A 288,358-nucleotide genomic window follows, 5' to 3' on the forward strand; every position below is an offset into this window, starting at 1 on the left:
GCAGGATCTGATCCATCGCCCTTTGCCAGATAGCCGGAGCCGAGGCTACTCCAAACACCAGCCGGTTGTATTGATAGAGACCTTTATGGGTGTTGATCGTAAGGTAATGTTTCGAAGCTTCTTCTACCTCCATTTGCAAGTACGCCTGGGCTAGATCAATTTTGGTGAAGCGTTTACCACCAGATAGCGAGGCGAAAATATCCTCAATTTGCGGAAGCGGATATTGCACCGTGTGAAGGACTGGGTTCACTGTCACCTTAAAATCCCCACAGATGCGGACCTTCTTTGGTTCCCCAGGCGTATTACTCAACGACCTCTTCATTACAGGAACGATGGGTGTAGCCCACTCGCTCCAGTCCACTTTGGACAGTACTCCTGAACGTTCCAACCCTTCCAGCTCTGCTTCAACCGCTGGTCTGATCGCATAAGGCACTGGTCTGGCCTTCAGAAACTTTGGGCTTGCATTTTCCTCTATTTTAATTGTTGCTGTTATTCCTTTTAGTGTTCCTAGTCCCTCCTGGAACACTTCTTTTGCGTCAGTTAGCATTTTTGACAGTCGTCCAGGTGTGACGTCATCATCCTTTTTGGCCTCAACCTTCAGTGCCTGTATGGAATGCCAATCTAATTGTATCTTTCGGATCCATTCACGTCCTAGCAGTGGTGGTCCTCCATTTGGCAATACATATATGTAGTTTCAGACAACCCAGCTCCTTGCTTCCGGAGTCTGTGTCACTTTTCTGTTCATCTGAACCACTGTCCATCACCTGGTGTACCTTTTTGTACTTCTCCTGTGGAGATTTCTTACTGTTGGTTTTCTTCCCAGACCTGCAGACTCTTGCTATGTGTCCTGCTTTCCCACACTGTCTGCACACTTGGTCCTTGAACCAACAATCTTTCTGGTCATGTGTTGTTCTGCCGCAGCGATAGCACTTCCCTGTTCCATAGGTCATTTCGTTGGTGCCATATTCTTGCGGTCTCCGTTGTATCTCTGCGGCGCCTCTTGCGGCTGCTTCATGTGATACTGCCATACTGAAAGCTTTGTCCAGCGTAAGGTCCTTTTCTGATAGAAGCCGTTTCTGGGTTCCTTCACTTTGTAGCCCACACACAAACTTGTCCCTTAACGTGTCTGCTAGTCCCGCTCCAAACTGGCAGTATTTTGATAGCTTGCGCAGTTCCGTTAGGTACTCAGCATTGCTTTCGTCTTTGTGTTGGTTCCTTTTATGGAACTTAAATCGTTCTGTTATCAGCAGCGGTGTGGGGTTTAAGTGGTCCTGTAGGATTTCTACTATGCTTTCAAAATTCTTGTTTACCGGCTTCTCTGGGGTTATTAGATTTTGCAGTAACCCATAAGTTTTTGCACCCATGGAATTTAACAGAACCAGTGCTTTATTAGCATCTGGCACTTCATTCACCCTGCAGTACACCTCAATACGTTCCACATATGTCGCCCAATCTTCGACTTCATTGTCGAACGTAGAGATACTGCCACTCTTCGGCATCCTTGGTTGTGCGTTAACTATCACCAATGGCGCCTCCCGCGCTTCCCCTTCTTCTCCGCTGGCACAAAATGGCGTCTCCTGCACTTTCCTTCCTTCCCGCGCTCGCCCGTCTTCTCCGCTGCGGCTTCGCAAAATGGCGTCTCCCGCGCTCTTCCTTCTTCTCTGCGGCTCAATGGCACCTCCCGCGCTCTCCCTGCTTCTCCGCGGCTCAATGGCGTCTCCTGCGCTCTCCCTGCTTCTCCACGGCTCAATGGCGTCTCCCCTTGCTTCGCCCCGCGGACCCTGATCAGCCCGTGATTCCTGGCTGTGCTCTGTGCGTTCTTCTCTTGATATTTGTCGATGCCGCTCAGTCTAGAACCCAGCTGTTTCTTACCCTCTCTCTCTCCGGTTTGCAGTATTTTTCCTCGACGCCGCTCGGTGATCAACCCCCATTGCGCCCTGCTCTCTTCACCCTCTTTCTTACCCCGTCGACGCTGCTCGGCTCTCTCTCTGCCGTCGGTCGGCTCCAGCTGCCGCTGCTCGGGAAGGGTCTGCTCTGGACCTGTCGTCGGTCTCTTACTGCTCGTTGTGGCTGGGGAACCAAGCCCGGCTCTCCACAGCCTCCCCAGCGAAGTTGGATCTCTGCCTGACTGCTGGGTGGTTGCTCGCGGTCGACGCCCATGTTGCTGGACTCGACTTTTTTTTTTTTTATGTTGCAGGTAGATTCGAACTGACACTCGTCGCCACTGTTAGATCCGTGGTTCAGTGGATAAATAATCACACGGATGCTGTACATTAACAAATAACAGGTCTTTACTGGAGGAGGGTAATCTCTAGACTGGGGTACAGAGGCATGCGCACAGCTTATATACCGGTGTGGTCACTGCCGGTACTACAGTATACAGGAGCTGTAAAAAGTAGTTCTGACTTAAAGGCACATACACTACAATCCCCAACATATTTAAGAAGGCATTCTTATTCATTTTCAATGGGGAAGAATTTCAAGCATCTGCCATGAATGCTGTGACTAGTTTTTACAGTTCTACAGCGGTCTAACCAGCTCTCCTTAAAGGGACTGCTGGGAGCTATGGAAATGTACTTTTTTTAACCTACCTTTTCTGTGGAGCCAGGAGGAGCAGGGGTGCTCCATAGCAGTACCTCAGGCCGCTGCCAGCCTGCAATCGTCGTCCTCTCCCATTTGCCCTTTCCAGAACTTACCTAAGGGCCACTGCTGACGAGGCAATCGCAACATATTTTGGGCCAAAAATTCGGGTCGGGGGCTTCCCGCGGGTGCAAGCCCCCGATCTGCACTCACCCTGCGCGCTGACATCTGAAGCCCGGGCCTGCTTGTATTTCCTGTCACAGGCCCGGTTCAGATGTCAGCGCGCAGTGCTTACCTGATCCAGTGGCGTAGTTAGTGCGATGTGCCGGCTGGGATCAGGTGAGCACTGTACAACCAATCAGGGGAGGGGAAGGTTCATTCATGAGTTTGAGAGTAAGAACTGTCAAACTCATGAAAACTACGGGGGCCCAAAACACTATTTAAACTTTAAATAAAAATTTAAAAAACATCCCAATCATTAAATTAAGTATAAATAAGTTTAAAAAAATAATTTAAACAATAATTTTTTTTGTTGAAAAAAATACATTTTTAATAAAAAGGGTCTAAAACTAAACTTACCTTATTGTCGATTCTTTAAAATAATAAACCTGTGGGGAAAAAAATTCTAAATTACACTAAAACACCACTTACCTGTAAAAATAAATACTTACGTGTGCTTTTTACAAGCGTAAAGACCGGAGGCCTTTAGACATGCGCAAATCCCCCAAAACAGAGGAAATCCAAGACGCACGCGCTGCCCCCTACAGCGCACGCGCTAGCCTCTTCAACTCTTGGGTTAGAGGAGAGGAAATGCCGGTTTTCAGCGCATGCGCTGTGCATGCTGAAAACCGGCATTTCCTCCGGCCAGACGCGTGAGTACCCCTTCCGTACTCACGCGTTTGGGGAGGAATTTCTGCCCCTTTGATTGAATTGCACGGGTGAGGTAACTTACCACCATTATTACAATGATGCCCGGGACCCAATTTCTGTCAAGCCTTGGACTTCCTTGTTCAGGCACGCGGTGGTCGTGAACACAGTCAATTTTGCTCCCGGAAACAGGCCAAAACAAATTTTTATCCCAATTAGTGTTGAATTAGAAGCAGTTTTGTGGTGATGGAGCCCAAATTCCATAATTCCTGGTTGACCCTGCTACTGCCCTTCCTCCTCCAAAGCCTCTATGATGAGATATCTTTGTAATGCAAAATTGCTCAAGAAGTAGCGCACAACCACAATCCTTTGAGACCTTAGACAAACTCCATAGCAGGGCTCCCCAGAATAATCCAGGCACCTGAAGTGTACATAGAACATACCAATACTGTACTCAATTGTGACTTTAGTGACTGCATTATACCTTACTCAACCTGTGTCCTGGGATGTTGCACTGGCATTATCAACCATAGCTGCAAAGGATAGACTTGATCACCCAGGAGTCACCCTGAGATGTTGCTTTCAGGGTGGAAGAGTCTTGGCTTCCCAGACTACCTTAAACTGAACGTATCATGGCAACTCCCAGGGAAGCAAGCAATCACTTGCATTATATGGTACTGTTGGTTACAAATGAGCTGCACATCAAGAGAGTGGAATCCTTTCCTGTTTGTGTAAGTGATGGTATTGATCAAGAGAACTTTTATTACCATGTAAGTGCAATCTATGAATCCCTGGAACTTCCGGACTCCTATCATTGGGTAAAACTGCTGCTGGATGTCCTTGGGGATGTGGATGAAATTGCTTTCTGCAGCAAACAATACATTTGTGAGTTGTTTAATCCATCTGTGCACAACTTGTATTAGTGATGTCACCAGTGTCAGCCTGATATAACCCTATAGCATAAAGGTTCAGAGGAGGTGTGACCTTAACAACCACTGGTACCGCAGCACCTATGGTGGAGATGAGCTGTAGGTTGGGATGTAGCATGTGACAGCTTCCTTCATCAAACACAGCCTCTGCAGACACTTCTCCTGGGACACATGGAGGTACGAGTACCTCTCCCTGTATATTCTGGTGTGAGGGTACCAGCAGGCGGTGCCTGTATCTCTGGTGCAGCTTGACCAGTCTGGTATTTCTCCATTGCTTCTTCTCTTCCAAAAAGCAAAGATACAAAGAAGCTTACAATGGAAGCCAATTGTGGCCGGTCTGAAATGTGTGTGTGTGTGTGTGTGTGTGTGTGTAGAGGAGGTGGGGGGGTGGGGTGGGGAGGTGTTTTAAATCATAGCCCTGCTATAAACGGCACAAAGTAGATGGGATGATAGTTAGAAGCAGCAAAAAGCACAAAGAGGCATAATTGAAAGAATTCTAAAAATCCTCCCAATCCTTGTCGGTCTCTAAATTCATTTCCAACATTTTTTCCAGCACCTATACACCTTAGGCATAAGTTTTCTAAGGACCAGAACATAACTGGATGTAACTGAGTTTAAAATAATGCAAAATGGGATGCCACCACATCATTGCCATCTCACCTGCTTTTGACCATCTGTATATCGATGGGTGCCTTCTCTGGCTGATGGAAATAGTACTGGAAACTGGGCCAAGCAAAAAAAATGGCAGAGTTCTGGTGGAATGCAACTGCCATCCATTTCCCATTACCAGTTGCCTAATTTATGACACTAAAACAGGCAGCTGCAAGTGGAAAATCCAGGTTCGACAATTTATAACACACTGAAGACTTGAGTGGCTTGAAAACTCAATAAAGTTGCATACATTTAACCAAAATCTACCATAAATGGAAGGGACTCATGTGTACCAGATGTATACAGTTGCAGGCATAGAGAAAAAACAGAGCCCTCTCACAAATAACCTTAATGAACAATGGGCTAAAAGTTCGATTACACCAAAAAAAGGTGTGGGGATCGCGATGTGCGATCAATCCGCGCCTGTTCTTTCTGATGCAATCTGGTCATTTACATGATTGCAGCATGCAGCCCAGTGCTGATTGTGCTGCTGAGTGGCTGCACGCTCAGCAGGGGGCCCAAGTTCGTGCGAGGCTCACCCCAATTAAAACTAGCCTGCACTTATTAAAGCCAGCCTGCACCTCTTAAAGAGGAGGTACAGTTTGACAAGAGCAGGTGCTGGAAGCCATTCCAGAAGTGAGTTTGACCTGGTAAAGAAACAGAATTGGCACAACATGCCAGAGAGCGGGCTCCAAGGTTTTCCGATGCAGCACTGGAGGCCACTATTAGTGCAGGAGGTGGATAGGAGGAGAGAGGTCCTGCGTCCACAGGGGGCCAGGAGGGCCTCCAGACAGACACTGCAAAGGCAGTGGAAGCAGATAGCCATGGAGGTAAATGACAGTAGTATTGCCCAGAGGACCTGGATGGAGTGCCGAAAAAAGTTGAATGACCTCGCACAAGTGGTCAAAGCCAATGAATGCATCTTCAAATGCCAAATGTCACCAACTGCACCACTAGCCTCACACACTGCTCATTGTACCACACCCCCATCACTCACCTACCAACAATCTCTGTCAAACAGGACTCATACCTCACATTCATAGCTTCACCACACCCTCACACACTTACCACTGCTGCAAGCCTCACACCCATATCTCACACCTTGCACACACTACCAGATATTCAAACATGACAGCCACATCAACCAAACACATTGCACCATACTCCCTGCACACTTCCTTCTCTCTTGTAGGAGAAGGTGGCACACAACCGCAGGCAACAGCAGCTAACCAGAGGTAGACAGGCGCACCTGCATATCCTAACCCCGATGGAGCATTATTGGAGCAGCCGTGACTAAGGCTGTGGCCAGTGGTGCTGTTGAAACCATTGAAGATGATGGTATCCTCTACAAACTCACCAAGAGCTAGTAGAAATCAATCAGCAACTAACCTGAAAGCAGGTGTTGATCCCTTTAAATAGCACTAGTAGGAGTTCTTCCTGCTGCTGAACGCTGGTTCAGCTGTGAGAGGTTAAGAGAGGGCGTTAGCTTCAGAATTGAGGTAGAAAAATTGCAGCGCTGGTGTCAAATCAGCGTTGCGCACTGATTGACATCATGATCTTTGTATTTTGCATACTTCCGGCCCATGCTCCCTGTACCAAAGCAAAGGACCTCAACAAAATGGTGTCTGGCGCAGTCCGCACCAGATGTGTGCACGCGTGGCGCAGATGCCATTTTTGACTCAAAACGGCACCCATAACGTCCAAAAATTGGGTGCTCCAGAGCCAAATTTCTCGGCCTACTTCAGTAACAACAATCTGTAGCTTATGCTCACCTTAATGTAGCTTTGTTTTGATTTTAGCTGAAGTTAACTCTTTAATAAAGAACATAAGAAAGGTTGAAACAAGAATAAACTATTTGACCCATTTTTGCTACTCTTTCCACAAACGATGTTTGTAAATATGAGAATATGAAAGTAAACTAGCAAGAGACATAAAAACAGACTGTAACAGCTTCTATAGGTATGTAAATGGGGAAAGATTAGCGAAAGTAAATGTGGGTCCCTTACATGCTGAGACAGGAGAAATTATAATGGGGAATAAGGAAATGACAGAGAAATTAAACAAATACTGTGGCCTAGAAATTGGGTATAGCCCCGCTTGGGGCGTTAGAATTGGCACAGTGCAAAGTTTATAGCCAGATGCAACTTATCGCCACCTGGCGCGATATTGGGTTGCATCGCTCCTAAAGGTGATTGAGGCGCGAATTCAGGCGTTACACGGGACTCCTAAGGCGCTAAACTTCCGGTGCAACCCAATATCGAAGCAGACGGGCGCAGCGCAGGTGCTCTCAATTACCGATGACCACGAGACTTCCAGGCGCCGGCCAGCTCTTAAAGGGTCAGTCAGCTTCAGCATCCACACTCTGCGCCTTGCAGGCCTCAGAATTGGCGCAGGCCCTTCTCTGGCGCTAAAAACTTGGACCAGATGGAGAAGGTGAGAGAGAGAGCAGAGCGCTTCACCAATGAGGCTCTGGAGCAATTGGTGGCCGCAGTGGAGCGCCGGCGAGATGTTCTCTACCCAGACAATGGCAGGAGGCCGAATCATAAGGACTACCGACGAGCTTAGAGGGATGTATGCCAGAGGGTCAACTCCAGCAGCATGGTGACCAGGAGCCCTGTCCAATGCAGAAAAAAATTCAATGACCTCACTCGGGTCGTGAGGGTGGGTGTTGTTTCTGCAAACTTCTGCATCCCTTCATTTGCACCTGACTTTATGGCTACAGGGTGGCCTGTGCCCCATTGGCCATCTGCCAGCAAGCACCCATGGCCCTTTCTGGACACGCACATGCAGATTTGACTCAAGGCGTCATGTAAGGGCTCTTGCACCATGGGGGGCATGAGATGATCACTTAGGGCATCATGTAAGACTCTTGCACCATGGGGGGCATGAGATGATCACTCAGGGCATCAGGTAACATAACTTCCCCGCCTTTCCCCTGCAGTCCAAGCTGGCGAGGATTGGCAAAGACCAGCTTCGCACCAGTGGAGGACCTCCACAAGTGGTCACTCTCACGGATCTCGAGGAGAGAATCCACCAGATTCTTGGAGGATGTCTGAGTGGTCCTGTAACCAGTGCAGCTGCCAACCCCATTGTCGACAGCGATGGTAAGGTTCTCACCTTTTACAACTGTCTCCTTCCACTTGTTTCCCCCGCCAGCATGCTTTCTCACTGTGGACCCATGTCATAGCCTTGCCGCAATCTGATATCCCTTGCTGCCAAGCTGTCCTTTTGCTAAAGCCAGTCTTCCACCTCCCTGCTTTCAGATGCTGCATCAACATCTCGGGAGCCGGGCCCTCAAGCTGCCAGTGCCAGTGCCTCCGAAGGCTCAATGAGAAAATTACTGTCCGACAGATGGTCAGCAACTCTCTCCAGCAACGATCAGAATGGCCAGGCCAAATGGCTGCAGCTTTTATACTAGTGCTGTCCCCTTTAAATAGCGCCCCCCGAGTCCGAGAAGGGCCTGGGAACGCTCCATCCAACTGTCACTAATAGCGCCAGGCGGAAAGGTTGCGGGCGCCACTGAATATCTGGTCCGGGGCGCCAAAAAGGCGTTGCACACTGAAATGACGTCATGATCTGCCGCACAAAGAGTTAGCGCCGGCGCTAAAAGGATACTCAATATGGGAGGTGGCGCTATATTCACTGCGCCCGCCCGAAAATTGGGTAACGCCCCAATTCTCGGGCTCTTTAGGCGCTAATCACTGGCGCTACCAACCGAATTTCTAGGCCTGTGTGTCTGTCTTCACGGAAGAAGACGCAAAAACTTCTCGGAAATAGTGGCGAACCAAGGGGCTAGTGAGAATGAGGAACTGAGAGAATTTAGTATCAGTGTAAAAATAGTACAGGTAGACTATCCTTTATCCGAACTTCCGAAAACCGAAAACCTCTAAAAACCGAACGTTTTTTCATTCAGCGTAAGTCGTGCGCACGACATGACCAGAGTGGCGCACAACTTACGCTGAGCAGGGCAGAGGGTCACAGAGTTCCCTCCTGGGTAGGAGATTGCAAGCCGAGCCGGGCAGTGTGAAGGAGGTACCGGGAGAGTGAACCCAACAAAACAGCGGCCCGTCCGATAGCTGCAGCGGCCCGTCCGATATTCTTTTCAACCCCCCCTGACCCGACCCGAACCGCGGCCGGTCCGATATTCTTTTCTCCCCCCCCCCACCCGACCCGACCTGACCCCCGACCCCCGACCTGATTTGCGGGCCAGCTTAGTAGGAGTCAGCCGATATCCGGCTTTCCAGAGAAGCAGGAAGGGGAATGAGACACGGAACAGTCGCAAGAGGTAGCCTGAACTTTTAAAATTTATATTAAATACAAATTTCCCAGTCTTATAATAATACCTTCTGAAATCCGAAAAATTCTGAAAACCGAAACTCAGCTGGTCCCAAGGCTTTCGGATAAGGGATAGTGTACCTGTACTGGAGAAATTAATGGGACTGAAAGCCAATAAATCCCCTGGACCCAATGGCCTACATCCTAGGGTTTTGGAAGAGGTGGCTATAGAGATAGTGGATGCAGTGGTTGTCATTTTCCAAAATTCCATAGATTCTAGAACAGTTCCCACGGATTGGATGGTAGCAAATGTAACCCCACTATTTAAGAAAGGTGGGAGAGAAAAAATCGGGCACTACAGACCAGGTACATCATTAGTAGGGAAAATGCTGGAATCTATTATTAAGGACGTGGTAACAGGGCACTTAGAAAATAATAATAGGATTGGGCAGAGTCAACATGGATTTATGTGAAGGGAAATCGTGTTTGACGCATCTGTTAGAGTTTTTTGAGGTTGTAACTAGCAGAATAGATAAGGGGGAACCAGTGGATGTGGTGTATTTGGATTTTCAGAAGGCATTCGATAAGGTGCCACATAAGAGGTTATTAAACAAAATTAGGGCTCATGGGATTGGGGGTAATATACTAGCATGGATTGAGGATTGGTTAACGGACAGAAAACAGAGAGTAGGAATAAATGGGTCATTTTTGGGTTGGCAGGCTGTAACTAGTGGGGTACCCCAAGGATCAGTGCTTGGGCCTCAGCTATTCACAATCTACATCAATGATTTGGATGAGGGGACCAAATGTAATACAGGTAGACTACCTTTTATCCGAACTTCCGAAAACCGAAACCCTCTAAAAACCGAAGGTTTTTTCGTTCAGCGTAAGTCGTGCGCACGACATGACCAGAGTGGTGCACGACTTCCGCTGAGCAGAGGGTCAGCGTAAGTCGTGCGCACGACCCCGACCCCCGCCGACGACCCCCCGCGGTCCCCCCCGCGGACCCCCGCCGACCCCCCCGCCAACCCCGACCCCCGCCGACCCCCCCGCGGACCCCCGCCGACCCCCCTGCCGACCCACCCGCCGACCCCCCCGCGGACCCCCGCCGACCCCCCCCGCCGACCCCGACCCCCGCCGACCCCCCCGCGGACCCCCCCGCCGACCCCCCCGCCGAACCCCCCGCGGACCCCCGCCGACCCACCCCCGACAAATTTACCAGTCTTATAAAATACCTTCCGAAATCCGAAATTTTCCGAAAACCAAAACACGGCTGGCCCCGAGGTTTTCGGATAAAGGATAGTCTACCTGTATATCCAAGTTTGCTGATGATACAAAGCTGGGTGGGAATGTAAGGTGTGAGGAGGATGTAAAGAGGCTTCAAGGTGATATAGACAAGCTAAGTGAGTGGGCAGGAACATGGCAAATGGAATATAATGTGGAGAAATGTGAAGTTAACCACTTTGGTAGGAAAAATAGAAAAGCAGAGTATTTTTCAAATGGTGAGAGATTGGGAAATGTTGGTGTTCAGAGGAACCTGAGTGTCCTTGTACATGAATCACTGAAAGTTAACATGCAGGTACAGTTTGGAAAGCAAATGGTATGTTGGCCTTTATTACAAGAGGATTTGAGTATAAGAGTAAAGACATCTTACTGCAATTATATAGGGCCCTGGTGAGACCACACCTGAAGTATTGTGTACAGTTTTGGTCTCCTTACCTAAGGAAGGATATACTTGCCATAGAGGGAGTGCAACTAAGGTTCACCAGACTGATTCCTGGGATGGGGGGATTGTCCTATGAGGACAGATTGAGTAGACTCGGCCTATATTCTCCAGAGTTTAGAAGAATGAGAGGTGATCTCATTGAAACATACAAAATTCTTACAGGGCTTGACAGGGTAGATGCAGGGAGGATGTTTCCCCTGGCTGGGGAGTCTAGAACCAGTGGTCACAGTCCCAGAATAAGCGGTCGGCCATTTAGGACTGAGATGAGGAGAAATGTCTTCACTCAGAGGGTGGTGAATCTTTGGAATTCTCTACCCCAGAGGGCTGTGGAGACTCAGTCGTTGAGTATATTCAAGACAGAGATCGATAGATTTTTGAATATTAAGGGAATCAAGGGATATGGGGATAGTGCAGGAAAGTGGAGTTGAGGTAGAAGATCAGCCATGATCATATTGAATGGTGGAGCAGGCTCAAGGGACCAAATGGCCTACTCCTGCTCCTATATCTTATGTTCTTATGATGTTCAATCGATCTTATCATGGATTGTTTTTGTTAAGTCTGTGAGTTGTTCAAGTAATTAATACTCAGACTTAATCAGTAACAATAAAACAGGTCTTTACTGGTTGGAGGTAGGGACTACACTGAATACAAGATTACTGCACAGTGCTTATATACCGGTGTGTTCACCCCCGGTATTACGTCTACAGCAGCCTGAGAAAGTAGTACATCTCTTAAGGTGGAACAGGCTTAAGCTCTCTTAAGGTGGAACAGGTTACATACACAACACTCCTCCCTTCTTAGCTTTATAGTCACCCCCCCATTTAACATAACGTAATAACATATATACATATATAACTTCATGTTTAACGTAACATATCACAGATTCAGTCTCTGCGGAAAACAGTTCACAGATTCAATCTCTGTGGTGTAGTCGGTTCACGTTACTCATTCAATAGTCCTTTCATGGATTTAACAGCTTGAACTTCCGAACTGATTTGGCTCCATTCGGAGGGACCACGTGTGTGATCTGGTAGAGGTGATAATGGTTCAGATGGGTCATCTTCTGTTTTTACTTTTCCTTTTCTGCTTCTTGGAGACTCTCTGGGCTCCATTGTCAGCTGCCACAGCTGCCAGCTGCATGCGCAGTTCCTCCTTCTCTTCCTCCTTTTTTCGTAGTAGAGCCACCTTCTCCCGATGCTCCGTAGACTTTCGGTGCTCCTCCATGATTTCTGTATGGTGGGAGTCGAAGTTACAAGTTGGGCAGGACAGGACATAGTAATATTCGGAGTCGTCCGACAGGTCAGCGAGAGGGTCGTCTATTTCCTCCATACCCAGCTGGACGTTAGCCAGCTCTTGTTCCAAATCCAGACATCTTTCCTGAAGAGACTTCTTCATGTGTACCTCTGCATCCAGCTTTTTCTGGGCTTTCAGCAAGTCGTTTACTAGTGACCTCATTTGTGATTTTAATACTTCAACTTCCTTTGGAGATTGATTGATCGGACTATGCAATCCCTCTACCGGAGCAGCTGTTTCAGCGGTCTGTTGTTCTACATTGACATGGGTCAGCGTACTTTTGGCATCCAATGGCTGCTCTGTTGCAGTCGTTTCAGTCTGTGTCGTCACATCAGCCATCTCAATGACTTTTGAGAGCTCCGAACCCTTTTCCTTTGAAGATCGCAGCTCGTGTTCAAGTTTTTCCCATTTCAGAGTCTTGTCCCTCAGCATATGAAGGAGTTGGCTGACCGTTAACTCTTCTGACACCAGATTATGGCACGCACCTTCAGAACCTGAATCAGCTTTGATTCGTTCGGCCTCCTCGCACAGATGGTTGGTGTGCTCCTGCTCCATTTTCTCCATCAGTTGCTTCTGTTGCCTTTCCAGATTCTCCCACTCTGTAACAAAGAACTTTTTTATTTCATTCATCTCTTGCTCAAAGCGGCGAATCATTTGTTCTAATTGCTGTTGTAGTTTGAAATGGAGTTGAGTTCGAGCCCAGTGTCCCTCAAGAATGTGCATATCAGTAGACTTGACAGACTCAGAATTCTCTGTTAAACTATGTTGTTGTTGCTCAGTGGAATTCTGTGCTGAAACTTTGTCTTTTGCACATGGGTTGGTCTTACCATCATCAGTTCTAGAGTCTGGGCTGATTATCTGCACCGAGTTCTCACTCTTTATGGCTTTTAGCGAATGCCAGTCCATATTTATGTTTCTAAACCACTCCCGGCCTAGTAGTGGTGGACCTCCCTCCGGTAGCACATATAAGTCCATTATTTGACTTCCTTCGCCCTTGTTGGCCACTGCAACCTTTATTGTCCCGATGGGGTACACTCTCTGCCCCGTGTAGGTTGTCAATATAATCTCCGTATCCTGTAGGGGAATATGTTGGAATAACCTTCTGTAATCTTTCTTATTCATGACCGACAATGCCGATCCAGTGTCCAATTCCATTTTTACTTGGACTCCTTCTATCTGAAGAGTAACCCAAATTGTCTGGAGGTCTGCACCCTTACCAACGTTGAGTACCCTTAAGCTAGCCAGTTCAATACTGCTTAAGCCAGCCAGTTCATTACTGCTAGCATCTGAATCGGACTCCTGTTCGGCCACCTTGTGTACTTTTGCGTATTTTCCTTGCGGTGACTTCTTGTTGCTGGTCTTCTTCCCTGACCTGCATACTCTAGCTATATGTCCAAGCCTACCACAAGTTCTACATTCTTGGTTTTTAAACCAACACTGGTTCTGATCATGCGTTGTCTTTCCACAACGATAACATTTGCCAGAACTCACACCCAATTTGTGTGCACTGAGCTCCGGTGACCGTAGCTGCATTACTGCCGTGCCTCTCGCTGCGGCTTTGTGTGCTGCTGCCATAGTGACTGCCTTCTCAAGCGTCAGCTCATTCTCCTCGAGCAGTCGCTTTTGTGTATCCTGTTTAAATAAACCACACACAAATTTGTCTCATAGTGCATCTGTCAGTCCCGTTCCAAACTGGCAATATTTCGCTAATTTACGCAATTCCAGCAAATATTCAGCATTGCTTTCATGCTGTAGCTGCCTTCTGTCGTAAAATTTAAATCGTTCCGCTAGCATCAGCGGCGTGGGGTTTAGATGATCTTTCAGGACAGTAACAATCTCATTGAACGTCTTATCCGCCGGTTCATCTGGTGATAACAGGTGTTTCAATTGCCCGTATGTCTTCGCACCCATTAAATTTAATAATGTTAGTGCTTTATCAGCCTCACGAATTTTATTGGCCTTACAATAATTTTTAACTCGTTCAACATATATGGCCCAATCTTCGATGTCACTATTAAAGTTGCTAATATTCCCGTGTTTAGGCATTGTAGTACTTTATCAGATTTGCAATTTCTCAGATTTTTTTTTTTTTTTACTGCTATCCAAGATGGCGGCTTCCCGCTCTTGCCGTCGTCCTCCGCCCACAAAATGGCAGTTTTCCCGCGCTTGGCGGTCTTCACCCGTCCCCCGACGCCGTCTCCCTTCAGCCCCGAGTGCGGCCCTTATCTTCACCGCGATCGATGGCCCGCGCTTTTCACCGCGGCTCTCGCGCCTTCAGTGTCTGCCGACGCTGCGCCTTTCAGCCCGAGTGCGGCCCTTATCAGGGATTTTGATCGATGGCCCTTATACCTCCGACTTCCCCCAGCCCTGTCTTTGCAGCCAACGCTGCTTGGCTTACCCACCACCGAGGTTGAAAAAGAAGCTGCAGGATGTCTTCTGTCCTCCAGTTTTCAGTCGCTGATGGAGGCTTCAGGGTCCTAATGCCTGTCGCTTCCAGTGGGGTGGTGAGATTTGAAACCTCTCTTCAACGTCCTGTCTGTGGACAAAGCCGCCGTGGAATAACTGCCGCAGGGTAAGAACCTGACTCGTCGCCAGTGTTAAGTCTGTGAGTTCAAGTAATTAATACTCAGACTTAATCAGTAACAATAAAACAGGTCTTTACTGGTTGGAGGTAGGGACTACACTGAATACAAGATTACTGCACAGTGCTTATATACCGGTGTGTTCACCCCCGGTATTACGTCTACAGCAGCCTGAGAAAGTAGTACATCTCTTAAGGTGGAACAGGCTTAAGCTCTCTTAAGGTGGAACAGGTTACATACACAACAGTTTTAGGCCCACTTAATCTCCTGAGGGAAAGATTTGACTAAATACTGATACTTAAGGATCAGCAAGAAACCTCTGTAATATCTTTACACTGCCACCCTGCTCAAAACCTGGCTGACTGCTCTCTCCCTCTCTTTACTATCAGAGGAAAGGACATATGGGGGTAGAAATGTTTGCATGCCCATTTCTGGGTGCGCAGGGAAGGGGTGCAGAGAATGATTTATGCGCCTGAATGGTGAGGTCCGAGGCCCCCCTGATATTGGGCCTCAGGTCTCAGTTCCATCAAGCCAGCGAGACTTTAAATGCCCGCTATTGAACGGTGAACAAAGATCGGGCCACTGCTAGCATCGCAGCGGCCCTTAGGTAAGTGAGGACTGGGTCAGTGGATTGGAGGCCGGGAGTGGGGGCGGTTAGCAACGGAGATCGGGCGTTGGCGGAAGGAGTAGAGCGGTGATGGACAGATTCTTTAAATGTACGGTCGGGAGGGGCACAAATGCTCCTCCCAGCTCCACATTCAGGTAAAAGTATTTCAAAAATTTACCTTGTTGATAACATGTGGTGCCAGAGTCTATTGTTTCTGAGTGCCAAACAAATCTTGCAGCGGAGGCCTCAAACAAGCGTTAGGCCCCTTTTTTGCATATGCGAAGGGCCTAACGCCTGTTTCAGGCATGGGAACTGCTCATTAATTTGTTGTCCTTTTCCCAATATGGCGGGCGGCGCACTTCTGGCTGGAATTGTGTGCGTTTTCCCTGCCCACCATACTGGGTATTGTGCAGCTGGATTTCTAGGCCATGATGTATACCTGATGCTAAGCTAAGGAATTGAAATGAGAGCTTAATTGAACTCTGATGAAAAATTAACTTTGAGTTAATTGCAAAATAGTATTTTATTGATTTGGGAATAACTGGGCTGGCTTAATACCCATTTACTGCCAAAAGTGTCATCCTTCACAACCATCAATCTGAATATAGGGCTGTACCTTAAATTCATGTTGAACTTCATCTTATCTCACATATTAAGTATTGACATAAATACCAGCAAGCCTTTAATCATTATTTTTCAGTAAATCTCTGAATTTGCAAACTGATGCTGCCTTTGCTGCTTTTGGGCAGCAACACTTCAGCACATTCATCTGCTGGTTATTCAGTGGATCTAATTTCAATCTAAATTGAAGGCATCAGGAAGTTTAGTGTCCAAGGCCTAGAAATTTAGCGCCGGCTGTTACCGCCCAATTCAGGAAAAAATGGCGGCCGCTGCACTTCCGCCTGCTGCTGGTGGGTCCCATAGCAGCCACCATTTTTGGCTGGGCGGCAGTGCTGCTGATGTCCGCACTCGCTATAATTATGGAGATTATGCAGATCATGACATCAGTGATTGTGCAACCCTCACTTGACACCCGATCTGTGATTTTTGAGTTCACAGGTCCACTTAATATTTTAATTGTGACCAGCTGAGCAAGCGTTGACAAGCAGAAAGGAGCCTCCAGCAGCGTTATTTAAAGGCATCATCAGCAACAACTTGCAGCTGACATGTTTCTTCAGTTTGACTAGCTCTGTGAAACTTGATGCAACTCTAGCAGCTTTCTAAACTTCTTTCAAGTTCCTAATGTAACAGGGAGTGTTGGTGCAAGTGGAGAACATCACCATTCTAATTTAAAGGCTTCTGCTCACAACACTGGCTCACAGTCATGAGGGCTTTACTGCCAGTCCCCCTCATGCTCGAGTATCTTCAGGAGAGGGAGTGGAGGCAGCGAAGAAGAGGAGAAGATGCACGCAGAGGGAGGAGGAGGAGGGCCAGGAGGGTTCTCACAGGAAGCCTTTCCCACCTAGGGTCTTCAGAGAGCACTTCTCTTATATCTACTTAAGCGAGGTGTAGTGTACAGTATTAGGAGGCTCCGCTTCAGCAAGGAGATGGTCACAGAACTCTGCCACCTTCTGCAACCAGAACTGCAGCCTCAGAGCAGGGGGACCACGGCTCTCCCAGTGGCCCTCAAGGTTACCGTGGCCCTCAATTTCTTCACCAGCGGATCCTTCCTGTCTGCAGCAGGAGACATAGCTAACATCTCCCAGCTCGCTGTCTATCGCTGCATTCAGGAGGTCACAGAGACTCTCTACACCAGGAGAAGGGACTACATTTTCCTCTCTCTGAGCAGAGAGAAGCAGGACAAGCGCGCATGTGGCTTTGCCAGGATAGTGGGCTTCTCCATCGTGCAGGGTGCAATTGACAGTACCCAGGTGGCTTTGCAGGCACCGCATAACAATCCTGAGATGTTCCGTAACCACAAAGGCTACCACTCACTTAATGTGCAGCTGTTGTGCAACCATGTCCAGGGCTTCCTGATGGTCAATGTCCACTATCCTGGCAGCAGTCATGATGCCTTCTTCCTGCGTCAGTCCGGTGTGCCAGCAATCTTCCAACCACCACGTCAAACCCGAGGGTGGCTGCTCAGAGACAAGGGCTATCCGCTCTGCACCTGGCTCATGAATCCCTTTCACAACACCAACACTCATGTCCAGCACTCATACAAGAGAGCCATGCTGCCACCAGGAACATCATTGAGCAGACCATCGGGGTGCTGAAGCAACTGTTCCGCTACCTTGACTGCTCGGGAGGAGCCCTCCAGTACTCGGCAGAGTGGGTGTCCTATTTCGTAGTGGCCTGCTACATGCTTCACAACTTGGCCATTATGAAGGTGCAGCCCTTGCCAGCAGGGATTGTGGGACCACCTCAGGAAGAGGATGAGGGCGAGGAGGAGGAGGAATAGGAAGATAAAGAGGAAGAGCCAGAGGAGGAGGATGAGGAGGAAGAGGAGGAGGACGAGGAGGAAGGGAGGAGGCAGGCAGCAAATTCCCCTTCGGCACCGGCTGCCCGTGAATGCCTCATCAGACTCCGGTTCCAGTGAATGAAACCCCAGATCCCCGTTGCTCATCACATCCTCAACAACCACATCCCCATCAGACCATCCCTCTGTCACGGAATAACACAGTAGCCTCCTGGGCACAAGGCAGAAATGAGAGCCACCACAAAATAAACATTCCAAACAAAATTAATACATTTATCAATAAACAATTCACACATACTATATCAACCTAACCTTGTGCAATCCCTTAGTGCCTGTCGTTCAGGTGCCCTTTCCTGATCTAGTGCTCCTATGCAGTGCTCCCCCAGTGGTTGCAGTATGGCTAGTGGAAGGGTGCTGAGTTTCTACGGGGGAGACTTCAGATGACCTTGCAGGATGACCTCAACTAGCTCTGGACCTAGAAGGCTTGGCTGTATACTGCACCACCTCAGCATGGGTGGCAGCAGTCTGGGCTGGCTGGCTGACAGGCAGTGGCAAGGGCAATGGCGAAGTGGCAGTGGTGGGAGTAGGAATGCTGTCATCCTGAGAGAGGACAGCAGGGTCCTGCTCTACGGATCCACTGCCGCTCCACCGAGGCGACGTCTCAGCTTTCCTAGCAATCTGTTGGAGAACAGATTGCTGGTCTGCTGCGACGCCGTGCAAGCCTCGTTCGACACTGGTAAACCCAGCTACAAAGCAGCAGACTGAGCTTATGTGGCAGCAAGCTGAGACTGTAGGACAGCGGTCTACACTTCCACTGCAGCACTGAGACATTGGGTCGCTTCTGCCTGTGCTGTAATGGAGGCCGCGACATCACCCATCACACCCAGCATCATGGCTGGGTCAACAAGGTCACTCCTGGAGTTGTCCATCATTTCCATCCTGGAAATCATGGGTTCCAAGCTCTGTGCAAAGCCTCGTCCAATGTTGGAGGCAAACTCCTCCATGCTCCTTGACATTGACAAGAGGCTCTCTGGCAGGCTTGCCATTGCACCTAGCGATTCTGTGTGCATGGCCATCACTCTTCTTCTGAAGGCCGTCCTATCGAGGTCCTCATCTGAGTCCTCTACAGCAGAACTCGCGCGCGACCTCACCTTTCGGGGAGCTGCCCCTGCGCTACCCTTTCTCCCTGGCTTTACTGCAGCTCACTCATGCCCAGTGCCTCAGCCTGTGCAGATTCCGCATCTACACTGCCCTTTAAAGTACGTGCAGTGCCAGTTTCTGAGCTTGTGTCTGCGAGTGACAGATGCAGTGACGTTGTGTCTTCTTCTTCTCCCCCCTCGCTCTCCCCCATCACCTCAAGGACAGGCTCTGCTGCTGCTTGTTCTTGGTTAACTGAAAGCAGAACGTCACAAGAGTCAGGTTATGATGAGAGGACTGGTGGGGGGGGTGGCAGGGTGGGGTGGTGGTGAAAGCAAGATATCCATGCATACAGCATCAACAGCTTGTAAGTGAGAAAAGATTTTGGGATGAGGGGGAAGTGGGTTGTGAGAAGAAGGATTAGGAATGGGCATACCGTTGTTGTTCCCAAGGGCTTCAACTTTGCCCTTTCCTACGGCCTCAGTGACTTCCCCTCCAATTCTGTCAAGCACTCTTTCCTCCAGTGGCCCAAGGCTTGTCCCCCACCTGTCTGCCGCTGCTCCCAGCATTGTGCGTGACCTTGGCCTGCAAGAGAAAGGGAAGTCTGTCAATGAGTGTGGTGCAATATGTTTGAGTGTTGTGCCTGCCATAGTTGAATAGCTGTCAGATGTGGGTGTAAATGTTGCAGCAGTGGTAAGGTTGTGAGAGTGAAGTGAAGCTATGATTGTGAGGTCTGAGTGGTGAAAGGTAGAGATTGTTGGTAGGTGAATGATGGGGTGTGGTGCATTGAGCAGTGTGTGAGGCTTGTCGAGCAGATGGTGGAATATGGCATTTGCTGAAGCCTTCAGTCACCTTGACCTGGCATGTGAGGTCATTAAACTTCTTGCAGCATTAGATGGAGTACCTGGGACCACGCTGTTGACCGTCACATAATCACATATCTCCTGCCACAGCCTTCGGCATTTATGGGCCAATGGCTTCTTGCCAGCTTGCGGGAAGAGGACAGCCCACCTCCTCTCCACAGCCACTAACAGTAACTCCAGAGTTGTGTTTGAGAAGCGTCTTGCTCTCTCCCTCTGCTGCCATTCAGACATTTCTTCCTAGTTGGTTGTGCTTCCAAGTGGTGCTCCAAATGGAATGACAATGAGGTGCTGTTGCATTAATGCACCTCCTCTTTAAGTACTGGATAAAGCCTAGGCCAAACATGACTTGGAATTAGACTACACCTGTTATTGGCCTACCTGTTGAGCAGTAAGCCAATTGTTAAATCCGTGTATCTTGATGTTGTGCGTCCTTCAATAACTAGACAGAGACGGCAGGGGAACAATCAACAGGTGTTTACTGGATGAGGGTTACTCTAAAACTAACAGTACAGATCCCTACTCAGGGTTTATATACAGGTGTGGTCACTGCCGGTACTACAGTATACAGGAGCTGTAAAAAGTAGTTCTCCCCTTAAAGGTACATACACTACACCAATGAGCAGCTGTTTTAACGCTGAGATCAGTACTATAATCATGTAAGTGAGCACAGAGTATGAATTTTGCGGCTACCTAAACCACTTTGACCCGGTGCAGCTAAATAGCGCTGGGCCATGACACCCCCTGTTTTCTAGCTGAGTTCAATTTCTAGGCCAATGTTGCTATTGTAGCTCAGGTTACTCTTTTCTCACTCATTGGGCAGTTAGTAATTGTAGCATTTGGGAGTTGTGGTTAACTTATCTTGAGGTGCTTACAGTTTTACTACATTACTATATTTTTCATTGCTAAGTGCTAGAAGATTTAATCCATACTCTCGGGGTTCTAAATTCGACAGCCCTCGTAAACAGGTGCAGGTATCACAATGTGTGATTAGCCCGCACCCATTGAGTCTGATGCAGGCAGCATGCAAACTTCATGCTGCCTGCTAATGTAAATGGTTTTAGCATGCAGCCCAGTACTAAATGCGCTGTTGAGTGGCTGCATGCCTGAGCAGGGGGACAATTTTATGACAAGCTAGCACCAGTTAAAGTTGGCCTGCATTAATTAAAGTTAGCCTGCGCCTATTAAAGGGGAATTGCAGTCTGGCTGGAGCAGGTGCTGGAAGTGGCTGGGGAAGAGAGTCTGACATGGAAGAACACTGACTAATGGTGAAACAGGGGAGAGAGCGTGCTCTACCATTCTCACACGCTGCACTGGAGGCCTAGGTGGAGGAGGTGGACAGGAGGAGAGCGGTCCTCTATCCACAGTGGGCCAGGGGACCCTCCAGACAAACTCTGAGAAGGCAGTGGGAGCAGGTAGCTGTGGAGGTCAATGCCAGAAGTCAAGCCCCGAGGACCTGGATGGAGTGCAGCAAAAATTTCAATGACCTCACACAAGCGGCCATGGCCAGTGAATTCATCTTCAAATGCCATATCCCACCAACTGCACCACTAGCCTCAGCCACTGCTCAATTCACCACACCCCCATGACTCACCTATCAACAATCTCTAGCAAACAGGACTCATACTTAACATTCATAGCTTCACCTCACCCTCACACACTTAGTACTGATGTAAGCCTCACACCAACATCCCACAGCTTGCACGCACTGTCAGCTATTCAACCATGACAGGCACATCATCCAAGCAGATTGCACCACACTCATTGACACACGTCCCTCTCTCTTGTAGGACAAGTTGGCGCATAACCGATGCTACCTGGCCAGGCAGTGGTGGAGATCTGGCCTATATGTGACTCCAGACCCACAGCAATGTGGTTGACTCTTAACTGCCCTTTGAAATGGCCTAGCAAGCCACTCAGTTGTAACAAACTACTACAGAAAACAACAATAAGAAAAAAAACGGATGGACAACCGGGCATCACCTTCGGCACCGACTTCAGACAGAACAACGGCACACCCAGCCCAGTTGACACTGCAAAGTCTTCACTAACATCTGGGGACGTGTCAAAATTGGGAGAGCTGTCACACAGACTAGTCAAGCAACAGCCTGACATAGTCATGCTCACAGAATCATACCTTTCATCCAATGTCCCAGACTCCTCCATCACCATCCCTGGGTATACCCTGTCCCACCACCAGGGTATACAGTCGGGAAGGAGTGGCCCTGGGAGTCCTCAACATTGACTCCAGACCCCACGAAGCCTCATGCCTTCAGGTCAAGCATGGGCAAGCAAAGCTGCTGATTACCACCTACCGCCCTCCCTCAGCTGATGAATCAGTACTCCTCCATGTTGAACACCACTTGGAAGAAGCAGTGAGGGTAGCAAGGGCACAGAATATACTCTGGGTGGGGGACTTCAATGTCCATCACCAAGAGTGGCTCGATAGCACCACTACTGAGCAAGCTGTCCGAGTCCTAATGGACATAGCTGCCAGACTAGGACTGCGGCAGGTGGTGAGAGAACCAACATGAGGGAAAAACCGACGTGACCTCGTCTTCACCAATCTACCTGTCGCAGATGCATCTGTCCATGACAGCATTAGTAGCAGTGACCACCGCACAGTCATTGTGGAGACGAAGACTCATCTTCACACTGACGACACTTTTGATCGTGTTGGGTGGCACTACCACCGTCCTAAATGGGATAGATTCAGAACAGATCTAGCAGCTCAAAACTAGGCATCTATGAGGCGCTGTGGACCATCAGCAGCAGAATTGTATTCCACCACAAACCGTAACCTTATCGCTCGGCATATCCCTCACTCTACCATTACCATCAAGCCAGAGAACCAACCGTGGCTCAATGAGGAGTGTAGAAGAGCATGCTAGGAGCAGCACCAGGCGTACCTAAATATGAGGCTAAGCGATCCCAAAATCAACGGATCAGATCAAAGCTCTGTAGTCCTGCCACATCCAATCGTGAATGGTGGTGGACAATTAAACAACTAACGGGAGGAGGAGGCTCCATGAATATCCTCATTCTCAATAATGGCAGAGCCCAGCAAGTGAGTGCAAAAGACAAGGCTGAAGCTTTTGCAACCATCTTCAGCCAGAAGTGCCGAGTGGATGATCCATATCAGCCTCCTCCTGACCCCCCCACCATCGCAGAAGCCAGTCTTCAGCCAATTCGATTCACTCCATGTGATATCAAGAAACTGCTGAGCACACTGGATACATCAAAGGCTATGGGCCCCGACTATATCTCGGCTATCGTGCTGAAGACTTGTGCTCCAGAACTAGCCGCCCCTCTAGCCAAGCTGTTCCAGTACAGCTACAACACTGGCATCTACCCGACAATGTGGAAAACTGCCCAGGCACGTCCTGTCCACAAAAAACAGGACAAATCCAATCCGACCAATTACCACTCCATCTGTCTACTCTCAATCATCAGCAAAGTGATGGAAGATGTCATCGACAGTGCTATCAAGTGGCCCTTACTCACCAATAACCTGTTCACCGATGCTCAGTTTGGGTTCTGCCAAGCCCACTTGGCTGCAGACCTCATTGCAGCCTTGGTCCAAACATGGACAAAAGAGCTGAATTCCAGAGGTGAGGTGAGAGTGACTGCCCTTGACATCAAAGCAGCATTTCACCGAGTGTGGCATCAAGGAGCCCTAGTAAAATTGAAGTCAATGGGAATCATGGGGAAAACGCTCCACTGGCTGGAGTCATATGTAGCACAAAGGAAGATGGTTGTGGTTGTTGGAGGTCAATTATCTCAGCCCCAGGACATCATTGTAGGAGTTCGTCAGGGCAGTGTCCTATGCCCAACCGTCTTCCCTCCATCATAAGGTCAGAAGTGGGGATGTTCGCTGATGAGTGCACAGTGTTCAGTGCCATTCGCAGTTCCCCAGATAATGAAGCAGTCCGTGCTGCATACAGCAAGACCTGGACCACATTCAGGCTTGGGATGATAAGTGGCAAGTAATATTCACGCCACACAAGTGCCAGGTAATGACTATCTCCAACAAAAGAGAGTCTAACCTTTGACATTCAACGGCATTACCATCGCCGAATCTCCCACCAACAACATCCTGGGGGTCACCATTGACCAGAAACTTAACTGGACCAGCCACATAAATACTGTGGCTACAAGAGGTCAGAGGCTAGGTATTCTGCGGTGAGTGTCTCACCTCCTGACTCCCCAAAGCCTTTCCACTATCTACAAGGCACAAGTCAGGAATGTGATGGAATACTGTCCACTTGCCTGGATGAGTGCAGCTCCAACAACACTCAAGAAGCTCGACACCTTCCAGGACAAAGCAGGCTGCTTGATCGGCACGCCATCCAGCACCTTAAACATTCACTCCCTCCACCACCGACATACCGTGGCAGGGCTATATACCATCTACAAGATGCACTGCAGCAACTTACCAAGGCTTCTTTGGCAGCACCTCCCAAACCCGCAACATTATTAAGATTTTAAACCACTATTAAATAACTATAATGTATGACAATGTGTGTTAAAAGCCTAAAGCCTGTATAAAATGGCAAACAGTTGAGAAGCAAAGCATGATGGTAAATTATGCCAGCTTGATGTCATTCTGTAAAATGGTCTGTTAAGTAAACAAGGATATAGTGGGGAACAAGACATTCAGCCACATTGCAAAAGAAGATAGGGGACTGGACACAGTCACCACTCCCTGTCTTCTCAAAAATACATAACCGGCTAAACAATGAGCTGATTAAAAAGCAAAAAGACATCTGTGAGGACTTAGTGTGAAGGTTGTTCTCAGATAAGGATAACTTGCTTACTAACTGCCATGTAGGCAAAAGGGAGAAAAAGGGCATAAAAATGCAGATATTGAACACCGAAAGCAGCGTGAAGCCAGAGGAAGAAGAAACTTAAGTCAACAGAACACAGCAAGAGAATAAAGAGACCATGCCACAGTCACTCGGAAGGAACGCCAGGGTTCGATGAACAGATTGCGACTATTACTTCTTTGTACTGGATGTTTAATACTTAATAAACCTGTTTTATTTATAAACAATGGGGGGGAAATTCAGTTGCTTTGCACCTCCCGCTAGCACCCTAAGATGGCGTTAATGAGGCGCAAAGCAACTAGCGCCCGGGTGCGGCGAAGTTTGCGCCGCTCGCAAAATTGACCAGACATTTTGCGGCGGTGCTAAACACTACCGCCATGATCTCCTGCGCCTGCAGATCATGACGTCAGTCGAGCGTGCACAGTCCCGGTAGCAACCCGGACTGGATATTGAGTGGTGCCCCTGCCTTACCGCCTGCCGCTAGCAACGACAGGTTGAGGGGAGTGTTTTGCAGTTGGGAAGGGACTGGGGGAGCGCTATTTAAAGTCGACCGCTTCCTGCCTTTTTTTGTCGGCGACATTTTTGCACCATGCATTCTGAGTGAGAGAGAAAGAGAGACTTCTGGAGAGATTCAACGCTGTGTGAAGGAGTTTTGGGTACTGAGCAGCACTTTGCAGGTTCATTTTCATTTGACCTTCCTTGCATCAATATAGAAGAGACTGTGGGGGCTGCACTCTGAGCTCTTTCCCTGAGCCTCTCCATTGTTCTTTCCAGCAGATTTGATGTACAGGTCTCTTCAGGCCAAGATTCAAGGCTGCAATGAACAGGGTGTGGATGGAGAGCAAGATCGACCTCCCATCTAAGAATTGGCCAGCACCATTGAGTCTGTGTTCCATCGCTGACTGACATCACATGAGCTTCGCCAGCACTCTGAGGTAGCGCCTCACTCCTCGGTGTTAGAGCCTTAAGAGCGATGTGTAGCCCCTGATTTAGCGCTCCAATCACCTCCAGGGGCGATAGAAGCCAAGTTTACAGTCGGAGGCAATAATTAGCGCCAGGCGCTAAACTTTGCGCCCAGCCGATAATTATGCCCCAAACGAGGCAATACTGAATTTCTCCCCCAATATACCTTACCCAGAGTGATTTGTGCAGTCACGGACAAATTATTCTAAAAAGCTTTCAAAAGCCACAATGGGATCTGCAAGTGGTGTGACACCAGGCATGAGTGGCCTGCAGCCAGGGCAGGGGACAAGGGTAGCACAGGTGACAGCTCCTTGGAGGGCGAGATCGCACACAAGTTCTGCTGCAGAGGACTTTGATGAGCAGTTCTATGGGGCAGGCTACAGAAGAAGGCTGATGGGTATGCAGAATGAAATGCTTGGTGCAGTGGCAGGCCTGCCAGAAAGCTTGTATGCAACGTCAAGAGCATGGAGGAGTCCGGCACCAAATTGGCACAGGGATTTGCACAGAGCTTGGAGCACATCCTTTCCAGCATGGAAGTGATGGACAACTCCATTAACACACTTGTTGACCCAACCATGATTCAGTGCCTGATGACCGATGTCTCAGCTTCCATTGCAGCACAAGCAGAAGCCACCCAACGTGTGGGTGCTGCCACGTAAGCTCAGACTGCTGCCATCGTGGCTGCGTTTACCAGTGTTCAAAGTGGCTTGCAGGGTGTCACAGCAGTGCAGCAATCTGTCCTCCAACAGATTAGTAGGATTGCTGAGGCACCGCCCTGGGGGAGTGGCAGTGGTTCCATGGAGTATAAACCTGCTGTCCTTTCTCAGGATGATAGCATTCGTCCTCCCACCCCTGCCAATACACCAGTGCCCTTGCTGTTGTCTGTCAGCCAGCCAGCCCAGACTGCTGCCGCCTATGCTGAGATGGTGTGGTCGAAAACAGAGCCTCCTAGTTCCAGAGCTGCTCGAAGTCGGCATCCAAGGCTGTCTGCAGTCTTCTCCATTGCAAGTCAGCAGCCTTCCACCAGCAATGCGGCAGCCACTGGGGTAGCACTGCAAAGGAGCACGAGGACAGGCAAAGGCACTCTGAAGACCAGCACAAATGGAATGCACAAGGGTGATTAGTTGATGTTTGTATGCAATATGGCATGATCTAATACATAAATTTGGTTCAAAGTTTTTATTTTGTGTTGGTTTTTATCTTTGCTTTGTTGCCAAGCGGATTCTGTGATGGTCAGGTACAGAGGGAAGGTAAGATGTGGGACTGTTGGTGAATGGTGATTGAGGTTGTGTTTACTGGTATCGCAGTCAGATGAGTCGGTCAGATAGACCAGCCAGAAAGGGGCTGTCTGGGTTGCCACCTCCTCCTCTTTCTCCTCCTCCTCCTGCTTCTCAGCTGGTCGCTGTATGGCTGGTGGCAAGGGCTGTTCCCTTATGGTGGTGAGGTTGTGCAGCATGCAGCAGACCACCACAGAACTCGACACCCGCTCTGCTGAGTACTTACTGCAAGGCTCCTCCAGAGCGATCCAGGTAGTGGAAGAATTGCTTCAGCATGCCAATTTTCTACTCGATGATATTCCGTGTGGCAGCATGTCTTTCATATGATTGCTGCCCACATGTGCATGGGCTGCGCACTGGAGTCATGAGCCATGTTGTTAATGGATAGCCCTGTCTCGCAGTAGCCACCCTCTGGTTTGTCGTGGTAGCTCAAAAGCAGCTGGGACAGTGGACTGCCACAGAATAAAGACAATATGACTGCTGCCAAGATATCAGGCATTCACCTGCAGGATTTGATGAGTATGGTCGCACACCAGCTGGATATTGAGGGAGTGGAATCCCTTTCAGTTGTGGTACATCTCAGAGTTTACATGCGGCACCCGCAAAGTGATGTGCGTGCTGTCAATGGTACTCTGCACCATGGGGAAGCCTGCAATCCTCGTGAAGCCATGTATTTGCACTGTCTGCTGTTCTCCAGCCAGAGAGAAGGAAATGTATTTAGCTCTCTTCAAATTCAGAGCCTCAGTTACCATCCTTATGCAACAGTGGATGGCATATTGGGAGATGCTGCAAATATCTCCTGCTCCAGCCTGGAAGGAGCCCACACATAAAAGTTCATAGCCACCGTGACCTTCACAGCCACTGGCAATGCGGTCGGTCCATGCTGTCCTCTGAGGCTGCAGTTGTGGCTGCAGAAAATGGCAGATTTCAGTGAGGACGTCCTTGGTGAAGTGCAGTCATCTGACATACTGTTCCTCACTGAGGTTCAGGTAGGAGTATTCCTCCCTGAACACCCTGGGTGGATATGGCCTCCTGCTGAGAGCCCTTATCCCCCTCCTCCTCCTCCCTCTGCCAGCAGCTTGTCCTGTTCTGTGTCACCTCTGCTCATTCTCCCTGTCATGCTGTAGGCCAAGTGGAGTGTCTACTAGTATACCCATGTCTGGGAGCATGTGATCTGTGCAGAATCCTTGAAGTCAGGACAAAGTCAGAAATAGTAGATGCATTGCTGGTCATCTTCCAAAATTCTTTTGACTCTGGAACAGTTCCCTTGGATTGGAGGTTAGCTAATGTAACCCCACTATTTAAAAAAGGTGGTAGAGAGAAAACGGGGAATTATAGACTGGTAAACCTGACATCGGTAGTGGGGAAAATGCTAGAGTCCATTGTAAAAGATGTAATAGCAGAGCACTTGGAAAACAGTGACAGGATCGGATAAAGTCAACATGGATTTACAAAAGGTAAATCATGCTTGACTAATCTACTGGAATTTTTTGAGGATGTAACTGTTAGAATAGATAAGGGAGAACCAGTGGATGTGGTGTATTTGGACTTTCAGAAGGCTTTCGATAAGGTCCCGCATAAGAGATTAGCGTGCAAAGTTAAAGCACATGGGACTGGGGGTAAGGTACTGACTTGGATAGAGAACTGGTTGGCAGACAGGAAGCAAAGAGTTGGAATAAACGGGTCTTTTTCTGAGTGGCAGGCAGTGACTAGTGGGGTACCGCAGGGATCGGTGCTAGGACCCCAGCTATTCACCATGGCCCAGAACTTGGTGTCGGGGGCTTGCCGCGCGTGCAAGCCCTCGATGTGCGCTCACCCTGTGCGCCGACATCTGAAACCTGGCCCGCAGTGGATTTCCTTTCAGTGGCCAGGTTCTGATGTCGGCGCGCTGTGCTAACCTGACCCAGCGGCGTAGTTAGTGCGATGTGCCGGCTGGGATCAGGTGAGCACTGTTCAGCCAATCAGGGGAGGGGAAACTTCATTCATAAGTTTGAGAGTAAGAACTGTCAAACTCATGAGAAGTACTGCACCCCAAAACACTACTTAAACTTTAAATAAAATTTTAAAAAACATCCCAATCATTGAATTAAGTATAAATAAGTTTAAAAAAATAATTTAAACAATAATTTTTTTTTGAAAAAAATAAATTTTTAATAAAAAGGGTCTAAAACTAAACTTACCTTATTGTAGATTCTTTAAAATAATAAACCTGTGGAAATAAAATTTCTAAATTGCACTAAAACACCACTTACCTGTAAAAATAAATACTTACATGTGCTTTTTACAAGCGTAAAGACCGGAGGCCTTTAGACATGCGCAAATCCCCCAAAACAGAGGAAATCCAAGACGCACGCGCTGCCCCCTACAGCGCACGCGCTAGCCTCTTCACCTTTTGGGTTAGAGGAGAGGAAATGCCGGTTTTCAGCGCATGCGCTGTGCATGCTGAAAACCGGCATTTCCTCCGGCCAGACGCGTGAGTACCCCTTCCGTACTCACGCGTTTGGAGAGGAATTACTGCCCCAATATATATTAATGATCTAGACGAGGGAACTAGATGTAATATCTCCAAGTTTGCAGATGACACAAAACTGGGTGGGCGTGTGTGCTGTGAGGAGGATGCAGAGAAACTCTAGTATGATTTGGACAGGTTGGATGATTAGGCAGATGCATGGCTGATGCAGTATAATGTGGATAAATGTGAGGTTATCCACATTGGTGGCAAAAACAGGAAGACAGATTATTATCTGAATGGCAATAGATTGGGAGAAGGGGAAGTGCAACGAGACCTGGGTGTCCTTGTGCACCAGTCGCTAAAGGTAAGCATGCAGGTGCAGCAGGCGGTTAAGAAGGCAAATGGTATGTTGGCCTTAATAGCCAGAGGATTCAAGTACAGGAGCAAGGATGTCTTGCTGCAGTTGTATAGGGCCTTGTTGAGACCACCAAGTATTGTGTGCAGTTTTAGTCTGAGGAAGGATGTTCTTGCCATGGCAGGAGTGCAGCCAAGATTCACCAGACCGATACCTGGGATGGCAGGAATGACGTAGGAAGAGAGATTGTGTCGATTAGGCTTATATTCGCTAGAGTTTAGAAGAATGAGAGGGGATCTCATTGAAACCTATAAAATTCTAACAGGACTAGACAGACTAGATGCAGGAAGGATGTTCCCGATGGCGGGGTAGTCCAGAACCAGGGGTCACAGTCTAAGGATTAGGGGTAAGCCATTTAGGTCAGAGATGAGGAGGAATTTCTTCAACCAGAGAGTGGTGAACCTGTGGAATTCTCTACCACAGAAGGCAGTTGAGGCCAATTCATTGAATATATTCAAGAAGGAGTTAAATATATTTCTTAACGCTAAAGGGATCAAGGGATATGGGGAGAAAGCAGGGACAGGGTACTGAATTTGGATGATCAGCCATGATCTCATTAAATGGCGGAGCAGGCTCGAGGGGCCGAATGGCCTTCTCCTGCTCCTATCTTCTATGTTTCTATGTAAATTCATTCAGCACCTGCCAAACCACTCCCTGTAGACTTTAGCAACTTGAAATAACTGTATAAACCACCAAAAACTTCTAAAATCTCAGCAACAGCTAGTAGAAATCAAACAGCAACTAACCTGCAAGTAGGTGATGATCCCTTGAAATAGTGCTGGTGAGGGTCCTTCCTGTTGCTGAACGCGTGTTCAGCTGTGTAACCTTAAGAGAGGGTGTTAGCTGGAGCGTTGAGCTCCAAAATAGCAACATTGGCTTCAAATCGGCGTTGCTCGCTGATTGACATCACGGTCTGCCTACTCTGCATACTTACATCGACAGGCTGACAGTGGTGATGTCAGCACCTCTTAAAGGGACACACACATCCTTCAGATAAGTTTGAATTTAAGCTTTTGGACTTTTTAAAAATTTTATTGAATTAGTAGCTTGCTGCAATATATTTTGAAAGTTTTTCAAGTGTGTAGGGAGTACTGCTGGATGCTTGCAATGCCTCGTATGGTAAAGGAAGGCCTCTGAGAAGACAGAAAATGCTGGAAATACTCAGCAGGTCAGACAACATTCGTGGAGAGAGAAACAGAGTTAACATCTCAGGTCGAGATGCTGCCTGACCGGCTGAGTATTTCCAGAATTTTATGCTGTAATTTCAGATTTACAGCATCTACTCACAGAGGGAAGAGGAAGACACAGAAGAGTAAGAAGCCGAAGAGGAGGAAGCAAAAGGAAGGATGCAACCCAGACAGCCCCTTTGTGGCCGAGGTATGCGGGATGGAATCATCCACCTGCAGTCCCAGTGACCACAACCCCAATTACCCTTTCAACATTTGTCCCACACCTTACCTTCCCTCTGTTTCTGAAAAGCTATCACAAAGCAAACCTTCCAATCCAACTTTATACATCTATCCATCCAATATGACATCAAGAAATCAACTCATCGCCCTAATGCATTCTCTTAATGACTGTGTTGCGTGTGCCTTTGCCTATCCTACTGATGTCAGCTTGTGCTACCCCAGTAGCTGCAGCATGGCTGGTGGAAGGCTGCTGACTTTCAGTGGGGTACACTGCAAATGGCCTTGCTAGTTGAACTTGAGGAGCTGGTGGCTGGGAGTGTCAAATCAATCTTCTTCTTCACTCTCCTCTCCCTCTTCTTGGTCACACACTGGTTGGGCAGGCTGCATTCCTTTGGTGTGTGAAAAGAGAAAGGCACAAGGGTGGAGTTGTGGTGAGGGAAGGGTGGGAAAGCCAGAAGGAGGGTAACTCATGAGGATACCTGCATCTTTTATCTTTTCAGCCCCGCCGCTGGCCAAGGGCTCAGCCATGCCCCTGCCAAGAATGGCCAGCACCGTCTCCTCCAAGGGGGTGAGGTGAGGCTAGGAATGGGAGATGTGCCTCATAATTGGTGCAGATTGTTGCAAGGTAGGTGAGTGATTGGGGGTGGGGGTCGTGCATTGAGAAGTGTGTGAGGCTAGTGGTGCAGTTGGTAGGAGACGGCTTTTGAAGATGCATTCACTGACCTTGGCCACTGGTCTCAGGTCATGAATTCTCTTTGGGCACCGGAGCCAGGTCTTGGGGGTGAAACTGCTGGCAGTGATGGCCTCGGTGATGTGGTCCCACATCATTCTTTCTGGAGGGCCTCCTGGCCCCTGTGAGTAGAGGCCCTGTCTTGCAGTGTTGACCCCCTGCACAAAGCTGGAGTGCTGCGTGCGAGACCCTGGGTGTCCCTTCCCTGGCCTATTGAGCCATTTGTGTTAGTGCTGAGGCATTTTTTCTGATTTTTTGAGGTTAGGAAGGGAATTCAGCTTTAAGAGCTGAATATTCACATTTGGAACTTTTTAATGTTGAATATTTTTTAAAAGGCAGATAGGGCTGAAAACTGCAATGTTTCACTTCATTTTAATTTGTATTGTTTCAGTGTGCAAGGCCCCTTTAATTCTCAGACCTCTTCATTGTCCACAATTCCTTGCGAGTTCCACAGCGTCACTTGCAGAGGGTGTGGGAAGCTGCAACACTGCACCTGCACACAAACTTCACCTCGGATGTCTCCAGCAATGCCACCAGGACAGCATTGCATGGCAAGTAAGCGCTGCGCCAACAATCTCCATCCCCCAAACAATTTTTGCCCCGTTAGCTTTGCGGCCATTTTCAGCGGCCATTAACTCCACTTTCCTGGCTAAAACTAATTTCTCCCCCATTGTCTCAGGATAAGGGGTCGGCCATTTAAGACTGAGAGGAGGAGAAATTTCTTCACTCAGAGGGTTATGAATCTTTGGAATTATCTACCCCAAAGGGCTGTGGATACTGAGTCATTGAGTATATTCAAGGCTGAGATAGATAGATTTTTCGACTCTAGGGGAATCAAGGAATATGGGGACCAAGAGAGAAAGTGGAGTTGAGGTTGAAGATCAGCCATGATCTTATTGAATGGTGGAGCAGACTCGAGGGGCCGTATGGCCTACTCCTGCTCCTAATTCTTATGTTCTTATACCCAGAGAGTTTCCTACTGATGGTACAGAATAAGGTAATAGCAGATCAAAGGGTTGATATCCATATTAGTCAATCTAGTGCAGCAACAATTTTGGGGTAGGTGTACTGTGCTACTGCAATGTGCACAGGTGAAAAGAACTGTTAATGCATTGGCTAAATGTGACATTTAGCTGAAGGTCTTAGCTATCGAAGGCTGACACTTAACTTTGTTGCCTACAAATGTATTTCAGTAAGGATATTATTTGGCTCAATATCATGGTCTTGCTCTGCTTTTGGCCGCAGGTGGACCATATTCTCCTCCTCTTCAGCTTGGTCTATTTTCAGGCCTCTCTTTATTGTGCAGCAATCAGCAGATTATGCTAATTTTGGAGATCCTGATGGGCTGTATTCTAAGATGCCCCTTGATCTGTCTAGGCATCCAAAGTGCTACTTCAAGATACCTAAAGTGTGTTTGATAATAATCCTAGTGACTCCATGGGGTTCATCATCTCTTCATCAACCTGCTGTTTATAGATATCTGGTGTTATAAGCCAGAACTGAAGAGGGTAGCCTCGGCTTCCTAGGAATCATTCTTATAGACTGCCTTCCCTTTAAATAGTTCAGGCATGCAAGATCATCTTAAAATGAAGGCATCATAACTGCTGCCTGGGAAGGATCCTGTGTAGCTGAATATTAACCATCTAGACATTGATGGAGTAGAACCCCTTGAAGTTCAAGAAGGCCATGGGATTGTGTATAGGGGTCAAACAGACAAATGGGTACTGTCAGCAATGCCCTGGATTTTGTGGAATGCAGCAATACAGAGAAATTGCAATGCCCTCTTATTCTGCTGCCAGTTTTTCAGGATGAAAGTGATAAAGGCATTAGCTTGGCCAACAATGCATCAGTGATCTGCTTAATGAATCTATGCGCTGCAGATTGACTGATGTTGCTGATGTCTTCTGCACCAAAGTTCAGATCTGTGGTGATCTTAATTGCCACTGATAGTGTTGTCTCTGTTGAGAAGGTTGTTTGCAGGTTAGCTCCTAGCAGATGGTAGAACTCTGTCATTACCTCCCTAGTGAACTGAAGCCTCCAAAAGCACTTTTCCTAAGGCATTCGCAGATAGTTTCAATTAGGTCTGTAGACATGGCTCTGGGAGATAAGAGCAGTCCACTTCTGGTTCAATTACACTTTTTCGCATTCTCCCTTGCATTCTCTTCTTCCTCCCCAAAAGAGCACAAAAAGAGAGGAACATCCAAAAAATTCCCTTTAAGCAGTCACTTGCTATCTACACCGAAATGGCCAAGCCCTCATTGGCCATTTTGAGAAAATCAGGGAATCATGCTTGCATTTAGTAAACTCACATTAATGTACATTTAAATATTAAAGCTTTCACCATGTAGAATGCAACATTTGCCCTGTTGAGTGGTAATATCATGAGTGGTCCTTGTCCTAATCATTTCTAGAAATCAGGAATGTTCCCTTCAATTTTTCTTCTCCTCATCCCTCTACTCCTGAAGGCAGAAATTCATTTTGCTATAGTTCTAGGAATGACAACCCTCTTGTACCTACCCAAATGTCCATTCTTTAATTACGATCAAAAACATTGAGTGATATGGAACAATTCAACTGTGGGCCTACCACATCTGAGCTTGACCTTGTTCTCACCTAGCAGCTGCCTCAATCAATTCAATTCAATTCAATTCAAATCGCTTTATTGGCATGATAAGGTACATCTTATGTTGCCAAAGCATCAAAATACATTTATGGTTGAACACATAAACGCAGTTCTATTCATACAGTGTATAAACAGGTATATCCCTGAGTGTATAAATATACATTCGCATTATTTATATATACTCTTTTCTTAGTTTACTGGTTGTCCCTCTGTTCATGGCAAGCTGTAACATAGTGTGCCGCCAGCGCTACACAGCTTCTCTCCTCCCCCAGTAGGTATGGGAGTTTTTGGTTGTCATTCAGATTTCTGAATTCAGGGCATATTTGTGAGAATTTTTGGTAGAAATTCTCCCTGATGCCCTGATATTTTCCATAGGCTGTGAAGAAGTGCATCTCTGTCTCCACTACTCCCTGACTGCAGTGAGAGCATATCCTGTCCTCTCTTGGCAACCTGGTCTGCCTGTGTCTGCCTTTTTTGATCGCTAGGCTATGTTCGCTAAGTCTGTACCTTGTCAAGGTTTTTCTCAGTTTGTTATCCTTTACCATGGTCAGGTAATCAGCTATGTTGTATTGTCTGTTTAGGGCCAAGTAGCAATTGAGTTTGCTTTGGGTTTTTGTTGTTTCTGCCCAATATGTCAGATATTTTTCCTTTTGCTTAGCAACGATTGTGTTGGGTTGAATTCTTTGTGTTACGTTGTCACTGTCCTGGGGCTGGTTATTGTTAGTAGTGTTAGTAGTTACTTCACTGAGTCCCAGGACTAGTTGACTGAGGGTATTCTTCTTTATGGTCAGCTCTTGGCATTTCAGGGCGTCGTAGTGATAGCATTGGGGGTTGCTCATTTGTAGGTGATTCCAAAATTTGGTGGCTCTTTTTTGGATAGTGATTATTAATGGATATTGGCCTAGTTCCGCCCTGCATGCATTGTTTACTGTTTTCCTTTGAGTCCGGAGGATACTTTTACAGAATTCTGCATGTAGGATCTCAATTGGGTGTTTGTCCCATTTTGCAAATTCTTGTTGTGTTAGCGGTCCCCATACCTCACTGCCATAGAGTGCAATTGGTTCAATTACTGATTTGAAAATTTTTAGCCAAATGCTAATTGGGATTTCTATTTGGATTGATTTTTTAACGGCATAGAAAGCCCTTCTTGCTTTCTCTTTCAGTTCATTCACAGCCAGTTTGAAGTTTCCCGTAGAACTGATTTTTAAGCCCAAGTATGTGTAGTTAGTGGTTTGTTCAATTTTGGTTGTTCCTAGTGTGAAATTTATTTTGGGTCCCTGATGTTTGGATCTTTGCTGGAACACAAGGACTTTGGTTTTTTGGGGATTTATTGTCAGGGCCCAAGTCTGGCAGTATGACTCCAGCAGGTCCAGGTTCTGCTGTAGACCCTCCTTAGTTGGTGACAGCAGAACCAGGTCATCTGCATAGAGGAGGAATTTAACCTTGGATTTATATAGGGTGAGGCCGGGTGCTGTAGATTGTTCAAGTAGTTTTGCCAATTCATTTATGTAAATATTAAAGAGTGTCGGTGAGATTGGCGAGCCCTGCGTCACCCCCCGCCCCTGTGGGAAGTATTTTGTTTGTTTGTCTCCAATTTTAACTGCACATTTGTTGTTTGTATACATTGATTTAATTACATCATATGTTTTTCCCCCTACCCCGCTTTCGATAAGTTTCAGGAATAAACCGTCATGCCAGATGGAGTCGAAAGCCTTCTGGAAATCTATAAAGCATGCGTAGATTTTGCTTTTGTTATGGTGAACGTGTTTGTCAATTAGGGTCTGTAGGGTGAAGATATGATCTGATGTTCTATAGTTTGGCAGGAATCCAATTTGGCTTTTACTCAAGACATTGTGCTCCTCAAGGAAGTTTATAAGTCTTTTGTTTATGACGTTACAGAATACCTTCCCCAGGCTACTGTTTACACAGATGCCTCGATAGTTATTTGGGTCGACTTTGTCCCCACTTTTGTATATGGGCGTTATGAGTCCTTTGTTCCAGATATCAGGGAAGTAACCGACACTCAGAACCAAGTTGAAGAGTTTTAGGATAGCCAGTTTCATTTTGTCGTCTGTGTGTTTAATCATTTCGTTTAGTATGCCGTCTGTCCCGCAAGCTTTTCCTGGTCGCAGGTCCTTGAGTTTTTCAAAAAGTTCTTTTTCTGTTATTATGGAGTCTAGCGGGTTTTGGTTATCTTTTATGGCCATTTCTAGCTTTTCCAGTTTTTTGCATATTTGGTGTTGCTCTGGCCTTAGTGTGTTTTTCTGGTATAATTTTTCAAAGTGGTTTACCCATGTGTCCCCATTTTGAATGGCCAATTCGTCGTGTTGTTTTTTGTGTAGTGTATTCAAGTTGTCCCAGAAACAATTGGAATCAATGGATTCCTCCATGGAGCTGAGTGTATTCTTAATATATTGCTCTTTTTTGGTTCTGAGTGTGTTTCTGTATTGTGTTAGTGTCTGACAATAAGTAAGGCGTAATTCCTCGTTTTCTGGATGTCTGTGTTTTTGGTTTGATATTTTTCTAAGTTTTTTCCTCATGTTATGGCAATCTGGGTCAAACCATTTTTCATAGTTTTTTGTTTTGGGTTTGTTCTTGCGAGCTTTCAAGTTTGCACTTGTTGCCAAATTATCAAAAATATTGTTTAGGTTATTTACTGCCCGGTTTACGCCTTCTTTATTGTGAGTGTATATGTTATCCAGAAAGGTGTCCAAGAGAGCTTGAGTTGATGCATTGCTAATTGTTTTCTGGTATTTTTCCGTGTCGTTTTTGGCCCATCTGTACGATTTTTTGGTGTTGTACAGTTTACTGGGTTGTGTTTCTATGTTGTTTGTTTCTGTCTTTTTGAGATACATAGTAATTTGACTGTGATCTGACAGTGTTGTTTGTGGTTTGACTGTGAATGCTCTGAAAGAGGATGGGTCCAAATCTGTAATCATATAGTCTACTGTGCTGCAGCCAAGAGGTGAGCAATAGGTCGATCTTCCTAGGAGGTCTCCTATGAACCTACCATTGACAATGTACAGACCCAGGCTTCGACAGAGCTGTAGTAGCTGTTTTCCGTTGGTATTTGTCTGCTTGTCGCAGTTATGCCTGTATGGAAGGGAAGGGATATCAAAGTGGTTATTCCCGAATATGTAATTGTTTCCCTGATTATTGGTGAAGTCTGGTTCTTCGCCCGTTCTTGAATTGAGGTCCCCACAGATCAACACATTCCCCTGGGCCTGGTATTGGATAATTTCCCCCTCTATGTTGGAGAAGGTGTCCTCTTTAAAGTACGGGGAATCCATTGGGGGGATATAAAGTGCGCAAATGTAAACATCTTGGGTGTTAGAGATAATCTCCCTCTCAATTTTGAGCCACATGTGGTTTTCGCCCTTTTTTATAAATTTGATGTAATTCTTAAGTTCTGTTTTAAACCAGATCAGTATGCCTCCGGAGTCTCTGCCTTGGGTTACACTTGGTAATTTATTGGAGGGGACCACCAGCTCAGTGTACCCTTGGGGACAGCCAGTGTGTCCTTTTCCTTTATACCAAGTTTCCTGTAAGATGATAATATCTAGATCTTTAGTTTCATCTATGAACTCTGGGGTCCTACTCTTCACGTCTAGCACCGAAGAGCGTAGACCTTGGATATTCCAGGTCGAAATATATAAAGATTTCATGTTAAGTTTGATCTTTTACTATGATAGGTTAAAGAGTGGTACGTGTTTGTCGTGTCTAAGTGTGGGAAAAAAAGATCATCTCAGTTGTCTATAAAAGTTAATACTATTTGGTTACAGTTCTTTCTATTAATTAGTCCTTGATCCATAAGGCGGAAGTAGATGCTGCTGCACATCTGCTTATTGTCTCTTAATGGATTGTCTCTGTCTGAGGTATTGCGTACGTCCTGTGCATCTCTCCCTCTGTCTGGCTGGGAGCGGTCCTGTTCTCCTGTGGGACAGGAGTGGTGTAGGTCTGATATTGTTGTTGTGCATGGGGATCCTCTCTGGTCTCGGTTGGTGTGGTGGTGGTCTTTGTAGTGGTCCTGATATGTACCCCGCTGATCTCTGGTGGTCGGGGGGGGGGTCCTCTTGGAGTCTGGGTATGGACCCGGTTAAAAGCGACGTCCTTCAGGGCTTTAGCAAAGATCGATATTCTTTTCCTTTGGATGTGGACGTGGTCGTAAAGACATTCCTCATCGAGGGTGGGGTGTTGGGCCAGGTGCACGTTGTGTTTTGATTCGCAGTCTCTTGCTATGCTGGCATTTATCTCATGAATTGTGTTGTTGTTGAAGTCTGTTCTCGGCAATATTGTGGAAACAGTGATTCTAGTGTTTGGAAATGTACTGCTTGCCTTCCTAATCACTGCTCTGAGCGATGTTGCTACCTCTTTCTGTTGGGCCTTTAGGTCATTTGTGCCCGTGTGTATTATAATGTGTTGGGGGGAGCCTAATCGGGTTTTGGTCAGCCATCCCATGGCTCTGTCTGTTGTTGGGCACCAGATCTTTTCTACTTTACTTCTAGGGAAGAGCTTTTTCTCCCATAGAAATTTCCCATTTGAGTCTATGAGTATTACGATGTCAGCCTTGTTTGTGTTTACTGTCTGGTGGCTTTCGCCTGGACTCATAGTGTATGTGTTGGGCTGGGGTGTCTGGTGTGTGCGTTCCTCTTGTGAGCGGCTCGCTTGTGGTTCCACGGTGGTGGGGGAAGATTGAGATTCAGTATGCTGGTCGGTCTGTGTGGCACCCCTTGTATTGTGTGTCTGCTGCTGTTGTTCCGTGTGGGAGTGCAGCCGTTCCGTCGGGCTCTGTCTTGTCTTATCTCTAGCCTCTGGTTGCTGGCCTAATGGTGTTATCTCTCCTCTATGGCTCTTTTCGTTTTCCTGCAGCTCTTTCACCCGATTCCCAAGTAGATTCACCTGGTTCTCAAGTAGATTCAGCTCTCTCTTGTGTCTCTCTCTCTCTTGCTTTTGTTCGTGATTCATTTTAAGGAACTCCTCTCTAAGTTTAACCATCTCTATCTCTAATTGATTAAATTTATCTTTTAGTTGTATCTGGCTGTGTGATCCAGGGGTATGTGTCTGGTCGACCCTGGAAGGCTCACTCACTTCCTGGCTATGCTGCTCTTCTCTTGGTGAGCTGGAATTGGTAGGGGGACTATGTGTGGCTTCCTCCCTGGTAGTTATGCTGGGGTTTGTCAGTTGTATCATGTGGCTGTGGGTCCCCGGGGTTAGTGTCTGGTTTGAACTGTGTGACTCGTTCACCTCCTGACCAGGCTGATTTCCTCCTGGTAAGTTGTCAATGTTGGGGGGAGTGCAGGTCGCTTTTCCCCTGTTAGCCACTCTGGGGCTGTTCCTTCCCCTCTCAGTTATTCCTTTCAGTGTCTTGAAGGCCGTTGCAAAGTTGTCGAGGTTGCCTTGCACTAATATTGTTCCGGTATTGTACACGTTGACAGTCGTGGTTGCCCTGTCTCCCGGTGTGTTAATTTTCAATTTGGACCCATTAGCGTTTTTTTCGAGCTTAACACTGGTATAGTGTGATTTTATTGATGTGATCCAAGCCGCTGGCTGATCTGAGTAGATCTGCACTTACTGCAGGCATCACTGTTGCGTGCTGTATCCAATTTTCCCCTCCCTAGCCTAGGGACATTCATGCTAATTGTGCACTTCCACCATCACCATGGCTGAGATGTACTGACAGTACAGATTAGGATCAATAAAGGTCTGCTTGCCCACATTGGCCAGATTATAGCCTTCCTAGATTGTATGGCTCAGCATCACACCATAAAGTGCAATTACCCACTGAACTATCAGGTGCTGTAGCAGCTTTTTTTAAATAGAATCTGTAGAGAATGAAATGATTTTTCCTTAAATTTCTTTCTTTAAATTTCTTAATGAGCCACAGGACCATTCTGGTAATCTGGCCTTTCTGTGCCCTCGCTGGCACTTTTGAACCTTAACTGCTGTCTATTGGCCCAGAATTTGCTGCAGCCGAGTTCCCCATTTGCATCTCGCAGTGTATGCCGTTAGGTAGACTTCTTCCCTCACCCTTCAGCTTGAAAAAATTTTGCGCCGCAAATTGCTGGAAGTGCAAGGTTAAGGAGGCATCTGGGACCTTGGCGAATGATGGGACCAACAGTCTATGGGGGCAAAATTCAGTTGTTAGCGCTACCCGTTCGCGCCTTAAGAGGGCGCTAAGTGGGGTGCAAACCAACTAGCGCCCGGGCGCGGCGATACCTGCGCCTCTCGCGAAATTGAGCGGACATTTTGCGGCAGCGCTAAACAATACCACCCGATCTCCTGCGCACGCAGATCTTGATGTCATTCGAGAGTGCGACGCCCTTGGGGTGCCCCGGACCGGAAATTCAGTGGCGCTCCCCTCCTTTCCGCCTGGCGCTACCAATGACAGGTTGACTGGAACGCTTCCCAGTCGCTGTGGGGCTGGGGGGGCGCTATTTAAAGGGGGCCTCTTCCTGGCTTTTGTGTGGTAGCCATTTTTGCACCACTCATTCTGAGAGAGAGAGAGAGATTTGCAGAGAGACAAAGAGAGAAAGAGAGACTTCTGCATTGAGTCAACGCTGTCTGAGGTAGTTTTGGCTTCTGACCATAACTTTGCAGGTACTTTGCTTTTTGACCGTCATAACTTTGATTGCCCAGATGCTACGGGGGCTGCAATGGATGGGAACGTCATCCTTCTCCATCACATTCAGAGGGCACAGATGTAGTGTCCGTGTGTTGATAAAGACACTGAAGACAGGAGTTGGTTCATAGGTGTTTACTAAGCAAAGTCTGGGGGGGGGGGTTCTAACGGATATACACAATATACAGGCTTATATAGCCCGAGTGGCCATTACCGGCATTACAGCACACCTGGGGCTCTTAAAGGCACATGCACTACAATTCCTCCCCTTTTAGTTAACCAGTACATCATATTTTAAGTAATTATTAATTACATGTTATAAGAAAAATAATATACACATTGCTGTAGTTAATTAATTATAAGTCAGTCTCTCAGGAGGCTTCCTGACTCGGTCTGGATAACGCCTCGGGGGTGTAGTAGTTTCTGGTGGTGTAGTAGGTTCTTTTGGCAAGGCTGATTCGGCTTGAATGCCAGTGTCAGGTTCATCGGGTTCCAGTATCACCGGATCGGAGGTAGATATGGGTATCTCTACTTCATCGTTAGACGTATAGAGTTGTGGTGTAGGTTGTCCCTTTTCGGATGACTTTATGATTTGGTCAGCATGGCGCCTTATTATGCTTTCTCCGATGTCCACGGTATACATCAGTGGTCCTAGTCGTGTGCAGATAGTTCCAGGCTGCCATTTCTCGGTACGGTAGTCCCGGGCCAAAACTTGTTGACCTATCTGGAAGATTCTAGTTGGCCTTTCATTCATGCCTTGAAACTGCCAGTTCTCCACGTCCCTTCTGATGTTGGGCTTGACCAAATCCAGCCGGCATCTTAGGTTTCTATTGAAGAACATCATGGCGGGAGTTTGGTTGGTAACCATATGTGTTGCATTCCTGTATACGAATAAGAAGTTATCCACCTTGTGCTGAAGTTTTATGTCTTCATTACCCATGGCCTTTATGGCCTTCTTGAAGGTCTGGACAAACCTTTCAGCCAATCCATTGGTGGCGGGATGGTATGGGGCAGACGTGTAGTGCTTAACCCCATTGTTTTTTAAGAACTTTCTGAATTCTTCGGACACAAATTGCGGTCCATTATCAGAACATATCTGTTCCGGCAGCCCATTCCTGGCAAATATGGTCCTTAATACTGTGATGGTTTTTTCCATGGTGGTGGAGGACATCTTTATTACCTTTGGCCACTTGGAGTGTGCATCAACCGCGATTAAGAACATTGAGTCCATAAATGGACCAGCAAAGTCGATGTGCACCCTTTGCCAGGGAGATGAGGGCCACTCCCATGGCTGTAGAGGGGCTTGTGGTGGAGCGTTTTGGACCTTCTGGCATCCTAGGCAGCTCTTGGTCATTTCTTCGATGTCTCCATCGATACCTGGCCACCATACAAACGCCCTAGCTAGGTTCTTCATTTTCACTCCACCCAGATGCCCCTCGTGAAGCTCCTTTAGCACTTTATCCTGGAGTTTGGGTGGAATCACCACTCTGGATCCACACATCAAGGTTCCTTGGCACACTGACAGCTGTTCTCTTCTTTGTGAGAATGCTGGCAACAGTGGTTCGCCATGTGCTGGCCATCCCTTCACTGTTAAATTGTAGACCCGTGAGAGAGTCGGGTCATTTCTCGTCTCCCTTTCAATGGCAGAATTTGTTACTGGTAGACATTCCACTATGGTAGAGTGGGACATCTCTACTGGGTCTGCTGTAGGTGCCTCTTCTACCGTTGGCAACGGTAGGCGCGATAAACCGTCAGCATTCCCATGCTGTTTTGATCCTTTGTATTCTATGTTGTATTGGTGTGCCCCTAGAAAAAGGGACCACCTCTAGCCTTTGTGCTGTCATAATGGGAACACCCTTTTTAGAGTTGAATATGGAGATGTGGGGTTGATGGTCAGTCAACAAGGTAAATTTTTGTCCGTGTAGGTAATGGTTGAATTTCTTCACTCCCCATACCAGGCTGAGTGCTTCCCTGTCGATTTGGGCATAGTTACACTCAGCTGAGTTTAATGAGCGCGACGCAAAAGCTATCGGCCGTTCTGAGCCATCAGGGAATTTATGGGATAATACTGCTCCTATGCCGTAAGGGGATGCATCACACGCCAGTCTGATTGGCAGTGATGGGTTGTAATGAGCCAAAACTTCTTCGGATGTGATTAAGTCTTTGCATTTATGGAAGGCACGTTTACAGTCTTCGTTCCATTTCCAAATCACTCCTGTTTGTAGAAGTTCATTAAGAGGGTGTAGAAGAGTTGATAAATTCGGTAAAAATTTATGATAGTAATTTATTAATCCCAGGAACGACCTTAATTGTGAAACATTTTCAGGTGCTGGGGCTTTTATGACCGCTTCAATTTTTTCAGGTGACTTATGCAACCCTTCATTATTAATTATGTGGCCACAATATGATATCTGATTTTGGAAAAATTCACACTTGGGGCGATTTGCTCGTAGGCCCCGTTCTTTCAGCCTAGTGAGCACCTGCTCCAAATTGGCAAGGTGCTCGTTGTTGTTTTCTCCTGTTACAAGGATGTCATCTAGGTAGCATTGAGTCCCCGGAATCCCTTGCAGGACTTGCTCCATAGCTCTTTGCCAGATAGCTGGAGCTGATGCTACTCCAAAAACCAGTCGATTGCACTGGTACAGGCCTTTGTGTGTGTTTATCGTGAGATACTTTTTAGAGGCCTCCTCAACCTCCATCTGTAGATATGCCTGTGCCAAGTCAATTTTGGTGAAACGTTTCCCTCCGGATAGTGAGGCGAAAATATCTTCTATCCTCGGAAGAGGATACTGTACTGTGTGAAGGACCGGGTTTACAGTCACCTTGAAGTCTCCACAGATGCGAATTTTTCTCTGTTCTTCAGATTTATCATTATTCAATGCTTTTTTCATGACTGGAATGATGGGTGTTGCCCACTCGCTCCAATCTATTTTGGATAATACGCCTGCCTTTTCCAAATTCTCCAGCTCTGCTTCGACTGCTGGACGAATTGCGTATGGCACCGGTCCTGCCTTAAAAAATTTGGGAATTGCTGCATCTTCCACTTTTATTGAGGCGGTGATGCCTTTCAAGGTTCCTAGTTTCGCTTGAAACACTTCTTTGGCGTTGGCCAAGATGTCTTTTAATCGTTCAGGTATGATGTCATCATTGTTTATTTTCTTACTGGTCACCGTCAGTGTCTGAATGGAGTGCCAGTCTAAACGTATCTTTCTGATCCATTCACGTCCCAACAACGGTGGACCACCATCTTGTAGAATGTATAAATACAACTTTTGTATTTCTTTGCCGTTGTATCCAACAGGCACCCTTATTTTTCCTTTGGGGTATACTTTCTGCCCCGTATATGTTTTAAGATAATGGATGTGTCTTTTAGAGGTATATGCGAAAATAGCCTCTCGTAATCCCGTCGATTTATTACGGTTAGAGCTGATCCTGTATCTAGCTCCATTTTAACAGGGGACCTTGCTATCGTGAGGGTAACCCAAATGGTTTGGTAATCATCTTTGGCAAGTACATTATGTAATTTGAGATAGCTTAATCTCTTGTTTTTGGAGTCGCTATCGCTCTTCTGGTCTTCGGAGCTACTGTCCATCATCATTTGTACCTTCCTGTACTTTCCTTTATTGATTTTTTTTTTCCTGTCTGTGGATTTATTTTGTCCAGATTGGCATACCCGTGCAATGTGTCCAATCTTTCCGCATTGCCTGCATGCTTTGTCCTTGAACCAGCAGTCCTTCTGGTCATGGGTGGATCTGCCGCAGCGATAACATCTTTCGAAACCCTGTGTCATTTCATGGGTGCCGAAGTCCTGTGTCTTTTGTTGTATCTCTGCAGCTCCTCTTGCTGCTGCTTTGTATGATACAGCCATACTGAAAGCTTTGTCCAATGTTAAATCTTTTTCAGAAAGCAGCCTTTTTTTGTGTTCCTTCACTTAAGAGACCGCAAACGTATTTGTCTCGAAGATAATCTGCTAGTCCTGCCCTGAATTGGCAGTACTTTGATAGCTTTCTTAATTTGGTTAGGTAATCAGCGTTACTTTCATTCTTGTGTTGATTTCTCTTGAAGAATTTGAATCGTTCCGCTATCAGCAGCGGTGTTGGGTTTAAGTGCTCCTGCAGGTTATCAACAATTTCTTTAAAATTCTTGTCCTTTGGTTTGGCTGGAGTGATTAAATTTTTTAACAGCCCGTATGCCTTTGCGCCCATTAGGTTCAGCAGTACTGAAGCTTTTTTTTCATCTTCTATTCCATTTGCAGTGCAATATACCTCTACTCTTTCCACATATGTGGTCCAATCCTCTATTTCGCTATCAAAAGCATCAATATTGCCAGACTTAGGCATTTCAGAAAAGATATGGCGCTTCCCGCGCTTTTCTTTCTTTTCAGCAGCAAAGATATGGCGCTTCCTGCTCTTTCCCGCCGCCGCTGCCGATGACAACGCTGTTTCCCGCCGTTTCCGTTCTTTGTTTTTATTTTTTATTTTATTTGTTTACAGTTGGAGACTCGTTCCCGCCGGACTTTCTCTGCAGGTCTGAACGCTGACCTGCTTGCCGCACTGGCCGTCTCCCGAGTGCTCCCTCCCAGTCTGTTATTGCTTGTCTCCGATTTCGCTGCCTGTCTGAGCTGTAGAGCCAGCCGCTGGAGCCCCAGCCTGACGCCCAGGAAGGATTAGCGCAGTACCTGCCACCAGCTTGGCCAGCTGGTGAAACCACAGCTTCTCTCACTTTCTTGAGTCTTCTGGACGCCCGAGGAATCGATGTCCTGGAGGTGCTGCCGAATTGCAGGTAAGTCCGTTTGCACTTCGTCGCCACTGTAGTGTCCGTGTGTTGATAAAGACACTGAAGACAGGAGTTGGTTCATAGGTGTTTACTAAGCAAAGTCTGGGGGGGGTTCTAACGGATATACACAATATACAGGCTTATATAGCCCGAGTGGCCATTACCGGCATTACAGCACACCTGGGGCTCTTAAAGGCAGATACACTACAACAGAGATGCAGAGAGAGAGTGGCAATCATGGCCTGACGGAGGAGGGCCAACAGGCGTCGGCACAGGAGACCTTACCCTCCCAGGGTTTTTCGCCAACAGTTCTCCTACATTAATATGTCTGAGGAGCAGTGTTTGCGAAGGCTGCGATTCAGCAAGGAGGTGGTCACTGAGCTCTGCCACCTGCTTCAGCCAGATCTACAGCCTCAACTGAGGAGCAGGACGTCTCTGTCGGTGGCAGTGAAGATAACAGTGGCTCTCAACTTTTATGCCACCGGCTCCTTTCAATCCGCTACTGGGGACATCGCCAGTATCTCCCAGTTAGCAGTGCATTGCTGCATCCGTCAGGTCACAAATGCCCTCTTTAAAAGGAGACGAGAGTACATCTCTTTCCCCATGACCCCGGACAAGCAGCAAGAACGCGCAATGGGCCTTGCTAGGATAGCGGGCTTCCCCATGGTGCAGGGCACCATTGACTGCACCCATGGGGCTTTGCGGGCAAGAGAGGATTTCCGCAACTGAAAGGGCTTCCATTCCTTAAACGTCCAGTTGGCCTGTGACCACAGACAGCTGATACTCGCTGTCAATGCCCACTTTCCAGGCAGCAGCCACGATGCCTTCATCCTGTGCCAGACTTCTGTGGCAGACCTTTACGAGGCACCGCTTCACCCAGGAAGTTGGCTTCTCGGGGACAAGGGATATCCTCTGTGCACCTGGCTGATGACCCCGCTCCGTTCGCCCAGCACCCCTGCTGAGCTACGATACAACAAGAGCCATCAAGCCCCCAGGAACATCGTTGAGCACACAATCGGCGTGCTCAAGCAACGGTTCTGCTGTCTGGACCATTCTGGAGGAGCCCTGCTGTACTCGCCTGAGCGAGTCTCCCACTTCGTTGTTGTGTGCTGCATGCTGCATAACCTGGCAATCCTCAGAACCCAGCCAATGCCACCAGACATTGGAGCACCAGCAGAGGAGGAGGAGGAGGAAGAGGAGGAGAAGGATCATCATCAGCAGCACCAAGGCGGGAGGGAGGCACAAAGTGAAAGGGCCGTCCATCAAAGGCTTATAGCAAGTTGCTTCTAGGCCCCCTCTGAGGGAATGGCTTCTGCCATTCAAACATCCTGAATGAAACCATCCCGCAACCCCTAAGCCGGTCAAGTCAACAATGAGTGCAAAGATCAAATATGCACATTTTGAATACAGACACTTCTTTATTCCCCAAACTGTGTCTCATTTCCGCATGACAAAGTAATAGAAAGAAACACAAAAATAAGCAGTCATTCACATAACTGGCTCTCACAACCTGGAGACAATGTCCAATACAGTAACAAAAATTTGACCACGACCCTCGGCCTTCAATAAAACAATGAAATATATTTTGCCACACCTCCTACTTTTTGCCCTTCGAGTGTGATCTGCTTCCCTTGCGAAATTGCCCGCTTCCCACCCTGCAGCTCCCCCGTAATGGGACCCCAGTGGCTGCAGCAAGGCTGGGGGAAGGCTACTGAGTGTCAGCAACTGAGACTGCAGATGCCCTTGAGGGACAGCCTGGACCAGCTCTGGGCCTGGAGGGCCCAGCTGCTGACTGCACCAACTCTGCATGGGCGTCAGCAGTCTGTCCTACAGGTGTGGCAACTGCAGTGGAGAAATGACAGTGTTGGCAGCAGGAATGCTGTCATCTTGAGAGAGGACAGCAACTTCCTGCTCGACCGACACAGTGGCACTCCCACGGGGCAGCACTTCAGCATGCGGAGCAATCTGCTGGAGCACAGATTGCTGGCCTGCTGCGGCGCGGTGAGAGCCCCGGGGAAATCTGCCCGATCCAGCGGCGAGAGTGGCAGCAGTTAGTGCTCGCGTGGCCTCAATCTGCCTCTGCATGAGACCAGCCACTGACTGCATTGCAGCACTTAGCATTTGTGTGGTAGCCGCCTGTGCTACAGCGAAGTGCTCCACACTCCTTGCCAGTGATTCAATGGATTCGGGCATCCTTGCCACTGCAGCCATGAGCTCAGTGTGCCTTTGCTCCGCCTGGGCGCTCATTTCAGCGAGGACCCGTTTCTTGTCTGCGTTCAGTGCAGCAGGACTCGAGGCCATACTCTCCGTCTGGGGAGAAGGCCCCCGAGCTTCCCTAACCCCCTCATGTTGCTGCAGCCCGCTGGGTCCTGGAGCTTCACCCTCATCAGACCATTCCCCCCTGCTCCCCTCCAGGGAAGGCGTGTCCCCAGTATGGGCATGGGCTGCCTTGGCAGAGGGTTGCGCTGATGGTCCGGCTTCCTCTTCCTCCTTGCCTTCAGCTTCACTCCCACTGGCAGCTTGAGGGCCCGTCTCCTCACCTGGTAAATCACCATCTGAAAGCAGGGAGGTACGAGAGTGGCTTTAGCATGAGGACAGGGTGGCAGCAAGGGAGGCATGAGTGCAGTGATGTACTGATTTGGATTGAAAGTGTCAAAGGCTGCTGTTGTGAAGAACAATTGGAAGGAGAGAGGACAAAAAGGTGATGAACTTACCATTGCTATCCAGAATGGGGTCGGCGTCTCCAGTGGCGACGGGACCAAGCATCCGGCTTGCCACAATCCTGTGGATGCGCTGCTCAAGATCGCTGAGGGGTGAAGGTGAGGCCGCCCTCCACCAGTCCATTGCTGCTGCCTCCTATTATTAGCCAGCTTGGCCGGCAAGAAAAAGGACGGCGTCTGAGTAAATATGCAGCCATAATCTTGCCTGAAATGCCTCCCATGGTCGATTAGGCCTTACTGTATGCAGCCATGATCTTGCCTGAAATGCCTCCCATGGTTGAATAGCCCTTACTGTATGCAGCCATGATCTTGCCTGAAATGCCTCCCATGGCTGATTAGCCCTTACTGTATGCAAAGTGTGGAATGTGACTGTGTGTTTCATGAAAGGGCCATAGGTGTTGGATGAGTGCTGGGCATTGGGGCTTTCAAGACATGCTGGCCATAAAGTGAGGTGGAAATGGAGGGATGAAGAGGTTTTGAAAAAAGGCACTCACCCTGACGACCCGAGTGAGGTCGTTGAACTTTTTCCTGCATTGCACAGGGGTCCTAGGCACCATGCTGCTTGAGGTCACTCTGTGAGCCACCTCCCTCCACGTTTTTCTGTATTCGCTTGGCAAATGCCTCCTGCCACTCTCTGGGTACAGTGGAGATCTTCTGCGCTCCACCAAGACAACCAGAGCCTCCAAGGCCCGCTCACTGAAGTGCTGTGCTCGCTCCCTGGCCCTCTCCATAGTCCTTGGCTGGAAGATTTCGCCACAGGTCTGTCCAGGCCGAGATTCAAGGCTCCAATGAGCAGGGTGCGGCTGCAAAGCAAGGTCGACCCTCCCCTTTAAGAACTGACCGGCGCCAGTGTGTCTGTGTGCAATCGCTAACTGACAGCAGCTGCGCTGTGCCCGCCCTCTGAGGTAGCGCCTTGCTCCTCCGGCTTAGCGCCTTAAGAGAGTTGTGTAGCGCCTGATTTAGCGCTCCAATCACCTCCAGGGGCGATAGAGGCGAATTTTGCAGTCGGCGGCGATAATTTGCGCCGGGTGCTAAAATTTTCTCCCGGACGATATTCGCGCCTCAAAATGGGCGATACCGAATTTCTCCCCCTATATGCTTACACAATGAGATTTAATGATAGAGAAAGAACCAAAGGAATGACGGAGAACAAAATAGGATGAATTAGAGTCAGAATTAGATACAGAAAGATAAATAAAGAGAAGGAAAGAAAGATTGGATTAATAGAGAGAGAGAAAAAAGAGACAGAAAGGAAAAGTAAGAAAAAAACATTTTAAACTTAAATTTAAAAACAATTTACTACCTGCAGGAATGAAACTCCACAGTTATAATTGTTCCCTTTCTTGGCCTCCGAGGTTGAGTGGCATTGCAGGAACCTAAATTTTGTCATTCAAAGGGTCCTGATGTCATTAAGTACCAGCCCTAACTTTCTGTGGCAAGTTTAATTTGTTTTAATAGAGCAAATGCCACAACTTCATGATACTCTCAGGGAGGTTGATGGTAAGCTCCCGTTTACGCAAGGCTAACGGCGGAGTGGTGTAAATCATCCAGCAATTTGTGGTAATTTGCAACTGATGGCATATCTCTTCCTTGCTGCAAATTGCTGGGTTATTTACACATCAATTACAGTGTGTGCCTTTAACTTCCTGAATATTGACCCAGCAAATTCTGAGCCCCACATTTTAGTTGTGGAATCACTTTGGGAGCTCCAGTTTTGAGCCACTCTGCGATCATAGGCTCCAAACTCTGTTTATGCACCGACGTAAGTGCTGTGACACTAAAACCAATAGATAAATGCACTCTTTCTCTGAAATCCACTTGTCTTAGCCTGCATGTTCTTTAAGTTTTTTCAGAAAAATACATCTGAAGAGCAAAACAGCGCTGAAATTCTGATTTTTTTCCCCATTCACGCTGTGTTTACCCAGCCTCGTTGAGGTGTCATGCTGCCAGAACAATTATTGTGAAAAGGTTCCAATGCAGCCTCATTTTGCAAACATTACAATAATTTGACACAGCACTTTCGTTGTTCCCTTAAATTGATTTTATTTTATTCAATCAAACTTCCAAATGTGAAAAATAACATTTTCAATCAAAATTTATACTTAATCATAATGGTATTCGCTAAAGTATATTTGGCAGAAACCTAATAAATAAACTACCATTTGAAAGCGTCTAGTATTAGCAGCTAGGATTTTCCGTATTGGTAGTTTCTATAAATTAATCAGTCAATGAATTGGCTACTGATGTAATTGATTTGAAACCAGGTATTAGAATAATGATTGTCTCCTTTTTGTTATAATATTACTGCTTACAGTTAGCACCAGCAAAAAGAGAATAATTGATGTAACTCTGTTAAGAAAACCACACATGTAGATTCTGTAAATCAATAATTCTGAATGAACAAAGGTTACAAAGAGGAAAGCTCTTCACAATGGACAAATATGAGATGTTGTTAAGAGCGACTATAAATTCCATTCTATAAACAGCAAAGATAGGATCGGGCCAGGCTAATATGGGGACACAGTGCAGTAAACGTAGGCTCACCCTCTTTAATCCTTCCAAATCCTTTGGTATACTTAGCCTCATCACAGTCTATGGCAACTATTTGACAATGATAAAGGCCATCTATAATACTAAACTGATTCACTCAAGTTAATTTTAATTCAGCAATTTAGGTCTTTATTAAACTGAATTTGGGGAAGTGTTTGCTACCTTATGTAGGATCTGAATTGGTTTGACTTTGCAAACAGGCTGAATTCAACTTTTCCAAAATCTCCCATAGACATTGACAGTGGTAGTTGTTCAAACTGCATAAGCATACTTTTATTATTGGTCATAAATTAAAAGTTAGGTTTGTCTTTAATGTTTATTATGTATTTTCTTTTGTTTTATATATGTTTCCTCAATGATGCAAATTTACATTTCCTGGTTTAGAATATTCAAGAGAAAGACCAGAATGTCACATAAAGCCTCCTGTCGAAGTTGTTTAGGTTTCAATGAGGTTGTAGGAACTATTCTATTTACTGAAATACACTTGGGCTGGATTTTCATTGAGGAGGCGCGACTACAACTTTTAGGGTTGTAGTCCCGCCTCCATCGAGTTGTGGCCAACCCACGCGATTTTCACTTGATTGACCTTGTTGAGCCCACCCAGCGGGCTCAGCAGGCCAATTAAGGGCCACCCGGCAACAGGTGACATCACAGATTGACATTTCATCTGTCAAGAGCTTTTGACAGATGAAATATCAGCGTTCGACAGCTGTTTGAAGCTGTCAAACACTGACAATCTGTACTCCAAGTTAATTCCTTCCTCTCAGGCTGATTTAGAGATATCTCCAGAACAGAAAGCTGAATGCAACAATTTTTGACAGATCGCGGCCATTCTGCTTTCTGTGCCGGTGAGATGAGGGACTCCCAACACCTGAAGGAAGGAAGGCTGTAAAGGTAAGTACATGTAAGTAAAACTTCTTTAAACACTTTACACACACCAAACACACTTACCTCAGCACTCATGCACCCATCACTCACCTGAACAAAGGACATCTCGACCCCTCCAAGCCTTTCATCCCGACGGCCCGCCTTGCTAACTTGGCGTGGTTTGGAGCCATCGGGAATCCCACACTTCACCAATAAAAATAGGGATTAGGCTAAAAACTACCCATTAACTACCTGTTAACAGGCAGTTAATTGGCACTAATCCCTTTCCCGCCTCGAGGAGGCGGGTCCCAGCGCGGGTCGGGTACCCGCCTCCTTTGAAACTGGCATGGAGACGGGTTGGGGCGGAATGGGTTCATGTCCCCCAATTTCAAGATTTTAACCCCCCACACTCCTCCAATCCCACCTCCACGGCTCAATGAAAATCCTGCCCAAGATGTTTTGTGTGAATTGTGGGAACCCAATAGCCAGATTCAGGGTGACGAGTTTATAGAGGTGTTTTCCATTATAAATGTGGACATGGAAATTTATAATGGAAACAATTGACACAAAAAGTATGGCAAGATAGATGGATAATGTAAACTGGATTTTACTGACTGTGAATTAGAAGAGGCATGTCCACATTCAGTATAGCTATAAACTGTAAATGCTGGAAATCTGAAATAAAAGCCGAAAATTGTATAATTGCACAGCAGAGACATTAGCATTTCATTAGAGCAAAGGCAGGCAAAAGTTTCTGGGCCAAGGTTTGTTACCCAAAATGCTAACCTGTTGTTTCTCTTTTCAGATACTGATGCAGCGGCTGTATATTGCCAGCATTTTCTATTGCCCAAATTCACACAAAGAAAAGAAACAGTTTGCTAGAGCACAAATCCATAGCCACAGCTACAGAACCAGCCAATGCAATCCACTGCAGTGAATGACAAATTGTTTCTCCCTCCCACCCCAAATAGACTGGAAGGGGAGACATAGGCCGCGATTTTATCGGCACTCAGAGGACGGGTTTGGAGGCGGGTCAGAGGTTAAAATCTTTTTGATTGATGGCGGGTTGCGATCCCGCCATCAACCCGCCTCCAAACAATTTTCCCAAGTGCTGGCTGTGGGAGTCCCGATCAGTCCCACCACCGAGCGGCGGGAGAGGCCCTTAAGGCAGTTAACAGCTTGTTAACTGCCTGGATAAGTCTATTTTACCAGCAGTTTTTGATTTTATAACATTTTCAGCGTGTTCCACGCCGTTCGCAAACCACGCCAGCTGATTGTACCGGGTTCAGCAAATGCCTGACTTCTTGACAGCTGCAGCTCCAGCATAAAAGCAGAGCTCTAATATGGCTCACTTACAGATGACAGAACTTCATTTTTTCAGGTGTTGGAACACTTTTTTTGCAGGTCCACTGAGCTTGTAAGTGGTGAAGCTGAGATCCACCCCCACTGTGACCTCCTGGGAAAACCCTCTCCCCACATTGACTGAGCACGTATAACTTCTATTCCTCAACTGACATATCTACCAGCAGCATGGGAACCATTTATACCGTGTCAACTTGGTCCTCAGATTTGGAGGAAGAGCAGCCACAGCAGCAGAAGAATGAGGCACAACAGCAGCAGCAATAACAGGAGCGCCAACCTCCTCCTCACCCACCTGATGCTGCACAGGGCAGAGGGCATCAGCATAGGGCTGCACCTCACCGCAGGAGATACCCCCAACACAGGGTTTACAGGCTGAGGATGAGCTTCCTCAACATGAGTGAGCAGCAGTGCCAAAGGAGGCTGAGTCTTTCGCGAGAGGTAGTCACTGACATCTGCACAATGCTGCACCAACACCTGGAGCCCAGAGGAGTGGGTGGACACCCCTTACCAGTGGCTGTTAAAGCCTCCACCGCCCTCAATTTTTTTGCTTTAGGGTCCTTCCAGGGCTCATCAGTGGCATCTCCCAGTCGATCACGCACACTTGCATCACACAGGTTACCGATGGCCTCTTTGCAAAGGTGCATAATTACATCCACTGCACGGATGAAGCAAGTGTAACCGCACATACGGTTGGTTTTGCAAAGCTGGCAGGCTTGCCAAGGGTGCAGGGTGTCATAGACTGCACACATGTGGTCATTAGGGCACCCCATCACAACCCAGCTGTATTTGTCAACCGCAAGGGCTTCCACTCCCTTAACGTCCAGCTGGTATGTAACCACAGGAAGGACATTTTGCATGTTTGCGCAAAGTACCCTGGCAGTTGCGGCTGTCTACTGTGCTTCTGCTCTTCAATCCGCCAACCCAACTTTCCGGATGGCTACTTGGAGACAAGGGCTATCCCCTGAAGATGTGTCTAATGACGCTCTTGAGGAATCCATCAAACGAAGCAGAGGAGCGCTACAATGCCAGCCACATTTCCACCAGAGCCATCATCGAGCAAACCATCGGCTTGCTCGAAATGTGATTCAGATGCCTTGACAGATCAGGTGGAGCCCTACAGTACTCACTAGCCAGGGTCTCCAGAATCATCGTGGTCTGCTGTGCACTGCACAACATCGCACAGCATCATGGCTTGCAGCTGCTTGAGGAACAAGTGGCTCAGCGCATAGCCTCCTCAGATGAGGAGGAGGATGAGGAGGAGGAGAAAAACCTTGCAGAGGCAGATGAGCCAGCTCCAGCAGCATGTGAGCATATTGCTGCCTGTGATGCAAGGGATGCACTAATCTTTGCCAGATTACCTTAGGTAGATGAATCAAACACATGTGGCTGGCACCTTCTTATCACACCATACACAATGTACAAGAACCTGTGGGTTCCTACCACTCCCACATCCATCATTACAAATGCAAGTCGCCCTGAGCCCTCAATGTGCAACTTCCATTTCCCAGAACACACAGGCCAGACCTTCAACTGTTTGCCATGACTTTTGTTTTATACATGCACAAAAGGATGACAATGACAAAAATTAAACAGAACAAAAGACAACAGAACACCCAAGTGACTACCCTTGTGACTAATTGTGCGTTATCTTCCTCTTATGCGAGCTGCTATGTGGTGCTTCCCCTGTGGCTTCAGCAGATGTAGAGGCACCGTGCTCACTTTCATGCTGCTCCTGCTTCGACACCTTTGGCGGGCATCCTCTGGGTTTGCGAGCCTGTGAGGGCTCGCCAAAAGCCTGCTCCTCCTGCGGCTGTGCAGGGGCTGAGACGCCCATCTCAGTTGGGTGAGGACTCTAATGGGGCTCTGACCGAGGGCTCCACAGTGGCATGGGAGTGTGAGCGCTTGGAGAGGAGCCCACACTTCCTTGTTGCCTGCCACCAACATCCCTCTCATGGGTCAGCCCCACTTCAGTGCCAGCAAATGGCTGGACAGCACCTTGCTGCACATCAGGGGGGCCATGAGGACCCGTATCTGCACTGGCAGTCCTCCTCAAAAGGACTTCCATGAAGCTCTGGTTTCTCTGCTCAATAGCTGTCCATCGCTCCTCCAGAGATGTCAATCTATTCTGAACATTCACCATGTTTTCCTGACTCTGGTGACTTATTTCCTCCATGACCATAGCCATCCTTTCCTCTATTGTAGCCATCCTTTCAACGGAGGTAGTCATCCCTTCCACAGAGGTAGCCATCGTTTCCACAGAGGTTGCCATCCTTTCCACGGAGGTTGCCATCCTTTCTGTGGTGGTTCATGTGCCATTGCCTCCACAAAGGCACTGTTAGACATGGACTCCTCCATCCTCTTCACACTTGCGGTAACCCTGGATGCAAAACCTGCCAGAGACTCCTGCACTTGTTCCTGGAGTTCCAGCACCACTCCCTTTCTGGATGGCCCCAGAGGCACAGGGTCCACATGCAGATGAGCAGAGCTGGGAGTGACCTGCGGCCTCCAACGAGGACTCGCCACTGCTGTCCCTGTCTCCACCATCTGCTGATGCTCACTTGTGAGCTGTGATACACCAGGTGACAACACGATATCTCGCAAATGACCCACCAAGGTGTACGTATCTGCGCTGGTGTTGGGTGCGCTTAATTCTGCTTATGCTGCACCCTCAGAGGTTGCAGCTTCCTCTGCGGAGTGTTCAGGCTCTTCCTCCTGGACAGTAGGGAGGGGGGCTCTCGATGGTCCTGCGGGGGAGTAAAGGCATGAGTTAGACATGTGATATTAATGTTGCATGCACATCGAATTGTGCAGATGATCATAAGTCAATCTGTATGAGCATCAGATGCCATATCAGTCAATCATGCAATGTAAATGAGAGAGATGCAAATCTATTCTCTCACCAGCGCCCACTTCCAGATCCTCATCACCTCTGATTATTTCGAGAGCCGCCTTCTCAGCGTTGGGCATGTGGGCAATGGAGGGTGGCCCTCCTCCTGTCCTAGCCTTCTCCCAATTATTGTGAGCTCTCTTTTCCTGCAACAAGTGGAGCTAGAATGAGGATGATGGAGTGAGTGTAGAGAAGCCATAGCATAGATGCTTAGAGAGAGACAAAGATAGAGAGAGGGGCCAATACCAAGGGCCCTCCCTGTGCATTGTTAGTTGTTGTCATTGCATTCCAGTGATAGCGATTGTGAGGGCAGCATAGTCGAATAGTGAGTGAGCCTGTACATAGAGAGAGAGGGGTGGTAAAGGGTGCAAGGGATGTAAGGGCAGAGTGCTGGTGATGAGAGGAGATGAGGACCAGATTGAGTATAAGTGTGATGTTATACTCACTTTTCCTGAGTGAACCAGGTCATTAAACCTTTTCCTGCACTGGACCCAGGAGCGAGCACACAAAGATCTGGAGCTGACCTCCTCAGCAATTTGTAACCAGGCTGCTTTGCTTTGCTGAGGAGGCTTCCTCCGTCCAGAGGATGGGAATATTACCTCCTTGCGCCCTCTCACTGAATCCACAAGAGCTTGGAGGGAGTCATCATCAAAGCGGGGAGAGGCCTTGGCTCTTGCAGTAGTCATGGGAGCAGTTGGCAGCACGAAAACCAAACAAAAAGGATAAGACTGAAAGAAGGCTGCATGGGCCCCTTAAATGAAGCTGGCTGCCAGACGTCAGCAGAGGCGAGCAGCAGATCCGAAACCAGTAATTGGGCTGGGTAGTGCACACGCAGGGATTCAATAGGGCAATTAAGGTAGAATTCCAATTTCTGACCGGCTGAAAGCGACGGCGGGACCGGAACCCGCCGACCACCTGACCCGCACCCAACCCGCCACCAATGATAAAATTGCGGCTACAGTAAGGGCTGGATTTTATCATGGGGCGGGCTGGGGTCGTGTCATCCGCTTTTCGTGTTATCCACCTGATTTCAAATCGATGTGGGAGATTGATGCGATTTTCACATAATTGGGCAATTGAGTTAAAGCGTGTGGGAACCCATGGTCCAATTAGTTTTTTCAGTCTGAAACTCGCCTCCGATGACGTCATCATTGCTGCTGCATTTAAGGTCTGCAAGAAGCCTTGTTTCTTCTGCAGACTGCCAACCTTTTGGCCTTTGCAGTGAGAGGGACCTGGAGGCAGAATGAGCAGCAGGAGACCTAAGTCTGCTCCCAGATTTGGTGAAGGGAGTGACATGAATCAGTCATTCATGAAAGAAAGACTTATGAAATAATACTGAGTGGCCTACGGGTGGCGCTGTCCAGGGAGAGTATAAATACTCGGGCACGGGCCCAGCTTGCGCAGGACATTCTTAACAGGAACTAGTGAAGGACACAACTAGACCTCCATGTGGTAAAACAGTTGATTAAAGCTTTGTTTAACACTTAGACCAAGTGCCTGGTAGTTTTCTTACATCAGGGAGCAAGAGCTAGTAAGGAGGTGCTCTTCCCTTCTTCAGGGAGGAAGAAGCCTCCCCAGCAGATGAAGGCTGTGTGGATCCAGGTGGCCCAGGAGGTCAACTCGTTGTCGATGAGCCACAGAACCTGGCTTCAGTGCAGGAAGAGGTTTCATGACCTTCTGTACACTGGAAAAGTGAGTATGACTTTGCCATCACCCTCAATCTGATCCCCATTGTCTCTCCTCACCAGCACTCAGCTTTAGCAACCTCTTCCTCCACATCCCACTTGACACTGACATCCCTGCACCCTTACCCATTCCCTCTCCCTATGGGCACATTCACCTAACTATTTGACTATGCAGCCCTCACACTCCCTATCACTGTGATGCTATGAAAACAACTTACAAAACACAGGGAGGGCCCTTGGTCTTGCCAACTCACTCCATCTTTGTCTCCTTCTAAGAATCTATGTTATGGATTCTCTACACTCACTCCTTCATTCTCACTCAAACTCTACTTGTCTCCCTCATTGCAGGAAAATAAAGCTCACAATAAGAGGGAAAGAGCGAGGACAGGAGGAGGGCCACCCTCAGTAGCCCACCTCACCCCTTGGGAGGAGGTGGTCCTGGAGACCGTGGGACTCGAGGACGATGCGCAAGTGGGGGATGGACAGACGGGTGCATCAAAGAAAGCTGGTGACAGAATAGTTTTTCATCTCTCTCATTGACATTGCATGAGTCACTGATAATGATTCTGAAGCTCTAACAGATGGACTTATGATCATCTGCAATATGCAATGTGCATTTAACCTTGGCCTCATATCTTTGACTCTTTACTCCCCCACAGGACCATCGCAAGCACCCGTCCCCAGTATCCAGGAGGAACAGCCTGAGCCTCCAGACTCCTCAGAGGAAACTGCAACATCTGAGGATGCAGCATCAGCATAATTCAGCCAACCCAGCACCAGCGCAGACACTCACACCTCGGTGGGACCATCGCGAGATAGAGTAGTGTTGTCACCTCGTGTATCACAGCTCACAAGTGAGCATCAGCAGATTGTGGAGGCAGGGACAGCAGTTGGGAGTCCTAGTCGGAGGGCGCAGGACTCTGCCAGCTCGGCTCAGCTGCATGTCGACCCTCTGCCTCTGGATCCATCCAGAAGAACAGTGGTGCTGGAACTCTAGGAACAGGTGCAGGAGTCTCTGGCAGGTTTTGTCTCCAGGGTCGCTGCGAGTATGGAGCAAATGGAGGAGTCCATCGCGAACATGAGCAGAGCCTTTGTGGAGTCATTGGCACATGAACACAGCACCATGGAAAGGATGGCAACCTCCATGGAAAGGATGGCTACAGTAGACGAGAGGATGGCTACGCCCATGGAGGAGCTAAGTCGCCAGAGTGTAGAAAATATGGTGAGTGTTCAGAATAGACTGACATCTCTGGAGGAGCGATCGTCAGCTATTGAACAGAGAAACCAGACCTTCATGGAAGTCCTTCTGAGTAGGACTGCCAGTGCAGATACGGGTCCCCATGGCCTCCCTGATGTGCAGCAAGGCGCTCTAAAGCCACTTGCAAGCACTGAGGTAGACCTGACCCATGAGAGGGATGTTGGTGGCAGAGAACAAGGAAGTGGGGGCTCCTCTCCAAGCGCTCACACTTCCGTGCCACTGCCAAGTCCTCGGTCAGAGCCCCACCAGAGTCCCCACCCAACTGAGATCGGCATATCAACCCCTGCACAGCCGCAGGAGCAGCAGACTGTTGCCGAGCCCTCACAGGTTTGCAACCCCAGAGGATGCCCGCCAAAGGTGTCGAGACAGGAGCAGCAAGAAAGTGAGCAATGGGCCTCCACATCTGCTGAAGCCACAGGGGAAGCACCACGTAGGAGCACGCGTAAGAGAAAGATACTGCACAAATAGTCACAAGGGTAGTCACTTGGGTGAAATTTTGTGTTTATTTTTTAAATGCCATCAGTTGGTTATTGTAAATAAAAATTCTGATGGCAACTGTTGCATTTGTGGCGTGTGTCATTTTGCAAATGGGACTTCCACATTGAGGGCTTAGGATTACTTGCAATTGTCAGTATGGTGGTCAGAATGCTAGGAATCCACTGGTTCTTGGCCATTGTCGATGCTCTGGTAAGAAGCTGCGAGGCAAAAGTGCTTGATTGGCTAGGCTAAGCAAATCTGGCCAAGATGAGTGCATTCCTTGCATCCCGGGCAGCAATGTTCTCGCATACTGCTGCCGCTGGTTGATGGGCCTCTGCAAGATGTTCATTTTTGCTCTTCTGCTCCCCCTCCTCCTCATCTGAGGATATGTGAGGAGCCACTTGGTCCTCAGGAATCTGCAAGCCATGACGCTGTGCCATGTTGTGAAGTGCACAGCAAACCACGACGATTCTGGAGACCCTGGCTGCTGAGTACTGCAGGGCTCCACCTGATCTATCCAGGCATCTGAAGCGCATCTTCAGCAAGCCGATGGTTTGCTCGATTATGGATCTGGTGGAAATGTGGCTGTAGTTGTAGCTCTCCTCAGCTTCATTGGATGGGCTCCTCAACGACGACATTAGCCACGTCTTCAGTGGATAGCCCTTGTCTCCAAGTATCCATCCGTTAAGTTGGTCTGGCGGACTGAAGAGCATAGGCACACTAGACTGGTGCAGTATGAAGGAGTCATGGCAACTGCCAGGGTACTTGGCACAAATATGCAAAATTTCCTTCTTGTGGTCACACACCAGCTGCACGTTGAAGGAGTGGAAGCCTTTTCGGTTGACAAGAGTACCTGGATTGTGATGGGGGTGCCTTAAGGGCCACGTGTGCAGTCAACGATGCGCTGCAACCTTGGAAAGCCCGCCAGATTAGCTAATCCAACCGCACGCGCCGTGACACTTGCTTGATCCTTGGAGAAATGGATATGGTTGTGCGCGATGGCAAAGAGGGCATCGGTTACCTGCGTGATGCAAGTGTGTGCGGCTGCCTGGGAGATACCGCTGATGTCTGCTGCTGATCCCTGGAATGAGCCTGAAGCAAAAAAGTTGAGTGCGGTGGTGACTTTGACGGCCACTGGTAAGGGTTGTCCACCTGCTCCTCTGGGCTCCAGGTCTTGTTGCAGCATTGCGCAGGTGTCACCCATTGCCTCTCGTGAAAGTCGGAGCCGCCTTTGGCACTGCTGCTTACTCATGTTGAGGTAGCTGATCCTCTGTCTGTAGACCCTGTTTTGGGGGTACCTCCTGCACCGATGGGCTTCCATGGGCTGGCGCCTTCTGGCCTGTGCAGCTTCAGATGGGTGAGCAGCAGCTTGGCGCTTCTGTTGCTGCTGCAGCTGTTGGTGGTGCTGTTGTTCATGGTTCTGCTGCTGCCGTGGCTGGTCTTCATCCTCATCTGATGTCCAGAAGGGAAGGAAATAAATGGTTCCCATGCTTCTGGTAGATGCCTCAGTTGAGGAAGCGCTCAGTCAAGGTGGCGAGAGGGGTTTCCCAGGAGGTCACACTAGAGATGGGTGTCAGGCTCCAAACTTCCACAGCTATCGTTATGCCTGCTAAAAGTTCCTCCAGACCTGAGACAACAAAGTCCTGCCACCTGCAAATGATGACTGATCAAATCTCCTACTTACTGGTGGAGCTGCAGCTGATAGTCAGCAATCCAATTGTGCTACCGCCAGGTTTCACCGTCGTGTTTCAGAGGGGACGTGAAACACGTGGGAAACGTGTTAAAATCGGAAAGGCCTCTCAAAATGGGATTATAGAGGCAATTTAGTGGCTGTTAAGGGCCTTAAGGGCCTATCCCGCCTCTTGGAGGCGGGACGGAGACGGGATCAGAAACCACGCATTAGGGAAAATTGCTTGGAGGCGTGATGGAGGCGGGGTCGGGCTGCCCGCCACTTTTTGCAATTTTATCACCCCACACACCTCCATTCCCACCTCCTCGGGCCTAGCAAAATCCAGCCCTAAGTGTACATGAATATTCGCTGCAAAATAGGGCACAGGAATTTGACACAATACTAGTTTCTAAAGTATATTTAGAATGTAGCTGAAACTGGAGTTCATTACTGAGCAGTGCTCAGGGGAACACTAACCTTTACAGGCAGCAATTTGGTCCTATGCAATACTGCCAAAGATGAGATTACAGCACTTGTTTATTGCAATATGGATAGTACAGGAAAAAAGATGCTGATTGTTATCAAGAGTATCCATTCAACTTTTGCCAGTTGCATGGTATGTAAGTCAAACTGCCTGAATGATAGACATTATTTTTAGTGAATGATTACAGCAGTGGAATTCCCAGCTTCCCTCCAGTAGACAAAAAAAGTCCTCCGTAATGGATAATTGTTCAGATCACCACGCTATGTGGGCACACGTTGGATTAAATTGGGATTTTCTCCCCTAAACACAACATTGCTAATTCAACTTTCATATCAAGGGCAGGGAGGGGGGAATCGAGAAATCAGGCTGGATCTTATTTGCTTTTCTTTGGGGCAATGTTCACACTGTTGTTGTTAACTGTTGCATCAAATTAATTCAAAACAAAGTCAGCCAAATGAGGAAAATGCTGCTGTTCAGCTTCAAAATAGGATCATAGAATCATACAGCACAGAAGGAGGCCATTTGGCCAACACGCCTCTCTGGTAGAGCTATCTAATTGGTCCTATTTGTTAAGTCTGTGTGTTATAGTGAGAATTACTACACAGACCACAAGAGTAAATTCAACAGGTCTTTACTGGTTGGAGGTCGGACTATACTGAATACAATATTATTACACTGTGCTTATATACCGGTGTGGTCACCACCGGTATTACGTATACAGCAGCCAAAGAAAGTAGTACCTTTCTTAAGGTGGACCAGGCTTAAGTTCTCTTAAGGTGGAACAGGTTACATACACCACAATCCTCCCTTTTTAGCTTAACAGTCATATCCCCAAATAAACATAACATATATACATATATAACTTCAGGTATAACAGTTCAAAGGTTCAGTCTCTCAGGAGGCTTTCTGATTCGGCTTGGATAACGCCTTTCAGTGGTCTCTGATTCTTGTTGTTGAGGTGCCTCCTCTAGTTGGTTGCCAATGTATTGGGTGTCATCATCATCAAGTACATTCTCGGCCGAGGTAGATGCTTCAGGTTCATGAACGTCTTCCACAGCTGTCTCTGTCACAACCATGGGTTCGACCCTTGCTCTCGACTCTACCAGTTGATCTGCATGACGCCTTATCACATTATGGCCAATATCTACAGTGTACATCAGAGGTCCTTGTCTGGCCCGGATTGTTCCGGACTGCCATTTTTCGTTTCCATAGCCCCTTGCCATCACTGGTTGTCCTACGTCGAAAGTTCGAGTGGTCTTGCTGTTAATATGCCAAAACTGTTTGTTTTCCACTTCCCTCCGCACATTTGGTTTTAACAAGTCCAACTTGGACCGCAACCTCCTGTTATAAAACATCATAGCAGGACTTTGGTTAGTCACGGCATGATCGGCGTTTCTATATGACATCAGGAACTTATCGACCTTGTGTTGCAGCGGAATCTGATCATCATTCATGGCCTTAATAGCCTTTTTGAATGTCTGGACAAATCTTTCAGCCAACCCGTTTGTCGCCGGATGATATGGGGCAGAGGTATAATGTTTAACTCCATTCTTCTTTAAGAATTGTTGGAATTCTTCCAATACAAACTGTGGTCCGTTGTCCGAACAGATCTGTTCTGGCAATCCGTTCCTTGCGAATATTGTTCTTAACACCGCAATTGTCTTTTCTGAAGTAGTGGTATTCATCTTGATGACTTCTGGCCATTTGGAATGCGCGTCCACCGCGATTAGGAACATGGAGTCCATGAATGGACCAGCAAAGTCAATGTGTACGCGTTGCCATGGGGCTGAAGGCCATTCCCATGGGTGTAACGGTGCTATCGGAGGTGCATTTTGCACTTTTTGACACCCAGCGCAGCTTTTCGTTAACTCCTCAATCTGTTGGTCAATACCCGGCCACCATACGTAAGCCCTAGCAAGACTTTTCATTTTAACTCCCCCCAGATGACCTTCATGTAGTTCTTTTAAAACTCTTTCCCTTAACTTGGGAGGAATAATCACTCTTGTCCTGTACATCAAAGTACCATGGCAGACGGACAGCTGGTCTCGCCTTGCCGAGAATGCCGGTAACAGAGGATCACCCCGTGTTGGCCATCCTTTCACTGTCACCTCGTAGACTCTGGACAGTGTCGGGTCGTTCCTGGTTTCTCTTTCAATACTTGCATTGGTGACAGGTAAACACTCGATAATGGTCGAATGAAATAACTCAACAGGATCAACTTTTGTCGTGTCTTCATCTTCAGGTAGTGGCAGGCGCGACAGGCCATCAGCATTGCCATGCTGTTTCGTACCTTTGAATTCTATCTGATATTGATGTGCCCCTAAGAAAAGAGACCATCTCTGGAGACGCTGTGCTGTCATCACCGAAACACCCTTCTTAGGGTTAAAAATGGACACCAACGGTTGATGGTCCGTCAGAAGTGTGAATTTTTGGCCTTGTAGGTAATGATTAAACTTCTTCACTCCCCATACAAGGCTAAGGGCCACCCTATCGATCTGCGCATAGTTGCGCTCAGCGGAGGTCAATGATCTGGATGCAAACGCGACTGGCCTTTCCGTGCCATTTGGCAATTTATGTGAGAGTACTGCCCCAATACCATATGGAGAAGCATCACAAGCCAACCGAATAGGCAGTGTCGGGTTGAAGTGAGCCAACACTTCCTCTGAGGTGATCAATTCTTTGCTTTTGCGAAATGCCTTCTTACAGTTTTCGCCCCAGTCCCATGGTACCCCTTTCTGTAAAAGAGCGTTCAACGGATGCAGTACCGTGGATAGATTTGGCAGAAATTTATGGTAATAGTTAATTAATCCTAGAAACGACCTCAACTGAGAGACATTCTCTGGAGCGGGAGCCTTTACAACTGCCTTTATCTTGTCAGGAGACTTATGAAGCCCCTCCCGGTCAATGACATGACCACAGTACGAGATCCGCTTCTGGAAGAACTCACATTTCTGCTGATTTACTCTAAGTCCATACTCTTTCAGTCTGTTGAGCACCAGTTCCAAGTTAGCGAGATGTTGTTCATCACTATCACCAGTGATCAGAATGTCGTCCAGGTAACATTGTGTGCCTGGAATTCCCTGTAATACCTGCTCCATGGCCCTCTGCCAAATTGCTGGAGCCGATGCCACTCCAAAAACCAGCCTATTGTACCGGTACAACCCTCGATGCGTGTTGATCGTGAGGTATTGGCGTGACTCTTCTTCAACCTCCATCTGCAAGTACGCCTGTGCCAGGTCTATCTTGGTGAAGTGTTTCCCGCCATACAGTGAAGCGAAAATATCCTCAATCCGTGGAAGCGGATACTGCACCGTGTGAAGCACCGGATTAACGGTGATTTTGAAATCTCCACAGATGCGAACCTTCCCTGGATCTCCTGGCTTATTGTTCGCAGGACGTTTCATAACGGGAACAATGGGCGTAGCCCACTCACTCCAATCTACTTTAGACAGTACACCTGAACGTTCTAGTGCTTCCAGCTCTGCTTCAACCGCAGGTCGTATTGCATAGGGTACCGGTCTGGCTTTAAAAAATTTTGGTTGTGCATGTTCATCAATCTTGATGTTTGCCGTAATTCCTCTCAGTGTTCCCAGTCCCGGCTGGAACACCTCTTTAGCCTCATCCAATATTCTGGACAATCGTTTAGGTTTGACAGCTGTTTTCCCGGAATCTACCGTTAGTGCTTTCAAGGAGTGCCAGTCCATATTCATTTTCCTAATCCACTCCCATCCTAGTAGTGGTGGACCTCCTTCAGGTAGCACATATAAGTCCATTACTTGGCTCCCTTCGCCCTTGTGGACCACTTCTACCTCTATTTTTCCGATGGGGTACACTCTTTGCCCCGTGTACGTTTTCAATATAATCTCCATATCCTGTAAGGGAATATGTTGGAATAACCTTCTGTAATCTTTCTTATTCATGACCGTCAATGCCGATCCAGTGTCCAATTCCATTTTTACTTGGACTCCTGCTATCTTAAGAGTGACCCAAATTGCCTGGAGGTCTGTATCCTTACCAACGTTGTGTATTCTTAAGCTATCCAGTTCATTACTGCTAGCGTCTGAATCTGACTTCTGTTCGGTCAAACTGTTCTTTGTCACCTTGTGTACCTTTGCATATTTTCCTTGCGGTGACTTTTTGTTGCTGGTCTTCTTTCCTGACTGGCATACTTTAGCTATGTGGCCAAGCCTGCCACACGTTCTGCATTCTTGGTTTTTAAACCAACACTGGTTCTGATCATGCGTTGTCTTTCCACAACGATAACATTTGACAGAACTCAAACCCAATTTGTTTGTACCGAGTTCCGGTGGCCGTAGCTGCATTACTGCCGTGCCTCTCGCTGCGGCCTCGTGTGCTGCTGCCATAGTGACCGCCTTCTCGAGAGACAGCTCATTCTCCTCGAGCAGTCGCCTTTGTGTATCCTGTTTAAATAAACCACACACAAATCTATCTCGAAGTGCTTCTGTCAGTCCCGTTCCAAACTGACAATATTTTGCTAGCTTACGTAATTCCATCAAATATTCAGCATTGCTTTCATTTTGCAGCTGTCTTCTATCGTAAAATTTAAATCGTTCCGCTAGCATCAGCGGCGTGGGGTTAAGATGATTTTTTAGGACAGTAACAATCTGTTCGAACGTCTTATCCGCCGGTTCATCTGGTGATAACAGGTGTTTCAATTGCCCGTATGTCTTCGCACCCATTAAGTTTAGTAATGTTAGTGCTTTATCTGCATCAGGAATTTTATTTGCCTTACAATAGTTTTGTATGCGTTCTACATACATAGCCCAGTCTTCTATATCACTGTCGAAGGCATTAATGTTCCCATGTTTAGGCATCGTAGCAATTTATCGTATTTTTAATGTTATCCAAGATGGCGGCTTCCCGCTCTTGTCGTCGTCCTCCGCCCACAAAATGGCGGTTTTCCCGCGCTTGGCGGTCTTCACCCGTCCCCCGATGCTGTCTCCGCTTCACCACGGCTCTCGCGCCTTCAGTTTCCCCAGACGCTGCGCCTTTAGCCCGAATGCGGCCCTTATCTCCGGTCGCGATCGATGTCCCGCGCTGCGCCTCTCGCTCGAAAGCGGCCCGGCCCTTATCTCTGGTCGCGATCGACCTCACCGCCCTTATTCCTCCGTCTTCCCAGCCCCGTCTGTACAGCCAACGCGGTTGACTTTCTGTCGCGTCGCTGCCCGGCTTACCCACCACGAGGTAGTAGAAGAAGCTGACAGTCGCTGATGGAGGCTTCGAGGTCAGGATGTCTTCTGCACTCCGGTTGCTCGATGCCTGCCGCTCGACGTGTCTTCCCGTAGGTGATGAGGGTGGAAACCTCTCTTCGACGTCCTGTCTGTGGACGAAGTCGCCGTGGAAATTACTGCAGCAGGGTAAGAATCGAACTTGTCGCCACTGTTAAGTCTGTGTGTTATAGTGAGAATTACTACACAGACCACAAGAGTAAATTCAACAGGTCTTTACTGGTTGGAGGTCGGACTATACTGAATACAATATTATTACACTGTGCTTATATACCGGTGTGGTCACCACCGGTATTACGTATACAGCAGCCAAAGAAAGTAGTACCTTTCTTAAGGTGGACCAGGCTTAAGTTCTCTTAAGGTGGAACAGGTTACATACACCACACTACTCCCCTACTCTTTCCCCATGGTCCTGCATTTTTTTAAATATTCAACTCCGTTTGAAAGTTACTTTTGAATTTGTTTCCACCACCCTTTCAGGTAGTGCATTCCAGATCATAATAACTCACTGTGTAAAAAAATACCCATCACTTCCCCTCTGGCTCTTTTGCCAATTACCTTAAATCTGTGTCCTCTGGATATCGATCCTCCTGAAAAATACTGTACTTTTCCAAGTGATATGTTAAATAAAGTACGTTGTCTGATACAGATGCAGCTGCAGTTCTAATTGGTCATATTTCTGTGAATGACATTTCCGAATGACCAATTCAGTATCAATAGGGTGAAGGTGGGAAGTACACTACGGAACCACACAGCTTTACTGGTAATCTGGCCTTGCAGTCAGTTGAATGATTGGTGGAAGCAATTGATAGACATTTCAAAATGCAGTATCTTCCAGCTTTAGAATCCATTTAAATGATCTGAATATGGATTAATATTCAAATCTTATTTTAGTAGTTTTCTGAGCAGAACAATCTGAAATTGATGGACCTGAAATTGCAGTCGGAGGCTTCCTGCGGGTGAATGCCTCCGAATCGCAAGTAAAATCCGTGCTTACCTGATTGCTCCGGACCTACAAAGACTCGTGCTCCTGGGCATGCAGGTGTATGCCTGCGTAAGGGCCCCCGTATCCCAGGGGCGCATGCGGTTCGCAAACGTCCCTGGGTTCACATGGGCCGGCCCAACCAATCAAAAAGGGGGATTCCATTATGCTTATGCAATCATTTACGTACGGAATCCCATAAGCATAATAGGAATCACATAAAAAGTATATTTTCACACAACCTAAATAAAAATAAATCATCACATGTTTAAAATTAATTAAAATACAATTTAATTAAACATTTAAAACAATAATTTAATTTTTTGAAAAATAAATTTAAATATTTTTAAAGGGGCCAAAAATAACCTAAACTAATTTTAAAGGTTTTTGAATGTTAAAATTATTTTTAAAATTTTATTTTAGCATTTATTTAAACCCTTACGCTTTTACCAGGCATAAGAGTTTTGTGGGCATGCACTAGGCCAATAGCCCAACTCTGTGCCAGCGAATGTCCATTTCCTTTGGATTCATACAATTTGTCAAGCTGAAACTTGACTGATCGCAAGTTCCGGGTTTTCACGCATGCGCATCGCATGCAGAAACCCGGAACTTGCGGGGCACTTACGACCCCGGAAGCTGTGTGTACACGGTCATAGGCCCCAGAAAATCCGGGCCGATATGTTTGATATGGAATGAAGTTCTCCACCAAAGGCTGCAGCGGTTAGGCATGCTGTGATCGATAACAGTCTATACAAAGATCAGGGAGCTCATGAGCCCACCACACTGTATGATTTGGAATAAGAACTAGCGGCACTATTCCAGAAGATCACAGTACAAAAGAAGATGAGGAATTATTTGTTGAAAGGCTGACTACAAAATGTCTGTACAAATAAAAGTCCATTGGGTTCAATGAAGTCTTCTTCTGAAAAACTTCTCAAACAAGTTTTGTACTTTGTATTTCCACACAGTCACAAAACAAGATGATGATTTTTACCTTTGTTTTATTTAACAATTAACAGATTTCCCCTCGCACAGTGAGTAAAAGAATATATTGTTTAATAATGAGAGCACCATTATACAATTTATTATATAAAAAAAGGAGGAAAATAGCATTCATCTCACATATGTTATTGGCCCAAATTTGAGAAGAGAAAACCTCCAAATGCACAGAAACTAACATGAAACAAATTAATAATTTAAGCAACAGAAATAATTGTCAAATAATGCAAATGTTGAATTAAAAATGAGTGGAAATGTAAGGCTCATTGTGCATGCACGGTGGGACTTGATTTAAGACAAACAACAAAGCCTAGCTCGGCAATCAAATGTCAAGGAAACACCAATACTGGAGTCCAGGCCTCTTGGGGGAAGAGGGGGGCAGGGGGAGCTGTCTGGAGGAGAAAATTTTTGCAGAAATTCGCAATACCACAGATATATCTGTATGGGTAAGTTAATAATTTTGGTGTGAATTATTTATTTTTTATGTTAATTCTATTATAAATGTCATTTTTACAGATATAAATTGGCTTAGTTGAAACAAGTTTGAAAAAATCATTAAGTAATTTGATTAGACAGTTCCTGATGTTGCTGGTAGCTTATTAGTAGTTGTTTTCCAGCTATTTCTCAACTAGAAGGGATAACAGACAGTGCTGCATGATTACTTAGATTTATCTTTTGCCCTATGAATACTTTTGAGATGTGAAGCACTATGAACACTTAGGCCTAGAAATTAGATAAGGCCCATAAATGGCCGGTGCCACCGTGGGCTGAGGTTTATGTGCCTCTTGGTGCTGACTGCCGATTAACATTATTGAGCCATTCAGCCCAGTGCTGAGCGCGCTGAATGGCTGAACGCCCAGCAAGGACTCTGGGGTAGGTCAAGACTCGGGACCAGCATGGGGGGGATGTCGGGACTTGACGCCAGTATCAGCGGGAGGTCGAGACTCGGGACCAGCATGGGGAGGATGTCGGGACTCAGGGCCAGTATCAGGGGGAGGTTGAGACTCGGGGCCAGCATGGGGCGGGGGGGGGAGGTCGGGACTCAGGGCCAGTATCGGAGGGAGGTCGGGACTCGGGGCCAGTATCGGGGGGAGGTCAGGACTCGGGGCCAGTCTCGAGGGGAGGTCGGGACTCGGGGCCAGAATTGGGGGGAGGTCGGGACTCGGGGCCAGTATCGGGGGGAGGTCGGGACATGGGGCCAGTATCGGGGGGAGGTCAGGACTCGGGGCCAGCATGGGGGGGGAAGTCAAGACTCGGGGCCAGTCTCGAGGGGAGGTCGGGACTCGGGGCCAGTATCGGGGGGAGGTCGAGACTCGTGGCCAGTATCGGGGGGAGGTGGAGACTCAGGGCCTGTCTCAGGAGGAGGTTGGGACTCGGGGCCAGTATCGGGGGGAGGTCGGGACTCGTGGCCATTATCAGGGGAGGTCGGGACTCGGGGCCTGTCTTGGGGAGAGGACGGGACTTGGGACCAGCATGGGGGGGGGGAAGTCAAGACTCGGGGCCAGTATCGGGGGGAGGTCGGGACTCGGGGCCAGTATCGGGGGGAGGTCGGGACTCGGGGCCAGTATCGGGGGGAGGTCGGGACTCGGGGCCAGTATCAGGGGAGGTCGGGACTCAGGGCCTATCTTGGGGAGAGGACGGGACTCGGGACCAGCATGCGGGGGGGGGGAAGTCAAGACTCGGGGCCAGTCTCGGGGGGAGGTCGGGACTCGGGGCCAGTATCGGGGGAAGGTCGAGACACGGGGCCAATATCGGGGGGAGGTCAGGACTCGGGGCCAGTATCAGGGGGAGGTCGGGACTCAGGGCCAGTATCGGGGGGAGGTTGGGACTCGGGGCCAGTATCGGGGGGAGGTCGGGACTTGGGGACTGTCTCGGGAGGAGGTCGGGACTCGGGGCCAGTATCGGGGGGAGGTCGGGATTCGGGGCCAGTATCGGGGGAGGTCGGGACTTGGGGCCTGTCTCGGGAGGAGGTTGGGACTCGGGGCCAGTATCTGGGGGAGATCAGGACTCGGGGCCAGTATCGGGGGAGGTCGGGACTCGGGGCCTGTCTCAGGGGGAGGTCGGGACTCGGGACCAGTATGGGGGGGTAAGTCAAGACTCGGGGCCAGTCTCGGGGGGAGGTCGGGACTCAGGGCCAGTATCGGGGGGAGGTCGGGACTCAGGGCCAGTATGGGGCAGGGGGGGGAGGTCGAGACTCGGGGCCAGTGTCAGGGGGAGGTCGGGACTCGGGGCCAGTATCGGGGGAGGTCGGGACTCGGGGCCTGTCTCGGGAGGAGGTCGGGACTCGGGGCCAGTATCGGGGGGAGACTGGGACTCGGGGCCAGTATCGGGGGAGGTCGGGACTCGGGGCCTGTCTCAGGGGGAGGTCGGGACTCGGAACCAGTATGGGGGGGGAAGTCAAGACTCGGGGCCAGTCTCGGGGGGAGGTCGGGACTCAGGGCCAGTATCAGGGGGAGGTCAGGACTCGGGGCCAGCATGGGGCGGGGGGGGAGGTCGAGGCTCGGGGCCAGTATCGGGGGGAGGTCAAAACTCGGGGCCTGTCTTGGGAGGAGGTCGGGACTCGGGGCCAGTATCGGGGGGAGGTCGGGACTCGGGGCCAGTATCGGGGGGAGGTCGGGACTCGGGGCCAGTATTGGGGGGAGGTCGGGACTTGGGGCCTGTCTCGGGGGGAGGTCGGGACTCGGGGCCAGTATCGTCAGGAGGTCGGGACTCGGGGCCTGTCTCGGGAGGAGGTCGGGACTTGGGGCCTGTCTCGGGGGGAGGTCGAGACTCGGGGCCAGAATTGGGGGGAGGTCGGGACTCGGGGCCAGTATCGGGGGGAGGTCAGGACATGGGGCCAGTATCGGGGGGAGGTCAGGACTCGGGGCCAGCATGGGGGGGGGGGAAGTCAAGACTCGGGGCCAGTCTCGAGGGGAGGTCGGGACTCGGGGCCAGTATTGGGGGGAGGTCGAGACTCGTGGCCAGTGTCGGGGGGTGGTGGAGACTCAGGGCCTGTCTCAGGAGGAGGTCGGGACTCAGGGCCAGTATCGGGGGGTCGTCGGGACTCGGGGCCATTATCAGGGGAGGTCGGGACTCGGGGCCTGTCTTGGGGAGAGGACAGGACTTGGGACCAGCATGGGGGGGGGAAGTCAAGACTCGGGGCCAGTCTCGGGGGGAGGTCAGGACTAGGGGCCAGTCTCGGTGGGAGGTCGGGACTCGGGGCCAGTATCGGGGGGAGGTCGGGACATGGGGCCAGTATCGGGGGGAGGTCGGGACTCGGGGCCAGTATCGGGGGGAGGTCGGGACTCGGGGCCAGTATCGGGGGGAGGTCGGGACTCGGGGCCAGTATCAGGGGAGGTCGGGACTCAGGGCCTCTCTTGGGGAGAGGACGGGACTCGGGACCAGCATGCGGGGGGGGGAAGTCAAGACTCGGGGCCAGTCTCGGGGGGAGGTCGGGACTCGGGGCCAGTATCGGGGGGAGGTCGGGACTTGGGGCCAGTATCGGGGGAGGTCGGGACTCGGGGCCTGTCTCGGGAGGAGGTCGGGACTCGGGGCCAGTATCGGGGGGAGATCGGGACTCGGGGCCAGTATCGGGGGAGGTCGGGACTCGGGGCCTGTCTCAGGGGGAGGTCGGGACTCGGGACCAGTATGCGGGGGGGAAGTCAAGACTCGGGGCCAGTCTCGGGGGGAGGTCGGGACTCAGGGCCAGTATCGGGGGGAGGTCGGGACTCGGGGCCAGTATGGGGCAGGAGGAGGAGGTCGAGACTCGGGGCCAGTGTCAGGGGGAGGTCGGGACTCGGGGCCAGCATGGGGCGGGGGGGGGAGGTCGAGACTCGGGGCCAGTATCGGGGGGAGGTCAAAACTCGGGGCCTGTCTTGGGAGGAGTTCGGGACTCGGGGCCAGTATCGGGGGGAGGTCGGGACTCGGGGCCAGTATTGGGGGGAGGTCGGGACTTGGGGCCTGTCTCGGGGGGAGGTCGGGACTCAGGGTCAGTATCGGGGGGAGGTCGGGACTTGGGGCCAGTATTGGTGGGAGGTCGGGACTCGGGGCCTTTCTCGGGAGGAGGTCGGGACACGGGGCCAGTATCGGCGGGAGGTTGGGACGCGGGGCCAGTATCGGGGGGAGGTCGGGACTCGGGGCTTATCTCGGGAGGAGGTCGGGACTCAGAGCCAGTATTGGGGGGAGGTCGTGACTCGGGGCCAGTATCGGGGGGAGGTCGGGACTCGGGGCCTGTCTCGGGAGGAGGTCGGGACTCGGGGCCAGCATCGGGGGAGGTCGGGAATCGGGGCCAGTATCGGGGGGAGGTCGGGACTCGGGGCCTGTCTCGGGAGGAGGTTGGGACTCGGGGCCAGTATCGGGGGGAGGTCGTGACTCAGGGCCTGTCTCAGGAGGTGGTCCGTACTCGGGGCCTGTCTCGGGGGGAGGCTGGGACGCAGGGCCAGGAGAGGGCCTGGATGTCAGAGTCGGGAGAGAGGTCGGAGATGATAAAAGGTAAGTACTTATGTTTAACGTTTGTTTTCCCGGGAGAAAACAGCACTGGCTGCCTCAGACGCAAGCTGAATTTGCAAGAGGGAGCAGAAGCAGGCGTTAGGCCCCTTATTTGAATATGTTAATGGCCTAATGCCTGCTTCAGACGAAGTTAAACAAGGCCTCTTTATTTACCCTCACTTATATGACGTCTGGCACGGCCCACGCTGGAAGTAGGCAGAAGCGAGGCGGATGCCATTTTTTCCACAAAACCGGCCTTAACAGCTGGCGCTAAGGTGCCGAACTTCAGGCCCATGTATATGGAAGAGAAATACATATAGAGATAGTGAGGGCGACAGTCAACTGCTGGCCACCCATTTCTTACCTGCAAAACTAGCTGCGGAAGTTCAAAATCGGGTGCACCTCAGCCACCCCGTTGATACTCAAGGCCCTCCTGATGCAGTTTTCAGGTGAGCCTGTAAATGGGCGAGCAGTACGTCTACATCTTTCAGGCATAAGGCTGGTTAAATACACAAATCAGGGTCTGATGCCGGTTGTTGGGCCCTGCTTATAATTTTCAGGTACTTCCCCTTGATCTCAAAAAGTCCATAAAGGGCAGTGGTGGAGAAAGTTTTAAACCTTTTTAATATTACCAAAAGGCAGAATCTCCCACCTGCTCTCCTAACATTAAAATAAAATGCTGCGAAGCATAGCTCTGCACATATGCACGCAGCTCTCTCCTGGTGGGTAGAGCGAGATTAGTAGCCTGAAATATAACCCTGGGTTTGGCAGCTGCACTTCTCACTCTACAGCATGTGGCCTCAGATTGACAGAGGACTGGGAGAGACAGTTAGGGCAGGATTTTCATTGGGCCGTGGAGGCGGGATTGGAGGCGTGTGGGGGTTAAAATCTCGAAATCGGGGAGGCACGAACCCAGCCCGCCCCAACCCGCCTCTATGCCAGTTTCAAAGGAGGCGGATACCCGACTTGTGCTGGGACCCACCTTCCCGAGGCGGGAAGGGGATTAATGTAAATTAACTGCCTGTTAACAGATAGTTAACAGGCAGTTTTTAGCCTAATCCCTATTTTTATTGCTGAAGTGTGGGATTCCCGATGGCTCCAAACCACGCCAAGTTAGCGAGGCGGGCCGTCGGGCTGAAGGGCTTGGAGGGTTCGAGATGTCCAGTGTTCAGGTGAGTGATGGGTGCATGAGTGCAGAGGTAAGTGTGTTTGGTGTGTGTAAAGTGTTTAAAGAAGTTTTACTTACATTTACTTACCTTTACAGCCTTCTTTCCTGCAGGTCTCGGGAGTCCCTCATCTCACCGGCACAGAAAGCAGAATGGCCGCGAGCTGTCAAAAGTTGCGGAATTCAGCTTTCTGTTCTGGAGAGATCTCTAAATCAGCCTGAGAGGAAGGAATTAACTTGGAGTACAGATTGTCAGTGTTTGACAGCTTCAAACAGCTGTCAAACGCTGATATTTCATCTGTCAAAAGCTTTTGACAGATGAAACGTCAATCTGTGACGTCACCTGTTGCCGGGTGGCCCTTAATTGGCCTGCTGAGCCCGCTGGGTGGGCTCAACAAGGTCAATCAAGTGAAAATCACGTGGGTTGGCCGCAACTCGATGGAGGCGGGACTACAACCTCGAAAGTTGTAGTCCCGCCTCCTACATGCCTCCTCAATCAAAATCCAGCCCTTAGAGTTAGAAATAATACAGAATGAGGTGGCATCATAGAAAATAAAAAAAGGTTGAAGTTAGGTTTGGAGTGCATGTGTGTAAATGCACAAAGTGTGGTTAAAATTGTTGGTTGAGCTGCAGGCACAAATAGCCATGTGGGAATATGATCTAGTGGTGATAACTGAGACCTTGCTCAAAAAAGGGGAGGATTGGCTGCTTAATATTCCTGGATAAAAGGTATTCAGCAAAGATAGGGAAGGGAAAAAAGGAGGTGGGGTAGCAGTTTTGATTCAGGAAAATATTACATTGCCAGAAAGAGAGAATGTCCTTGAGGGGTCAAAGACCAAATCTATTTGGTTGGAGTTAAGAAACATTAAAGGAGCTGTTGCGCTACTTGGTGTATTTTATAGGCCACCAAATAGTGGGAAGGAGACAGAGGAGCAGATTTACAAAGAAATTACTGAGAGGTGCAAGAACTATAGAGTAGTGATAAAGGGAGAGTTTACCCCAATATTGAATGGGACAGTGATTGTGTTAAGAGCAGAGAAGAGGAGGAATTTCTGAAACGTGTTCAGGAGAATTTTTTTCATTATTAGGTTTCCTGCCCAACAAGGAAGGAGGCATTGTTGGATCTAGTCCTGGAGAATGAAGTGGAGAATGTCACAGTTAGAGAGCATTTCGGGAATAGTGATCATAGTATCGTATGGTTTAGATTAGTTATGGAGAAAGACAAGGAGCAATCTAGAATAAAAATACTTAACTGGAAGAGGGCTAATTTCAGAGAATTGAGGAGTGATCTAGCCCGGGGAAATTGGAGTCAATGGCTGGCAGGCAGAAATGTAATGGAGCAATGGGCAGCCTTTAAAGAGGAGATGGTTCGGGTGCAGTCTAGGTACATTCCTACAAGGGAGAAAGGGAGGGCAACCAAAGCCAGAGCTCCCTGGATGATGAAGCAATTAGAAAGTAGGATGAAGCAGAAAAAGTGGGCTTATGACAGATGGCAGCTTGATAATACAAGGGAGAATCAGGCTGAATATAAAAAGTACAGAGGAGAAGTGAAAAAGGAATTAAGGGGGCAAAGTGACAGCACGGGAACAGATTGGCGGCTAACATAAAAGGGAATCCAAAGATCTTCTATAGGCATATTAACAGTAAGAGTTGTCAGAGGAGTGGTGGGGCCAATTAGGGACCAAAATGGAGAACTATTGGTGGAGGCAGAGGGCATGGCTGAGGTAATAAATTAGTGCTTTCCATCGGTGTCTACCAAGAGGACTTTGCCAAAGCATTGGTAAACGAGGAGGTTGCTGGGATACTGGATGAGATAAAAAGAGATAAAGAGGAGGTACTAGAAAGGCTGGCGGTAATTAAAGTGGATAAGTCACCCGGTCCGGATGGGATGCAGCCTAGGTTGCTGAGGGTAGAAATTGCGGAGGTGCTGGCCACGATCTTCCAATCCTCCTTAGATACAGGGTGGTGCCAAAGGACTGGAGGATTGCAGATGTTACACCCTTGTTAAAAAAAAGGGGAGAAGGATAAACCTGGAAATTACAGGCCAGTCCGTTTAATGTCGGTGGTGAGGAAGCTTTTAGAAACAATAATCCGGGAAGAAATTAACAGCCACTTGGACAAGCATGGACTAATAAATGAGAGCCAGTACTGACTTGTTAAGGGCAAATCGTGTTTTACTAACTTGATTAAGTTTTTTGATGAGGTAACAGAGAAGGTGAATCAGGGCAGTATAGTTGATGTTGTGTATTTGGACTTTAAAAAGGCATTTAATAAAGTACCACATATTAGGCTTGTCAGCAAAATTGAAGCCCATGCAATAAAAGAGGCAGTAGCAGCCTGGATACAAAATTGGCTAAGGGATAGATGACAGAGTGTTGTGGTGAATGGCTATTTTTCAGACTGGAGGGAGGTATACAGTGGCGTTCCCCAAGGTTCAGTATTAGGAGCACTGCTGTTATTGATATACATTAATGACTTGGACTTGGGGGTATGGGGCACAATTTTGAAATTTGCAGATGACACGAAACTTGGAAGTGCAGTAAACAGTGAAGAAGATAATAATAGACTTCAAGAAGACATAGACAGGCTGGTGGAATGGGCGGACACATGGCAGATGAAATTCAATGCAGAGAAGTGTGAGGTGATACATTTTGGTAGGAAGAATGAGGAGAGACCATACATACTAAATGGTGCAATTTTAAAGGGGGTGCAAGATCAGAAAGACCTAGGGGTGCTTGTTCACAAATCTTTGAATATGGCAGGACAGGTTAACAAAGCAGTTAATAAAGCATATGGGATCCTGGGCTTTATAAATAGAGGCAATGGGCAGAATTTTCATTGGGCCGTGGAGGCGGGGTTGGAGGCATGTGGGGGGTTAAAATCTCTAAATCGGGGGGCATGAACCCATCCCGCCCCTAACCTGCCTCCATGCCAGTTTCAAAGGAGGCAGATACCCGACCTGTGCTGGGACCCGCCTCCCCGAGGTGGGAAGGGGATTAGTGCCAATTAACTGCCTGTTAACCGGTAGTTAACAGGCAGTTTTTAGCCTAATCCCTATTTTTATTGCTGAAGTGTGGGATTCCCGGCGGCTCCAAACCACGCCAAGTTAGCGAGGCGGACCGTCGGGCTGAAGGGCTTGGAGGGTTCGAGATGACCGGTGTTCAGGTGAGTGATGGGTGCATGAGTGCAGAGATAAGTGTGTTTGGTGTGTGTAAAGTGTTTAAAGAAGTTTTACTTACATGTACTTACCTTTACAGCCTTCCTTCCTTCAGGTCTCGGGAGTCCCTCATCTCATTGGCACAGAAAGCAGAAGCTGTCAAAAATTGCAGCATTCAGCTTTCTGTTCCAGAGAGATCTCTAAATCAGCCTGAGAGGAAGGAATTAATTAAGGAGGTGGGTAGGAGGCGGGATTACAACTTTTGGGGTTGTAGTCCCGCCTCCATCGAGTTCTAGCCAATCCACGCAATTTTGACTTGATTGACCTTGTTGAGCCCGCCCAGCAGGCTCAGCAGGCCAATTAAGGGCCACCCGGCAACAGGTGACATCACAGATTGATATTTCATCTGTCAAGACCTTTTGACAGATGAAATATCAGCGTTTGACAGCTGTTTGAAGCTGTCAAACACTGACAATCTGTACTCCAGGTTAATTCCTTCCTCTCAGGATGATTTAGAGATCTCCATGGAACAGAAAGCTGAATGCTGGAACTTTTGACAGCTCGCGGCCATTCTGCTTTCTGTGCCGGTGAGATGAGGGACTCCCGAGACCTGAAGGAACGAAGGCTGTAAAGGTAAGTACATGTAAGTAAAACTTCTTTAAACACTTTACACACACCAAACACACTTACCTCTGCACTCATGCACCCATCACCCACCTGAACACCGGTCATCTCGAACCCTCCAAGCCCTTCAGCCCGACGGTCCGCCTCGCTAACTTGGCGTGGTTTGGAGCCGTCGGGAATCCCACACTTCAGCAATAAAAATAGGGATTAGGCTAAAAACTGCCTGTTAACTATGTGTTAACAGGCAGTTAATTGGCACTAATCCCCTTCCCGCTTCGGGGAGGCGGGTCCCAGCACAGGTCGGGTATCTGCTTCTTTTGAAACTGGCATGGAGGCAGGATGGGTTCGTGCCCCCAAATTTTGGGATTTAACCCCCCACATGCCTCCAATTCCGACTCCACGGCCCGATGAAAATCCTGCCCTTCAAGTCTAAAATTGTAGAACCATTTCATATTTATTCACAAAAGATCATTGGCCTTTCAGGTAGACAGTGTGTGTGTCAAAAACAAAAACACAGCTCATACTTAACATTTTGAAATGTTTAAATCCTGTGATGCATTTAATCAGAGATAGTTGTAAACCAAAATGACAAGTCATGTTATCCATATCTACCAAAGAATTTGAGGTTTTTACCATATTGTTTGGAGAAACAGCAGTTTTATGCTTTGCAAGATGGCAGTGGATAGTGATAAAGGCTATGTTTATGTACAATACTCCTTGGTTTATTGATGCAGGTTCTTACAGCTGACTGGGTATAATTTGTTTGAAGTGTTCCCCTCAGCATAATTCCTAATTATTATTACATGATTTTTTTCAGACATGTGATAGGATAGGAAAAGCCACTTCTCAAGGGGGTAACATGCATTTAAAACAAGAATATATACCATTGGTAATACATCCATTCTATGAATGCCAATGAGGACTTGTTTAATATTCAACGGTTGACAAAGCATGATAATAATTATTACATGCTTGAGAACTTCTGTGTGTAATCTCACCAGTCTTACATTATATGGTTGACTCTGCAATTGGCAGTGCACCATGGGAAATCTTGGACATGCAGTCCATAATTTTCCTTTTCCATGTGGTGCTTACTATAAAGTATGTACCCAAACATCCGATATAGTTTTAATTATTGCTTTTTTTGTGTCTGCAAAAAACAATTATGACAAAGATTATACCATATGGACTGAGCACACTTTACAAAGTGTGTGTTTTGATCATGGTCCAGATTCAGAATTGCTGGGCAGTCAGTTACACAGCAATAGATTTCTTCAGTCATGTATAATACCTTTAAAAAATCGTGATTCTGGTTGTGCAATTAGGGTCAGTGCAAATGCTTATACAATAAGTGACTTTCTTGCTGTTGTCATTTCCAAATGCAAATATGACGACACGCCACTGCTAAGATTCTTCCAAGCTGGTCGTATGCCAGGTTCTACGCCTAGCGACAAATTTACAGGATATGATTGTCTTAGGGAGCTAAAGAGGAATTTCCTGGAGTTTTTCCTGAAATTGGCTCTGGGTTTTCTGTTCTCAGTTTTTTATGCCTCTTCCTGGAGTTAGCATTACTAGCAATTGGGTGGCCTATTCATGTAATTAACTTTCTACTGGAAAGGGTGAGCATAAAGAGCCTTCATGGTTGTTTCCCACCTTTCTTGTCATATATTTTTATGTATGTGCAATAATCTCTACAACACAAACAATTGTAATGCATGATTTGTGGGGACAAATTTCATTTTCTAGTTTTGTTTTCTAACCTGTCTCATCCTGAATGTGGCGATTCATGCTGGGATACAGTTCTAGAGATGGCAGCAGCCCTGAGGTACCTGTCCCAAGTGACCATTCTTCATCTATGAGTCTGGACAATCTATTTGAGTGTTGGGAGGGTGCCATCAATACTGAGCCTGATCTGACATCCATATATAGCATGTTCTAGCAGGGGGCGATCACTGGACAGCTTCTAAGATCAGAAATTGTGGTTGATCTTTACCCTCCCTAGCCCAGGTGTGCTGAAGCCATTCCTTTTACCCCTATTGGATCTCTGGCTAAGATTAACTAACTCAGCACAGACCAGGAATCAAACCTGGGATATGCCTGAGTACCACGCCCATGTCACATCTGCCCAGCAAGCCATTGAGGCAGCTGAAACATATACCTTTTAACTAACTTTTTAAAAATTATTTTGGCACAGACATCAGTAGTGCAATGACATAATTGTGCATCTCTTGTTTACACACCTGCCAAACTGACACACCAATGATTTTACCAGGAAGCCCCTTTAAATGTTTTTGGTTATGGTTTGTACTGAACTACGAATGAAATGGGCTAAATTATGAGAGATTTTTAAATTGGACATTTTATTCATATTTTTATAAATAAAGATGCAAAATATAAAATTTCTTGCCAAACTAGTTATGCAGTTATCAGGAGTCACCTGTACTGGAGCTCTCAGACTTGCATTGTTGAATTTTAGCTGATTTTTGAGAAGGCTCCAGTAACTAGATTTATGTCGGGCTGAATTTTGCCAGCGCTCAGAGGGTGGGTTCGGCGGCAGGTCCACTGTCAAAATGGCAGTGATTGACAGCGGGGCGGAAGTCCACTCTGAACTCACCTCCTTGTTAATTTCCCAGGTGTCGGCTCTGTCAGGCAATTGAGATACTTAAGAAGTTGCTTAAAGCTAGTTGAGCAGCATTTTACCAGGTCCTAACGATTTTTCCATGTTTTTTACGAGGTTCCCAGCGCTCGGGGATCACGTCAGGTAAGTGCGTTGGGTTCTAAATGACTGTCCATTGCTGTGAATAGTTGACAGCTGCAAAAGTGGTATAAAAGCTACCATTTCACAGCTATTCAATTGCCAATCTTAGAAGCTGGAGCCTGCAGGATTCGGAATACACTTTTCAGCTTTATGGAGATTTGAAGTGTTTGGAGCAAACTCTCTATCCAGTGTCACCTCCTTGGAGCAAGCTCTCTCACCATTGACAGATCGCTTCTGTCATCTCAAATTCAGCTGCCATCTATTCCATCAGCATCGGTGCCCTTGAAAAAATCTCACCTTGGTCCTCTGAATCCCTCCACGATCAGCCCCAACACCAACATCACCAGGCACACCAACAGCACCAGGCACACCAGCAGCACCAACAACAGCACCAAACTTCTCCGCAATCACCTGATGCTGCACAGGACACAGGACATCAGCACCCAAGCACATTGCTGTCTGGGAGGCCAGGGATGGCCTCACCATGATCAGATTTACTTCTCTTGATGCTGTACACCCTGGCTGTCACATGATGCGCCAGATTGGCACCACCTCACATCAACACCATAAAACATCCCTGCAGCGAGTGTCTCACCTCCTGATTCCCCAAAGCCTTTCCACCATCTACAAGGCACAAGTCAGAAGTGTGATGGAATACTCTCCACTTGCCTGGATGTGTTCAGCTCGAACAACACTCAAGAAGCTCGACACCATCCAAAGCAAAGCAGCTCGCTTGATTGGCACCCCATCCATCACCTTAAATATTCACTCCCTCCACCACCGGCGTACTGTGGCTGTGGTGTGTACCATCTACAAGATGCACTGCAGCAACTCGCCAAGGCTTCTTCGGCTGCACCCATGATCTCTATCACCTAGAAGGACAAGGGCAGCAGGCGCATGGGAACACCACCACCTCCAAGGTCCCCTCCAAGTCACACACCATCCTGACTTGGAAGCATATCACCATTCCTTCATCATCGCTGAGTCAAAACCCTGGAACTCCCTCCCAAACAGCACTGTGGGAATACCTTCACCACATGGACTGCAGTGGTTCAAGAAGCCGGCTCACCACCACCTTCTCAAGGGCAACTAGAGATGGGCAATAAATGCTGGTCTTGCCAGCAATGCCCACATCCCATGAACGAATAAAAAAAAAACAATGCCCAAGCCATTCCTTACACACTCACCACCATCGGTGGGGGGGTGAGCACCGATATGTCTCGCCATTCATTGCAACTCACTGAGCCACTTCCAAAGGTGCACACAGATCTGTCCAAGAAGGCAAATTGTTGAAAATAACGATTTCAATGTTTGACACCACATTAACAGAAACTTTACATGAACATTGACGATAACACCCAACTTGGTATGATTGCACAAGGATGAGGGTGAGTGTGAGGGGTGGCTAGTGAGATGGGGAAGTGATAATATAGATAGAGAGAGATGGATGGAGGTGCAAGGTAAGTTGGTGTGAGTAAGGATGTGTAGGAGTAGGGTAGGGAAGACAGAGTGATGGGGATGTGATGAGTGGCACAGCAGGATGAGGTTGAGTGTGGCTTTGAAGTAATGTTTCATGATTTACTGAGATCATTGAAAGGTTTGCGCCACTGCAGCCTGGTCCTCCTGACAACATCCCTGCTTGTGCTCTCCTATGCAATGTACAACCAGGCTGCGTTGGTCTCCTGGGGAGGTGTCTTCCGCCCATTGGAAGGGAAGAAAACCTCCCTGTGTGCTGTGACTCCCTCCATAAGCATATGGAGGGAGTTATGGGAGAGCCTGGATGCAGCCATGCACCTTTGTGCAGTGCTTGTCAGTGTTTGCAGCACCTCAATGCTGTAGAACACTGACAACAGAACTGTCAAAATGATTGTGGACATGGCCCCTTTCAGGAAACCGGCTGATGATGCATCGTCAAATGACGTCATCAGACCCGCATCCTATTAATTGGCCGGGAAACACGCTGGGCGGGCTTAACAATCCCCATCAACGGAAAATCTTCTTGGAGTCTGGGATCGAGACAGATGTAGGGTCCCCACACGCCATGGACGTCGCCCGCCCCGGACCCGCCGTGGGTGGAAAAATCCAGCCCATACATTTTATTAGTAGTCACTTTGAAATGCACTTTGTACAGATTGACAAAAAGAGGTAACTGTCTCTTTAAAATCTGGCAACAGTAGCAAGCCTGGCTTTGAGTGCTTTGAAATACTGTGAAGAAATGCTGTAGGTGTTTGCGGATGATATAAACTCAAGTAGATGCCAGCACGCAATATGGCAAAAACAATTCAAGCAAATCAACTTCATGGAGCCTCTGCTACTTGCCATCTGGCGCAAAATCAACCAAATGGATCTCTGCATATTCATCTTCATTTGTGAAAATACTCAGGAGAGTGTCATTCTTGGGTAAAAATGCATAAAATATCCATAACGGAAAATATTCATGATGTCTTGACACATGATGTCTTCTCAATTCATATCTTGCCTATAGTTCATTAGAATTAAAGCTTAATAAGGGGTTGCCTTTCTGTCCTTATGTTAATATGCATATGTGGTCACTTAATCATTTAAGCTCTTGCGTTTACTGTAGAACCAGTTGCCATGGTAAAATAATACACACAAAAATGCCATAAGAGCTCTAGCTTACTAATAACCTATTTGTCCATTTAACAAATAAGGCATTAAATTAGATATTTTACAAAATTTCCAGGTAACAGCACTAGCCCTCATTTTGGGGGTTTCAAACATTTGGATAGGTCCCTCACCAAAGCTTTCAAGAATTGTGGATCTGTGTGTGTGTTCTTTGAATGTTAGGTGACATAACAGATTACAGCCAAAGGCAACTGTAACAGCACATCTATCTCAGAAATCCGACGCTAGTGATTGACAGGAACTTGAAGGAATTGTACCGTTTTATCAACAAACAAGTCATAGATTTCCCACAATGTGGCATGTGATGTTTAACTGTAGTGTTATGTGCTGCATGCAGCAAGAAGTGGGCAGAGGAAGCAAAAACTGGTTCCAACAATGATGTTTCAAACATGAGCAGAACAACCAAGTTAAACTGACACAGTTTACAAAGCTTTACATAACAAGGACAGAAGGCAAGTGAAGTGTGAGAAAATATCGTCAAAGCTCATTCCTCTACAACAGTAACTTACATTTTGATCATACGTCTTGTGCACACAAAGGTAGCCCAGAGGGCTTTACAGAGCAGGGGAAAAAGTGTACACACTGAACAGGTAAATGTGGAGATGGTGTTAACCAAAGTTACATGAAAAAGGAGGAAGGTTAGCTTTATATGGAATAAAGAGAAACAAAAGGTTACGGGACACAAGCACGGGTATTTGGGAGGCTTTTGAAAGTGAGGAGGGATATGGTAAGGCAGAGGAATTTAGATAGGAGTTTTTTCAGGACATGAAATCAAAGTTGAAAATACTGCAGGAGAAATAAGTCTGGGCCCATTTTCATCCATCCTAATAGCTCCATCTTTGGCTCGGTGTCAAATTTTGCTTGATTACACTCCCATGAAGTGCCTTGGGTGTTTTTCCTATGTTAAAGGCACGATATAAATGCACGTTGTTTTTGTTGTTGTTGTATATTGGGTTGATATGATCATTATTAAGCCACAATTTCCTGCTATTAGTAACTGGTCGACAAGGCTTACCACCAGCAGCACAAGCTCAGTAAATTATCCAAATGCTTTTCATCATTGTTAGCCTACTGTTCATCTTGTTCCCCACCTACTTGTTAAGTTAAGATAGATTATTTAATTTTAAGTCTTTCTTTGGGCTATCAAGACACTTTCCTTAATTTCCAAATTCTCCTAAACATATAAAGCTACCCTTCCTCCTTTTTCATATAACTTTGCTGAACACCGTCTCCACATTTATCTTCCATAGTAGTTTTTACAATGTTTGTTTCATAATTCTGTTATATTTTTCTTTGGTTTTAATTATTGTAACATATGGTTTGCCCATTGTCAGTTATCTTCTAAATTGTCACCGTGCGGCTGACCATTTAGTGGGTTGAGAATTGTCTGAAGCGGATACTTTCATATTCTGATTCCATGACAACTTTCAACCCAGCTTAGCACTTAAGAATGTTTCTCAAAATCTATCTGCCATATTACGAGTAGAATTGATTAATAGCCTTAATTTCAAAAATTAAGAACTGATGGATTGTGCCATTGAATCATTTTATTTGGTGTTTGCCTATGAATCATCATTGCAAACTCGTCTCAAATATGCTGGGAAGAGGAGACTGATGTGCCCCCTCAGGAGCCTAGCTGCCCCGTGTGCTCTATGCACATCTCCTCTGCTGATCCAGGTGCACTTTCTGGGGTTGGGGAAGCTCTCTGATTTGTGTCACAATAGTAGGAACCCATGCCACTGGGGAACATCTGGGGCACCTCCCTGCCAAAGGGGCCTAAAAGTCCAGCCGAAGATTGCCTGGTAGGGAAGGGGAGTGTTGGTCCCCCAACCAGAACCAACAGAGCAGTCCCCCATAGCCCTTAGTGGGAGCTGCTGTAAAATTTAAATTTAAATTGTTTTTTTTCTTCAGGGATCCAGGCCACAAGCATTGCCTGGAAACTTAGAAGTCCCCACAACTGCCAGTTGTTGGAAGGTATGTGTAGTGTATGTACCTTGAAGAAGGAACTATATTCTGCAGCCCCTGTATACTGCAGTACCAGTAGTGACCACCCCTGTATATAAGCCTGTGGAGTAACTTTGTATAGTAGTTCCAGTATTGTCTCCATTCAGTAAACACCTGTTATAACCAACTTCTGCAGTCCGTGTCTCAATTACACACGGACATTACAGTATGCCTCAGTTTTGGGCACCGCACCTCAAGAAGGATATATTGGCCTTGGAGATGGTGCAGTGCAGATTCATCAGAATGATACCAGGGCTTTGACAATTAAATTATGAAGACAAGTTGCATAAACTTGTCTTGTGTAGTCCCTTGAGCATAGGAGATTGAGGGGTAAACTGATCAAGGTGTTTAAAATGTTAAAAGCATGTTATTTTTTTATTTGTTCATAGGACGTATGCGTCACTGGCAAGTCCAGCATTTATTGCCCATCCCTAGTTGCCCTTGAGAAGGTGGTGGTGAGCCGCCTTCTTGAACTGCTGCAGTCCGTGTGTTTGAAGGTGCTCCCACAGTGCTGTTAGGGAGGGAGTTCCAGAATGTTGACCCAGCGACGATGAAGGGTCGGCGATATATTTCCAAGTCAGGATGGTGTGTGACCTGGAGGGGAACTTGGAGGTGGTGGTGTTCCCATGCGCCTGCTGCCCTTTTTCTTCTAGGTGGTAGAGGTCATGGGTTTGGGAGGTGCTGCCGAAGAAGCCTTGGCGAGTTGCTGCAGTGCATCTTGTAGATGGTACACGCTGCAGCCACGATACACCGGTGGTGGAGGGAGTGAATATTTAAGGTGATGGATGGGGTGCCAATCAAACGGCCTGCTTTATCTTGGATTGTGTCGAGCTTCTTGAGTGTGCTTCGAGCTGCATTCATCTAGGAAAGTGGAGAGTATTCCATCACACTCCTGAGTTGTGCCTTGTAGATGGTGGAAAGGCTTTGGCGAGTCAGGAGGTGAGACACTCGCCGCAGAATACCCAGCCTCTGGCCTGCACTTGTTGCCACAGTATTTATGTGGCTGGTCCAGTTAAGTTTCTGGTCAATCGTGACCCCCAGGATGTTGATGGTGGAGGATTCGGTGATGGTAATGTCATTGAATGTCAAGGGGTGGTGGTTAGACGCACGCTTGTTGGAGATAGTCATTGCCTGGCATTTGTGTGGCGCGAATGTTACATGTCACTTATCAGCCCAAGCCTGAATATTGTTCAGGTCTTGCATTTTATAGGGTCGATCAGGAGAAACTTTTTCCTTTGGTGGGGAGATCAAGAACAAGAGACATAATCACAAAATTAGAGCTAGGCCATGCAGGAGCAAAATCAAGAAGCACTTTTTTACACAAAGGGTGGTTGAAATTTGGAACTCTCTCCCCAAAAGGCTGTGGACACTAGGACAATTGGAGCTTTCAAGACTGAGATAGATAGATTTTTGTTAGGTAAGGGTATCAAAGGATATTGAGCAAAGGTGAGTAAATGGAGTTGAGATGCAGATCAGCCACGATGTAATTGAATGATGGAGTGGGCTTAAGGGTCTGATTGGTCTATTCCTATTCTTAATGGTCCTATGGTCTAACTAGGCATACCTCTAACATACCTCCCACACCAGGTCCCACTGAAGATGCTAGATGCAGGACCATCTGAAGTAGAGACTCCCCGTTCCTGTCCCTATCCCGTCTCCTGGTGACCATATTTGGGGTGGGTGGAGACTCTCCCCCCACAACAGGAGATCCTGAATACCTCAGTGCCAGGCTGGGACTGGATGAGAGTACAAATGCTTGGAAGCAGATTTTTGGAACCATAGAGTATTAACACATTTTGAGAACATCCAACCAAGATTTGGATTCATATAGTACCTTATCAAGTCTCTCAGAAATATCTTTAACTGCAGTGGCTTGTTATGTAGTCAAACATAGCTGCCATTTTGCACATAGTAAGACCTTGCAAATGGCACTTACATGAATGACCAGTTAATCTGTTTTTGGTAGTGTTGGCTGAAGGAGGATTATTAATCAGGACTGCTCCCTACTCTTCTTCAAATAGTGCCATGGGATTTTTTTATGTCCACCTGGTTTTAATGCCTCATCCAAAAGATGACATTGCCCACAATGCACTCTCCTTTAGTACTGCTACTGGAGTGTCAATTTGAATTAGGAGCTCAAACTAATGGTGTGAGGCTTGAATTTATGAAATCTGTAACTCAAAGGCAAGTGTACTAGCCACTGAGCCAAGCTGGCAGACAATACAACAAAGTATCTGTGATGAAATATATGCCTTCATCAGCCCATGTGTTTTACCTGCTTGTATTGTGTGAACTGCCCCCTTTTGTTCCTATTGTGTGTATTGGCTACGCCCCTGTCTTTTGCCATATAAAGGTCTCAAAAGCTGTATGAGTCATTCCTACCAGACGAACCCGATGTGGGAAGACCTGTAATGCTGCAATGTTCTTAGTGATTAAAAGCCTTCAGTTGAATCCTTGTCTTTGAGTCATTGATGGCATATCAATTTTAATCACTAAAACACCAAGATGGATCGACTCCTGAAACCAGAGCGCTTGGATCTGGACCCCCATGCCTCAGACGCAGCCACACAGTTCGGACACTGGTTCCAATGCTTCAAATTTTTCATTGCAAACTCATCCACCACCATAGCAGCCGCAACCGCTACCGGAGACATGAAACTGGGAATCCTGCGAAACTGGGTGAGCCATCGGGTCTCCCCTCTCATCCAAGATGCCACCAGCTACGGGGATGCCTGCACCATTCTGAAGGCCCACTACGTGCGGCCAATAAATGAGGTGTACGCCAGGCATCTTCTGACTACTCGCACGCAGCGGCATGGTGAGTCACTAGAGGACTTTATACTAAGCCTAAAAGTACTGGGCAGAGACTGTAACTGTAAGGCCGTGTCTGCCATCGTGTACACGGAGGAGCTGATTCGAGACTCCCTTATTGCGGGCCTCAGTTCAAATTACATTCGGCAGAAACTGTTTGAAAAGGAGGGACTGGACTTAAAACAGGCTATAGATATAGCGCGATTGCTGGATATGGCCCAGAAGAACTCTGAATCCTGTTCCCCAGGCCACGCGGCCCACTCCGCCTCGTGCACGCCGTGGGGGCCGCCATCTTGGAAGCCATCTTCACCTCCCAGGTATCAGGCCAGCCCAGCACCATCGGAGCCCCAGCCTCCACCCAGGAGCCCCACTACTGCCGTGATGCATCGGGGCCTGAAATGCTACTTCTGCGGCCAGGACAAACACTCCAGGCATCTGTGCCCAGCGAAGGGCACCACCTGTTCTAAATGCAGGAAGAAAGGACATTTCAGCAAAGTCTGCAGAGGGAACCCCGCCTCCAACTCCACCACCGCCGCGTGTGTGCTGTGGGAGCGGCCATCTTGGAAGCCATCTTGTCCACCCTCATGGAGTCCACCATCTTGCCCCGACTACACGGACCTCCAGGACCCACTGGTGGCCTCGATCACAGTGGATCAATCCAGGCCGCATCCGTTGTCTAAATCGATGATGGACATAGAGGTAAACGGGAACAAGGTTAAATGCTTGATTGACTGCGGGAGCACCGAAAGCTTTATTCATCCTAGCCTGGTAAAACGACTTTCACTAACGATAGTCCCCACACAGGGCAAAATCGCCATGGCTGATAAGACTCATACCTCAAAAATTACAGGTTTCTGCGCGGTTATGTTGTCGGTAAAAGGCAATGATTACAGAGATTTTAAACTATTGATAATGCCAGATCTCTGTGTGAGCGTGATCTTGGGTCTGGACTTCCAGTGCCACCACCAAAGTATCACGCTTACCTACGGTGGGTCCCAGCCGCCCCTCACAGTGTGCGGTCTGGCTACCCTGAAGGTCAAGCCGCCCTCTCTGTTCGCCAACCTCGCACCCAACTGTCGACCCATAGCGACCAAGAGTAGGCGGTACAGCTGGGAGGACAGACGGTTCATTGCATCGGAAGTAGAAAGACTCAAGCGGGAGGGTATCATCGAATGCAGTACCAGCCCGTGGCGCGCCCAGGTAGTAGTAGTTAAGGGTAGCGAAAAGAAGCAGATGGTGATAGATTATAGCCAGACGGTTAATCTATACACCCAGCTAGACGCCTACCCTCTGCCCCGCATAGCGGATATGGTTAACCAAATCGCGCAATACCGGGTGTTTTCCACCATCGACCTAAAATCGGCATACCACCAGCTCCCCATTTGGCCGGAGGACCGTCCATACACCGCCTTCGAGGCGAACGGACGTCTCTACCACTTCCTCAGAGTCCCCTTTGGGGTAACGAACGGGGTCTCGGTCTTCCAGCGGGAGATGGACCGCATGGTCGATGAGAACCAGTTAACAGTCACCTACCCATACCTAGACAACGTCACCATCTGCGGCCATGACCAGCAAGACCACGACTCGAACCTTGCGAGATTTCTGAAAACCGCCCTCAGACTCAATCTCACCTACAACGAGGATAAGTGTGTCTTTAGCACCACGCGCCTCTGTATCCTGGGCTGCATGGTGGAAAACGGGGAAATCGGTCCGGACCCCGACTGATTGCGCCCCCTATGGGAGCTACCCCTACCAAACACTCCCAAGGCCCTGAAAAGGTGCCTGGGGTTCTTCTCCTATTACGCCCAACGGGTCCCCAATTATTCCGACAAGGCCCGTCCCCTCCTGAAATCAACGTCCTTCCCGCTCACGGCCGAGACCCATGCCGCCTTCAACAGCATTAAACACGACATTGAGAAGGCCGCGCTGCGGGCAGTGGACGAAAACATCCCTTTCCAGGTCGAAAGCGATGCGTCCGACTTCGCTTTAGCAGCCACCCTCAACCAGGATGGGCGGCCCGTAGCCTTTTTCTCAAGAACCTTCCAAGGGCCCGAGATCAGGCACTCCTCGGTAGAGAAGGAGGCCCAGGCCATAGTGGAGGCAGTGCGGCACTGGAGGCACTACCTAGCCGGCAAACGCTTCACCCTGCTTACCGACCAGCGGTCGGTAGCCTTCATGTTTAACAACAAACAGAGGGGGAAGATCAAGAACGACAAAATTCTCAGGTGGCGGATCGAACTCTCCACATTTGAGTACGACATAATATATAGGCCGGGGGCCCTCAACGAATCCCCCGACGCCCTATCACGAGGGATGTGTGCCAGCATCCAGGGGGACAGGCTACAGGGCCTCCACAATGGCCTCTGCCACCCGGGGGTCACCCGGCTATTCCACTTTATAAAATCCCGTAACCTGCCCTATTCCATCGAGGAGGTCCGGTCTATGACCAGGGACTGCCGCATTTGTGCGGAACGCAAGCCCCGTTTTTTCAGGCCCGACCAAGCCCACCTGATCAAAGCTACACGGCCATTTGAGCGCCTGAGCTTAGATTTCAAGGGACCACTCCCCTCCACCGACCGCAATGTGTACTTTCTCAACATTGTGGACGAGTACTCCCGCTTCCCATTCGCCTACCCCTGCCCAGATATGACCAGTGCCACGGTCATCAAGTGCCTCGGCAACCTGATTTGCACGTTCGGCATGCCTAACTACATCCACACTGACAGGGGGGCGTCGTTCATGAGCGATGAACTGCGCCAATACCTGCTGTCAAAGGGGATAGCCACGAGTCGGACCACTAGTTATAACCCCCGGGGTAATGGGCAAGTGGAGAGGGAGAACGCGACAGTGTGGAAGGCGGTCACCTTAGCACTAAGGTCTAAAGGCCTCCCCACCTCCCGCTGGCAGGAGGTCCTCCCAGACGTACTCCACTTGATAAGGTCGCTACTGTGTACTGCTACTAACGCCACTCCCCACGAGAAGATGTTTGTTTTTCCCCGCAAATCAACCTCAGGAGTATCCCTACCCTCGTGGCTCTCCACCCCAGGGACAGTCCTGTTACGGAAGCATGTGAGGGGCCACAAAACGGATCCCCTCGTGGAGGCAGTACACCTACTCCACGCAAACCCACAGTACGCGTATGTCAAGCACGCCGATGGGCGTGAAGACACCGTGTCCATAAAGGACCTCGCCTCGGTAGGAAGCGACGACGATGACCCATCACCACCACCCCCAGGAGAACCTCCACCATCCCCAGAGGTATCCTCACCGCCCCCAGAAGTACCTGCAACACCCCCAGCACATGGGTATGCCCAGGAGGGCACCACGGACTCCTGGTCGGAACCCGAGGTACTGTTGCAACGTTCAGGAAGGACTATCACACCCCCGGACAGACTAAATCTGTAGAAGGGGTGAATGTGATGAAATATATGCCTTCATCAGCCCATGTGTTTTACCTGCTTGTATTGTGTGAACCGCCCCCTTTTGTTCCTATTGTGTGTATTGGCTACGCCCCTGTCTTTTGCCATATAAAGGTCTCAAAAGCTGTATGAGTCATTCCTACCAGACGAACCTGATGTGGGAAGACCTGTAATGCTGCAATGTTCTTAGTGATTAAAAGCCTTCAGTTGAATCCTTGTCTTTGAGTCATTGATGGCATATCAGTATCTATACTTATTTCACTCCAAATTAACAAGACTTCCATAACTCCATTTATGCAGTGCCTTTAATATAATAAACCAACTCAAAGTGCTTCACAGAGGTAAATAGATACTGAGCACTGATGAGAAAAAGTTAGGGGGAGGTGACTGCACAGCAAGGTTAAAGAGATAGATTTTGAGGAGGGTATTGAAGCAAGGGAGAGAGGTAGCAAGGCAAGAGGGTTTATGGAGAGTATTTCAGCGTGTGTGGTCAAGATGGTGAGGGCACAGGCTGCCACATAGGGCAGAAGCAGGTTGCAGATATTGGGAGGGCCAAGGCCATGGAGGAACTTGTAAACATACTATGGGATTTTTAATTTGGTGCATGAAGGATGGGAGCTAATGGAGTGATAAAAGGTTGGGGTGATAAAAAGAAAATAAATATTTGCATTTATATAGCTCCTTTCATGACCACCGGATGTCCCAAAGGGCTTTACAGCCAATGAAGCACTTTGGAAGTGTAGTCACTGTTGTAATGTCGGAAAACCGACAGACAAATTGCACACAGGAAGTTCCCACAAACAGCAATGTGATAATGACCAGATAATTTGTTTTTCAGTGATGTTGATTGAGAGATAAATGATGGCCAGGACACCAGGGATAACTCCCCTGCTCTTCTACGAATGGTGCCATGGCATCTTTCATATCCACCTGAGAGAGCAGACGGTGCCTCGGTTTAATGTCTCATCCGACAGTGCAGCACCTCCTCAGTACTGCACTGGAGTGTCAGCCTAGATTTATGTGCTCAAATCCCTGGAGTGGGACTTTGAACCCACAACCATCTGACTCAGAGGCAAGGGTGCTACCAACTGAGCCACAGCTGACAGTCCAGGGGAGCATTATGTGATAGGATGCATGCAGCAGAGTTTTGGTTGAGTTACAATTAATAAAGGGTGGAACTCAGGAGGTGGCCAGCAAGTGGGAGATTGGAATAATCAAACCTAGAGGTGCTGAAAGCATGAATGAGATTTTGATGCCAGCAGGGTGAGGTGGAGAGAAGGTGGAAATATTTTGGAGGTGGAAATAGGTGATATTGCTGGTGCCTTGAATGTGGGCTTTGGAGCTCAGTTCAGGTCAAATAGGACATCATTCATGCCTTTCAAGTGTGTTTCAGTCTATAACTCATTCCAGCCCAACTTTATATAACGTTAAGAATTTGTGTAAATTTCAGGAGAGAAATAACAGTTTATGTGTACCTTGATGCCATCATGGACATACGAATTTTCCTAGATTTTCTATGCAAATGAGAACATAAAAAACTATGGATGAGCATTCAGCCCATTAAAGTACAACTCTTCCATCACTAGATCAATTATAAACCTCTCAATGACTAAAGCAACATTTTGCAAGTTATAATAACAGTTAATAATAAGTAATAAAAGTTACAAGTTATTTTATTCATAGAATATTAGGAATGTTAACTATTCAGTGGTCTGCACAGCAAGGTTAAAGAGATAAGTTTTCTGAATGTTTTTCCGAGTCCACACAAATCCTTATTTATATGTTGCTACAAATAAAAAGAATGAAGGACATACCTGTGGCTATTGTCATATACTTACTATGATTATATATTTTTGTTATATGGCTCGTGTTATTTAGTATGAGGAAAAACTAGATAGATATACAACTTATTCTGATGAGCCAGACTGTTGTACCACCAATGCAATGAGGTAGATTTTAACTTGTCACCCAGGCTTAAATTGGTGTTGTGGTTCGGCTGCCTGTTATAGAAACCAGCTGATTTGCATTCCCGTTGAAATCAGTACAAATGAAAATAGCTGGTTTCTATAATGGGTGCCAGTCCGCAACGCCAATTTTACACCCGAGTGGAAAGTTGAAAATCTACCCCAGCATCTTAGTCCCATTTTGCTGCCCTTTACTACATGACCACACAGTATCAAAACCAACATAACAAAAACAGATTACAGGAAACTCTTTGGTATCGGGATGGTGCCGGTTGATTAAAAATTTCGGATGACGGAGAGGGTTATCTACCAAGGCTATTTTTAACAAACAAAAATTAAAAAATCAAGAAATGTGCAGTGTACAGTAATTGGGTACTCACCTACAGAATGTTGTGTTAAATGGATGGTGGAAGATGCTTGATTAAGTACAGTACTGCCAGTTGAGGGTAGTCCATAACTCTTTAATTACTTAACAGTAAAACAAAACTTATACAGTAAACAGAAAAATGGCGGATCGGAAGAGACTACCAGCAGCGCGGGAGAGTCAGACTCCTGTTATTGAGGTGTTCGGACTTTCGACAGCGCCAAGAAGCCGAGTAGTGACAGTTTGGAGAACTACCCCCACTGACAAACTCGGCCACCGTGGGAGACTCGGACTCGGCAACATTTCCGGTTATTGAGGTGTTGTTTTCGGAGTATGAATTTTACCGGTTAATTGAGAATTCCGGATGTTTAGGTGCTGTTTAAACGAGAGTTTCCTGTATCTGGTCATTATCACATTGCTGTTTGTGGGACCTTGCTGTGCGCAAATTGGCTGTCGCTTTTCCTACATTACAACAGTGACTACACTTCCAAAGTGCTTCATTGGCTGTAAAGCCCTTTGGAACATCCGGTGGTCTGAACATCTGAACTGTAGCATTTTCTAATCTCTCTCCATTTAAATAATAATTTGCTTTTTTATTTTTCCTGCCAAAGTGGATAACCTCACACTTTCCCACATTATACTCCATCTGCCAAATGTTTGCCCACTCACTTAGCCTGTCTATATCCCTTTGCAGATTCTTTGAATCCTCTGCACAACTTGCTTTCTCACCGATCTTTGTATCATCTGCATAATTGGTTACGTTATACTCGGTCCCTTCATCCGAGTCATTAATGTAGATTGTAAATAGTTCAGGCCCTAGCACTGATTCCTGTGGCACCCCACTAGTTACCGTTTGCCAACCGGAAAATGACCCATTTATCCCAACTCTCTGCTTTCTGTTAGTTAGCCAGTTCTCTATCCATGCTAATATATTACCCCCAACCCTGTGAGCTCTTATCTTGTGTAGTAACCTTTTATGTGGCACCTTATCGAATGCCTTCTGGAAATCCAAATACATGACATCTACTGGTTCCCCTTTATCCACCCTGCTCGTTTCATCCTCAAAAAATTCCAGCAAATTTGTCAAATATGATTTCCCTTTCATAAAACCATGCTGTCTCTGCTTGACTATATTATGATTTTCTAAATGTCCTGCTACCACTTCCTTAATGATGGACTCCAGCATTTTCCCAATGACAGATGTTAGGCTAACTGGTCGATAGTTGCCTGCTTTCTGTCTCCCTCCTTTCTTAAATAGGGGCGTTACATTAGTGGTTTTCCAGCCCGCTGGGACCTCCCCAGAATCCAGGGAATTTTGGTAGATTACAACCAATGCATCCACTATCTCTGCAGCCACCTCTTTTAAGACTCCAGGATGCAGGCCATTGGGTCCAGGGGACTTGTTCACCTTTAGTCCCATTAGTTTGCCTAGAACTTTCTCTCTAGTGATAGTGATTGTTTTAAGTTCCTCCCCCCCCCCCCCACCCCAATAGCCCCTTGATTATCCATTATTGGGATGCTTTTAATGTCTTCTACTGTGAAGATCGATACAAAATATTTGTTCAAAGTCTCCGCCATTTCCCAATTTCCCATTATTAATTCCCCAGACTCATCCTCTAGGGGACCAACGTTTACTTTAGCTACTCTTTTCCTTTTTATATACCTGTAGAAGCTCTTACTGTCTGTTTTTATATTTCTTGCTAACTTACTTTCATAAGCTATCTTCTCTATCATTTTTTTAGTCGTCCTTTGCTGGTTTTTAAAAATTTCCCAATCCTCTGGCCTTTCACTATTCTTCGCAACATTGTATGCTTTTGTTTTCAATTTGATACCATCCTTTACTTCCTTAGATTGTCTCCTTGGGTGAGGGGAATCTCACACTGATTGGCTTTGGTGCTCTCTGGTGTCAAATGGGGACCTAGCATCAGAAGTACACATTTTGCACCAATGTGCACCTAAAACCTTTATGCATCCTTTTTGCACAAGACTGGCAGTATAACTGCACCCATAATCATCCCAATACATGTGTGATTAAATAACAGTGAAACATTACAGATTTTAAAGTCAGTGTTAACTATTATAGTTTTTGGCAGTTAGCATGTAATTTAAGATACAATTTTGACCATATGACAGTTCACACACATTTGCACCCAGTAAATAGGTTCTCAAGAGGCAATAAATAATTTTCTTTGCAAGCTGACAGTTCACACTCCTCAAGAGTTATGTTAAGAAGCTGTCAAACATCTGTGAATTCTGTAGCAGTATTTCTGAATCTTGTGAAATGTGAGTTATTCTTGACTAAATTGATCTGCAAAAGGCTGGAGGCTGTGTATTGTCCTGACTGCCTGAGGGCAACAAGTACAGACAGAAAGAAGAAAAATGGGAAATCAACTGCTCTAGTCACTAGCCTTGTGGTAACAAACAGAATTTGGAATCAAGAGAATTATTTTTTTAAATAAATTAGTGTACATTTAGAAATTGTTTTGGCTGAACTAAAGTCAATAATTGGTTCATATGTGAATAATGCAACCATTATCTGATGTCATCTGCTGTCTTGCTTTGATAATACTCCGAATCTGTATGTGTTGTGATTTTGTAATGCTTTGGTTCGGTTTTAAGCATGTGCAAATATGTAGAACAGTTCAAAGAAAATTCAGAGACCTCTTCTTCTGAAGGCATTTCTGGTTGATTAACTAATTTTTAGTTAAAAGAAGCCTGAAACTTGTGTTCTTTCCACCCATGCTATTGATGCTATTGAGTGCTCTGCAAGTCTCCTTCATCAGAGGGAAGGAGGGAATAGCAAATGTTGCTTTATGCAGACAACTGTTCCCTTGAAGGACATTTGGAGGAAGAGCTCCAACTCATCAGTGACCGCTTTGCTACAGCCACTACTAGCTATGGACTAAAATCAGTTTAGAAAATACATGGTTTTGCAACACCTAGTACTGAGCAAGCTGCATGGCACACTGAAAGTCGCCATTAACAGATTATAGTCCAGCAACTCACACCTGAACAGCATCATTTCTACTGGTAGGAGATGCAAATAGTAGGTTACAAGCTGAATCAAGAAACCAAGAGCATCTCAAGGAATGGGTATTTGAGCAACAACAACAACAACAACTTGCATTTATATAGCACCTTTAACATAGTAAAATGTTCCAAGGCGCTCCACAGGAGCGTTATCAAACAAATGGCTGCAGAGATAGTGGATGCAGTGGTTGTAATCTACCAAAATTCCCTGGATTCTGGGGAGGTCCCAGCAGATTGGAAAACCGCAAATGTAATGCCCCTATTCAAGAAAGGAGGGAGGCAAAAAGCAGGAAACTACAGGCCAGTTAGCCTAACGTCTGTCATTGGGAAAATGCTGGAATCCATTATTAAGGAAGTAATAGCAGGACATTTAGAAAATCATAATGGCCCAGAAATTCGGGTCTCCACGGGTGAGTACGCATGGTGTACTCACCTGTAAGCCCAATGGAAGTGCCGGTTTCCTGCATGCACTGCGCATGCGTGGGAAACCGGCACTTCCGATCCCCTGAACGAAGGGGTTCAGAGGTCGAACGCGTGCGCAGGATAGGCTGCGCGTGCGCATCGAACTTCATTTTTTTTTGCAGGTTTTCCTGGGAAGTTAGACATGTAAAAAGCAGGCATAAGGCCTGCTTTTTACAAGGTAAGTGGTGAATTCATTAAAATTAAAACATTTTTTCCACAGGTTTATTATTTTTAAATACTTTAAAGCAAGGTAAGTTTATTTTTAGCCTCGTTAGAAAATAAAATTATTTTTTTCAAAAATTTAAATTATTGTTTAAAATAGTTATTTCATGTAATTTATAGTTTATTTAAAAAATGTGATTTTTTAAAATTTATTTGAAGATTTAGTGCTGTTTTGGGGCCGTAGTATTTATAAGTCTTGACAGCTCTTCCTGTCAATCTTATGAATGGAGCATTCCCTGCTCCGATTGGCTCCCCATGGCCCACGTGATCCCAGGGGACGCATCGAACTAACTAACCCTGGGATACGCAAGCACTGTGCGCCGGCAGCTGGACCAGGCCCAGGATCGGAATTTCACGGAGGCCCACAGCTCAACGGCCGGCACGTAAGGTAAGTGCAGGTCGGGGGCTTGCACACGCGGGAAGCCCCCGACCCGAATTTCTGGGCCAATACAATCAAGCAGAATCAACATGGTATTATGAAAGGGAAATAGCGTTTGACAAATTTACTAGAGTTCCTTGAGGATCATAGAATCATAGAAAGTTACAGCACGGAAGGAAGCTATTTTGGCCCATCGTGTCCATGCCGGCCAACAAAGAGTTATCCAGCCTAGTCCCACTTCCCAGATCTTGGTCCGTAGCCCTGCAGGTTAGAGCATCCCCAGTGCATATCCAAGTACTTTTTAAATGTGGTTAGGGTTCCTGCCTCTACCATCCTTTCAGGCAGTGAGTTCCAGACCCCCACAACCCTCTGGGTGAAGAAATTTCCCCTCAATTCCCTTCTAAACCTTCCCCCAATTACTTTAAATCTGTGCCCCCTGGTTTTTGACCCCTCTGCGAAGGGAAATAGATCCTTTCTATCCACTTTATCTATGCCCCTCATAATTTTATACACCTCAATAAGGTCTCCCCTCCGCCTCCTCTGTTCCAAGGAAAACAGGCCCAGCCTATCCAGTCTTTCCCCATAGCTAAAATTCTCTACTCCCGGCAACATCCTTGTAAATCTCCTCTGTACCCTCTCTAGTGCAATTACATCTTTCCTGTAATGTGGTGACCAGAACTGCACGCAGTACTCTAGCTGAGGCCTAACTAGTGTTTTATACAGTTGAAGCATAACTTCCCTGCTCTTGTATTCTATGCCACGGCTAATAAAGGCAAGCATTCCGTATGCCTTCTTAACCACTTGTCTACTTGGCCTGCTACCTTCAGGGATATGTGCACATGAACTCCAAGGTCCCTTTGTTCCTCTACACTACTCAGTGTCCTACCATTTAATGTGTATTCCCTTTCCTTGTTAGCCCTCCCCAAATGCATTACCTCACACTTCTCCGGATTCAATTCCATTTGCCACTGTTCTGCCCACCTGACCAATTTATTGATATCTTCCTGCAGTCTACAGCTTCCTTCTTCAGTATCAACCACACAGCCAATTTTAGTATCATCTGCAAACTTCTTAATCATACCCCCTATATTCAATTCAAGATCGTTGATATAACGAGTAGGGTGGGTAAAGGGGAACCAGTAGATGTAGTGTATTTGGATTTCCAGAAGGCATTTGATAAGGTGCCACATATAAGGTTACTGCACAAGATAAGAGCTCACGAGGTTGGGGGTAAAATATTAGCATGGATAGAGGATTGGCCAACTAACAGAAAACAAAGAGTCGGGATAAATGGGTCATTTTCCGGTTGGCAAACTGTAACTAGTGGGGTGCCACAGGGACCAGTGCTGGTGCTTCAACTATTTACAATCTATATTAATGACTTGGATGAAGGGACTGAGTGTACTGTAGCCAAATTTACTGATGATACAAAGATAGGTGGGAAAGCAAGTTGTGAGAGGGCACAAAGGGCTGGAATTTGTGAATGGAGGCAAGTTGGAGGCGGTTCTGCTGCTTGTGTCAATGTCCCACCTCCATCCTCACCTGACCAATCAGTGGGATTTTCCCCTGATTGAGCTTGTTAAGCCCGCTCTGCGGGCTCAGCAGGCCAATTCGGGAGGAAGTCACTGACAGATCACATCAACGTCAGACGTGCTATCTGTCAAGACTTCTTGAAAGAAGAAATGACAGTGTTTGACAGCTCTGTGAAGCTGTCAAATACTGACATTCTCTTTAGTTTGATGAGACTTTGTGGTGAGGACTCATCAAACCTTTCAACTTTGTAAATTTCACATGTCTGTAAGATTGGAGGATCCAACAAGCCATTATATGAAATTGACAAGGAGAATACCAGCTCTCCCCATCCAGCGTGGCTAAAGGCTGTAGAAAGAAAACCAGGTAAGTGCACACTTTTTTAAACTTATCACTCACCTTACATACTTACCATTCCACACTTGCACCCATCACTCAACTCTACACCTTACTTCCAGGTGCCTCTGACCAGCGCAGACTTCCTCCGTGTCTCCTCCAACCCGGCGGGGTTCTCCGAGGTCAGGAAGCCTTCACCTGTGAAGGTAAAATGGCACTAATCCTTTTTCTGTTTGTTAACTACCTGTTAACAGGCAGTTAAAAAGATTAAATGCCTTTCCCGCCTCCAGGAGACAGGACCCGAAGCTGCACATCTTCCAGCCTCCTGGCAAAAGTGCACGGAGGTGAGATGAGGGCAGGTTTGCCATCCGCCCCCACTTTCTCCGATTTTACCGGCTGTCCCGCCTCCATGCCCACCTCCTCGGGGCTTGGAAAATCCAGCCCAAAGAGTCTGCAAAGGGATATAGATAGGTTAAGTTAGTGGGCAAAAATTTGGCAGATGGAGTATAATGTGGGAAAATGTGAGGTTATCCACTTTTGTAGGAAAAATAAAACAAATTATTATTTAAATGGCGAGAGACTACATAATGCTGCAGTAAAGAGGGATCTGGGGGTCCTCGTCCATGAAACACAAAGAGTTAGCATGCAGTTACAGCAAGTAATTAGGGAGGCAAATGGAATGTTGGCCTTTATTGCAAGGGGGCTGGAGAATAAAAGTAGGGAAGTCTTGCTACAACTATACAGGGTGTTGGTGAGACCACACCTGGAGTACTGCGTACAGTTTTGGTCTTCTTATTTAAGGAGGGATATACTTGCATTGGAGGCAGTTCAGAGAAGGTTCACTGGGTTAATTCCTGAGATGAAGGGGTTGTCTTATGAAGAAAGATTGAGCAGGTTGGACCTATACTTATTGGAATTTAGAAGAATGAGAGATGATCTTATTGAAACAGATAAGATTCTGAGGAGGCTTGACAGGGTAGATGCAGGGAGGATGTTTCCCCTCATGGGGGAATCTAGAACTAGGGGTGCATAGTTTCAGGATAGGGGGTCACCCATTTAAAACAGAGATGAGGAGGAATTTCTTCTCTCAGAGGATCGTGAATCTTTGGAATTACCCCAGAGAGCTGTGGAGGCTGAGTCAGACATATATTTGAGCTACAGGGGAGTCAAGGGTTATGGGGAGTGGGTGGGTAAGTGGTGTTGAGGCCAAGATCAGATCAGCCATGATCTTACTGAATGGCAGAGCAGGCTCGAGGGGCCAAATGGCCTACTCCTGCTCCTATTTCTTAGGTTTTAAGCTTTAAGAACATAAGAACATATCAAGATATCATCATCCCACCATATTGTGTGGCTGCAATCCTGAACCTGCTACAGAAAGCATCTGAAAGAACTTGCCAGGATTCACATGAGGCACCTCGGCAATATCCTGAATGTTAAATGGCAGAAAAAAGTACCAAAACTAAAGTTCTGACACGAGCAACACCACCAGCATTCATTCGATGCTGATAAGGGTGCAGCTGTGCTGGATCGGCCATGTGGTGAAAATGGATGAGGGCCAGCTCCCTAAAAAAACCTCTTATGGCAAGCCTGAGGAAGGAAAAGGCACAAGAGGTGACCAGCACTCTTAAGCAAAATCTGATTACCTGTGGCTATGCCTAAGGAGGACTGAGAGTAATCGACCAGTCAGGCGACTATCCCATTGTTTACAAAGGAACAATACGGTTCAAAACATCAGCAGCTGGCAGCCTTACAACAGAAAAGGCTGAAGAGGAAGATTCAGCTGAAAGCTCAGCCTGCTAGTAATGGCAACCGATGCTACAAATTCAGATTTGGCACCTTTAACATATTAAAACAACTTAGATTTCTGCGCCTGCATCAGCCTCACTAACCATCTGTGTGCATGCGCAATGGGAGAATGGGGAAATGAAACCAACCTGAGATTTTCTTTAGCATCCTTGTCGGAATTGACAGGGCAATCATCGTCACAGCTTCTTTAGCTCACCTCTGTCAACAAAGATTTGTGATGTTTCTCTAATGTAATCCTTCCAAATGTAGAAAAATTGGTTTGTTGGATATAAATTTAAAGATTGTGGGAGAATTTGCTGTCCTGTCACTTCTGAAACCTAGGTCTAATCCAAACTAATAAGGCAAAAGTTCCCCCTTCCTACCACCTGAGGTGTTCTATTTGAAATAAGGCTGAACAGTTTTAGCCTGATTCCTAGTGGGTATGATGCACAACACAAAATGTAATTTAGCATGTGATGGCACTAAATCTCACTCAGGGAGATAATAGAAATGAGTGGTGTGAAAAGTGGAAACATTGATGCCAATATAGGAGTACCTTTTTGGGGTTAGTACTGAAGTGTGGGTAAATGTTCTGGTCCCAGTGCTAATGCGGCAGGATCCTTGCCAACACTGCACCGAGCCAACCTAATTAGCCATGCCTGGCAAGCTTCCAGTTTTGATTGGTCCTAAAACTGGATGGGAATTGTGCAAATCATCAAAAGGCTGCAGGCAATATTTAAAGGGATGCCACCTCAATAACCATGTGGCTGCCATTTATGACCCATGTACTTTAGAGAATATAACCGTGCAGTGACATTTGGCAGTCATGTCACGCTAATGTTGCTATTCAGGGAAAAAGTAAATGAAAGTGCTTGCCATGCTGACTGATGCTTGATACATGTATAGATAGCACATTGGCTGTTACTGCAGCTGATCCCTATGCTAGCCTGGAAGTGTTAGAAATCAGGGGTGTCCAAAATGTATATGGTTATGCGAATAAAATTGTGACGCAAATAATGCTGTGTTTACATGATTGTATTAGACCTGCAGACTAGTTTTAGAATGATAAGATAGATGCTTAGAATCTGCTTGTGTTTTGGTTCTCTGCGGATGTTATAGCATTCCGCAGTGTGATGGCCATATATAATCTTGCCGTGTCTTACCTCCCTGGTCCCTATCCTCCCTGGTACAATTGGTACTAGGCCTGGCTTTATCCCCTTTCTATCATGAGGCCCAAGCCAGAGCTGTCCCACTTCGGTCGGTCGTTAACTCACTTTCATATAACAAACTGCTCCACCCTGAGATGGATACATTTCTCCCCTAAATTCCTTTTATTCTATGTCTTTCTATACTAATTAACTTTTAATTATCTTCACAAGCATTTTTGTTATGCTAACTCCAATTCCTACCTTAGCATCATATCATGGTTATTAGCAATAATAGAAGAAACATAGGCATTGAGCCATAGCTGGTCTAATTAGAGATACATAAACAAAGTTGAAACCCTAACTTGAAAACAGCAGATAGTTAGCTTGGAAACAAGATTATATATGACCGTCACACTGCAGAATGCTATAACATCCACAGGGAATCAAAACACAAGCAGATTCTAAGCATTTATCTAATTATTCTAATACTAGTTTGAAGAGACCTTTGTCTCCAGTTCTAATACTTCTCTTCTTCTTAGGCAGTCCCCCGGAACCAAGGATGACTTGCTTCCACACTAAAATTTAGTTCTCAGGTGACTGATGAATCCAATGCTGGATCTACAGTCTCTGTCACAGGTGGGGCAGACGGTGGTTGAAGGGGCGAGTGGGTGGGGTGCTTGGGTTGATGTGAGCTCCTTCCGCTGTTTGCGCTTGGCTTCCGCTTGCTCCCGGCGAAGAGACTCGAGGTGTTCGGCGCCTTCCCGGATGCTTCTCCTCCACTTTGTGCAGTCCTGGACCAGGGATACCCAGGTGTCGGTAGGGATGTTGCACTTTTTCAAGGAGGCTTTGAGGGTGTCCTTGAAGCACTTCCTCTGCCCACCTGGGGCTCTCTTACCATGTCGGAGCTCCAAGTAGAGCGCTTGTTTTGGGAGTCTCGCATCGGGCATGCGGACGATGTGGCTTGTCCATCGGAGCTGATCGAGCGTGGTCAAAGCTTCGATGCTGGGGATGTTGGCCTGAGCGAGAACACTGACCTTGGTGTGCCTATCCTCCCAATGGATTTGCAGGATCTTGCAGAGCCAGCATTGGTGGTACCTCTCCAGTGCTTTGAGGTGCCTGCTGTACATGGTCCATGTCTCTGAAGCATAGAGGAGGGCGGGTATCACTACTGCTCTGTAGACCATGAGCTTGGTGCTGGGTTTGAGGTCCTGGTCTTCAAACACTCTCTTCCTCAGGCGACCGAAGGCTGCACTGGCACACTGAATGCGGTGTTGGACTTTGTCATCGCCGTCTGCCCTTGTTGACAGTAGGCTCCCAAGGAATGGAAATTGGTCCACGTTGTCCAAGGCCTCATCGTGGATTTTGATCATCGGGGGGCAGTACTATGTGGCAGGGGCAGGTTGGTAGAAGACCTTTGTCTTACGGATGTTTAGTGTAAGGCCCATGCTCTCGTACGCTCTGGTGAAGGTGTTGACGATGGTTTGGAGTTCGACTTCAGAGAGTGCGCAGACACAAGCGTCATCTGCATACTGTAATTTGATGACAGAGGATGGGATGACCTTGGATCTGGACTGGAGGCGACAGAGGTTGAACAGTTTCCCGTTTGTTCTGTTGATTAGCTCCACTCCAGCGGGGAGCTTACTGAGGGTGAGATGGAGCATTGCAGCCAGGAAGATCGAGAAGAGCGTTGGTGCGATGACACAGCCTTGATTGACCCCGGTCTGTACATGAATTGGGTCTGTGGTGGATCCATTGGTCAGGGTCACGGCTTACATGTCGTCATGAAGCAGACGGAGGATGGTGACAAACTTTTGAGGGCAGCTGAATTTGAGGAGGACAATCCATAATCCCTCACGGTTGACGGTCTCGAAGGCCTTTGTGAGGTCAAAGAAAGGCCATGTACAGTGGTTGGTGCTATTCCCTGCATTTCTCTTGTAGTTGATGCGTGGTGAAGATCATGTCCATTGTGCCCCTTAGTGGGTGAAATCCGCATTGCGACTCTGGGAGGAGCTCTTCAGCCACTGGGAGAAGGCGATTGAGGAGGATTCTTGCGATGACTTTCCCTGTGGCAGACAGCAGGGAGACTCCTCTGTAATTACTGCAATCGGACTTGTCACCTTTCCTGAAGATAGTCACGATTACGGCGTCTCTGAGATCCCCTGGCATGCTCTCCTCCTTCCAAATAAGAGAAATGAGTTCATGTATTCGCGCCAATAGTACTTCTCCGCCATGTTTTAGCGCCTCGTGGAGATTCTATCTGCTCCTGAGGCCTTGTTGTTCTTCAGTTGTCGGATGGCCTTTTCAACCTCATGCCGGGCTGGGGTTGTGCTGAGGTGGTGTTGGGTAGCATGCTGTGGGATGGAGTTGAGGACACTCGCGTTGAAGACAGATTCTCAGTTAAGAGGATCTTCGAATTGCTCCTTCCAGAGGGCACTGACTGCCTCTCTGTCCTGGATGAGTACCTCTCCGTTCTTGGCCCACAGTGGGGTAGGACCTTGGGTGCTTGGGCCGTAGGTGGTCTTGACATCGCTAAAGAATCCATGCGTGTCATGGTTGTCGGCTAGCTGCTGGATCTCCTGTGCTTTCTCCACCCACCATCTGTTCTTTAGGTCATGAGTTTTTTGTTGGACCTCAGCCTTCAGGTGTCTGTAGAGCTGCTTTCTTGCTCTCGAGTTCTGTTGCTGTTTCCAGATCAGGAATACCTTGCGCTTGCGGCTTATTAGCTCCTGGATCTCCTGGTCATTCTCGTCGAACCAGTCTTGGTGTTTCCTGGTCGAGTAACCGAGCGTCTCTTCACAGGTGCTGATTATGGAGGCCTTGAGTGCAGACCAGGCACTGTGGACACTCTGTGTCTCTGAATCACTGGTAGTCGTTAGGTTTGTTGTAATGCATAGGCTGAATAGAGTTTTCTTAACAGGGTCTTTGAGTGCTCCAGCATTGATTTTCCTGCGGCATTGCTTTTGTTGCCGCCGCTGTTTTGGGGCTACGTTGATGACAGAGCAGATTAGGCGGTGGTCTGTCCAGCAGTCATCAGCTCCTGTCATGGCGCAAGTGATACGGACAGCCTTGCGGTCCCTTGCTCGGATGATGACATAGTCCAGCAGATGCCAGTGCTTGGAGTGAGGGTGTTGCCATGAAGCCTTGTACTTGTCTCTCTGACGGAACAAGGTGTTGGTTATGACAAGGCCATGTTATAAGCATTTCTTCAGGAGGAGGGTACCATTGGAGTTGGCTTTCTGTACCCCCTCTCTGCCAATCACACTGCCCCAGAGGTCTGTGTCTTTTCCAACTCTGGCGATGAAGTCGCCAAGGAGGATCAGCTTGTCGCCCGTTGGGACTCGGGACAGGGATTGTTCGAGGCTGGAGTAGAATTCCTCTTTAGTCTCATCTGTGGCTTCCAGTGTTGGGGTGTATGCACTGATGACCGTAGCGCACTGGTTCCGGGCTAGGGTGAGCCGTAGAGTCATCAGGCGTTCGTTTATTCCACAAGGGGAGTCTCTGAGATGTTCAACTAACTTATTTTTTATGGCGAAGCCTACCCCATGGAGGTGGCATTCTTCTTCAGGTTTGCCTTTCCAGAAGAATGTGTAACCACCGCCTTGCTCCTTGATCTGGCCTTCCCCTGCCTGCCGGGTCTCACTTAGGGCAGCAATGTCTATGTCGAAATGTCTGAGCTCTCGAGCAACGATAGCGGTACGGCGTTCCTGTCTGTTGCTGTTGGGGTTGTCCATGAGGGCCCTGACGTTCTAGGTCCCGAACTTCACTTTAAAGGGTGGAAGATGCCTGTGCATTAATTCTTTTAATGTGGGGTGGCCGTTGCACACCAGCTACCACATGGGCTTGATAGATCAAGGTCTTGGTCCAATAGCAAGGGGATCCAAGATGATTGGAGACCAGGCTCTGCTACATCGGCCTAGCACACACACACCGACGACCCCGCTGCTGGTCCATGATGCGCCACTCCTGGGCCTCAACCTCGCTGCTGGGCTCACTCACTGGAAGGAGACACACTATAAGGAGGTTGGGACTCAGGAGTGAGGTCGAGGCCCAGGAGCGAGGATGGGGCCCAGGAGCGAGGACGGGACCCAGGAGCGAGGTCGAGCCCAGGAGTGAGTTCGAGGCCCAGGGGCGAGGACGGGGCCCAGGAGCGAGGTCGAGGCCCAGGAGCGAGGACGGGGCCCAGGAGCGAAGTCGAGGCCCAGGAACGAGGACGGGGCCCAGGAGCGAGGTCGAGGCCCAGGAGCGAGGTCTAGGCCCAGGAGCGAGGTCGAGGCCCAGGTGTGAGGTTGAGGCCCAAGGGCGAGGACAGGGGCCAGGAGCGAGGTCGAGGCCCAGGAGCGAGGACGGGGCCCAGGAGCGAGGTCGAGGCCCAGGAGCGAGGTCTAGGCCCAGGAGCGAGGTCGAGGCCCAGGTGTGAGGTTGAGGCCCAAGGGCGAGGACAGGGGCCAGGAGCGAGGTTGAGGCCCAGGAGCAAGGTCGGGACCCAAGAGCGAGGACGAGGCCCAGGAGCGAGGATGAGCCCAGCAGTTCTAATACAATCATGTTAACACAGCATTATTCGCGTCACAATTTTATTCGCATAACCATATACATTTTGGACACCCCTGATTTCTAACAGAAGGTGTCAGAGGCAGAAAATCTGATGGAGGAATTGACATCGACTGTCACAGGGCTATCATCCCAAGGTGCAGGTGAGCTGCAGATGACCGTGTAGCAGATGGCATGGCTCTGAATCTGGCTCCTTGTTGACCTGGGGCAGATGTAGCCAGCTCTCCTTGATCATTGTAAAAGGGAGGTGTGCTGGACCCTGCAGAGATGCTTGGTGACATAGTGGTAGGTACATTCAGTCAGGCTCTAGCACCTGCTGATCTCTCTGCCATGTCTTTGTTCATAGTTTGCCATTTCTGTCCTTGCCAGCGATCCCCACAGCCCGTGAATGAATAAAAAAAAACCTACACATTAAGAAATGTCCAGTGACACTAGGCACAGGAGGAGGTGCCTGAAAGCAGGTAGCATCAGTACTGAACACAGCGCTGAGAAGGTCTAGGGCAGAATAGCGACAAGTTGTCAGTAAAATCCTTTTCAGAAGGGAATTGCAAGCACCAAGGGCCAGAAGTGTGCCAACTCACACTGAACATATTCATATACAGGTGTAGCCAGGTATATGCAATGTATGCAAATGTTTACACATTTATCTCCTAGGACGAAAAATCAGCTGCTAAAGGTTGAGTTTGCAGTGCAACAGGTGATATACTGCCCCAAGGGATCTGGCTGGGAAATCACTGTGTTCCATTAACTGATGTTCTTTTTATTACCTGCCCTAGCTGCAGCTTGTACTTGACACTATTGCTTCATTCCAGGACCAGACACAGTGCTGCAAGTGGGAATTCCTGGTCTTGCAATAAATCAGGAATTCAAGAGGGAAAGGAGTGCCAATGTGATCTACAGGGGTTGGGTTGGAAGTAGTGAGTGTCCTTTTAAACTGTTGTGAGGGTGTTAAAGGGAGAAAGTATCTCTGTGACCTGGGGAATTAGAAGGGCGAGAGTCTCAGCTTCTGTGGGCTGCATTTTGGAAGCGGACGGTGCCTCTGTGAAAGGGGGAAGTTTAATTCATAGGATTCATTGGCCTAGAAATTCGGTGGGCTGCGCCACCAGTTAGCGCCTAAAGAGGGCACTCAGTGGCTTTAGCGCCACTGGCCACGCCTCCCGCGATATTTAGTTGGGGCACTAATGGCGGCGTTAGCCTGTTGCGCTGCGCCGCCACCGATGACGTCATCGGTGTGCGCAGCGCCCCGCTACCGCCCCGATCTCGATATTCGGTAGCACCCGCCTCTGTAGCGCTGTTCGCAAATCGCGCCCGGTTCACGGGGCCTACCTGTAGTGGCAGTGGTGCAAATTAAGGTGGAGGTGCAGGGCGGCCGTTTTTTTCAGCGGCCGCCTGCCAGCACCTCCGTCCCCGGCCTCCTGATCTCCCCCCGCGGCAGTGCCGGCTGTTTCCCGAGAGCCCAGCACTTCTCCTCGGTGCCGGGCTCTTTTGCCGGCACTCATGATCTCTGATCGCGCTGGTGCAGGCCCCTCCCCCTTAAGAATGGGAGGAAGGCCTGCAGTACCGCAGCGCGCCGCGTCACAGCGTGTGGCGCTGCGGCACGTTGCCCTGCGATATTCAGTTTCAGCGCCCTAAGAGGGACGCGGAGCACCTCAAGCCTCGCCCCGTGTCCCTCTTGGGGCGCTCAAGCTGAATTTCCGGCGGTCGCAACTGCTCCGATCGCTGCGCTAATTCCGGCGCCCAGGCGAGCTTGGTGCCCCGTTTGCGGCTCCACCGAATTTCTCCCCCATTGACTTTACTTTAAAATATTTCTTTATTTTGTTTTTAATCAGTGTATTTTATTTGTAGATCATGAGGGAAAACACTAAATTAAACTTTTCTTGCAGCTTGCTCTTCACTGACTTTGCAACTTATTGAGGTTGTTTTGAAATAAAATGTTGACATTTTACAAATTTCAGAATTATACAGATTCTGCTCTTCAGTAGAAAACACAAACCATAAGAACATAAGAAATAGGAGCAGGCGTAGGCCATTCGGCCCTTCGAGCCTGCTCCACCATTCAATGAGATTATGGCTGATTTTCTGCCTCAACTCCATTCACCGGCCCTATCGCCATATTCCTTGATGCCCTTACTAGTCAGAAATCTATCGACTTCTGTTTTGAATATACCCAATGACTGAGCCTCCACAGCCCTCTGGGGTCGAGAATTCCAAAGATTCACCACCCTCTGTGTGAAGAAATTTCTTCTCATCTCAGTCCTGAATGGCCTACCCTTTATCTTGAGGCTGTGGCCCCTGGTTCTAGATGCCCCAGATAAAGGAAACATTCTCCCAGCATCCATCCTATCAAGCCCTGTAATAATTTTGTATGCTTCAATGAGATCCACTCTCATTCTTCTGAATTCAAGAGAACACAGGCCTAGTTTACTAAATCTCTTCTCATACGACAGTCCCGCCATCCCAGGAATCAATCTCGTGAACCTTCATTGCACTCCCTCTATGGCAAGTATATCCTTCCTTAGGTAAGGAGACCAAAATTGTACACAGTACTCCAGGTGTGGTCTCACCAAAGCCCTATATAATTGGAGTAAGATTTCTTTTTTCCTGTACTCAAATCCTCTTGTAACGAAGGCAAACATACCATTTGCCTTCCTAATGGCTTGCTGCACCTGACTCATGTACAAGCACACCCAGGTCCCTTTGAGCATCTGCATTCCCCAATCTTTCACCATTTAGGAAATACTCTGCCTTTCTGTTTTTTCTACCAAAGTAGATAACTTCACGTTTATCCACATTATATTCCATCTGCCATGTTCTCGCCCGCTCACTGAGCCTGTCAAGATCCCCTTGAAGCCTCTTCACATCCTCTTTGCAACTGACACTGCCACCTAGCTTTGTATCATCAGCAAATTTGGAAATTTTACATTTAGTCCCCTTACCCAAATCATTGATATAGATTATGAATAGCTGGGGCCCAAGCACCGATCCTTGCGGTACCCCAATAGTCACAGCCTGCCATCCTGAAAAAGACCTGTTTATCCCTACTCATTAACCAGTCATTTACAGTAATTGGAAAATACTGTGCACCCGCTTTCTTTATTTCTGCATTATTTTTCCAACTTCATGATCTATTGAGTGTTATTTTATCTTTACTTCCAGTTGTGTAGTTTAATCAGTAAGTGCAGTATTGGCAGGGGAAAGGAAAGAAAATAGTCTACACCTCGCTGCTGCAGCCCTTTAAATAATTGCAGTTATACTGATGAATGCCACCTTTGTGAGTGTGAGCTTTCAGAAGGAGCCCACTCCGAGGGTGGAAGCTCACCATGCAGAATTAATTAGCGGCCAAGTTGGAAATTATGGTGGAACAGCTGTGGCTTTATGTCGAGTGGACACCCTGCCACCATGGGAGTACCCTTTCCAGAATTTCTACCCTACTGTTTCTAGGAAAGGAAATTGATCATCAAGGTTAACCAGTTTGACAATGATCCAAACCAGAACACCATAAAGGTTTTAAATGTCAGTGCAAGTGGTGATTCTCAAAAGAGGCCATTCCAAAAATAAATAAACAATGTTTTCCTCTGACTCCATTTTCTTAGTTCCTCTCCACCCACAACTGAAACATATTGCAACAGGAGCATTCAACACAAGAGTATAGAAGTGCTCAGGGCTTCCTGTGTATATCTTGATTGGTTTAAATATCCCAACAGATTTATAAAAGCTATTTTTAGAGCCCGTTAATGATTGTGGGTTTTTTTATGCTTTAGACAAATGAGGTTAATTAATAAGGGTCTAAAATTCTGAGCCATATCACATTCCTGTCAGTATAGTTTATCATATTGACAATAGAGTTGGCTGCATTACAATGTGTGCTGAATGCCATCCTTCAACGCTGGGCTTGCACAGCTTGTGAAGTGGTATTGCAGTGATTTTTTTTTTGAATCCTTTAACCATTGAATTGCTCAGTAAACCACCAAGTACATAAACAACATTTTGGTACAGCTTCTGGATTTTATGGAGAATCTTAACCTATAATTTACTTTGAGCTAATGGCATCTTGTTGTTAGTGCAGCTGATAAACTATTTGCACAGGACTATGGATATCTATGGATATCTAAGATGTTTAAAACTGACTCAAGTAACATTCAAACATCACTTCTTAAGTATTGGAAGATAGTAGTATAACAAGGCTACTAGCATGAAGTGAATGCGAATGTGCAAGGGTCAAAAGGCTGAGTGATATTTACTAAGTTAGAGTGAAGAAGATTAATGTAGTATTTTCTACTGCACTGTTTTGTTCCCACACATTTCCAATAGTGTGCGATAAATCATCGACCTGAAACATTAACTCTGTTTCTCTCTCCACAGATGCTGCCAGACCTGCTGAGTATTTCCAGCATTTTCTGTTTTTATTTATTATTAATGTAAAACCACTAGCCAGCAGCCAACAAAGCTGAAAAAAAGTAGAATGAATCACCTAGTGGGGAAAGATGACCGAATGATTACTTTAAAAAATTTTAGCAGCAGAATCAGAGACATAGCAGATGTTTTACAGTGTAATCCAGTATAGTCCAGTGCAGAAGCATATTGGTGTAATCCAATATAGTCCAGTGCAGAAGCATATTGGTGTAATCCAGTATAGTCCAGTGCAGAAGCGTATTGGTGTAATCCAGCATAGTCCAGTGCAGAAGCGTATTGGTGTAATCCAGTATAGTCCAGTGCAGAAGCATATTGGTGTAATCCAAGTCTAGTCCAGTGCAGAAACGTAGTCTTGATGTCCAGAGAAGTCCAAGAATTTGGAAACCAAATTTGAGAAGAAAATTCAGCAGCTCAATGAGAGAAGCAGAGAGCAGAGGGGTGGGGGATGGGTAATGGTGGTTTAAAATAGCAGTTAACTTGTAGTTAACTTGGAGTCAGGGCTAAAATACGGCCACTAATGGAGCCAGGGGAACTTGAACAGTGGAAGCGAGGAGATTTGGGAGAGAAAGGGCAAAGGATGGCAGCAGATTCCCATAGATAGAGGTGAAACAGGTTAGTTGCTACTTTATTTCTTCTGGCTGTTGCTATAATTCTACACGTTTTTGGTGCTTTCCATAGTTGTTTCAAGTTTCAAAGGTATACAGGGAGTGATGTGGCAGGTGCTGAAGTACTTTTTCCTGACTTCAAGGCTTCCTGACATGAGTGCACTAGTAGGGCTTCCTCTTGGAAGCGAGCACGACTGGGAGAATGAGCAGAGACCATGCAGAGCAGGACAAGCTGCTAGAAGAGAGAGGAGGAGGATGGGGAGAATGGCTCTCTGCAGGAGGCCATATCCGCCCAGGATGTTGAGGGAGCAATTCTCCAACCTGAATCTCAGTGACAACCAATGTTTGAGATGTCTGTGCTTCACTAAGGAGCTCTTCACTGAAATCTGCCAACTGCTGCAGCCACAACTCCAAACTCAGAGCAGGGCAAGGACCACATTGCCATTGGCTGTGAAGGTGACCGTGGCTATGAACAATCATGTGTCTGGCTCCTTCCAGGCTGGTGCTGGAGATCTTAGCAACATCTCGCAGTTTTCAGTGCTCTGTTGCATAAGGGAGGTCACTGAGGCTCTCTATTCAAAGAGAGATAACTTTATTTAATTCCCTCTTGCCAGAGAGAAGCAGGCGGAGTGAGCACAAAGGTTTACCTAAACGTAATGTGACGTTTGAGAGGCATAGATTTTTCACATGTGTACAGAAAACGGGAGAGACTATTGATCAGTTTGTGACTGAACTGAGAAACCGAAGCAAAACATGTGAATTTGGGGGACTGACAGACTCGCTGATAAAAGACAGACTGGGGTGTGGTATTCCAGATAATGGTCTAAGGGAAAGACTGCTAAGAGAGCAAGATCTAGACCTGGGAAAAGCCATAGCACTGTGTAGGGCTACAGAGACTGTGAAGTCGCAGGCAAAGGAGCTGTTCAGTGACAGTAGCTGCAACGTGGATGCAGTGAGAAAGAACGGACACAAACCGTTCAACAAAAAGAGCGCCAATGTGAAAAAAGAGGCATGGCCAGCGAACAAAAATGAAAGGGGCAATTGAAAGTCATGTAGTCGATGCGGTACACAGCATACACCAAAAAAGTGTCCAGCATATGGTAAAACATGCAATAGTTGCAACAAAAACAACCATTATGCCCGTTGCTGCAAGAACCAAGCGCAACAAAGCAAGGTCCATGCAGTAGATGAAAGCGAGATAGAGGAGTTCTATGTAGATGTTGTGTCTGAAAACAAGAAAGAAGAAAAAAGAGACTGGATGTTGACACTAAAAGTGAATGACATACACATTCCATTTAAATTGGATACTGGAGCACAAGTTAATGTGATATCAGAGACTGATTTTAAGAAAATTAGACCCAGACCAAAGATACATGGAATAAAAGTGAAAGTGACAGGATACTCAGGTACTAATATACCAGTGAAAGGAAGATGCATTGTCAAAGTGACACACAAGGACAGAGAGCACACGCTAGCATTAATCGTGGTGCCAAAGGATGTGCAAGCCATACTAGGTTTAATAGCCTGTGAGAGACTGAACCTGGTAAAGAGAGTCCTCATTGTGCAAAGCGAAGGAGAGACAGTCTATGATGAACTCATGAAAGAGTACAACGACCTATTTCAGGGTCTAGGCTGCCTTCCAGGAGAACACACGATCAGAGTAGATAAAAGTATGCCAACGGTCATACATCCATGCAGAAAAGTTCTGTTTGCTCTTCAAAAGCAACTGAAGGCAGAGTTGGACAGGATGGAAAGCCTGAACGTGATTCAGAAGATAGATGAGCCAACTGAGTGGGTGAGTTCCCTCGTCGTTGTGGACAAAAAGAATGGAAAGCTCAGAATTTGCCTGGATCCAAGAGATCTAAACAGAGCAATAAAGAGAGAGCACTTCAAGCTTCCTACACGTGAGGAAATCATGGCACAGTTTGCAAATGCAAAGTATTTCAGCAAGTTAGATGCATCATCAGGATTTTGGCAGATGAAATTGGACGAGGCAAGTTCAAGACTGTGCACGTTCAACAGTCCATTTGGCAGATACAGATTCCTAAGGTTACCATTTGGCATTGCCTCAGCTCCTGAAGTGTATCACAAAACTATCCATATGATCTATGAGCACCTGGAGGGAGTTGATACATCGATGGATGACATCATAGTATGGGGAACCACGAGAACTGAGCATGACGAGAGACTGAAAAAAGTGCTAGAAGCAACAAGGAAAACAAACCTGAAGCTGAATAGAGAGAAATGCCAGCTCGGGGTGACAGAACTGACATTCGTGGGAGATATCCTTAGCAGTGAGGGCATCAGACCAGATCCCAGAAAGGTGTCCGCCATTGAGAATATGCCAAAGCCACAATGCAAAAAGGACGTGCAGAGGTTTAATGGAATGATCAACTACATGGGTAAATTCATATCCAACCTCTCAGAAAAGATGGCGCCACTGAGACGACTAACTGAAAAGAACATAGAATGGGAATGGAATCATGAGCATGAGAAGTCATGGAGCGATCTAAAGAAACTGCTCACAGAGGAACCAGTTCTGAGGTTTTATGACCCAGCGAGACCCATCAAGATATCATCAGATGCATCACAGAGTGGGCTCGGTGCCATTCTTCTGCAAAAATATGACTACTGGCAACCTATTGCATATGCATCACGCTCAATGACAGACGCGGAGACGCAATATGCTCAAATAGAAAAGGAGCTGCTCAGCATCACATACGCCTGTGAAAGATTTCACCAGTTTGTGGCAGGACAAGCAATCAGTGTAGAGACTGACCATAAGCCCTTGATTGCATTGTTCCAAAAGCCACTAAATAGCTGTCCGCTTAGAATACAAAGAATGATGATCAGGCTGCAACGCTATACACTGAATGTTGCGTACACACCGGGTAAGCTGATGTATACAGCAGACACGTTGTCCAGAGCTGTTGACCCAAGTGAGCCCGCAAACACCAAAATGGATGAAAAAGTGAACGCCTACGTGGACATGATCACAAGTGCACTGCCCATAGCAGATGCAAAAATGGAGCTCATAAAGACTGAGACAAACAAAGATGAAACAATGAGACGACTGAGGAAAAGCATCTTGGATGGATGGCCCAACATGAAGCAAGACTGCTCACCTGACATGGCAGAGTACTGGAACTGCAGGGCGGAACTATCAGTGGTCGAAGACATCATCTACAAAGGAAGTAAAATAGTTATCCCAAAGAGTCTGAGAAAAGAGATGCTAAAAAGGATCCATGGAGGACATCTGGGAATCGAAAAGTGTAAGAAAAGAGCACGAGAGGTGATGTACTGGCCACGAATCAACCAAGATGTGACAAATGAGGTGTCAAACTGCACAATATGCCTGAAATATCGAGCAAGCAATCCGGTAGAACCACTAAAGCCACACCCAGCGCCAGACAGACCTTACCAGAAGGTAGGCGCTGACCTATTCGTATGTCAAGGGAAGGACTATCTTGTAGTTACAGACTATTACTCCCTGTATCCAGAGGTTTGTAGACTGTACACCACCACTGTAGATGCTGTGACAATATGTATGAAAGCCATATTCTCCAGACATGGCGGGGCAAGCGAGGTCTTCACAGACAATGGACCCCAGTTTTACAATGCAAGTTTCCGACACTTTGCCAAAGAGTGGGACTTTGTCCACACAACGTCAAGTCCTCACTTTCCACAGTCCAATGGACTAGTGAAAAAATCGGTCCAGACAGTGAAAAGACTGATGTGCAAGGCAAAAGACAGTGGAACTGACTTCTACCAAAGCATGCTTGTATACCGCACAACGCCGCTCGAGTGCCCAACTCCTTATGGGACGTCTGCTAAGGTCAAACCTACCCATCCCGGAGAACCTCCTGAAAACAAAAGAGGGGGAGAAAGTGAGGAAGTTCAAAGAACAACAGAAAGAAAAGCAAAAGTACTACTATGACAGAGGAACACAAAACCTACCTGAACTCCACACTGGTGACCAAGTAAGGTTCAAAGACAAAACAAACATATGGACTCAGAAGGGAACTGTCCTGAGTGAAGTTCAACCAAGATCATACACCATTCAGACGGATGAGGGTGCTGTTCTGAGAAGAAATCGTCGAGATCTTCTCATGGGACCAGCCACAGCAGGTCAAAAGACTGATACTGTTGAACAACCTGATCACACAGCAGGTCAAAAGACTGATACTGTTGAACAACCTGATCACACAGCTGAGAAACCATCATCTGAGGCAACAACTCAGATTCAAGGACAATCAATCAGAAAATCCTCAAGACACGTGAAGCCTCCTGAGAGACTCATTGAGCAAATTTAAGGACTATTGTTATAGAAGGAAGTAATGTTATCTTATTCTTTCTTCAAGTTCTAGTGTATTTACATATTTCATGTGAACACACAAAGCAAGTTTAAAAGCCTTGATAATGATAATGATAATGTAAGTTCATTAAGTGTTACAGTTAAGATGCAGATTAATACAAAGTAAACATGTTGTTAGTTAAAAGTAAAATACTTTTGTTTTAAGAAAGGGAGATGTAATGATATCAGCAAATAGTGATGGTATTTGCCTGTTTGATTATGATGCCTTACCAGCATAGTTGCCTGATTGATTACTTATGCCTGACCAGCAGAGGGCATGTGACAGAGACAAGCAGTTTAGTTTTAGTTTCGTTTTAGATGGATTTTCTGGCATGGTGTCTCCTGTAAGGCTGTTAACTTGTGGAACAAGCTTTAGATTAAAAGACATTCTCTTTCATAAATGTCTCGTCATTGAACCCACAAAGAAATCAATACAGAGTGGGTGGCGTGGGATCAGATATGTTATCATTCTGTGAGAGGATAGCAAGTGCCTCTCCCATGGAGTCAAGGCCAAGGGCTATGCCTCAGCACTCCTCTGGCTCTGCACGACAAAAGAGTGCAGGAGTGATGTGACGCTCTGGAAGCCCCTGTCAACACTGGCCCCAAAGCAAAAATGGCAGCCTCCATGCTCTGAGCCATTGTGTGCAGGCTCACTGGAAGGCTGCCCAGTGTGCCTAGCATTTCCTAGTGTATGTGCATCAGCCTTCTTTGGTAGTCTCGGCCCTCGGTCAGCATCTGAGTCCTCTGCAGCAGAGCTAGTATGAGATCTCGCCCTCTGCAAGCTGGCACCAGTGGCTTTGTATCTCCATGTCCACATGTGCCCGGTGATTTGCTACATGAAGGATCATCCTCTAGCCTAGCCTCTAAAGTAGACATGGTTCCAGTTTCTGAGCTAGTGCGTGATAGAGTAAGATCAAGTGATGCTGCATCTTCACAAAGGCTGGCCTCCTCTTCCTAAGGTGGCAGTGGTATCTCCACATTTTCAGCACCTGAAATGAAAGAGGGACAAGAATTAGGTTTTATTGTGTAGAGAGAGCAGAGAAAGATGAGTGGCTGGTGAATGCAGCTGCAGTGTATCATGCAGAGTGTGTAGAGTGAGACAGAGGTAATAAAGGAAAAATAGGATAACGTGTGGAGAAACCCTGTACGATGTCTCCCCCAGCATTGCCACTCGCCACAGCCATGACTCTCTCACTGCCCATGTTGGCCAGCAGGTGCTGGGTGACTTTAAGTGGCGTCAGAGAAGCTCAATTTCCTGCACCCCAAAACAGGTAGTGCTGGCTGCACGACTACATCATTTTAGTGAGGTCCCAGCAGAAATTTCATGTGGTCCCCTGACCATGTGAAGAGGTGCATGCAGAGTGTGCTCCACCCCCTGCACACCCGTTTTTGAGCACAATTACATTTCTAGGCCATGGTGTGTGAATTTCAGTATGTGAACACATAATGCATTTATATAAATTCCTCTATCAGCTAGTTTAACTGAGGCATTAGTCCAGTTAAACCAAATGGGATAATACCTCGTTAAAATACAGAGAAACAAAGGAACTGCACATGAATTTCACACTAACATTTGTATGCTAATATTCGCCTTGTACAATTTCAACATGCTAGTCTTTTTGTAACAGAGTGATGTCTATAGTTTACTCCTGTTTGCTGTGAACTTTACACAAGGCACCTGAGCCAACACTACCAACTAACAGTTTGATGAATCAGAGGAACAAGCCACATCCATTACAGTAAACTAAGCTCAACTCACAATGACTGCATTCTTAGCATTGATTCAAAGTGATTCCACAACCTTCTAACCCAGAGAAATATTCTTTGCTTCTTCGGCTACTGAAACAGCCTTGAAACTGATCGATTCTTTACAAAGCAAAATGACAGTCCTGAGACTGATTTATTTCTATTACCTTAGCTGGAAGGAACACTTAAAAAAAAAAATGTGCTGTATCGAGATTCAATCAATGCACAAGCAGTGATTTTGTGATTTCGAACTGGAGGGACTGTTTCCCATTAATGTATGAGATATTTGCACTCCCCCTATATGGAGCAAAGAATGGATGATTAGTGCTCGGATCTTCACCATAAGGATATCACTTCATTTCATTATAAGAGGAGTGTAATTCCATTCAGTTGCATGGTAAGTGAATTACAATACTCACATTTCTTTATACAAATGGAGTCTATTTAAACGCACAATCTCTATCAATTAATTACATGCTTAATTTTGTTCTTAAACATCCACTGAAACAGTTAAAAATTGATCTCTCTTATTGAGATTGAGTCGGCTTAGTTTTGTGGTATTAGTGAGCCCAAAATATGGCACAGACTTTGTGGCATGACAAGTGTAAAATATTGCTTATATTCTGGTAGAGGGTGTACAAGGTTGTTTCCAACCAAGTTACTAGATTATTCCACATGTTGCACAGTGGCATAGTAGAGGCACTGTTGCCTCACAGCGCCAGGGACCCGGGTTCGAATCCGGCCTCGGGTGACTGTCTGTGTGGCGTTTGCACATTCTCCCCGTGTTTGCGTGGGTTTCCTCCGGGTGCTCCGGTTTCCTCCCACAGTCCAAAGATGTGCGGGTTAGGATGATTGGCTATGATAAATTGACCCTTAGTGTTAGGGGGATTAAATACGTGGGGTTACGGGGATAGGGTGGGATATGTGTTGGTGTAGGGGTTACGGGGATCGGGTGGGATATGTGTCGGTGCAGGCTCGATGGGCCGAAATGGCCTCTACCTGCACTGTGGGGTTTCTGTGATTTCTGTGATAATATACATAATTGGCAAGCATGGAATTCTAATTTTTTCTCACTAATAAAGATAACCTCAGTTTGTTACTTTTGAGTTGTGTCCTCACCAGTAAAACATGGATAGTGCTTTATACTTACTCAGTATGTGTTCTATTTATTCCATAGACTCATGGTTTAAGCATGTTGAAATAGTAATTTGTAACAAAATCTTAAAACACCTCTGAGACTTACTTGCTTTAATTCAGTTGCACTTCTTATTTCTGAGATGGCATTGCCCAAAGTGAGATCATGTTAGCCATTAGGAAGTGATTGCAGTGCTAATAATCATTTGCCAATATTAGCCCTACATAATATCACATAGGGGACACAACAGGGAAAAGCATCCCAGTATTAGGAATAGACAAAATATATGGCTGGAGAGATGGTGCAGGGGGGAGGGCTTTAGATTCCTGGGACATTGGGACCGGTTCTGGAGGAGGTGGGACCTGTACAGGCCGGACGGGTTGCACCTTGACAGAGCTGGAACCAATGTCATCGCTGGGGGATTTGCTAGTGCAGTTGGGGAGGGTTTAAACTAATTTGGCAGGGGGATGGGCACCAGGATGTAGCATTAAAAAGGAGAAACAAAGTGCACAAAGGATTGGGAGAGACAGATAGCACTAGAGTAAGAAATAGTACGGTATTAGGTGGGGTCAGACTAAGAGAGAATACAAGAAGTTCGAAGATCGGTTTACAGAGCATGTGTGTGAATGCACAAAGCGTGGTAAATAAGGTTGGTGAGCTGCAGGTGCAAATAGCCACATGGGAATAATATGTGGTGGCGATAATGGAGACCTGACTCAAAAAGGGCAGGATTGGGTTTTAAAAATTCCTGGATATAGGGTGTTCAGGAACAGATCTGGCCTGGGTAAATTGGAATCAAACGTTGGCAGGCAAAACTGTAATCGAACAATGAGCTGCTTTTAAAGAGGAGATGGTTCGAGTACAGTTACGTTACATTCCCATGAGGGGGAAAGGTAGAGCAACTAAACCCAGAGCTCCCTGGATGATGAAAGAGATAGAGAGTAAGATGAAGCAGAGAATGAGTGCGTATGATAGATGTCAGGTTGAGAATACAAGTGAGAATCAGGCTACATATAGAAAGGTCAGAGGGGAAGAGAAAAAGGAAATAAGAGGGGCAAAGAGAGAGTATGAGAATAGATTGGCAGCTAACATAAAAGGGCATTCAAAAGTCTTCTATAGGCATATAAATAGTAAACGGGTAGTAAAAGGAGGGGTGGGGCCATTTAGGGACCAAAAAGGAGACCTACGTATGGAGGCAGAGGGCATGGCTGAGGTACTAAATGAGTACTTTGCATCTGTCTTCACCAAGGAACAAGATGCTGCCAAAGTCATAGTGAAAGAGGAGGTAGTGGAGGTAGTGGAGATACTGGGTAGATAAAAATTGATAAAGAGGAGGTACTAGAAAGGCTGTCTGTACTTAAAGTTGTTAAATTACCAGGACCAGATGTGATGCATCCTAGAATGCTGAGGGAAGTTAAGGAGGTACTGACCATAATCTTCCAATCCTTCTTAGATACAGGGGTAGTGCCAGAGGACTGGAGAATTGCAAATGTTATACCCTTGTTCAAAAAAGGGTATAAGGATAGATTCAGCAACTACAGGCCAGTCGGTTTAACCTCAGTAGTGGGGAAGCTTTTAGAAATGATAATCAGGGACAAAATTAACTGCCACTTGGATAAGTGTGTATTAATTAAGTAAAGCCAGCATGGATTTGATCGAGTTTTTTGATGAGGTAACAGAGAGGGTTAATGATGGCAATGCGGTTGACGTGGTGTACATGGACTTCCAAAAGGCGTTTGATAAAGTGCCACAAAATAGGCTTGCCAGCAAAGCTGAAGCCCATGGAATAAAAGGGACAGTGGCAGCATGGATCCAAAATTGGCTAAGTGACAGGAAACAGGGTAGTGATGAACGGTTGTTATTCGGACTGGAGAAAGGTATACACTGGTATTCCCCAGGGGTCGATACTAGGACCACTGCTTTTCTTGGTATATATTAATGACTTGGACAGGGCACAATTTCAACATTTGCAGATGACACTAAACTTGGAAGTATAGTGAACAGTGAGGAGGATAGTGACAAACTTCAAGAAGACATAGACAGACTGGTGAAATGGGCGGACACGTGGCAGATGAGATTTAACACCGAAAAGTGCAAAGTGATACATTTTGGTAGGAAGAATGAGGAGATGCAATATCAAATAGAGGGTACAATCCTAAAGGGGGTGCATGAACAGAGAGACCTGGGAGTATATGTGCACAAATCGTTGAAGGTGGCAGGGCAGGTTGACAAAGCAGTTAAAAAAGCATACAGGATCCTGGGCTTCATAAATAGAGGCATAGAGTACAAAAGCAAGGAAGTTATGATGAACCTTTTCAAGACATTGGTTCGGCCTCAACTAGAGTATTGTGTCCAATTCTGGGCACCACACTTTAGGAAGGATGTGAAGGTCTTAGAGAGGGTGCAGAAAAGATTTACGAGTATGGTTCCAGGAATGAGGTACTTCAGTTACATGGATAGGCTGGAGAAGCTGGGGTTGTTCTCCTTAGAGCAGAGAAAGTTGAGAGGAGATTTGATAGAGGTGTTCAAAATCATGAGGGGTCTAGACAGAGCAGATAGAAACTGTTCCCATTGATGGAAGGGTCGAGAGCCAGAGGACACAAATTTAAGGTGATTGGCAGAAGAACCAAAAGTGACATGAGGAAAAACGTTTTTACTCAGCAAGTGGTTAGGATCTGGAATGCACTGCCTGAAAGTGTGGTGGAGGCAGAGTCAAGCGTGTCTTTCAAAATGGAATTGGATAAGTACCTGAAGGGAAAAAAATTGCAGGGCTACGGGGAAAGCGCGGAGGAGTGGGACTAGCTGAAGTGCTCTTACAGAGAGCTGGCATGGGCTCGACGGGTCGAATGGCCTCCTTCTGTGCTGTAACCATTCTATGATTCTATAATCTGGGTCTTTAGCATCCAGTTACCCAGAACTTGTTTATAAATTGCCTAATTTTAGATTTGCAATGCCAGCAATTCCTATAGCCTGTGAAGTCCAACAAGAATTAAATGTGCTACTGAATGCTTTAAGTTTAAAGATTTTCTTGTTAGTGACCCTAAAAGCAAGTATGCATCCATCAACCTGATCCCAGTGAATGATATTGGAGGAGATCCTGAGTTCTCTCTTCCACATAAGGTCAAATGTTAAAGACATTGTAATAAGGAATATGTTCCAATATTTCACTTAGTGGGACTTTGCTGCATTCACTGTACTTTCTATATGGTTTATGTATATTTTCACTTGATTAGCTCTCTGCAAGGGTCTCCAAGAAAATTAATACTTTATTCTGAACCATAGAAGTTTATAGCACAGTGCCTGTTCCGGTTCTTTGTTAGAGCAATCCTAAACTAATCCCACCACCCAGCTATCTCCCCATATCTATCTCTGCTTCAAATACTTTTTCACCTTTCCCTTAAAAATTGTAATGTATCTGCCTCAACTACTCCCTGTGGCAAAGCACTCCATGCTCTAACAGCTCTCTGCAGAAACAAATGTCCCCTACTCTGTGGATTTATGAAGGTGGTGCAATGGACTAGCACTAACACTCCTCATGACCACTACATGCAGCACCACCTCCACTTCAGCAGTCTTCAAACAAGGAATGAGTGCTGGGCTGCTTTGTCACTTGATTGCAAACTCATGCCTGCACATTAGGTTTCCTTTTCTTTCATTTTAACCTGTTATTTCCGAGCCGTCTGCCCCCTCAGACTTGGCAAAGACTACGAAGGGGCTGTGATGTCTTTTGAGTGCTGCAAGAATTATTGTGCCCTATTTTGCCACTTCCTTTTAATTATCCCTTTAAATTTCACCTATATGCAATTTTCTGCTCCCACCATGAACGTGCTCCCTCCGCCCATCCAAATCTGCACTGGAGCTGTAAATGATTATGCAAATCGTCTGACTCATGAATTTTGAGTGCTATAAGCATACTGCCACTCTGGTGAGATTAGCACCAGTTCTTAACCACTTAAAAGTAGACATATCACTGCATGAAAATCAGCCTACTGTCTCTAAAGGATAAACAAAGGCTAGAAGGGAATACTTTCTGTAGAAAGGAGTCTAACATCTCTCTCCTTTACAGCATATTTGCATGGTAATTATTTTTGAGATAGAGTTACAGCAGAGCACTTTGCACAGAATGTACTCTTCCCGAGTCTTACCTTCAACTTCCACTTCTGGGATTCACTGGGGGAAGTGGTGCAGTGTGATATTAGAGTACTGTTGCTTGGCAGGTTGTAACTCGTGGGCTACCGCAAGGATCAGTGCTTGGGCCTCAGCTATTCACAATCTACTTCAGTGATTTGGATGAGGGGACCAAATATAATACAGGTAGATTATCCTTTATCCGAAAACCTCGGGACCAGCCGTGTTTCGGTTTTCGGAAAATTTCAGATTTCGGAAGGTATTTTATAAGACTGGGAAATTTGTCGGGGGTGGGGGTCGGCGGGGGGTCGGGGGTCGGGGTCGGCGGGGGTCGGGTCGGCGGGGGGGTCGGCGGGGGGTCGGGGGTGGGGGTCGGCGGGGTCGGGTCGGCGGGGGGGTCGGGGTGGGGGTCGGCGGGGGTCGGGGTCGTGCGCACAACTTACGCTGAACGAAAACACTTTCGGTTTTCAGAGGATTTCGGTTTTCGGAAGTGCGGATAAAGGATACACTATCCCTTATCCGAAAGGGTGGGGGGTCGGCGGGGGGTCGGGGGTCGGGGGGGGAGAAAAGAATATCGGACAGGCCGCTGCAGCTATCGGACGGGCCGCTGTATTGTTGGGTTCACTCTCCCGGTATACCTCCTTCACACTGCCCGGCTCGGCCTGCAATCTCCTACCCAGGAGGGAACTCAGTGACCCTCTGCCCTGCTCAGCGTAAGTCGTGTGCCACTCTGGTCATGTCGTGCGCACGACTTACGCTGAACGAAAAATCCTTCGGTTTTTAGAGGGTTTCGGTTTTCGGAAGTTCGGATAAAGGGTAGTCTACCTGTATATCCAAGTTTGCTGATGATACAAAGCTGGATGGGAATGTAAGTTGTGAGGAGGATGCAAGGAGGCTTCAAGGGGATATAGACAGGCTAAGTGAGTGGGCAAGAACATGGCAAATGGAATATAATGTGGAGAAATGTGAAGTTATCCACTTTGGTAGGACAAATAGAAAAACAGAGTATTTTTTAAATAGTGAGAGATTGGGAAATGTTGGTGTTCAGAGGGACCTGGGTGTCCTTGTACACGAATCACTGAAAGTTAACATGCAGGTACAGCAAGCAATTAGGAAAGCAAATGGTATGTTGGCCTTTATTACAACAGGATTTGAGTATAAGGGGGAAAAATTTGGTTGGTTTGCGCCTCCCGTTAGCGCCTTAAAAGGGCGCTAATGGGGCGCATGGCAACTAGCGCCCAGGCGCGGCGATGATTGCGGCGCTCACGAAATTAACTAGACATTTTGCGGCGGCACTAAACACTACTGCCACGATCTCCTGCGCCGGCAGATCGTGACGTCAGTCGAGTGTGCGACCGGATATTGAGTGCCGTCCCCTGTCTTACCACCTGCCGCTAGCAATGACAGGTTGAGGGGAGCGTTTTGCAGTCGGGAAGGGACTGGGGAATCGCTATTTAAAGGCGACCGCTTCCTGCCTTTTTTTGTCGACAAAATTTTTGCACCACGCATTCTGAGTGAGAGAGAAAGAGACTGCAGGAGATATTCAAAGCTGTGTTGAGGAGTTTTGGGTACTGAGCAGTACTTTGCAGGTTCTTTCTGATTTGATCTTCCTTGCATCAATTTAAAAGAGAATATGGGGGCTGCACTCTGAGCTCTTTCCCTGGGCCTCTCCTTTGTTCTTTCCAACAGATTTGATGTACAGGTCTCTCCAGGCCGAGATTCAAGGCTGCAATGAGCAGGGTGTGGATGGAGAGCAAGATCGACCCTCCCCTTCAAGAACAGGCTGGCGCCAGTGTGTCTGTGTTCCATTGCTGACTGACATCACATGAACTTCGCTCGTGCTCTGAGGTAGTGCCTCGCTCCTCGGCCTTTGCGCCTTAAGAGAGGTGTGTAGCACCTGATTTAGCGCTCCAATCACTTCCAGGGGCGATAAAAGCCAAGTTTGCAGTCGGAGGCGATAATTAGCGGCAGACACTAATCTTTGCGCCGGGCTGATAATTGCGCCCCAGATGAGGCGATACTGAATTTCTCCCCCTAAGAGTCTTACTGCAATTATATAGGGCCCTGGTGAGACCACACCTGGAGTATTGTGTACAGTTTTGGTCTCCTTACCTCAGGAAGGATATACTTGCCATAGAGGGAGTGCAACAAAGGTTCACCAGAGTGATTCCTGGGATGGGGGGATTGTCCTATGAGGACAGATTGAGTAGACTAGGCCTATATTCTCTAGAGTTTAGAAGAATGAGAGATGATCTCATTGAAATATATAAAATTATTACAGGGCTTGACAGGGTAGATGCAGGGAGGATGTTTCCCCTGGTTGGAGAGTCTAGAGCTAGGGATCACAGTCTCAGATAAAGGGGTCGGCCATTTAGGACTGAGATGAGGAGACATTTCTTCACTCAGAGGGTGGTAAATCTTTGGAATTCTCATCCCCAGAGGGCTGTGGAGACTCAGTTGTTGAGTATATTCAAGCCAGAGATCGATAGAGTTTTGAATATTAAGGGAATCAAGGGATATGGGGATAGTCCAGGAAAGTGGAGGTGAGGTAGAAGATCAGCCATGATCTTATTGAATGGCGGAGCAGGCTCGAAGGGCCAAATTACCTACTCCTGTTCCCATTTCTTATGTTCTTATGTATGTTCTTATGACTCTAGATGAGGTGTAAATGACAATGGCAGAATCATCAGCTGCCATGTGAGAGAAAAAATAAAACATGGGGGCCGAGGTTATAGTCTGAAATTGTTGAACTCAATGTTGAGTCCAGACGGCTGTAAAGTGACTAATCGAAAGTTGAGGTGCTGTTCCTTGAGCTTACTTTGAGCTTCATTGGAACCGTGTAAGAGGCCGAGGACAGAGAGATCAGAGTGGGAGTCGAGCGGAGAATTAAAGTGACAGGCGACCGGAAGCTCGGGGTCACACTTACGGACAGAACGCCAACTCTCTGACATCTCCTCCTACCTCCCCATGGACTATGATCCCACTACCAAACATCAAGCCCTTGTTTTCAAGGCTCTCACTGACCTCAGCTCCTCTGGAGATCTTCTCTCCGTGGCTGTCTACCTCATAGTCCCCCAACACCGCACAGCCCACTTCTACCTCCTTCCCAAGATCCACAAACAGGGTTGCCCTGGTAGACCCATCGTTTCAGCCTGTTGTTGCCCCAGGGAGATGATTTCTTCCTATCTCAACGCAATTTTTTCTCCCCTTGTCCAGTCTCTTCCCACTTACATTTGTGACTCTTCCGATGCCCTCCGCCACTTTAACAGTTTCCTGGCACCAACCATGTCCTTTTCACTATGGACGTCCAATCCCTCTACACCTCCATCCCCCATCAGGATGGCCTGAAGGCACTCTGCTTCTTCCTTGAACAGAGGTCCAACCAGTCTCCATCCACCACCAACCTCCTCTGCCTGGCTGAACTTGTTCTCACATTGAACAACTTCTCCTTTGACTCCACTCACTTCCTCCAAATTAAAGGTGTTGCTATGGAAACCCGCATTGGCCCTAGCTATGTCTGCCTTTTCGTGGGATATGTGGAACTTTCTTTGTTCCAGTCGTACTCTGGTCCCCTCCCTCACCACTTTTTCCGTTACATTGATGACTCTATTGGTGCCATTTCCTGCTCTCACCTGGAACAAGAAAATTTCATTCACTTTGCTTCCAATTTCCACCCTTCCCTCACCTTCACATGGTCCATCTCTGACTCTTCCCTTCCCTTCCTCGACTTCTCTGTCTCCATTTCTGGGGATAGGCTATCAACAAACATCCACTATAAGCCCACTGACTCCCACAGCTACCTGGACTATGCTTCCTCCCACCCTGCTTCCTGTAAGGACTCTATTCCATTCTCCCAGTTTTTCCGTCTCCACCGCAACTGTTGTGACGATGCCACCTTCCATACTAGTGCTTCCGATATGTCTTCCTTTTTCCTCAACCGAGGATTCCCCTCTACTGTGGTTGACACGGCCCTCGACCGTGTCCGTTCCATTTCCCGCACTTCTGCTCTCACCTCTTCCCCTCTCTCCCAGAACCATGATAGGGTTCCCCTTGTCCTCACCTTTCACCCCACCAGCCTCCACATTCAACGTATCAGCCTCCGCCATTTCTGCCACCTCCAGTGTGATCCCACCACGAAACACATCTTCCCCATCCCCCTCCTTTCAGCATTCTGAAGAGACCACTCCTTCTGCAACACCCTTGTTCACTTCTCTATCACCCCCAACACCCCTTCCTCTTCCCACGGCACCTTCCCGTGCAAGCACAGGAGATACAACACCTGCCCTTTTACCTTCTCCCTTCCCACTGTCCCGGGCCCCAAACACTCCTTCCGGTGAAACAGCGATTTACTTGTACTTCTTGCAATTTAGTATACTGTTTTCGTTGTTCTCGATGCAGTCTCGTCTACATTGGGGAGGCCAAACGCAGATTGGGTGACCACTTTGTGGAACACCTCCATAAGCGTGACCCCGAGCTTCTGGTCACTTGTCACTTTAAATCTCCACTCCACTCTCACTCCGATCTCTCCATCCTTGCCCTGTTACACTGTTCCAACGAAGCTCAATGTAAGCTCGAGGAACAGCACCTCATCTTTCGATTAGGCACTTTACAGGCTTCTGGACTCAACATCGAGTTCAACAATTTCAGACTATAACCTCGGCCCCTATGTGTAGTGTATGTACCTTTAAGAGAGAACTACTTTTACAGCTCCTGTATACTGTAGTACCGGCAGTGACCACACCTGTATATAAGCCTTGAGCATGCCTCTGTACTGTTAGTCTTTAGACTACCCTCCTCCAGTAAACACCTGTTGATTGTTAATTTACAGCCTCCGTCTAGTTATTGGAAAACATCATACTTTAAGAATCGTGGATTCAACAGTGGCGACGAGGTCAATTCGAATCTACCTGCAACTCTGCATTTCCTTTCAAGGATTCGCTCCAGGAGGACGGTGGAAGAAAGTCGAGGCCAGAAGCACGGGCGTCGACCACGAGCAACCGCCCAGTCATCTGGCAGAGAGTGAACATTGCAGGGGAGGCTGTTGAGAGCTGGGCTTGGTTCTCCAGCCACGATGATCCAGCAACAGACTGGCAACAGGTACAGTGCAGACCCTTCCCGGACAGCAGCGGCTGGAGCCGACCGACGGCACAGAAAAGGCCAAGCAGCGTCGACGGGGTAAGAGAGAGGGTGAAGCGCACAGGGCGCAGCCGGGGGTTGAAAACCGAGCGGCGTCGACGGAAAACAAAAAGAGAGAGAGGGTAAAGCAGCAGCCGGGTTCAGGACCGAGCGGCGGCAATGAGAGAGGCGCACAGGAGAACGCGCAGAGCACAGCCAGGGCTCAAGGGCTGAACAGCGTCTGCGGGGGAAAGAAAGGAAGAGCGGGAGACGCCATTGAGCCGCGGAGAAGAAGGGAGAGTGCGGGAGACGCCATTTTAGAAGCCGCAGCGGAGAAGAAGGGCGAGCGCGGGAAGAAAGGAAGGCGCGGGAGACGCCATTTTGTGCCAGCGGAGAAGAAGGGAGAGCGCGGGAGATGACATTTTAGACTGTTTAATCACACCCAGGGATGCCGAAGAGTGGCAGTATCACTGCGTTCGACAATGAAGTCGAAGATTGGGCAACATATGTGGAACGCATTGAGGTGTACTGCAAGGCGAATGAAGTGCCAGATGCTAGGAAAGCACTGGTTTTGTTGAATTCCATAGGTGCAAAAACTTATGGCTTACTGCGAAACCTAATAACCCCAGAGAAGCCAGTGGATAAGAATTTCGAAAGCATAGTGGAAATCCTACAGGACCACTTAAACCCCACACCGCTGCTGATAGCAGAAAGATTTAAGTTCCACAAAAGGGACCAGCATAAAGACGAAAGTAATGCTGAGTACTTAACGGAACTGTGCAAGCTATCGAAACACTGCCAGTTTGGATTGGGACTAGCAGATACGTTAAGGGACAAGTTTGTGTGTGGGCTTCAAAGTGAAGGAACCCAGAAACGTCTTCTATCAGAAAAGGATCTTACGCTGGACAAGGCTTTCAGCATGGCAGTATCACACGAAGCAGCCGCACGGGGTGCTGCAGAGATACAATGGAGACCGCAAGAATATGGCACGAATGAAATGTCATATGGAGCAGGGAAGTGTTATCGCTGCGGCAGAACAACACACGACCAGAAGGATTGTTGGTCCAAGGACCAAGTGTGCAGACAGTGTGGAAAAGCAGGACACATAGCAAGAGTCTGCAGGTCAGGGAAGAAAACCAGCAGCAAGAAATCTCCACAGGAGAAGTCCAAAAAGGTACATAAGGTGATGGACAGTAGTTCAGACGAACAGAAAAGTGATACAGACTCCGGAAGTAAGGAGCTGGGTTGTCTGAAACTACATAAGGTAATCAAAATGGAGGATCACCAGACTGTCTGGGTCATGCTCAAGATAGACGGAGTCCAAGTGAAAATGGAATTGGACACAGGATCAGCCCTAACAGTCATAAACCAAAGGGACTACAAGCGGCTATTTTCACATATACCCTTGAAAGCTACAGAGATTGTCTTGAAGACATACACGGGGCAAAAAGTCTACCCCAAAGGAAAAATAAGGGTGAACATGATATACAAAGGCCAGGAAATACCCAAAATGGACCTATATGTATTGCCAGATGGAGGACCACCACTACTAGGACGTGAATGGATCCGGAAGATACAATTAGATTGGCATTCCATACAGGCACTGAAGGTTGAGGCCAAAAAGGATGACGACGTCACACCTGGACGACTGTCAAAAATGCTAACTGACGCACAAGAAGTGTTCCAGGAGGGACTTGGAACGCTAAAAGGCATAACAGCGACGATTAAAATAGAGGAAAATGCAAGCCCAAAGTTTTTTAAGGCCAGACCGGTGCCTTATGCGATCCGACCAGCCGTCGAAGCAGAGCTGGAAGGGTTGGAACGTTCAGGAGTACTGTCCAAAGTAGACTGGAGTGAGTGGGCGACACCCATCGTTCCTGTAATGAAGAGGTCGTTGAGTAATACGCCTGGGGAACCAAAGAAGGTCCGCATCTGTGGGGATTTTAAGGTGACAGTGAACCCAGTCCTTCACACGGTACAATATCCACTTCCACGGATTGAGGATATTTTCGCCTCACTATCTGGAGGTAAACGCTTCACCAAAATTGATCTGGCCCAGGCGTACCTGCAAATGGAGGTAGAAGAAGCCTCGAAACAATACCTCACGATCAACACTCATAAAGGTCTCTACCAATACAACCGGCTGGTGTTCGGGGTAGCATCGGCTCCGGCTATTTGGCAAAGGGCAATGGATCAAGTCCTGCAAGGGATTCCAGGGTCCCAGTGTTATTTGGACGACATCCTGGTCACGGGCGAAAATGACAGTGATCACCTCGCCAACCTGGAGAAGGTGCTCACTAGATTAAAGGAATATGGGCTACGAGCTAATTGCCACAAGTGTGAGTTTTTCCAGAAGCAGATCTCGTATTGTGGCCACGTTATTGATGAAGAGGGGTTACATAAGCCCCCTGAAAAGATTGAGGCAGTAGTCAAGGCTCCAGCACCGGAAAATGTGTCACAACTGAGGTCATTCCTCGGGCTGGTGAACTACTACCATAAGTTCTTACCAAATTTGTCTACAGCATTACACCCACTGAACACCCTACTGCAAATGGGGGTACCATGGAAGTGGAATGAAGAATGTAAACGAGCTTTCCAGAAGTGCAAAGAATTGATCACATCAAAAGAGGTGTTGGCCCATTTCAACCCAGCACTACCAATTCGGTTGGCATGTGATGCATCACCCTATGGTATTGGAGCGGTGCTGTCGCACAAATTCCCAGACGGGTTGGAGAGGCTAGTAGCCTTTGCGTCTCGGTCACTATCCTCAGCCGAGCGCAAGTACGCCCAGATCGACAGGGAGGCCCTCAGCCAATATGGGGAGTAAAAAAATTCAACCACTATTTGCATGGGCAGAAGTTCACCTTGCTGACTGACCACCAACCACTTGTCTCCATCTTTGATCCAAAGAAGGGCGTTCTGGTGATGACTGCACAACGGCTACAAAGATGGTCCCCTTTTCTAGGGGCGAACTAATATGAAATAGAGTATAAGGGCACGAAACAGCATGGAAACGCTGATGGGCTATCACGCCTGCCACTGCCTACTGTGGAGGAAGCACCAGCAGTGGACCCTCTCGAAATATTTTATTCGTCGATAATTGAACGATTGCCAGAAACTAACGCGGATATAGAGAAGGAGACCCGCAATGATCCGACACTGTCTCGGGTATATGATTTGACGGTGAAGGGATGGCCAACACATGGCGATTCATTGTTGCCAGCATTCTCATCCAGAAGAGAACAGCTGTCAGTATGCCAGGGGACAGTGATGTGTGGAGCCCGAGTGGTAATTCCACCCAAGTTAAGGGAGAGAGTGCTCAATGAGCTTCACGAAGGCCATCTGGGAGGGATGAAAATGAAAAGCCTTGCTAGGGCTTATGTGTGGTGGCCGGGGATCGATCAACAAATCGAGGACCTAACAAAGAGCTGCTCAGGATGCCAGAAGGTCCAAAATGCACCACCACATGCCCCTCTACACCCATGGGAGTGGCCCTCCTCTCCATGGCAACGGGTGCATATTGATTTTGCTGGTCCATTCATGGACTCAATGTTCTTAATAGCAGTGGATGCGCACTCGAAATGGCCTGAGGTGATCAAAATGTCCTCAACCACTACAGAGAAAACGATTGCAGTCCTACAGACCATATTTGCCAGGAACGGCTTGCCAGAGCAGATTTGCTCTGATAACGGACCACAGTTTGTGTCCAAAGAGTTTCGTAAATTTATGAGAAGGAATGGGGTAAGGCATTACACATCCGCCCCGTATCATCCAGCCACAAATGGATTGGCTGAGAGGTTCGTACAAACCTTTAAAAAGGCGGTAAGGGCCATGTGCGATGATGAAATTCCACTACAGCATAAGGTGGACAATTTCCTGTTAGCCTACAGAAATGCGACACATGCGGTTACCAACCAGACCCCGGCCATGATGTTCTTTAACCAAAGGTTGAGATCTCGTTTGGATTTGCTCAGACCAAATGTGCGAAGAAATGTTGAGGATAAGCAATTCCAGCACATCAATGAAAAGCCGACAAGGAGCTTCAATATAGGACAACCAGTCTTGGCCCGCGACTACCGAACAGAGAAATGGCAACCCGGAACGATATGCACACGGCAGGGGCCATTAATGTACATAGTGGATGTCGGGGAGAACATTGTGAGATGGCACGTCGACCAGATCCTAGCGTCATAGGAACGAGTCAACCACATGTCTCGCGTACCTGGGGATGAACCCGACATACCGGTAGCATCTACCTCAGAAACAGTAGCAGCAGAACCTGATGAACTAACCGACGAAAGGGGGCCAGAATCGCCTCTGCACCAAGAACAAGAACCTCAGGAAAGGCGCTATCCAGAAAGGATCAGGAAGCCGCCCCAAAGACTGAATCTATAAATGGACTATTTCAGTTTAATGTGCATGTTAAAGTGTTAACTGTTATTTGAATGTTATGGGTACTGTTAATCTAAAAGGGGAGGAATTGTAGTGTATGTACCTTTAAAAGAGAACTACTTTTACAGCTCCTGTATACCGTAGTACCGGCAGTGACCACACCTGTATATAAGCCTTGAGCATGCCTCTGTACTGTTAGTCTTAAGACTACCCTCCTCCAGTAAACACCTGTTGATTGTTAATTTACAGCCTCCGTCTAGTTATTGGAAAACATCATACTTTAAGAATCACGGATTCAACACTATGTTTACTTTTTTCTCTCACATGGCAGCTGTTGATGATTCTGCCATTGTTTCTTAACTTGTCCCATTACCATCTCCTTTTGCCTTGCACCATCATCCCTTTTGTCTTTTAATCTCTCCTGCCTTCCACCCTATCACAAACCTTTCCTTTGTTCTTTCCTCCCCTCCTCCCTTTCCCTGCCCCACACTTGCTTAAAAATCTTGTTACATCTCTAACGTTTTCCAGTTCTGACGAAGGGTCATCGGCCTGAAACAATAACTTTGTTTCTCTCTCCACGATGCTGCCTGACCTGCTGAGTATTTCCAGCATTTTCTGTTGTTTCAGATTTTTAGCATCTGCAGTATTTTGCTTTTGTTTAGTTAGTAGTTCTCTTAACTCTGAGTCAGAAGGTTATGGGTTCAAAATCCACTCCAGAACTTAAGCACAAAGAGTAGAATCACATTTCAGTGCAGTACTGAGGGTGTGCCGCATTATTAGAGGCATCATTGTCCTGCAGATGAGACTGTTGAATCCGTGAATCTTTAGGTAGTGTGTCCTTCAAATAATCGACAGAGACTGCAGAGGAACAATCAACAGGTGTTTACTGGATGAGGGTTGCTTTAAAACTAAACAGTACAGATCCCTACTCAGGGTTAGATACAGGTGTGGTCACTGCCAGTACTACAGTATACAGGAGCTGTAAAAAAGTAGTTCTCCCCTTAAAGGCACATACACTACAATTCCTCCCCTTTTAGATAAACAGTACCATAACGTTCATTTAACAATTAACACTTTTAACATGCAACAGTAACTGAAAATAGTCCATTTATAAATTCAGTCTTTGGGGCGGCTTCCTGATCCTTTCTGGATAGCGCCTTTCCTGAGTGTCTTGCTCTTGGTGCGGAGGCGATTCTGGCCCCCTGTCGTCGGTTGGTTCATCAGCTTCCGATACGACTGTTTCTGGGGTAGATGCTACCTGTATGTCGGGTTCATTACCAGGTACGCGAGACATGGGGTTGACTCGTTCCTGTGACGCTAGGATCTGGTCGACATGGCATCTCACAATGTTCTCCCCAACATTCACTGTGTACATTAGTGGCCCCTGCCGTATGCATATCGTTCCTGGTTGCCATTTCTCTGTTCGGTAGTCGCGGGCCAAGACTGGTTGCCCTACATTGAAGCTCCTTGTCGGCTTCTCATTGATGTGCTGGAATTGCTTATTCTCAACATTTCTTCGTACATTTGGTCCGAGCAAATCCAGCCGAGATCTCAACCTTCGGTTAAAGAACATCATGGCTGGGGTCTGGTTGGTAACTGCATGTGTCGCATTTCTGTAGGCTAACAGGAAATTGTCCACCTTATGCTGCAGTGGAATGTCGTCATCGCACATGGCCCTTACGGCCTTTTTAAAGGTTTGTACGAACCTCTCAGCCAATCCATTTGTGGCTGGATGATACGGGGCGGATGTGTAATGCCTTACCCCATTCCTTTTCATAAATTTCCGAAACTCTTCGGACACAAACTGTGGTCCGTTATCAGACCAAATCTGCTCTGGCAAGCCGTTCCTGGCAAATATGGCCCGTAGGACTGCAATCGTTTTCTCCGTAGTGGTGGAGGACATTTTGATCACCTCAGGCCATTTCAAGTGCGCATCCACGGCTATTAAGAATATTGAGTCCATGAATGGACCAGCAAAATCAATATGCACCCGTTGCTATGGAGAGGAGGGCCACTCCCATGGGTGTAGAGGGGCATGTGGTGGTGCATTTTGGACCTTCTGGCATCCTGAGCAGCTCTTTGTCAGGTCCTCGATTTGCTGATCGATCCCCGGCCACCACACATAAGCCCTAGCAAGGCTTTTCATTTTCACCCCTCCCAGATGGCCTTCGTGAAGCTCATTGAGCACTCTCTCCCTTAACTTGGGAGGAATTACCACTCAGGATCCACACATCAAGGTCCCCTGGCATACTGACAGCTGTTCTCTTCTGGATGAGAATGCTGGCAACAGTGAGTCGCCATGTGTTGGCCATCCCTTCACCGTCAAATCATATACCAGAGACAGTGTCGGGTCATTTCGGGTCTCCTTCTCTATATCCGCGTTAGTTACTGGCAAGCATTCAATTATAGTCGAATAAAATATTTCAACAGGGTCCACTGCTGGTGCTTCCTCCGCAGTAGGCAGTGGCAGGCGTGATAGCCCATCAGCGTTTCCATGCTGTTTCGTGCCCTTATACTCTATTTCATATTGGTTCGCCCCTAGAAAAAGGGACCATCATTGTAGCCATTGCGTAGTCATCACCGGAACGCCCTTCTTTGGATTAAAGATGGAGACAAGTGGTTGGTGGTCAGTCAGCAAGGTGAACTTCTGCCCGTGCAGATAGTGGTTGAACTTTTTCACTCCCCACACTAGGCTGAGGGCCTCCCTGTCAATCTGGGTGCAGTTACGCTCAGCTGAGGTTAGTGACCGAGACGCAAAGGCTACTGGCCTCTCCAAGCCGTCCGGGAATTTGTGCGACAGCACCGCTCCAATACCATAGGGTGATGCATCACACGCCAACCGAATTGGTAGTGCTGGGTTGAAATGAGCCAACACCTCTTTTGATGTGATCAATTCTTTGCACTTCTGGAAAGCTCGTTTACATTCGTCATTCCACTGCCAAGGTACCCCCGTTTGCAGTAGGGTGTTCAGTGGGTGTAGTAACGTAGACAAATTCGGCAAGAACTTATGGTAGTAGTTCACCAGCCCGAGGAACGACCTCAGTTGTGACACATTTTCCGGTGCTGGAGCCTTGACTACTGCCTCAATCTTTTCAGGGGACTTATGTAACCCCTCTTCATCAATAACGTGGCCACAATACGAGATCTGCTTCTGGAAAAACTCGCATTTGTGGCGATTAGCTCGGAGGCCATATTTCTTCAATCTAGTGAGCACCTGCTCCAGGTTGGCGAAGTGATCACTGTCATTTTCGCCCGTGACCAGGATGTCGTCCAAATAACACTGGGTCCCTGGATTCCCTTGCAGGACTTGATCCATTGCCCTTTGCCAGATAGCCAGAGCTGATGCTACCCCGAACACCAGCCGATTGTATTGGTAGAGTCCTTTGTGAGTTTTGATCGTGAGGTACTGTTTCGAGGCTTCTTCTACCTCCATTTGCAGGTACGCCTGGGCCAGATCAATCTTAGTGAAGCATTTTCCTCCAGATAGCGAGGCGAAAATCTCTTCAATCATCGGAAGTGGATATTGTACCGTGTGAAGGATTGGGTTCATTGTCACCTTGAAGTCCCCACAGATGCGAATCTTCTTTGGTTCCCCAGGCGTATTACTCAACGACCTCTTCATTACAGGAACGATGGGTGTAGCTCACTCGCTCCAGTCCACTTTGGACAGTACTCCTGAACGTTCCAACCCTTCCAGCTCTGCTTCGACAGCTGGTCTGATCGCATAAGGCACCGGTCTGGCCTTAAAAAACTTTGGGCTTGCATTTTCCTCTATTTTGATCGTCGCTGTTATGCCTTTTAGTGTTCCGAGTCCCTGCTGGAACACTTCTTGTGCGTCAGTTAGCATTTTTGACAGTCGCCCAGGTGTGCCGTCGTCATCCTTTTTGGCATCTACCGTCAGTGCTTGTATGGAATGCCAATCTAACTGTATCTTCCGGATCCATTCACGTCCTAGTAGTGGTGGTCCTCCATCTGGCAATACATATCAGTTCATTTTTGGTGTTTCCTTGCCATTGTATATCACGTTCACCCTTATTTTTCCTTTGGGGTAGACTTTTTGCCCCGTGTACGTCTTCAAGATAATCTTTGTATCTCTCAAGGGTAAATGTGAGAATAGCCGCTTGTAGTCCCTTTGATTTATGACTGTTAGGGCTGATCCTGTGTCCAATTCCATTTTCACTTGGACTCCGTCTATCTTGAGCGTGACCCAGATAGTTTGGTGATCCTCCATTTTGGTTACATTGTGTAGTTTCAGACAACCCAGCTCCTTGCTTCCGGAGTCTGTATCACTTTTCTGTTCGTCTGAACTACTCTCTGTCACCTTATGTCCCTTTTTGGACTTCTCCTGTGGAGGTTTCTTGCTGCTGGTTTTCTTTCCCGACCTGCAGACTCTTATTATGTGTCCTACTTTTCCACACTGTCTGCACACTTGGTCCTTGAACCAACATTCCTTATGGTCGTGTGTTGTTCTGCCGCAGCGATAACACTTCACTGCTCCATATGACATTTCATTTGTGCCATATTCTTGCAGTCTCCGTTGTATCTCTGCAGCGCCCCGTGTGGCTGCTTCATGTGATACTGCCATGTTGGAAGCCTTGTCCAGCGTAAGATCCTTTTCTGATAGAAGCCATTTCTGGGTTCCTTCACTTTGAAGCCCACACACAAACTTGTCCCTTAAAGTATCTGCTAGTCCCGTTCCAAACTGGCAGTGTTTCGATAGCTTGTGCAGTTCCGTTAAATACTCAGCATTACTTTCGTCTTTATGCTGGTTCCTTTTGTGGAACTTAAATCTTTCTGCTATCAGCAGCGGTGTGGGGTTTAAGTGGTCCTGTAGGATTGCCACTATGCTTTCAAAATCCTTTTCCACTGGCTTCTCTGGGGTGACTAGGTTTCGCAGTAAGCCGTACGTTTTTGCACCCATGGAATTCAACAATACCAGTGCTTTCCTGGCATCTGGCACTTCATTCGCTTTGCAGTACACCTCTATGCATTCTACATATGTCGCCCAATCTTCGACTTCATTGTCGAACACTGTGACCCTGCCACTCTTCTGCATCCCTGGGTGTGGTTAGACTGGCTAAAAATGGCATCTCCCGCGCTCTCCCTTCTTCTCCGCTGGCTCAAAATGGCATCTCCCGCGCTCTCCCTTCTTCTCCGCTGGCTCAAAATGGCGTCTCCTGCGCTTCCCTTTCTTCTCTGCTGCGGCCCAAATGGCGTCTCCCGCACTTTCTTTTCTTCCCCCGCGGACGCTGCTCAGCCCTCGAACACCAGCCGCGCTCTGCGCGTTTTCCTGCGTGCTTCTCTCGTTGACGCCGCTCGGTCTTCAACCCCGGCTGCGCCCTGCGCGCTTCACCCTCTCTCGTTGACACCGCTCGGTCTTCAACCCCGGCTGCGCCCTGTGTGCTTTACCCTCTCTCTTACCCGTCGACGCTGCTCGGCCTTTTTCTGTGCCATCGGTCGGCTCCCGCCGCCGCTGTCCGGGAAGGGTCTGCGCCGTACCTGCTGCCAGCCCGCTGCGCTGGATCATCGTGGCTGGAGAACCAAGCCCAGCTCTCCACAGCCTCCTCTGCCTGCTCAAGTCCTCTCAGGATGGTCGACGCCCGCACTGATGGAATCGGCCTTCTTCTGCAGAGTTGCAGGTAGGTTCGAATCACCTCGTCGCCAATGTTGAATCCGTGAATCTTTAGGTAGTGTGTCCTTCAAATAATCGACAGAGACTGCAGAGGAACAATCAACAGGTGTTTACTGGATGAGGGTTGCTCTAAAACTAAACAGTACAGATCCCTACTCGGGGTTATATACAGGTGTGGTCACTGCCGGTACTATAGTATACAGGAGCTGTAAAAAAGTAGTTCTCCCCTTAAAGGCACATACACTACAGAGACATTAAACCAAAGTCCTATCTGCATGTTCAGATGGATGTTAAAGATCCAATGGCACTACTTGAAGAAGAGAGAGAGATTCTGATCAACACTTTTCTTTAAACCAACATACCAAAAACAGATGAACTGATCATTCATCACACTGCTGTTTGTGGGGTCTTGCTGCGTGTAAAATGGCTGCTGCACTTACCTAGATAATGACAATGACTACACTTCAAAGTTATGAGGGAGTCTTCAGACACTGGGAGGTACCAGGATTGGAAACAGGTTAATGTGGTGCCCATATTTAAAAAGAGTGACAAAACAGACACAGGCAACTACAGCCCCATTCTATTCCATGAAAAATAGTGGAAACAATTATCAGGAGTAAGTTCCAGGATCAATTTGTACAATAACCTAGTTAACAACAGTCCACATGGATTCAGAAGGAGAAGATTCTGCCTGATCACCTCCTCAAATCCTCAACTCCTTCAAGGAAGTGACAACCAAGTGGACTGTGGCAAGCCCTATGATGTGGTGTACCTTGACTTCCTAAAGGCATTTGGCAACGTTCGAATTAAAAAGGCTATTACTCAAACTCAAAGCTGTAGTGCTTCAGGATAAAGCCTTTGAATGGTTAAGAAACTGGTTGAAGGGTAGGAAACAATGGCTGCAAAATTTGGGGGTTTAGCTTCGGCCTTTAAGGCCGGTTTTGATGAAACAATGGCAGCCGACTCGCCACCACCCGCTTCCGGCAGGTCCCTCAATGGACGCCATTTTGGGGAGGCCAGTAGCGCTGCCATTGCCAGCCTTCAGTCCAGGTTTTTAGATTTGGCAGATTGTGACGTCAATGAGTGTGCAACGCTGATTTGATGCCCGATCTGCCATTTTGGACGCCGCCGTTCCATTTAATGCCCTCTCTTAATCATGACCAACTGAGCAAGCATTCAGCAGCAGGATGGAGCCCCCAGCAGCTAATTAAAGGGATCATCATCAACTTGCAGCTGACTTGATTTTTCAGTTCTACTGGCTCTGTGTAAGTTTGTGCAACTGTTTGGAGCTTTCTAAAGTGTTTAAAGTTGCTGAGGTCACAGGGAATGTTACTGCAAGTGGAGAACGCCTTGCTTCTCATTTAAAGGCTTCTGCTCACACCACTTGCTCCCAGTCATGCGGGCTCTACATGCAGTCCCTCTTGCACCCAAGTATGATATGGAGGTGGAGCAGAGACAGTGAAGAAGAGGACAAGATGCTCGCAGAGGGAGGGGGGGGAGGGCTTCCGAGAGCACTTCTTCTACGTGCACTTAAGCCAGGAGCAGTGTATTAGGAGGCTCCGCTTCACAAAGGAGTTAGTCACAGAAATCTGCCACCTCCTGCAACCAGACCTGCAGCCTCAGAGCAGGTTGACCACGGTTCTCCCAGTGGCCCTTAAGGTCACCGTGGCCCTCATTTTTTTCACCCTCGGATCCTTCCAGTCTGCAGCAGGTGACATAGCTAATATCTCCCAGTTTGTCTTGCATCGCTGCATCATGATCATGAATACCTGCTATCATGGCAGCAGTCAGGCTACCTTCATCCTGCGCCCATCTAGTGTGCCAGCAATCTTCCAGCCACTACGTTAAACCCGAGGGTGGCTGCTCAGCGACAAAGGTTATCCATTCTGCACCTGGCTGATGACTCCCCTCTGCAACACCACCACCTGTGGCCAGCATTTATATAATGACAGCCATGCTGACACAAGGAACGTCATCGAGCAGACCATTGGGGTGCTCAAGCAACAGCTTTACTGCCTTGACCACTCTGGAGGAGCTGTCCAGTACTTGCCAGAGCAGGTGTCCTATTTTGTGGTGGTCTGCTGCATGCTCCACAACTTGGCCATCATGAGGGCATAGCCCTTTCCACCAGGGTTTCCAGGACCATTTCAACAGGAGGATGAGGAGGAAGAGGAGGAGGAAGGGAGGAGGCAGGGAGCAAATCCCCATTCCAGATGGGCTGTCCATGAGCACCTCATCAGACTCCAATTCCAGTGAATGATACCTCAGATCCCCGTTGCTCACCACTTCCCCATCTTACCTCTGTCACAGAACATCCTCCTGGGCACAAAACTGAAATAAGAGTGAACACAAAACACATGTTCCAAACAAAATTCATAAATTTATCAAATTCAAATCAAAAGAACAAAGTCAACTAATCACCTTTGTGAATTCTCTTAGTGGCTGTCTTTCGTGTGCCTTTTATTACTCTAGTGCTCCTACAAAGTTCTTCCCCAGTGGCGGCAGCATGGCTGGTGGAAAGCTGCTGACTCTCAGTGGGGGAGACGACAGATGGTCATGCAGGGCGATCTCGAGTAGCTCTGGACCTAGAAGGCCCAGCTATAGACTGCACCACTTCGGCATGGGCGGCAGCAGTCTGGACTGGGTAGCTGACAGGCAGCAGCAAGGGCATTGGCGGAGTGGCAGTGGTGGGAATAGGAATGCTGTCATCCTGAGAGAGGACAGCAGGTTATTATTCCATGGAGCCACTGCTACACCCCCGGGGCGGCGCCTCAGCAATCCTAGTAATTGTTGGTGGACAGATTGCTGGCCTGCTGCGACACCCTACAAGCAATGTTCCCCCTAATGTTTTTTTGGGTGCATGGCCCCTTTAAGGGGCTGTGTGGTCCATCCACAGTTTCGCGAAATTTAACATTGACAAAGCCTCACGGGACTGGCACACAGCTGCGCAGCCATGTGGCTTAGAGGGAACATTGCATGCAAGCCGCTTTCGACACTCGTAAACCCAGTGATGGTGGCAGCAGTCTGAGCTTCCACTGCAGCAGTGAGATGTTGGGTTGCTTCCGCCTGCGCTGCAGTGGAAGCTATGACATTGCCCATCACACCCAGCAGCATATTTGGGTTCACAAGGTCTCTCATGGAGTTGCCCATTTTTTCCATCCTGGAAATCATGAGCTCCAAGCTCAGCACAAAGCCACGTACAATGTTGGAGCTGGACTCCTCCATGCTCTTTGACACTGACAAGAGGCTCTCTGGCAGGGCTGCCATTGCATCCAGTATTTCCGTGTGCATGCCCCTCACCCTTCTTCTGAAGGCCGCCCCATCGAGGTCATCATCTGAGTCCTGTGGAGCAGAACTCATGTGCAAACTCACCCTCTGAGGAGCTGGTACCTGACTTACCCTTTTCTCTGGCCTGGCTGTAGCCCACTCGTGCCCGGTGACTCATCACCTGCAGATCCCACCTCTAAAGTTCGTGCAGTGCCGTTTTCTGAGCTGGTGTCTGCGAATGTCAGATGCAGTGCCAGTGTGTCTTCTTCTTCTCCTCCATCAATGTCTTCCTCATGTTCAGGGACAGGCTGGCCAGGTTGCAATTGTTCCATATCTGAAAGCAGAAAGGCACAAAGGTTGAGTTGTGGTGAGGGGAGGGGGGAAAGCAAGATGTCCATGCATGCATATTCAGCAGCTTGTAAGTGAGAAGAGATTGTGGGATGAGGGGGAAGTGTGATGTGAGAAGAAGGATTAGATATGAGCATACCATCATCATCAGCAATGCTTTCCACTTCTCCACTTGCCACGGACTCAGTCACAGACCCTCCAATTTTTGCAACACTGATTCCTTCAGGTTGGTTAGGTTCTCAACCCTCGCTTGGCCGCCTCCTGTCTGCTGCTGCTCCTGGCGGTTATGAGCTACCTTTGCATGCAAGAGAAAGGGAAGTGTGTTAGATCCGTGTACCTTGATGTTGTGTCCTTCAATAATTAGACAAGAGACTGCAGGGAACGATCAACAGGTGTTTACCATATGAGGGTTACTCTAGAACTAACTATACAGATCACTACTCAGGGTTTATATACAGGTGTGGTCACTGCCAGTACTACAGCATACAGGAGCTGTATAAAGTAGTTCTCCCCTTAAAGGTACATACATTACAATTCCTCCCCTTTTAGATTAACAGTACCATAACACTCATTTAACAATTAAATATCAAACTAATTACAATTAACACTTTTAACATGCAACATTAGCTGAAAATAGTCTATTTATAAATTTAGTCTTTGGGGAGGCTTCCTGATCCTTACTGGATAGCGCCTTTCCCGAGTGTCTTGCTCTTGGTGCGGAGGCGATTCTGGCCCCCTGTCGTCGGTTGGTTCATCCGCTTCCGATGCTACTGTTTCTGGGGTAGATGCTACCTGTACGTCGGGTTCATCACCAGGTACGTATGGGCGAGACATGGGGTTGACTCATTCCTGTGATTCTAGGATCTGGTCAATATGGCGTCTCACAATGTTCTCCCCAACAATCACTGTGTACATTAGTGGCCCCTGCCGTGTGCATATCGTTCCTGGTTGCCATTTCTCTGTTTGGTAGTCGCGGGCCAAGACTGGTTGCCCTACATTAAAGCTCCTTGTCGGCTTCTCATTGATGTGCTGGAATTGCTTATTCTCAACATCTCTTCGTACATTTGGTCTGAGCAAATCCAGACAAAATCTCAACCTTCGGTTAAAGAACATCATGGCCGGGGCCTGGTTAGTGACTGCATGTGTCGCATTTCTGTAGGCTAACAGGAAATTGTCCACCTTATGCTGCAGTGGAATGTCGTCATCGCACATGGCCTTTACTGCTTTTTTAAAGGTTTGTACGAACCTCTCAGCCAATCCATTTGTGGCTGGATGATACGGGGCGGATGTGTAATGCCTTACCCCATTCCTTTTCATAAATCTTCGAAACTCTTCGGACACAAACTGTGGTCCGTTATCAGAGCAAATCTGCTCTGGCAAGCCGTTCCTGGCAAAAATGGTCCGTAGGACTGCAATAGTTTTCTCCATGCTGGTGGAGGACATTTTGATCACCTCAGGCTATTTCGAGTGCGCAACCACGGCGATTCAAAACATTGAGTCCATGAATGGACCAGCAAAATCAATATGCACCCGTTGCCATGGAGATGAGGGCCACTCCCATGGGTGTAGAGGGGCATGTGGTTGTGCATTTTGGACCTTCTGGCATCCTGAGCAGCTCTTTGTCAGGTCCTCGATTTGCTGATCGATCCCCGGCCACCACACATAAGCCCTAGCAAGGCTTTTCATTTTCACCCCTCCCAGATGACCTTCGTGAAGCTCATTGAGCACTCTCTCCCTTAACTTGGGAGGAATTACCACTCGGGATCCACACATCAAGGTCCCCTGGCATACTGACAGCTGTTCTCTTCTGGATGAGAATGCTGGCAACAGTGAATCGCCATGTGCTGGCCATCCCTTCACCGTCAAATCATATACCTGAGACAGTGTCGGGTCATTTCGGGTCTCCTTCTCTATACCAGCGTTAGTTACTGGCAAGCATTCAATTATAGTCAAATTAAATATTTCAACAGGATCCACTGCTGGTGCTTCCTCCGCAGTAGGCAGTGGCAGGCGTGATAGCCCATCAGCGTTTCCATGCTGTTTTGTGCCCTTATACTCGATTTCATATTGCTGCGCCCCTAGAAAAAGGGACCATCTTTGTAGCCGTTGTGCAGTCATCACCAGAACGCCCTTCTTTGGATTAAAGATGGAGACAAGTGCTTAGTGGTCAGTCAGCAAGGTGAACTTCTGCCCATGCAGATAGTGGTTGAACTTTTTCACTCCCCAAACTAGGCTGAGGGCCTCCCTGTCAATCTGGGCGTAGTTACGCTCGGCTGAGGTTAGTGACCGAGACGCAAAGGCTACTGGACTCTCCGAGCCGTCTGGGAATTTGTGCGACAGCACCGCTCCAATGCCATAGGGTGATGCATCACACGCCAACCGAATTGGTAGTGCTGGGTTGAAATGAGCCAACACCTCTTTTGATGTGATCAATGCTTTGCTCTTCTGGAAAGCTCGTTTACATTCGTCACTCCACTTCCATGGTACCCCCGTTTTCAGTAGGGTGTTCAGTGGGTGTAGTAACGTCGACAAATTCGGCAAGAACTTAAGGTAGTAGTTCACCAGCCCGAGGAACGACCTCAGTTGCGACACATTGTCCGGTGCTGGAGCCTTGACTACTGCCTCAATCTTTTCAGGGGATTTATGTAACCCCTCTTTATCAATAACGTGGCCACAATACAAGATCTGCTTCTGGAAAAACTCGCATTTGTGGCGATTAGCTCGGAGCCCATATTCCTTCAATCTAGTGAGCACCTGCTCCAGGTTGGCGAGGTGATCACTGTCATTTTCGCCCGTGACCAGGATGTCGTCCAAATAACACTGGGTCCCTGGAACCCCTTGCAGGACTTGTTCCATTGCCCTTTGCCAAATTGCCGGAGCTGATGCTACCCCGAACACCAGCCGGTTGTATTAGTAGAGACCTTGATGAGTGTTGATCGTGAGGTACTGTTTCGAGGCTTCTTCTACCTCCATTTGCAGGTACGCCTGGGCCAGATCAATCTTAGCGAAGCGTTTCCCTCCAGATAGCGAGGCGAAAATATCTTCAATCCGCGGAAGCGGATATTGTACAGTGTGAAGGACTGGGTTCACTGTCACCTTAAACTCCCCACAGATGCGAACCTTCTTTGGTTCCCCAGGCGTATTACTCAACGATCTCTTCATTACAGGAACGATGGGTGTAGCCCACTCGCTCCAGTCCACTTTGGACAGTACTCCTGAACGTTCCAAACCTTCCAGCTCTGCTTTGACGGCTGGGCGGATCGCATAAGGTACCGGTCTGGCCTTAAAAAACATTGGGCTTGCATTTTCCTCTATTTTGATTGTCGCTGTTATGCCTTTTAGTGTTCCGAGTCCCTGCTAGAACACTTCTTGTGCGTCAGTTAGCATTTTTGACAGTCGTCCAGGTGTGACGTTGTCATCCTTTTTGGCATCTACAGTCAGTGCTTGTATGGAATGCCAATCTAGCTGTATCTTCTGGATCCATTCACGTCCTAGTAGTGGTGGTCCTCCATCTGGCAATACATATAGGTCCACTTTTGGTGTTTCCTTGCCGTTATATATAACGTTCACCCTTGTTTTTCCTTTGGGGTAGACTTTTTGCCCCGTGTACGTCTTCAAGACAATCTTTGTATCTCTCAAGGGTATATGTGAGAATAGCTGCTTGTAGTCCCTTCGGTTTATGACTGTTAGGGCTGATCCTGTGTCCAATTCCATTTTCACTTGGACTCCTGCTATCTTGAGCGTGACCCAGATAGTTTGGTGATCCTCCGTTTTGATCAAATTATGTAGTTTCAGACAACCTAGCTCCTTGCTTCCGGAGTCTGTATCACTTTTCTGTTCGTCTGAACTACTCTCCGTCACCTTATGTACCTTCTTGTACTTCTCCTGTGGAGATTTCTTGCTGCTGGTTTTCTTTCCCGACCTGCAGACTCTTGCTATGTGTCCTACTTTTCCACACTGTCTGCACACTTTGTCCTTGAACCAGCAATCATTATGGTCGTGTGTTGTTCTGCCGCAGCGATAGCACTTCACTGTTCCGTATGACATTTCATTTGTGCCATATTCTTGCGGTCTCCGTTGTATCTCTGCTGTGCCCCATGCTGCTGCTTTGTGTGATACTGCAATGCTGAAAGCCTTGTCCAGTGTAAGATCCTTTTCTGATAGAAGCCATTTCTGGGTTCCTTCACTTTGAAGCCCACACACAAACTTATCCCTTAAAGTATCTGCTAGTCCCGTTCCAAACTGGCAGTGTTTCGATAGCTTGCGCAGTTCCGTTAAATACTCAGCATTACTTTCATCTTTATGCTGGTTCCTTTTGTGAAACTTAAATCTTTCTGCTATCAGCAGCAGTGTGGGGTTTAAGTGGTCCTGTAGGATTGACACTTTGTTTTCAAAATCCTTTTCTACTGGCTTCTCTGGGGTTACTAGGTTTCGTAGTAAGCCATACATTTTTGCACCCATTGCATTCAACAATACCAGCGCTTTCTTGTCATCTGGCACTTCATTCGCCTTGCAGTATACTTCTGTGCGTTCGACATATGTCGTCCAATCTTCGACTTCATTGTCGAACGCTGTGACATTGCCACTCTTCGGCATTTTTGGGTGTGGTTAGACTGGCTTAAAATGGCATCTCACGCGCTTTCCTTTCTTCCCCGCTGCGGCTTAAAATGGCGTCTCCCGCGCTTTCCTTTCTTCCCCGCTGACGCTGCTCGGCCCTTGAACACCGGCTGCGCTCTGCGCATTTTCCTGCATACCTCTCTCCCCCGTTGACGCTGCTCGGCCCTTGAATACCGGCTGAGCTCTGCTCTCTCTCGCCTCTCTCCCCCGTTGACGCCGCTCGGTCCTGAACACTGGCTGCGCCCTGTGCGCTCTACCCTCTCTCTCTCCACCGTCGACACTGCTCGGCCTTTTTCCGTTCCGTCGGCCGGCTCTAGCCGCTGCTGTTCGGGAAGGGTCTGCGCAGTACCTGTTGCCAGCCCGTTTCGCTGGACCACCGTGACTGGAAAGCCAAGCCTGGCTCTCGACAGCCTCCCCTGCGATGTTCAAATCTCTGCTGGATGACTGGGGGGTTTCCCGTGGTCGACGCCCGTGCTTCTGGACTCGGCCTTCTTCCACTGTTCTCCAGGAGCGAATCCCTGGGAGGCGATGCAGAGTTGCAGGTAGGTTTGAATCTGCTCGTCGTCAATGTTAGATCCATGTATCTTGATGTTGTGTCCTTCAACAATTAGACAAGAGACTGCAGGGAACGATCAACAGGTGTTTACTGAATGAGGGTTACTCTAGAACTAACTGTACAGATCACTACTCAGGGTTTATATACAGGTGTGGTCACTGTCGGTACTACAGTATACAGGAGCTGTAAAAAGTAGTTCTCCCCTTAAAGGTACATACATTACAAAGTGTATCAGTAAGTGTAGTACAAGGTGTTTGGGTAATGTGCCTGCCATGGTTGAATAGTGTGTGCAAGGTGTGAGCTCTGAGTGTCAGTATTGCAGCAGTGGTAAGTGTGTGAGGGTGAAGTGAAGCTATGCTTGTGAGGTATGAGTGGTGATAGCTAGAGATTGCTGGTAGGTGAGTGATGGGGGCGTGGTGCATTGAGCAGTGTGTGAGGCTTGTGGCGCAGATGGTGGGATAAGGCATTTGCTGAAGCCTTCACTCACCTTGACAAGCCGTGTGAGGTCATTAAACTTTATGCGGCACTGGATCCAGGTCCTGGGGACAACATTCGTCACAGTGACGGATTGTGCTATCTCCCCCCAGATCCTTCTGCTGTTTACCTTTAAAGGCCTCTTACCCCCATGTGGGTATAATACATCCAGTCAACGTTGGACCCCCCAGGACCAAGGCCTCCAGTATGACATCTGAGAAACGTTTTGCCCTTTCTTTAGGGTGTTGCACCATGGCTTCTTTTCACCTGACAATGAGGTGTTTCTGCAACAAAGCACTTCCCCTTTAAGTAGTGGAGAGAGCCTAGGCCAAACGTTATTGGTCAGTGGACTGCACCTGATATTGCCCCCCCCCTTTGAGCACTAAGCCAATCAGCTGCTCATTTAGCGCTGAGCTCAACGATGCAATCACGTAAAAGAACAGGCAGCACGAATTTTATGTGCTGCCTGGACCACTTTCAACGGGCGCAGGCAAATAGTGCTGGGCAGTGCCCCCGCCCATTTTCAGGCTGTACCCCATTTCTAGAACAATACGTACTCATTAGGGGAGTTATGTCAGTGTGAGGCAGGCATGCTGATTGGGTGTTTTAGGGCTGATTGCTAGGACTACTGTTTCTAATTTACATAAATGACCTGGATTCAGAAATTCAACACAAAGCAGTCAAATTTCCAGATGATAGTAAACTAGGAGGGACAGTGGAATCAGAGAAGGTAGCTCAGAAACTATAGAATGAGTTGGACAAGATATGTAAGTGAGCAGAACAATGGCAAATAACATGTAATACAGACAAATGTAAAGTGCTGCACATTGGAAGAAAACCATAGACGACTCACATAATTCATGAATGGCTTTGAAAAAGTTAAAGGATGAAGCTGAAAGAGATCTAGGAGTCGTAGTAGTCTTGACGCTGAAATTGTCCAACCAATTCAAAGCAGCAATCAACAAAGCCAATAGGATGTTGAACTACATAACCAAAACAGTAGAAGATAAATCATAGGAGGGAATGGTGTAACTTTATAATTCTGTCGTCAGATTGCATTTTGAATACCATGTCTAGTTTTGGTCGCCAAGGAACAAGAGAAAGATTCAAGTGCTGCGGCGAGGAGCCATGAGATTGATCCTCAGTCTCAGAAGTCTGAGTTATGAGGAAAGTTTGGGGAAACTTAGACTTTTCATAGAAACATAGAAGATAGGAGCAGGAGTAGGCCATTCAGCCCTTTGAGCCTGCTCCGCCATTCAATGAGATCATGGCTGATCATTCAAATTCAGTACCCTGTCCCTGCCTTCTCCCCATATCCCTTGATCCCTTTAGCCTTAAGGAATATATCCAACTCTTTCTTGAATATATTTAATGAACTGGCCTCCACCGCCCTCTGTGGCAGAGAATTCCACAGGTTCACCACTCTCTGGGTGAAGAAATTCCTCCTCATTTCAGTCCTAAATGTCCTACCCCTTATCCTTAGACTATGACCCCTGGTTCTGGACTCCCCAACCATCGGGAACATCCTTCCAGCATCTAGTCTGTCCAGGCCTGACAGAATTTTATAGGTTTCGATGAGATCCCCTCTCAATCTTCTAAACTCCAGGGAGTATAAGCCCAATCGACACAATCTCTCCTCATACGTCATTCCTGCCATCCCAGGTATCAGCCTGGCGAATCTTCGCTGCACCCCTTCCATGGCAAGAACGTCCTTCCTCAGATAAGGCGACCAAAACTGCACACAATACTCAAGGTGCGGTCTCACCAAGGCCCTGTACAACTGTAGCAAGACATCCTTGTTCGTGTACTTGAACCCTCTTGCTACGAAGGCCAACATACCATTTGCCTTCTTAACCGCCTGCTGCACCTGCATGCTTACCTTCAGCGACTGGTGCACAAGAACACCCAGGTCTCTTTGCACTTCCCCTTCTCCCAATCTATTGCCATTCAAATAATAATGTGCCTTCCTGTTTTTGCCACCAAAGTGGATAACCTCACATTTATCCACATTATAGTGCATTTGCCATGTTTCTGCCCAATCACCTAACCTGTCCAAATCGTACTGGAGTTTCATGACATCCTCCTCACAGCATACCCTCCCACCCAGCTTTGTGTCGTCTGCAAATTTGGAGATATTACATCCAATTCCCTCATCCAGATCATTAATATATATTGTGAACAGCTGGGGTCCTAGGACCGATCCTTGCGGTACCCCACTAGTCACTGCCTGCCACTCGGAAAATGACCTGTTTATTCCAACTCTTTGCTTTCTGTCCGCCAACCAGTTCTCTATCCAAGTCAATACCTTGCCCCCAATCCCATGTGCCTTAATTTTGCACGCTAATCTCTTATGCGGGACCTTATCGAAAGCCTTCTGAAAGTCCAAATATACCACATCCACTGGTTCTCCCTTATCTATTTTACCAGTTACATCCTCAAAAAATTCCAGTAGATTAGTCAAGCATGATTTACCTTTTGTAAATCCATATTGACTTTGTCCGATCCTGTCACTGCTTTCCAAGTGCTCTGCTATTACATCTTTTATAATGGACTCTAGCATTTTCCCCACGACGGATGTCAGGCTTACCGGTCTATAATTCCCCGCTTTTTCTCTGCCACCTCTTTTGAATAGTGGGGTAACATTAGCTACCCTCCAATCCATGGGTACTGTTCCAGAGTCTATCGAGTTCTGGAAGATGACCAGCAATGCATCTACTATTTCTAGGGCCACTTCCTTAAGTACCCTGGGATGTAGATTATCAGGCCCTGGGGATTTATCGGCCTTCAGTCCCATCAATTTTCCTAACACCATTTCCCTACAAATACTGATTTCTTTCAGTTCCACACTTTCATCAGACCCTATGTTCCCCGGTATTTCTGGGAGGTTATTTGTGTCCTCCTTTGTGAAGACAGAACCAAAATATGTATTTAGTTGTTCTGCCATTTCTTTGTTCCCCACTATAAATTCCCCCGATTCTGACTGCAAGGGACCTACGCTTGACTTCACCAATCTTTTTCTCTTCACATATCTATAAAAGCTTTTACAGTCAGTTTTTATGTTCCCTGCAAGCTTACTCTCATATTCTATTTTCCCTTTCTTAATTAATCCCTTTGTCCTCCTTTGTTGAATCCTGAACTGCTCCCAATCCTCAGGATTATTGCTTTTTCTGGCCAATTTGTATGTCCTCTCCTTGGATCTTATGCTTTCCCTAATTTCCCTTGTTACCCACAGTTGAGTCACCTTTTTTGTTTTATTTTTGTGCCAAACTGGGATGAACAACTTCTGCAGTTCATCCATTCGGTCTTTGAATGTTTGCCATTGCCTATCCACCGTCACCCCTTTGAGTGCCATTCCCCAATCAATCCTACCCAACTCGCTCCTCAGGCCATCGTAGTTTCCTTTATTTAAATTGAGGACCCTTGTTTCTGAGTCAACTACTTCATTCTCCATCTTAATGAAGAATTCGACCATATTATGATCGCTCCGACCCAAGGGGCCTCGTACAACAAGATTGCTAATTAATCCTTTCTCATTACATAATACCCAGTCTAAGATGGCCTGATCTTTGGTTGGTTCCTCAACATATTGGTCCAGGAAACCATCCCGTAAACACTCCAGGAATTCCTCCTCCACAGTATTGTTACCAATTTGGTTAGCCCAATCTATATGTAGATTAAAGTCACCCATGATGACTGCTGTGCCCTTATTGCACGCTTCTTTAATTTCCCTTTTAATGCCATCCCCAACCTCCGCCTTACTGTCTGGAGGTCTATATACCACTCCCACTAATGTTTTATTCCCCTTAGTATTTCTCAATTCTACCCATACAGATTCCACATCATCAGAGTTAATATCCTTCATTACAATTGTGTTAATCCCTTCTTTAACCAGTAAAGTTACCCCACCTCCCTTTCCTTTTTGCCTATCTTTCCTGAATATCGAATACCCCTGGATGTTGAGTTCCCAGTCTTGGCTATCCTTGAGCCACGTTTCCGTAATCCCAACCAAATCATATTCGTTTACCTCTATTTGCGCAGCCAATTCATCCACCTTATTACAAATGCTCCTCGCATTAAGACACAAAGCCTTCAGGCTTGTTTTTTTAATGCTCTTAGACCTATTAGAATTATTATTTACTGTGGCCATGTTTGATCTGCAAACATATCAAAGTTTGCAGATGATACAAAGATGGGACGGAAAGTAGTGAGTGAGGAGGACATAAAAAACCTGCAAAGGGACATAGACAGGCTAAGTAAGTGGGCAGAGATTTGGCAGATGGAATACAATACTGGAAAGTGTGAGGTTATGCACTTTGGCAGGAAAAATCATAGAGCAAGTTATTATCTTAATGGCAAGAAACTGGAAAGTACTGTAGTACAAAGGGATCTGGGGGTCCTGGTGCACGAAACTCAAAAAGTTAGTATGCAGGTGCAGCAAGTGATTAAGAAGGCCAATGGAATGTTGGCTTTTATTGCTAGGGGGTTGGAATATAAAAACAGGGAGGTATTGCTGCAGTTGTACAAGGTATTGGTGAGACCGCACCTGGAATACTGCATACAGTTTTGGTGTCCATACTTAAGAAAAGACATACTTGCTCTTGAGTCAGTACAAAGAAGGTTCACTCGGTTAATCCCGGGGATGAGGGGGTGGTCATATGAGGAGAGGTTGAGTAGATTGGGACTCTACTCATTGGAGTTCAGAAGAATGAGAGGCGATCTTATTGAAACATATAAGATTGTGAAGGGGCTTGATCGGGTGGATGCGGTGAGGATGTTCCCAATGATGGGTGAAACTAGAACTAGGGGGCATAATCTTAAAATAAGGGGCTGCTCATTCAAAACTGAGATGAGGAGAAACTTCTTTACTCAGAGGGTGGTAGGTTCGTGGAATTTGCTGCCCCAGAAAGCTGTGGAAGCTACATCATTAAATAAATTTAAAACAGAAATAGATAGTTTCCTAGAAGTAAAGGGAATTAAGGGTTACGGGGAGCGGGCAGGAAATTGGACATGAGTCTAGGTTCGGAATGGTCATGGCCCTGTGGGTAGAGGAGTGGGCCCAGGGGCCGTGTAGCCTTGTTCTGCTCCTACTGTGTTCTAATTCTGTTAGATTTCAGGAGATGGTTTTATTCCTGTTCCTGGCTGGGGTGGAGATCGCCTTTACAGAAGGTAAGTACTGTAGAAAATATAGGGACAGAGTGATCTCCTGGAAGAATTTCGATCGCCTAGATGGGTCGGAGAGGAATTTCCCAGATTTTTTTCTCCCAAATTGGCCATTGGGTCTTTATCTGGTTTTTCGCCTCTCCCGGGAGATCACATGGGTTAGGTTGGATGCAGAGTGATAGAAGATTTGAGGTTAGGATCAGATCAGCCATGATCTTATTGAATGGTGGAGCAGGCTCGAGGGGCCGATTGGCCTACTCCTGCTCCTATTTCTTATGTTCTTATGTTCTTATGTTCTTATTGATTTCTCCGACTGCCACTTTTGTTTTTCTCCTTCCTATCTTGGCCTGGAAAGGAAGCAGCTGAAAGGCAATCTTATAGAATATGTAAGAAAAAGTTAACCTGGAATGTTACTTTAAGAAGCTTTTAATATTCACTGGCGAATGCTTGTTTTATTCATAATTAATTACCCACTAGCAAAGTCACAGGAATATCCAGCTTTGATATATGCAATTTCATTAATAAGCTGTTCGTTACCACAAAAATGATTTTCTTACATTTTTCATTGGAAAATGAATTTTTTCCCCTAGGATGGGTAATATGGTAAATGGAAAATGTCACACTGCTACAGTAAAGGTGGTTTGTTTAGCAATTAGTTAAAGTATTTAACTGAGGCCGTAAGGGGTTTTCTCTTGCTAGGTCTCTCTTTCTGGTGAGACCTCTCTCTTTTGCACAGTAATTTACCAAGTGGTTCGACCCACTCACCCCTTAGGTTCTGTACACTGGGCTTTGAGGCAGGAACTACAATGCAGAGAATACTCTGTAGACCAAGTTTAATGAAACAAAGTGAAATTTTATTGCATAAAGGAAATATTGAATGTAAGCCAAAATAAGGTACATGGGAGGGAAAAACAAATCATAATACAGTACTAACCAATATATCCACAGGCATATTATACTTTACAAGGTTCACCATGAAATAGGGAGACACACGGAACATCGAGGGACAACAACTCATTGTTAATTATCCCCTAAAATGCCCACCCCCTAAACCTAGCTAGATTAGATTATGAGGGGCCAGAAACATGCTCACCAGTCCCAGTTAGAAATATAAAGGTTTTGAAGTCTGCGTTTTGGTCCTCTCAGGCGTCCTGCCTCCACGTGGTCAGCGGAATGCAGCGGGCTGCGACACACTCTTTTCTCCCTCGAGGTGATGGACACGGACAGGCTGGATGTTAGCAGGCCTGGACGTCGGCGTGGAGCGAGACCAACTGTTTGACCATTTTCATATAGGTTTCCTCTTGGAGGGTCGCCGTCTTTTCGTCTCGTCAAATGGCCCGGGGTTTGTCGATGATCTCCCGATAGCTACCCCGGGTCTGGGCGCTGACTTGATCTTCCCTCTCGAACCTCTCTCCAACCTCCCTCTCGAACATCCAACTCGATCATCTCCCAATAGCTACCCCGGGTCTCCAGTTATACTTCTCATCGAGGCCCTTATCTCCCGCCATATCAAGGTTAGTCTTTGTTTAACTTTTGGCGGGCTTGTAGCACAGAGGGGTAGTCGTTGTGTTTAAAGTACTTTCGGGATGGTCGGTAACTGCCATCTCTGGTCTGGAATGACCTTGTATTGTCTTTAATGGGTCTTGATACTCCCCTTTGAATTTGAAGCTGTTTCCCTTTGTCTGGGTAAACATTTTGATGGCCTTTATCTACAGGCCGATCTGATTGGATCTGCATCCAATCCATATGTATGGGGTTCTGTCTGGTTTCGCATTCTCCGAAATTGCATTCCAGAACTTACTGTGGGCTGAATCCACAGAAGCTGTCTATGGACTGCAGGAACCATTTTAAAATGTCCCAAAAAGCTGGTCACGGGGTCTAGCGGCCATTTTGTGTGCCCCTTTTTCTGGGCTTCTTTTAAAACAGTCTTTAAAAAACTAAGGCCTTTTCTGCCAATAGACCCTTATAGGACAATGTTCAATTTTGCGAATCCTACAAGGCAGAGTACAGACAACCTGAAATTGCATCTACCCTGTCCTTGATGCTGACATATATTCCAAAATGTGCACCCTGATCAACACAAAAATAATAACCACAACCTATTTAGTAGATACATTACCTTACATCAAAAAGGAGCAAATTATGATGTAGGCTAGACCTAAATGGCTCTAATACAGGATAAGGCTTATGCATCTTATAACAGTGTAAGTTAGCCTGGTGGTTATGGTCCAGGACTAGCAACCTAGTCATAATCCCACCAAAGCAAATTGATTTGAGTTAAGTAAATCAGATCATTTGTGGGCTAGTATGAGAAAAATGGATTGTTGTAAAAACCAACTGGTTCCCTATTGTCCTTCAGGGAAGGGACCTGCTAATCTGACCTAGATGTGACTTCAGTTTCACACTATGTGGTTGACTCTTTATGCTTTTGGGACAACTGGGAATGGGAAGTAAATACTGCCTTACCAGTGATGACACATTCCAAGAACAATTTTTTTTAAGTCAAAAGTACCACCAGTTATAACATTGACTAATTTGTCACATTCATGTGCAATATTACTACATTAAACAATGGATATATGTTCACTTATCAAGGAAAAGGTTGAATAACATAGATAAGGATTTTGATAACAATAGCCATCTTTAATTTGTAACTCCTTGGGGGTAATTTTGAATTTCCATCAAAGTCAATGAAATGAAAATTGGGAGAGATATATAATAACGGGTGGCTGATCTGATATTGCCTGTTATACACTGCCACCCAGTCAAAATTACTCCCCTAAACTTCATCATGGTGAACAAAAGAACAGTTACAAAAACATTTAATATCAAATCATTAAAGATTTCAAATAATTCAAGTTACAGGTTTCATTTCTATATAAGAACATAAGAATTAGGAGCAGGAGTAGGCCATATGGCGACTCGAGCCTGCTTCGCCATTCAATAAGATCATGGCTGATCTTCGACCTCGACTCCACTTTCCTGCCCGATCCCCATATCCCTTAATTACCCTAGGGTCCAAAAATCTATCTACCTCAACCTTAAATATACTCATCGATTCAGCATCCACAGCCCTCTGGAGTAGAGAGCTCCAAAGAGTCACAACCCTCTGAGTGAAGAAATTCCTCCTCATCTCAGTCTTAAATGGCTGACTCACAAGATCATTAAACCTTTTGTGGCACTGGCTCCATGACTGTGCATAAATGGACCTTGCACTCAGCTCCTGAGCAATGCGCAGCCAGGCTGCCTTGGTCTGCTGAGGAGTCTTCCTCTGGCCATCAGGAGGGAAGAGAATCTCCCTGCGCCCTCTGACAGAATCGACAAGAACTTGGGGGGACTTATCATTAAAACGAGGAGCTGCTTTGCCTCTGGACGAAGTCATAGCTGTGAAAAGAAGTGCAGGAAACCACAATGGAAAGGCTCAGGCTGGATGGCAGCTTTAAAAGCAGCTGCTATTATGACGTCATCAGAGGCGGTCAGCCGACCCGATCCCACTCATTGGACCGGCCAGCGCACCTCCATGAAATTAACAAGGTAATTGAATAAAAATCGCAACTCTGCAGCTGTTCCCGCCAGAAGTGGCTCCCGAACCTGCCCACCATGCAACCCGACTCCAACCCGCCTCGGGAATTAAAATCGAGCCCTCTGTCTCTTCCTGTCACACTCTGTTTATTTTCCCCAAATCGCTACACTGCTCCATTGCCTTAACTTTTCTCTTTAGGTTTCTAAATTTCCCCTCACCTGACCCCTTCCCCCCACCTTTATAGTTTAAAGCTATATCTACAGCTCTAGTTATTCGATTCGCCAGGACACTGGTCCCAGCCCGGTTTAAGTGGAGCTAATCCCAATGGAACAGCTCCCTCTTTCTCAGCACTGTTGCCAGTGCCCTAAGAATCAAAATCCCTTCCTCCCACACCACTCTCTGATCTGCTTGTCCCTATGGCAATTTGCGTGTGGCTCAGGTAACAATCCAGAGATTATTATCTGTGAGGTTCTGCATTTTAATTTGGACCCCCGCTCCTCAAGCTCTCTCAGCAGAACCTCATTCTTAGTTCTACCTATGTTGTTGGTTCCTACGTAGACCACAACAGCTGGATCCCCCCCATTCCCACTCCAAATTCTTCTTCAGCCACGAGGAGGTATCCTTAACCCTGGCACCGGGCAGACAACACAGCCTTCAGAACTCCCGGCCGTGGCTGCAGGGAACAGTATCTATCCCCCTGACTAGACTGTCCCTTACCACTACAACCTTCCTTTTCACTCCCCCCTCTTGAATGGCCTCTTGTATCACGGTGTCATGGTCAGTTTGCTCATCCACATTGCAGATTCTGTCCTCATCCAAACAGGCAGCAATAACCTCATACCTGTTGGATAAGAGCAAAGGCCGAGGCTCCTCCAGCACTGCATCTGGGGTTCCCTTACCTGCCTGAGTTGCAGTCATACCCCCCTGTCACTGACCACTAATCAGACCTGTACCACTACCTAACCTAAGGAGTGTGACTGCATCCAGGATCAAAGGCCGGAATTTTCCCATTGCCAAGTTTGCGGGTTTGGGGGTGGGTCGGCAGTTAAATTCGCGGAAATTGCCAGCATGTCGGTAACCTGCTGCCATCCCGCTGACTTCCGCATTTAACTCAGGCGGGCGACCTCATTCAAGTACATAAATGCTTGTTGAGAGACCCTTAAGAGGGTTTTTAACAGCAACTTTTGGCTCACAGCATCGGGTTCCCGACCCGCTACGCAGTCTGCATGCACGCAACCCGACTCCAAGTTAAAGATGCCGGCCAAAGTCTCAATACCTCTCACATAACTAATATTTAAAAATATAAAGTGACTTTTCTCATTACTAAACCAAGTTCATATCTTTTGTAACCCAATATCAGGTTTACTGATGCAACTGCAGTCAAAGCTGTTACTGTGCACATGAAGTGCTCCATGATTTCTCAGTTATGATCAGAAGTTGGGATTATTACTGTATAATATTTTTATAATTGAGTGTAAATGTATTTTATTAGCCACCATTATACAGAGAGTAATACTCACACATGAATAATTAAAAGGAAAATAATTTCGCTTTGGATTCCAGATGACCATAAACTATGAGAGGGAAGCTTTCATCTAAATTCCAAGATGAGATTGTTATCATTGTAATCATTCCATGTAACCAATTTTAATATAAACAGCGATGAACAGGAAAGCTATAAGTGGTGAATAAGTGGTGAAGTTCTGAAATAAAAATGGAAAATGCTGCAAATGTTTAGCAGGTCTGTCAACATCTGAAAAAGTTAATATACGTTAATGTTTCAGGTGAGACCGTCCCATTTTGTTCATAAAGATCACCACGTTAACCCTAGGCTATCAGCGTCACATCTTAGAATGCAATGGGATCAGCCATGTGCTCACAAGCTATCAGAACTGGAAGCTGCTCCACTAGCAGGAGGTATATTAAAGTGGTTAGAAATGTCATCTTCTTTCACATAAATAGTGTAATCTCACAATTCATTCTTTGATTTAAAAATTGTGCGAGCAGAGCTATTGTATGTTTGATTTTTTTTGTATTTGAATCAGGGGTTTCTGCATGATTGTGGCTGTCAAGGGTTCCACCAGTGAGAACAGCTGGTAAGAATAGATAAATGCACAACAGCTGTTCCTGACGGATTTGGGCCTGAAAATTGACTGACTGGGAGAGATAAGATTGTTTCCTGAAGTCTGGGATAGTGTCTTCCATTTCACTGTTCCTCTGCTGTTCTCAGTGCTGTCAGCTAGCTCTGATGACATCATCTAAGGCTAGGGAAGTTAAAAAACCTCTGAGAAGATGAAATTCAATAGTAAAGAAATGGCTAAAACAATTGCTTTATAACCTCTTTTGTACTCATACCCTTTTTTTACTAAAATTATTGGCAGGTAGAATTTCACCCATTTTAGTTCCCGGGACTTGAGCACATAAAGCTAGACTGACACTTCAGTGCAGTACTGAGGGAGTGCTGCACTGTTGGAGGTGCCGTCTTTCAGATGAGATGTTAAACCGAGGCCCCGTCTGCTCTCTCAGGTGGATGTAAAAGATCCCATGGCACTATTTCGAAGAAGAGTAGGGGAGTTATCCCCAGTGTCCTGAACAATATTTATCCCTCAACCAACATAACAAAAACAGATTATCTGGTCATTATCACATTGCTGTTTGTGGGACCTTGCTGTGCGCAAATTGGCTGCCGCGTGTCCCACATTACAACAGTGATTCGACTTCAAAAGTACTTCATTGACTGTAAAGCACGTTGAGACATCTGGTGTTCGTGAAAGGCGCTATATAAATGCAAGTCTTTCGTTCTAAAATAAAATTCCCTCCCAATTTTCTCCATTGCTGTACTGAATGCACTGATGCATCCTGGGGTATGACTACCTGGGAGTTGGTCATCCAGCCAAGTGACTATTCATCATGCGTGACCCTAGAAAATGAGTTCATGGAGTGCATCACAGACAAACCCAATTCTGCTTCAGCCGATGTCCTCACATATGCCGGTTTCAGCAGCAGTCACTGGGTAGTGATCATGATCAGGACCTCTGTCTCTGCTCTATTCTTCTCCTTTCTAGCCTGAGGGACTGAACCGTCAGCTAACTCAGCAGATTTGGCACTGAGATTGAAACCTTCCTGGTCTGTATGGTTTACTGACTATCACTGGGGAGCTTAGAAGTAAATTTAATAAAGAATTTTGAATACTAAGCATCAATATCTATTCACAAAGTTGTTCTAAAGTTACTCAAGAGTTCGCTCTCAAATCTCGCATGCTCAATCCAAACAACAGAGGATCTGTGTGAGGCAAGATGCCTACAACAAATTCAAATAATTATTTCCCCAGTGCAGATCAATATAGCAAAGAAGTATTATCCTGTAATGAAAGACAATGGGGGTGAAATTGTGTTACCTGCAGCAGTAGCGTAAAGTGGTCGCTAGCGATTCCGCTGCCGGTTTTACACCCTGCCTGATTGTCTTTTCCATTGATTTCACTCCCAATGCTTTTCTTGAACAAGTCATTTAATAGTCATAACGCATGCAGGATTCTAATTTGAACCAGGTTAATTCATAATCTGTATTTTTTTGCATTACAATAGCTCATTCATGTTATATATAAATACCAGCCATGATCTTATTGAATGGCGGAGCAGGCTTGAAGGGCCGAATGGCCTACTCCTGCTCCTATTTCTTATGTTCTTATCTGCTAGAATCCAGACATCACACTTCAAAGTCTCACACTCTGTTACAAATGCAAAACATCTTTTCTAAAGAAAGACAAAGAAAGCCAGTTAATTCATGGTGGGATTGTCTAATCTGGAGGCAGAAATGTGCAAACAGTAATAATTTTCCTCTGATCAACTGTGTGAGTTTACAATCGGGAGCAATTACCTGAATTTCCTACTTGGGCATTTCCCTAGAGGACGGATTTGAGAGTGGCCTTAAATACATAGGTTAGGTTAGCAGCTAAACATCACAGCATGGTTCAGACCCCAGAGTATCTGTGAGCAATGCCATGGGGTATCTGTTAGACTTCTACTAATATTCTTTAATTCCCTAGACCTGTAATACTACTTTTCTGTTCCAATTTTTTAATAAAATATAAAATAGACCAGTGAAAGAGCAGCATAACAAATAGAAGTAAGCTATTCAGAATACAGTTTCAGGCAGAATTATTAAACTACATCACGAGTAAAAGTTCAAATTTTCCAGATGTATTTTCAAAGACAAAAGTTATCTGGGGATGATGAAGCTTTGCAAGTAAGCTAGTGCCCACTGCACATCAGCAAGAGGGGACGATGTAATCATGTCTTTGAATAAGGTGTGTAAGATTTGCAAAATTGATATTGTATTAATAAGGGTCGAATGGCAGAAGAGGCCATGATTTTAAAGATTGTTTTAAAAGAAGCCCAGGAAAAAGGGGCATTCAAAATGGCCGCCAGACCCCGTGACCAACTTATTGGGACACTTTAAAATTATTCCTGCAGTCCTCAGACAGCTTTGTGGATTCAACTCACAGTAGGTTCTGGAAGCCGTTTCTGAGAGAACGAAACCAGACACCCACACAGACATAAAGATTGGATGCAGATCCAGTCAGATCGGCCTGTAGATAAAGGCCATCTAAATGTTTACCCAGACAAAGGGGAACAGTTCCATATTCATAAAGAACGCATCAAGGACCCGTTAAAGACATCAAGAAGACATTAAAAACAATGAAGGTCATTCCAGACCAGAGATGGCCCATTACCGGCCATCCAAGAACAGTTTAAAATATAATAACTACCCCGTTGTGCAACCAGCCTGCCAAAATTAAAACAAAAAACTAACCTGATTTGGCGCGAGATAAGGGCTTCTGCTGAGAAGTATAATTGGGAGACACCGGGGGTAGCGAAAAAAGAAGTTTCATCTTAGATATTGGGAAGAGAGAGGTTCCTTTCTTCATCATCTTCGTGGGATCTTTGGTAATAGCCGTTACCTTCGATAGCAGCTGGAGTTCGGAGAAGAAGACGGTTCGAGCCGGCGTCCCGCCCCGGGGTAAAACATCGGGAGATCATCGACCAACCCCGGGCCGTTGATGAGATGAGAAGGGCCATAGCCCTACCGAAGAGACAAATAAAACCTACAGAAGAAAGCTGCAGGAAAATGAGGACCAGCCCGAGGCTCCTATGACCGGGGTCGAGCAGACGATCCCCGACCCCGCCGACATCCAGGCCAGCCAGTGTCCAGCCGTCCCTGACCCCACCTCAGGAGAGAGGTGTGGCGCAGCTCGCTGGGGCTCCACGAACCACGTGGAGTCAGGACACCTGAAAGGACCAAAACGCAGACCTGTTTCAAAACTCTATACTTTTCCAACTGGATTGGTGAGCATGTTTCTGGCCCTTCATAATCGGATCTAGATAGGTTGAAGAGGGTGGTCATTTTGGGTATAATTAACATGAGTGGTTGTCCCTCGATGTTCTGTGTGTTTCCCCATTTTATGATGATCTTTGTAAGGTATAATATGCCTGTATCCTTTTTAGTTAGGACTGTATTGTTATGATTTGTTTTTCCCTCCCATGTACCTTCTTATTTGCTTGCATTTGATTTGTTTTTCCTTATGCAATAAAATATCATTTCGTTTCATTAAACCTGGTCTATAAGAGTATTCTCTGCATTGTAGTTCCTGCACCTAAGTCCAGTGTCTAGAATCTAAGGGGTGAGTGGGTCGAACCACTCAAGGTTTTTCTGTGCAAAAGCGAGAGAAAACCCCTTACAGGTGTTATTGCAGGTAAGATAATTATGCAGAAAATTAGCTGTGGTTTTGTATTTGCTCAATAGTAGAATAGCGTTTAATGAACTTCCAACTAAGTGTACAATTAGGGAATGATTTCAGGAATAAATGCTCCTTATTAATTCCTTATTTTCTGATTTACTTTAAGCATTTGTCACAATTTGCTATTAAATCACTTTAGTACAAACAATCCTGGGTAAGGATTTTATATCAAAGGTCATTATTTCTGAACAATAAAGGGGAAGAACAGTAGAAATAAAAGGCAAACTAGAAACAGAGGGGGCAAAATTGGACTTTGTTGCACCCATTTTCTGGACGGATAACGGGAACACAGAGGTTCAATTTAGATGGCCAACTTCCTGCGCCCAAACAGCATTGAAAGCACGTCCGACTCCATATTGGTACAAGCGCTGTAGAGGCGTCCCTGGCCAGGCGTTATGCTACTTAAATATGCTATTAAGGGCCTAATATTTGGTTTAGGACTCATTCAGAAATTTGTTTGCATCAGGCCTGCTACACTCAGGATTACTTTGTCTACTTTAGGCCAACACAGTGATCCTTAAATGGACCGCTGGATGCAACTGTAAAAAATACATACCTTAATATTGAGCTGGGAGGAACATAGGGTTGCTAACCCTACCAGATTGTCTGGGAGTCTCCCAGAATGTGGCATAAATCTTCCAGGCACTTCTGCCAGCACCCAATAGAACATTCATGTCTGCTTTGTCGGTGAGCTGCCTGAGGACACACAATGAGCGTCTGTGGCTCGCTGGCCTTATTAAAATGAGACCCGAGGCCCAATATCGATCAGGCCTTGGGCCTACCTGTTCTAGCACAGTGATCGTTCCCTGTGGCAAGTTCTTGCCGACAGACCAGTGCGAACCAATTCCTACCCCACAGAATCACTGTCAGTATTTACTATTTAGGTATAAATTCAGGGATAGAAAGCAGTTTTGCCAGGCAGAAATATAAATGGAAAGGAGAGCAAAGAAAAACCTATAAACACCAGAATTTTTTTGGAGAAGTAGAAAATCATTGTGCTTTAATTTGTGCCTTGATTTTCTAAGTAACACATTTTTTCTTCTTTCAAAAATGGTTCTAGGCCCCATGGACAGAACCAGAAAATGGTTTTGGCCAGAAAATGAAGGATTGAGCAGAGCTGCATAATGGAAAACCTGTGAAATTTTGCAAACATTGTAATTAAGCCTAATGAGCCATCAATCAGCTAATCATCTGAACATTACCATTGGTGGCTTTTGTCTGACCACTAAAGGGACAATTTCATTTTGTATATTATGATTTGCATGTGACTACTGATTTTAGTTAATTGAACATCTTGCAAATAAATATTTTTGGTGAGTCTAAAGACATTGAAAATTCCCAACCATCTATATTCACCAATTGTTGTTAATGTTCCACTTTTAGCGCAGGATTCCCAATAAGTGGCTGTGCTTTTGTGTAGGTTACACATTTTCAAGTACATTAATGTTCACAGTTTGAATTACATTTTATTTTCAGCCTCACGCCCTACACGGTTGCTGCAGTAACCACCCAATTAGAGATCTCTCTGCCTGATATACATGTGGGACAGTAATAACATTTAAATAGCTTCTGAAAGAAGCATAATCAGGACATATAGTTCAGCATTATGATTGGGGAGTGGGAATAACTGGTTTGTTTCTTTTAATGAGTATGGGAAGCATACAATCGGCAGCAGTACTGCAGCACAAGGCCCTGCTGAGCACTGCTTGATCTCACTGCTTCCCAATTGTAATGGTGCATCTTTCACCTTTGCGATGTCACATGCCAATAACCCAATTAATTCGAAATGTAATCATGTGCGAGAGTTGCAGTGAGACTCAGAGACAGTAATAATCCTTTTTCTTAACCAACAGAACATTCACTGCTGTTACTGCAGGGATTGTATCAAGGACTGAGCAAAGTAAAAAAAATGAAATAACTGTGAGTAAATATCATTTTAATAAACAGAAAATCCTACTGGCCTGCTGACCTACAGGCCCCAATCCCTAATATAAACCCTCGGTGAGCATAAATTTTACCCTCATAATTCAACAAGAGTTAGCATCTTCAGGATAGGAGGGGAGAAAATAGCAAAAAACATAAATAAAATAATCAGGGAGAAGGGCAAAATCCAAACACTTTTGTTTAATTATACATTTCCACGTTCACCCAATGAAGGTCCAGGAAAAAGGATTTTATGAGCTGAACAGAATTTGCATTGAAACAAGCTGGAATTTGATTTGTTTGTGTGTGTGCATGTGTGGAATATTTAGCATCCTGGGAAGAACTGGGCTGTGGGTGCAATTGATGATTGCACAAAGCACTTGGATCTGGAGCATATTGCCAATACTGGTGGGAGAAGTTTGTCAACTTTTAATTAAAAAAATATCGTTTGGCAATTTGCTGCTTATCAAGGAGAAGGAAAGCAGCTTTCCAATTTCGCATCAAGTACCACTAAAGCTCTACCCTGACAATATGGCCATGATTTTAACCTCCACCCCACCACACCCTGCTTGCCCACCCACTGGGCAGGAAAGGGTCGGTTGAAGGGTTAATATCCCAGAAATGGTGATTACCAACCCCAACCTGCCAAGTTCCAGGTCATCATAATGGCCCAGATTTTGTGGGGCTGATGATGGCGTACACACAGTGTGCGCTGTCGTAAGTCCTCAGAATGGCCCCGCAGGTTCCGGGTTACTGCACACGCTGTGCATGCGCGAAAACCCGGAACTTGCGATCTGTCAAGTTTCGCTTTGACAGATCATCCGCAGGTGCCCCAAAAACACTTTCGCTGGTGCAAAGTTGGGCTATTTGCCCAACTGCTGCCCAGCGAATGCCCACGGAACCCTTACATGTGGTAAAAGCAGGCATAATGCCTGCTTTTACCAGCGTAAGGGTTAAAATAAATGTTACATTAAAATTTTTAAGATGATTAAAACATACAAAAACATTTAAAAGTAGTTCATGTAAATTTTGGGCTGGAATAAAATGTTTTTATTATTTTTCAAAAAATGTAATTTTTATTTGAAATGCTTAATCAACGGGACTTTTAATTAATTTTGAACATGGGAATATTTATTTTTATTAGAATTGTATTTTATTTGGGGATTTCTCATAAGCTTATGAGGAATCCCCCTTTCTATTTGGTTGGCCTGGCCCGTGGATCCCAGGGATGCTTCCGAACCGCCTGAGTCCGTGGGATCCGTGGGCCTTTACACAGGCGTATGCCTGGAGGCCCAGGACCCAAAGACTCCGAAGCTCCGGAGACACCAGGTAGTTTCGGATTTTTTTCAGGGTTGGAGGCGTACTCCAGAGGCACGCCTCTGACTGCAAATTCAGGACCAATATTAATGGCGGAGTGTATTGGGTTTGACTTGTCTCCCGCTGTAGAGAGGCTCATGAATATATGTAAATCGGAGTCCTATGGTGTAATTTAACGAATACTGCATGGAATTCACGCAGGTCGACAAGGTTGCCGGGGAACCCTGATGGGATTGGGTGCTGATTGATCAGTGTGCTGAAAGTAAAGGGGCCACGATGTAAATAAATTTGCAACATCCACAGGTGTCCTTCCATTTCACTGTGGGCTGTGATTCTGTGATCACTGTTTGCTTTGGGTTGTATTTTTGAGAGACTTTGGAAAATTACAAGAAGCTGATTAGCGGTGCTGCACTAGTTGCACTCTACTAGAGTGAAAAGGAGGGGGAGAGGAAGAGGAGCAGCAGCAGCAAGCATGTGCTGAAGAAGGAACTGCAGGTCGACCACAGGGAAGGCAGCAACAGAGTGGGTATGCACACAGAAGGCCGTACCCACCTCACAGGGTCTACAGACAGAGGCTCAGCTTCCTTGACCTGGACTTCTGCTGGGGCAGTCTGGGCCAGCTAGAGTTCAGGCACAATGTCAAGTATTGGTTGAAGGGGTGGCAATGGATGAGACGTACTGATGTCCTGAGAGCGGTCTGCAAGTACTGCACCATTCTGCAAAACTCCCTCCCTTAGGGCAATGGCACATCAGTTCTGCTGGTCTGCGGGAGAGCAGAGTTAAGGAGATGAGAGACACCTTGGATGCCCCAATCTGTCCAGCAACAGGTGGAACAGAGGTTGGAGCTGAGCGTCTGTTTCACAGCCATTTGAGCCTCTAGCAAGGCCACAAAAGCTGGTATCACTGACTCCTGCTATGACGGCCTGGCTGCAGTGCCCCTGGAGGTGGCCACATGCTCCAACATAGAGTGCAGAGTTGAGAACTCCTGCGAAAGCAACCCACAGATGGTGGAGTGGACTCCCACATCTTCTCTGCCACAGTGGACAGGGTGCCTAGCAGGACTGCCAACAACTCACACATTGGCTGCAGTCTAAATTGAGGAGGTTTGATGAGAGGAGGTGCAGGCCCAACAGCCCAGAGGAGATGAGATGAGGATAGAAAGAAAGAAAGAAGTGGCACGTGAGCACGTGTGGAAGGAGTGAGGATAAGAGGTGGTACACTATCAGTAACAATTGTACTGTTCATTACTAAGTGAATTTTATTCACAGCGGTGAGTAAAAGAGAGCTTTAAATCTCCTCAAAATATTTTTCAACAATATCAAAGGAAAGATATAGGAGTTATTTTTATTTCAGCAACAGAGTTACAAAGCATTTCAACTAGGCATAGATTTATTATTAATAAAAAATGTCACAAATACACATCAAAAATGGGATTAAATGCATTGTGTAGAATATTTAATTTTTTATTATTTCATCTCGCATCTTTTAATGTTGTTTTCAAACTTTTGGGATATAGTTCAACAGATGCCAACCACTTTATTAGCCAGCTATTCCAGTATGGGAGTGTCATAACCAAGCCTAAATCTTCCTCGGCCACTATCCATACATGTGCCTTTACATCAAGAGCCACTGGATACCAATTAGGAGCAGGAACCCTGGCTATTTTTGATACTAGAGGACTAAGGCTCATCATATCACTCTTACTGCCAACTGGCTCAGATAGTTAATGCAGCACGGACCAGGAACTGAATCTAAGACCTTCATGATCTGTATAACTCCATTCTACACAGGACGTTGCCTTTACCAAGTGAACCACTGGGGAACAATATATGTTTTGTAATTTAATTGTCTTTACATAAAATATAGGGTCCATGTAATCATAAATTGGCCCTAATACTACTGCAAGCTGATCTGAATCAAAGGAGAAATGTAACACATCTGGATATATGAAAACTCCCAATATTTAAGTCAATAGCCCAGAAATTCGGGTCGGGGGCTTCCCGCGGGTGCAAGCCCCCGACCTGCACTTACCTTGCGCACCGGCAGTTGAGCTGTAGGGCCCCGTGGAATTCTGCTCTGGGGCCTGGTCCAGCTGCCGGCACGCTGTGCTTGCGTGTCCCAGGGGCGTAGTTAGTGCGATGCGTCCCCTGGGACCACGTGAGCCATGGGCAGCCAATCGGAGGAGGGAAAAGCCCAGTCATAAGATTGACAGGAAGACCTGTGAAAACTTATGAATACTACGGGCCCCAAAATAGCAGTACAGCTTCAAATAATTTTTTTTTTAAATCACACTTTTTAAATAAACTATAAATTACATTAAATAACTATTTTAAACAATAATTTAAATTTTTGGAAAAAATAATTTTATAAAAAAACGGGGCTAAAAATAAACTTACCTTGCTTTTAAAGTATTTAAAAATAATAAACCTGTGGAAAAATGTTTTAATTTTAATTAATTGACCACTTACCTTATAAAAAGCAAGCCTTACACCTGCTTTTTAAATGTGTAAATCCTACAGGCTTAACCTCGCGTGAAAACCTGCAAAGAAAAACCTAAGTTCAAAGCGCACGTGCAGCCTCCCCTGCGCGCGCGTTCGACCTCTGAACCCCTTCATGCAGAGGATTGGAAGTACCGGTTTCCCGCGCATGCACAGTGCATGCAGGAAACAGACGCTTCCATTGGGCCTACGGGTGAGTACCCCGTGCGTACTCACCCGTGGAGAGCCAAATTTCTGGGCCAATAGCTGCAATGGTAATCTTGTATTAAGCTTCTCATCCAGTAAAAAAAAATCAAAACATTTATGAATATTTTTTAAATGGGTTCTAACTTATAGGAGGCAATTTTAACCCTACCTGCTTGATGGAAACTTGGCAGGTGGGCAGTTAAAATTGCCCAGGTTACCTACTTGTTGGACAGCCATCAGGAATCAACCATTCCGAACTTTAACATGCTCTACTGAGCAAGCAGCAACGACACCAGCCAAAAGCCAGCGGGGTCCTTCTTTACATATGTGTGTCGAGTCCCAATGGCATCATCAGGACCTGACTGCAATTTTAACTGGTAGCCTTAGTGGAGAAGTCATTGTGGCTTTCCTGCTAAGTAAAGATAGCGGGAAGAGGAGCCGAGGCCAGAAGAGGTCCAAACGGATATGGTTTTTTACTCTCCACGTGGGGCAGGGAGGAGTAGGAATGTCTCCTCTGGACCCTACAAGAAAGCTTCGGCCTCCCCAGTCGTGGACTCCCCTCCCTTCCTGAACGCGAGATGGTTCTCAAAGCTGATCCCGCCGCCCACCTTGTGTCAGTGGGAGGTATCCTGGCCATACAGTTTTCTGCTGCGTCCCACTGATTTCCATCCCAGAATGGCTGGCAAGTTGGCTGGTGGTTTTTAAGTGAGGCCCAGGTGTTAAAATTGAGGAAGCTTCAGCTGTGGAGCATGGGTGAGTTCCATCTCACCTCGCTACCCACCCGCCTAGAGTAAAATTGGGGCCTATATAGTTTCTTAAAGATTGTAAGAAATAAGCAATCCCAAACTTTCAATTTCTATCCTTATATCATCATAAACCCCAATGTGTTGTTATTTCTTGAAACAATTATCTTTCGTTATTTCATTTAAAAACTCTGATCACTTGTTCTCATTAAAACTCCCATCTGTCATACTTTGTTACAAACTTCAATCTGTCCTTATCACATTACAATCTCTTCCCCCCCCCCCTTCAATCTGTCATTAGTTCATTAAAAAGCAGTCTCTGTAGTTGCTTTTAATACCCTGATCTTACATCGACGCAAGTGCAGACTCCTCAGTATCTATGATGTTAATGATTTAGGTTGCTACATCTATATGTACAGCAAAAGCTCTGTGTTTATCAGGATCTTTGTTCAGCAGAAGCTTTCCAGGTTTTTTATTGTAATGAAGTTGTGCCTTGAATGTTCAAATTTATTTTGATTTTTTTAATTGGACTAAATGTTTCCTTGGATAAAAAAGTATCATTAGAAATATTTTAACTGGAAGAATGATCTTACTTGATTACTTCATACTGCTGCTTTAAAGTCGAGAATTTTCAGCATTCATAAATTGTTTAAATGATTAGAGCTGGTAATGTTGCCGTAGTTTCCAAAAGATAAAGAATACAAGTTGATTTAATCAGGTACATGTCCACTCCTCCCAAGAAAAAAGTAGTCCATTTCAGAACTCTCTATTCACTGACAATTCCATCCTGAAAATGACCCGTTTCTAATTATTAGTAAACAGCGGGTTACTTTTGATATCTGTCAGGTATAACTAGCATGCTGCAATGCGCTATTTTACTCAGTGGGGATCATGGGAGTTTAAATACGTTAAAATAGAACACAACGGAAGAACCAATGGGAGCACACCTGCAGTAATCCTGCTGAGCCCCTTGTTGAGCTGCTAATGATGCACTTAATGAACTGAAATTTTAAAGCAACTTTGTAAATGCTGCTGTGCAGCACACATGCTTCTGGTACTTTTTGATTTGATTGGCTTAGCTGAGGGTGCAGGAAACCTAATGCAGTCAGAAGGCCTTGCATTCACTCAGTCCCTTAAAAACAACACTTCTACTTTATTCCAATTATTAAATATTCTAACACTCTGTTAAAATCATTCTTTGCAGGAGCACTCTTTGCTGTCTGTTTGATGAGGATTATCATCAGCTCCAATATATTTATTCACCAACTGTTGGATAGGGATAGTATTTATTTTAAACTGAGGAGCAAATAATCTCACATGATTCAAGAGTCATTATAAGTTAGTGGTGCAAATTTTTACATAGCATTGCAGAGAATATATAATTCAGTTGTACTTCAGAGATTAGGGCTGACTTCAAAGCTTGGGGCATCGATTTTCTGATTGGCATTAACATAATGCCAATTGGAAAATCTAGACTTGGGTGTTATATTCATGATATCTTAAAAATGTTCATTATTATGCATTGTAAGTAATTTAAAAAAAAGTAGCTATCATGCAAGTATTACTGTATCTGAATGGAGCATCTGCAAAAGAAATAATCAGTTCGATTATTTCTCCACAATCTTGAGCAGTCATGTAGACATGAAAGAGAATAATATTGAAATAAATGTCGCTGCTTGCAAACTGAGACTGTAATTGCAGACCATTGTTCTGCATGGCCTTTCACTGATCTATGTCTCAGTATTACTTCAAACATATTACAAGAAGAATAGCATGAAGTCAAGAATATTCTCATTTAAAACCTAAAACTTACTAGCCCTGAAATGAAGCCAAGTGATATTACTGGGCAAATATGTAACATTTCTTCTCTGGTATTTTAGTGCAGGTGTTAATCCATTTATTTTAAATAGGTTAACTCCTCTGCTGTAGTAGTGGAGAGGGGAATTTTAGATGAACACATTGACCTCGATTTTCATTGGGCCGTGAGGCGGGCTTTGAGGGGGGCGGGGGTTAAAATTGCAAAACCGGGGGGTCGGGACCCCCCGGCTGGTTCCCGCCTCCACGCCATTTTAACCTAGGTGTGTCTGATGGACCCGAATCAGTCCCGCCTGCAACTGGCGGGACTGGTCTTTAAGGCCCTTAAACAGCATTAATTAGCCTTCATAATCCCATTTTAACAGGCCCTTGCCTGTTTAACCCTTTTCCCACGTAAAACACACCTGGTGGGGATGACGCGAACACTATTGGCTTGTTGACTATCAGCTGCAGGTCCAACATTAAAGAGGATATTTGATCAGTCATCATTTGCAGGAGGCAGGATTTTGTTGTCTCAGGTCTGGGGCAACTTTTACCAGGCTAGCCACACCTGTGGAAGGTTGTAGCCTCACACACTTCTCCAGTGTGACCTCCTGCGAGACCCCTCTCGCCACCCTCACTCAGCGCTTCCTCAACTGAGGCATCTACCAGAAGCATGGGAGGCCTTTTTTTCCTTCCCATCTTGGCATTAGAGGACCTCCAGCACCAGGCGCGGCAGCAGCACAACCAGGCACAACAGCAACAGCAGTAGCAGCAGCAGCAGCAGCAGCAGGAGCAGGAGCGACAGGCTGCTGCTCACCCACCTGAGGCAGCACAGGCCAGAAGGGGCCAGTGCATGGAAGCCCGTCAGCGCAGGAGATACCCCCCAAACAGGGTCTACAGACACAGGGTCAGCTACCTCAACATGACTGAGCAGCAGTGCCAAAGGCAGCTCCGACTTTCGCGACAGGTGGTGACTGACATCTGCGCAATGATACAGCAAGACCTGCTGCCCAGAGGACCAGGTGGACACTCCTTACCAGTGGCCATCAAAGCCACCACCGCACTCAACTTTTTTGCCTCAGGCTCATTCCAGGGATCAGCAGCAGACATCAGCAGCATCTCCCAGTCGGCCGCACACACTTGCATCATGCAGGCCCTCGCGCACAATCACATCCATTTCACCAAGGATCGCGCAAATGTGATGGCGCGAGCAGCTGGATTAGCTCATCTGGCAGACTTTCCAAGGGTGCAGGGCGTCATTGACTGCACACATGTGGCCCTTAGGGCACCCTATCACAATCCAGGTATTTTTGTCAACCGCAAGGGCTTCCACTCCCTTAACGTTCAGCTGGTGTGTGACCACAAGAAGGAGATTTTGCATGTTTGTGCCAAGTACCCTGGCAGTTGCCATGACTCCTTCATACTGCGCCAGTCTAGTGTGCCTCCGCTATTCAGTCCACCAGACCAACTTCACGGATGGCTACTTGGAGACAAGGGCTATCCCCTGAGGATTTGGCTAATGACGCCATTGAGGAGGCCAGCAAACGAAGCTGAGGAGCGCTACAACTCCAGCCACATTTCCACCAGATCCATAATCGAGCAAACCATCAGCTTGCTGAAGATGCACTTCAGATGCCTGAATAGATCAGGTGGAGCCCTACAGTACTCAGCAGCCAGGGTCTCCAAAATCGTCGTGGTTTGCTGTGCACTCCACAACATGGCACAGCATCGTGGCTTACAGATTCCTGAGGACCAAGTGGCTCCTCTCATACCCTCCTCAGATGATGATGATGATGATGAGCAGGAGGAGGAGGAGGAGGAGGAGGAAGAGGAGGAGGGCGAGAACAACCATCCTGCAGAGGCCCATCAACCAGCGGCAGCATTACGTGAGAACATTGCTGCCCGGGATGCAAGGAACACACTCATCCTGGCCAGATTTGCCTGGCCTAGTTAATCAAACTCTTTTGCCTCACAGCTTCTTACCTGAGCATCGACAATGGCCAAACCCTGCGGATTCCGAGCTGTTTGACCAGCATCCTGACAACTGCAAGTAATCCTAAGCCCTCAATGTGAAAGCCCCATTCGCGAAATGACACACGCCAGAACTGCAGCAGTTGCCATCAGAATTTTTATGAAACACACACAACTGATGGCTTTTTTCCAAAATACACAGCATTTCATCCAAGTGACTACCCTTGTGACTATTTGTGCTTTATTTTCCTCTTACGCGTGCTCCTACATAGTGGTTCCTCTGTGGCTTCAGCAGATGTGGAGGCCCCTTGCTCACTTTTCTGCTGCTCCTGTCTCGACACCTTTGGCGGGCGTCCTCTGGGGTTGCGAACCTGTGAGGGCTCGGCAACAGTCTGCTGCTCCTGTGGCTGTGCATGAGTTGAGACGTCTATCTCCGTTGGGTGTGGACTCTGGTGGGGCTCTGACCGAGGGCTCTGCAGTGGCATGGAAGTGTGAGCGCTTGGAGAGGAGCCCCCACTTCCTTGAGGTCTGCCACCAACCTCCCTCTCATGGGTCAGGTCCCCCTCAGTGCCTGCAAGTGGCTTGAGAGCAGCTTGCTGCACATCAGGGGGGCCATGGGGACCCGTATCTGCAATGGCAGTCCTGCTCAGAAGGACTTCCATTAAAGCCTGGTTTCTCTGTTCAATAGATGCCCATTGCTCCTCAAGAGATGTCATTCTATTCTGAACACTCACCATGTTTTCCATACCCTGGCGACTAACCTCCTCCATGGCCATAGCCCTCCTCTCCTCTACCGTAGCCAGCCTTACCACGGAGGCAGCAATCATTTCCACATAGGTAGCCATCCTTTCCGTGTTGATGCATTCATGCGCCACTGACTCCACAAAGGCTTTGCTCATGTTTGCTATGGACTCCTCCATTCGCTCCACACTCACAGCGACCCTGGAGACAAAACCTGCCAGAGACTCCTGCATCTGTGCATGGAGTTCCATCACCTCTGATCTTACGGATGGACCCAGAGGCAGAGGGTCGACATGCAGCTGAGCCGAGCTGGCAGTGCTGCACCCACCGACGAGGACTCGCCACTGCTTTCCCTGTCTCCACAATCTGCTAATGTTCACTTGTGAGCTGTGATACACCAGGTGACAACTCTACTCTATGTCCCGAAGGTCCCACCGAGGTGTGAGTGTCTGCGCTGGTGCTGGGTGCGCTTATTTCTGCTGACGCTGCGCCCTCAGAGGTTGCAGATTCCTCTGAGGAGTCTGGCTGCTCAGCCTCTTCCTCCTGCAGAGTGGGGATGGGGGCTCTCGATGGTCCTGCGGGGGAGTCAAGGAAAATGTTAGAGATGTGATGCCAAGGTTACATGCACATTGCATTTTGCAGATGATCATAAGTCCATATGATGCAGCTTCAGAATCATTATCAGCGACTCATGCAATGCCAATGAGAGAGAGGGAAAACTATTCTGTCACCAGTTTGTGGGGATGCTCCTGTCTGTCCTTCCCCAACTTCCACTTCGCTGTCAGCCCCCCCAATCTCCAGGACACCTTCCTCCCAGGGGGTGAGCTGGGCTAATGAGGGCGGCCCTCCTCCTGTCCTGGCTCGCTCTCTTTTCCTGCAGTGAGGGAGACAAGTGGAGGTTGAGTGACAATGAAGGAGTGAGTGCAGAGATTGCATAGCATAGATACTTAGAAGGAGACAAAGATGGCGTGAGGTTGCAAGACTAAGAGCCCTCCCTGTGTGTAGTCAGTTGTGTTCAAAGCATCAGAGTGAGAGGGAGTGTGAGGGCTGCATGGTGGAATAGTTCTGTGAATGTGAGCATAGAGAGAGATGGAATGGCTGGCTAAGGGTGCATGGATGTGAGTGTCTAGTGGGATGTGCAGGAAGAGATTGCTAAAGCAGAGTGCTGGTGAGGAAAGGCAATGGGGAACAGATTGAGGGTGATGGAAACTTCATACAGTACTTACTTTTCCAGTGCGAAGAAGGTCATGGAATCTTTTCCTGCACTGCAACCATGTTCTTCGTGTAAGCCCCAAGGAGTTGACTTGACCTGCCACCTCTAGCCACACAGCCTTGGTCTGACTGGGAGGCCTCTTCCTCCCTGAAGAAGGGAAGAGGACCTCCCTGTGGGCCCTAGCACCATCCAGTAATGCCTGTAGTGAAGCCTCATCTAATTTGGGTGCAGATCTGGCCCTCCCGCTGGCCGTTCCTCCTGTAGGCTCCTGTGCCATCTTAATGTTGAAGGTTGGAAGCCTGCAGAGGAAGCAAGGCTTGCTGTGGACCTTAAAAGCAGCAGCAATGATGACGTCATATTCTGCGACTTTCTGACTGGAAATACTCAATTGCCAAGGCTTCCCACACACTGGAAATCAATTGGCCAATTGTGTTAAATTTGCATCAATCTCACAGACCCATTTACAATCGTGTCGGAATCACTAAATTCAGGGAGCTCGCCAATTCCCCGCAACTGAGATAAAATCGACCCCATTAACTTTCATACGCTGCTACCCTGTGGGAAAAGGACACAGCCCAATTTTTTGAACACATATTTCATAAAGCACAATTATATGATTGAAAATCAATGTAGCATTCCATAGGTCATGTAAAATTCATCAGCGCAGCACGTGGCCAGTTTCCACACTGCAATGCTGAGCAACTGCTTACAGTTATAGTTGTTGGTGCAAGATTAGTTACACGAGCAACACCCAATTTCTGTGCTCACTTCAGATAGTAATTTTGACACATCACAACTTTTAAGCACATCTGGTACTCAGCTATCCACACAATAATAATAGCAGATTGAATGTTAGTGGTTTAATGCATTTTCATAGTCCTGTTAGTAACATGCTGTGACTGTGTACATAATCATTGACAGCACAAATGTTAATCTGGTTAATGGATCTGGATGGTACTACTCTTTAGTTCTGCTTTTTCATATGAAGATATTCAGTATCACAGAAACATAATTCTGTCATGATAGTAATGTTAACATATGTTCAAGACACCGGCATGGTGTTTGTGACATGACGAGCAATTTCTTATCAGGACAGCCTGGATATTTTCCCAATCACCCTGGTGCTTAGTTTCCCCACAAGCCCACATGCTCGTTTTGTTTGTTTGAGTTCACTGTTCCCACCTTCCCATTCCTTCTGCTGCACCAGCCCCAGCTATTCTGTGGGAAGTGCAAAGCTGAAGAATTTAGTGTGAGATCCCCTAGATTAACAAGCATAATTACCACTATCCATCGACGCTCCATTTTACTGTAGCCATCAGGGAGGAATTTGGGGCTGTTGTGTCTGTGTTTTCAATTGCAGTTATACTGAATAACAGGACACAGACTACAGAAGTAAGTAAACAGGTCTTTAGTGATGGAGGGTCCTCTTTTTGTTTGAACCCAAAAAACCCAATTGGACTGTAAATAAACAAAAGTTCAACTAAATCTTAACAAATCAAATTAAAATTTGGTTTTCCGGGTTGATGATGCACTCCAGTCCCCGCGGCGCCCACCGGTCGCGGAAATACTCAAGCGCACCGGCGGACACCGCGTGCTCCATCTCCAGGGCCACCCGGGCGCGAACATGGCCGCGGAAGAGAGGCAGGCAATCCGTCTGGACGACCCCCTCGACTGCCCGCTGCCTGGACCAATTGATTGCTCTTTTAGCCAGGCCCAGGAGCAGGCCCACAAGGAGGTCCTCCAGCCTGTCCGCTCCTCTCCGCACCGGGTGACCGTAGATCAAGAGCGTGGGACTGAAGTGCAACCAAAAATCGAGGAGCAGCGCCTTCAAGTAGTGAAAGAGGGGCTGCAACCTCTCACACTCCATATAAACGTGAAACACGGACTCCTCCAGGCCGCAAAAAATGCAGGAGGCCTGGGAGTCCGTGAACCTACTTAAAACCTTATTGCACGGGACCGCTCCATGCAACACCCTCCAGGCCAAGTCCCCGATGGAACAAGGGAGGACTCCTGCGTAGAGAGCCCTCCATTGGGGACCTGCGCCACCGCCAGTCGGCAAGACGCCACGCCAAGGTGTGTCCGGACGGTAGACGAAGATGGCAAAGTGGAGAGTGTGCAGGAGCAGCCCGTACAGGAAACCCCTCCGCGCGGAATGAAAAGGCACAGAGGGTATTTCCTCGAGATGGCTCAAGTTGTGAGGCGCCAGCTCCCGAGGGGAGTTTCGGGGCCGGGCGCCGATGAGGAATTCCGTCCGGACGGGGGTAAGCTCGGACGGGATCGCCCCACATGCTTGAGCCGCCTCGATACACTTAGTGGAGTCGGGGCCCAGTGCCGCTTTCACCGATTCGATGGCTTCGGCCGCGAGCCAGACGTTGGCCCAGGACAGGCGCCACGCCAGCTCCTCCAGCGCCATCCAGCCCGCTCCTCTGCCATCGAGCAGGTCCCCGACTCTGGTCACCCCGCCAGGCACAGCCCTGCCCTCCGCCAGCCGCCCGAACCCGCACTCGTGGAGGTGCGGATTCCTGAGCAGCGTCTCCTGAAGGAGAGCCGCCGCTCCTGACGAGGGAGGGCTCTGCCTGGAAGCGACGTAGTTCCAAACCCATAGTAGTTCCTGGTAGAAGACAGGCAACTCCCGCAGGTCGGCACGCCTGCTGCCCACTTTCACAAACAGGAGCTGCATGTCGTAATTGAGGCCGTGCAGCTGGCGGAAGAAAAACGTCGCCAGCGCACACCATCTCGGAGGATTCTCGACATACAGGTATCTCTGCAGCGTCTGAAGACGGAAAGTCGCAGCCTGGGTGCGAAGGCACACCAGTGCCTGACCGCCCTCCCTAAGCGGGAGACACAGAACCGCGGCAGAGACCCAGTGCTTCCTTTTGTCCCAGAAGAAGTCGATGAGCTTCTTCTGCATCTTGGCGACAAACGCAGGGGGAGGGATCAAAGTGACCAACCGGTACCACAACATGGCGGCCACCAGCTGGTTTATGACCAGCGCTCGACCTCTGTAGGGGAACACTCGGAGCAGTCCTGTCCAGCGTCCTAGGCGAGCGGTGACTTTGGCCTCCAGCTCTTGCCAGTTCGCCGGCCAGGCATCCTCGGCAGGGCTAAGGTAGACTCCCAAATAGAGGAGGTGCGTGGTGCTCCAGGCGAAAGGCCTGAACTCCTCCGGCAGGGAGTCCACCCGCCACTGACCCACCAGGAGTCCGGAACATTTCTCCCAGTTGATCTTGGCGGAGGATGCATCCGAGTAAATCTGCTGGCATTCCCGCATCCTCCGCAAGTCAGCGGGATCCGTGACCGTGAGGAGCACGTCATCGGCGTAAGCCGAGAGGACCACCTCCACGCCCGGCCCTTGCAGAGCCAGTCCCGTCAACCTCTTCCGCAAGAGGCGCAGGAATGGCTCCACGCAAATGGCGTATAACTGACTGGACATGGGGCATCCCTGACGCACCCCCTCCCGAAGTGAAGGGGCGCCGTCAAGGACCCGTTAACTTTAATCAGACACTCTGCGGCAGTGTACAGAAGTCGGATCCGGGCGACGAAATGCATCCCGAACCCGAATGCGCGCAGAGTCCCGAAGAGATACTCGTGATCCACCCTGTCGAACGCCTTCTCCTGGTCCAGGGAGAGGAAGACGACCGACAGACCAGCCCTCTGGGAGTGGTGGACCAGGTCCCGGACCAGATGGATGTTATCGTTGATGGTCCGGCCCGGGACCGTGTAAGACTGGTCGGGGTGGATCATGTGGGCCAGCACGGTGCCAAGGCGAGCAGACATGGCCCTGGCAAAGATTTTATAGTCCGTGCTGAGGAAGGAGACCGGGCGCCAGTTCTTAAGGAGGCGGAGATCGCCCTTCTTAGGCAGCAGGACAATGACCGCCCTGCGCCAAGAGAGGGGCATCTCCTTGGTCGCCATACTTTCCCCCAGGACCCGCGCGTAGTCGCCCCCCAAGACGTCCCAGAACATCCTGTGGAACTCCACGGTCAGCCCGTCCAGCCCCGGGGACTTTCCCCTAGAAAGCTGGTGGAGGGCGCCGGTCAGCTCCGCCAGGCTTAGCGGAGCGTCCAATTTTTCGGTGCCCTCCGGACTGACCTTCGGCAGGTCCTCCCACAAAACTCTGCGTGCATCCTCGTTGGACGGATCCGGACAGAACAGAGCCCCGTAGTAGGCGCGGGTCTCCGCGCTGATTCCCTCCGGATCCGAGACCAGAGATCCGTCGTCGGCCAGCAGCCCCAAGAGCTGCTTACGGACCCCCCGTCTTTTTTCCAGCAAGTAGAAGAAGGGGGAGCCGCGGTCCAGGTCCCACAGGAGCTGGATCCGCGACCTCATGTACGCGCCTCGGGACCCGATGAGCTGCAGGTCCTTCAGCGCGCCCTTCTTCTCTTCGTACACATTCCGCAGGGCCGGGTCCCCGACGACTTGACCGAGACGGGACTCCAGGTCGAGCACCTCCTTCTCCAACCGCCCGACCCGGGCCTCCCGCCTCTTGGTCGACCCCTTCGCGTACTCCTGACAGAAGAGATGGACGTGAGCCTTGCCCACGTCCCACCACAGTCTCAAGGAGGGGAAGCCCCCCTGCTTCCTTCTCCAGTCGGCCCAGAACCGACGAAATGAATCCCGGAACCGCGCGTCCTCCAGCAGCAGGTTGTTAAAGTGCCAGTACGCGGACGCCCCCCGCATGCGCAGCGGAACGAGCTCCGCCCACACCAGGTGGTGGTCCGTGCACGGCACCGGCCGCATGGAAGCCACCAGAACACAGGAGACGTACACCCGGGAAATGTAGAGGCGGTCGATTCTGGACCCTCCTCCTCCAGACCTCACGCTAGTGAAGGCGCTGGAGTCGTGATGAAGATTTCGCCAGACGTCCACCAAGTCGAAGGACCTGACCAGGTCCCTCAACCTCTCCATCGCCGCCGGGCATCGCGGGGGACCCGGACAGTCCCTCGCCTCGAGGGTGCAGTTAAAATCCCCCCCGAGGATGACGCACTCGCCCACGTCGATGGAGCCCAGAAGAGCGGACACTTCTTGAAAGAAGTGCACTTGCTGCGCACCGGCCTGAGGGGCGTACACGTTCACTAGATGGAGCGGCACGCCCCCCAGGCGAACAGTGACCTGGAGCAAGCGGCCCGGCATGTGCTCCTTGACCCCCAAGATCTCCGGCTGAAAATGCGGGGCCAGCAAGATAGCCACCCCGCTGGAATTGTTAGAGAGGTGACTCATGCTGACCCCTCCTTGCCACTCCAGGAGCCATGTGGCTTCGTCTCCCGGAATGGTGTGGGTTTCTTGCAGGAAGCACACCGCATACTTCCCGTCCCGAAGGACCGAGAAGTTATTGAATCTGTGGCGCGCCTCCCTGCTGCCGTTGATGTTGAGGCTGGCTGTGGTTATCTTCATGTCAGAAGCATAGTGCAACCTCTACCTGCACCTAACGGGGAGAGGAAGCGCAGCCGCTGGTCAGCCGCCACTTCCTCAGCAGCCCAGTGAGAAACGTTCCGAGCCGACGCAGCTCGAGCGGGTTCACACCCTCGTCTGCACCCATGATCTTAACGGCGGCGCGGACGGATACGATGAGCAGCGCCAGCTCCGACCACCTGTCGAGGGCCAGCCGGACCTTATTGCGCCGACCCAGGCACGTGGCCATAAATCCCAGAGTTCCCTTACGGGAATGAGGGGAGACCCGGCAAGGGGCACGAGGTCATCCATCACCTCGTCGGCGCTGGAGTCCGAATCATCCTCCGTGCCCATCACCGAGTCCCCATCCTCCTCCAGGGGGTCGTCAGCAGCGGCCGACCCGTCCGCCGCGCAGTGCGCAGCGAACGGCTCGGCCACATCAGCCAGCCCCGCCTCCGCCCGGATCCCACCCCCAGGATCGGCGGCAGAGGATTCCTCCCTGGGCTCCTCTAGGGGTGCTGGGCCAGAAGACGGCGGCGGTTCAGAGCTCCCCTCTGCCCCAGACGCCGGAATGACCGGAGAAACCGGGGAGAGAACAATTCCCAGCTCCTCCAGTACGTCCGGCACCAGAGACGCAGCCAGGGGGCCATCCTCCTCCCCGCCACCAACCTCCGAACCAGCGGATGGGGTCTTTTGAATAAAAACCTCTACCAGGTCGAGCAGCCCCTGGGAGATGTCCGGGTCACATTGGCGAGCTCATTATCCCCAAGCTCACCCGACCCAGACCCCAGGCCGCCCGACCCGGCGAGGGGTAACGGCACTGATAGAATGTCAATTACATTTTCTGCCGTGGGTTGTCCCGCGACCCCCCCCACGGGCAGGGTCTCGTCCACATCCCCGGGAGGAACGCGCAGGACAGACACTTCTGCCTCAGCCTCCTGAGGGACAGGTGACCCCTGCCGATCGCTGGTGATGACGACAGCGGGGGGGGTGGGCGCAGTACCCGCGGCGGGCGACGACTCCCCCTGCTCGGAGGGACCTTCCTCCTCCCGGTCCTCCTCCTCTTCCAGGGGGTCGCGCCTTCTTTTTAGCATGGAGGGAGCGAGGGAGACCTCCATGTCTGCAAAGGCCTCCTCCTCAGCTCCCTCCGGCGGAGCAGGTTTGTCGGGTTCCTCAGGCCTGAGCCCGGCCGCAGGTATTGGCGTTACCTAAGCGGCGGTTGCGGCCACAGGCTCGGGCATGAGGCCCCTCCCGCTCACGTCTGCCCCGATTAACTCCGCGAGGAGCGCGGGTGTAAGGGGCTCAAGGGGCAAGGGCTGGCCATCCACGGGGGGACCTGCCCTAAAGTGTTTATTGTTTCCCCGCGCCTTCTTTCCGGCCGGACGCACTCCCTCCCCCCCCGCCGGAGGTCTTGGTGGCATCGGCCCCCGACGTCAACTGCGCATCAGACGCTCTCGACGCGTGGGCAAATCCGAGGGGTGGAGCGGCGGCGGCGCCAGCCTCGGCCGCACGAGATGATCCGGCGGCCTTGGAGGCGGTGCAGTTTTTCCTGATGTGCCCCACCTCCTTGCAGGCATGGCACCGCACACCGTCCGACGTCCAAAAGACGCGATAGGCAGTCCCCTCGTGGAGGACGACGAACGCCCCATCGGTGTCCTCCTCCCGCGCCAGCTGGATAAACAGCTGGCGCCGGAAGTCGAAGACGTGGTGAAGGCTGGCCTCCCGGAAGCTGAGCGGGATGGGTGTGATCCCCGACCTCACCTCCCCAAGTTGACATAAATGGGGAAGGAGGAGCTCACCAGGAACATAGTGCGGGACGTTGGAAATGACGATCCTCTGCGCGGTGGCCTCGAGAGGATCCACCGGCAGGAAGGTCCCGCCCACGGTGAGACCCTTGGTGACGGCCAGGGACACCGCCCGCTCCAACCCCAGGAAGAACACAGCCTTCCCATACATTTTTGAGGCCGCGACGATGGCTGAGGGGCCGACAACCCCAGCCATGGCTTTAACGCAGGCCTCAATGGTCATAGCGGGGTGAGTGTAGCTCTTCACCCCAAGCTTTTTTGTTATTAATCTGAATGGTGACGGGGCAGCAGAAGCTGCGGGAGCAGCTGTGGCTGTGGCTGCCACTCCCACATAAGTCCTAGCTTGCCCCGCCACCGGCGAAGATGCAGTCGCCATTCTGGGGTGCTTTTATAAGGGCTACACTCACCCCAAGTCACAGGCCTGAAGGTTTTAATGGCCTCAGGTATTTTTTTTTGTCCTCTATTGAGCAGAGGGAGCTGATTAAAATGAAGACACACCTCTCCCCTTATTGATTTAAATTGGGAGAGGGGCCTTCTCCCCTCTGCTCAATAGGCAATTAATAAAAAAGAGATGAAAAATTAGGTGCCTCAGAGAAATAAGCAGAGAGAGACAAAGAGAGAGAGAGAGGGGGGTGGGAAGGAGGGAAGCTGCAAGGGCAGTGTTGCCACTCAGGATGGTGGGTGGGTGTTGGCAGGGGTGCACTCTCCGATGGGATTTAAAAAGTCTTTGGTGGTGGTGGTCTTCTGGCAGGGGGAGAAGATGTCTTCACCTGGGAAAGCTGGAGATGCCCTGGCTCAGTCCTGCAGCAGGCCTTAACGATGCAATTAATGAAATTAAAGACTTCACCTAGGCAGCTCCAGCTGTCCCAGGCCAGGCAATAGAAGGGATGCTTATTAGTGGTGTGCGTGGCCTAGCTTTTAACAAGAGCCACACACACACACACTACACCCCTTGATGATCTGGCCTTGTTTCTTCTTTTCTCCCCCCACCTAAAATACAAAGTCTTTGGGAGAGTGCCCCAAATAACACCCACCTGTAGATGTTCAGAAGAAATGATTTTGTTCTTCCCTCCTTCCAAACAGTTGGTGCTTGTTGGTTGTTTCTCTCCCCTCTCTCCATCTCCTGAAGTGGAGGCCAATTTGGGGAGGCAGTGATAGAAAAGGCATCTCCCCTGGTTGGTGTTGTTGCTGGCCTCTTTTCACCTTCTCCTCCTCTGTCCTATCTCGCCAGGCACCTCAGTTGCTGTGATGATGGTGGAGGAGGTGGAGGTGCTGGTCTATCGTTCTCCTCCTCTTCCTGGTCAGGAGACCACCACTTTCCACTCTCCACTCTCTTGGTTTGGCTGCTCCTTCTCCACCTGCTGACTGAGGCAGCTGCACAGCCAGAAATGCACTGAAGACTCTTAGTGATTGAGGGTCCTCTTTTTGTTTGAACCCAAAAAAAACCAATTGGACTGTAAATAAACAAAAGTTCAACTAAATCTTAACAAATCAAATTAAAATTTGGTTTTCCGGGTTGATGATGCACTCCAGTCCCCGCGGCACCCACCGGTCGTGGAAATACTCAAGCGCACCGGCGGACACCGCGTGCTCCATCTCCAGGGCCAGCCGGGCGCGAACATGGCCGCGGAAGAGAGGCAGGCAATCCGGCTGGACGACCCCCTCAACCGCCCGCTGCCTGGACCAATTGATTGCTCTTTTAGCCAGGCCCAGGAGCAGGCCCACAAGGAGGTCCCCCAGCCTGTCCGCTCCCCTCCGCACCGGGTTGTAAGATTCGAAATTTTCATTAATAATCACGCAGTAAAATAGGGTTAATAAGACAGTTTTATTGACCAAAAGAAGCTTGTACAGAGAAACCTTTGATAAAAGGGCACACAAAATGGCCGCCGGACCTCGTGACCAGCTTCTGGGACCATTTGAATTTCTGTTACTGCAAGTCAGACAGGCTTGTGGATTGAGGACATTAAGCCCGTGAAAACCAGTTTCGGGAAACCGAAACTCAGGGAACTGAGCATACATATTGATTAGATTATAAGTACAGGACAGTTTTGGGTAGCAGGATGAGGCCCATCAAGAAATGGGCGGACAATTGAACGAACACTTAAACCCATTTACTGTACAAAGAAAAGCCGTTTAACAGCCATCAAGGGCAATCTCCAGACCGATCAATATACAAACCGAGTTACGGTGACAAAGCAAAGACATTATCGGCCCAGGAAGGCCAGTTCAGCTATCACCGACTCCCGTTACGAAGACAAAACGTCCCTGCAGAGAATTCTGCCCGCCAAAAATATTACAAAGACAGGACTATGATTTGGCGGGAGATAAGAATGTCCCAAAAAGGTATAACTGTGGATTGAAAGGTCCATCAGTGGCTTCACTTCGGTTTTCATTTCTTCAACGCTTCGGGACAGACTCTTCGGTTAAGGCAGCACTTTGGTTTCGGAACGTGGTCGGTGTTCGGCCAGGCAAGGCTTGGCCACGACGGGAAGACGACGAGGGTGGCCCGGGTACTTTTGTCGGGAGACCATCGACGACCCAGGCCGAAGGAGAAGACACCCTCGGGAAAAACGACGATCCAGGCCGGAGAAAAAGGACACTCCGGGCCCAGCACTCCAGTGCCTCAACATCCCATCGGTAACGGATTCTCACAGGTGCATTCAGTGCTTCAACATCACGTCGGTAACGGATTCATCCGTGGCGACCGCTCACCAAGACTGTATCAGCAGCCTCATCGCGGGAGAACCAAGAGGAAAACAAGCTGCGCCAGAAGTTTCCAAATCCACGTGATGACGGAAAGCTGTGCCAAAAAGGCTGCGAACCCCTTTTCGCAATTCTGAAAGTGGTGAGCATGATCCCGAGTTCCTCAAGTCAAAACTTAGTTAGGTCTAGGGGAGGGGGTTAAGGGTAGTTGTAATGTGTTACCCTTTTTACGATGTGCCGTGTGTTCCCCATTTCCATAGAGTTAAGTTCATAGATGTGTGCGTGCTTGTAGTAGCTTTAATCTGTGCTTATGACATGTATTTTATAATGCTGCAAACTGTTTAATAAAAGCATCCATTTCGTGCTATTCAACCTGGTCTATTGAGTTTTCTCTGCACTACAGTTCCCTGCACCTAAGTCCAAGGTCTAGAAACGTAGGGGCGAGTGGGTCGAACCACTCAAGGGTAATTATTGCAAGAAGCCTGGCAGGAGACCAGAGCAAGCAAGAGAAACCCCCTACAGGGTGACCGTAGATCAAGAGCGTGGGACTGAAGTGCAACCAAAAATCGAGGAGCAGCGCCTTCAAGTAGTGAAAGAGGGGCTGCAAACTCTCACACTCCATATAAATGTGAAACACGGACTCCTCCAGTCCGCAAAAAATGCAGGCGGCCTGGGAGTCCGTGAACCTACTTAAAACCTTATTGCACGGGACCGCTCCGTGCAACACCCTCCAGGCCAAGTCCCCGATGGAACAAGGGCGGACTCCCGCGTAGAGAGCCCTCCATTGGGGACCTCCGCCACCGCCAGTTGGCAAGACGCCACGCCAAGGCGTGTCCGGACGGTAGACGAAGATGGCAAAGTGGAGAGTGTGCAGGAGCAGCCCGTACAGGAAACCCCTCCGCGCGGAATGAAAAGGCACAGAGGCTATTTCCTCGAGACGGCTCAAGTTGTGAGGCGCCGGCTCCCGAGGGGAGTTTCGGGGCCGGGCGCCGATGAGGAATTCCGTCCGGACGGGGGTAAGCTCGGACGGGATCGCCCCACGTGCTTGAGCCGCCTCGATACACCTAGTGGAGTCGGGGCCCAGTGCCGCTTTCACCGATTCGATGGCTTCGGCCATGAGCCGGACGTTGGCCCAGGACAGGCGCCACACCAGCTCCTCCGGCGCCATCCAGCCCGCTCCTCCGCCATCGAGCAGGTCCCTGACTCTGGTCACCCCGCCAGGCACAGCCCTGCCCTCCGCCAGCCGCCCAAACCCGCGTTCGTGGAGGTGCGGATTCCTGAGCAGCGGCTCCCAAAGGAGAGCCACCGTTCCTGACGGGGGAGGGCTCTGCCTGGAAGCGACGTAGTTCCAAACCCATAGTAGTTCCTGGTAGAAGACAGGCAGCTTCCGCAGGTCGGCACGCCTGCCGCCCACTTTCACAAACAGGAGCTGCGTGTCGTAATTGAGGCCGTGCAGCTGGCGGAAGAAAAACGTCGCCAGCGCACACCATCTCGGAGGATTCTCGACGTACAGGTATCTCTGCAGCGTCTGAAGACGGAAAGTCGCAGCCTCGGTGCGAAGGCACACCAGCGCCTGACCGCCCTCCCTAAGCGGGAGACACAGAACCGCGGCAGAGACCCAGTGCTTCCATCTGTCCCAGAAGAAGTCGATGAGCTTCTTCAGCATCTTGGCGACAAACGCAGGGGGAGGGATCAAAGTGACCAACCGGTACCACAACATGGCGGCCACCAGCTGGTTTATGACCAGCGCTCGACCCCTGTAGGGGAACACTCGGAGCAGTCCTGTCCAGCGTCCTAGGCGAGCGGTGACTTTGGCCTCCAGCTCTTGCCAGTTCGCCGGCCAGGCATCCTCGGCAGGGCTAAGGTAGACTCCCAAATAGAGGAGGTGCGTGGTGCTCCAGGCGAAAAGCCTGAACTCCTCCGGCAGGGAGTCCACCCGCCACTGACCCAACAGGAGTCCGGAACATTTCTCCCAGTTGATCTTGGCGGAGGATGCGTCCGAGTAAATCTGCTGGCATTCGCGCATCCTCCGCAAGTCAGCGGGATCCGTGACCGCGAGGAGCACGTCATCGACGTAAGCCGAGAGGACCACCTCCACGCCCGGCCCTTGCAGAGCCAGTCCCGTCAACCTCTTCCGCAAAAGTCGCAGGAATGGCTCCACGCAAACGGCGTATAACTGACCGGACATGGGGCATCCCTGACACACACCCCTCCCGAAGCGAAGGGGCGCCGTCAAGGACCCGTTAACTTTAATCAGACACTCTGCGGCGGCGTACAGAAGTCGGATCCGGGTGACGAAATGCGTCCCGAACCCGAATGCGCGCAGAGTCCCGAAGAGATACTCGTGATACACCCTGTCGAACGCCTTCTCCTGATCCAGGGAGAGGAAGGCGACCGACAGACCAGCCCTCTGGGAGTGGTGGACCAGGTCCCGGACCAGATGGATGTTATCGTTGATGGACCGGCCCGGGACCGTGTAGGACTGGTCGGGGTGGATCATGTGGGCCAGCACAGTGCCAAGGCGAGCAGACATGGCCCTGGCAAAGATTTTATAGTCCGTGCTGAGGAGGGAGACCGGGCGCCAGTTCTTAATGAGGCGGAGATCGCCCTTCTTAGGCAGCAGGACAATGACCGCCCTGTGCCAAGAGAGGGGCATCTCCCCGGTCGCCAAACTTTCCCCCAGGACCCGCGCGTAGTCGCCCCCCAAGACGTCGCAGAACATCCTGTGGAACTCCACGGTCAGCCCATCCAGCCCCGGGGACTTTCCCCTAGAGAGCTGGCGGAGGGCGCCGGTCAGCTCTGCCAGGCTTAGCGGAGCGTCCAATTTTTCGGCACCCTCCGGACTGACCTTCGACAGGTCCTCCCACAAAACTCTGCGCGCATCCTCGCTGGACGGATCCGGAGAGAACAGAGCCCCGTAGTAGGCGCGGGTCTCCGCGCTGATTCCCTCCGGATCCGAGACCAGAGATCCGTCGTCGGCCAGCAGCCCCAAGAGCTGCTTGCGGACCCCCCGTCTTTTTTCCAGCGAGTAGAAGAAGGGGGAGCCGCGGTCCAGGTCCCGCAGGAGCTGGATCCGCGACCTCACGTACGCGCCTCAGGACCCAACGAGCTGCAGGTCCTTCAGCGCGCCCTTCTTCTCTTCGTGCACCTTCCACAGGGCCGGGTCCCCGACGACTTGACCGAGACGGGACTCCAGGTCGAGTACCTCCTTCTCCAACCGCCCGACCCGGGCCTCCCGCCTCTTGGTCGACCCCTTCGCGTACTCCTGACAGAAGAGACGGACGTGAGCCTTGCCCACGTCCCACCACAGTCTCAAGGAGGGGAAGCCCCCCTGCTTCCTTCTCCAGTCGGCCCAGAACTGATGAAATGAATCCCGGAACCGCGAGTCCTCCAGCAGCAGGTTGTTAAAGTGCCAGTACGCGGACCCCCCCCCCCACGTGCGCAGCGGAACGAGCTCCGCCCACACCAGGTGGTGGTCCGTGCACGGCACCGGCCGCATGGAAGCCGCCGGAACACAGGAGACGTACGCCCGGGAAATGTAGAGGCGGTCGATTCTGGCCCCTCCTCCTCCAGACCTCACGGTAGTGAAGGCGCTGGAGTCGGGATGAAGATTTCGCCAGACGTCCACCAAGTCGAAGGACCCGACCAGGTCCCTCAACTTCTCCATCGCCGCCGGGCATCGCGGGGGACCCGGACGGTCCCTCACCTCGAGGGTGCAGTTAAAATCCCCTCCGAGGATGACGCACTCGCCCACGTCGATGGAGCCCAGAAGAGCGGACACTTCTTGAAAGAAGCGCACGTGCTGCGCACCGGCCTGAGGGGCGTACATGTTCACTAGATGGAGTGGCACGCCTCCCAGGCGAACAGTGACCTGGAGCAAGCGGCCCGGCACGTGCTCCTTGACCCCCAAGATCTCCGGCTGAAAATGCGGGGCCAGCAAGATAGCCACCCCGCTGTAATTGTTGGAGAGGTGACTCATGCTGACCCCTCCTTGCCACTCCAGGAGCCACGTGGCTTCGTCTCCCGGAACGGTGTGGGTTTCTTGCAGGAAGCACACCACATACTTCCCGTCCCGAAGGACCGAGAAGTTATTGAATCTGCGGCACGCCTGCCTGCTGCCGTTGATGTTGAGGCTGGCTATGGTTATCTTCATGTCAGAAGCATAGTGCAACCTCTACCTACACCTAATGGGGGGAGCAAGCACAGCCACTGGTCAGCCGCCACTTCCTCAGCAGCCCAGTGAGAAACATTCTGAGCCGACGCAGCTCGAGCGGGTTCACACCCTCGTCCGCGCCCGTGATCTTAATGGCGGCGCGGGCGGATACGATGAGCAGCGCCAGCTCCGACCACCTGTCGAGGGCCAGCCGGACCTTATTGCGCTGACCCAGGCATGTGGCCATAAAATCCCGGAGTTCCCTTACGGGAATGAGGGGAGACCCGGCAAGGGGCACGAGGTCATCCATCGCCTCGTCAGCGCTGGAGTCCGAATCGTCCTCCGTGCCCATCACCGAGTCCCCATCCTCCTCCAGGGGGTCGTCACCAGCGGCTGACCCGTCCGCCGCGCAGTGCGCAGCGAACGGCTCGGCCGCACCAGCCAGCCCCGCCTCCGCCTGGATCCCACCCCCAGGATCGGCGGCAGAGGATTCCTCCCTGGGCTCCTCTAGGGGTGCTGGGACAGAAGACGGCAACGGTTCAGAGCTCCCCTCCGCCCCAGACGCCGGAACGACCGGAGAAACCGGGGAGAGAACAATTCCCAGCTCCTCCAGTACGTCCGGCACCAGAGACGCAGCCAGGGGGCCATCCTCCTCCCTGCCACCAACCTCCGACCCAGCGGATGGGGTGTTTTGAATAAAAACCTCTACCAGGTCGAGCAGCCCCTGGGAGATGTCCGGGTCGCATTGGGCGAGCTCATTATCCCTGAGCTCGCCCGACCCAGACCCCAGGCCGCCCGACCCGACCGATAGAATGTCAATTTCATTTTCCGCCGCGGGTTGTTCCGCGACCCCCCCCATGGGCAGGGTCTCGTTCCCATCCCCGGGAGGCACACGCTGGACGGACACATCTGCCTCAGCCTCCCGAGGGACAGGCGACCCCTGCCGATCACTGGTGATGGCGACAGCGGGGGGGGGGCGCAGTAACCGCGGCGGGCGATGACTCTCCCTGCTCGGAGGGACCTTCCTCCTCCCAGTCCTCCTCCTCTTCCAGGGGGTCGCGACTTCTTTTTAGCACGGAGGGAGCGAGGGAGACCTCCATGTCTGCATAGGCCTCCTCCTCAGCTCCCTCCGGCAGAGCAGGTTTGTCGGGTTCCTCGGGCCCGAGCCCGACCGCAGGCATCGGTGTTACCACTGCGGCGGTTGCGGCCACAGGTTCGAGCACGAAGCCCCTCCCGCTCGCGTCTGCCCCGATTAACTCCGCGAGGGGGGGTGGCTGGTGAGCAGGTCTGGGCGTTGGGCTGAAGATTGTCAGACAGGAGGAATGGTGGAAATGGAATAGTGGCGTGCACAGACGCAGCGGCTTTGCTTCTCTCTGGGCGGTGCTATTTACGTTTAATGTTAATGTTATTTGTACTGGACTCATGGGAGCTTGCAAGATCACATTTCATTGTACAATGACAATAAAGTTGAATTATTATATGTGGAAAGAGTGGAGGTATATTGCACAGCGAATGAAATAGAGGATGATAAAAAGGCATCAGTACTTCTAAATCTAATGGGCGCAAGGACATACGGGCTGTTACAAAACTTAATCACTCCAGCCAAACCGATGGACAAGAATTTTAAAGAGATTGTTGATACCCTACAGGAGCACTTAAACCCAACACCGCTGCTGATAGCGGAACGATTCAAATTCTTCAGGAGGAATCAGCACAAGAATGAAAGTAACACTGATTACCTCACCGAATTAAGAAAGCTGCCAAAGCACTGCCAATTCGGGGCAGGACTGGCAGATTCTCTTCGAGACAAATTCGTCTGCGGTCTCCTAATGAAGGAACACAGAAAAGGCTACTTTCTGAGAAAGATTTAACACAGGACAAGGCTTTCAGTGTGGCTGTATCATACGAAGCAGCAGCAAGAGGACCTGCAGAGATACAGCAAAAGCCACAGGACTTCGGCACCCATGAAATGACACAGGGTTTCGAGAGATGTTATTGCTGCGGCAGATCCACCCATGACCAGAGGGACTGCTGGTTCACGGACAAAGCATGCAGGCAATGCGGAAAGATGAGACACATTGCACGTGTATGCCGATCTGGAAACAAAAAATCCACTGACAAAAAAAAAAATCAATAAGGAAAAGTACAGAAAGGTACAAATGATGACGGACAGTAGCTCCGAAGATCAGAAGAGCGATAGCGACTCCGGAAACAAGAGACTAAGCTGTCTCAAATTACATAATGTAATTGCCAAAGAAGATTACCAGACCATTTGGGTTACCCTCACAATAGCGGGGTCCCCAGTTAAAATGGAGCTAGATATAGGATCAGCTCTGACCATCATAAGTCGACGGGATTACGAGCGGCTATTTCCGCATATACCTTTGAAAGACACATCCATTATCTTGAAAACATATACAGGGCAGAAAGTATACCCCAGAGGGAAAATAAGGGTGCCTGTTGTATACAACGGCAAGGAAATACAGAAGTTGTATTTATACGTTCTGCAAGATGGTGGTCCACCGCTGTTGGGACGTGAATGGATCAGGAAGATACGTTTAGACTGGCACTCCATTCAGGCACTGACGGTGACCAGTAAGAAAAAAAATGATGATGACATCATACCTGAACGATTAAAAGACATCTTGGCTAACGCCAAAGAAGTGTTTCAAGAGGAACTAGGAACCTTGAAAGGCGTCACCGCCTCAATAAAAGTGGAAGATGCGGCAATTCCCAAGTTTTTTAAGGCAAGGCCGGTGCCATACGCAATTCGTCCAGCAGTCGAGGCAGAGCTGGAGAATTTGGAAAAGGCAGGCGTGTTATCCAAGATAGATTGGAGCGAGTGGGCAACACCCATCGTCCCGGTCATGAAGAAAACGTTGAATAATGATAAAGCTGAAGAACAGAGAAAAATTCGCATCTGTGGGGACTTCAAGGTGACTGTAAACCCGGTCCTTCACACGGTACAGTATCCTCTTCCGAGGATAGAAGATATTTTCACCTCGCTATCCGGAGGGAAACGTTTCACCAAAATTGACTTGGCACAGGCATATCTACAGATGGAGGTTGAGGAGGCCTCTAAAAAGTATCTCACGATAAACACACACAAAGGCCTGTACCAGTACAATCGACTGGTTTTCGGAGTAACATCAGCTCCAGCTATCTGACAAAGAGCTATGGAGCAAGTCCTGCAAGGGATTCCGGGGACTCAATGCTACCTAGACGACATCCTTGTAACAGGAGAAAACGACAACGAGCACCTTGCCAATTTGGAGCAGGTGCTCACTAGGCTGAGAGAACGGGGCCTACGAGCAAATCGCCCCAAGTGTGAATTTTTCCAGAAACAAATATCATATTGTGGCCACATAATTAATGAAGAAGGGTTGCATAAGTCACCTGAAAAAAATTGAAGTGGTCATAAAAGCCCCAGCACCTGAAAATGTCTCACAATTAAAGTTGTTCCTGGGATTGATAAATTACTATCATAAATTTTTACCGAACTTGTCAACTGTTCTGCACCCTCTTAACGAACTGCTACAAACAGGAGTAAATTGGAAATGGAGCGAAGACTGTAAACGTGCCTTCCATAAATGCAAAGGCTTGATCACGTCCAAGGAAGTTTTGGCTCATTACAACCCATCACTGCCAATCAGACTGGCGTGCGATGCTTCCCCTTACGGCGTAGGAGCGGTATGATCGCATAGATTCCCTGATGGCTTGGAGCGGCCGATAGCTTTTGCGTCACGCTCATTGAACTCAGCTGAGCGTAACTATGCCCAGATAAACAGGGAAGCACTCAGCCTGGTATGGGGAGTGAAGAAATTCAACCATTGCCTACACGGACAAAAATTTACCTTGTTGACTGACCATCAACCCCTCGTCTCCATATTCAACCCTAAAAAGGGCGTTCCCATTATGACAGCACAAAGGCTGCAGAGGTGGTCCCTTTTCCTAGGGGCACACCAATATGACATAGAATACAAAGGATCAAAACAGCATGGAAATGCTGACGGTTTATCGCGTCTACCGTTGCCAACGGTGGAAGAGGCACCTACAGTGGACCCAGTGGAGATGTTCCACTCAACCATAGTGGAATGTCTACCAGTAACAAATTCTACCATTGAAAAGGAAACAAGAAATGACCCGACTCTCTCACGAGTCTACGATTTAACGGTGAAGGGATGGCCAGCACATGGCGAACCACTGTTGCCAGCATTCTCGCAAAGAAGAGAACAGCTGTCAGTGTGCCGAGGAACCTTGATGTGTGGATCCAGAGTGGTGATTCCACCCAAACTCCAGGATAAAGTGCTAAAGGAGCTTCACAAGGGGCATCTGGGTGGAGTGAAAATGAAGAACCTAGCCAGAGCATTTGTGTGGTGGCCAGGTATCGATGGAGACATCGAAGAAATGACCAAGGGCTGTCTAGGATGCCAGAAGGTCCAAAACGCCCCACCACAAGCCCCTCTACATCCATGGGAGTGGCCCTCATCTCCATGGCAAAGGGTACATATCGACTTTGCTGGTCCATTTATGGACTCAATGTTCTTAATCGCGGTTGATGCACACTCCAAGTGGCCGGAGGTAATAAAGATGTCCTCCACCACCACGGAAAAAACCATCACTGTATTAAGGACCATATTTGCCAGGAATGGGCTGCCTGAACAGATCTGTTCTGATAATGGACCGCAATTTGTGTCCGAAGAATTCAGGAAGTTCTTAAAAAACAATGGGGTTCAGCACTACACATCCGCCCCATACCAGCCCGCCACCAATGGATTGGCTGAAAGGTTGGTCCAGACCTTCAAGAAGGCCATAAAGGCCATGGGTAATGAAGACATAAATCTACAGCATAAGGTAGATAACTTCTTGTTTGCATACAGGAATGCAACACATGTGGTTACAAACCAAACTCCCGCCATGATGTTTTTCAATAGAAGACTAAGATGCCGGCTGGATTTGATCAAGCCAAACATCAGAAGGGACGTAGAGAACCGGCAATTTCAAGGCATGAATGAAAGGCCAACTAGAACCTTCCAGATAGGTCAACAAGTTTTGGCCCGGGACTGCCGTACTGAGAAATGGCAGCCTGGAACTATTTGCACACGACTAGGACCGCTGATGTATACCGTGGACATTGGAGAAAGCATAATAAGGCGCCATGCTGACCAGATCATAGAGTCATCCTAAAAGGGACAACCTACACCACAACTCTATACGCCTAATGATGAAGCAGAGATACCCATAGTATCTACCTCCGATCCGGTGATACTGGAACCCGACACTGGCATTCAAGCCGAATCGACCTTGCCAAAAGAACCTACTACACCACCGAAAACTACTACACCACCGAGGCGTTATCCGGACCGAGTCAGGAAGCCTCCAGAGAGACTGACTTATAATTGATTAACTGCAGCAAATGTGTAGATTATTGTTCTTGTAAACATGTTAATTAATGATTACTTAAAATGTTATGTACTGGTTGTCTAAAAGGGGAGGAATTGTGGTGTATGTGCCTTTAAGAGCCCCTGTGTACTGTAATGCCGGTAGTGGCCACTCGGGCTATATAAGCCTGTATAGTGTCTTGTATCTTTTAGTTCACCTCCAGACTTTGTTCAGTGAACACCTGTTAAACCAGCTCCTGCATTCCGTGTCTCCATTAACACACGGATACAACAGTTATCTCCTGTAATCAGGATGTCATCCAGGTAGCATTGTGTGCCTGGAATTCCCTGCAATACCTGCTCCATGGCCCTTTGCCAAATCGCTGGAGCCGATGCCACTCCAAAAACCAGTCTATTATACCGATATAAGCCCTTATGCATGTTGATCGTGAGATACTGACGTGACGCTTCATCAACTTCCATCTGTAGGTACACCTGCGCCAGGTCTATCTTAGTGAAGTGTTTCCCGCCAGACAGCGAAGCGAAGATATCTTCAATCCGTGGAAGCGGATATTGCACCGTGTGAAGAACCGGATTAACAGTGATCTTGAAATCGCCACAGATGCGAACCTTCCCAGGTTCCCCCGGCTTGTTGCTCAACGAACGCTTCATGACAGGAACAATGGGTGTAGCCCATTTGCTCCAGTCCACCTTGGACAGTACCCCTGAACGTTCTAGCCCTTCCAGCTCTGCTTCCACAGCAGGTCGTATCGCATAAGGCACCGGTCTGGCTTTGAAAAAGTTTGGGTTTGCATGTTCTTCAACCTTGATGGTTGCCGTAATTCCTTTCAGTGTTCCAAGTCCCTGTTGGAACACCTCCTGAGCATCGTCTAAGATTTTGGACAGTCGTTTAGGTTTGACGTCGTCCTCCTTACAGGCATCTACAGTCAGTGCTTGTATGGAATGCCAGTCCACATTTATTCTCCGGATCCATTCCCGTCCCAGTAGTGGCGGACCTCCATCAGGTAACACATACAAGTCCATTTTCTGAAATTCTTTACCATTGTAGACCACGTTTACTTTTATCTTTCCTTTGGGGTATACTATTTGCCCCGTGTATGTTTTCAATACAATCTCCGTATCCCTCAGGGGAATGTGCGAGAATAACCTTTTGTAATCTTGCTTATTCATGACCGTTAATGCCGACCCAGTGTCCAATTCCATCTTCACTTGGACTCCTGCTATCCGAAGCGTGACCCAGATAGTTTGGTGGTCTGCTGTGTTACCTACATTATATATTTTCAGACAAGCCAGTTGCTTACTGCTGGCGTCTGAATCCATCTTCTGTTCATCCGAACTATTCTCTGTCACCTTGTGTACTTTTTTGTACTTCTCCTGCGGTGACTTTTTGCTGCTGGTCTTCTTTCCTGACCGGCATACTCTCGCTATGTGACCAAGTTTGCCACATTGCCTGCATTCTTTATCTTTGAACCAGCACTGGTTCTGGTCATGCGTTGTCCTTCCACAACGATAGCACTTTACTGTGCCCAATGCCATTTCATTGGTGCTGAATTCCAATGGCCTTTGCTGTATCTCTGCAGCGCCTCGTGCTGCTGCCTCGTGGGATGTTGCAATGCTGAAAGCTTTGTCCAGCATAAGGTCCTTTTCCTCTAGCAGTCGCTTCTGGGTTCCTTCCCTTAGGAGCCCACACACAAACTTATCTCTCAGTGCGTCTGCTGGTCCTATTCCGAACTGGCAGTACTTTGATAACTTGCGCAGTTCTGTTAGGAATTCAGCGTTGCTTTCTTCTTTAAGTTGAATTCTTTTGTAGAATTTAAATCGTTCCACTATCAGCAGTGGCGTGGGGTTTAAATGCTCCTGCAGGATAGTAACAATATCCGCAAAACTCTTCCCTACCGGTTTGTCTGGTGTTACAAGGTTCCTTAATAACCCGTACGTCTTCGCACCCATTGAGTTTAATAGGGTTAGTGCTTTCTTATCATCCGGTACCTCATTCATTGTACAGTAAACTTCGATGCATTCCACATAAGTGGCCCAATCTTCCACATCGTTATCAAAAGCAGTGATGTTACCCATTTTTGGCATCCTTGCTGAGTTTCTCCTTCCCCTTTTGATATTATTATTATTTTTTTTTTTTTTTTCAAAATGGCGGCTTTTCCCGCGCTTGGCGGCTTTTCCCGCGCTTGTCTTCTTCCCCCGCCGACTCAAAATGGCAATTCCCACGCTGTTGCCATCCACGCCTCCCAGCGGTCCTTTATTTTCCCTTGCGTTGCTGCTCTTGTTCCCCCGCCGCTCCCGCGGTCCTTGTGGCCATAAACGCTTTTCTGGCTGCTGCGCGTCTCTGCCCAATTGCAGTCCGGCCCCTGACACTGGCTGCGGTCGTGTTCTCCACCCTTTTCGTCGTTTTCCCTCCCCTTCTCCCACTGACAACTCGGCCGACTTTCCCCCCCGTGCCGCTCGATTGGGCTTACCCGCCACTGTCATAGAAGGGATGCTCACTGATGCTTGCCTTCGTGGTCAGCAAACCAACCCGGGTTTCCGATGGCCTCCCGTGCGATGCAGGATGTTGAGGGCGGATGCCCTTTTTCGACGTCCGTGTCTGAGGACGAAGCTTCCTTTGATGCAAAACTGCCGCAAGGTAAGATCAGACTCGTCGCCACTGTTGAGTCTGTGTTTTCAATTGCAGTTATACTGAATAACAGGACACAGACTACAGAAGTAAGTAAACAGGTCTTTAGTGATTGAGGGTCAGGGCTGAACTGGGATACACTTTGCTCTGCAGGGTTTATATACCGGTGTGGTCACCACCGGTACTACAATGTACAGAAGCCATCAAAAAGTAGTCCATCACCTTAAGTATCCTCTTAAGGTGGTACAGGTTACATACACTACAGGGGCCATGCGTAATACATTTGCAAACTGCAGCCTAGTGTACACTCTAGGCTTTCCTCCACTTAAACAGTAGCCCTGGTTTTAAGTTGGGGTGGGAATCGGGCAGGCGGGGGCCAAGGCAAGCATCAAACTGTGAGACCCAGAAGATTTTGACTCCTGGGCCTCACGCTGCATGCCTCTGCTCAGTTAACTGCCCAATACTGGCGGGAAACAGCAGCTTGGCAGCATCGGCAGTGGTATGTTGGGTGACAAGAGGCCGCCACTGGGAACCAAACCAACAGTAAGTTGGGGAGGGGGTTTTGCATGGACCTCAGAATCCTGGGAGGATGCCTGGAGCTGGGGCAGCCTAAACCTTCCTTGTGGGGTCCAGAGGAGCATTCCCAACCCCACCCGTATCACACCACCAGCCCAACAAGGAAAGTGAAAAGACTCACCTTTTTAGGCCTCTTCCCGTTAGGTTTTGCTGGGCTCTGCCCCAAATTCCTGAGTCCCCAGGCAGAAATTAGGCTTTCTCCCCTCTCTGACCACAGGAATTTGAGGGACTGCTTTTCTAATTAATCAGAACAAGTGTCAACAGCTACTAAACATATTTCTTTCTAGCTTTTAATAACATTCATTCTAAATCCCATCTTGAGCATCTAAATTCAACTGTTACAAATGTTTTAAATAATAGAATTTGTGTTAAAGTAAACAGGATTTGGAATTAAACATTTGTGTAAGAAGGTATTACCTCTCAGAAATTACAATAACAACAACAACTTGTATTTATATAGCACCTTTAACATAGTAAAACATCCCAAGGCGCTTCACAGGAGTATTATAAGATGGAAAATTTGACACCGAGCCACATAAGGAGAAATTAGGGCAGGTGACCAAAAGCTTGTTCAAAGAGGTAGGTTTTAAAGAGCATCTTAAAGGTGGAAAGAGAAGTAGCGAGGCGGAGAGGTTTAGGATAGAAATTGCAGAGCTTAGGGCCTAGGCGACAGAAGGCACGGCCACCAATGGTTGAGCGATTATAATCAGGGATGCTCAAGAGGGCAGAATTAGAGGAGCACAGATATCTCGGGAGGTTGTGGGGCTGAAGGAGATTACAGAGATAGGGAGGGGCGAGGCCATGGAAGGATTTGAAAATGAGGATGAGGATTTTGAAATCAAGGCATTGCTTAACCAGGAGCCAATGTAGATCAGCAAGCACAGGGGTAATGGGTGAACGGGACTTGGTGTGAGCTAGGACGCGGGCAGCCGAGTTTTGGATGACCTCAAGTTTGTGTAGAAACATAGAAACATAGAAAAATAGGAGCAGGAGTCGGCCATTCGGCCCTTCGAGCCTGCTCTGACATTCAATATGATCATGGCTGATCTTCTATCTCAATATCATATTCCTGCTCTCTCCCCATACCTCTTAATGCCTTTTGTGTTTAGAAATCTATCTCCTTCTTAAATATATTCAGTGACTTGGCCTCCACAGCCTTCTGTGGTAGAGAATTCCACAGGTTCACCGCCCTCTGAGTGAAGAAATTTCTCCTCACCTCAGTCCTAAATGTCCTACCCCATATCCTGAGACTGTGACCCCTTGTTCTAGATCCCCCAGCCAGGGGAAACATCCTCCCTGCATCCAGTCTGTCTAGCCCTGTCAGAATTTTATATGTTTCAATGAGATCCCCTCTCATTCTTCTAAACTCTAGTGAATACAGGCCTAGACGACCTAATCTCTCCTCATACGACAGTTCTGCCACCCCAGGAATCAGTCTGGTGAACCTTCGCTGCACTCCTTCTATGGCAAGTATATCCTTTCTTAGGTAAGGAGACCAAAACTGCACACAGTACTCCAGGTGTGGTCTTACCAAGGCCCTGTACAACTGTAGTAAGACATCCTTGCTCCTGTACTCAAATCCTCTTGCAATGAAAGCCAACATACCATTTGCCTTCCTAATTGCTTGCTGCACCTGCATGTTTGCTTTCAGTGACTGGTGTACATGGACACCCAGGTCCCTTTGTACATCAGCATTTTCCAATCTAGCACCATTTAAATAATACTCTATCTTTCTGTTTTTCCTACCGAAGTGGATAACTTCACATTTATCCACGTTATACCACATCTGCCATGTATTTGTCCACTCACTCAACTTGTCTAAATCGCTTTGAAGCCTCTTTGCATCCTCCTCACAACTCACAATCCCACCTAGTTTCATGTCATCAGCAAACTTGGAAATATTACATTTGGTTCCCTCATCCAAATCATTGATATATATTAAGATCCAAGGAGATGACATATAAATTGGCCAGAAAAAGCAGTAAACCTGAGGATTGGGAGCAGTTTAGGATTCAACAAAGGAGGACAAAGGGATTAATTAAGAAGGGGAAAATAGAATATGAGAGTAAGCTTGCTGGGAACATAAAATCTGACTGTAAAAGCTTTTATAGATATGTGAAGAGAAAAAGATTGGTGAAGTCAAGCGTAGGTCCCTTGCAGTCAGAATCAGGGGAATTTATAATGGGGAACAAAGAAATGGCTGACCATTAAATACATATTTTGGTTCTGTCTTCACAAAGGAGGACACAAATAACCTCCCAGAGATGTCGGGGAACATAGGGTCTGATGAAAGGGAGGAACTGAAAGAAATCAGTATTTGTACGGAAGTGGTGTTAGGGAAATTGATGGGGTTGAAGGCCGATAAATCCCCAGGGCCTGATAATCTACATCCTAGGATATTAAAGAAGTGGCCCTAGAAATAGTAGATGCATTGCTGATCATCTTCCAACATTCGATGGAATCTGGAACAGTACCCATGGATTGGAGGGTAGCTAATGTTACCCCACTATTCAAAAATGGTGGTAGAGAGAAAATGGGGAATTACAGACTGGTAAGCCTGACATCGGTAGTGGGGAAAATGCTAGAGTCCATTATAAAAGATGTAATAGCAGAGCAGTTGGAAAACAGTGACAGGATCGGACAAAGTCAACATGTATTTACAAAAGGTAAATCGTGCTTGACTAATCTACTGGAATTTTTTGAGGATGTAACTGGTAAAATAGATAAGGGAGAACCAGTGGATGTGGTGTATTTGGACTTTCAGAAGGCCTTCAATAAGGTCCCGCATAAGAGATTAGCGTGTAAAATTAAGGCACATGGGATTGGGGCAAGATATTGACTTGGATAGAGAACTGGTTGGCAGATAGAAAGCAAAGAGTTGGAATAAACGGGTCTTTTTCCGAGTGGCAGGCAGTGACTAGTGGGGTACCGCACGGATCGGTCCTTGGACCCCAGCTATTCACAATATATATTAATGATCTAGACAAGGGAACTAGATGTAATATCTCCAAATTTGCAGATGACACAAAGCTGGGTGGGCGTGTGTGCTGTGAGGAGGATGCCAAGAAACTACAGGATGATTTGGACAGGTTGGGTGATTGGGCAGAAGCATGGCAGATGCAATATAACATGGATAAATGTGAGGTTATCCACTTTGGTGTCAAAAACAGGAAGGCAGATTATTATCTGAATGGCAATAGATTGGGAGAAGGGGAAGTGCAACGAGACCTGGGTGTTCTTGTGCACCAGTCGCTGAGGGTAAGCATGCAGGTGCAGCAGGCGGTTAAGAAGGCAAATGGTATGTTGGTCTTCGTAGCGAGAGGGTTCGAGTACAGGAACAAGGATGTCTTGCTGCAGTTGTACAGGGCCTTGGTGAGACCACATCTTGAGTATTGTGTGCAGTTCTGGTCGCCTTATCTGAGGAAGGATGTTCTTGCCATGGAAGGAGTTCAGCAAAGATTCACCAGGCTGATACCTGGGATGGCAGGAATGACGTATGAGGAGAGATTGGGTCAATTGGGCTTGTACTCGCTGGAGTTTAGAAGAATGAGAGGGGATCTCATTGAAACTTATAAAATTCTGCCAGGACTGGACAGACTAGATGTAGGAAGGATGTTCCTGATGGTTGGGGAGTCCAGAACCAGGGGTCACAGTCTAAGGATAAGGGGTAGGCCATTTAGGACAGAAATTAGGAGGAATTTCTTCACCCAGAGAGTGGTGAACCTGTGGAATTCTCTACCACAGAAGGCAGTAGAGGCCAATTCATTAAATATATTCAAGAAGGAGTTGGATATGTTTCTTAAGGCTAAAGTGATCAAGGGGTATGGGGAGAAAGCAAGGACCGGGTACTGAATTTGGATGATCAGCCATGATCGCATTGAATGGTGGAGCAGGCTCGAGGGGCCAAATGGCCTTCTCCTGCTCCTATCTTCTATGTTTCTATGTTTCTATGTGAATAGCTGCGTCCCAAGCACTGATCCCTGCGGTACCCCACTAGTCACCGCCTGTCACCCTGAAAAAGACCCATTTATTCCTACTCTCTGTTTCCTGTCTGTTAACCAATTTTCAATCCATGCCAACATATTACCCCCAATTCCATGTAGGGTAGAATGTGGGAGGCCAGCCAGGAGTGCGTTGAAATAGTCAAGTCTAGAGGTAACAAAGGCATAGTTGCTGCTTTTTGGACATATCTCTGAAAGTGCATTAGCCCCATTCTTTGCCAGTCTGATCAGCTCTGAGACTGCTTCTTACCATTGCTTCTGAAGGACTTTGTTCATTATTAAAGGTAGCACATTATCCCAGTATGAGCTGTTAGCAAAACTTCCTCCACATGCATTAAAGTACCTCAACTTTCATACAAAATCCTATTTACTTCTTGATGATTTCAATACAGGAGTTACAAATTACTCTCAGACCCCAAAAGTGGCACTGATGAATCATAGCTGTCTTTGTATGTGTACTATCCTTAAAACCCTATGAGGACTAAATTAGCATTTTCACAGCACATGAAAAATTAGTCAGAATCAGAATTCTCAATTTTCTAGAGCGATGTTTCTTGGACACTTACTTCATTTTCCTCATCATTCTGGTTTTGTAGATTGTTCAAAAATATGTTTGGTTTCACAAATCCAAAGGATATTCCTCAAAAGATTTAACTCTAATAGTCCTACAGTCCTTGCCCCTGCGATTAGCCCATAGATAACTCATTTCATAAGAACCAAAGAAGCAGCCTTAGGAGAAACTGGGAAAAGCAGTGAGTTAGAACTGCTGTTTCAGCTCTGGGAACTGCGTTTGGATTTAGCCCAGATTGATGGGTTAAAGTTCTCTGTCTGATGGCTGTAAGGCTCCTTTGTGGAATGTGTCTGGGAGCTCAATGTAGTACTTAGTCCAGTCTGCAATTTGTCATTAATTGATACTAAATTGGTAGTCTTATTCTGAGATGTGAAAATAATGGATGTTGTGAGAAATGAATTTTCACACTGATGCAATAGGGAATGCTCTTCCAAGGTTTGGTTAAGGCACCTTGCTGGGGCAGTGTAGCAGAAAATGTATTTATCCTAAATAGCAAGCCGACATGGGAGGCTGTGCTCTTTCCCATTATCTGCTCAAAAATAAGTAGCTTAGTACAGATTTTAACACTGAAAGGTTTTTTTATTGATGTAGTAACATTTAATTAGTTAATTCATTTAGTTTATTCATTTATAGATTTAAGCTTTCTAAAAGCAATGCAATCTATTCCTTGCTTTTTAAAGTATGCATGCTATACTTTACAAGTGAATATGTGCCAAAAGTGAGAAACTGTTCTACCAGAAGCATCGACAGCCCTCGCCGTGAACAACAAAAAAATGTTACGTTTTGAAGTGGACCCTTTGTATGAGGGCTGCAAGGGAGCTTCAATTTTCTATCTTGGGGCAGGGATGTCATCCAGTACCTTCCTCCCCCAGCCTTGGAGTCCTCTGGTTACTTCAGTGGTGGGAGGGCACGCCCCAGTCTGCCACTGCCGTGTAAATTATGTGACCTCCCCCTGACCCTAAGAATTTGTTGGGGTCAGTGGCCAGTTGGGGGTGTGGAGCTGGAAAAGAAGGCCATGTCTCACCAACCTGGTTGAATGTTTTGAGTTACTAGGTTGGTGGATGTAGGTTGTCCAGTCAACATTTGTATCTTGATTTTCAAAAAACCATTGACCAAATACCGCACAATAAACTTCAAAATGAAACTGAGACATTTTTTTAATTCATTCATGGAATGTGAGCATCGCTGGCAAGGCCAGCATTTATTGCCCAACCCTAATTACTCTTGAGAATGTGGTCGTGAGCCACCATCTTGAATCGCTACAGTCTGTGTGGTGAAGGTACTCCCACAGTGCTGTTAGATAGGGAGTTCAAGAATTTTGACTTAGCGACGATGAAGAAACGATGATATATTCCCAAGTCAGGATGGTGTGTGATTTGGAGGGGAACTTTCAGGTGGTGGTATTTGCATGCGCCTGCTGCCCTTGTCCTTTTAGGTGGTAGAGGTGCAGATTTGGGAGGTGCTGCCGAAGAAGCCTTGGTGAGTTGGTGCAGTGCATCCACAGTACACCACTAGTGGAGGGAGTGAATGTTTAAAGTGATGAATGGGGTGCCAATCAAGCGGGCTGCTTTGTCCTGAATGGTGTCGAGCTTCTTGAGTGTTGTTGGAGCTGCACTCATCCAGGCAAGTGGAGAGTATTCCATCACACTCCTGACTTGTGCCTTCTAGATGGCGGAAAGGCTTTGGGGAGTCAGGAGGTGAGTTACTCGTCACAGAATACCCAGCCTCTGACTTGCTGTTGTAGCCACAGTATTTATGTGGCTGGTCCAGTTAAGTTTCTGGTCAATTGTAACCCCCAGGTTGTTGATGGTGGGGATTTGACGATGGTAACGCCGTTGAATGTATAGGGGAGGTGGTTAGACTGTCTCTTTTTGGAGATGGTCACTGCCTGGCACTTGTGTGGAGCAAATGCTACTTGCCATTTATCAGTCCAAGCCTGAATATTGTCCAGGTCTTGCTGCACGGACTGTTTCATTACCTGTGGAGTTGCGAATGAAACTGAACACTGTGCAATCATCGGCGAAGATCCCCACTTCTGACCTTACGATTAAGGGAAGGTCATTGATGAAGCAGCTAAAGATGGTTGGGCCTAGGACACTCATACAGCAATGTCGTGGCACTGAGATGATTGGCCTCCAACTACCACAACTATCTTCCTTTGTGCTAGGTATGACTCCAGCCAATGGAGAGTTTTGCCCCTGATTCCCATTGACTTCAGTTTTACTAGGGCATCTTGATGCCACACTCGGTCAAATGCTGCCTTAATGTCAAGTGCAGTCACTCTCACCTCACCTCTGGAATTCAGCTCCTTTGTCTATGTTTGGACCAAGGCTGTATTGAGGTCTGGAGCTGAGTGGTCCTGGCGGAACCCAAACTGAATGGTAATTGGCCAGATTGGATTTGTTTTGCTTTTTGTGGGCAGGACATACCTGGGCAATTTTCTACTTTGTTGGGTAGATTCCAGTGGGATTAGCAAGCAGATTTTGGGTTCGATAAGGAACTCGATGCATTCTGGTAGATAGAAAGTAGTTATTAATGGTAGTGGTTCTGCAGATACCGTAGTGTAGTGGTTATATTACTGGACTAGTAATCCAAAGGCCTGGACAGCTTCTGGATGATCTTATTTAATATAGATAAATCTAATGTTATGCACGTGTGCACCATGCAGGCTGCTGAACTGAAGAAGGACCTAGATGGTATAATGCATGAATCTTTGAAGATCCATGACCAATGCTATGAGACTATTGCAAAAGCAAATGAATTGTTAAGATGCATTTCCAGGATGATTTCATATGAAACAAGAAATACAACACTGTCACTGTACAATTCCGTGGTTAGGACTCATGTAAAATACGGTGTCCAGCTTTGGCCCCCTTACTTGGTGCATGATATAGAAGCCCTGAAAAAGGTTCAGAGGAGGGCCACTAGATTGATATCTAGTTTATATGGCCCTTAGTTACCACAACAGGGTTGGAAATTTTTACTCTGAGAAAGCATAGACTTTGGGGAGATTTGATTCCGGTCTTTAAAATAATGTAGTGTTAAATTCTGTTCATGTGGTTAGGCTTTTTGAGTTACCAAGGGATACGAATATGTGTTACAAAAGCATAAAACTAAGTTAGATGTCAGGAGATATTTTATTTCACATCAGGTCGTTGACCTATAGAATAAGTTGCTGGCCCGTGCAGTGAGTGCAGATTCACTGCAAACATTTGAAAGGGAATTGGGTGAGTTCCAGAATTCAGCCAACATAATTACATATAGAAGGTAGATAGGTATTAGGGGATTTATCTCATGGCCATTTGGAACTTGTTGGTCATGTTTTGCATTCAGAGAGGGATTTCCTGAAGTTTTTTTCTCTGTTTTTTCGCCTTTCCCAAGGAATTGCATGGTGGTGGGTGGGGGGAGGGACATGTGGGGGTTATGGTGTGAAGAAGTTACAAAATGACAGTATAAGATGGACCAGCGAGTCTTTCCCTTTCCATGGTTTTCGTATGTCAGGAGCAATTCAGGAGTAAATGGTGGAATTTCGGGGACTGCAGCTGTTGCCCTTGTTATCCTGTCATTTGCATACATGCAGCACTTTGTGGGAAAGGGCCACATCTTCTGCTGGCATCCAATTCCACTGGAATTAACATGTCTTTTAGACTGTGTGTAACTCTGTATATTTGACCTACTCCCCAAATTCTGTCGTCCTACACTGGAACTACCTCACTTTCGCCCCAAAAAGATTGTGGAAATTTGCCCCTATAGTTTTTTATTGGGGGGTGGGGTTTCAGTTGAATTCAGTTAATAACACTTTCATTACTTTACTCTCTATGCTTGTCCTAGTTTCCCCTTGGAGTAGCACCTCTATGTCTGCAAATGGAACATGCCTTTACTGTTTGTCTCCTCATTTACCTCCCGTTTTAATGCTTGTATTCTCACTGCTGTATGATTTGTGACTCCATGGGGTTCTTGAGCAGAAAGATCATTTTGAAGCAAGTTACATATTGGCCAAGAAATTCGGGTCTCCACGGGTGAGTACGCATGGGGTACTCACCCGTAAGCCCAATGGAAGTGCCGGTTTTGTGCATGCACTGCGCATGCGCGGGAAACCGGCACTTCCGTTCCCCTGAAAGAAGGGGTTGAGAGGTGGAACGCGTGCGCTGGAGAGGCAGCGCGTGCGCATCGAACTTACATTTTTTTTTCCAGGTTTTACACTTTTAAAAAGCAGGTGCAAGGCCTGCTTTTAACAAGGTAAGTGGTGAATTCATTAAAATTAAAACATTTTTTCCACAGGTTTATTATTTTTAAATACTTTAAAGAAAGGTAAGTTTATTTTTAGCCCGTTAGAAAATGTAATTAATTTTTTCAAAAATTTAAATTATTGTTTAAAATAGTTATTTCATGTCATTTATAGTTATTTTAAAAATGTGATATTTTTTAAAAATTTGTTTGAAGTTTTAGTGATGTTTTGGGGCTTATAGTATTTATAGGTTTGACAGCTCTTCCTGTCAAACTTATGAATGAAGCATTCCCTGCTACCATTGGCTCTCCATGGCCCACGTGATCCCAGGGGACGCATCGAACTAACTGCGCCCCTGGGATATGCAAGCACTGCACGGCAGCAGTTGCAGGAGGCCCAGGATCAGAATCCCACGCGGGCCCACAGCTCAACGGCCGGCGCACTAGGTAAGTGCAGGTCGGGGGCTTGCACCCGCGGGAAGCCCCCGACCCGAATTTCTGGGCCATTGTTTTCACAGATAATTACTCTGTGGTGATGTTCAGTAACCCCTCACTTGAACACTTAGGCACCAATGATCTCAAACATGTGTGTTTATCATGGGTTTTAATAACTAGGGACCATTCTGGCATGGGGCCAAGTCTTAAACTGAATCTTGGTGCGATGAAACCGATAAACAGTCACTTTTGAGTTCCTTCTTCTGATAAGATTACAGGTTTGTGTGTTAAATATCTTTTATTAATTTATTCTCTGCTGCTGAATTCACAGCTGTAAGTCTGAAAGAAAACAATCACTGGATCTCTGGCTAAGTTGAAACATAAATCTATCATCAGGTTTTTGCAGCAGTTTCAAGCCAATCAGAAGGCTGTTCTGGGCCTACCTGTAACATCATCTCCATTGTACTATGACATTGTGCACGACAAGCTCTCTTAATAATTTCTGACTTTGTGGCGACACGCCACCACTGGACATAATCCGCTCACGGCGGCACAGACAGTCTAAGCAGAAGCCCCCAGCCGGGGGCCCTTTCCTCCAGCAACTTGTTTCCCGCAGGGACAGGCTGCCGGGAGCACTTCCTGTCTGGGAAGTATTTAAGTGGATGCGCGGGCTTTTCTAGTTCCTGTTTTGTCATGTGGTTGGAATAAAGCAGTTGTGTTTTCAATAGCTCTGGTCTCGACTCCCACGTTTGCCGCGGTATCTCAACACTGGTGACCCCGACGCTCAGGACGAATCCTAAGCTAGCATGGCGGATACAAACGCAGTCACGGTTAAATTACCAGACTTTTGGGAGAACCTCGCCGAAGCCTGGTTCGTTCAAGCTGAGTCCAGATTCCGGCTGAAAGGCATTACAGTCGACGCCACGAAGTACGACTACCTCGTCGCCTCGCTCACCTACGTTACAGTCCCCAAGGTTTGGGCAGCGCTGCAGAATCCACCAACGGAGGGCAAGTACGAACATCTGAAGGCTGCGCTACTTAAAAAATTTCAAACGTCCTCTTACCAGCGCCACTGCCAACTCCTGGACCTCCCCGGCCTTGGTGACGCTTCACCATCAGACCTGCTTTCCCACATGCTGTCCCTCTCAGACGACAAAAATCCTGGCGCCCTTTTTCACACGCTTTTCATTCGGCAGCTCCCCGCCAGCATCCGCCCGCTCATTGTGGAGTCTGACTCCACGGACCTGAATGATATAGCCGAAAAGGCCGACCGGCTGCTCTCTGCACAGGCCGCTCGCGACGTCGCGCCCGACCTCACGGCAACGACCACGCGGTCTTCCCGGGCCGCTAGGCCCGACCGCCCTACCACTCTGGGTCACTGCTACTACCACACCCATTTTGGCGCTAGGGCTCAACGCTGCACGCCACCGTGTTCCTTCAAACCCCCCCTCCCGCACCGGCCCCCGCGATGGCCACGGGGCAGAAGGAGCCCCTACTGTACGTCACTGACGACAGAACCAACCGCCGATTTCTGTGCGACACAGGGGCCCAGCACAGCATCACCCCCGCATCCGCCCTCGAGATCCAACGCGGCACACGAGGTATCACACTGGCTGCAGCCAACGGCTCTGAAATCCGCACATATGGCACCCGCATGGTCACACTCGACCTCGCGGGCCGCCGCTACCGCTGGGAGTTCCTCACAGCCAAGGTCCTCTGCCCACTCATCGGCGCCAACTTCCTACGCGCCCACGGCCTCCTTGTCGACATTCCGAGGCACCGCCTCGTCGACATCAACACTATGGCCCCCATCCCCGGCGCCTTTACCCCGGCCCGTTTGGCCGGCCTGACGACCTACTGCCTCGCCAGAGCCACGGACGACTACTCGGCACTCCTAGCTGAGTTTCCCGCCCTCACTAACCCGACCTTTTCGGCCAAAGCCGCCAAGCATGGTGTGGAACACTATATCCCCACCACCGGCCCCCCAGTTTCTGCCCACGCCCGCAGACTCAACCCGGCCAAGCTGGAAATCGCGCGGGCCGAGTTCACCAACATGGAACAACTCGGCATCATCCGCCGCTCCAGCAGCCCTTGGGCCTCGCCCCTCCACATCGCCCCCAAGCCCGGCGGAGGCTGGCGCCCTTGCGGGGACTACCGCCGCCTCAACGACGCCACCACCCCCGATCGATACCCGGTGCCACACATCCAGGACTTCTCGGCCCGACTGGCCGGACGAACCGTCTTTTCCAAAGTCGACCTGGTGCGCGGTTACCACCAAGTCCCTGTACACCCCGCGGACATCCCCAAAACGGCCGTCATCACCCCATTCGGCCTGTTCGAGTTCCTGAGGATGCCCTTCAGCCTCAAGAATGCAGCACAGGCTTTCCAGCGCCTTATGGACTCAGTCCTCCGGGACCTGAACTTCCTATTCGTCTATCTAGATGACATTCTCGTGGCCAGCTCCTCCAAACAGGAACACCTCGAACACCTTCGCATCCTGTTCGGGCGCCTAGCCCAACACGGGCTCATCCTCAGCCCGGCGAAGTGCCAATTCGGCCTAACCGAGATCAATTTTCTCGGTCACCACATCACCCCTGCTGGGGCCGTCCCCCTGCCCAACAAGGTGCAGGCCGTCCAGCAATTCCCCCGCCCCACAACCATCAAGGGCCTCCAGGAGTTCCTCGGGATGGTGAACTTCTACAACAGGTTCATCCCCAGAGCCGCAGCCCTCATGAAGCCCCTATACGACTCCCTCCGAGGAAAATCTGGCAAGATGGATGTAGCCTGGACCACTGCCACGGCAGCCGCCTTCGACGCCACCAAAAACGCGCTCGCCGACGCCACTCTGCTCGCGCACCCGAGGGCCGATGCCCGGGTCGCGCTCACCACCGACGCCTCTGACCACGCGGTCGGGGCCGTGTTCGAGCAGTGGGTCAATGGCGCGTGGCAGCCACTTGCCTTCTACAGCCGCCAACTGCGCCCCCCGGAGGTCAAATACTCCACTTTCGACCGCGAGCTTCTCGCACTCCACCTGTCGGTCCGCCATTTCAGGTTCCTCCTGGAAGGCTGCCCCTTCACCGCGTATGTGGACCACAAGCCACTCACATACGCGATGGCCAAGCACACCGAACCCTGGTCCGCTAGGCAGCAACGCCAGCTCGCGGCCGTCTCCGAGTTTACTACGGACATTCAGCACGTCTCCGGTAGAGACAACGTGGTCGCCGACTGCCTTTTCCGTCCCGCCGCCTGTGCGAATCACCTCGCGGTCGACTACGCACAACTAGCAGCGGCCCAGCTCACGGACCCAGACCTCCTCTCGGCGGCTACCAGCCTGCCAGGGCTACGCCTAGCCAAGGTCGCGCACGGGCCCGAAGCCACGGCAGTCACGTGCGACGTCTCACTCGGCCAACCCAGGCCGGTCGTCCCTGAGACCTGGCACCGCCGCGTCTTCGACGCGCTCCACGGGCTCTCTCACCCGGGTTCCCGCGCATCCGTTAAACTCCTCTCCAAGCGCTTCGTCTGGCACGGCCTCAGCAGAGATGTTCGGACTTGGGCCACCTCCTGCCTCGCCTGCCAACGGGCTAAGGTACAGCTGCACACCAAAGCACCCCTGGGAGACTTCGAGGTACCCAGCCGCCGCTTCGACCACGTACACGTCGACATTGTCGGTCCCCTGCCGCCATCGCAAGGCCAAACTTATCTCCTCACGATGGTCGACCGCTACACACGCTGGCCTGAGGCAGTGCCGCTGACCTCCACCACCACAGCCGACATCGCCAGGGCATTCGTTAACACCTGGGTTGCGAGGTTCGGCGTACCGGCCGACATAACCTCCGACAGAGGCGCCCAGTTCACCTCCGAACTCTGGACGGCCACAGCACGCAACCTTGGGGTGACGCTCCACCGCACCACGGCGTACCACCCACAGGCCAACGGACTTTGTGAACGCTTCCACAGGTCACTCAAGGCCTCACTCCGCGCCGGCCTGCAGGACAGTACCTGGACTGACCGCCTACCATGGGTGCTACTCGGCCTACGCACCGCGGTCAAGGAAGACCTCCAGTCCTCGGCAGCGGAGTTAGTCTACGGATAACCACTGCGCGTCCCAGGCGAATTCCTTCCGGAGCCTACCAAGCCTTGGTCGGCCGAACAGCAGCGGCTCGACTCTTTCTCTTCCGCTCAGCAGTTCGCCCCACATCCGGTCAACCGACACGGCGAACTCGCACCTCACGTCCCGCCAAATTTACAGCAGGCGCGCTTCGTCTTCGTGCGACACGACGCGCACCGCGGGCCCCTGCGACCCCCGTACGACGGTCCGTACAAGGTACTACAAACCGGGGACAAGGTCTTCAAGCTGCAACTCGGCGACAGGGTCGAGACAGTCTCCATCGACCGGCTCAAACCAGCACACACAGAACCAGGGGAACAGGTCCCCGTGGCCCAGCCTCCAACTAGAGGCCGTCCCCCCGGCAAGCCAGCACAGCCGGCGGCGAACCGCCCGACCCAACCAACCAGACCGGCGACCACTCAGAGCCGCTGCGGCAGAACCATTAGACCACCGTCACGACTCGTCCACTCCTCCTAAGCGGATTCTGGGGGGAGCTCTGTGGCGACACGCCACCACTGGACATAATCCGCTCACGGCGGCACAGACAGTCTAAGCAGAAGCCCCCAGCCGGGGGCCCTTTCCTCCAGCAACTTGTTTCCCGCAGGGACAGGCTGCCGGGAGCACTTCCTGTCTGGGAAGTATTTAAGTGGATGCGCGGGCTTTTCTAGTTCCTGTTTTGTCATGTGGTTGGAATAAAGCAGTTGTGTTTTCAATAGCTCTGGTCTCGACTCCCACGTTTGCCGCGGTATCTCAACAACTTATACAAAAGTATACAAAACACCCTTGCTGGTTTTTACATGCTTCCAAAATAAAGGAGAAATAAAAACAGAAAATGCTGGAAACACTCAGCAGGTCAGGCAGCATCTGTAGAGAGAGAAACTGAGTTAACATTTCAGGTCAATGACCTTTCATCAGAGTTGGAAGATGTTAGAGTTGACAGCTTTTAAGCATGTACAGAGCCAGGGAAAAGGGGGGCAGGGAACAATTATTCTATGAATTATTTGCCCAACTAATTGAGATTCACAGAGAAGCAGGTCTATTCTTCTATTTCACAATTATATATTATTTTCCTAATCAAGCCTCTTGCCAAAGATGCTACTAATAGTCTTCACTTTGCTTCAGAATTATGAATTATTTCATAATACATACTAGTTGAAAACCTCCACAATCGCCATATTTGCTTATTATTCTCAGTGCCATTGGAACAACCATTTAATCTGTCTTTAAAAAAATTCTCACTGACCTGTTATGTCTAAATGGAACATATATTTTGGGCCAAAATGAATCAATGCAAATATTGCCATATTACAATAAACTAGTATCACTGTTCAAAGAATTAAACAATATTTTAACAGCAGTACAGTAATCCAAGAAAACTGACAGATAAAGATAACCCATTTTAATTGTGGCCCTCCTTTGGTGATTAGGGATTACACTATCTGACTGTGGTTTGCTATCGTCTTTGAGATTCTTTAGATCCCATAGCTCTAATCGCATGTTGACAGGAATGACAGTTCAAAAACATTTTAATTTGATGTTACCTGTCAGCATTACTGCTGGATTTACTGAAAGAAAAAGGAGCTGATTTTATAGGTTTAGTGCTGACTAAACTGAATTGTGTGCTGGTTACCGGAAAAGGAGCTTTTATTTTTAACCAGCTCCACCTTCCCCCACTCCAAAAAAGAATACTTTCCAGCTGTTCTTAATCCGACACCATAAACTTCCACTGTGACTAACCTAAAGAGCTGTGTTAGCGTGGCTGATGCAAAAGATTGTTTCTTGATTCATTGTAAAATAGATGACTATATTTAACATCATGGAGTACACATCAAATGATTCTTTGTAATTTTTCTAAGAAAATGAATCCCTTCTCCAATGAGTCCTACATTGCTTCATTTTAACGTAGTTTAATTACAAATGTACATAAATGAATACTATATCAGAACGATTATGACACTAAAAAGACCAAACCTCACCCCTCCTCATCCTCACTCCACCAAAACACCAGGTATTAAAGACATATAAGCACAGCAAAATTGCTGAATTTTAAACGCCTGTAAAAATGTTGTCTGGAAAATGCATTTATAATAAGGCTGCATAAAATAGGGACTTGAAAATATCTGTGAGATTCAAATTATGTTAGTAAGAGTTTAAGAACAGCCTAAGTACAGTGAGAGAAAATCAATGAGACAACATATGCCTATTAATAAGGAGACAAGACAAATGGCCTCTTAGTTCCTGGTGTGGCTATTACTCTCAGACACAATAGTCAAAATAGTAGCTTTTCTATCTAGCACTCGAAGTCAGATAGGATTATAATTACAATGTAGTGCTAGTGCTATTCAGTAACACAACAGGAAAAATTGCAATGCATTTTTGGGTAAAGGTATAGCGACAACCTGCTTCATGTGAAATATCTGAGTTTGGGGTCTCTAGAAAGACCCTTATCTATGTGGTAGGATATAAAGAATGGCATTATTATGCTACATATGATGTCTTGATGATACTAAACCAGCATCACTATATAGAGTCATAGAGTCATATATTTCATATTAAAAAGATAATGGCAAAAAAAATCAAATATTTATTGGTGGAATTGGCTATGTAGATTCACATACCTGAATCTGTGATTGGTATATGCTGATGGCTTATCTATTATCATCATCAGTGATATTCGAAAGAAGGTGCAAGTTAAGCCATTGCTTGCTCTTCATTCTTTAGTAAAATGTACATAAATACACATGGCAGGCAGTTAACTGTTCAAAGAGACTGTGACCTGATTCTATATTCACCAGTGCTGATTCTATAACAAATCTTGTGTACTGAAGCATTAAGTGTATCCATTAAGCAATGTGACATGATCAAAAGTGCTGCTCTGTGCATATTTTAATTTATAATTTGCATGTACTGTGCTTATGCACCGCTAGGCTTTGTCTGAAGCACAGAGGACAGGTGGGCAGAAACAGTACTGGTAAGTGTAACACCAGTTGTCTGCTTGGTTTTGTACAAAAGTTAAAAGTTGTTGAAATAAAAATCTATCAACATATATGCTCAAATACTGTTTTGGATTCCTTCCCCATGTACAGAACCTTTACCATTTTTTTGATTGTAGAAAATGGTGGTTAATGGCTCCAAAGTGCCATCAGCAGCATTAACTTGCATTTATATAATTCCCCTCATGTTAAAGAACATCTCAGATTACTATACAAGAGGGCAGGGATCCTAAGCAAAACTAGGGAAGAAATAGTGGAGGCCCTGATTACAATTTTCTGAACTTCTGTGGAAAAGAAAATTGTACCAGAGGAGTGGTTATGTTTTGGGGTTTTCTTTACTCTTTTTTACTCTAAATACCTTCAGTTTCCATGTGTCAGGTTGCCCTCTGAGCTGAGCTTTCTCCCTATGTCCCAACAGTGTTACCTTGCCTAGGTATCTGGGTAAATTTATAATGTGCCCGCTTCAGCTATTGATTTCATAATGCAATCACATGGGATCCTCCTTGTCTTTGTCTTTGGAAGGTGGCAGAATAACACAACACTGCCAAATATATTTACTAAACAATAAAAGAACAAGTAAATAGCAGTGTGACAAAATGGCGCCAATAATATGATGGTGGGTGCCTGCTACATGTATTTCTGGGTACAGAGGCCTGAGACTTGCAATACACCAAAGGTGTCAAGTGTGCTACAATGTGGCTAGCAAGCATGAAAGGTGCTGAAAGCCTGTGCAGCAACTTATGCCAGGCTCATTAAGTCTCCTAAAATATTCTTACAACTTCCTTTTTCCGGCCTATCCCCAATACCCCCGTGCTATCTCTGCCCACACCTGAGCCACCTGTGCCTCCATGTCACCAAATGTTGCACCTTCAGCGCTCCCTTGCCAATCCTGTCCCAGCTATCTCCCTGCACTGCTCTTCCTGGGACACGCTGCCAGCACTCAATAGGCAGCCAGCAGCTCTTAATTGGTTGGCTGCTGCCTGAAATGTTCACCACCGGGACCTTGCTGCTCCCAGCACACCATGCCCTATGCACTGGAAGCACAATGTGCAGCTGGGATCACCTGATCAGTCCCAATATATAATTTTTAATGGTAGCTAATTCCTTGTGCAGCAAAAAATGATAAATACTTTGTAACTATTTTGCCTCTCCTAGGGGATCGGGGGGGGAGGGAGGGCGGTGCGGGGGGCGGGGCGGGAGGGGTGGGATAAGAAGTGGAATGATCACATAGTTTGGCATTTTCCCATCCTAAGTACATAATGTAACAATTGCCCCCAGGGTGGGATTTCTACCTCTATTTTCCAACATCCATTGTGACTAGCATCTGTTTTTCAAATTTACTTCTTTTAATTTAAACTACCCAAAACTGGCTCTTGTAAAGAAAGGCTTGCATTTATATAGCGCCTCTCATAACCTCAGGGCGTCCCAAAGTGCTTTACAGCTAACAAAATGTTTTTGAAGTGTAATCACTGTCATAATGTAAGAAACACGACAGCCAATTTGCTCACAGCATGGTCCCACAAACAGCAATGTGATAGTTTGCTTTTAGGTTTTGGTTTAGGGATAAATATTGGGCAGGACACTGGGGATTACTCCCCTGCTCTTCTTCGAAATAGTGCCATGGGATCTTTTACGTCCAACTGAGAGGGCAGACAGGGCCTCGGTTTGGCATCTCATCTGAGAGATGGCACCTCCGACAGTGTAGCACTCCCTCAGTACTGCCCTGGAGTGTGTATCTTTATACAGTAAAGGAGCACTCCAAGCTGGAGATTCAAATGTAACCAAATAGGAATTAATAATTGCATTAGTGAGTCTAATAAGTTCTCCATCTGCTTTCCCCCTTTTTGAGCCCAGCATTTCAGCAGATTATCACTATGAATGTGGCAGTTTCGGTGAGGTAAACCTAGTAGTAGCACCCACGATAGGTGCAATCTACCTGTAGATTACCTTGGAACCAGCGATAGGAATCACGAGTGAGATAAAGGTCATCTGAATTCATTTAATAAAAGTCATGCTTCATGGTTTCATGTAGAAACCAAATCCTACACACATTTATTTGCAACCTTCTTGAAATCAGTCATATTTTTCTGTTACATTTATAGCACAATTATATCAGAATTTTTAAACTCCAGAGGCCTCTTCAGCAGCAACACATCCATTACATTAGGACTCCTAGAGGGAATACCATTCTCAGCTTGTGAGGTATCAAATAGGTTGAGCACGAAGAAATCTTGCCCCTTATTGTATAATCAAATAGCTTACATTTTAAAAACTTTTTAAGGCCTTCATGTGTAAATATCTAATTGCTGGTGTTTCCATTTTTTTCGGATGAACACTGCAGCTTAATCTCTCATCCCATATCACTGTGAAGAGTTTGTTGGCTAGAAATGAGGAAATGACCCCCCCCCCCGCCACCCTGCAGCCCCACACCACCCATCCCCGCATAGGGCAGTTACACTGCGCACAAATTGTGGGCCTCGGAGCTTATTCCCATGAAGATGGCACTGTGGGGGGAGCCCAACCAAGTAAGTGAAGGATGAATGGGACGCTGCCTATGCAAAGGTAAGTGAAGGCTTCGGGAGGTGATTGGGGGTTCTCGGGGGGTGATCAGGGGTTTTGGGGGGTGATCGGGGGTCTCGGGGGGTGATTGGGGGTCTCGGGGTGATCGGGGGTCTCGGGGGTTGATTGGGGGTCTCGGGGTGATCGGGGGTCTCGGGGGGTGATCGGGAGTCTCAGGGAGTGATCGGGGGTCTCAGTGGTGTGATCGGGGGTCTCATAGAAACATAGAATCATAGAAGATAGGAGCAGGAGAAGGCCATTTGGCCCCTCGAGCCTGCTCCGCCATTGAATGCGATCATGGCTGATCATCCAAGTTCAGTACCCGGTCCCTGCTTTCTCCCCATACCCCTTGATCCCTTTAGCCTTAAGAAATATATCCAACTCCTTCTTGAACATATTTAATGAATTGGCCTCTACTGCCTTCTGTGGCAGAGAATTCCACAGGTTCATCACTCACTGGGTGAAGAAATTCCTCCTCATTTCTGTCCTAAAAGGCCTACCCCTTATCCTTAGACTGTGACCCCTGGCTCTGGATTCCCTGACCATCGGGAACATCCTCCCTGCATCTAGTCTGTCCAGTCCTGCCAGAATTTTATAAGTTTCAATGAGATCCCCTCTCATTCTTCTAAACTCCAGCGAGTACAAACCCAATCGACCCAATCTCTCCTCATACGTCATTCCTGCCATCCCAGGTATCAGCCTGGTGAATCTTCGCTGAACTCCTTCCATGGCAAGAATATCCTTCCTCAGATAAGGCGACCAAAACTGCACACAATACTCAAGATGTGGTCTCACCAAGGCCCTGTACAACTGCAGCAAGACATCCTGTTCTTGTACTCACACCCTCTCGCTATGAAGGCCAACATACCATTTGCCATCTTAACCGCCTGCTGCCCTGCATGCTTACCTTCAGCGACTGGTGCAAAAGGACACCCAGGTCTCATTGCACTTTCCCTTCTCCCAACCTATTGCCATTCAGATAATACTCTGCTTTCCTGTTTTTGACACCAAAGTGGATAATCTCACATTTATCCACGTCATATTGCATCTGCCATGCTTCTGCCCAATCACCCAACCTGCCCAAATCATCCTGTAGTTTCTCGGCATCCTCCTCACAGCACAGACGCCCACCCAGCTTTGTGTCATCTGCAAATTTGGAGATATTACATCTAGTTCCCTTGTCTAGATCATTAAAATATATTGTGAATAGCTGGGGTCCAAGGACCAATCCCTGCGGTACCCCACTAGTCACTGCCTGCCACTCGAAAAAAGACCCGTTTATTCCAACTCTTTGCTTTCTATCTGCCAACCAGTTCTCTATCCAAGTCAATACCTTGCCCCCAGTCCCATGTGCCTTAACTTTACATGCTAATCTCTTATGTGGGACCTTATCGAAAGCCTTCTGAAAGTCCAAATACACCACATTCACTGGTTCTCCCTTATCTATTTTACCAGTTACATCCTCAAAAAATTCCAGTAGATTAGTCAAGCACGATTTACCTTTTGTAAATCCATCTTGACTTTGTCCGATCCTGTCACTGTTTTCCAAGTGCTCTGCTATTACATCTTTTATAATGGACTCTAGCATTTTCCCCACTACCGATGTCAGGCTTACTGGTCTGTAATTCCCCATTTTCTCTCTACCACCTTTTTTGAATAGTGGGGTAACATTAGCTACCCTCCAATCCATGGGTACTGTTCCAGATTCCACTGACTGTTGGAAGATGATCAGCAATGCATCTACTATTTCTAGGGCCACTTCCTTAAGTACCCTAGGATGTAGATTATCAGGCCCTGGGGATTTATCAGCCTTCAATCCCATCGATTTCCCTAACACCATTTCCCTACAAATATTGATTTCTTTCAGTTCCTCCCTTTCATCAGAGCCTATGTTCCCCGACATTTCTGGGAGGTTATTTGTGTCCTCCTTTGTGAAGACAGAACCAAAATATGTATTTAATTTGTTTGCCGTCTTCTTTGTACCCCATTATAAATTCCCCTGATTCTGACTGCAAGGGACCTATGCTTGACTTCACCAATCTTTTTCCCTTCACATATCTATAAAAGCTTTTACAGTCAGTTTTTATGCTCCCCGCAAGCTTACTCTCATATTCTATTTTCCCTTTCTTAATTAATCCCTTTGTCCTCCTTTGTTGAATCCTAAACTGCTCCCAATCCTCTGGGTTACTGCTTTTTTTGGCCAATTTATATGGATCTTATGCTATCCCTAATTTCCCTCGTTAGCCACGGTTGAGTCACTTTTTTTGTTTTATTTTTATGCCAAACTGGAATGAACAAATTCTGTAGTTCATCCATGTGGCCTTTGAATGTTTGCCATTGCCTATCCACCGTTAGCCCTTTGAGTGACATTCCCCAATCAATCCTACCCAATTCGCGCCTCATACCATCGTAGTTTCCTTTATTTAAGTTCAGGAACCTAGTCACTGAATCAACTACTTCATTCTCCATCTTAATGAAGATTTCGATCATATTATGATCACTCCGACCCAAGGGGCCTCGTACAACAAGATTGCTAATTAATCCTTTCTCATTACATAATACCCAGTCTAAGGTGGCCTGATCACTGGTTGGTTCCTCAACATATTGGTCCAGGAAACCATCCCGTAAACACACCAAGAATTCCTCCTCCACAGTATTGTTACTAATTTGGTTAGCCCAATCTATATGTAGATTAAAGTCACCCATGTTGACTGCTGTGCCCTTTTTGCACGCTTCTCTAATTTCCCTTTTAATGCCATCCCCAACCTCCGCAATACTGTTTGGAGGTCTATATACCACTCCCACTACTGTTTTCTGCCCCTTGGTATTTCTCAGTTCTACCCATACAGATTCCACATCATCAGAGCTAATATCCTTCCTTACAATTGTGTTAATCCCTTTTTTAACCAGTAATGCTATTCCACCTCCCTTTCCTTTTTGCCTATCTTCCCTGAATATTGAATACCCCTGGATGTTGAGTTCCCAGCCTTGGCCACCCTGGAGCCATGTTTCTGTAATCCCAATCAAATCATATTCGTTTACCTCTATTTGTGCAGCTAATTCATCCATCTTTTTATGAATGCTCCTCGCCTTAAGACACAAAGCCTTCAGGCTTGTTTTTTAATGCTCTTAGACCTATTAGAATTATTATTTACTGTGGCCATGTTTGATTTAAACCATTGGTTTCTCTGACTGCCACTTTTGTTTTCCTCCTTCCTATCTTTTGCTTTTATCCTTGTTTCCCTTTCCTCTGTCCCCCTGCTCAGGTTCCCAACCCCTGGCCATTTTAGTTTAAACCCTCCCGCAGAGCAGTAGCAAACACTCCCCCTAAAACATCGGTCCCGGCCCTGCCCTGGTGCAAACCGTTCGGTTTGGACTGGTCCCACCTCCCCCAGAACCGGTTCCAATGTCCCAGGAATTTGAATCCCTCCCCCTGGCACCATTCCTCTAGCCACGTATTCATCTGAAATATTCTTCTATTTCTACTCTGACTAGCACGTGGCACTGGTAGCAATCCTGAGATTACAACCATTGAGGTCCTATTTTTAAATTTATATTCGGGGATGATCCGGGGTCTCGGGATGATCGGGGGTCTCGGAGTGATCGGGGGTCTCGGGGGGTGAGCGGGGGTCTCGGGGGGTGATCGGGGGTCTCGGGGTGATCGAGGGTCTCGGGGATCATCGGGAGGTCTCGGGGGATGATCGGGGGTCTCGGAGATAAACGGGGGTCTCGGGGGTGATCGGGGTCTCGGGGTGATAGTAGGTGTCCGGGGGTGATTGAGGGTCTTGGGGTGATCGGGGGTCTCAGGGGCTGATCGGGGTCTCGGGGTGATCGGGGGTCTCACGGTGATCGGGGGTCTCGGGGTGATCGAGGATCTCGGAGGTGATTGGGGGTCTCGGGGTGATCGGGGGTCTCGGAGGCTGATCGGGGTTCTCGGGTGATCAGGGGTCTTGGGGGATGAGCGAGGGGTCTCGGGGTGATCGGGGGTCTCAGGGGTGATCGGGGGTCTCGGGGGGAGATCGGGGGGAAATCGGGGGTCTCGGGGTGATCGGGGGTCTCGGGGTGATTGGGGGTCTCAGGGGTGATTGCAGGTCTCGGGGGTGATCATAGGGTCTCGGGGGTGATCGTGGGTCTCGGCGTGATTGGGGGTCTCGGGGGTGATTTGGGGTCTCGGGGGGGTGATCGATGACTCAACTCAAAGGAAAACAGTAAACAACGCATGCAGGGCGGAACTAGGCCAATACCCATTAATAATCACTATCCAAAAAAGAGCCACCAAATTTTGGAATCACCTACAAATGAGCAACCCCCAATGCTATCACTACGATGCCCTGAAATGCCAAGAGCTGACCATAAAGAAGAATACCCTCAGTCAACTCGTCCTGGGACTCAATAAAGTAACTAATAACAATACTAACAATAACCAGTCCCAGGACAGTGACAGGGTAACACAAAGAATTCGACCCAACACAATCGTCGCTAAGCAAAAGGAAAAATATCTGTCATATTGGGCAGAAACAACAAAAACCCAAAGCAAACTCAATTGCTACTTGGCCCTAAACAGACAATACAACATAGCTGATTACCTGACCATGGTAAAGGATAACAAACTGAGAAGAACCTTGACAAGGTACAGACTTAGCGAACATAGCCTAGCGATCGAAAAAGGCAGACACAGGCAGACCAGGCTGCCAAGAGAAGACAGGATATGCTCTCACTGCAGTCAGGGAGTAGTTGAGACAGAGATGCACTTCCTCACAGCCTGTGGAAAATATCAGGGCATCAGAGAGAATTTCTACCAAAAATTCTCACAAATATGCCCTGAATTCAGAAATCTGACTGACAACCAAAAACTCCCATTCCTACTGGGGGAGGAAAGAAGCTGTGTAACACTGGCGGCACACTATGTTACAACTTGCCATGAACAGAGGGACAACCAGTAAACTAAGACAAGAGTATATATAAACAAGGCGAATGTATATTTATAAACTCAGGGATATACCTGTTTATACACTGTATGAATGGAACCGCGTTTATGTGTTCAACCATAAATGTATTTTGATGCTTTGGCAACATAAGATGTACCTTATCATGCCAATAAAGCGATTTGTATTGTATTGTATTGTATTGATTGGGAGTCTCGGGGGAGATCGCGGGTCTTGGGGGTGATTGGGGGTCTCGGGGGTGATCGGGGGTCTCAGTTGTGATCGTGGGTCTCAGGGTGATTGGGGGTCTCGGGGGTGATCACAGGTCTCGGGGTGATCGCGGATCTCGAGGTGATTGGGGGTCTCGGGGGTGATTGCAGGTCTCGGTGGTGATCGTGTGTCTCGGGGTGATTGGGGGCCTCGGGGGTGATCGCAGGTCTCGAGTTGATCGCGGGTCTTGAGGTGATCGCGGGTCTCAAGGTGATTGGGGGTCTTGGGGTGATCGAGGGTCTCAGGGGTGTTTGTGTGTCTCGGGGTGATTGAGGGTCTCGGGGGTGATCGGGGTCTCGGGGGATGATTGCGGGTCTCGGGGTGTTTGGGGGTCTCGGGGGTGATCGCGGGTCTCGGGGTGTTTGGGGGTCTCGGGGGTAATCACGGGTCTCGGGGTGGTTGGGGGTCTCAGGGGTGATCGTGGGTCTTGTGGTGATTGGGGGTCTCGGGGGTGACCGGGGTCTCGGGTATGATCGGGGATCTCAGGGGGTGATCGGGGGTCTCGAGGTGATCGGGGCTCTTGGGGGTGTTTGCAGGTCCTGGGGGTGAGCGGGGGTCTCGGGTGTGATCGGGGGTCTCGGGGGTGATCGGGGTCTCGGGGGATGATTGCGGGTCTCGGGGTGTTTGGGGGTCTCGGGGGTGATCGCGGGTCTCGGGGTGTTTGGGGGTCTCGGGGGTAATCACGGGTCTTGGGGTGATTGGGGGTCTCAGGGGTGATCGTGGGTCTTGTGGTGATTGGGGGTCTCGGGGGTGATCGGGGTCTCGGGTATGATCGGGGGTCTCGGGGGGTGATCGGGGGTCTCGAGGTGATCGGGGCTCTTGGGGGTGTTTGCAGGTCCTGGGGGTGATCGGGGGTCTCGGGTGTGATCGGGGGTCTCGGGGGTGATCGGGGGTCTCGGGGGTGATCATGGGTCTCGGGGTGATTGTGGGTCTCGGGGGTGATCGGGGGTCTCGGGGGGTGATCGGGGGTCTCGGGAGTGATCGTGGGTCTCGGGGTGATTGGGTGTCTCGGGGGTGATCGGGGGTCTCCGGGTGATTGGGGGTCTCGGGGTGATTGGGGGTCTCGGGGGTGATCGCAGGTCTCGGGGTGATTGGTGGTCTCGGGGTGATTGGGGGTCTCGGGGGTGATCGCAGGTCTCAGGGTGATTGGGGGTCTCGGCGGTGATCGTGGGTCTCGGGGTGATCGGGGGTCTCGGCGGTGATCGCAGGTCTCAGGGTGATTAGGGGTTTCGGCGGTGATCGTGGGTCTCGGGGGTTATCGGGAGTCTCGGCGTGATCGTGGGTCTTGGGGTGATTGGGGGTCTCGGGGGTGATTGCAGGTCTCGGGGGGTGATCGTGGGTCTTGGGGGTGATCGTGGGTCTCGGGGTGATTGAGGGTCTCGTGGGTGATTTGGGGTCTCGGGGGGGGGTGATCGAGTGTCTCGGGGTGATTGGGAGTCTTGGGGGTGATCGCGGGTCTCGGTGGTGATTGGGGGACTCGGGGGGTGATCGGGGGTCTCAGTTGTGATCGTGGGTCTCAGGGTGATTGGGGGTCTCTGGGGTGATTGTGGGTCTCGGGGTGATCGCAGGTCTTGAGGTGATCGCGGGTCTTGAGGTGATCGCGGGTCTTGAGGTGATCGCGGGTCTCGAGGTAATTGGCGGTCTCGGGGTGATTTGGGGTCTCGGGGGTCTCGGGGTGATTGGGGGTCTCAGGGTGATTGCAGGTCTCGGGGTGATTGGGGGTCTCGGGTGATCGCAGGTCTCGGGGTGATTGGGGGTCTCGGGGGTGATCACAGGTCTCGAGGTGATCGCGGGTCTCAAGGTGATTGGGGGTCTCGGGGGTGATCGGGGGTCTTGGGGTGATTGGATGTCTCGGGGGTGATCGCGGGTCTCGAGGTGATTGGGGGTCTCAGGGGTGATCACAAGTCTCGGGGTGATCGTGGGTCTCGAGGTGATTGGGGGTCTCGGGGGTGATCGCAGGTCTCGGGGTGATTGGGAGTCTTGGGGGTGATCATGGGTCTCGAGGTGATCGCGGGTCTCGGGGGTGATCGGGGGTCTCGGGGTGATTGGGTGTCTCGGGGGTGATCGCAGGTCTCGAGGTGATCGCGGGTCTCGAGGTGATTGGGGGTCTCAGGGGTGATCACAAGTCTCGGGGTGATCGTGGGTCTCGACGTGATTGGGGGTCTTGGGGGTGATCGCAGGTCTCGGGGTGATTGGGGGTCTTGGGGGTGATCATGGGTCTCGGGGGTGATCGGGGGTCTCGGGGGTGATCGGGGGTCTCGGGGGTAATCGTGGGCCTCAGGGTGATTGGGGGTCTCGGGGGTGATCGCAGGTCTCGAGGTGATTGCGGGTCTCGGGGTGATTGGGGGTCTCGGGAGTGATCGTAGGTCTCGGGGTGATCGCGGATCTCGAGGTGATTGGGGGTCTCGGGGGTGATCGTGGGTCTCGGGGTGATTGGAGGTCTCGGGGGTGATTGCAGGTCTTGGGGGTGATCGTGGGTCTCGGGGTGATTGGGGGTCTCGGGGGTGATCGCAGGTCTTGAGGTGATCGCGGGTCTCGGGGTGATCGCGGGTCTCGAAGTCTCGGGGGGGGATGATCGGGGATCTCAGACGGAGCGATCAGTGGTGCTGGGCAGTAACATCAGCAGACAGTGGCCCGCAGGTTTGGTTCTGATTGTCAGCTCTTGTGGCGTGGGTTTCAGGGGGTCTAGGGAGATCAGAGGTCAGGGATCTCAGGGCACAGGGTACGGTGCGGGGAGAGATTGGAGGTTGTGGTCTGGGCCTGGCCGTCAGGGGTTGAGGATCTTTGGGCCGGGCAAACCAATATTGCAGCGGGGACCTAAAGCAGGTGTTATGCTCAATTTTTGCATATTCAAAGGACCTTATGCCTGCTTCAGGCATGGGTAATGGATTTCTGTTGTTTGTCCTTACCCAATACGCCGGGCAGCACACATCCAGTCGGAAGTGCGCACACGCTTCCTGCCCGCCAATTCAGACTTAGGTGGCTGCGTAGCGCCTGAAAAATGGGCACTATGGGACCCAATTTCTAGGCCACCTCTTCTTCTGAAAGTTATCCAGGTCAAGTTAGAGGTGAAGGTGAGGATTGCCAGGGTATCCACGCCATAGTCATAGCCTGGAAAGCCTCAGAATTGCCTGTGGCACATTTTTTTGATTGGCCCTTTGTCTTTAGTAATACAATTGGCTTAACACTCCTATTCTTGTAAAACCTCTCACTGTTAGCAATGCCACAGAAGGTTTGCTAGTACTGTATATTGAAAGTCTCAAGTCTGCATGCATTTCCCGTTGTGTAGCACACACTTGGCATAACATCACAATTTTGTTGTCACACTTTGGCCATCACCTTTGTCTATCATACTTTGTTGAATTACCTCAAAGTAAAATAGCAACAAACTGAACAGAAGAGGTAGGGAATGCATGGATCAAAAATTAGAAAAGTCCAAAGTTGTGGGCAGCCTGCTCCTCATCCCATGGTGGCATATCTTCACCCAATCCCACTCCTGTGGTTCCCTCATGCTCTGTCAATTAACTGCTGCCACATCCTCATTAACATTGTCTAGCTCCTGTCCACCCCCGGGTAAAAATATTTGAGTAGTGTGTGGACTGAGAAAGCAAGTGATGCAGGAGATGTGATCAAGGGGGTTGTAAGAGAGGAACACAAGGCATGATTAAGGGTGGGCTTGACCTCCGCATCCTCTCTCTCTCGTCATCATCATCCCCCGAGGCATTGTTATCCTCATAGTTCACAAGGAAGAACAACCTCCTCATCATCATCATCCCCTTGCTGCTGTGGTGGATCTTCAGGAAAGGAGGTATAAGCTAAGAAGAAAGCTTGTGGTTGTGTGTTGCTTCACAGCAATGCTGCGGCACCTGTGTAGGTGTGCATTCACTAACCTGATACTGACAACTCTTCCACCAACTCCCACATTAGAGCAGAGTTTCTCCCAAACAGCTTCATGGGCACCTTCTCATAGGGGGTGAGCTCTTTAATATTGGGGATGCACTCTCCGACACCCTGCCTCGCACAGACATTGTGCGCAAGTTTCTCATGAAACAGGATTGAGTGAATGAGGTGAAGGTTCACAGTTGAGGCCTGTGTCCCAGATAACATAGGACAGTTGATGGAAGAGATCTGGTGGTAGTTCCCTGTTAAAGCGGAGGAAGGCGTTTTAAGGTTCTACATGGATGTAAGTGTTGTTAGGGGAGATGGCAATATATACTATAACCAGCAAGCTCTATGAAAGGGTAGTTGAACAACTCTTAGTTTTTGAGGATGAAATGTATACTGGTGCCCAGGGCGTCCCAAGTAAAAAAAGGAGATTGGCTCATGTGTGAATTTGCCTATCCTGGTCAAGTTATTGAACTATTTGCAGCACTGGTCTGCATTTCTGGGAGTGAAAGAATAGGCACTCAGTGTCAAGCCATCTCATTCAACGTGGCACAAAAGGCAATTTCTTGTGACTTCCTCTCATAGAAGCCCAGAAGTCTCTCTCGCCTCGTCTCAACTCTTCTCAAGGCATGTTTAGAGATTGGTCTCATTGAAATTATGAGTTCTTCTTTTGCCCCTCCTTGCAATTAACTTGCCCGTTCTTTTGTGTTCAGTACCAGATTCTCCAGTGGTAGATATTCTTGAAAAGTGGGACAAAAGCACACATGAGCCATTCAGTGTAGCTACCTGACGTGAGGTCAATGAGCCACATCCTTTCCTATTTACCTGCTGCCCCCTCCCCCAGTCTATTGCAACAATCTTCAGGCAGAATTGGTTTTTAAGGTCTGCACTCTATTTTCCAAGCAACCCCAGCACATTACTTAATTTTATCATGGCATTTGCACTGAAGATTCTCCAATGCATATGTAAATTAGCTCATCCATAAAATTCTGGTGTATTCAGCCCTGCAAAGTATCGGCAAGACACATTGGCACAAACCCAGCACAACTAGCCACACGGAACTTTGGGGCCACAGTCTTGCACATCAAGCCTGTCTTCATCAAGCTCCTCTGGCTCCCCACTCCTCAGCACATCAACTTCCAGCTCCTTGTCCTCATTATAAAATCCTTCCACAGTCCCACTCCATCTTACCTCAGTGACTTTCCCTAGGGCATATCCCCAGCACACAGTCTCTGCTCCTGTGATTTTGGATTACTGTTCACCTGCTTGCTCTGCTTCACCATCAGAGGGTCATTTTTCAGCCATTATACCCCTTCTCTGTGGAACTCTTCCTAAATCGTTTAGCCATGCTACCTCACTTCTTCTAAAGCCTCCTAAAATATATATCTTTTTGACATTACCTTCAGTCCTTTCTCCTTAATCCTTTCTGCCTGCTGCCTGCCATCCTTCTCTCCCATGTGATTGGTGCTATAAATACAAGTTACAGATTTGAGAACTTATATAAACTCCATGAAACTTTGTCATGCAGACATTGCTTAGTTGCAGAGTAACAAAATGCATTTAACTGGTATCAGCACATTTCCTTATTTCAAACTTAACTCACCACATTCTGTCAAATTGAAATCTGTCTTCAGATTCCACAAATACAACTTGGCAAAAATCTTCAGCTGCTTTATATAAGCAATGGCATAAAAAAGTCAGCACTGAGGACCAGGAGTATGGGCGGAGATTAGCAATGCTGATTCCTGGTCATTTCCAGTCGGGTGTGAAGTCAGTGCTCAGCAATCTCATTAAGACCAGCAAGATGCCGATTTTAATATTATAATGAGCTGCCAAGGGCAGCATATGCACTTTCAAATTTTGCACTGCACTCAGCGCAAGTGGCTTTCCTTAAAGCTGCACTCCCCAGTACAACCCAATCTTGAAAGGATTTTTGGAAAATTTTCTTTTTCTTTTGCTAGCCCTCTAGAAACTTTGCTAGGGGTTTTATGTATGGTTTGCACCTATTTATTTTCACTTACCTTTAAAGTGCCATGGTGGAGTTTCCAATGGAAATCCCACTATATTTATGTTTCCTGGAAGAAGAAGAGGAGAAGCAAAGGAGAGATGCCTGGCAGGTCAGGTTAAACCATAGCCACATTTAGCGAACCATCAGCTACTCTCCAAGCGCCATATATTGATGAGGTGATCTCATTTCAATTTGTCCAAGGAACAGTGCCTCAGGAAGCTCAACTTCAGTAGAGAGGCTTTAACAGAGTTTTGTAACATGCTTCAACTAGACCTCTAGCTATGTTTCAGCTCAGACATGGCACTGCTGGTGTCTGTGAAGATCAACAAAGCCCTCAATTTCTATGCATCAGGATTCTTTCACACACCTATGGAGGACATCACCCACATCCACCAGTCTGCTGCCCACAGATGCAGATACTAGGCAACTAATACTATATACACTAGAGCCAGCCAATTGATCTCCTTCCCCATGAACAATCAGCTGCAGCTACAGGATTACTGAGAATTTCTACCACATAGCAGGATTCCCTCTGGTTCAGTGATCCTAGGTGGAACACATATGGCTCTACAGATGCCTTCTCTGCTTTATGAAGCATATAAGAAGATATAATTCCCTCAACATGAAGCTTTTGTGTGACTATGGGGTGAAATTGGTCTTGGGCGGTGGCACAACACAGGGAAACTGTCAAGGACAGACTATTTAACGGTTTCATTGACCATTTACCAGGTACATGGCCCATGTATGCATATCTCAAAGGGTTGCTGGGCAACCAGTCACTGCTGGCCCACACCAAACATTCACACAACCTCACAGCTCTTTCATTGTTGATCATGCATATCCATAAGGCAAGCATTACAGCTGAAACTTGCAATTGACAGCCTTGGAGCACTCACATCTTCAAAGGACTTCACACAGAAAAACACAACTGAACTGCATAATACATGATCATTTAATCACACCCAGCATGGGCTGTAACTTTGGTACCTGTCTGTTACCATGCATCTGTTCCTTCAACATATAACATGTCAAGACCACATCTTTGCTTGCAGGGCAAAATGCCACCTAATATAACAGAACAGACAATAGGAGGAGGACTTTGAAATTACAAGCCCTTGACTCCATTGGAAGATGCCACCCTGGACAACCTTTCCTATCAGAACATTGAGAAAATAAGAGAAGGTGAGTCTGCAGCCTTTATTTCAGTTCATCCACTTCTTACGACTTGCCTCCACCTCACTCAGTCCCACTCAGACATACATAGTTACATAAATTACAGGCATGATTAATATCTTGTGATGCGAGCGCCTTTGGAAGATGTCACATAGAGTCATAGAGTCATAGAGTTTTACAGCACAGAAAGAGGCCCTTCGGCCCATCGTGTCTGCGCCGCCCATCCATCCCTGTCCAGTCTAATCCCATTTTCCAGCATTTGGTCCATAGCCTTGTATGCAATGGCATTTCAAGTGCTCATCCAAATGCTTCTTGAATGTTGTGAGGGTTCCTGCCTCGACCACCCTTTCAGGCATTGAGTTCCACATTCCAACCACCCTCTGGGTGAAAAAGTTCCTCCTCAAATCCCCTCTAAATCTCCTGCCCCTTACCCTGAATCTATGCCCCCTTGTTATTGACCCCCCTACTAAGGGGAAAAGTTCCTCTTTGTCTACCCTATCTATGCCCCTCATCATTTTGTACACCTCAATCAGGTCCCCCCTCAGCCTTCTTTGCTCCAAGGAAAACAACCCCAGCCTGTCCAGCCTCTCTTCATAGCTGAGGCGCTCCATCCCAGGTAACATCCTGGTGAATCTTCTCTGCACCCTCTCCAAAGCAATCACATCCTTCCTATAGTGAGGCGACCAGAACTGCACACAGTACTCCAGCTGTGGCCTCACCAGCGTTTTGTACAGTTCCATCATAACCTCCCTGCTCTTATATTCTATGCCTCGGCTAATGAAGGCAAGTATCCCATATGCCTTTTTAACCACCTTATCTACCTGTTCCGCTGCCTTCAGGGATCTATGTACATGTACACCAAGGTCCCTCTGACCCTCTGTACTTCCTAGGGTCCTACCACTCATTGTGTATTCCCTTGCCTTATTTGTCCGTCCAAAATGCATCACCTCGCACTTTTCAGGGTTAAATTCCATTTGCCACTTTTCCGCCCATCTGACCAACCCGTTTATATCGTCCTGTAGCCTGAGGCTTTCCTCCTCACAATTTACCACCCCACCAATTTTCGTGTCATCTGCGAACTTACTGATCATACCTTTTACATTCTCATCCAAATCATTTATGTAGATCACAAACAACAAGGGACCCAGCACCGATCCCTGAGGTACCCCACTGGACACAGGCTTCCAGTCACAAAAGCAACCTTCGACCATCACCCTCTGCCTCCTGCCACTCAGCCAGTTTAGGATCCAACGCGCCAAGGCACCCTGGATCCCATGGGCTCTTACCTTCTTGACCAGTCTCCTATGCGGGACTTTGTCAAAAGCTTTACTGAACAGAGCATTGTAAAATTAGTCACTTTTCTGACAGTATGCCAGGTCAAGACAGCACCTAACCGCACCCTGCATCCCTTTTATTAAACATATTAAACATTTTAAGCACCAGCATTGCTATGCATATCCCAAAGGATGCAGTTCTGCAGCTTGAGGAGGTAGTACTGGGTGAATCACAGGTGAGGAAGAGCAAGTGTTGGTGGCAAGGAAAGAGTTGGAACCTTCAAGGACCACTTGGGAAATGTAGCAGTATGATGTCATTAGGATGTCCCGTCATGCTCCTGTTGCTAGTGAATAGGAAAAGAAATGAACTACCTGGCTTAGCTGACTGATGCATTAGTTTCATATATCTCTGGCCACCACATTGGCTGATAGAGCAGATGATGCCTATGCTAGACTGGAAGGAGATGGAGTCAAAAAAAGTGGGTGTGCAGATAACCTTACCTACCAATGAGAGAACAAATCCTATGGTTCAGGTTGGCTACATGTGTCCTTGTGGAGTATGTTTCCCACGGTGTCCCAGGTAGGTACGTAAGGGCACTGTAGATATTATTTGTGACATCAGGACAGATGCCAACCTAGTTGTGGTGTCTTCTGATCTCCCTATTATGCCTAATTTCATCTTGTAATGTCATTGTGGTGTTTTCCAAGCACCCCTAACAGTAAGGCAGGAGTGACTTACCAATTGATGCACTTGGTGTTGTTTCTAGTTAGACACAGCACTGCACTCTTAGGTGGTATGAACATTGATATTGTGGGAGACTCTTCACAGATCCTATTTAGTTTAAGGATCGTCCTGTTCTGCAGAAATCTTGGAAGAGTTTCTGTATAGTCAGTTTATCCGTGATATTGGTAACAATGGTGCACCTGCTTCTCGTAACAGAAACATTTCCATCGTGAAAAAGTAAATTAAACAATAGCTGAAGATTGAAAATAAATGAATATAATGGAAACATTAAAGCTGAAAAATAAAAACAAATTCCCAATAAAAGACAGAAAGCTTTTAACTTCTGTTCCTTTAAATTGGGACCTCAATAAGCTTCCCTTGCATGATTGTACTGGAGGAAATGCCACCGGGTAGGACTTCTGTTGAAATGTCAGAAACATAAGAGGGCTTGGTAAAGGCCTTCATTCTTATTCTGCATGCATGCTTAATAAAGCTCCTGCTCAAATGTAGCAGGAGTGATTGGCACAGACATATGGTCCCAGCAGATATATGTGTGGGACCAAGTGGAATTGCTAGCCTTGCAACTTCCTGGTCTCCACTCACCCAAATTCTGCCAGTAGAAGCAGAATTTTCCATAAAAGCTAACCCATGGTGGAAATGATGGCCTACAGTGCATTGGTTGGTTGGTCAGTTTTTAACTTCAGATTTGTAACGCCAAGGGGAGGATATCCTCTGGTTATTAAATATCAGCAACCTCAGAAATATAGCAAAAAGATGTCTCGCAAAATCATAAACCTTGGCCCGAATCTTACTTGCAAAAATATAACTATTTCACGAGAAATAACAATGAGGAATTTTTTCTGTTAAGCTTACAAGGTCACTTAGCCACAGGACACAAGAGGAAATCAACACCAAATGTGTAAGTTAATTTTAGTCAAATTATTATTCTTTATTCTTTATTCTTTCTATCATATAGAAGTTTATTTTTTAATATTCTCCATCGAGGCCTGCTTAATATTTCACAAGGGTAAAGATCAGAAAGATTACTAAGTATGTGATCAAACTACTGTTACAAGTGCACTATTCAGCACTGCCAGTTAGCAGTGGTTTGAAAGCAAGTGTACAAAATAATTCCCCCCCCCTCCCAGCTGTATGCAGAAGGGGAATGACAGATGCTTTGGTGTTGAAGTCTATAAAGTCTATCCTTAGATAAAACACTGTGGCTGTGGTCAGGCCACACCATAACTTGTGTTGTATCCCAACATCAAATGGTAACAAAAAAAAAATTTGCAGTGGACTTGTGTTCCTGGTAAACAGAAAACTTTTAGCAAACATGTTCAGGATTTCTTTTCTCTAAAGTCAGCTTATTTAATCGTAACATCTCTCTTCTGAATTGTGCCCAGTATCCTGTTTACATCCTATTTCACTTCCAGCACAATTCTAAAATGGTCACTTGTAAGAAGTTAACACTGTTGCTGGGATCAGCCTATTATTTACTGTAGTAATGTAGTCAGCACAGGAGGGAAGAATATATATTGCTTCCCAGTATAAATCCAAACATTTTGCATCGTTTTTTTGTGGAAATATATGTCCTTATACAAGAGGAGCCCAACTTTACTCTTTACTGGTCAAAAGCAACTGGCATTGTTTTTAACATTTTAATGTAAAGTCGATTGTTTTTAAATTGGAGCAAATTAAGTCAAATTAAATTTCCTCCAGAATTTTATTTGCAAGTACAAAAAAATGTGGTGATATGTCAATGTCAGTTACCTGTAAATGATGTACTGGCTTCAAGTAACCTACTCCACTGGCAAAAATCCAGAAACTTAAGTGTGCCGAGGCAGCACATTTTTGGAAAACTAAGCTTTGCTTCCATATTCGGCATTGTTGTTTTCTAAAGACTTTACAAAAATATCTACTATGGAAGGTGACTGTTGTCAAAGATTCAACAATGCCCGTAGACTAAGGGCCAGCCTGCCAAAATGGATCCAAACGCATCACTGTTTTCTGATGAGATAGAAAAAGTTGAAGCTAGAATTGAAGGATCAGGTGTAAAATAAGAATGCTTTAGAATAAATCATCAATCATATATAAATTGAAACAAAAACAGAAAATGCTGGAAACATTCAGCAGGTGAGGCAGCATCTGTGGAGAGAACAAAACTGACGAAAGGTCTCCACTCGAAACATTAACTTATCTGTTCTCTCCACTGATGCTGTCTGACCTGCTGAGTGATTCCAGAATTTTCACTTTTTGTTTCAGAGTTTCAGCATCTGCAGTTTTTTTTAAATTTATGCATAAATTGAATACAGATTAAAAGCATGTTCATTTTTTCTATATAAATAATAATTCATCTTGACTGGAGTTTACATATTGATGTAATAAAGAAAGCTAATTACCTCTAAGCGTAACTTTATATATTGATGTTTTGTATACAGCGCACAATGAATGCATGCTGTCTTTCAAAGGTGTCACGCCTGAAAGTGCAGCCTCGGAGATGTCACAACTGTGGGCATCACACCGCCAACCCATCACACATTCGAGGAACTTAACAAATAAGTGGTTATTTGAGCCAATTAAATATCTGATTGATTAAATGTGAAAGAATTAAAAAGTAGCAGGAAGTACCAGTGTGGAACAAATAGTTGCCAAAAAATCAAGCAGTCAAATCCCTCATTTTTTTCTCAAAGCAACCATTCACTAATCAGCTAGTACCACGAAACCGATCAATCAAATTTCTCAAACAATTTTCTTCTTCACTGAGATCAGGTACTCCCACAGTGCTGTTAGGGAGGGAGTTCCAGGACTATGAAGGAACAGCGATATATTTCCAAGTCAGGATGGTGTGTGACGTGGAGGGGAACTTGGAGGTGCTGCTGTTCCCATGCGCCTGCTGCCCTTGTCCTTCTAGGTGGTAGAGGTTGCAGGTTTGGGAGCTGCTGTCGAAGAAATCTTGGCGAGTTGCTGCAGTGCATCATGTAGATGGTACACACTGCAGCCACGGTGCATTGGTAGTGGAGGGAGTGAGGGGGAGAAATTCGCTCCTTTGCATCTCCCGTTAGCACCTGGGGGACAATAACGGGGTGCTAAGGGGTTAGTGACCGGGCGTGGTGAATTTAGCGAAGCCCATGAACTTCCCTGCCGGTTTAGCGCTGGCGCTAACACTTACCACCTCGCCCTCTAGCGCCTCACAGATCATGACGTCATAAAGTGCGCAGCGCCCCGTTACCACCCCAGATGTGAAATTGCCTCCCGCCCCCCTGCTGTATCGCCAGGTGTCAACAACAGCAGCAACTGGAGGCGTTGTCACCTCGGCTGGCCGCTTGGGGAGTGCTAATTAAAGGCAGTGGTTTTCAGCTAGGCCAAACTTTATTCTTTGCACTTTCTGGTGCCTGCTGAAAGTTTTCGATGCTTTATTGCTGCGAGATGTCCAAGCCCTCCACTCTCTGAGAGTGTTTGGGGCTGTAATGGCAGTCACGCAGGTCGCCTGGCAACACAGAACTGAGCAGAAGTATGTTGTGCACCATCATAGGTCCTTCCCTTTAAGCGAGGGAAGCAGCCTCCAATGCCGGTATCTTTGCACTCCATATTGTTTAGCGCTCTGTCGCTACCGCCCCGTTCTTGCACTTTAATGCTCTAAGAGAAGTGGTTAGCACTTAATTTAGTGCTCCACTTCCCTCTTAGAGCGCTAAAGCTCAATTCCCCGGGACCAGAAAATGATTATCGCCTGGCGATATTTTCCGAGATTTCAAAAGTTATCACCCCAAACGGGGCGCTATGGAATTTCTAGCCCTGAATGCTTAAGGTGGTGCATGTGATGCTGATCAAGCAGGCTGCTTTTCCCTGGATGGTGTCAAGCTTCTTGAGTGTTGTTGGAGCTGCACTCATCCAGGCAAGTGGAGAGATTGTTCTCGCTGGTGCCCTCCAATACTGACCTGCTGGAATATACAGGGTCAATAGGAGGGTACCTCACTAGCATAGTGCCAACAGGTGCCCAAACCAGTATGGGCACATCTCAGGCACTGCCAACCCCACTTGGCTGGAAGCTCAGGCACCTGGCTGCCATTGGCGGTGGGGTGGGAGTTAGAGGACTGCCCATGCCCCCACCTAGAAAAACCTTTTCCACACCATTCAGCACCATTGCCAAGGGGGTCATTAATAGCAATTTGCTTTTAAAAAGCTTACTTCATCTCAGGGGGGTTAAGGCTGCTTTTCTGGCCTAGACACCCCAGTGAAACCCATTTACAACTCTTCTGGAGGTTGATATATCTCATCGCAATAGGTGTACCAGCCTCTGATCTTGTACCAAATTCCACTTATGGCATAACAATAACAACAACAACTTTCATTTATAAAGCACCTTTAACATAGTAAAACATCCCAAGGTGCTTCACAGGAGCGTAATCAAACAAAATTTGACACAGAGCCACAAAAGGAGATATTAGGACAGATGACCAAAAGCTTGGTCAAAGAGGCAGGTTTTAAGGAGCATCTTAAAGGAGGTGAGAGAGGTAGGGAGGCGGAGAGGTTTAGCGAGGGAATTCCTGGGCTTAGGGCCGAGGCAGCTGAAGGCACAGCCACCAATGGTGGAGTAATTAAAATCAGGAATGCACATGAAGCCAGAATTGGAGGAGTGCAAAGATCTCGGAGGGTTGTGGGGCTGGAGGAGGTTACAGAGATAGGGAGGGGCAAGAACATGAAGGTATTTGAAAACAAGAATGAGACTTTTAAAATTGAGGTGTTGCCGGGCCGAGAGCCAATCTAGGTCAGCAAGCACAGGGGTGAAGGGTGAACGGGGCTTGGTGCGAGTTAAGATATGAGCTGCAGAGTTTTGGGTGAGCTCAAGTTTATGGAGGGTGGAAGATGGGAGGCCGGCCAGGAGAGCACTGGATTGGTCAAGTCTAGAGGTAACAAAGGCACATGAGCTGAGTCAGGGGCAGAGTCGGGCGATGTTACGGAGGTTGAAGTAGGCAGACTTTGTGATGGAGCGGATATGTGGTTGGAAGCTCATCTTGGGGTTAAATATGACACCAGTGTTGCGAATGGTCTGGTTCAGCCTCAGACAGTTGCCAGGGAGAGGAATGGAGTTTGTGGCGGGGACCAAAATCAATGGCTTCATCTTCCCAATATTTAGTTGGAGAAAATTTCTGCTCATTCAGCACTGTATGTCGGACAAGCAGTCTGACAATTTAGAGACCGTGGAGGGGTCGAGGGAAGTGGTAGTGAGGTAGAGCTGGGTGTCATCAGCGTACATGTGGAAACTGACCCTGTGTTTTCGAATGATGTCACCGAGGGGCAGCATGTAGATGAAAAATAGGAGGGGGCCAAGGATAGATCCTTGGGGGACACCAGAGGTAACGATGCAGGAGTGAGAAGAGAAGCCATTGCAGGTGACTCTCTGGCTACCACTGGATAGATAAGAATGGAACTAGGTGAGTGCAGTCCCACCCAGCTGGACAATGGAGGAGAGGCGTTGGAGGATGATGGTGTAGTCAACCATGTCAAAGGCTGCAGACAGGTCGAGAAGAATGAGGAGGGGTAGCTTACCATGGTCACAGTCACATAGGATGTCATTTGTGACTTTGATAAGGGCCACTTAAGTACTATGGCAGGGCAGAAACCTGATTGGAGGGATTCAAACATGGCGTTCCAGGAAAGACTGACATGGATTTGGGAGGCGACAGCATGTTCAAGGACTTTGGAGAGGAAAGGGAGGTTGGAGATGGGGTGGTATTTTGCAAGGACAGAGGGGTCAAGGGTGGGCTTTTTGAAGAGAGGGGTGATGATGGCAGATTTGAAGGGGAGGGGATAGTGCCTGAGGAGAGGGAACAGTTAACAATATCACTTAACATGGGAGCCAGGAAGAGAAGTTGGGTGGTCAGCAGTTTGGCGGGTATAGGGTCAAGGGAACAGGAGGTGGGTCTCATGAACAGAGAAGCAGGATCTCCCAGCATAGGAGGTCCCTGCTCCGGACCCCACTCTGGCTTCACTGTGTCACGGGCAGAAGTTCCACCCCTTACAAGGCCAACTAGGAACTGACAGCATAGGCAGAGACTCAACGTCTTGAGGTCGTGATTGCTTCCAAGCCATTCTACCAAATTTCCTCCAGATGTGTGGTGGGATTCTGAAGGAATGGCCGAGTAAATTCGGCTCCAGCATGTATAACATAACAAGTACTTCTTTTAAAAAATGCAAAATTTTGAAAAAGGAACAGTGAAATTACTGATAGAATTGGTTACTAAACATTACCGTGTCTACAGGACATTTTTCTCCCGAAGTTTGACCTTGCGTCTGGAGCTTGGGGCTTGGGAATTTTACCCAGGCCTCTGCTATATTCCACATTACTATTAAATATCCCTTCTTTTTTCATACAGCAACTATACCACTGCAGCCTGCTGTGGAAATGTATATGAATGCTAACAAGTCTGCATGTGTACTGATACTACATTTTGCTTGGTTGCTTTAACTGCTTTTGTCGGCAGTAATTTATCTCTTTCTAAAACGATCCAAGGGCAGTATTTGCTGAGGCTTCTTCTAATGATTGTGAAGTTTCTTATCTTGTCATATATACAGATCAGGAGCTATGGGTGTCTCATCTTCTGACCTGGGGTCCATATCCCCACTGGATCTTCAACTTTCTCAGATGGCTCATTCTCCAATACATATTCATCAATCCAATTTCTAACAATCACTGCACCAAGTATTGTTCAGTAGCCTCAGCAGGTTACAGTGTTTTTTTTCATCCAATTGAAATTAATGGTCACTCCTTCAGGACCAGTGCAGCAAGTCTTCAGTAACTGACCTTATCCCTGAATGTGTAAGTTAGTCATTGGGGATGTAGATTGTGCATTGCTATTCCATGAATACAATTCAGTCGTCAAACCTCCACATGACCAAAGACTAATTAGACTCTATTCCTAATTTATTATTTAATTTCTCAGACCTATCATTTTGTTTTCTCTGAAATCATGTCTGTTTTATTCTTGTCTATAAGAGCTAAGATTCTAAATTATTTGGGAAACCCAGTTATTCCAAACTCAATGGAAGCAGAATATCATGTTAATATGGATCAATTTGGGCCTATGCACGACAGAGTGTGATTTTGAATTAGCCCGAGCTAGTACTGTCGTTCACAGGCTGTGCTAACACTTCCTACATAGCCTGATAGCTGAATCAGTTTGTAAGATGGCAAATTAATACATGTTTTAACAGTGTTTTGTGGATGAATTATTTGTGCATGTGCACATTTTCAGAGTGACATTCCTCCACTTGTTAATTTCAGCGAAAGAGTCAGCTCCGAGTATAAAACGGGAAATCCTGTTCTGTATCCAGGCTGACCTTTTTTCTAAAATCAATGGGTAGCATTTTCACCCTTCTAGTTTTTTTCACCTCACCAAATGAGTTTTGTCAGTACTGAGAAATGCAGCATGTTTTTCAATTTTTTTTACATGGTGTCAATGTCAAGCACTCCAAGGTAAGTTAAAGCGTGATCAGTTGCAAAGCTTCCACTCCACTGCCCTGAGAGTAATGGAACAATAACCTTTTGGCCAAATGGCCCTTTCTCATAATAATAATAATAATCATCATAATAATCAACTTTATTGTCATTGTTAGTGCACAAGTGCAGTACAACGAAATGTAGGCTTGCGGCTCCCGAGAGTGTACATTTAGATTAAGACATTTAAACATTCAACATACATTTGGCTTGTAATACATTAACATAAACATAACCGTAATAAAGTGCATTGGCAGATGTGCAGGCTTTAGAGTTTATTTGTGGAGTTCAGTAGGATGACAGCCCTGGGAAAGAAGCTGTTCCTAAATCTGGTCGTACGGGTGTGAATGCATCTGTAGCGTCTCCCAGATGGTAGGAAGGCGAACAGACTGTGGCTGGGGTGGGTAGGGTCTTTGATGATGGACCGTGACCTCCGTAAACAGCGTTTCTGGTATATGTGCTCTATGGTCGGTAGCCGGGTGCCGGTAATGCATTGGGCAGTTTTGACTACCCGCTGCAGGGCTTGACATCGCTTACGTTCTTACATCTGACCAGGGAGTGCTTGATGCTTAAAATGGAAAGTTTTCCTTTTCCCAGCGCTAACATCCTATACCTTGATGATGGGTTGAGACCAAAGGAGCAAAGACAATCTTAATAAAAAGTGGTGATTGAGTTACACCAAGCTTGGGACTTAAAAACCTGCAGACTGTCAGAGAAAGGCAAAGATCCATATGGTAAGGATGTGTTTTGAAGTCTGAGAAAGAATGAGTTAGAGGCAACAATTAGATGATTCTTGATTTCAGCCCTGTGAGGATAAGTAAGAATATAACAGAATAAAATAAATAAGGTAAAATAAGAATAAAGTGGGAGCCATGGATTATGAAAATAATCTTTAGCCTTCTCTACAAAATCATATCTTAAAAAGTGAACTATTTGAAAGCAGCAGACATTTTAAATAACCTTAAATTAAAGAAGGAGAGGTGAAGAATATAGGGGTACATTTGTTGAGTCCACCTCAATGGCACAGTACTTTGCAGACTGACAGTGTGTATCAGAAAATCACAGGTGTGATTTTCCAATAGTTGCTGATGGCATTGAGTTTCCTCGCTGCTGGTATGGACTCAGGAAATCCAGTCCATAGTCTTTACAAAGTAATTTATCCATAAATTTTGATATATTAAGATATCTCTATCTATTAGGAGATTTAGTAATGTATTTTTGCCCTCATGGTGAATCACCAGCCGATAACTCCATGCCCTTATAGTGTTCAGGCGAATATAACATTCACACAAAATAAAGTTCAAAATGTTAGGAGAGAGCCAGAAAAGGTATTGACTCTTTACAAACATTAGAATACTGTCGATTGAAAAATTAGTTTAAAGAGTTCCCAAGTTCTCCAAGTTAAACATCGCCTTGCACCAGATGCTAGATTTACTGCACCTGGTATGAAACCCAAGGGGTTGTATTTTCATGGAGAAGGCGTGTTGGGGTGGGAAACCCGGGAGAATCGGTTTCCCACAGGCCCTGCTGTTAAAGTCGGCAGGGCCTGATTTGCATCTGATGCCTCTGTTTCCCACCCGCAGCCAGCCAGATGGAGAGGCTGGCTGGCTATGGGCAGGTCGGCCTACGGCACTAGGCCACAGAGAGGAGGAAGGGAGGGATTGGGTGGGGGCTGAGGCCAGACTTCAGAGGATTGGGGGGCGGGAATGAAGATCGAGGCCTCCGGAGAATTGGGGGTCGGGAGAAGGAAGATCGGGGCCTCTTAACATTCAGGATATTAAATCTTGACTTGGACCCATTGTTCATGTTGAAAACCAGACGTTAAAGTGAGTGGCCAAAGGGAAAGAGCTGAAACTAAACAACGTCTGATCAATCAAACATGGTACCTGGCACCTTTTTGTAGTATTTTCCTTTTTATTCCAGTTATTGTTAGAATCGAATGAATGCTGATATTAATTGGGATAAATTGCTATTTTCTTTTACACACGCATATTTGAATATAAATAGATGTATCTATTTTAAAAGGACATGGTTATCTTTTTAAGGATACTGCAGAGTTGGTCAAAATGTATGTCAAATTTTCTTGAATCATCTAAACAGGCTATAAAATATCACTAAATAGAAAGGGAAATAGCACTCATGCTTTCTCTAAACTGTTATAATGATGCGGACATTGGATTTCCTTGGCTTGCAGCACATTAAGGTTATGTCCATCTTACATGTGGAAAATGTTACATCAGACTATGTCAGAATCCTGATAATATGCACAATTGGAGAATAAGGGCTGGATTTTCCCTGTGGAGGCGGGATGGTGGTGGGAGAGCTGGTTGGTGGGTTCCAGTCCCACTCCCGTCTGCAGCTGCTCTCTGAAAAAGATTTTCCGTAGATTGGCCTTGTTAAGCCCGCCCTGTGGGGTTCCTAGCCAATTAACAGGAAGTGGGTATGATGACGTCATTTGATGACACGTCATCAGCCGGTTTCCTTAAAGGGACCATGGCCACATTGATTTTGATAGTTGTGCTGTCAGTGTTCTGCAGCATTGAGGTGCTGCAAACACTGACAAGCACTGCACAAAGGCTCTCGCATGACTCCCTCCATGTGCTTATGGAAGGAGTCACAGCACGCAGGGAGATTCTCTTCCCTTCCCATGGGTGGAAGAGACCTCCCACGATATCAATGCCATCTGGTTGTACATGGCACAGGAGGACACAAGCAGGGATGTCGTCAGGAGTCCCTGGCTGCAGTGGCGCCAAGCTTTCAATGATCTCATTGGATCACGAAACATTATTGCAAAGCCACACTCAAACTCACCCTGCTGTGCGACTCATCACATCCCCATCACTCTGCCTTCCCTACCCTACTCCTGCACATCCTTACTCACACCAACTTACCTCGCACCTCCACCCATCCCTCTCTATCTACATTATCACTTCCCCATCTCACGAGCCACCCCTCACACTCACCCTCATCCTACTGCAAGCATACCAACTAACAATACACAAGGGTAGGCACTTGAGCGGTTTAGCCAATGTTCATGTGAAGTTTCTGGTAATGTGTTGTCATCCATTGAAATCTATATTTTCAACACTTCACCTTATTGGACAGATCTGTGCACACCTTGAGAAGTGTCCTAGTGAGTTCCAGTGGATGTTGAGACATAACTCCACCCCACCCCCCACCCCTGCTATTGTGATGAGTGTGAAAGGAATGGTTTGGACATTATAGGGATGCTTTATGGTGCTGGGGTGGGATTGTGTCAACCTGGTGCACCATGTGGCAGCCAGGGTGTACAGTGTCAAGTGAAGTACATCTGGCCATGGTGGTGCCATTGCTGGCCTCCTGGGCAGCAATGTTGTCAGATGCTGATGCCCTGTGTCCTGTGCAGCGTCAGGTGATGGCAGAGAAGGTTGGTGTTGTTGTTGGTGATGTTGGTGTGCCTGGTGATGTTGGTGTTGGGGCTGATCGTGGAAGGATTCAGAGGACCAAGGTGTGATTTTTTCAAGGGCATCGATGTTGCTGGAATAGATGGCAGCTGCAGGTGAGATGACAGAAGCGATCTGTCAATGGTGAGAGAAGTTGTTCCACTGAGGTGCCACTGGATATACAGTTGGCTCTAAACACTTGCAAGCTAAAGAAATCTCTATATGTCTTACAAATGCAGTAAGCAGCCGTTACTGAGCTCTGAAAATGAACAGCTGCAAAATGGTATCCTTTATACCACTTCTACGGCTTTCAGGTTATCAGATAAATCAAAGCAGTCTCAACTCACGCCAGGGTGAGCTGGCATGTTCCCCGAGCAGTGGGTAACCCATGGGGGAGCACATAAAATTACAAGGTAGGCTCAAAATAGCATTAAATTGGCTGTTAACAAGCCATTTAATGATCTCAATTGTCTCCCCCGCCGCTTGGTGTCGGGTCAGTTCTCCGCTGACAGACGCAACACCTGGGAGACTCGCGTGGAGGCGGGTTGACAGCGGGTTTCCTACTCGCTGTCAATCTTTGCTATTTTGACAGCGGACGCACCTCCAAACCCGCACTCTGAGAGCCGGCAAAATCCAGCCCTAAGTGTTGTAGTTTGTCTTGGCCATGTTAAAGGTATTGTGTGCAATTTTGAGAATTTAAATGTCATGCATCTAGAGACGTATCCTGTCCCCTTTCATTGACATTGAGCTGAATTTTAATGGAGAAGGCAGGTTGGGGGTTGAAATAAAGAGTAGATTTGCCTTTCTAAATCTAGGCTTTATTAACCTTAAAAGCCCAGCAGCACATCTTCAACACCCAATCCCAACCAAGGCTGTAGAGAACTGAATTTAAGATGGCCACCACAAATCACATGACATCAACTACCAATGAGTTTACAGCATATCTCTCAAGGCAGGAAACAGGCAACCAGTCACAATACTTCTTACAAAACAAGAATAATCACCACATTCACCCCTCCTTTTAAAACATACTCCAACCTAGGTAGCCTTTATAATTTACAATTAATTATTTATAACTAAAACAATACAAATATAATATTTCAACAATTTTAAAACATTACTATCAAATTATTTTAAAAGTCCATTTTCAATCGGTCGACCGGATATCTTGTTCATGTCGACCTTCTTAACCTTGGTGAAATTCCTTGCACTCCCACACCAGGAGACATGGAAGTATCTTCTGCAGGAAGGCTATCCATATCCCGATTATCAACGGTTTCCGGATTGGAAATCCCATCAGGAGGTAAACTGGGACGGTCATGAACATCCATCGAGGGCTGGCTAATAGAATTATAATTATCTGCAATAGGATTGGAAATACTCGTAGTATCTGTGACGACATCCACATTATCTGAATCATGACTATTGTTAATATCCTCAGAAGAGGGCTGGCCACCACAAGGAGCCAAGTCTTTAATTGAAACAATACTTTCTTTCCCATCTTGGAATCGAATATGAGCATATTGGGAATTTGCCTCCAACAGCTCCACCTCCTCCACTAAAGGATCATATTTTGACAATCTAACATGGCATCGAAGCAGCACAGGTCCCTGCATAGTAAGCCATGAAGGTACCGAATATCCCGTAGTAGATCTCCGTGGATAGTTAAAGAGCCTTTCATGGGGGGGTCACATTAGTAGCCGTTGAAAGCAATGATCTAATGGAATGCAGGGCATCAGGCAATACCATTTCCCACTGTGTATTCTTAAGGTTCCAGGATGTCAAAGCCAACATAACTGCCTTCCAGATCACCCCATTATATCGTTCGCACTGTCCATTACCCTGGGGATTATACGGGGTAGTTCTACTGGTAGAGATTCCCCGACTCTGGAGGTATTCCTTCAACTGGGAAGACATAAAAGAACTTCCCTGATCCGAATGGATATACGCAGGCATCCCAAAGATGACAAAAAGTTGAGTCAGACATTTGATAACTGTAGCAGCTGATACGTCTGTGCAAGGAAAAGCAAATGGGAACCTTGAAAACTCATCCACAACAGTAAATATATATCGATTCTGAGTCATTGAAGGAAGAGGCCCCTTAAAATCAACGCTCAAACGTTCAAAAGGAGAAGTAGCCTTTATAAGATGAGCTCGTTGAGGCTTAAAGAAATTCGGTTTACACCGAGCACAGATAGAACATGATGAAGTCATCCGCTTGACGTCTTCAACTGAAAAGGGCAAATTCTTACTGCGGACGAAGTGTATCATCCTCGTAACACCAGGATGGCACAAAGCATTATGAAGATTAATAAGCGTATCTCCGTGAATCACAGAACAATAAGCCCTCGACAGCGCATCAGCAGCAACATTATCCTTCCCCGGACGATAAACTATATCAAAATGGTAACATGCCAACTCAATCCTCCACCTCATTATTTTATCATTCTTGATCTTTCCAAAATGTTTGACATCAAACATAAAGGACACAGATTTTTGGTCAGTTACCAATGTAAAATGTCGCCCCGATAAATAATGTCTCCATTTACGCAGTGCTTCTACTATTGCATACGCCTCTTTCTCTATTGAGGAGTGTCTTTTCTCACTATTGTTCAAAGTACATGAGAAAAAGGCCACAGGTCTTCCATTTTGGTTCAGAGTAGCCCCAATTGCAAAATCGGAAGCGTCCGTCTCAATCACAAAGGGAACCTGCTCATCAATAGAATGCACAACTGCTCCAAGGATATCCTTTTTGAAATTATCAAAACACATCCTGGCCTCCCATGATAGAGGATATGTCGTAACCCGAATAAGGGGCCGGATCTTCTGCGAAAAGTTTGCAATCCAATTAGAATAATAAGAAAACAGTCCAACAACTCGTTGCAAAGCCTTAGAATTAGTAGGACAAGGTAAATCAATCAATGGTCGCAGGCGTTCTGGATCTGGTTTAATCTTGTTTCCCGAGATAATATACCCCAGTAGATTTACCTCAGTGGTCGAAAAGATACACTTCTCTTTATTGAAAGTTAAACCAACTTTTTCCGCAGCTTGAAGGAATCTTTCTAAATTAGAATCATGCTCCACCCTTGATTTGCCACACACCGTGATGTCATCTAAATATGAAAAGGTGTCAGAGAGAGAGTTATCACTTATAAAAGCATCCATTGCCCGTTGAAAACAGGCAACACCATTAGTAACACCAAATGGTACTCGGCAAAACTGATACAGCTTTCCGCCAGCCTCAAAGGCCGTATATGGTTGATCCCTCTTAATGATAGGAATCTGATGATAAGCACTCTTTCGGTCAATAGTGCTAAAAACCTTATACTGAGATACTTTGTTGATAAGCTCATCAATCTTAGGCAAAGGGTACACATCTAATTGAGTATACCTATTAATAGTTTGAGAGTAGTCTATCACCATTCGTTTCTTATGTCTCTCGTTAGTGGTGACAACTACTTGTGCCCGCCAGGGCGAACAACTAGGTTCAATGATTCCTTCCAATAAAAGACGTTGAACTTCAGAATTAATAAATTCTTTATCCTGACTGCTATACCTTCTTGACTTGGTAGCAATTGGCTTACAATCCGGCATCAAATTGGAAAAAAGTGATAATGGAGAAATGGATAAAGAAGTTAATCCACAAATAGATAAAGGTGGCTTAGTTCCTCCAAAAGAAAGACTGAGAGACTCGTGTAATTGAAGCACATCATGACCAATCAAAATATCCGCACAGAGATTAGGCAAAACAGATAGGCATATATCAGTATACGTATTACCTAGAAGAATTAATTTCACAAGGCACCAACCAGCTACTTGTGAGGTGAGAGTCGTCTGAGCCATACACACCTGATAAGTAACAGGCAAAATTTTCAAACGCTTCTCCTTCACAAACTGAAGACTTATAAAACTCTCGGTACTGCCCGTATCTATAAGGGCCTTCACTTCTAACCCATTAACTTGGGCCGTAACTATAGCTTTATTTAGGCCATGAGCAAAGGCAGCAGAAACTGATGCAATAAACGCCCTATCTAAAGGCTGAATAGTCGCAGAGGAGGCAATTGATTTACAAACACATGCATAATGACCTCTCTTGCCGCATTTACTACACACAGCCTCCCGAGCAGGACACTTCAGACGAGGGTGCCGGGCGTTCCCACAAAAATAACACTTCTGAATCCTAGAGGCAACAGCAGCCGAAGCAGAAACTGTTTCAGAATCTGGTAAACCACTCCTATTAAGTCCACATAATTCCTTTTCATCCGGAACTGCCGAAACCACAGTCGCAGACCGATTAAAAAGAGCGTAAGAATCCGAACTTCTCTGAGCCAAATCCAATGTAGAGGCTTGCTCAAAAGCACTCTTGAGATCCAAAGTCTTATTTTCTAATAACCGCTGATGAATTGATCTAGACAGTAATCCATTAATAAAAGCATCCCGCACCGATTCTTCCTTATATTCTTCTGCCGACACGGCCTTATAATTACAGTTAGCACCAAGGCGCCGAAGTGCTTGTAAATAAGCATCCAAAGATTCTCCCACCTGCTGCCTACGGGCAGATAGAAGATGACGTGCAAATACCTCATTCTTTGGTTTAACAAAAATCTTTTCCAATGTAGCAATAGCCAATTCGTAAGTTTCAAAGTCCAAGATATACTTATACACATCCGGAGCAATGTAGTTGATCAGTATATTCAACTTATTTAGAGACTCTTGATCCAACACACCCAAAAAGTTTTCAAATGTACGATACCAGTGTTTCCATTTATCATCCACTCCTGCAGAATTAGGGTCAGCATTAAATCGTTCCGGTTGAAGATATCGCTCCATTCTAACAAAAGGTTAATAAATTGAAATAAAGAGTAGATTTGCCTTTCTAAATCTAGGCTTTATTAACCTTAAAAACCCAGCAGCACATCTTCAACACCCAGTCCCAACCAAGGCTGTAGAGAACTGAATTTAAGATGGCCACCACAAATCACATGACATCAACTACCAATGAGTTTGCAGCATATCTCTCAAGGCAGGAAACAGGCAACCAATCACAATACTTCTTACAAAACAAGAATAATCACCACAGGGGTGGTGGGTGGCTCTGAGGTGGTCAGGACTCCGGGGAGAATGGGTTTCCCGCTGGGCCTGCCAACTTTAACCACAGAGCCTGATTTGACTGGGAAGCCTCTGTTTCCCACCCACAGCCAGCCAGATTGAGAGGCTGGCTGGCTCCAGGTGGGTATGCCTGCCGCACTAGGCCACACAGAGGAGGGAAGGCGGGATCACATGGTGGGAGAAAATTGAGGGGTCGGGGGCCGGGAGAAGATCGTGGTGGGGTGGAGGGGTGGGGTGGTGGGGGGTGCTGAAGTGGATCGGGGGGTCCAAACAGAGTCCGGGACAAGGAGAAGATTGGGGTGAGGTGTTCTGAGTCAATCGAGGGCCGGAGGAGCAGCACAGGGAGGGCTGGAGGAGCAGGGGGAATCGGAAGCCTGGGGGTGGGGGGTGAAATCAAAAGCCTGGGGGCGAACGGAGGCCTGGGGCAGTGATTGGATGCCTGGGGCAGTGATTGGAGGGCTGGGACAGTGATTGGAGGGCTGGAGGGGAGGTGAGGCCTGGCGGGGGGTCTCCGATCACAGGGGGTGGGTTAGGCAGGGTCCCTGGATCCAGGAGGTAGGTATAAAGGCATTTACCTCCTGGATCTAGCAGTCCTCGCCTTGCTGTAGCTGGCGAGTTTCATGAGGTGTGCAAAACCCGACCAGCTACAATTAAACACAAAATGGATGTTAAAGAAGAGGCTTCCAGCCTTATCATAATATTTAAATAGATGGCCTGCCTCCTGACAGCGGGTTGGCTGACCGTCCCCATCCCGCTTCTGTTAAAACCGGAGGTGGGTGAGTTGGAGGCACGTTCAGGTCGTGATTCTGATTTTTAACACTTTAAGTATCCCCACACCCCCCAACCCACCCGTTTTGTTAGGTTACAATTCTCCCCATTGTATTTATTAGAAACCTCTTACTATGGTTGTTAATTTGAACTATTATGAAATTATTATATTTATTTCGTTTTGCCTGCTTTATAACTAAAGATTAAAAATTCTGTATGAACAACTATTTCTATATTTGTTCCTATTTCTATATTGAAATTATTATATTTAGTTGACTTTGCCTACTTTATAAATAATTAAAAATGCATACAGACAACTATTTCCATATTTATGTTACATTTTCATATTTACAGAGTATTTTGGTGAACACTGTTATAAATCTCATCATTCATCAAGAAACTACTCGTGAAATAATGCTGGATGGCCAGCTGGTGGCACCGGCCAAGGAGTATAAAAACACGGGCGTGGGCCAAGCTTCCAGGGACATTTTGTAAGACAAGGAACTAGTGCGAGCAGCACGGAGTGCGAGTAGCAGAGAGTGCCGTGAGAGTTTGGGTAAGTGAGAGAGTTTGGGTAAGTGGGGTGTTAGGTGCTGTTTCTGTTTTGTTTCTGGCCTTGTTTTTCCTGCCAGTCTCAGGATTAGCAGACATCGCGGACGCGGAGCAGAGAGGCAAGGCCCAGTCGAGGCAGCCGGGAGCAGCAGCGGGTGTCGAGTCGGAGCAGTGAGGCGAGGCAGCCTAAACAGGCTCCACAGGCAACATTCCAAGGGGAGGTCAGAATTCAAAAGTGACATCACAGCCAAGCTGGTAGGTGATTGGTTGGTTGGTGAGTACTTTTCCTTGCCTTTTAAACCTTTATAAGTTGGTAAGTTCAAATAAATAGAGGTGTGATATTCATCATCTTGAATCGGGGCAGAGGGTATTTATAAATAATAATAATAAATTTAATTGATTACATAGAATGGGAGAGCAGGTGATGTGTTACTGCTGCAATATGTGGGAGCTGGTGGACACCATTGATGTTCACAGTGACCACATTTGCAGTAAGTGCTGGCTGCTCGAAGAACTCCGGCTCCGTGTTGATGAGCTGGAGTCCGAGCTTCAAACACTGCGACACATCAGGGAGGGGGAGAGTTACCTGGACTCTGTGTTCCAGGAAGTAGTCACACCAATTAGATTAACTAATTCAGATGTAGTCCGTGGTCAGGGACAAGAGGGTGTGACTATGAGTGAGGCAGGTACGGGGATCCAGGAGGTAGTGTTGGGGGAGCCGCAGCCCTTGCTCTTGTCCAACAGGTTTGAGGCTCTTACTCCCTGTGAGGACAGGAGCAGGGACTGCAGGGAGGATGAGCAACCTGGCCACAGCACCATGGAACGAGGGGTCATTCAAGTTGGGTGAGTAAAAAGAAATGTTGTAGTGGTAGGGGATAGTATCATTAGTGGGATAGATAGGGTTCTTTGCAGCTGAGAGCGAGAGTCCTGAAGGTTGTGTTGCCTGCCCGGTGCCAGGGTTAAGGACATCTCCTCTGGGCTGGAGAGAAACTTGGAGTGGGAGGGGGAGGATCCAGTTGTCGTGGTCCATGTTGGTACCAATGACATAGATAGGACAAGGAAAGAGGTTCTGCTGAGGGAGTATGAGCAGCTAGGGGCCAAATTAAAAAGCAGAGCCACAAGGCTAATAATCTCTGGATTACTACCTGAGCCACGAGCAAATTTGGCTAGGGTAAATAAAATCAGAGAGTTAAATGTGTGGCTCAAAGACTGGTGTGGGAGAAATGGGTTTTGCTTCTTGGGACACTGGCACCAGTACTAGGACAGGAGAGAGCTGTTCCATTGGGATGGACTTCACTTGGCCAGTGCTGGGACTAGAATCCTGGTGAATTGAATAACTAGGGCTGTAGAGAGGGCTTTAAACTAATTAGTGGGGGGGAGGTTTCAAGAGAGCGAAAAATAAAAATGTCAGCGGAGAAGGCAATAGAGCAAGGTAGCAGTGGGGAAATTAAAAACCAGAGCGTGTCAGGAAGGGACAGAATATATAAAGATAAAGGTACAGTAGTAAAGGGGCTAAAAGCAGGAATAAATTGTCACAAAACATATTTAAAAGTTCTTTATCTGAATGCACATAGCATTCGTAACAAAATAGATGAGTTGACGGTACAAATAACTACACATGGGTATGATCTGGTGGCCATTACAGAAACATGGCTGCAAGGTGACCATGACTGGGAACTAAACATCCAGGGGTATTTGACTATTAGGGAGGACAGACAGGAAGGAAAGGGAGGTGGGGTGGCTATGTTAATAAAGGATGGAATCACTGCAATAGTGAGAAATGATATTGGGTCAAAGGATCAGGATAGTGAAACAGTTTGGGTGGAGATAAGGAATAATAAGGGGAAAAAGTCACTAGTGGGCGTAGTCTATAGGCCTCCTAACAGTTGCAACTCTATTGGTCGGAGTATAAATCAGGAAATAGTTGGGGCTTGTAATAAGGGAACAGCTATAATCATGGAGATTTTAACTTTCATATTGACTGGACAAATCAAATTGGGCAGGGCAGCCTTGAGGAAGAGTTCATAGAGTGCATTAGGGACGGTTTCCTTGAGCAGTATGTTACAGAACCAACCAGGGGGCAGGCAATCTTAGATCTGGTCCTGTGTAATGAGACAGGATTAATAAAACATGTCCTATTAAAGGATCCCCTTGGAATGAGTGACCATAACATGGTTGAATTCCAAATTCAGTTGGAGGGTGCGAGAGTTGGATCTCAAACCAGCGTACTAAGCTTAAATAAAGGAGACTATGAAGGTATGAGAGCAGAGTTGACTAAAGTGGACTGGGAAAATAGATTAAGGTGTAAGACGGTACATGAGCAGTGGTGTACATTCAAGGAGATATTTCACAGCTTTCAAGAAAAGTATATTCCACTGAGGAAAAAGGGGCGTAAAATAAAAGACAGCCATCCGTGGCTAAGTAAAGTAATAAAGGATAGTATCCGACTGAAAACAAGGGCATATAAAGTAGCCAAACCTAGTGGGAGGATAGAAGATTGGGAAGCATTTAAAAGCCAGCAAAGAATAACTAAAAGATTAATTAAGAAAGGGAAGATAGATTATGAAAGTAAACTAGCAAAAAATATAAAAACAGATAGCAAGAGTTTCTACAGTTATATAAAAAGAAAAAGGGTGGCTAAAGTGAATGTTGGTCCCTTAGAGGACGAGACCAGGAAATTAATAGTGGGGAACATGGAGATGGCAGAAACGCTGAACAAATATTTTGTATCAGTCTTTACAGTAGAGAACACTAAAAATATCCCAACACTGGAAAAACAGGGGGCTATAGGGGGCGGGGAGGAGCTAAACACGGTTAAAATCACTAAGGAGATGGTACTCGGTAAGATAATGGAACTTAAGGCGGATAAATCCCCTGGACCTGATGGATTACATCCTAGGGTCTTGAGAGAAGTAGCGGTAGGGATTGCGGATGCATTGGTGGTAATTTTCCAAAACTCCCTGGATTCAGGAAAGGTCCCAGCAGATTGGAAAACTGCTAATGTAACACCCTTATTTAAAAAGGGAGGTAGACAAAAGGCTGCAAACTATAGACCAGTTAACCTAACATCTGTGGTTGGTAAAATATTGGAGTCCATTATTAAGGAAGCAGTAACAGGACATTTGGATAAGCATAATTTAATCGGACAGAGTCAGCATGGTTTTATGAAGGGGAAGTCATGTTTGACAAATTTGCTCGAATTCTTTGAGGACGTTACAAACAGGGTGGATAAAGGGGAACCAGTGGATGTGGTGTATTTGGACTTCCAAAAGGCATTTGACAAGGTGCCACACAAAAGATTACTGCACAAGATAAAAAATCACGGGATTGGGGGTAATATACTGGCATGGGTGGAAGATTGGCTATCTAACAGAAAACAGAGAGTTGGGATAAATGGTTCATTCTCGGGTTGGCAATCAGTAACTAGTGGTGTTCCGCAGGGGTCAGTGCTGGGACCCCAACTCTTTACAATCTATATTAACGATTTGGAGGAGGGGACCAAGTGCAACATATCCGAGTTTGCCGACGATACAAAGATGGGAGGGAAAGCAGTGAGTGAGGAGGACATAAAAAACCTGCAAAAGGACATAGACAGGCTAAGTGAGTGGGCAGAAATTTGACAGATGGAATATAATGTTGGAAAGTGTGAGGTTATGCACTTTGGCAGAAAAAATCAAAGAGCAAGTTATTATCTAAATGGAGAGAAACTGCAAAGTGCTACAGTACAAAGGGATCTGGGGGTCCTGGTGCATGAAACACAGAAGGTTAGTGTGCAGGTACAGCAGGTGATCAGGAAGGCCAATGGAATCTTGGCTTTTATTGCAAGGGGGATGGAGTATAAAAGCAGGGAAGTCTTGCTTCAGTTATACAGGGTACTGGTGAGGCCACACCTGGAATACTGCATACAGTTTTGGTTTCCATATTTAAGAAAAGATATACTTGCTCTCGAGGCAGTTCAGAGAAGGTTCACTCGGTTGTTTCCGGAGATGAGGGGGTTGACTTATGAGGAAAGGTTGAGTAGGTTGGGCCTCTACTCATTGGAATTCAGAAGAATGAGAGGCGATCTTATCGAAACATATAAGATTGTGAGGGGGCTTGATCGGGTGGATGCGGGGAGGATGTTTCCACTGATGGGTGAGACTAGAACTAGGGGGCATAATCTTAGAATAAGGGGCTGCCCTTTCTAAACTGAGATGAGGAGAAACTTCTTCACTCAGAAGGTAGTAAATCTATGGAATTTGCTACCTCAGAGAGCTGTAGAAGCGGCGACATTAAATAAATTTAAACCGGAGATAGACAGTTTCGTGGCTGATAAGGGAATTAGGGGTTACGGGGAGCGGGCAGGGAAGTGGACGTGAGTCTAGGTTCGGATCAGCCATGATCCTATTGAATGGTGGAGCAGGCCCGAGGGGCCGTATGGCCTACTCCTGCTCCTCCTTCTTATGTTCTTAACTAGACCTCCATGTTCTCAAACAAGTTGATTAAAGCCTTGCTTCATGCTCAAACTAAGTGCGTAGTGAATTTTATTACGTCAATTTAATCAACTTGATATCGACTCCACGCTTTGGGTGATTCGGGAGCAGCCAGCTACGACTCGAACCATAGAAGGGAACTCAGACAAGTAATCAATCCATCATGGAGAAACTACTCAGACCCGCCCGTCTCGACCTGGACCTGAATTCACTTACAGCCGCTAAGGTATGGAAACACCGGTATCGTACCTTTAGCAACTTCCTTGAGGAGTGTGGTGAAAATGTTCCTAACAAGTTACGAATGCTTGCTAATTATGTATCCCCTCATGTGTTTGATTATATCGAAGGCTGTGTAGACTATGATGCCGCTATCCAAATACTCCAGCAGTTATATGTCAAGTCCCCAAATGAAATTTTTGCTCGGCATCTACTGGCCACAACTCGACAACAACCCGAGGAATCACTTGACGAATTCCTTCAGAAACTTTGCAGGCTCAGCAAGGATTGTAATCTTAAAGCTGTTACCATTGAGCAGCACTAGGAGGAGTTAATTCGTGATTCCTTTATTAATGGGATTGCGTCTCCCTTCAGATGTCAGCGTCTGTTGGAGAATAAAACCCTCAAGTTACAGGCTGCCTATGACCAGGCATGTTCTCTGGACTTAGCAAAGAGGAATGCAGACACCTATCTTTCACCACATGCATGGGCTGCTGCTATCACTTTTAGTGACTCTTTCGATAGGCCTTGGGCGGAAGCCCTCATGGATGACGACTCCAACCCGACTGATGACAACCCTACCCTAGAAACCTACACTGATGATGACTCCACCCTAGCGGCATCTTGGCAATCTGGAAGGAAGTGTTTCTTCTGTGGAGGTGCGTTCCATTATAGGAAATTTTGTCCTGCTCGTAACGTGACCTGCAATCATTGCAGAAAGAAAGGTCACTTTTCTAAGGTATGCCAGTCAAGAGCCGCTGTTAGTAAGAAAGGCCACTTTTCTAAGGTATACTGGTCGTGAGCGCCTGTTAGTTTTGCAGCTACTATCTATAAAACTGCTCCTCCCCCAAGAGCCACTACTAAGGTTACAGCTGTCAAGGGTAAAACTGCCCCTCCTCCCATCACAGCTGTTTTTCCCCAAAGTCTGTCCCATGCAGCCACGAAGGTTTCGGTAAATGGACACATTTTGAGTGCACTAATCGACTCATGCAGCTCTGACAGCTTCATTAGTGAGTGGGCTGTCAGTAAGTTAAAACTGCGTATTTACCCCTCGGACAGGGAAATTGCAATGCCTCTGATGACGCTGACCACCAATTCTTCTGGCTTTTGTCTTGTCGACCTTATTCTCAATGGCCGCACTTATTTCTCCACCCGGCTTGGGGTGCTCAAGAACCTATGCAGTGATGTGCTCCTGGGACAGGATTTCCAAAAACAACACAAAAGACTCACTTTCGAGTTTGGAGGGTCAAAGCCAAAACTTACTATTTCCAAAGTACCGTTTTGTGCGCTTTCGGCGGCTTCGCTCGACGAGCCCTCCTTGCTTGCCAATCTTTCCCCCGATGTAAGCCCATAGTCACTAAATCACGATGTTTCAGCCAAGCTGATCAATCCTTTATCGAGACAGAAATCTCTCACCTTCTAGCTGACGGTATCATTGAGCATGTTCATCTTCCTGGCGGGCTCAAGTCGTCGTTGTTAAAAATCCTCTGAAGCAACACAAGAAACGTCTTTGCATCGATTACTCGCAAACTATTAACCAGTATACCGACCTGGATGCCTACCCACTACCACGGATTGATGACATGGTCAATATCCTTGCCAACTACAAGGTATTTTCAACTTTTGATTTAAAGAGCGCATATCATCAAGTACCGTTAAAGGACTCTGTCAAAAAGTATACGGCCTTTGAGGCCAATGGTCGGCTTTACCAGTTTTGTCGCCTTCCATTTGGGGTCACCATTGTGGTGGCCATCTTTCAACAGGCAATGGATAACCTAGTCAAACAGGAGAACTTAATGGACACTTTTCCATATCTGGATAATATCACCATTGCTGGTCATGACCAGAAGGAGCATGATGCCAACCTCCAGAAACTTTTTGATGTTCTCCGTCATCGCAACTTAACCTTAAATGAGTTAAAACCTGTGAAATCAGTACCATCAGTCAACCTCCTTGGCTACTGGGTGGGCAACGGTGTCATCAAACTGGATCCGGAGTGACTTCATCTGCTTCAGGAGCTCCCTCCCCCTATGAATCTCGGCTCTCTTCGTCAGGCACTCGGCATGTTCACCTATTATGCAAAATGGATACCCCACTTCTCCGACAAGATCCAGCCGCTGCTTCACGCAAAGTCATTTCCATTAGAGGCAACGGCTATTTCAGCTTTCAACCTCCTCAAGGGACAACTGGAAAAAGCCACGCTTCCTTCCATTGATGAAAATCTTCCTTTCGTGGTCGAGTGTGATGCATCGGATGTGGCAATCTCTGCAACCTTGAATCAAGGTGGTTGACCCTTTGCACTTCTGTCCAGAACTTTGCAGGGTAGTGAGCTCCATTATCCTCCTGTTGAGAAGTTGGCTACGGCCATCATTGAAGCGGTACGTAAATGGAGTAATTTTCTCGCTCGTCGCCATTTTGCACTTATAACCGATCAGCGCTCCGTGGCCTTTATGCTGGATAACCGAAAATGCACTAAGATCAAGAATAACAAAATACAACTCTGGAGAATGGAATTGGCCGCCTTTGGATACACCATACATTATCAACCCGGCAAAGAGAATGTGGCCCCGGATACCCTCACGCGGGCATTCTGCTCTTCTATATCAACTTCGACTCTGGCGGATCTTCATACTGACTTATGCCATCCTGGCACTACCCATATGTTGCACTTTGTGCACTCTAAAAATCTCCCATTTTCTACGGAAGATGTGAAAAGAACGTGCTCCTCCTGTAGAATCTGTGTGGAATTAAAACCGCAATTCTTCCGTCCATCGGATGGCTCGCTCATACATGCTATGCAGCCTTAGCAGCGACTCAGCATTGACTTTAAAGGGCCATTGCCTTCCTCAACGCAAAACACGTACTTACTGACTATGGTGGATGAATATTCACGCTTTCCCTTTGCTTTCCCCTGTCCCAATATGCTTACTTCCACAGTGAACAAATGCCTTGATCAAGTCTTTTCCCTTTGCGGTACGGCCAATTTCATCCACTCTGATCGGGGTCCCTCCTTCATGTCAAGCGAACTCAAAAGTTATCTCTCCCAACGGGGAATCGCCACAAGTAAAACGACACTGTACCATCCCATCGGTAACGGACAGGTTGAGAGATACAACGCTAACATTTGGAATGCTGTTCGTCTTGCGCTGAGGTCACGCAACCTACCAGACCAGCAGTGGGAAACTGTGCTCCCTGACGTGTTGCATTCCATCAGGTCTCTCCTTTCTACGTCTACCAATGTCACACCTCACGAGCGATTCTTCAGCTTCCAGTGTCGCTCCACACATGGGACATCTCTACCGTCATGGTTGGCAGCTCCTGGCCCCGTACTGCTCTGAAGATTTGTCCGATCCTCTAAAAATTATCCTCTCGTCGATGAAGTAGAACTCACGGACGTCAACCCCATGTACGCGCACGTGCAGTACCCTGATGGCCGGGAGTCCACCGTTTCGCTCCGGGATCTGGCTCCCTGTCTGGCCGGTTCCATGGACCCAACCGATAGAGGGACCCACGGGGATAATGCCGACACTCTGCGCTCCCCCGAAGATGACGCCCTACCTGGGACATCGAGAGATCTGCCAGCTGCCCCACCGGATCCACTCGGGGAGCTGAGCGCTCCCCGTGGGATGGCCACCCGAGGTCAGGATGCCGGTCAATCCTCGGCTATCCAACAGGATGAATAGCCATGGTGTGGAGATGCCGGAGTTGGACTGGGGTGGACAAATGTAAAAAGTCACACAACACCAGGTTATAGTCCAACAGCTTTATTTGAAATCACAAGCTTTCGGAGCGCTGCTCCTTCTTCAGGTGAAGTGGAGAAATGCATAAAGACACAGCTTATATAGTCAGAGAATCATGTCAGATGTTTACAGGTAACCTTTCCAACTGCCATTAATCACACCTCGGCAGAGAGATAATCACAGCAGTCAAAGGTGTGAATGGTGTCCAAACAGGTCAGTCAGGGAAACATTACATCAAAGAACAATGAGGTGGGGTCACAAGGGGTCAAATATTGCAGATGCTGGGGTCTGTATGAAAAACAAAAAAACAGACAAAAAACATTTTTTTTTTTTTTTTTTGGCTGGAAATCACAGCAGGTCCGGCCGCATCCGTGTAGAGAGAACAAGCCAATGTCGACTCGAGTCTGGATGACCCTGCATCACCCCACCTGATGCAGGGTCATCCAGACTCGAGTCGACATTGGCTTGTTCTCTCTACACGGATGCGGCCGGACCTGCTGTGATTTCCAGCCAAAAAAAAAAAAATGTTTTTTGTGTTTTTTTGTTTTTCATACAGACCCCAGCATCTGCAATATTTGACCCCTTGTGACCCCACCTCATTGTTCTTTGATGTAATGTTTCCCTGACTGACCTGTTTGGACACCATTCACACCTTTGACTGCTGTGATTATCTCTCTGCCGAGGTGTGATTAATGGCAGTTGGAAAGGTTACCTGTAAACATCTGACATGATTCTCTGACTATACAAGCTGTGTCTTTATGCATTTCTCCACTTCACCTGAAGAAGGAGCAGCGCTCCGAAAGCTTGTGATTTCAAATAAAGCTGTTGGACTATAACCTGGTGTTGTGTGACTTTTTACAACAGGATGAAGCCAGTTCTATGCCTGTGGGGACGCGCACCCGGAATCACGATCTCCCCAGCCTCCCTCGGGTCGATCAGAGCAACACGGGCCCTGTCGATTCACCGGTATGGATCAAGCGGCCCAGGGACTAAGACACGGTCCGGGGAGATGTGCCTTCTAGCTATAAACAAAAATCTAAAAGAATGTGGCTATTCGTGGTCTGCCTAATCCGCTAAGAGGAAGTCGTCAGACTTCCAAATCTTTTAGGCAGGAAGAATGTTATAAATCTCATCATTCATCAAGAAACTACTCGTGAAATAATGCTGGACGGCCAGATGGTGGCGCCGTCCAAGGAGTATAAATATGTTGGCGTTGGCCCAGCTTACCAGGGACATTTTGTAAGACAAGGTACTAGTGAAGTACAACTAGACCTCCATGTTCTGAAACAAGTTGATTAAAGCCTTGCTTTATGCTCAAACCAAGTGTGTAGTGAGTTTTATTACATCAAACACCACTAAACTAAATATTACAAGAATGAATTAAACCCTCATCCTAATGTAATCATACCAAGTAACACCACAGAAAGCAACCATTTAGCATTGGCACCACACTCCCTCATAGTCACCCGCTACAGATGTAACCCGCACATTCCTTACACTCATGCCATCACTCTCACTCAAACTTCTCTTCTTTCCCTCCTTGCAGAAGAGAGCCCACAATAACATGGCGAGATAGAGAACTGGATGTGGCCCTCCATCCTTCAGTACTTTGACTGCAGCAGAGGAGGTCGCCCTGGAGGTGTCGAGAGTTGCGGAGCTGCTGGCGGTGGGAAACGGAGAGAGGGGGGCCTCTCAGAAACGTGGTGACAGAATTACATCTCATACAGCCACATGGCATACTGCAATCACTCATATGGGGACTGATGTCATCAGCCAGTGAATGTTCATCATGTACATAACGGCATTGTTACCCATTAGAGAGTCATAGAGTCATAGAGTTTTACAGCACAGAAAGAGGCCCTTCGGCCCATCGTGTCTGCGCCGCCCATCCATCCCTGTCCAGTCTAATCCCATTTTCCAGCATTTGGTCCATAGCCTTGTATGCAATGGCATTTCAAGTGCTCATCCAAATGCTTCTTGAATGTTGTGAGGGTTCCTGCCTCCACCACCCTTTCAGGCATTGAGTTCCACATTCCAACCACCCTCTGGGTGAAAAAGTTCCTCCTCAAATCCCCTCTAAATCTCCTGCCCCTTACCCTGAATCTATGCCCCCTTGTTATTGACCCCCCCACTAAGGGGAAAAGTTCCTCTTTATCTACCCTATCTATGCCCCTCATTATTTTGTACACCTCAATCAGGTCCCCCCTCAGCCTTCTCTGCTCCGAGGAAAACAACTCCAGCCTGTCCAGCCTCTCTTCATAGCTGAGGCGCTCCATCCCAGGTAACATCCTGGTGAAGCTTCTCTGCACCCTCTCCAAAGCAATCACATCCTTCCTATAGTGAGGCGACCAGAACTGCACACAGTACTCCAGCTGTGGCCTCACCAGCGTTTTGTACAGCTCCATCATAACCTCCCTGCTCTTATATTCTATGCCTCGGCTAATGAAGGCAAGTATCCCATATGCCTTTTTAACCACCTTATCTACCTGCTCCGCTGCCTTCAGGGATCTATGTACATGTACACCAAGGTCCCTCTGACCCTCTGTACTTCCTAGGGTCCTACCACTCATTGTGTATTCCCTTGCCTTATTTGTCCGTCCAAAATGCATCACCTCGCACTTTTCAGGGTTAAATTCCATTTGCCACTTTTCCGCCCATCTGACCAACCCGTTTATATCGTCCTGTAGCCGGAGGCTTTCCTCCTCGCAATTTACCACCCCACCAATTTTCGTGTCATCTGCGAACTTACTGATCATACCTTTTACATTTTCATCCAAATCATTTATGTAGATCACAAACAATAAGGGACCCAGCACCGATCCCTGAGGTACCCCACTGGACACAGGCTTCCAGTCACAAAAGCAACCTTTGGCCATCACCCTCTGCCTCCTGCCACTCAGCCAGTTTAGGATCCAACGCACCAAGGCACCCTGGATCGCATGGGCTCTTACCTTCTTGACCAGTCTCCTATGCGGGACTTTGTCAAAAGCTTTACTGAAGTCCATGTAAACCACATCCACAGCATTTCCCTCATCCACCCCACTAGTCACCCCCTCGAAAAATTCGATCAGATTTGTTAGACATGATTTACCCTTGACAAAGCCATGCTGACTATCCCCGATTAATCCTTGCCTCTCCAAGTGGAGATTAATTTTGTCCCTCAGAATTTTTTCCAATAATTTCCCCGCCACAGATGTTAGACTCACTGGCCTGTAATTCCCTGGTTTATCCCTGCTACCCTTCTTGAATAATGGTACTACGTTAGCTGTTCTCCAGTCCTCTGGTACATCCCCTGTGGCCAGAGAGGTTCTGAAAATTAGTGTCAGAGCCCCTGCAATCTCCTCCCTTGCCTCCCACAGCAGCCTGGGATACATCTCGTCCGGGCCTGGGGATTTATCCACTTTTTGGCCCGCTAAAACCGCTAGCACCTCCTCCCTCTCGATGCTAATATGTTCAAGTATGTCACAGTCCCCTTGCCTGATTTCTATGTCTGCATCGTCTTTCTCCATAGTGAACACAGATGCAAAAAATTCATTTAAAACCCCGCCTACATCCTCTGGCTCTACACACAGATTGCCACTTTGGTCCCTGATGGGCCCTACCCTTTCCCTGGTTATCCTCTTGCCCTTAATATACTTATAAAACATCTTAGGATTTTCCTTTATTTTGCTCGCCAGTGTTATTTCATGGCCCCTCCTCGCCCTCCTAATTTCTTTTTTAAGTATGCCCCTGCACTTTTTATACTCCTCTAGGGCTTCTTCTGTCTTTAGTCTTTTGTAACTGCCAAAAGCCCCCCTTTTATTTCTAATGCATTTTTGTATATCCCTTGTCATCCAAGGTTCCCTTTGCTTGTTGGTCCCACCCTTGACCTTTACAGGAACATGTTGGCGTTGTACTCTCTCTATTTCCCTTCTGAAAGTCTCCCACTGTTTTGATGTGGATTTTCCTATAAGCAGCTGCTCCCAGTCCACTTTGGCCAGATCCTGCCTTATCATATTAAAATCGGCCTTCCCCCAATTTAGAACCCTTATTTCCGGGCCGTCTTTGTCTTTTTCCATGACCACCTTAAATCTCACCGAATTATGGTCACTGTCGCCAAAATGCTCTCCTACTGACACTTCCACCACTTGCCCGGCTACATTCCCCAGAATTAGGTCCAGTACCGCCCCCTCTCTTGTAGGACTTTCTACATGTTGGCTCAAAAAGCTCTCCTGGATGCACTTTAAGAATTCTGCACCCTCTAAGCCATTCTTAATATAACATTTCTAAATCATCTCTTTACTTTCCCACAGGTCCATCAAGAGACCCCCGTTCCCCACCTCCCACTGTCCAGCCGGAGGAGGACGATGACTTCTCAGAGGAGGCTCCAGCCTCTGAGGGTGCACCATCAGCAGACCCAAGTGCACCCAGCACCAGCGCAGATACACACAGCTCGGTGGGTCCTATGCGAGACATAGGGTAGTGTTGTCACCTGGTGTCTCACACTTCACAAATGAGCAAGAGCAGATGGTGTTGACAGGGACAGCAGTGGAGAGTCCTCGCCAGAGGGTGCAGGACGTCCTAAGCTCTGCTCAGCTGCCTCCAGACGATGAGCCTCGGGGGCCATCGAGAAAGAGAGTGATCCTGGAAGGGCAGCAAGAAATGCAGGAAGCTCTGGCAGGTTTTGCTGCCGTGATGTCTACAATGTGCAGAGAATGAAGGAGTCCATCTCCAACATGAGCAGCACCATGTCACAGGCGATGGTGACAATGTGCTATTCCATGGAAAGGATGGCTACCTGCATGGAGCAGCTAATGCACCACTCACATGAGCAGATGCTATCTATGGACAACTGATGGCAGAGGCTCATAGGCCTCATCTCTAGGAGGGATCCAAATGTAGATTTGGGTCCTCATGGCCCCACTGCCGTGCAGCAAGGTGCTCTCCAGCTCCTTGCTAGCAGGGAATTGCAGGTGGCACATGACAGGGATGATGGTGAGAAGGGGCATGGAAGTGAGGGCTCTGCTCAAAGCACTCCCACTTCTCCCCCATTGCCTCCCCCTCAGTCAGAGCCCCAGGTGCTTCCTCAGATCGCGATGGCTGAACCTGCCCCTGCACAGTCCAGGAGGAGTAGTCTTTGACGGAACCCTCACAGGCTCCAAAACCCAGAGGACATCCGCCAAAAGTGTCTACGCAGTCGCAGCAGGGAAGTGAGCAGCCTGCCTCTACCTCTGCTGAAGCCATAGGGGTTGCACCTCATAGAAGCACACATAAACAAAAAATGACACAGAAGTAGATGCACAAGGGTATGCACATGGGTGTTTAAAGAAGTGTTATTGTTAACATTCCGTTACTGTCCTCACACATATAAAAGTTTTTTATTTTCACCACTTTCATGCCCATTTTTATCTGATACTTTGGAAGTAGCTTTGTGAGTTGGAATGAATGGTGAGACATAACATAACCTCCAGCAATGGGGGTCAGTGTGAAAGGAATGGCTTGGTCATTGTAGGGATGCTTTATGGTATTGTGGCATGGGGAACTGGGCACAGCATGTATCAGCCATATAGGTGCAAGGCAAGAAGTTAAGTAAACCTGGCATGATGAGACCATCCCTGGCCTCCAGGGCAGCAATGTGTTCCGCTGCTGGCGCCATCTGGACCTTGGGTTCCTCGTGCTCCTCCTCCTCATCTTCCAGCTGATGCTCCTCCTCCTCCACCTCCTCCTCCTCTGAAGAGGCTGTGCGCTCTGCGCCTTGCTCCTCATGTAGTTCTAATCCGCATTGCACAGCAAATGACAACGATTCGGGAGACCCTGGCTGGTGCGTACTGAAGTGCTCCTCCAGATCTGTCAAGGCATCTGAAGCACATCTTCAGCATCCCTATTGTTTGCTTTAAGACACATCTGGTGGACACGTGGCTTTCATTATAACGCTTCTGTGAGCCATATCTTTAGTGGATAGCCTTTGTCTCCAGGCAGCCAGCTGGTAAGTGTGTTTGGCCATGCAAAGAGCTGAGGGAGGGTGGACTGGCACAGGACAAAAGAGTCATGACAGCATAAATTTTGCATGCTGCCTTGACCACTTTCAACAGGCGCAGACAAATAGCGCTGGCCCTTGACACTGCCCGTTTTCTGGCCTTATCCAATTTCGAGGCCTATAGTTAAAGTTTTTTTTTCCCTGGAAAAAGACACAGTTAAGGGACTGGGGTCTAATATGAGTTTTTTAAATTATGAAAGTTTCTGAGAGGACAAACAGTGAAAGATTGTTTCCACTCAAATGGCAATAAGGGACATTGATTGAAGATTATCACTTAAAGAATGAAAAGGGAAGGTAGGAAAAATTTTGTGCACGGGGTCAATAGATTATGGAATGCTTTACCTCAAGTGGCTACTGAGGTAGAGACTATGACTTCATTTAAAATGTAATTGGATTAGTATTTGCAAAGGTAGAATATAAAAGGATACTAGAAAGGGTCATAAACTTGGATTAGAGTTGACAGCTGCAACTGAAGAACTATAACAAACACAGGCACGTGGATCACCACAGCAGCCCAGCAAAAGTCATGACAGACAGTTTCACTCAGTATCAGAATCCATCAATATTGGCAGCTGCTAATGTGAACCTGGGAATTCACAGAGAGAAAAGGCATGAGGAACACACCAACTTAAAATCAAATGAGTATGATGGAATTTAATTTGATCTTGGCACACCAAATCTCCATCTGGATATGTTTGTGCCTGACTCCTAAACAGCCCTGTAATATGTTGATGAAAAGAAAATTCTGTAAACCAAATTATTTTTGCATCGTAAATTGTTAGGTTAACAGTCATTTTCACTGTTACATTTTCCATACAATGTTTGAACTTCACTGGGGTGCAATTATGATGATTTTGTTGGAACTAATATCTTACTTGAATTGTTTCATCTGGCCCTAAGATCATGTATGCTATTGTGAAGCAGGCTACAGTCTAGCTTAAAATTTGCACTGTCCTTTGACTTTAAAGTTAATGGATAGAAATTCCAGTCTTGCTTCACTAGTAATCAATTAGGTTAACTGCTCAATAAACTGTTAGCCCAACACCTACTTTTGTAGCCTGTCATGAGAAAATATCTAAGCTATTCAATTATATGGTGCCTTTAATGTAGGAAAACATCCCAAAGCACTTCACAGAAGTGTAATAAATAAAATGATGCAGAGCCAAAGGAGAGATTAGGAGGGGTGACCAAAAGCTTGATCGAAGTGGTGGGCTTTAAGGAGGGTCTTGACGGATGGGGGGAGGTAGAGACGTAGGTGGGTTTAAGAAGAGAATTCCAGAGCATGGGGCTGAGATGGCTGAAGGAATGGCCACCAGTGTTGGGATGAAGTGGAGGGGGAGGAATGCACAAGAGGTCAGAATCAAAGCAACAAAGAATTCAAGTGGGGGGGTGGAGGGATTGGAAGGCTAAAGGTTACAGATATAGCACTTTAACTGCCTCTGGGACTTATTATGCAAAACTGCAGTACTTGGGCAGCATATCAAGCTACATGCAATAAGTACAAAAACCCATGGAACTTGTCATTGGATGTGGTGCCATTTGTTATACCGATGACCTGGCAAAATTGGTAAACACACCATATGATCAATATGTTTTCCTCATATGGAGATTGGAGGAATTATTCCTAGAACAATGTGCAATTGATAAAAAGGCACCCTTCTTTATGAATAGCATTTTGACAATGAATCAGTCTAATGGTAACATTTCTACTAGGTAGTGCTGCTGAGATATTACATGCTAACTGCCAAAAACTATAATAGTTAACACTGACTGGCTTTAAAATCTGTAATGTTTCACTGCTATTTAATTGCACATGTATTGGGATGATTATGGGTGCAGTTTTACTGCCAATCTTGTGCAAAAAGGATGCATAAAGGTTTTAGGTGCACGTTGGCTCAAAATATGTAATTCTGATGCTAGGTCCCAATTTGACACCAGAGAGCACCAAAGCCAACCAGTGTGCGATTCCCCTCACCCAAGGAGACAATCTCATACCAGTCTGAGTTTGCATCTGCAGTAACTCCAACCGCATGCCAAACAGCATTTTAAGAGTGCCCAGCTGGTTCACAAACTTATTTTTTCATGTTAGGAAAAAGCAGACACTTCTTCCCCAGGCCCCTAACATTAAAATTTGTACATGGATCCAGGATCCAAGCAGCCATGCCCAGTGTCGCTTTATCACTGACCTCAGTGCGACCGGTAGCAATCCATAGTCAGTAGGCTAAGTCATGTTCATAAGAACTGAGATCTGTATCTGCAGTATAACTAAAGCCTTGTAAACTACTGTAACAAAAAAGTACGAAAATGCAGGTGGGGCAAAAAATACTTTGTGAAGGACCAAATTTGATCTCGAACTGCTATGTAGATCTATAATTTTTTTAAAGTTTTTAAAATAAACACGTTTGTTAAACGATATTATTTAGCAGGTTAATTTTCGTAGAATGTAACTAATGAGTTCTTAAAGATCAAAGTTGCCCAAAGAACGCGCCAATGTCACAATGAGCAGAAAGTCATTATATGGAAGCCAGAAACTACATTCCTATTAATGTTTTGTTCCTCTATGCAATCCTTTGTCAGTAGCATATTACTATCAAATGGTGCTAAAATCTAAATACGACTGATTGCGTAATATATTCTGCAGTACAAATGATCGAGAAACTGGGACATCAGCCTAATTAGAATAGCGCAGCGATTTCATACACTTTTAATACCTTTTTTGTTTGTTTGCTCCTGATGAGATTTTGAATATACATAGATAGATAATAGATAGGTAGATAGAGGGATGGATGGATGTGTGGGTGCGTGGGTGGGTGGATATGTAACATGAAACATCACCTGAATTTTACTAAAACAAAGGAGGGATTGGGTATTACACCCAAGTGAATCAGGGCAATGTGGTAAACCATTTCTCCTGGGATACAATACAATGCATTCGGGAACGCACATTGAATGGACAAATTGATGAAGTATAAACGAAATCTTATGTTAAACTTTCCAGCACTATACTAAATGTTCTTTGCACTTCGAGTAAATTAGGCTAAAATCCAGCTATAAACTTCAAAGGATTAAAATGTCTGTCTTGAACACAATGTGGGATACTGGCAAAAAATTAATAAACCTTTTGTCCTACATACGGTTTCACATATTTCAGTTTTGCATTTTTTTAAGTATATTTCAAAATAATCTTACTTTATTTTGTGATGGGCGTTGGTGTTTAGTCAGCATTATGTTTCAAACGTACAGAAAAACGATTTGAAAGGCAGTTATATTTTAAGACAAAATAGTTATTTGGTTGCTGGAAAAGCTCGCTATCTATTTGCCGTTTGTACCTGACCTCTATAAAACCTACAGATCCTCCCATGTCAAACTCACATTTCTAGCTGTAAAGTATGTTCTCAGCAATCTACCTGTCTCAAGCTTCCAGTTGCTGAAAAAAAATAAGATCCTCGACAGCAAATTGAAGGAAAAGCCTGTCCCATATCTAAATTATGATTATTTGTTTTACTCAGATGTTGATCTTTGCATAAAAAACAATATTGATGTCAGGTGGTAGGGAACATACGATTATTGTCATTTTTAGTATTGACTTCTCACTGCAACGTTAACTCAATATGATTATAACATTGTTCATATCGACATTAAGGATCTTCTAGCTACTACTAACACCAGTGATGTGATTCGTATTTACTGCTCCGAACTTGTTGGTTGTTTAGCATACACGACCCTAGATAGTTCAGGAACTTCTCTCTATTTCACCTGTGCAATCGCTTGAAAATCATTCAACAGCTCCAAGTCTTCTGGAGAGACCGGTTGAAAATCTGACAGTTTTATAGCAAACTGCATATTTATGGCACCTTAAAGACCCGCTGACTGTGTTGGAGCATAATTTGCGTTTTACTTTAATTAAAATCAACTGTTAAGATAGAAAGTTAGAAAAGTAGAACGCATTAAATTCTGTCATATACTCGCACCGAAATAATAAACCCCAGCGTCCCTTGCTGTTACATCAACACATCGATATTTAACATAACACATATTGCCTTTTAGTTTAACGTGTTTTTATCCACAAAATACTAATCAAATTAGGGTCAATAATGTGCTTTAACAAAGGACAAAGAAAATATTATTAACCTGGTTAAAACCGGAAAATATGTGAATATGGCTCTTTGATCTTTATGCAATTCCTTTTTAATATCTTATTTCGTGGTTTCCTTTTTTTAAAGTATGTTTTAACAATATTACAAAGAAGGACGGTTTTTGTAATTCATATCTACGCTAGGTTAACTGTTAAGTAAGTGAAACGCATACACACGAATTAAATCAAGTTCCAATTGACATTTTCTGTCTGTTTTAAGGAATCAGTCCAATTGCTTTGATAGTTAATTCTATCCATTTTCGGATTCTCTATTTAATAGCTATTTACATAGTGTAGACTAACGTGTTTATTTTATTAAAATTCATACACGAGAGTCGTAGATCGAATATTTTGCTCTATGGCGCCTCAAGGCTGAATCTTAACCCTTTAGTGGACAATAAGAAAATCATCAAACGTACATTTTTCAACAACGCGTCGCCAGATTGAGGAAGGGAACAAAGACAGTGAGTAGCGTTCGTTATTATTACCGTTTCGTTTTTATTACCGAAAGTTTCCATACAATACCATCAAATAGTAACCACTCCTAGCTTTATTCTGCTCTCTCAAATCATTCCTTAATTTTGACACGTTGGTACCTAACAGCATTCTTCACCTAATCTGCATTATCACTTACATCAAAGTTTGAACCATGTTCTATATCAGCAATTGACGAATGACATAACTGTATTATATAATGATAGTATATACAATGCCATTTGAAATAAGTGTGCCGTCTATGTTCTTTGAATGTGAATAAATGATACATGCTTCAAATTAATTAATCTTAATGGAAAATTCTTCAGATGTCTTAATCGATTGTAACAGTAACGTGTTAAATGCGAAACTTATATAGACTTAGCAGGCATTTTGAAGTGCCACAATGCTAGTGGATTGGTGGTCCCATCAGACATTGCAGTTCTAATTATAAAGAGCGCATCTTCCCATCTGAGGGGGAAGGGATAAATCAAACGTTGCTTTTGATTTAAGCAAAACCAAGATGAAAACTGAAGCCATTTAGATAAGGTATCGATTGTTTTAAAGTGACCTGTGCCACTCCTGCTCTACTATAGCCACAGTTATTCAAAGGGCTATTCAAACTGTATTCCTACAAATTACTACTCTTTCTGTCTTACTCTGTGCTCTAATGTTACTGAACACATTGACACTAAACTCCAGTAGGAGTTGTGAACTCTAATGAGGATCGGGTTAATAAATAAATCAGTACAACGTGACAGCTCTGAAGACGGAGCTCTGAGCAGCAAATTTAACAAGCCCCAGCTGCCAGAGAGTAGACACTGACTTTAGTAAGGCAAGCAAATGGGGGGAAAGACTTTTTTTAAATCCTTAAGTAATTACTGTTAAATCATAGACAACATTTATGTTACCCTTCTGCAGTTGCAACCTAAGGTCAAGACCAGACACAATAATTTGCTAGAGTAAAAAGCAAACCGAAGCATGCCCTTCCCAGCCATCATTTAAGTGTGTTCACAAAATATCACAAGGCCTGGTTAGAAAATGTCTTTTGTTAACTTATTTTCTCAATTTTTTATGGTTACTGCTAACAAGTTTAGAAAAGGTAAGCAGCCTATAGGAGAGGAAGTCTAACAATTGATTACAGACATAAAAGAGTGACATAAGCTACAGCCAAAGTATTGTTTCTCTCAATGCACATTTAGACTGAAACCTAAGGAGTGTTGTCGTGTTCATCATAAACATGTTTATTAAATCCCAATATGTACTCCTCCAGTTGTAATGTAAATGAGATCCAAAACATTATGACCCCCTTCACTGGGAATACAAACAGTATTCCTAAAGAGGTCATTGTCGCCACACTATACACATGCAAAACAAAACTCATGCATTATTTCCCCTTCACAGTGCAGGTGTAAACCCCCAAAACCTTCTTGGTTATATCTAGGCTAAACCTCAAATGGCACTTTCCTGATATTGTTCATGTAGTCTAAACAGCAAACACTATTGTACCCACAACATACATGTAGACAACTCCTAAGGGCACTCTTCTCTATGTGCATATATGTATGATAAACCCATACAAAACTGGGTTGATTGAACCTTAAGCAGAAATAGCCTAACTGTGCGCACATATGCTAAACACTGTGCTTGGAAACTAAGGAGTACTGCCTTCCTTGTGTCTGTAGACTAAACCCCTACCAATATTGTCCTTGCAGAGTGCATGTACACTACAGTTTCCAATTCTGGTTGGACATATTCCTGGAGGGTTTCTTCACAATATCTCTCACTTCCAACTGCCTCGCCCAGTAAATCAGACTTTTTCCCATCTCCAGTATTTTTATAACTAATAAATGAAAGTGTTTAAAGAAAATGAAAAAATACACACAATTTTTTAATGCCCCTAGGATATATCTCGTTGGTTGCTTGAAGCAGAGTTCAGGAGATTCATCTTTAATTCCCAGAGGCTCCAGGACAACCCTGGAGGGTTGACAACCCTAATGTAGACTACACCTCAAACAGAGTTGTCCTTGAAGTGTGTTTTTAGGCTTAACCTGATCCAGTACTGTCCCAACAACATGCATACAGACCTAAACCCAAACATGATTATCCTCCTCACATGGTGCATGTAGACTAAATGTTGACCAGTAATTCCATGACAGTAAACATGCAGAGTACATCTCAAACAATACATATAGATTAAATTACAATAATGTACAAGACATCCAAGGAAGTCAGATGATTGATTACTAATCTTCAGATCATCCTCACAGCACACGAGCTTGAGTCCTCTCAGTGTAGTGGACAAATCATTTCATCTTGATCTTCTCCATGTCCTTTGATGAAACAATTAAAATCTTGTTTCTTTCAATTGATCAAAGATACACAGTTTATTTCTGTCTCATGTATGTTTAAACAACAGCTAACACATCTTAACTTTGATACTTCCACCTTTAGTCCTTCTATCAACATTCTTGACTTCACTATCTTCTCTGACCTTAAATAGAACTAACGTATCTTCTCCATTGCCAAAGCTGTTTTCAGGGATCTCTATTTCCTCTTTGGTACTTATTTTCCATTCAATAACTCCTAACACTGTATAAAGGTTAAGTGCATCCAAGACTTGAATACTGCACCCTTGTCTAAGGAAGCTCTTCTAACACTTGACTAGGACTCCTGGACATGATACAAAGAAACTTATTGTTTGATAAGCAAGCCTTATTTCACCTTAAGCCTCTAACCACTCTCTTCATTGTAACCTATCCTGCTTTCTCTACGTTATCAATATTGCTATGATCAGTGCTCCTCTGGATTTCCCCCCCATTCCTTATAAGTTATAACTATTTCATTCTACACATTCTTACTCTTCCATACAGCCTCACAATGTTGAAATCAAACTTCATCACTCAGTCTTCTAAGCTTACTTATTTTTACCAATACCTCAAAACTATGGAACTCCTTGCTTCCCTCAGTCTTTCCTTCTGCCTTCAATATTCAGACTTTTCAAACCAAGGCTTGGCATCACCTAATCAGTACTTCTTGAATTACCTCCTCGTTTACTTTTTTCAACTTTGGAATTAGCCTGCCTTGCCCTTTCACTTGGGCTTTTCAATTTAAAATAGTAGCATTTATATAGTGTACATGTAGGCTAAACAGTAAACAATAATTTCCTTACAGTGTGCACCTCAGATACTGCTGTTTTTAGACTAAAATCTATGATTTTCCTCCTCATAGTATTACATGTAGACTAATCATCTCAGTATTTGTCTCATTCACAATGTATATGTAAAATAAATGATTTGAATTCATATCACATCTTATCACATATCTAAAACAGGTGTCAAATCACTTTGCATACAATTAATTATTTTGACGTCCAGTGCCTTATGTAAGCAAACACAGCAGCCATTTTGCAAATAGCAGGATCCAGATATTGTTGGTTGAGTATTGGAGGAATGTTGGCCAGGACACCAAAAGAAATTTCTGCTTCTCTCCAAATAATGCTGTTGGATTTTTAATGTACCAGAACCGGAAAATAGGGTCTTAGCTAAACAGCTTACCTGAAGGATAGCACCTCCGAAAATGCAGTACAATACCCCATCAACAATACTCAAGTCCTGCAGTGGGATTTTAACCCCCAATCTCTAGCTCAGAGACAAGAGTGGTTCTAACTGAGCCAAGTTGACACTTTAAATACCATAACAGGCTGGTCCCTCTCATGGTACAAATGCAGACTAAAACCCCTAATAATATTATCCTCACATTACACACGTAGACTAAAATCCCAAATAGTACTGCCACCCTCACAGTATTTACGTAGACTAAACCCCAAATAGTAGTGTCACTCTCGTTGTGGACCGATTATGCAACAAGTTTAATGCAGGCCAATATATCAATTTCCCAATGCCTTATCAGAAGCCTCCGGATCGTTTTAACACGATCAACCTTCTCTTAAACCTAACCCTATTAAATTAAAATGCGATATATTCTATTCTACTGCTAGTTTACCGACTCATGTGTTGGATATAGCTGCACTGTTCCCCAGGACTAAATATTGATGTACAAACTTTGATGTAGACAGCCAGCAGTATGTTTTACAATCCAGAGTTCAATTTAAAGCAATTAGAATTCCGAACCACGCGGTATGCCTTGCAGAATACACCGGGGAGCGAGATACCTTTTGAAACCAGCTAGAATCCTATGGAATAATGCTATGGTTCCACACAAATACAATGACTGATTCCTAAAGTAATTACTGTGACCTGTTTAGAATACATTATTATCCATTATAAAAGAAAGATTTCTGCGTAAAAGTGGATTGGGAGATTGGATTTGTTTCCGCTTTGATATTCGATTTCAGATTATTTATTGAAGAACAAAGTCATTTATTCACAATTTCTTTTTGAAGCAACTTAAGTCAGAGTCAGTTTTCAGAATCAACTAAAATTCAATTGCTCCTAATAATAATTTCAGGAATTTCATTTAAGAACACTGTTTATTAAAAGTGGGGGTTTTTTGTTCCTGAAAAACGATGGCTGTATTTTATCCAGATCATGAGTCAGCTAAATTTATGCCGCCTGTCAATCAGGCAACAGGTCAGGCTCGCTGCAGTAAATTAACGATTTTGTACAAACACACACGAGCGCGCGCGCGCATTGGGGATTCTCACATTTGAGGAGTACTTTCGACTTTTCTATCTGTTCATTTATCTCAGACCCTCAAAGACTCAGGTGACACTTGGTCACTGTACTGTTCAGCCATGCATATTTTGTTTCTCTGATTTTTCAATGGGATATGCACCACTCAATTAAAAAAACGCAACCTGTACATAATCCACAACCTTTCACAAATTATTTTCTCTCATTTAAAAAAAAATTAATACTGTGGAAATGATGGCGACCACACAATGCGAACCTTTCACCTGCAGGGCTTAAACTGTCAGTCGAAATTGAAACCACCAGAGAGATTGAGCTGCATTTGAGCAATTGTGAAATTCATCAATGAAACAGATACCAAAATAATCTTTGGAAAGCCATTCTAGCATCCAAAGCACATATGTACAAGTATTCAATCTACAGTTTCACATTTCAAACTTCCCATTCACATTTCCGGCCCCTTTTTTATGTTAGTGCCAGTTGCCTCCCTGCTTATCAACAACTTAACCATTAGATCTTTCATTTCATGCTTTGCTATGTGACCTAGTATCTTCTTACCTGAAATCATTTCCCACATTAACTCCAGTGAGGGGAGAGGGATACTGAGTGCCCACACCCTCTGCCCAGTGCAGAAGTTGCAACGTCAAACGAACTTTGGTCAGATAATAACGCTTGCAGCTGAAGTGCCTATAGAAGTTCTCTCTTTCTTTCCTTTTTCAATGAGGCCTCTGGTCAGTGCTGATTAATAACTTTTTTTCTCTCTGTTGTGAAGTGCAGGCCCATTGCAGAACAATAGGAATGTCCTGTGACCAAGAAAAGACTCGACCTTGTGCTATTTCATTGTGTGAAGCTGAGAAAGGTCTTTCGGAGAGAGACCCAAAGCACTGACCCGCACATCTCCCGCAGACACTTCATTCACACAGCTCGACTTGCAGTCGCCCGAATCTCTATTGTTTCATTACAACAATGTATAGTTTTTGTTATAAAGTAAATCTTACATACCCACAAATGTTGCTTGACTATACTTCACGATGTACTTTATATCATATACCTTGCTTTGGTTTCCACTTGCACCTTGCAAATGGGCAGCTGTTTCCTGTACAAGTTTCGCCTGGTTGTTAAAACATTAGTTCTTTTCAAAATATGTTTTACCTTAGTAAGTTACTAGCTTATGGATGTATCTCTTTAGCTTCTCTGTAGAAGTCGCTTGAAATGTTTCACCGAAACAAGCAAAAAATATCATTTAAAAGAGCGCTTTTAATTGTTTTTGCAAGTGGTATTTGTTTCATTGAGATCTGACCATCGTCTTTACCTGTATTTAAATCCAATTCAATACGATTAATTTTCAAACGGCGTGGTCCGCTTTATTAAAATCCCATAGCTGTCCCATGTTACCCGAGTGAATTGTAACCAACACGTAGCTGGCCATTTTTATTCAATTAGCTTAAGCAATAGTGTTTAGATTTTGGGTTGCTTGAATTTGCTTTGATATAAACCAGATAGGCCTGTTGTTAAACGAAAACGTGTTACTTTTGGAACCCATCGCATGCCTTCTATTGTTTTGAGCGTTCAAGGACTGCCAATACTGCTGGTAATGGGGTCCAAGCAGATGAATGTCCCTTAATAGATAAGCCACCATATTCACACCTCTGGAATAAGACTGATGACTCTGCTTTGGCGCTATGTGAATTCATACTACTAAAACAGAATGAAACAAAACAAGTTACACGAGGTAATATTACCTTTGTTTGATTATCTTAGATCCCCCAAAATGCACTTAATGTAAGTTCAAAACATGGCCACTTATTAAATGAAGTTTCGAAAAATTAACTATTTTGTAAATGTATTGTTGTAGGGTAAGATTTTTTCACATAGGATATAGCAGGAAATGTCCCTTTGTGCAAAATGCAATTGTAACGTAATTGAACGAAAGTATTGCATTTAAATGCAGTTTCTAGTATTTTAGAAGTACACAGAAATCAACTATTTCAAACCCCAGTTCTCCTTATGGACGTAAACTGCCATAGGCAAATATTCAGCTTGCATGCTGTAAGTATTTTAAAACACAGAGGTCTGACCCCTTCTGTACAATTCATTGTATTTATATGCAAATATTCTTAGTGGATCCTTATTGATGTCAGAGCAAACATACCGTGCACTTTTCTCACGAAGTAAACGCTAAGAAAAAATAATGGTTCTGCACTGCAATTTACGTTGGTTACAACCAACTATATAATGCTGGCAACGCCTCTGAGATAATTGAATGGACGTACACTTCCTTGACAGATCTAATAAATTTGTGTATTTTAGAAATCCACGAATATTTGAGATGGTAGTACTAATTGCTGAGCACGTACGTATCACGTATATATCCTCTGTACATTATACCTCTCTAATACATCCTCGTTATTACTCTATACCCTTGCGGACCGCAGGGTTTTAAGGGCATTTAGGATGCGCTGCCCGAAATAGCAGAAAATGTCAAACGAAAGTCATGCATTGTTAGTGTTAGGTAACTGCCGGGCACTGTACAGTACAAAATTCAGTCCGTCTTTAAAACATAATTATGCCCTAAAATGGAAAAGGTGCTGTTGCTATGTCATTAGCACTTTCTTATTAAATATTTCAGTTTAGACCAGATTGGCCACCTTTATAACCAATGTTGTTGTATTTTATGCGAGGCCACGCTCAACTGTTCCGTACTAGTTCATTTAACGTTTGTTATTTTTGTCCTGGAAACCCCTCGAAACACGGGAAACGTGTATTATGTTCATGCAGCTGGCGGCCATGAAAGTACAACACACGGTACAAGCAGCGTTCGGTAGCAGAATACTGATGTTTAACATAGATGTTCGAATTCATCGTGCAGACTATTTTAAGATAACTGAATGGGCATATTATTATGCAGTTTAAGTAAAGGGAAATTGATTGATGTCAAAAATGCATCAGCGTTGAAAGCATTGCCAGTGACAAATTGACAGTTTATGAGACTAGAAACAGGGATGCTGTTTGTTACGAGGTTACCGTATGTATGAATACAATAATAATGGTACAGTCTATAAAATCTCCGCAGTTAGAGCTAGAGGTCATTTTGTTAAGGACGCCCTTTTAAACCTTCCAGGAGAAAGGCGATGTATGACTCTAGAGGTTTATACTGTATTCCGAGACGTTTTCAATGATCTTTAGAGGTAGCGTCATTCAGTCTACGGTAGGCTGCTGAGGCAATGTGAAGCCAGAGAGAGGCCTGCTCAGCACACAACCAGATAATGATTAGAATAGAATGCAGATCTGTATAATCGTTTTAGATTAGAAATCGTTCATTTCCTGTAAATAATCCGGCACATGGAACTATCAATACCACGCCGATCCCTTCCAGAATACGGAATAAGAATCGTTTGACCGAACAGAGTTGGATTTGGAAAATGACCAGAGCTGTATAGCGAAATTAAAAACGACAAAAAGTTTTATGGAACGGGGTGTTTTCAAAATTGTTGGTGAAAAAAAGGATTTTGATCAAAATTTATCAAGGGCTAAAAGAACATAAATCATGCGTCATCGTCAGCTCACATTTGATAATAAATATTTGCTATTAACTGTTTTTAAATCTGACCAATTCGGTGAGGTTTTTACATGCACCGAAGCATAACAGTTTAACATCTAATAATATTATAATAAACTGGAAACAGAAATAGTGTCATTGATAAAATGGTTAAGGCTCTTGGGACGTTGGGCGTGTTATAGCATGGATCTATACTCGGCAGACCAGGTTTATCAAATGTTAATCTTCTAACTCTACAATATACATAAATGGTCATGACTTATCTTTCCAAAACATTACATTGACATGCCTCCTTACGTTTTGTATATGTCTATAAATGCGTACTGGGTTACACGTAGGAGCTGTCACATCAGAGCACTTTTTTTTCTTTTTCGAAACAAATTAAGTGTTCCGCAATTACACCTTGCAGAAAATATGCAAAAATGTCTTTTTATAGCGATGAATCTGGTTTTAAACGCACAATGCGTGCAGTCAGTACTCCTTTCCAGAGCATATTGTGAGCTCCCCACCCATTAAAACTGCGCTGGGCTTTTCGTCAAATCAAAACTACATACTGTCCTTTTACAGCCTTTGTTGCTGCTGTAAAGTAAATGTGTCGGGCACGATCTTTCAATTATTCTGAAACCTCCTTGCGGGCCAGATCCTTAACATTTGCTGAGTGGGCTGGAGAGCTTACACATTTAAATGAGTTCGAGGAACTGAGGAATAGGTTTAAAGAAGTGTTCAGAACCAGATGTTCAAACACAAAAGAGGGAGCAGAGGGAATGGGAAAAAAAGCGAAGTGGGGAAAAAATCCCTACATTTGGAATTGGGAAATGCACATCGAGTCTGCTGAAGGCGGCAGGAGCCTGGGAGAGAGTGACTGATTTAACTCATTGTGATGCATGGTGCGACCTGCCCTCTTTTTGAGAAAAAAAGGCATGCTTTGCTGAGCTGGGAACATCTGACTCAGAATGAGAGAATGCAATGCGCTCATCCCACTATTTCAACACCTCACCCAGAGTGTGCAGACTGCTGGCAAAAGCCTCCGCCGCCGCAAGCCAACACATTTGTTACCATTGTCCGACTTTATGGATGTGGGACAAGTACTGAAGGGAAGACGACGGTTTAATCGGAAGGTTTTGACTCATTTGTAAGTTGCGTGCTTCTGTCCTAAGCAATTTATACGTTGAATTGTGGAGAAACACTGTATGGACGTGGCTCGGATTTTCTCCCTCCCCCACTAATTTGCTAATATGTTTAAGGGGCTGTTGTATATTTTTCTCTCTGTGAAAAGCAAGATTTTCGGGGGGAGGGGTTCCTGCACGGAGGAGGAATGAATGGACCTCCCGCACTTCTCCACCTCTGTTAGTACAATGACTTCGAATTGTTTTCATGCTGGGTCGCTAACATTTGAAGTTATATTTTCTGACCTGCTTATCTTACTATCTGACATTTAGTTTAGGTTCTGATTTAATCCAATCCTTTGTGTGCTCCCCACCCCCTCCCTTCTTCTTACTTGACCTTGTAGGGTGTGCGTGCCCGCTCCTGTGGTCGGTCGGTGCATTCATTTGTTAAGGTTTCCTTTTGATTTGAAACTCTTTACAGGACGGAATCATTCCTGGTTTCTTCTAAATGGATTAGGTTTCCTTCTCCTTAGGAATCACACTGCTTACAAGACATGGACACAAATTAGTGACACCCCCACCCCCAAAAAACAAGGTTTCACAAGTAAAAAATGCAAATTGCCTTTGCTTTCTTTGTCTATAGTGCTGAAGCAATGGGAGCTGGTTCTTTTGAAAGAAAAAATGGCGAGTCCCATTGTAACTGGACTATTTTCTTCCGGTACAAGCACTTTAGTGAAATTCTACAGAGCCGGGCTTCTTTTGAATATTCTTTTGTGCACCTCTCATTGTATGTGGACATTTGGAGAAAGCGTCGTTTCAATCGATTACAAATCATACAAAACTGCAATTAGGATTATCCCAGTTTTTTTACGTTCACTGTTCTGCTTTCGTAGAATTGTCGTTCTGTTTCCCGTCCCTGTCCTTGCCTGCTTTTTCCCGCTTCTCTTGCCTGGATTGTCTTAGGTCTCGAGGACCATTTGTTTGTCTGTTTTTCCGCCAACGTAGTTGTCCAGAACCCTTCAGTACTTCACAATGTAAAGTTACATTTAGAATCCAAAGCATCGGGAGATTAAAAGGGGTAAAGGCACCCGGTAACGATGGATACCAGGCTAGAATGGCGATAATGTTTAGAAATGCTGAAATGTGTTGAGGGCGATTTCCATCAGTTTTTCTACCTATTTTAATCAGCTGTAGCCATATATAAGGAGCCTTTTAAAAAGTAAACACTTGTACTGGCGCTAATCAAAATGGTCGTTTTATACTGTAAACATACTAACAGGAGAGTAAAAGGAAGAAGGATTTCTGGTATTTTATCTGAATGTGGGGCTTTACCATGTATTCCCTTGATTTCTTTTATTAATAGCTGTTAATTCCCAAATAGATAATCTTCCATTTTTCAAAATTAACCGAACGATCTTCTTCAATTAATTAAGTCTCAGTTAAGGCGATTTTTAAATAACGGATATTACTTAATAATTTGACATAATAGAACATCGGAAAATGTTGATTTTAATGCTCAGTTTTATGATTTAAATGAAGCTGTACTATTTATCACCAGATAATGCATAATCCATATGCCATCAGAAATCACTGCAACCGATTATTCCAATGGGATAAAGTCATCCTTTAAAAAATCAGTTTTGCTAAAGAATGTAACTTAAATATGATCATCAACTTCCTCTTCAAAACCATGGACAGCGATCCGGTTTTGTGTGTGTTAAACTGTCTATACAGCCGCGTGATTCATTTGTTTATCAAATAAGTATGATCCTATTCAGACTTTTATTAATAGAGTAAATATGCTTTTTGGAATTATCTGCTGGCATGTTTCATCTGTTTATAGATACGCATGCACAAATATTATATATACGAGACCTGTGTGTGTGTATGTGTGTATATATTGTGTATAGAAGCATATTTCTCTAACTGTACAGCCTGCGTGTTTTTAGTGGTGTGGGTGACGGTCTGCCCCAGTGCAGGCTGCCCATTTCGGACGGGCTTGTCCCTACTGGCTCTTCGTGTTTCTATAGCGCTCTGCTCATACTCTCGGAGACAGTAAAGATTCCGCAACCCAACCACCCGCCTCCCCCGCAACCCCCTCCCATTTCCTTACCCGTTAGCATTTCCACTGCGAACGTTTGCCTCTGCCAATTGAGTCGGTCTCCATTAGGGGCAGGGTCTGATGCGTTACATAATTCAAGAAATGAAAAGGCAATTCTGCATTAAGCGTGAAGTGGCCTTGATCAACCAAACGGTTGCCATTTCTCAGATGTGTGCGCTGGGTGTGTGTGTGTGCTGGGTGTGTGTGTGTTGGGTGTGTGTGTGTGTGTGTGCTGGGTGTGTGTGCTGGGTGTGTGTGTGTGCTGGGTGTGTGCTGGGTGTGTGTGTGTTGGATGTGTGTGTGTGTGCTGGGTGTTTGTGCTGGGTGTGTGCTGGGTGTGTGTGTGTTGGGTGTGTGTGTGTGTGTGTGCTGGGTGTTTTTGCTGGGTGTGTGCTGGGTGTGTGTGTGTGTGTGTGTGCTGGGTGTGTGTGCTGGGTGTGTGCTGGGTGTGTGTGTGTTGGGTGTGTGTGTGTGTGTGCTGGGTGTGTGTGCTGGGTGTGTGCTGGGTGTGTGTATGTTGGGTGTGTGTGTGTGTGTGCTGGGTGTGTGTGTGCTGGGTGTGTGTGCTGGGTGTGTGTGCTGGGTGTGTGCTGGGTGTGTGTGTGTTGGGTGTGTGTGTGTGTGTGTGCTGGGTGTGTGTGTGTTGGGTGTGTGTGTGTTGGGTGTGTGTGCTGGGTGTGTGTGTGTGTGTGTGCTGGGTGTTTTTGCTGGGTGTGTGCTGGGTGTGTGCTGGGTGTGTGTGTGTGTGTGTGTGTGCTGGGTGTGTGTGCTGGGTGTGTGTGCTGGGTGTATGCTGGGTGTGTGTGTGTTGGGTGTGTGTGTGTGTGTGCTGGGTGTGTGTGCTGGGTGTGTGCTGGGTGTGTGTGTGTTGGGTGTGTGTGTGTGTGTGCTGGGTGTGTGTGTGCTGGGTGTGTGTGCTGGGTGTGTGTGCTGGGTGTGTGCTGGGTGTGTGTGTGTGTGTGTGCTGGGTGTGTGTGTGTTGGGTGTGTGTGTGTTGGGTGTGTGTGCTGGGTGTGTGTGTGTGTGTGTGCTGTGTGTGTGTGCTGGGTGTGTGTGCTGGGTGTGTGCTGGGTGTGTGCTGGGTGTGTGTGCTGGGTGTGTGCTGGGTGTGTGTGTGTGTGTGCTGAGTGTGTGTGCTGGGTGTGTGTGCTGGGTGTGTGTTGGGTGTGTGTGCTGGGTGTGTGCTGGGTGTGTGTGCTGGGTGTGTGTGCTGGGTGTCTGTTGGGTGTGTGTGCTGGGTGTGTGCTGGGTGTGTGTGTGTGTGCGTGTGCTGGGTGTGTGTGCTGGGTGTGTGCTGGGTGTGTGTTGGGTGTGCGTGTGTGCTGGATGTGTGCTGGGTGTGTGTTGGGGGGTGTTGGTGTGTGTGTTGGGGAGTGTTGGTGTGTGTGTTGGGGGGTGTTGGTGTGTGTGTTGGGTGTGTGTTGGTGGTTGTTGGTGTGTGTGTTGGGGAGTGTTGGTGTGTGTGTTGGGTGTGTGTGTGCTGGGTGTGTGCTGGGTGTGTGTTGGGGGTGTTGGTGTGTGTTGGGGAGTGTTGGTGTGTGTGTTGGGGGGTGTTGGTGTGTGTGTTGGGGGGGTGTTGACGTGTGTGTTGGGGGGGTGTTGGTGTGTGTGTTGGGGGGGTGTTGATGTGTGTGTTGGGGGGTGTTGGTGTGTGTGTTGGGGGGGTGTTGATGTGTGTGTTGGGGGGGTGTTGGTGTGTGTGTTGGGGAGTGTTGGTGTGTGTGTTGGGGAGTGTTGGTGTGTGTGTTGGGGGGTGTTGGTGTGTGTGTTGGGGAGTGTTGGTGTGTGTGTTGGGGGGGTGTTGGTTTGTGTATTGGAGGGTGTTGGTGTGTGTGTTGGGGAGTGTTGGTGTGTGTGTTGGGGGGTTGTTGGTGTGTGTATTGGGGGGGTGTTGGTGTGTGTGCTGTGGAGTGTTGGTGTGTGTGTTGGGGGGTGTTGATGTGTGTGTTGGGGAGTGTTGGTGTGTGTGTTGGGGGGTGTTGGTGTGTGTGTTGGGGGGTGTTGGTGTGTGTGTTGGGGGGGTGTTGGTGTGTGTATTGGAGGGTGTTGGTGTGTGTGTTGGGGAGTGTTGGTGTGTGTGTTGGGGGGGTGTTGTTGTGTGTGTTGGGGGGGTGTTGGTGTGTGTGTTGGGGGGGTGTTGGATTGTGTGTCGGGGGTGTTGATGTGTGTGTTGGGGGGGTGTTGGATTGTGTGTCGGGGGTGTTGGTGTGTGTGTTGGGGGGTGTTGGTGTGTGTGTTGGGGGGTGTTGGTGTGTGTGTTGGGGGGTATTGGTGTGTGTGTTGGGGGTATTGGTGTGTGTGTTGGGGGAGTGCTGGAGTGTGTGTTGGGGGTTGTTGGTGTATGTGTTGGGAGGGTGTTGATGTGTGTATTGGGGGGTGTTGGTGTGTTTGTTGGGAGGGTGTTGATGTGTGTGTTAGGGGTGTTGGGGTGTGTATTGGGGGTGTTGGTGTGTGTCTTGGGAGGGTGTTGATGTGTGTGGTGGGGGTGTTGGTATGTGTATTGGAGGGCTGTGTTTGTGTGTGTTGGGGGAGTGTTGATGTCTGTGTTGGGGGGGTGTTGGTGTGTGTGTTGGGGGTTGTTGGCGTGTGTGTTGGGGGTGTTGATGTGTGTGTTGGGGGGGTGTTGGTGTGTGTGTTGGGGGCTGTTGGTGTGTGTGTTGGGGGAGTTTTGGTGTGTGTGTTGGGGGAGTTTTGCTGTGTGTGTTGGGGAGTGTTGGTGTGTGTGTTGGGGGGGTGTTGGTGTGTGTGTTGGGGAGTGCTATTGTGTGTGTTGGGGGGGTGTTGGTGTGTGTATTGGGGAGTGTTGGTGTGTGTATTGGAGGGCTGGTGTTGGTGTGTGTTGGGGGGGGTGTTGGTGTGTGTGTTGGGGGAGTGTTGGAGTGTGTGTTGGGGGTTGTTGGTGTGTGTGTTGGGGGAGTGTTGGAGTGTGTGTTGGGGGTTGTTGGTGTGTGTGTTGGGAGGGTGTTGATGTGTGTGTTGGGGGTTGTTGGTGTGTGTATTGGGGGGTGTTGTTGTGTGTGTTGGGAGGGTGTTGATGTGTGTGTTGGGGGGATGTTGGTGTGTGTGTTGGGGGGGTGTTGGTGTGTGTGTTGAGGGTTGTTGGTGTGTGTGTTGGGAGGGTGTTGATGTGTGTGTTGGGGGGTGTTGGTGTGTGTATTGGAGGGCTGGTGTTTGTGAGTGTTGGGGGTTGTTGGTGTGTGTGTTGGGGGAGTGTTGGAGTGTGTGTTGGGGGTTGTTGGTGTGTGTGTTGGGAGGGTGTTGATGTGTGTGTTGGGGGGTGTTGGTGTGTGTATTGGGGGTGTTGGTGTGTCTGTTGGGGGTTGTTGGTGTGTGTGTTGGGGGGGTGTTGGTGTATGTGTTGGGGGGGTGTTGGTGTGTGTGTTGGGGGGGTGTTGGTGTGTGTGCTGGGGGGGTGTTGGTGTGTGTGTTGGGGGGTGTTGGTGTGTGTGTTGGAGGGCTGGTGTTGATGTGTGTGTTGGGGGTTGTTGGTGTGTGTGTTGGGGGTTTTGGTGTGTGTATTGGGGGGGTGTTGCTTTGTGTGTTGGGGGTTGTTGGTGTGTGTGTTGGGGGGTGTTGGTGTGTGTATTGGGGGGGTGTTGATGTGTGTGTTAGGGGGGTGTTGGTGTGTGTTTTGGGGGAGAGTTGGTGTGTGTGTTGGGGGTGTTGGTGTGTGTATTGGGGGTGTTGGTGTGTGTGTTGGGGGTGTTGGTGTGTGTATTGGGGGGGTGTTGGTGTGTGTGTTGGGGGGGTTGGTGTGTGTGTTGGGCGGGTGTTGGTGTGTGTGTTGGGGGGGTGTTGGTGTGTGTTTTGTGGGGTGTTGGTGTGTGTCTTGGAGGGCTGGTGTTGATGTGTGTGTTGGGGTTGTTGGTGTGTGTGTTGGGGGGTGTTGGTGTGTGTATTGGGGGGGTGTTGGTGTGTGTGTTGGGGGGGTGTTGGTGTGTGTGTTGGGGGTGTTGGTGTGTGTATTGGGGGGGTGTTGATGTGTGTGTTTGGGGGGTGTTGGTGTGTGTGTTAGGGCTGGTGTTGATGTGTGTGTTGGGGGTTTTTGGTGTGTGTGTTGGGGGGTGTTGGTGTGTGTATTGGAGGGGTGTTGGTGTGTGTGTTGTGGGGTGTTGGTGTGTGTGTTGGGGGGTGTTGGGGGGTGTGTTGGGGGGTGTTGGTGTGTTAGTTGGGGGGTGTTTGTGTGTGCTGGGGGAGTGTTGGTGTGTGTGTTGGGGGGGTGTTGGTGTGTGTGTTGGGTGGTCTTGGTGTGTGTGTTGGGGGGTGTTGGTGTGTGTGTTGGTGGGGTGTTGGTGTGTGTGTTGGGGGGTGTTGGGGGGTGTATTGGGGGGGTGTTGATTTGTGTGTTGGGGGGTGTTGATGTGTGTGTTGGGGAGGTGTTGGTGTGTGTGTTGGGGGAGTGTTGGTGTGTGTGTTGGGGGGTGTTGGTGTGTGTTGGGGGGTGTTGGTGTGTGTGTTGGGGGGGTGTTGGTGTGTGTGTTGGGGGGTGTTGGTGTGTGTGTTGGGGGAGTGTTGGTGTGTGTGTTGGGGGGGTGTTGGTGTGTGTGTTGGGGGAGTGTTGATGTGTGTGTTGGAGGGGTGTTGGTGTGTGTGTTGGGGGAGTGTTGGTGTGTGTGTTGGGGGGCTTTGGTGTGTGTGTTGCAGGGGTGTTGGGGTGTGTTTTGGGGGGTGTTGGTGTGTGTGTTGGGGGGTGTTGGTGTGTTTGTTGGGGGTGTTGGAGTGTGTGTTGGGGGGTGTTGGTCTGTGTGTTGGGGGGGTGTTGGTGTGTGTGTTGGGGGAGTGTTGGTGTGTGTGTTGGGGGGGTGTTGGTGTGTGTGTTGGGGGCTGTTGGTGTGTGTGTTGGGGGGTGTTGGTGTGTGTGTTGGGGGGGTGTTGGTGTGTGTATTGGGAGGGTGTTGGTGTGTGTGTTGGTGTGTGTGTTGGGGGGGTGTTGGTGTGTGTGTTGGGGGGTGTCGGTGTGTGTATTGGGGGGTGTTGGTGTGTGTGTTGGGGGGTGTTGGTGTGTGTGTTGGGGGAGTGTTGGTGTGTGTGTTGGGAGGGTGTTGGTGTGTGTGTTGGGGGATGTTGGTGTGTGTGTTGGGGTGTGTTGGTGTGTGTGTTGGGGGGTGTTGGTGTGTGTGTTGGGGGTGTTGGTGTGTGTGTTGGAGGGGTGTTGGTGTGTGTGTTGGGAGGGGTGTTGGTGTGTGTGTTGGGGGGGTGTTGGTGTGTGTGTTGGGGGGCTGTTGGTGTGTGTGTTGGGGGGTGTTGGTGTGTGTGCTGGGGGGGTGTTGGTGTGTGTTGGGGGGGTGTTGGTGTGTGTGTTGGGGGGGTGTTGGTTTGTGTGTTGGGGGGTGTTGGTGTGTGTGTTGGAGGGCTGGTGTTGATGTGTGTGTTGGGGGTTGTTGGTGTGTGTGTTGGGGGTTTTGGTGTGTGTATTGGGGGGGTGTTGCTTTGTGTGTTGGGGGGGTGTTGGTGTGTGTGTTGGGGGGTATTGGTGTGTGTATTGGGGGGGTGTTGATGTGTGTGTTAGGGGGGTGTTGGTGTGTGTTTTGGGGGAGTGTTGGTGTGTGTGTTGGGGGGTGTTGGTGTGTGTATTGGGGGTGTTGGTGTGTGTGTTGGGGGTGTTGGTGTGTGTATTGGGGGGGTGTTGGTGTGTGTGTTGGGGGGGTTGGTGTGTGTGTTGGGCGGGTGTTGGTGTGTGTGTTGGGGGGGTGTTGGTGTGTGTTTTGTGGGGTGTTGGTGTGTGTCTTGGAGGGCTGGTGTTGATGTGTGTGTTGGGGGTTGTTGGTGTGTGTGTTGGGGGGTGTTGGTGTGTGTATTGGGGGGGTGTTGGTGTGTGTGTTGGGGGGGTGTTGGTGTGTGTGTTGGGGGGTGTTGGTGTGTGTATTGGGGGGGTGTTGATGTGTGTGTTTGGGGGGTGTTGGTGTGTGTGTTGGAGGGCTGGTATTGATGTGTGTGTTGGGGGTTTTTGGTGTGTGTGTTGGGTGGTGTTGGTGTGTGTATTGGAGGGGTGTTGGTGTGTGTGTTGTGGGGTGTTGGTGTGTGTGTTGGGGGGTGTTGGTGTGTGTGTTGGGGGGTGCTGGTGTGTTAGTTGGGGGGTGTTTGTGTGTGCTGGGGGAGTGTTGGTGTGTGTGTTGGGGGGTGTTGGTGTGTGTGTTGGTGGGGTGTTGGTGTGTGTGTTGGGGGGTGTATTGGGGGGGTGTTGATGTGTGTGTTGGGGGGGTGTTGATGTGTGTGTTGGGGAGGTGTTGGTGTGTGTGTTGGGGGAGTGTTGGTGTGTGTGTTGGGGGGTGTTGGTGTGTGTGTTGGGGGGGTGTTGGTGTGTGTGTTGGGGGGTGTTGGTGTGTGTGTTGGGGGAGTGTTGGTGTGTGTGTTGGGGTGTGTTGGTGTGTGGGTTGGGGGAGTGTTGATGTGTGTGTTGGAGGGGTGTTGGTGTGTGTGTTGGGGGAGTGTTGGTGTGTGTGTTGGGGGGTTGTTGGTGTGTGTGTTGCGGGGGTGTTGGGGTGTGTTTTGGGGGGTGTTGGTGTGTGTGTTGGGGGGGTGTTGGTGTGTTTGTTGGGGGGTGTTGGAGTGTGTGTTGGGGGGTGTTGGTGTGTGTGTTGGGGGGGTGTTGATGTGTGTGTTGGGGGAGTGTTGGTGTGTGTGTTGGGGGGGTGTTGGTGTGTGTGTTGGGGGCTGTTGGTGTGTGTGTTGGGGGTTGTTGGTGTGTGTGTTGGGGGTTGTTGGTGTGTGTATTGGGGGGGTGTTGGTGTGTGTGTTGGTGTGTGTGTTGGGGGGGTGTTGGTGTGTGTGTTGGGGGGTGTCGGTGTGTGTATTGGGGGGTGTTGGTGTGTGTGTTGGGGGTGTTGGTGTGTGTGTTGGGGGAGTGTTGGTGTGTGTGTTGGGAGGGTGTTGGTGTGTGTGTTGGGGGGTGTTGGTGTGTGTGTTGGGGGGGTGTTGGTGTGTGTGTTGGGGGGTGTTGGTGTGTGTGTTGGTGTGTGTGTTGGGGGTGTTGGTGTGTGTGTTGGAGGGGTGTTGGTGTGTGTGTTGGGAGGGGTGTTGGTGTGTGTGTTTGGGGGGTGTTGGTGTGTGTGTTGGGGGGCTGTTGGTGTGTGTGTTGGAGTGGTGTTGGTGTGTGTGCTGGGGGGGTGTTGGTGTGTGTTGGGGGGGTGTTGGTGTGTATGTTGGGGGGTGTTGGTGTGTGTGTTGGTGGGGGTGTTGGTGTGTGTGTTGGGGGGGTGTTGGTGTGTGTGTTGGGGGGTGTTGGTGTGTGTGTTGGGGGGGTGTTGGTGTGTGTGTTGGTGTGTGTGTTGGGGGTGTTGGTGTGTGTGTTGGAGGGGTGTTGGTGTGTGTGTTGGGAGGGGTGTTGGTGTGTGAGTTGGGGGGGTGTTGGTGTGTGTGCTGGGGGGCTGTTGGTGTGTGTGTTGGGGGGGTGTTGGTGTGTGTGCTGGGGGGGTGTTGGTGTGTGTTGGGGGGGTGTTGTTGTGTGTGTTGGGGGGGTGTTGGTTTGTGTGTTGGGGGGTGTTGGTGTGTGTGTTGGGGCCTGTTGATGTGTGTGTTGGGGTTGTTGGTGTGGGTGTTGGGGGGTGTTGCTGTGTATGTTGGGGGGGTGTCGGTGTGTGTGTTGGGGAGTGTTGGTGTGTGTGTTGGGGGCTGTTGCTGTGTGTGTTGGGGGGTTGTTGGTGTGTGTGTTGGGGGAGTGTTGGTGTGTGTGTGTTGGGGGGGTGTTGGTGTGTGTATTGGAGGGGTGTTGGTGTGTGTGTTGGGGGGGTGTTGGTGTGTGTGTTGGGGGGGTGTTGGTGTGTGTGTTGGGGGGGTGTTGGTGTGTGTGTTGGGGGGGTGTTGGTGTGTGTGTTGGGGGGTGTTGGTGTGTGTGTTGGGGGGGTGTTGGGGGGTGTTGGTGTGTGTGTTGGGGGAGAGTTGGTGTGTGTGTTAGGGGGTGTTTGTGTGTGTGTTGGGGGGGGTGTTGGTGTGTGTGTTGGGGCGTGTTGGTGTGTGTGTTGAGGGTTGTTGGTGTGTGTGTTGGGGGGGTGTTGGTGTGTGTGTTGGGGGAGTGTTGGTGTGTGTGTTGGGGGGCTGTTGGTATGTGTGTTGCGGGGTGTTGGTGTGTGTGTTGGGGGGGTGTTGGTGTGTGTGTTGGGGGAGTGTTGGTGTGTGTGTTGGGGGGTTGTTGGTGTGTGTGTTGGGGAGTGTTGGTGTGTGTGTTGGGGGAGTGTTGGTGTGTGTGTTGGGGGGGTGTTGGTGTGTGTGTTGGGGGGTGTTGTGTGTGTTGGGAGGCTGTTGGTGTGTGTGTTGAGGGGGTGTTGGTGTGTGTGTTGTGGGTGTTGGTGTATGTGTTGGGGGGTGTTGGTGTGTGTGTTAGGGGCGTGTTCGTGTGTGTGTTGAGGGGGTGTTGGTGTGTGTGTTGGGGCGTGTTGGTGTGTGTGTTGGGGGGTATTGCTGTGTGTGTTGGGGGGGTGTTGGTGTGTGTGTTGGGGGAGTGTTGGTGTGGCTGTTAGGGGGTATTGGTGTGTGTGTTGGGGGGTGTTGGTGTGTGTGTTGGGGGGATGTTGGTGTGTGGGTTGGGGGGGTGTTGGTGTGAGTGTTGGGGGTGTTGGAGTGTGTGTTGGGGGGGTGTTGGTGTGTGTGTTGGGGGGTTGTTGGTGTGTGTGTTGGGGGGTGTTGGTGTGTGTGTTGGGGGGTGTTGTTGTGTGTGTTGGGGGTGTGTTGGTGGGTGTGTTGGGGGGGTGTTAGTGTGTGTGTTGCGGGGTGCTGGTGTGTGTGTTGGGGAGGTGTTGGTGTGTGTGTTGGGGGGTGTTGGTGTGTGTGCTGGGGAGTGTTGGTGTGTGTGTTGGGGGGTGTTGGTGTGTGTGTTGGGGGAGTGTTGGTGTGTGTGTTGGGGGGTGTTGGTGTGTGTGTTGGGGGGTTGTTGGTGTGTGTGTTCGGGGGGTGTTGGTGTGTGTGTTGGGGGGGTGTTGGTGTGTGTGTTGGGGGGGTGTTGGTGTGTGTGTTGCAGGGTGTTGGTGTGTGTGTTGGGGGGTGTTGGTGTGTGTGTTCGGGGGGTGTTGGTGTGTGTGTTGGGGGGGTGTTGGTGTGTGTGTTGGGGAGTGTTGGTGT

This window comes from Somniosus microcephalus, chromosome 7 (assembly GCF_052327205.1).
Source record: "Somniosus microcephalus isolate GS21.2 chromosome 7, FLI_Smic_1.0, whole genome shotgun sequence".
Classification (NCBI taxonomy): domain Eukaryota; kingdom Metazoa; phylum Chordata; class Chondrichthyes; order Squaliformes; family Somniosidae; genus Somniosus; species Somniosus microcephalus.